General features: G+C 37.5%; 2 protein-coding genes across 5 annotated transcripts; both read left to right on the top strand.

Moving 5' to 3' along the window:
- Positions 1-8387: 8387 nt before the first annotated feature.
- On the top strand, positions 8388-201918 carry LYST (lysosomal trafficking regulator). Of its 4 annotated transcripts, none has more exons than XM_046651871.1 (54): positions 8388-8914; positions 46102-46192; positions 50169-50367; positions 62913-63003; positions 64747-66829; positions 68346-69375; positions 71110-71271; positions 72703-72859; positions 74704-74930; positions 75425-75491; positions 78065-78174; positions 79824-80250; positions 83667-83811; positions 84806-84979; positions 88024-88184; positions 89103-89293; positions 92669-92914; positions 94948-95121; positions 96061-96210; positions 99823-99960; positions 103946-104144; positions 106277-106408; positions 109043-109658; positions 110394-110571; positions 112357-112526; positions 113932-114162; positions 115751-115917; positions 116567-116719; positions 121398-121556; positions 122491-122682; positions 130593-130771; positions 132703-132909; positions 145490-145666; positions 146217-146293; positions 146434-146622; positions 148542-148687; positions 148776-148872; positions 149842-149903; positions 151341-151396; positions 154438-154590; positions 157346-157590; positions 161453-161519; positions 162899-163055; positions 166386-166526; positions 169440-169657; positions 178862-179092; positions 180897-181086; positions 184235-184371; positions 188019-188117; positions 194863-195002; positions 195271-195368; positions 199947-200103; positions 200504-200575; positions 201278-201918. In XM_046651871.1, exons 3-54 carry the CDS (start codon positions 50176-50178, stop codon positions 201414-201416), a joined length of 11556 nt encoding a protein of 3851 aa, XP_046507827.1. In that variant the 5' UTR covers positions 8388-8914; positions 46102-46192; positions 50169-50175; the 3' UTR covers positions 201417-201918. The 4 variants fall into 4 exon arrangements, with proteins under 4 accessions (XP_046507827.1, XP_046507832.1, XP_046507821.1 ...); XM_046651876.1 differs by lacking the exon at positions 8388-8914 and adding an exon at positions 22435-22523 and having other exon boundaries at positions 99823-99951; XM_046651865.1 differs by lacking the exon at positions 8388-8914 and adding an exon at positions 22435-22523.
- Positions 201919-207318: 5400 nt separating this feature from the next.
- Positions 207319-207846, top strand: LOC124236305 (ferritin light chain-like). Its single transcript, XM_046655184.1, has one exon. The coding sequence runs from the start codon at positions 207319-207321 to the stop codon at positions 207844-207846; it is 528 nt and encodes a 175-aa protein (XP_046511140.1).
- Positions 207847-216010: the final 8164 nt, after the last annotated feature.

Raw genomic sequence — 216010 nt, 5'->3', positions numbered from 1 at the left:
ACGGCATTGAACCAAAAAGGCCTTGTCTCTATTCTCATTGAGCTTACCGGGTGTTGGGGAGACAGAAAGTACCAAAAGTAAGCAAAGAAATATATAATTACACACAGTAATAAGAACTGTGAAGGGACTAAACAGGATGCTGTGAGAAAAAATAGCAGATGGGGTGGGGAAGGTCTCTTTAAGGATGTGGTTTTTCAGCTGAAGTAGGCAAGGGCAGGAAGGAGCAGGAGGAGTCCAGGAAACAGGCCTGGGGGACTGGCTGTGGGAGGAACTAAAAGAGGCCAGCACAGCCTTGAAAACGTGGGCAAGGGAGATGGAGGCCTGACAATATCTGCATTTTTTCATCCATTGCAGATGGGAATGTAAACTGCTACAGTCTTTCTAGGAGAAAACCCAGTGCCTTAAAGATATGTGCCCTCCTGGAGTCCCCAATTCCAGTTTTAGGAATCCTAAAAAAAAAAAACCCAATTACCAATTAAACTAATCTGATCACAGCTGTCTGAACAAGTCTTATTTATCAACATTTGTAATAGCAAAATAGGGCATTGATAAAATAGACTCCAGCACTACGCAGTAAATAACCGATAGTTTATTGGCATGGAAAGACGCTACAAAATTGCTCAGTGAGAAAACTGGATTACCAAAACGTATAGAGTATGATCCTGTTTTGTAAAATATGTGTGTATATAGAGAAGAAATTCGGGAAAGAGCTATTAAGATTGGCTTAAGAGTGGCTATCTCCAGAAAATGGGAAATCTGGAGATTTTTGTTGTTGTCGATACTGTTTTTTATCCATGGTGTCTAATTTTTCTAAATCAAAAATTTTAACTTTTTATTGAAGTGTAGCATACACACAGAAAAGGGCATCCATTCTATGCTCGCAACTTGATGAGTGATCACAAACTGAACCACCCATGTAAACAACACACAGATCTAGAAACAGAAAACTCCCAGCCTCCTAGAAGCCTCCTGTGTAGAATCCTATAGAACCCACTGTATTGTTTCTGGCTTCTTTCCCTCAACATCATGTTTTATGCGATTCTTCCATGTGGTTGCATTGAATTGTGGTAAATTAATTAATTATTTAAAATCTTACGATGTTAATACCTTGTCTTTTATAAATATGACACCTTAGAATTTAGGATAATCATCAGCATTTTTGTCACCTTATAAAGTACTTTTCATGGATATCGGCTGTAAGCATTATTATCCTCACTTAGACAAAGGGATAATTTACCCTGCTCAAGTTCACACAAAGCTGGTAGGCGGCAAAGCCAGGACAGGTTCATATCTAAATCCATGCCCTTTTTGCCCCACCTCATGGGATTAAGAGCAAAGGTAGCAGAGGATTAAGTGAAAGGAATAATTCGCTCACTTTTAGGCTCTTTAGACATTGAGACAATTATCTGGGACACTCGTTTAAACTTCTTTTCTGAAAACCATCCAGAATAGAATATATAGACCCTTTTAATTCAAAATGTGAATGTCCCATAGTCAACCAATTTCAATATTAATCATCTCTGGAGAGAATTTTTTTGCTAAAAATCTGTGATAACAACATTTCCCATTTAACCCTATTAATCATAGTGCCGTCATTATTATGTTGTATATGTCATATGTGTACATGTATACTTGTCATGTGGATTTTATGTTTGCACATGTCCACTTTCCTCTCCAGCTTTATAATAATATCAATTATAGCCCTCGTAGTGAACATGGACAGGAGATTCACTTCTCACTCACAGATAGGCAAATTGGGGCACACTGTCAAATACCCGGTTACTGCAGGGCTTGGGGAGAACCCCGGTCCTCTGGCTTTCAGTCCACAGTGATTTGGACCACACATCACTGCAGCATAAAGTGAGAAACTTTTTTCTACTTGGAAACTTAAACATGGTCCTGATCGTTAACAAAACTGTGACAGTGTTGTTGGTGTTTTTCAAGAAAGTAGCTTTATGTATCATAAAATCCTATTTCACTCTAAGACCCATGATGATCGTTCTTTAAAACATTCTAGGTGTTTGTATTATGAAACAAATTTCTCAATCCAGTACTCTTCGTAGAAATTTCAAAAGAAATTAGGTGAATTAGTAGAGAAAACAGGAACATATCAGCTCAAATATTTGCTTAAGCAGGAACACAAGTATCCTTGTCCAGTAGGTTAGAGGTGTCAGCCGTTTAAAGCTGCAGCGAGGTAACAGAGGGGCTTAGTCTGAACTCTCCCTCTCCTTCCCCATTTCGACGTCCCCTCGTGTGGATATTCTCTTTTTTTGCGTTAATTTTAGGGGAAAAAACCCCACAAACAAGCAATTCACATCTGCAGTCCTTCTATCTCTGAACCTAGCATTGGCCGCACTGTACGGGGGAGAATTTAGGAGCTGGATTCCCCCGGAAGTGGGCTCTGCATCCCCTTTCAGGAATCCAAAAACTGGAGGGTCTGTTTTTTCTGACAAAAGAGTAGTCATTGCAGGTCAAAGGACAATTGATAAGCCCTTCCCCCTTCTTAACTTTTCCTGGTCAGCAGCCTTGACCAGGCCCCAGGCCTTCTGTTCTGCCCTCCCTGTTGGGCTTTCTCCTCTTTGAGAGCCTCTGTGAATCTCTATCTTCACAGTTACCTTTTTATAAATAGACATGGGGGAGGGGGGAATCTTTAAACAGATGAATGAGGTCTCTGAGCTGTCGCCCTTCTAATGACATTTAGACATAAGGGAAATGCCTGCCGCAGCCTCCGGAGCAATGAAAGGAGCCCTCAGAGCTCCGGACCTTCCCTTTTATCATGCAGGGTCCCCTAGGGTGGGGTGCTGGTCTAGGTGCACAGCTTGAGTGCTGAGTGAATGGAGAGCCTTCTGGCTTTCAGTGGGAACGCTACACTTAGAACATGCCCCATGGCGTAAATACTGACTCGCCTACAGAAAATGACTGAGCCTCAAGACTCTTGTCTGCTGACCTAGGCTATAACAGAGACTGGCAACTCTCAGAGGTCTTCTTTTGCCTTCAAGCTCGGAGAAATTTTCCCGCACAGTGTCAGGGAAAGGTTGAGTGAAAGGGGCTGCAGGGAGGAAGTAGCAATGGCCTACAGGTGGCATCTTTGAGGAGGTGTAGCGGGACCAAGCCTGTGGCCTGGGTGGCTGGTCAGGGTGAAAGCAGGTTGATCAAGGAAGGGGCTCTATGTGGAGGAGGGGCAGGGTCTCTAGGAAGAACCTCACTCTCGACCTCTCACTGAAGTTCAAAGGCCTTAAGAAATCCTCTTTTTAACAAGGTGTTGCTCTTGGCTTACACAACTAATAGTTGTGCTAGGCTCTTTGAATGATAAGCACCACATTCTGGATAATGATTACCTCTGAGGAGGGGCCACAGGAGAAACGTATCAATGAGATTTCATATCCATAACAATTGTTGTTTTTAATAAACGTTTTATTTTGGAATAATTTTGGATTTATAGAAAATTTGCAAAGATAATACAGAGAGTTCCCATATACCCTTCACCGAGTTTCCCCTAATGTTGACATCTTATGTAACCATGGTACATTTATCAAAACTAAGAAATTAACATTAGTACAACTAAAAATTAGACTTTATTTGGATTTTGTCAGTTTTTCCACTAATGTCCTTTTTCTGTCCCAGGATCCAATCCAGGATACCACATTGCATTTAGCATGGCCATACGGTTTTGCATCTTTAAAAAGTCTGAAGAAATTATGGCAAATATTAAGATTTGATTAAACTTTCTTGATATGTAAACTTTCTTGTATGATTTTCTTGCAGCTGTAAAAAGAACAGAAGGTCATTATATTGCTTTCTGGCTAATATAGGAGAGAAGATATTATGTAGCGATTATGTGGGAGACTCTGGAAATAGACTGCCCAGTTCAAATTCTGGCCCCAGCACTCTCCAGCTGTGTTACCAGGTGGTTACTTAACCTCCCTGCCTAAATTTCCTATCTCAGAAAGAGCGATAATCACCATACCTCCTTTTTGGGATTACTCTGAGGCTTAAGTGTATTGGTTCATGTAAAGCGACTGGAATAGTGCTCAATAAATGTTAGCTATTATTATTAATTACATACATAATATTTCACAATAAATTTTTTTTAAATAGCTCCATTGAGCTTCTCTAGGTCCCACTTTGACAGGACATCACAATCTTCTTTGTACATTCATTACCCGTGTCGTAAAACATACCACACCGTATTGTGATTATTTGTTTCTGTTGTGTCCTCAACAATGGACTCCACCTAGCACATCTCGGCAGAGACAGGATTAAAGTGTTCCCGGTCTGAAGGAAAGAAGAAATAAAGGGGGCAGGAAGGCAAGCTGAGCAGCTAGGCAGCTGTCCCAGCAGCCTTAACTGGGGGCCAGTGGGAGCACACCTTGTGTTGGGATTGAGGGAGCTGCGCTTTTCAGCAAGGATTTAGCAGTGATAAGAAGATAGAGTAACAGCACAGAGTGCTCCCAGCACGGGGCAGAGGGGCGTGGATGCATGGGTCAAGATGCAAAGAAAGAGCTCTCTGTACAGTTCTTTTCCAGAGTATGTGCAGTGTAGGGCCTGGGAAGAACTTTTCATCCCCAGGGCTGAACTGAAAATTCCAGTGTGCTTACCAACTGGAGCACAACTGGGACAACGTCTGCAGTTAGCTTTCATCCTTGGACACTGGGTAACACGTCCCCCACCCCCACCTTCTTAAATTTAATCAGTTCAGTGACATTAAGTACACTCACAATGTTGTGCAACCATTACCACCATCCATCTCCAGAAGTTTTTCATCTTCCCAAACTGAAACTCTGTTCCCATTAAGCAATAACTTCCGATTCCCCCCATCCTCCCAGCCTCTAGAAAGCACAATTCTACTTTCTATTGCTATGAATTTGCCTATTCTAGTGCCTCATATGAGTGGAATCATACAGTATTTGTCCCTTTGTGTCTGGCTTATTTCACTCAGCTTAATGTCTCCAAGAATTTCCTTATTTTTAAGGCTGAACAATATTCCATTGTATATATTACCACATTTTGTTTATCCATTCGTCCACTGATGGACACTCAGGTTGCTTCCACCTTTTGCCTATTGTGAAAATAAGGCTGCTATGAACATAAGTGTATGAACATCCTGCTTTCAATTCTTTGGGCAATATACCCAGAAGTAGAATTGCTGGATCATATGGTAATCCTATGTTTAACTTTTTGAGGAGGTGCCCCTTTTTACATATCAAGAAAGTATGCCAGGGGGTGGGAAGGTGGGGAGGAAGGATAGTAGTTCCAAGAATCAAGAGACAGGAGTCCTTAGAAAAGAGGTTAATTGAGTTTTTCCGTCCTCTTTGCAAAGTAGTGTACTATATGCCAACCCAGCAGGGTGGCAAAGCATTTATTTTTCCCATCCAACTCATCTCTCACAGCTTCCAAACAGCAAGACATGTATCGAAGGCCTGGGAATAATAAAGACTTGAAGTTTTATCTATACTCCACCCCTCCCAGTAACTTCTGACATATTTTTAGCGTGCCATTCTCTCATTTCTAATAAGAATAGTAGACAACCTATAAATGGGGTAAATATTTAATGAGTTTTATGTCTTCCCATTGATATTTTTAAAAGAGTCCAATAACTTTTTAGGGGATAAATGGTTTATTCCTCCTTGAATTTAATGCCAATTAATTTGTCATCGATCTTTATCAGATAAAAGATAAAACATTCTTTTTTTTTTTTTTTGGTCTGACCTATAGTTTCCATCCTTTTTTCCTTTTTGCATTGGTAACCAGGAATCTAGGCAAAATTCAGAGCCCAGCTACAGTAATCAGCTCATCGCAGGTGCCTAGTTATATTCAGCCAATTTGTTGTTATTAGTTCCCTCAAGTAGATTCCAATTCCTAGGACCCTGTGTACAGCAGAGAGGAACCCAGCCCTGTCTTTTTGCACCATCCTCTCACCTGGTGCTATATCAGACAATTCTCCACTGTTATTCATAGAGTTTTTATGGCCAATATTTTTTTTGTTTGGAAGTGGGTGGCCAGGTCCTTCTTCCTAGTCTGTCTTAGTCTGGAAGCTCCACTTGAACCTGTCCACCATGGGTGACCCTGCAGGTATTTGAAATACCAGTGGCATAGCTTTCAGAATCACAGCAATACATAGCCACCACAGTATGACAACCAGTAGATGGGTGGGGTGGTTCTCTGACTACTAGACCAGTTGGGTTGGCTTCACCCCATTTACAGAGTCTCTACTATATTTTCTGTCTTAAATTACCCTATTTTTTTTAATAATGTCTAAGTTTGAGAACTATCTTGTGCCCTTTTAGAACTAGGCAGGATATAAATTCTAAATAAGGGAAAGTAATACTATACCTTTAGGAAACTAACTCTTTCATACCACCTGAGTCCCACTTAGTGCATTATAGCAATAGAATAATAGATATGCCCAGATTTTCGAGTTGGAAGTATCTTAGAGAAAAGCTACACTACTGTTTGTGTTGCCCTAACTGACCTGTTTATCTGGCAAAATCAGGACCTCCAAGGCCTCTAAGAGAGAGTCACTGCTACTGAGGATGTAAATCAGGCATTTTGGAATTTGCGTCAACTTTTTCAAGCCACTTGATATATCTCTGAGCATCAGAAGAATGTTTAACTAAATGGTAGCAACCCCTCAAAGGTGCTCTGTCTTCCAAATGAATCATTTGAATCCTACTCATTAACAAGGGTCTTCAAGTTCATAATAGGGCCAAGACATTTTCCTCCAGAAAGCTTTCAGGAGGAAAACATTAATTCAGTACACCAAGTTTTGATAGGTGACCAGACAGTGGTGGAATTCAATGAGTCAAGGAAGTATCATGATAAATGCAAGTAACACTTAAGTAGGTCTTCACAGGTTTTCAAAATACTTCAGGGCTTTTTTTGTGTGTGACAAAGAAAAACAGAGCTAACAAACTTTTCAAAGTAAAGAGGGATTTTTTTCCCCTAGAGGTATACATTGATGGTGACTTTATCATCTGTAGCACTCAGACAGTTTCCATGCAGGAAAGATAAAGAACTTTCTCTCAGTCCCTTTGACCTACATCTCTGTTGGCTGTGTGCCACTGAGTTAAACTGGAGCTGATATGAGATGGTAAATACGGTCAAACCTACATTGTTTCACTGAGGGTAGCTGAGGGGTGGGGGGGGGGGGGGGCGGTGAGGCTCACAGACGTGGCCCAAATAGTGATAGACATTATAGGCAGAGATTGCAATCACTATTCATTGGAAAGCTATGTACTGAGGGACAAACACATACATGGCACATAATATATTAAAATACATTTAAAACTATTTGTTTCAGAACTAATTATAAAGACTATGTCACGCGCTTTAGGGTTCAGCCAGGCGTGGAAATTGAGAACCAGAAGTAATGTGGTAATATCTATTATAAGCATCCACTTTAATAGCCGTTGTTCTAGCTCCACCATGATATTATAATATGAGTTTTTTTAGCTATAATTCTGCATCCAGAATATAACATGATTAGCATCAATTTCTAGCTACAGTAATAACCCTGAAAGTTCTGAGCAAATACATACAACACATAGTAGTCATTCAACAAATTCACAGCATCTACTCTGTAGTGTATATACACATGTATGCATTGCACACACACACACAAACAGAAGTCTAGTTAGCAGTTAAGAGGATGGAATTGGAAGTTAAATAGGCCTGGATTCACATGTTGGTGCCACCATTTAAAAGCAGTGTGATACTGAGCAACTGTCAGATTCCTTATCCATAAAATGGGAATAAAAATACCTACCTGGCAGAATTGTTGTGAGGATTAAATCCAATAAAGTTTGTAAAGTGCTAGCCCAGAACCTAGCTTAAATCCTCAATAAAAGGTAGCAATTTATTGTTTTTATACACACATGTACATATACTAATAAACTTGCTAATAAAAATACTAACTCAGAAGTCCATAATCGGCCTGGGATTAAAAAGATAATGGTAGTTTTTAATCAATATTTTAAAAAAGAAATAATAGCAGGAAAAAAAGGAGAGAGAGAGATGCCAGCACAAGGAAGGGCAAAAAAACTACATTCTGAGTTTGGTGAAAGTTTGCAACCAGATGGTTCGTGGCAGTGTCTAGGCTCAGGACTGACATTCTGGTGTATAGTTCAGTTCTATGTCCTCCAAGGGCAGCAGAATTCTCAAATCAAGAGTAATGATGAGCCTCTCGGGGACAGACTTAGGCCCGCCCCCTCTGCAGGAGAATCGGGGTGCTATGACTCATAGGAGCCACCATGAGATCACTAACTGGAAATCCTTGCTGCAGCTACACTGCAAAGGAACCAGGCTTGATTTGCCAAACACCCCATGTGATCCAGGCATGGCCACCTGCCAAAGAGCCAGAGGGAGAGCAGGCCACTCGCCTTCCTGGCAACACAGAGATTTCCTAGCCCTATCACCGAACGAAAAAGCTGCATAGGGCTGACAAGAAGCCATTTCCAATGAAGATTTGGCTTTGGATAAGAGTAGCTGTAGTGCCAGAATGTTTGGTGCATTGCCTCTTTCGGCAGCTTCTTTATCCTTCCATGGGGAAGTTGTGTTCTGAGGTTCTTGCCCAGGAAGCTATTACCTTCACCATCTGCTCCTGCATCTTCCTCCGGTGACATCAGAGTGCAGCAGGATTTGCCTTTGCCATCTAATGGGGTTTCAGGCTGTTTGACTCAACTGTGCATGTTCATGTAATGCCAGGAGAATGAGACTACTCTAAGTCAGCTGAACAGAAGCCAGAAGTTAACTGCAAACAAGCGAGACCCAGCTTGTTTAACAGCGTAGAGGAGACCAGTTTCACTGCAGCTAACAGAGTAGATGGTTGCTAACTAGCCCGCAGTGAAGATGCCTACAGAGTGACTACCAAAGAGAAGAGTTCCTTGCTCACCTGAAGAAGGTAATCACTGTGCAGGTAGGTTAAAGTGTTTCTGAGACTTCCCAGTGCCGGCCAAGAGTGTGGGCAGCTTTGGTGGGCAGGCTGGGTACAGGCTGAGAGCTTTAGAACCACTGAGAAAGGGGATTAGCAAATGGATTCCTGGCAGCCCTGGTGGTATCAGGAGCTGGTTCCTACATACTGCTTGCTCAGAGTGGCCAAAGACTGTGCAGAAAGGAAAGAAAATGAAGACATTTCTCTGGAATGGGGTGAGCCAAGACCCTCGTTGGAAAGAGTCCAGCTCTGATTCTTGGTTGCCGGTAAACTGAGATTGTTTGTCTGGGGTGTGGCGTAGTTACAAGGACTCGTCAATAAATGGGTGCAGATGGGCTCATGAGGAATGCTATTAGCCAAGGGGCACCAAACCCAGCATATCCAAAATGCATTCATTCTTTCTCTCTCTCTCTCATCCCTCACTGCTAGCCCTCTCTAACCCTTCAGCCTCTATTATATTCCCTATGTATGCTAAGGATACCTTAAGTTCCTCCTATCTTAGAGACTAGAGACTGGTCGAGGAGGAAGAGGGAGGCAGCCCATAACTAAGGATTGGCATGGGGAATTTTGAAGAGATACATAAGAAATTCCTTGGCTAGAGTTGGAGGGGAAGGGAAAGACTGTGGATGAACTGTGAAGGACAGCTAGGAGGAACAAGAATGCCTGCCAAATTGAGAGGGGGCTAAGAATAGTAGGGACGTCAGGAACTTAGAGATTGAGAGGTAAGAAGAAGCCCAAGAAGAGTCAAGGTTGAGAGAGGTCTTGAGCAATTGTTCTGTGAGCCGGGAGACCTAGTCAGCATGTGGGTGGATGAACCTGTCTGGTGGGGGGTGATCAGAAGTGGATGAAAAGACAACTCTGTCCACTCAAATGCCAAGCAAGTAGCCTGGGAGCTGTCCTCCACTCCACAAGCCTTCTCACTCCCCACCTCTCCTTGGTTCCCACATCCTCCCAAACAGCCCTCTCCCTTCCCACATCCTCTCAGCTTGGGCCCTCATAATGTCTCTCTTGGGCTTTTGCGAGAGTCTCCCTACAGTGTCCCTACCTCTAGTCTCTTTCCCCTCCAATCCATTCCTCACACAACAGCCAACATTATCTTTCTAAAGTGCAAGCTTGAACATGTCCCCAAGCTTAAAGAGCTCCAGTGGCTTCCCATTGCCTACAGAATAAAGCCCAAACTTCTTTCACGGCACGCAGGAGCCTTCAAGATCTGGCCCCCCTGTCACTGCAGCTTCAACTGCTATAACTTACCTGCAAGTATCCAGTCACCTAGATTATTTGCTGTTCCTTCAATATGACCTTGTAATTGCCTTCTTACTTCCTGATGTTATTCTCTCAGTACAGAATACCTTTTCTTCTGTCCTGCCTACCAAACCTCTCTTCATCTTTCAAGACAAAGCTACCCCCTGTGAAGCCTTCCAACCCCCCTCCCTTCAGATCAGGGCTAATTGTTTTATCTCCTATTCTTTGTGTGTGTGATAAAATGTATATAACATGAAATTTACCACTTTAACCATTTTAAGTGTATAGTTCTGTGGCATTAGTACATTCATATTGTTGTACAACCATCATCACTACCCATCTCCAGAAATTTTTCATCATCACCAACTAAAACTCTGTCCTCATTAAACACTAACTCCCCATTATTCCCTCCCCCGGTCCCTAGCAACCATCATTCTACTTTCCGTCTCTGTGAATTTCACTCTTCTAGGTGACTCATACAAGCGGAATCATACAATATATTTCCCTTTGTGACTAGCTTGTTTCACTCAGCATCAGGTTCTCAAGTTCATGCATGTTGTAGATTTCCTTTTTAAGACTGAATATTATTCTATTGTATGGATATACCACATTTTGTTTATCTATCCATTTGTCTATGGATACTTGTGTTGCTTCCACCTTTTGGTTATTGTGAATAATGCTGCCAGGAACATCAGTGGTATAACTATCTGTTTGAGTGCCTGCTTTCAGTTCTTGGGGTATACACCTAGAAGTGGAATTGCTGGGTCATATGGTAATTCTAACTCCTAGCCTTTGTCCTCAAAGGTAATCATGCATGGTAAGTGTACATCTTCAATATGGTAATGTAGCCAAATATAAATTCCCTTGGAGCAACGTTAGATAATTAAAGCACAGCAAAGACCTGCAAAGAATATTTGTCTCTTGCCTGCAGTAAAAGTATGTTTTCCACATGGAGAAGCTGCAAACCAGTTGAAACACGAGAGTGCTAATAACGCGTGAACTCTCAAATAAGACTCTGGCAAAAGACTTCTAAGAAAATCCTTTCAAGAAACCCAGTTAGTACGTTTTGTCGTTATTACTTTCTTATGATCTGCTTGGGAATTTGGAGTCAAGAAACCCAAGTTCCAGCCCTGCCCTGCTCCTTACTAACAGTAAGTTACTCATTCTCTCGGCTCTAATTTTCTGATTTTACTGTCAGTAAAATAACAAATGTCCCTGTATGTTCACAGGAAATGAGCAAGCCAAATGAAAACATTCTGGTAACCTAAAAAAAAAAAAAAGGATCATCTGAATTGTCATAATGATTGGCATGCCATGCAACACTGGGGCACTTAGCAGACTTGCGTGGTAGTAAATTGGACTCCTGGTCCTCTGTCAAAAGAAGCTAACTGGAATTCTTTAAAGGATGGAGTGCAGCAATGCTTGATCATTCCCATCTGGATAAGAAAAATCTTTGAGTAAGAAGTGGAATTCCAGGGACATTTAATGAGTGATAGGAAAGCTGCCAGTGGGATTTTAAAATGTGGCAGTTGAGGAGACAGTTTTCCATAAATAAAGAATAGGCACAGAGAAAGAAAGCCTTGAGCCAAGATTATAAAAAACACTCTTGGTAAAAATAGATGGTAAGTCCTATACGATATGTATGCATTCCATCCAGGCAGTATCAATGTGATGTTTTTTTGTTTTGTTTTGTTTTGTTTTGTTGTTGTTTTTTCTCCCCCAGTCCCCCCAGTACATAGTTGTATATTTTAGTTCTGGGTCCTTCTAGTTGTGGCATGTGGGACGCCACCTCAGTGTGGCCCAATGAGTGGTGCCATGTCCGTGCCCAGGATCCAAACCGGTGAAACCCTGGGCCACCTTAGCAGAGCGCACGAACTTAACCACTCGGCCATGGGGCCGGCCCCCAATGTGAGTTTTTATGAAAACCTGAAGGTAGAATAAATACTCTAACCTACTTCACCTGGTTATTTCTGGCCTTTAGTACATATTAGGTGTGGCAAAAATGTGTTTACTATAGTCACTGTTAAGGTGTTGGTGCCAAATTATGACACTTTTACTGCGTAATAAATCAACACAGCTTCCTTGCCTTAGAAGAACTGACCAATAAACTTACGTTTAGATCTTAGAACCTCCATTCTTCTCTCTCGTTTTTCAGAATGTCTGTGCTATTGATTGTCCAGAAGGGAAAGCAGTATAAGGCAAGACTACTGATTTTTTTCACATAGACTGATAAATTAATATTGAATGGGATATATTTTTGCTCCTTCATTCCTTCCTCTCTACTCCCTGAAATTGAAGAAGTGGCCAGTCAAAAGAACACATGTTTGGAACAATTACAGAATTCAGGTGATATAATCAATTACTTATATATACAAGATAGAAGGCACTAGGCTATCCAGGTATAGCAGTTAAATCAAAGAAAAACTGAGACAGCAGTTCTTCTGAAAATTAAGATCCATTTTCAGAGCTGTCAGTTTATGTATATTTCTCTATTCTCGAGAATTCAGAAATAATGTGAAGAAAAGAAAGGTATTTAGTATGTGATAAAGGTGGCATTTCTTTTTTTTCTTTTTTAAAGATTGGCACCTGAGCTAACAACTGTTGCCAATCTCCTTCTTTTTTTTTTTTTGGTTTTTCTCCCCAAATCCTCCCAGTACAGAGTTGTATATTTTAGTTGTGGGTCCTTCTAGTTATGGCATATGGGATGACGCCACAACATGGCCTGATGAGCAGTGCCACGTCCGTGCCCAGGATCCAAACCGGCGAAACCCTGGACCGCTGAAGCAGAGCGCATGAACTTAACCACTCGGCCATGGGGCCGGCCCCAAAGGTGGCATTTCTAATTAGAAGGGAAAGATGAGTATCATGCATGGCGCTAAAACAAGAGACTATCCATTTGGAGGAAAACGTTTTTTCCCTGTTCTCTTTCCCTTTAAATGGTGTCTTTCACACTTATTCTCAGGCATCTGGTTAGGGTGCCAGTAAACAGAGGTGACAGTTGAGGTGAATGTTGTCGGCACTCAACCATTTCCCACGGTCTGTTCCTCCTTGGCTAATCCAGTCCCCAGTGGCCAACGATTTATCTTATTTTCAAAGATATCTACTATGTGTCTGACTTGAATTTATCAGACTTCAGGAAACTCGCACATCCCTGCTGCATGTGTCCCAGTGATGAACGTTCTAATACCATTCCTCTTTGGTAAGAATCAGCCATGGTGGGTAGGATGTTCACCTGATAGCTGCCTTCAACATGGGAAGAACTCAGTTCGCCTGATGCCTGAGTTGGGTGTGGTGGATAGCAAGCACAGGGTTAAAAGCCAGGTTTCCAACAATTAGCAGAGGCACAGCTGCCAGTAAATGCGGTGTTGTCTGCATCCCATCACAAAACCCTTGCTCTCTATTAGGCCTAATTATCAGTCAGCAGCTGAGTTCCAGAAATGGCGCTATAGGTTGGGCAGGAAACAAGTCAAGAGAGGTTATCCTGAGGGGTGAGTGGCCCTGTGATGGTGCTTTACAGTACATTTCCTGGTCATCTATTACTTTGATTTGGTGACTCAAATTCTGGGCTGATGCTTTTAATGTCTGGAAAAGAAACTTGTACAGTATGAGCAGCAAGAGCAGAAGCAGGGCTGTAATCATTATTTTTACTTTAGGATTCTGGTATCTGATTCTTAGGGAGAGTGTCTGACGATGGGGGCAGGGAGAGTGGGATGGAAGGGGGAGTATCTTCCAGAAATCACATAGAATCAAGAGTAGCTGAGCCAAGTGGCAACTTGCACATTGGCCACGAAGTCCCCCCATAGGGACGGAGTCACTTGCCACAAAGCCACTTCCCCCTTGCCCAGGGAAGCAATAGGTTTTGGTGAGACTGTCTCCTGGCCAGGAGTCCTCATCCAGTGAAGGCTGAGCTCACCTGCTCCTGGGATGTCGCCTTGGGGCTTTGCTGATTAAGCAACTCTACCACGCTGACCTATGTGAAGTGACATGATTTTTTTTAAATATGGATAAAAATCCAGAAGACTACATTATTAAATAGGTCCAAATATTTTTCAATATCTTGCTTATTTAAGGACCTTTACAGTTCACAAAGGTGCTTCAATATGTCTTATCTGATAAACTGTTTTCCTCAGATATCTAGAATCTAGAACCACCCTGTCTTCTCTATTTTATATTTCAGTGGTTGGTTTTCCAACATAATGTCTGCATTTTTTCCAACATGACTGTGTGTTTCGGACCTCTTTTCCGTGTTGGATACTGTTATACTCCCAAACAGATTACACATTTTATTTTCAATAAGATGGCACACCTGGGCTGCACCTATACTCCTAAGTGATACCGCTGTCTCAGAACTTTACTCACGGAATAGCTGCATTAAAAAGACACAAGTTGGCAGTAAGTCAACTGTTTACAAAATGAGTTCTATGCTCCCATGGAGTCCTGTGTTTCCTGCATTGCTCCAGTGTCAGCACAAGCTGGGCAGGGCGAAGCGTTTACGCTTCAGTTCAAGGCTCCAGGCGTACATCCGATGAAGGGAGTGACCTCCCTCCGCCATGGCTGGTGTGCCGCAGTCCTCTTCACATGGCAGAGTGGGGCCACTCGCTTTTCTCTGATGTGACTACTTGGTTGCATGGATACGAAGGAAATGCTGCCTGGGACCAGTGATTCTACAGATACTTTAGTGAAAACAGGCCTTCCAGTTTTTAATCTCCGATGCCTTTAAAACATCTTTGAAATTTCAGGATTTAGAAATATTTAGGATGCTGGTGGGGAGCAAATTTGGATACCAGACACTATGTCATACATACAATCACTCCTTCCCTTCTGCAACCCAAGTTTTATTATTAGATGAGCTGTGTACCAGAGAAACTTAGAAGGAGAGCTTCCCCAGAATACTCTTCACTCACTCATATGAACGATTCCTGGAGAGCCCCACCAGGACCCCTACAACTCCCACCATCTGAATTCCAGAGGTAAACATAGTTTAGGCTTAAGGTGGGACCACACTACATTAACATTCAGTTTTGACTCCAAATATATGGCAGTTCTATGCCTCTCAAATTAGTTTACATAGGGAACTGGGGAAGCGATTATGTAATTTTTACAAGTTTGATTTCTCTTTACAGCACTTTACTAACAAACAGGGTGCCACATCACAACGCACGCAGATATATAACGCATCATAACACAGATATATAAATATTCTGATATTCCAGGCACAAAAATAAAGATGTAAATAAAATTTTCCAAAGTGTAAGGAGACACACAGCCTCTAATAACTGTTGACCATGAGACAATGGGTAATAGAGAATTCTTCCAGCTGCTTGTATTCTTCAGTACTATCATCTTCTTCATTTATTCAAAAAATTCACAAAAAGCTGAAATACAATCCCCACAACTTAACAAATTCAAAGTGTATTTGAGAAGACAAACGAATAAAAATAATAACAGTTATTGGGAGGTAGGGGAGGTTGGGAAGACTATACTAGATTGTGTTCTGGCTTCTCTGTCAGACTTAGCTGGGATATTCTTTACCTTTTAGCAGACAAAAGAATAAAATACATACTTTAATTTAAATCCTAAATTATAAATACCAAAAGGGCAGGACAATGCCTTTGTACATTCAGTGCAGTCGTATGCCAGCACAGGATAAAAATTAATTGAGACATCAAAACAGTTGGGTGGGACAGGGCATCTTTCATCTGTGTGATGGAGTAGCATGCTGGCTTAGGATAAAGCTTTATTCTTTGGTATCTGGTCCTAATTAAAACAGATTCTCAGGGCAGCCTCATGGCCTAGAGGTTAAGTTCAGTACATTCTGCTTCAGTGGCCCGGGTTTGGCTTCCAGGCACACGGACATACACCACTTGTCAGCAGCCATTCTGTGGCAGCGACCCACATGCAAAATAGAGGAAGATTAGCACAGATGTTAGCTTGGGGCAAATCTTCCTCACCAAAAAAAAACCAGATTCTCCACCAGCCACTCTGGAGAGTCAGCACACCCTGTTATTACAGTTGTGATATGCATTATCAGCATCCCACTAATTGCTACAAAATGGGCCAAAGATAAGACATTTATTTACCCAAGAAGAGTTTAACCTGTGTTTTGAGGTTCTTCAACAAGTGATTGAACATTTTAAGCAATATGGAACCTGACTTAGTTAAAAATGACCAGGATGAAATATGGAGCAATTATCTATCTGGCTACAGTTGAAGCAAAAGGAAAATATTAATCATCTTCATCCACCTCCTGCCTGCCTTCTCAGCATCTCTTACCCTCCCTGAAATGTGGCTTTTACTCTTTCTACTTTGGAAAGGACCTTCAAGCCACTATGATCTCTCTCCCCAGTTTTTACACATATTGTTCCCTCTCCAGAATAGTGCTTCTTAAACTTTAATGTGCATTTTAATCACCTGAGGATCTTGTTGAAATGCTAAGTAAGACTCAATACTAAGTATGAAATGATAAGTAAGTATGGAGCATGTCCTGAGATTCTAGATTTCTCACAAGTTCCCAGGTGATGCTGGTCCAAGTAGGAGCACGGGCCTAGAACACCCTGCCTGGCCCATCTTGGCCTAGCTGCACACATAGATTCTATAGATTGCTACAAAAAAATAAAAATGACAACCTCATCAACTACAAGAACAAAACAACAAACCCTTTCAGAGACCAATCAGCTTGCCAATGCTTTATTGCCAATTAATTGGTCAAGAAAGGGCATTAAACATGTGCATGACTATTATTGCCATATCATAAAGGAATGTTATTTAAACTCCAAAAAAGTAGGAAGGGCATAGTTTCAGAATAGAGGACAGCCTTTTGAATTGAACAAACTTAACTTTGTGAAAAATTCACTACATTGATCTCATTTTTAAAATTTTGTCCTAGACTGCGGACACTAAAAGCATTTAGGAAAAACTGACCTGCCTGAAGCCTGCTGAGCCTTTAAGTCTCAAGTCTAGAGTCAGCTTTTCTGAGAAGCCTTTTCTGATCCTGGATGTGGGGTTGGGTGTCCCTCTGCAGTACCCCAGAGATCCCTGTGTGTGACGCTGTCATCACCCTCATCACTATAATTGCTTGTTTACCTGTCTGGAGTCCCCAACAGTCCTAGAATATCTTTCGTCTACCTTTGTATCCCAAAGCCTTGAACACAGAAAATTCCTAGTAATTGAGTGAAGGCCTGAAATAATGGATCAATCTAACAATCTTCCTAGTGGATTCCGTGCGTGGTATGAGGTCAAGTTAGAGACATTTTTTGAAGTGGTCCAAAATTGTGATGTGAATGAAATTATAGAGAAAGTGTACAAATGAAGAATCCTTTTATGTAGCACAGTTTTTTTTGAGAAGGCAGTTAAACGCATATATATCTTTTCCTGTTCCTTACCTTGAACCTGACTGGCCCTTTTCAACTCTTGCCTTGAACTGATCAAGTGACACTCTTTTCTGTGAACCTGCTGATAACATGAATTATCTCTTTGTTTTTCTGGTCTTCTGAATGAGGTATCATGAGCTTTAAAGGGTCCTTGTGATTTTTTAATCTGTTCCAATCCACTGGGCTCTTAGCTTTGTCAACACAAATGGATAGCAAATAAGCATTTCTTATGATAACTTTTCATTATTTCCTTCCACTTCTTAGCCACTTCTTAGTCTGTTGTGTAGGATAGACTTAGTTTGTTCTCCCAAAATAAACAGCTCATGCAAGTTAACAGGTTAAAGTTAATCATAAATTTGTTGACCAAAGGAATATATTGTGAATCAAGACAGACAAATATCAAGTATTAAAATGAGAAACGGCAAGTAAATCACTTGGCTAAGAATTATGTTCAACAATGGACTCAAAACCCTCTTTGTTCAATTATGATGATGGTAATAATAACAACTTAGTGTGTGCATATTATATATATATATAAAATAAGTAACTAACACACCTGTAGGCATGCACATCAGTTCATCAGTTACTAGAAATTATTTCTGGGATGATATCACAGAAGACCTTTATTTTCTATATTATATATTTGTCTTAACATTTGTATTTATTACTATAGCATATATTTTCTGTTCTAAGCAGAAAAACAATTCAGAATTTAAAAAGAAAAAAAAAACTTTTACGAGAACTAACAACACTGTTGCCCACAAGTACAGTTTTTCCCTTCGCATGAAGTTTCCACAGCAAAGACGGCAAGTTTGTGTTGTTTTAACACTTTTAGCTGGTTGAAAAGATCACATCATAAATTTTTTTTTATATTTACAAATACTTTAATGCAATTACATAAGAGTTTTTAAAGTAAAGTATACATACTTTTGGGGATTTAAAATGCTATCAGTGATTTAGAAGAGAAAATTACCTAAAAGATTCTTAAGGAAACCTAATCTAGTAAATTTTGCAAAAAGGAGTAGATGTTGCTAACCAACTTAATGGAGACACTAATTATGAATTGACCTCTTCAATAAAGTTTCAAGGTACCTATTAAAAAAGCACATCTTTTAAAGATTCAATTCATCCTAATAAAGTAAAGCACTACAAAACTAAATTTATACATCTATAATTTTTTAATGTAGCAATTCCGTGGTCTGTAGTCAGCTGTGGACCATCTGTACAATTTTGACCATGTTACTATTACTGAAACGACAGCCCTGCTTCCCCTCTACTGCATCTTCACAAATCCATTTCTGCTCCAGCGCAATGTGGTGGGCATTAAAGTTGTCGAATTTCATCTAAAATTATAAGTAACTTACCATTTGGATATTTATTTGAATTTAAACAAAATTTTCTTTTCTTTCTTTCTTTTTTTTTTTTTTGCTGGGAAAGATTCATCCTGAGCTAACATCTATTGTCAATCTTCCTCTCGTCCTCCTCTCCCTCACCTCACCCAGCCAAAGCCCCAGTACATAGTTCTATATTCTAGTTGTAGGTCCTTCTAGTTCTTCTATGTGATGAGGGGTGTGGTTCCATACCCGCAAAGTGAACCCAGGCCACCAAAGTGGGGCACGCCGAACTTTAATCACTAAGCCATCAGGGCTGGCTCTAAACAAAATGTTCTTAATTAAACCATTCATTCAATTTACTGAGTGCTTACTATGGGCCAGGTACTGTTCTGGCACTGTGATACATCACAAAGAGAACAAAGGTTCTTAGCTGCCTTAGAGAAGCTTATAGTCTAAATGGGAGAGACAATAAAAATAAACATGGTAAGTGGGTAAATTATGCAGCATGTAGAAGCTGATAGGTACAACAAAAGAGATGACATTTAGGATCACACCATGCCAACTCTCAGCACCAGATCTCAGTGACAGAGAACCTATGTGTTCTTTAATAAAATGAGTTTTAGCGGTGTATTAGTCTGCTAGGGTTAATAATAAAATAATAAAATACTACAGACTGGTGGCTTAAATAGCAGAAGTTTATTTTCTCAAGGTTCTGGAGGCTAGAAGTCCAAGATCAAGGTGCTGGCAGGGCTTGTTCCTGGTGAGAGCTCTCTTCTTGGCTTGTAGACAGCTGCCATCTCGCTGTGTCTTCACATGGCCTTTCCTCTGTGCACGTGTGGAGAGCTCTGGTGTCTCTTCTGCTTCTATATGGACCCCAGTCCTACGGATGTAGGCCCCATCCTTATGATCTCATTTAACCTTAATTACCTCCTTAAAGGTTCTATCTCCAAATATGGTCACATTGTAGGTTAGGGCTTCAACATACGACTTTGGGGGAGTGGGGAGGGGCAGACAATTCCATCCATAACAGATGGCATTTGTGATATGAGGGACACTCAAGTGTGGGGCCCAGGGCAGAGTTCCCTCTTGCCTAGGTTTAATGGCAGTGTTGAGGTAGACTTCATTGAGAAGGTGAAATCTGAGCAAAGACATGAAGGAAGTAAGGGAGTTATGTGGCTAGCTGGAGAAATAGTATTTCAGGCAGAGGGAATAGCCAGTGCAAAGGCCTTAAGGCAGGAATGTGCCTGGAATGTTGGGTAAACAGTAAAGAGGCCAGTACGTCTGGAGAGATGGGAAAGTAGGAAGAGATAAGGTTATGGGGAACCAGAGGGTATAGAGCTCTGTAGGCCGTTGTACGGACTTTGGTTTGTACCTGAGTGAAATGGGGAGCCAAGGCAGGTTTTTGAGCAGAGGTGTTCCATGGTCTGATTTACATGTCCATGTAGGCATGAAATTATTATTTGAAGGTATTTTGGGGTATAATTAATGTGAAATTATGCAAAATACATTAACTGCATCTTTTAAAATCTTGAACTTATAATCTCATTTTAGAATCTAATTTTAGAGTCAAATTATCTGGAGAATTTCCCACTTACAAAGTTTGCCAGTGTGTGATGTATACATAGGTAGGTCTTCCTCCTTGGTATCTATTACTTTTTCTCTATTCTTTCTTCTATTGTGTATACTTGATTACAGATTTTTTTTGTGTTCATTTGAAATCTTTTAAACTAAGTTTATCTAATATGTATACTTAATATGGATGTCCTAAGATACTCTCCAACCAAGTCAAAACTGCAGCAGCTTGGTTAAAATACTTTATGACTCAGATATACAGACAAAAAAGTAGTCACAAATAACATCACTTTGTGCCTTTTAGAAATAAATAATACTTTGAGGGTGAATTGTGTACCATTGTCACATAAAGTCTGTTTCATTCTCTTTGGGTTGAATGAAATCATGATTATCTGTTCTCTTCCATTCAAGAGAAAACAGAAATTGACGTGTTAGCTAACAATTCTGTGACTTCTGTTGTCCATTAAAAAAAAAAGAGGTCTATTTGAGATTTGTGGGTGACAGTTGATATGTAAATAAGAGTAGGTTAGTTCTAGGTAAAACTGTGAAATAGGCCAGGTTTGGCTTCCTCTTCTTCTGAGTTCAGGAAAATTCACACGAATATCTCCAATATCCAGGACAGTACCTAGACACCGTAGGCGCTCATTATCTGTTAAATGACGATTTCCCTGGGACATTTCTTTCACTAACTTGTTAGGAACTTCGTGCGCGGCCCATCCCTGGAGTATTTGCATTTTAAAAGATTTCCAGAGGAAGTGGGCAACCTCTGCCTAAAGCTATTAACTGCTAAAGGTTGAACTTCAGACGTCAGTGGAGAGATATTTTCAAGAGCGGAATTTTCCCCCGGAGAGCCCCTTCAAACCACATCACTGGGCAACTATTTACTTTGCCTGTCATTGGGTCAGATGGGAGTTTGAGGTATTAAAAGTTGCATCTGGTATACGGCCTTAGGATATAATATCCTGAACTATTCTATTTCTTGATACCTGTGCAAAAATTACTGGAATTGTTGATTCTAAAGCAATTCGAGTCAATTTGTAGACCATTAGCTTACAGTTTGTATTGCTAGGTAGGACTTGAACCCTGGACCCTCAGACCCCAAAGTTCAGCCTTCTTCCCAATACTTTTGACATTCCGCCAGAAGGCCTGTCACAGTGACTGGGTGGTAAGGAGGCTTGTCTTCTAAAATGACAAAGTGCCAGCAGCGGCAGCAATCCGTCAGCTGTATGCTGGGCCCGGCAGTCAGTGATGCAGCCAAAACATCCTTGTATTTAACCTACGGCTCCCACCCTCTAGAGGCACCGCTATTTTAGGGCATAAAACGCTGACAGCGCACGCTGTACATGAAATGTTCGAAGAGGGCTAAGTTGAAAATTACACATTTGCGTTAAATTAATTCTACGGTGCCTTCGTAAACCTCTTTACGTTGCTTGAAAGAAGCCTACAGTAACCCTTGCAAAATGACTTTTTCCGGGTCCCAGAAGAAGGCTGGCGTTCCTCGTGGGTACGCTTCCTCCCTCCCTCTCCTGGTCCCTTCGCATATTTCTTCTACCCCTATCCTCTGAACCTACACAAGAGGGACACGAGGACAGTCTGTGTTGAATGGAGGAAGCGGACGCTGCACATGCGCCCGACGCGTTTCAAACGGCGCTCGCTCTCCCCCGGGCCTGACGCAGCCCGCCTCTCGGGGCACCGGGATCGTGAGGATGCGGGCCAGGCCTCCCCCGCGCGCGGAGGAACCCCACAGCCCCCAACCCCGCGGCTCAGCCCGCCCTCCTCCCTCCCCCATTGGCTCAGCGGCGCCTCGCGTCACGCCTGCGACGGCGGTGCTGCCCGACCAGCAAAGGGCGGGGCTCGGGACTCGCGAGGCGGGGCCCGCGCGCACGCGCAGGCGAGCGGGTCTGGGTCCAGACGGGGGGAGGGAGGGGGTGGTGTTCCCGGTTTCCCCGGTTACCTGAGGGGGCGGGGGTGGGGAGTTCGGTGGCGGCGGCGGCGGCGGTGGCAGCGGCAGCGACGACGACTCCGGATTCTCCTGGTGAGGGGGAGCGCGCGGCGCTGGCGGCGGCAACAGAGCAGGTAAAGGCGGCCGCCGGGTGCCGACGGTGACAGCAGAGTGCTTGGGATACCGGCCCCTCTCGGTGGCCTGGAGGAAAGGCGGCTTGCGGGTGTTGGCAGGCTGCCCGGGCTGGGGGTCGCGGCCGCCTGGCTGAGGGCGCGGGGCCCCCTGCCCGATGCCCGGCCCGAGCTGCTTCTCCGCCTCCGGGGCTCCGGGACGTCTCCCCGCGGCGCGGGCCGCCTTTGACAGCAGCCGAACGGCGGGCGGAGTTCCGTCCGGCCCCTCCGGACCTTTGCGGGGGCTGCGCGGCCATCCGCCACTAACTTTATTTCCCCGCGCGCGAGGGTCGGAGGTCGCGCAGGCTGGCGGCGATTTGCTGCTGTCTTCAGTTTGTTTGTTATCCTGTGCCGGGGCACCCCCTCCTCCCCGACCGGGCCCAGCCTAGCGGGTGGACGACTAGAGTTGACGGTGTGCCGCGCCACCACCCTTGCGGTTCCTTGCGCTCTTGTCCCGAGGTGCTCGCCCACCTGTCATCTCCCCCATGTGCCTTGGTCCGCTGCTTTTCTGCTGCCTGTGACACCCTTTGCCCGGGCGAGAGACTCTGCGGAGGTTTCCTCTTGAGACATCTGCCCTCTGTCCTGGACATCATTGGAGCCTGGGCTGAGATGCCCCTTCGCCTCTGGCGGGATTACACTGTATGGGAAATAACCCAGGAAGACCCCGGCGCCACAGTGTGGAGGCCAACGGGTTGTTTGGTGGTGGCGGGGATAAGCTCAGAGGATTTAAGAAACGCTTCCTCGCCCTGATTATTATCCGGTTAAACAAAACAAAACATTCCCTATATGCTCTGCAGACCATACACACCCAGGGACAGGACTTGGGAGTTGGTGAGGTTTGTTTTAAGCAGATAGAAAATTTTAAGGGAGTTGAATCTTGTGTTGAATTCGGACCAATGTTTTCTTGAGTAATGAATTTCGCTCGCATTTTCCCTAGGGTTTCTTTAATAGGTTGATAGGACAAACTGAACTGGGCTTTTCTTCCTGATGGTTCTTGGCTTCCACACCCAGAAACCTTATGCTAATAAAGATGTTGACTCTGAGCTTTCATTTTATAGATGTAGATAATTAATATGGGTATCTGTTTTAAAGAGCTTTGCAAGTAGCCAGCAACTTTTTTCTGATGGGCTCTTTGCTATCATCCATACTGTTACTGCAAAGGTTGGAGAATTTGCAGAAGAGAGGGCATAAGAAGAAAATGAGTTACTATATAATTTACATAAAAACAATTTGTAAACTATAAAGTCATATATAAATTTAGTAAATGCTTACATTCTAGTGGGAGGCCTCAGATAATGAACACATACAGTATGTGCTATGTCAGATGGTGTTAAGAACGATAGAGAAAAAGCAGGGAGGAGGGAGGATAGGGAATGGAGAGAGGGGTGCAGTTTTAGCTACAGATAGCCAGAGAAGACTGCCTGGAAAGATGACATTTGAGCCCAAGACCAGAAGGAAGTGAGAAGGTAATCCATGCACCTCTCTAGGGAAGAGTGTTCAAGCAGAGGGAAAGGCATTTGCAAAAGCTTCGAAGCACAAGTGTACTGGGCATGTTTGAGGATAGCAGAGAAGCTGATTTGTCTGTGGTGGAGTGTGCAAGGTAAGATGAGTAGAAATGAAGTCCGAGGTAAGAGGGAATAGGGAATCAGGTTGGTTGAGGCCTTGTACACCTTTGTAAGGACTTGGGCTTCCACTCTGAGTGAAAAGGGGACTCATCTCTTTGAATCGAGGAGGGATACCATCAGACTTGCCTTTTAAAAGGGTCACTCTGGTGGCTAGATGGACAGTAGACTTTGTTTGGGGCCAGGCGGGGAGGGGTTGGGCAGGAGCAGAAGCAGGGATATCAGTTCGTGGACTCTTGCCGTAATCCAGGCCAGAGATGATGTAGCTTGGACCACAGTAGAATTGGTGGAGTGGTTGATTTGTGGGAAAGATGAGGGTGGAGTCAACAGGAGATTTAAAAGACACCAAAATTTTGTCCTGAGCAAGTAGAAAGATGGGATAGACGTGTACTGAGGTGAAGTTCATGAGAAGAGCAGTTTGGTGAGGAAGAGGTTTAAGAGTTGATTAGAAACAATAAAATTAGACATCTAAGTGGAGATTAGTACTAGTAAACCCTAGTGACTTTGTATTGAGGACACTTTTTATATCATCTTGACTATAACAGGGACTTAATATTTTCACCCATAAACTGCCAACCTTTTTCCTGCTCATTTTCTTTTTAGTTCTTTCGACTAGCCTAGTCATTCTTTTCAGCGAATCTAGTTTTGTTTTTATTTGCTTGCTCAGAGCATCTGTTTGTTAGTGTCAGTTGTAGAGAAAGCCATATAATCTAGAATTTCAGAGTACCTTTTTAGTTTGTTGCTGTATTTAACTTGAACGCCTTCATCTGATTAATCTTTTTCTGAATTATGTTTAGATGCCTGGCTTAAGTTCACGAACTTTTTTTTTTAAGCCTCAGTAATCTTGTTATCAAATGTGGTTTCACTTCACTTGGCCATTTGTGAAATTAAAATGGAAATGACCTATATTTTTAATACTTTACTAATAGGTCAGTAATATACAGGGATCATCCCAATTCTTCTGTTTCATTAAAGTTGGCTGTTTCATTAAAGAGGGCCATTGCATGTTAAATGGAGATCTTTTTCATAAAGTAATGCAGTGTTTGGAGCAATAGAATTTGACCTGTAAAACTTGTATCAAAAATATATCAAGCTCAGGGCCAGCCCAGTGGCACAGCGGTTAAGTTTGCACGTTCCGCTTCAGTGGCCCAGGGTTCACCAGTTTGGATCCCAGGTGCTATACACCCCTTGTCAAGCCATGCTGTGGCAGGCGTCCCACATATAAAATGAAGGAAGATGGACACTGATGTTAGCTTAGGGCCAGTCTTCCTCAGCAAAAAGAGGAGGATTGGTGGCAGATGTTAGCTCAGGGCTAATCGTCCTCAAAAAAAAAATAATAAATAATTATATATATATAAAATCAGGCTCGGGGCTGGCCCCAAGGCTGAGTGGTTAAGTTTGCACACTCTCCTTCGGCTCCCCAGGGTTTCGCCGGTTCGGATCCTGGGCACCAATGTAGCACTTTTCCTCGGGCCGTACTGAGACGGCATCCCACAAAGCACAACTAGAAGGATCTACAACTAGAATATACAACTATGTACTTGGGGGCTTTAGGGAGAAAGAAAAAAAAAAAAGATGGGCAGCAGATGTTAGCTCAGGTGCCAATCTTTAAAAAATATATATACATATATCAGGCTCCTAGAATTTAAGGTCTGCCCCTTCCATTAAGAACAGAGGTAATGAGCTAATATTTTTAAATGGATTTACAACCTAAATATATCCTGAAAGTATATAAAAATCTTTCAAATTAATAACTAATTATAAACTGATCTTGAAGTTGATGGAGACACTATATTCTATTTGATACTACTATCATTTGCTATTGCTTCTCACCAGTATTTGTCCTTGTACCTCTTAATCCTTCTGGGCTTGTTTTATGGTAATTGAGAGAGTTACATTTGGAAATTTTGAATGCTTTCCAGGTCTAACTGCTGGGAAGAAAGAAAAAAGAAAAATTTTATCTAATAATATGAAAGAGTAATGCTTAAAGTGTGATCATCTTAATTAATCAAGAAAGGAATCAAACAGTTTTCCAAAAGGCTAGTCATTATTGCAGTCAAATGTGATTCTTTGAAATTGAAACTCAAAAAGGATGAGGAAATAGCAGAGCTTCTAGCTACTGTAAATGAGGGGAAGAAATAGATGAATGATAAGATAGAGTACTACACATATTTTATACAGCTGCTGCCACTTGTTTTTAAAAAGTAAAGAGAATAGAAGATTTTTGCCAGAAACATGAAGAATTGCATATTTTAAATTTAAAAATGGAGTGGGGGGAGGTGAAGCCAAGAAACTATACATTGAACATCTTGAAACTGATTCTTAGAAAAATTATAGACCAGATTGCTGAACAGATGCTTCATGATTTGTGATTAGAAAAGAAAGCCCTCATTGCTAAGACCCAGAATTGGTTTTTTAAGAACAAGTCATATTAACCGCATGCTCACTTTGCCAAAGATATAATAATATTAAATAATCTTTGTAAGCACCTCACATCTTAGAGTTCATTCCCATTTATTATTTCATTTAACCCTTACAACCTCCCTGTGAAGTGGTGTCAGATGAGGAGGGCCCCAGTAGTGGGAGCCCTTGCAAGACACAAAGAGGACAGATGTGGGAGATTTTAGAAAGGACTTGCTTAGATATGGGGTAAAGATGAGGGAGGGATAAAAGTGGGCTTTAAGGATTCTACATTATCTGGGTGAATGGTGATGCTGGTAATTGGTCTTAATTTTAAAAATACAGTTGGAGAAGTAGATTTGGAGACATGAAATTCATCAGTTCACACCACTTTGGTGGAAATAGTTGTTATATTTTCTTTGTTGGAACTGAGTCAGACATAATTAAATTTTTAAAAATATATAGGTCTGGAACTTGGGAGAGAAGTCTGGAACAAATTTTAAAAATCTTCATTCATTTAGTAAATATATTCTTTCAAATACTTTTGGTAAGGAAAGGAGGACAGTGGGTGGAAGCTTGAGTGGGGAGATGTGATCAGGGAAGGTTTCTTTTTCTTTAAAGATGGTAGACTCAGGGACACTTAAGTGGACTGAGGGAAAGGGGCCATTGAAGAGGAAAGAAAATTGAAGCCACAAGTGAAAGGAGATAATCAGACATAATCTCTGAGGAAATAGAAAGGTTGGGAACAAGAGCATAGGTGAAAGGGTTACCTTGAAGAAGAGCGGTGATGCATCTTCCTATTTAAAAAAGAAAAGGAAATAGGGAATAGGTACACTATAAATAAGTATCCAGGATGGCATCTCTTGTCTCCATGAAGCAAGGTTATCTGCTGAGATTGAGAAGGAAGAGCATGGGTTGAGGTGTGTTTGAGGGGAAAAGAAAAGTTACTATTGTGATTGGAAAAGGGACTTGACCAGGGACAATGACCTAATTGCTGAATAGTGATAAACACCCTTGAAGTCACAAATGTAGAAAGAGGCCAATCAGAATAGTTAAGCAGCTTTCTCCAGCAGCTCTTTATAACAGTACAGAAAGCAAATAGGCTGAACCTGGGTAGGGATTGGAAGGGAAGGTAGGATGGAGAACTTGGGTAGGGTGGTGGTATGAATCAAGAAATTGAAAGGCTGAACCATAGTATCCTGCTTGATTAAGGAAGAAAGCCAAGCCAAGATGGGGCTGATAAATGTGGAGAAGGAAGAATGTGAAGAATCTCAGTGAGTAAGCCGAGTAAAGGAAGTAAAAGAGTACTAGAGATGGGAAAATAGGCACATGTGATGTGAGAGTCGTAAATTTAAGACTGTGGAGTTGGAAAAATTGCAGGTGATGATAAAGGCCAGGATATGACCAATGATGGTGGGTAGCCAAGATTAATGGTATTAATTACAATAGTAATATTAGTAAAAGCTACTATTCTTTGAGTACTTTACTAGTCACTATATTAAATGCTTTTCATAGATTATCGTACTTATTTTTCACAATTATTCTCTAAGGCACATATTAGCTTCTCCATTTTACAAATGAGAAAACTGGGGCTCAGTGAGGTTAAGTAACTTTCCCCAAGGCACACAGCTGGGAAGTACTTGAGTCTTTCTAGCCCCAAAGCCCTTATGCCCTACTACTAAACCAAGCTAGCCTTCTGCCAAGTAGGGGTCACTGAAGAAGATGAAGTCAAAGAGCTCTAAATCCTAGTATGCTGAGATTAATTGTTATTACAGATAGTAAAGCCCCCAGAACAATAGATCTTGTGTGGAGAGGAAGACAGAGTTGTATGACAAAAAGTTCTCAGTAAATGGAGATGAATGACTCCAAGGTCAATAGGTGACAACTATAAATATATAGTATAGCCTTAGAAGTGGATAAAACGGGGGGCCAGCCCGGTGGTGCAGCGGTTAAGTGCGCACGTTCTGCTTTGGCAGCGCAGGGTTCGCCGGTTCGGATCCTGGGTGCGGACTTGGCACAGCTTGGCACCCATGCTGTGGTAGGCGTCCCACATATAAGAAAAGTAGAGGAAGATGGACAGGGATGTTAGCTCAGGGCCAGTTTTCCTCAACAAATGAGGAGGATCGGCAGCAGTTAGCTCCAGGCTAATCTTCCTCAAAAAAAAAAAAAGTGGATAAAATGGGATAATAATGATGCCCAAGTCACCTTTGGAAACCTGAATAACACTGACTTGTCTTCCTGGCCTGGGATCTGGGTGTATATAGTGATTTTTTAAGAGGAGGAGATGAAGTGATCCCTCTGTGTGAATGTAGAGGATATGGGAAAGTTTCCTAGTAACAGAACTAGGGTTTCTAAAAGTAGGGAGTAAAGAATCCAGGGAGGGAGAAGGATGGGTGGGCAGGTAGGGTGATCATATAGTTTATTGACCAAACAGGTGTTATTTTGAAAATGAAACTATTAATTTCAGTAATAGTTACTCTGGGAAAACGGGCATAAACCAGGACTGTCCCAGGCAAGTGGAGATGGTTAGTCATATTAGTGATAGGTAACCAGAGGAGCTGTCACTTCAGAAAGAGGTTGTGGAGGCTGAGAAGGAATGAACTGAACCCTAAATTAGAGGGACGTAAATGGAGCTTATTAGCCTAAGATTATTCCCTCTAGCCCCGTGGTACTGCCCTGAAATGTTCTGGGTATGTCTCGTTTTATAAGGGTCTGGAGATTTGAAGGAAGTTCTGGATGCCTCTTTAGATGAAGATTTGAAAGCCGTTAACATATAGATGATACTTGAAACCTTACAAGTGGATGAGATCATCAAAGAAGAACATGAAGAAAGGGAAGTGAGGAGGGGGAGAGAATCCAGATGCTCACCAACATGAAGGAGCTGGCAAAGAAGAATCCAGCCAAGGAGACTGAGAAGGAGTGGTCAGAGGAGTAGGAGGAAAACCAAGAGATTTGGCATCTCACAAGTCAAGAGAGAAGAGAGAGTTAAGAAATGAATGATTAATAGCCTCATTTGCTTCGTGTTCCTCAGAGAGGTCAAATAAGATAAGGACTGGAACGTGTCCATTAGATTGGATTTGGCGCTTAGAAGGTTATTGTTGGTAGTGGCCTGAGTAGTTTCGGTAGAGTAGTATGGGCAGAAGGCAGACTGCAGTGCACAGAGAGGGGAGCGGAGGCGGGAAGACCGCTTCTGGTATAGACTCCCCTGGTAATCTTGAAAGAGGAGGGTGGCAACAGGATTTTTTTTTCTTTTTAAATGTAGGCAGTGAAGAAGCCATTGGAGATGAGGGGTTAAAAACTAAGAGAGAGCTGTAAGTCCAACCACTGCCTCCTGGTAATGTCTAGTCAGTAATTTTGTTGTCATTGAAAGACTGAAAGTAAGAGGAACTTCATAATAACTACAATTTGTCGGAAGCTGGAATGGGTGGGAAGAGTTGATTGAAAAGAGAGAATTCCTAATTTGGGTGAAATATTGGAAAGTGACATCTAGATTGTGGACTAACCCTAGGATTCTATTTTTTCCTCTACTTTTAAACTTTTTTGGGGGAATGGTTTAACCATGTTCCACACCCACAATTGTTATTGGGATGGTTTACTACTTTCTAGGGATTTCTTATACTTTTTTTTTTTAAGTTACCTGTGTCTTTGTACATTGGAAATATTTTCTGGTTAAGTATATTTAAATTTTCTGTTGTAGTAGTGTTTGATTCTTGGCTGAATTTACTGTTTTTAGTAATTTCTATTTATTTAGCATAAGTGAAATCAAATCTGTCTGCTTGTTTTAGTATTATGAACTTTTAAAGACCAGTGATAGTATATTAATTTTTTTCCTTTCTTTTTCCTCTTTAAGATTGCTCTGATTGTAATTTGCTACAATGGAATTTTTGTTAGTTCTTGTTCACTTGTTTGAGTTGCTTAGATGGAAGAATAGTCATAATTGCATACATATTATTTCAACAACATAATTATTATACTTAGTTTAGATGAGTACAAAATTAAAACAATGGTAAGAATGATTTCCTCTTTTATTATAGTAATGTGGCTTATTTGAAAGGGCAACAAAACTTATTTATCAGTTCATAAAATGCATTCATTGTTATTGCTTGTGGGCATTCATTCATTGAAGTGCAGAATTCAGTGTATCCTGACCAATGGTAAAAGGAGATTTTACTAGTGTAACTGTAGGACAGCTGCTTATATCCATCAGCTTGCTCTTATACTACTCTTTAATATTTACTTGTCTAGATTTTGTTGAACCTTTAATGCATTATGATTTAGAGTTTATTAAAAATTAAAATCCTTTGTCATTTTCTGGATTTCCTCTTAAAGATGCTTCTAAAGACAGTAGTGCTGACAACTATTCTTGAAGTTTTTTCTCTGTTAGCCTTGTTTAAATATTTTGGAGACTATTTCTAAGTCATACGTTCCACACTACTGAAATATCTTTATTTTCTCTTCAGCTTATTTTTAAAAAACAGAATTTCGGTAAGGTAGTTTTGACAAAACCTGATTATGCAAAATTTAAGGAAACATTTAGAATGTGTAATTTTAATCTTAATCTTGATGCTTAGTATTACTATATTACTGTTTTCTGAATGTTGTACTGTCATAAAGTTCACAGCCTAAAAGACATTTAGAGATGCTCTAGTTTTGTTTTTGTTTTTGTTTTTGTTTTTGTTTTGATATGTGTAAGAAGAATGGGGATCAGAAAGATTAAGCACTTTGCCTGAGATCCTAAAGAGAGTTTGAGGCAAAACAGAAAACTGAGTTTCTTGACTTTTAGTCTAGTATTCTTTCTACTATACCACCAACCTCTGGACATTTTAATGCATTTTAAGAAAGTAATCTCATAGCCGAGAGATACCGTACACATACATAGAAATGATAGTGTTTGTTTCTAGTTGGTAATTCATTTTCAACTGTAACCGTTTTTCTTCACACGTGTCTGCATTTAGACCGCAGTGATAGGAACTAAATTGTGATGCTCCCCATTGTGGTAGAAAAAATATTAAGTATATGTTGAATTTGAAATGCATTTTCTCAGAAAGGTTTAATATATTTTCCTTTTTTACTTCTGTTCTCTATCACTCCAAGTCCCTATGACCTTCTCTCCTACTATCCATCTTCATGGATGGTTAGGGAGCAATAGGTTAAGCAACCGGATCTCAGCTTGATCTCACTGTTATCTTTCTGATGTGAAATGTTTTGCAACAGTAAACACATTTGTCTGTAATTGACTGCCTCAACTAAATTGTTTTCTTTGAAAGAGAAGCTAGTTTTCATTGTGTCTATAAGAATTACGAAGGAATAAGAGGAAACTAGCACTGTCTATACTTGCAAGGTGTCTTTAAAGCTTGTAAATATGTGTGTTTAGGGGCCGGCCCAGTGGCGCAGCGGTTAAACTTGCACGTTCCATTTCTGTGGCCCGGGGTTCGCCAGTTCGGATCCCGGGTGCAGGCATGGCACTGCTTGGCAAGCCATGCTGTGGTAGGTGTCCCATGTATAAAGTTGAGGAAGATGGGCATGGATGTGAGTTCAGGGCCAGTCTTCGTCAGCAAAAAGAGGAGGATTGGCAGCAGATGTTAGCTCAGGGTGAATCTTCCTCAAAAAAAAAAAGATTAAAAAAAAGATTAAAAAATCTGTGTTTAGTATTTCTGAAACTTACTTTGCAGAATCTTTTACCTTATACAAAATATATATTAAAAAATATTGATCATTATGGTGTTGCCATATAAATTATTTTTATTATTTTCATTTCACATTCAGGATAAGGCTCCAAGCTGTGTTTTTAGTGTTCCTTTAGGAGGTATGGAAAACCATCATGTCTACAATTGATTTTAAAGAACTTTTAAACTGTATATTCTAAATTATAATATTTAACATAGGAAGAATAAACATCCAAGATTTTATTGCTGAAGTTGTTTGTTTTTAATCTAAAAAAATTTTGGTAAGGCTTTTAGGTGTTTCTGTAGTATTTTCCTTAGTACCTTAAATGCTTACTGTGGAATGGAGAGAGGCTTTTGTAAATGTGCCTATTTATTTCTCAGAGTTTTAGTCGTGGGGAGATTTCCTAAAGGAATTTGAATGTTAAATATTTTCAAAGTTAGTATTAAGTGAATTGGTGTTTATTTATTGAGCTTTTGCCGTTTGTGGCACAGTGTTAGGCACAAATAATTTTTTTTTTTTTTTAACAACTAAGGCCTAATTTCCCTTCTTGAGGAAAGTATAGTCTAGCTTGGAAAGAAATAATACAATACTGTAATAACAATGTAGTGAGTCCTAAGGTAGAGACATGTAGAAAAGTAATTGATTGGGGGTTAATGGGAATTTCTGTGGCAGCAGCACATGATTAAAAAAAAATTAGTGAAATCATGTTGAAAAAGTGTGTACCTTAAGGAGGAATTATGGGGTAGTACAGTGTGATATGAGATGTGTTGAGAGATTAGAAAGGTTAGATGGTGGAGGGAATTGCATAGCACCATAATAAGGAGTTGGGATTTTATTCCCTAGGAATTGGAGTGTCATTTATGATTTTAAGGAATGTGAGTGACATTTTTAGCAGTAGTAGAATTTAGATTGCATGGAAAATAGACCAGGCAGACTGACCCATTAAGAGGTTGTTGGCATTGTAAGTGAGAGGAAATGGGCCTGAGCGTGCTTAGGCATAAGGTTAGAGGGGAAGGACCAAATTCAAGGTGATGATCATAATAGCTAATAATTCTTGATCTTCCTACAATCTGCCGTGCACTATGCTATGCATCTCATTTAATTTTAGTCTTCACAATAAAGTTAGTTCTCTTAGGAACTCGGTTTTATAGGTAACTAAGGCTTACGGAGAGGAGGTCAGGTACCCAAGGTCGTAGACTTGGCGAGTAGCAAGGCTATGCAGGGATGAACCAGCAAGCTGCCAAAGGAAGAATTGACTAGGTCCCAGATGAAGTTCTATTCTGGTTTCTCTCCTGAATGACTGGATAGAGGCCATTAACTGAAACAGGAATGAGGAAGGAAGAATTGGTTTGTTGGAGGGAGGACTCAATGTTTGCTTTCAAGAATAGAAATTTATGTACAGAGTACAGTGAGATTACCTGGGTCTGATTCCTGCCTCTGACACTTAGTAGCTCTGTGACTTTGAGCAATTGCCTAACCTCAGTATGCTTCAGATCCAAACATGTGACAAATAGGGATGTAATTGTACTTATGAGATTGTTATGAGGATTAAACCGACTGCTATAGTAGAGCGTTTACTCTAGTGCCTGATGTGTCATAATCAGTCATCATAGGTGTTAGCTCTTATCATCATCATTATTATCATTATTCTATAAAAATCCAGAGATCTGTTTTGAATATGGATAAGCCATTCAGTATAAAACTTATAGCACATTCCTTCTGGCAGGGATATAAAGCCAGGGGAGATGATTTACCTGGATGGGCCTTCATAGTTTCCTTTGGTGCAGCCTCGCTGTAAGCACAACGTCTCAGAATTTTCATTTTTTTATGGTGCTTATGACCAAACATAGGTTCTTCTCAGATATCTGCTTGCCCAATTTGTTTGTTTTAGGGAAAATGAACTGCTTGTTGAAGGGCTTAAGTTTGATACATTTTGGTGTGACTTCCTTTGAGTTTCCTTTACAATTCTACCTTGCTACACTGTGCCTGGGTTTCCTTTATTTCCTCGTCAGCTTTGTCATACGAGGAGCCAGGATGACCTCTCCCCTCTGGGCCAGTCACAGGTTTCAAGGCAACTATAATGGAGAATGTTAACCAAGTCTTCATGGGCTTGAGGAGGGGGAAGGAAGCAGGTGGTGGTGTTTGTCAACTCCCTGAAATATGAAAAAAATAGTATGTACACTTTTCTGGGGCCATTGCTTTCTTAGATCTCCCCTCTCCCCCCGCAAAACCATTGCCCTTTTTTCATTTTATTGTTTCTTTATTTGAACAGCCCATACAGTTCTACATAAATTGAAAATATTTCATTCAACATATTTCTGTATTTTGTTTAGCCTAAATGCATAATATGGAATGAAAGTAGAAAGAGTACAACTGTTTTTTCCCCACATTTACTGGCTAAGGATTATTATAGTCCTACATTTTTAATATGGGACATCTAGGTCAGAGTCAACTTTTACTCCTTTTGTGTTGCAATTCCAGTTAGAGCTGAAAGTGTTACTTCTTGTTAAAATGTAAGCACTTCTTTCTACGAGGAGCAGAATCTTTTTTTTCCAATTCATTTACTTCTTGATGTAAACGAGAAATGTGAAAACATACAGGAAAATATAATGTGAAGCAGTGGAACACCTTGAGAAGTTTGGGGTGGCAGGCTGTATCGCCTGGAGGGGTGTAACAGTGTGGGACAGAGAGGCGGGATCACTGCCTGCTTACCATTACGTCAGTCCCAGACCTCACCACTAAACTGCTCTGACACATAGCTTTCGGAAAGTAGTTTAGCTGTGAGAAGGCTCTCAAAAACTTCATGCAGTACTAAGAAGAATATTGGGTAGGAATCTGAGGACCTAGCTATGAAGTCCTATGACTTTTGGGAAATCTCTTGACCTCCATTTGCCTTAAAGTTTTTTTTTTTTTTTAAAGATTGACACCTGAGCTAGCAACTGTTGGCAATCTTTTTTTTCCTTCTTCTTGTTCTCCCCAAAACCCCCCAGTACATAGTTGTATATTCTAGTTGTGAGGGCCTCTGGTTGTGCTATGTGGGACGCCACTTCAGCATGGCTTGCCAAGAGGTGTCATGTCCATGTCCAGGATCCGAATCAGCGAAACCCTGGGCCGCTGCAGTGGAGCTCTAGAACTTAACTACTTGGCCACGAGTAAGCTTCTTATCTGTAAAATTTTTTTTCTTTTTAAAGATTTTATTTTTTTCCTTTTTCTTCCCAAAGCCCCCCAGTACACAGTTGTATATTCTTCGTTGTGGGTCCTTCTAGTTGTGGCATGTGGGATGCTGCCTCAGCGTGGTTCGATGAGCAGTGCCATGTCCACGCCCAGGATTTGAACCAACGAAACACTGGGCCGCCTGCAGCAGAGCACGCGAACTTAACCACTCTGCCACGGGGCCAGCCCCTCTTATCTGTAAAATTTTGAGGGAGGTACTAAGGTCATTTAACTTTGTGAGTGTTGATTCCAGAATAGATTCTCATTATCAAATCATTCATAAAATGCAAACTCCCCTGCTGTTTTTCTTTACTGGCAGTGAACTTGTTACTTACTTCAATGGTAATTGAAAAAACTTCGTTTTGAGTATGGCAGCTACTTCGTATAAATGGTTGTCTTCTGAAGGTTCATTTCTAAGGTGGTTGTTTAGAACGTAAATGATTTGCCCTTACAGACAATGTTATATGAAGTGTTTTTATCCATAGGGCTCTTCTTCTCCAGGCTGTTTTAAGTTACACTATACCTGAATGTGGCCTTGTGAGAGAACCCTGGGAAGAAGGTCTGGGGAAGTGCAGATTGCCTCATGAAGCTTAACTGGCTTACTCTTTGCCTCACATGCTGCTGCCCTACTTTTGGAGCCCTTGCCCAGATCATCGTGGCCACCGCAAATGGCTTGGAGGCGTGGGAATCCCCTCTCCCCTTGCCTGATAGGCAGGGTGCTGGGGGAGGGTGGGGTAGAAATGTGTTGCTAGTAATCGAAGGTGGAACTCTGAATTCATTTTCCCATGGGGGCATGTATTACTCAGACTCCATGGGCTCTGGAGTTCAAAGCCTTAACGACATTTCCTTCGTGATGCCACATTAGTGCCCAAGGAACTGGAGACCACAATGCAAACTTCATAAGGATGTGTGACATCCTGACTTCCATTCGGAAGTTCTTTAGTGCAGAATTCAGAAAATCAAGTTCAGTGTTTGTCAAGAAGGGCCTGAGCTCTAAACAACTGCTGTCATCTAAACGACTGTTGTGATTTCTTTTGAAGTTAATTGGTTCAATGAAAGTTGAACATCCCTCCAAGTATGGTGAATTATCAGTAATTAGGGGGTTGTGATTTGTCTTGTGGAAGTTTTTAATTTGTGAAACCATTTGTCTTATTGCTAAAGTGGTTTTTATGGATTCTCTCATTCAATTATTTAATTTAGAACTTTGTTAAGGTGTCATATCCTTCCCTAATCCGCATTTTAAAGTCCAAAATTTTGTTAAAACACCCATTAAAATATATTTTAATTTTTCATTTTCAATGACTATCAAATTTTACTTCAGTTTTCTCAAGAGAATATTTCTTATCCACTATAGCATAGGTTGTAAACATCCTTATGTTAATAAAAAAATGTGGTATGCAAATAATATCCTAGTGAACTTTCTGTTTTAAATGTGTAGTTGGGGAATTATTCTAGTGGTTATTGTTTAACACATCTAGTATGACCAAAAATTTACAAGGTAAAGCTCAGATTAACAGATATTTGCTTGCTTAAATATTGTATAATTTAATTCAGCTCATGTGCCTTAACTAGCTTATTCCTTAGAATTCTGTTAGTCTGAACAAGGTCAGGTCATAGTCTCTTCTCTCCTCCCCCACCCAAGTTTCCTGCATTTCAAACATACAGCTCTGTGTATATAGTTATAGTTACAAAAGTTTGTAGAGAGAGAGATTTTTCTTTTCTTTTCTTTCCTTTTTTTTTGTGAGGAAGATTCACCCTGAGCTAACATCTGTTTCCAATCCTCCTCTTTTTGTGCTTGAGGAAGATTAGCACTGAGCTAGCATCTGTGCCAGTCATCCTCTACTTTGTATGTGGGACGCCTCCATGCATGGCTGATGAGTGGAGTAGGTCCACACCTGGGATCCGAACCCAAAAACTCTGGGCTGCCAAAGCAGAGTGTACAGAACTTTAACCACTCGGCCACCGGGCTGGCCCCTAGAGAGAGATTTTTAAATCTTGTTTCCAAGTGTACAGATTGCAGGTGAACTTGAGTAAAGGTTCTGGATGACATTTAGAGATGGTATTTAATGTTAAGGAAACTTCCTTGCCTGTTGTCTAATTTTTAATTGACCTAATAGAAAGGCTGTCTCTTCTAAACTTGGTTATTTTAGTTCTAACTAATTAGCTCCAAAAACATATAACTCCAAGACAACTGTCATGGGACCTAACCATGGGACTTTGGACCTATGGGCTTCAGTTTTTGTCACGTGTAGAATGTAGGATTGGAGAATATGATGTCTAAAGTTTCTGCCATTGTGAAAATGTGTGATCCTAACTTGTTTGTGTTCATTCCTTTATTCATGTCCTTTATGAAGTGATATAAATAGTGTGATTTTTTTCTCCTAAGGTTTTTTGATTTTTACTGATGTGTTGCAAAGAATATATGAAATCATTGGGAAAGTCACTAATCAGTCTATAATCAATATGTATTGAACTCTGGAGAGATGAGATTTAGCATAGTTAAGAGTCCATATCAATCAAGCCTATTTTCAGGAATTCTGCTTCAAATTGTGGCAGATTCTGATTCAACAGAATTTATTAAGTACTTATTACTCTGTACATTATTTTGTTTAGTTCTCAAAATAGTCCTCTGATTTATAGCAGTCTCCTCCTTTTTGGCACATAATATATTTTTGAAAAATATTGTTTCCAGTGGTAATTTCTCTAATATTGTTGTAATTTAGAAATTTAGGCAAGTATATCATAGTACTTTGAGTTGGAGTCTACCAGGATTTTTGGCGTTTGGTGAGAGATTGGGAATTGAGTCCCTCAGGTGTTACTGTTTGATGAGGAAAAAAGTATGCCTTCTAATCAGGCTATAAGAATAAAGTTCATTATTATAACATTTTTTCTTGTCGTTTTCCCTTTATTGCTTCTTTTCTGGAGAAGTCACAAGGCAGGGAAAAGGCAAAATATACAGTTGCTCCCTGCTTTTATTTTGAGCAGCTCTTTGGAAACTACATCGTCATAAAGCAGAACATCAACACCTCCCCGCAAACTGTTCTGTGAGGAGAGGCTGCAGTGGTCTCTTTCTTCCTCCAGATGGCACTCTCCGTTGTAATGTGTTCAGCTGGTGCTGAGCATTTTAAAGAGAACTGTGACATTTACCGAGAATGTTTATATGTTGTTAGAGAATCTCTGAAGATCCACATATCGACTCGGTGGGATAGACATTGTATAGAAAAGACAGCCAGACTTCACACAGCTCTATGTGACTGGCTAGTAATTGCTAGATTCCCAATCTGCCCCCTTTGTTTTCACCAGTGTCACAATGATGACTATTTGACTATTCAGAACCGATTCAGAAACTAGCGAAAATAGAATGAGTAAGCAGATTAATAAATATTTATTGAATAAATAATAAATATTAGTTGAATGAATGAATGAATGACTGAAAAAGGGAACTGTAGCACAATGGATTCTTCCTTTCTTATCACCATGGCCACTGGCTGTTTGACAGTTCTTGAGGAAGAAACATGGTGATCTAGGGAGCACTTCTTGCCCTATTGTTGAGCTTGAGATTTTATTTTCAATGGTAGATGTCATGTCAATGGTAGCACTGACTAAAACACAGAAGTGACAAGGTATTAAAAAATGTCTAAAAGTGAAGAATATCGATAGTAATGACTTGGTGTAGGGGGCAGGTGTAGTAGTTCTGCATGTCAAGAAGATAAATGTGTGAAGATCCACAAGACTAAGGGTGGTGGCTTAATTCTGTGATCTTTTGGGTAATAGGTTGTGGAAATTAATCACAGAACCAGAACAGAGCTAAGATATCAAAGTCAGTTGTCCACATGTCTGTGGGAAGTCTCACTCAATCAAAGCAGAGCCACTGTTGACTTATTTTATTGACCATTTCATTTCCAGAAGGTAAGGGAAATAATCAAGGGAGCTGATACTCTGAGCCTGATTTTGACACATTGTGAGGGCTGAATTAGACAAGTGAACATAATGGGAATCCTGAGAGAAAGGCCATGTCATTCATTCAACAAATTCAACAAATGACCGAATGCCTTCTATGAGCCATGTACTGTTCTAGATGCTACAGATTTAGCAGTAAATGCAACAGACAAAATCTCTGTCATCAAGGAGCTTTCATTTTAAGTGCTTACAATGATCTGTTGTCTGAAAAACTAGCCTCATGGTTACTTAACTGCAGTGACCTTAACTTTCACTTCACTTCAGACACTTACCTGCAGGGTCACACTCTGGGTGTTGTCATCATCTGGAACTGCTTGTTCCTGAAATCTAAAAATTCCAAGATCCTTCTTTCCCACATTTTCTGTTCTTCAGTCTCCTAGGGATTGATTACCTGTATTTCTCCTGTGTATCAACATTTGCCTGGCCTCCTTCTCTTTCCTGTCCAGCCTGTATCCCATTTTGACCACATGGATTGTTTTCTCACCTGTACCCTTGCTTGTGTTCCACTTGTGCTTCTGCTGCCTCCACCCACCAAAACTCCCATTTCTAGATCAGTGATACAATCTGCATTCCCTACTATTAGATCAAAGTAGCTGAATCCTGCTGGAGAATCTCAAATATCAGGAAAATTGATACTACCAGAAATTGATGGTTTTCAGCCTCTACTGAGCTCTCAGCCCACTGGGAAATCATTTTATTTATCCTTGGCCACTACTCTTTCCATTCTTGTTTTCCTGCTTCTCATTTTTCATTTTGACACCAAATTTACTGTAATTCTCTCAGAAATTTGACTTGAGCTGCTCTTTCTGTCTGTAATGACTTTCTTCCCTCTTTTTCTTCCTTTACCTGTTCAACTTTTCTCAAAGATTGCCTCCTTCATGAAGCTTCCCTGACCACTGAAATTGGGTTCAGTGCCCCTTATCAGTACACAATTCCCTGTGTATTGTTTGCCTTTGCCATCATAATGTGATCTTCTTGGGGGCAGAAACTGAGATTACTTCCACATTTTGTATTCTTAGTGTCTGGCACAAAGTGCCAAATGATAGCCAAATGAATAAATAATAACAGGAAGAAGAGAATGAAGCAAAACTGGAATATAGAGAATTGGGAATAAAGAGTTCCTAAATTTCAAAGAAAAGATAGGTGAGATGCCACAAAAGGGAAAGTGGTTCTAAGGTGGCCATAGACAGAGTCTTTAACGAACAATTGGAAATCGTATGTGAAAAAAAGGGGGAGGTAAAGTGGCCAAGTGAACTCAAATTTAAAAATAACATGTGCGGAAGAAGGAAAGAGGGATATGAAACAAACAAAAAAGGATATAGATATAGCTCTCTCATAGAAAAGAGGAACACAACCCTATGAGAATAATGAGCTCAGGTTTTGAAAAAGGTTAAGGCTGACCTTTTGCATTTTATATGCAGAAAATGAAAACAACAAAGAATACATTCATTTAAACAAACTGTCCTTATAATTGGATACAGAGAGTAAATGAAACTTCTCAGCTTCTGTTTTCTTTCTGTCTTGTCTGACATGAAGAATGATCTACACACCAACTAATAAGGATGTAAGTAAGAATATTAAGAGGAGAAAATTTAAGCCCAAGATTGGGGAGGAGTTTGTACCAGAACCTCTGGCTGCTCTAAATGAGTTCACATCTCAGGTTCAGGTTCTGAGAAAATTTGTTAATGTTACTGATGAACTAGTAATCTTTGAGCAATTGTGGTGAATTTGAAAACTTTTAGAAGACCGTGGGGGAATAAACTTCCAAAATTATAAAAAAGAATGTAGATTCCATAGATCTTAGTGAGCTTGATGTTACTTCCACAAAAGATTCGAGAGATCATTTTTAAATATATGCAAATATTTACATAAGGAAAAGATGAGCAGTCATGTTATGGGGTTTTCTAAGAATAATTCATTCCAGATAACCCAGTTTTCACTTTAGGCAAGCATGCTACATGTACCGATTAGGTGAATGCTGCAGCTGTAATATTTCTAGATTCCCATAATGTATTTGACATCATCTATTCTGTCATTCTACTCTTGGAGACATGATGGAGAATTGGACTATAGCATGGGTTCGTTATGGAACAACAGAATTCAATCTTAGTTACTTATTGTCAGCCTCTCGGAAGTCTCTTAGGGGCTGCTGGTTTTGACCTTGTTCCACTCGTCAGTTTAACACCTGCTTCCACTTCTCACTCTCAGCTGGTAACCTTGCAGTTTGTTTCGCTGAGAAAATAGAAGTATCCAAACCTTGATCCTTTCACTGCCAGATATACTCATCTTCCTGCATCTGTACTCATGTACTCTGTCATCCTTCGTATTCCTTTAGATGAACTGTCACTGTTCCTAGCTCTTATACATTGGATACTCTTTATTTTGCCTACCCTTTGTTCATGGAATTATCTCCTCTCATTCTAATTTTTCATCTATTTTTCCTTTCTCTGTTGGAGAAACATGCTATACAAACATGCTATAATCTCTCTCTCTTTTTAAACCTCCCGTATCCCAGTCTCCTTCAAGCTAACACCCATATTCTTGCTACCTTTCATGGCAGAACTTCTCAAAAGAGCTGTCTAAACTCCTTGCCTCCATTTCCTCACCACTCTCTGCTACTCCACTGAGACTACAAGTCTTGGACAGGTTTGTCAGTAACTTCGATGTTTCTAAATCCAGTGGCCAGTTCCCAGTCTTCGTCTTACTCAACCTCTCAGCAATATTTCCTGTTTCAAGCTTTCTTCACTTGGTTTCTGAGAGGCCCCACTCTCTTGATTTTTATTCTGCCTTACTTGTTCCTTCTCGGTCTTCTATGGTGGATTCTCCTCCTCTCCCTGACTTGATGACGCTAAGCCCAAGGCTCAGTCCTAGAATCTCTTCTCTGCTCCATTTATACTCATTCTCTATGTCCCCACTCTTCAGACTTTAGCCACTAGCCACAGTTCTATCATTGTGGAACATTCTATTGGACAGCACTGCTCAGGGTTATTTCATCCTTCTAGTCCCATTAAAATACATCTATATGCTGATAACTTCCAAATTGATTCACTAGTTCCAGCCTCCCCTGAACTCCAATTTGGTATATACAAATGCTTATTACTTGGTTTCCAGACACCTGTCAAAGTTAACATGGCTAAAACAGAACCTTATTTTCCCTCCCATCCTGCTCTTCTGTAAGTCTTACCTATAAGTGGATAGTGCTGTTCTTCACACAGCCTTTAAAAACCTTGTGGTCTTTTTTTTGGTTAGGGGAGGGAAGGGTGGGCAGGAAGGAGACTTCCTTTCTTAGGGAGAAACAGTTCCAGGGGAACACTTCTATTTCCTCTTTCCACACCTTACTTCAGTCACTGAGAAGTAGGAGTGAGTGCCTTTTCTCACTCTTTGTAGTAATTTTTAACTTCTCTTTTTCTCTTGCACTCAGTATCCAATGCGCCAAACATATGCTAATCTCAAAGCCCAGGAATACTCTTCTTGAATACCCACAAGGCCCATTTTCTTACTTCATTCAGATTTTTGCTCAGATATCACCTCTTCAGATATTTCTTGCCCACCCTATCTAAAATAGCACTCTGTCACTCTGTACCCTTTTTCTGTTCTCCTTTATTTTCATAACACTTACCACTGCCTGACATTACAATGTTTGTTTTTCATCTGTCTCTACCCCACTAGAAACCATGAGGGGTAGGGATTTTATTTTTTCTCTGTCCCCAGTGCAAAAAATAGTAGCTGGCATATACTAAATGTTCAGTAAACATTTGTTGAATTAAATGTCATATTGATGCAATTTCTGATGACATAAAACTAGGTGGTGTAGCTAATACATTGTCAGTTTTTTGCTTTTTGTTTTTGCCATTCATATTTTATCCTTTACCAGTCACCAGTATTAGAGAAAATGAAATCTATTTTTCTGAGAAGGTGGTTTATATCATGATAGGTATTTAGTTATTATGCTTTTCATATATGGTAAATTTTAAGAATACAAAAATTTGGGGGCACTGGGCTCATGGCATAGTGGTTGAGTTCAGTGCACTCTCCTTTGGTGGCTTGGGTTCGGATCCTGGCCATGGACCTGTACCACTTGTCAGCCATGCTGTGGCAGAAACCCACATATAAAGTGGAGGAAGATTGGAACGGATGTTAGCTCAGGGCTTATCTTCCTCAGCAAAAAAAAAAAAAGAAGAAGAAGAAGGGGCCGGCCCGGTGGCGCAGCGGTTAAGTTCGCACGTTCCGCTTCTCGGCGGCCCGGGGTTCGCTGGTTCGGATCCCGGGTGCGGACATGGCACTGCTTGGCAGCCATGCTGTGGTAGGCGTCCCACGTATAAACTAGAGGAAGATGGGCACGGATGTTAGCTCAGAGCCAGGCTTCCTCAGCAAAAAGAGGAGGACTGGCAGTAGTTAGCTGAGGGCTAATCTTCCTCCAAAAAAAAAAAAGAAGAAGAAGAAGAAGAAAAAGAAGAAAAAGTTTTGGTAATATTGTTGGAAGCAAGTTTTATTTGTTATGACATTATAACAATAGTTGTATTAGCAGTTGAAAATTATAGTAATAATAATGATTTTTAAATCTGGCATTGTAGCTATAAAATGCAAAAAGTAATAAGGCAGAGTCCCTGGCCTTAAGAAACTTGTGACCTAGCAGGTAATACAGTCATATAGATAAGTAACTACAGAGTGTCCCTGTGTTTTGGAAACAGAGGCGAATATATATAATGCCCTAAAGAATCTTCAATCTATTAAAAACTGTATTTCCAGATTTTATGGGCACTTGGTATAATATAGGGTGATAAAAATTAGAATACGGCTGTGTATAGAGAGTGATGGCAGAGTAAGGAGCGCTAAGCTGACTATCCTGGCAGATAGAACTGTGATCTTGGGTAGAGTGAAACTCCATGGATATCCAAGCTGGGCTTTGCAAAATACAGAGATAAAGAAGCCTTGCCAGTTTAAGAGCATTAGAGAAATCCCTCAGCTTGGCTTGCAAATGTCCCTCAATGAGAGAGAAAAACAGAAGGATCCAGTTGTCTGCAAGCTTTCAATTGTAATGGCTGCGCTGAGTTAGCTGGAATCATTGTAGCATCCCAAGATAGATGTCTCCAGCTGATAGTAGTCCAAGCTAGAGGGTGCTAGTAGTCAGAGCAATCAATATGATACCGTCTTTATGCTCATAATTTGATTGATAATTTCCCCTTCCATAATTTTAGAGGTAAAAATAGATGGATGATTTTGATTAGCTGAGGAGGCAGCAGGTGCCGGTGTAGAAGGTGTAATGAGACTCCATTCTAGGGATGTTCCATTTGGTTGAGCAGTTGATGCACTGGCCACTGGTGCTTGTCCAGCAGAGTGGCCTTGTGGGACTGAAATCGAGCCTGCGCTTTGATAGCTGTGTGCCTGATGTGGGGCTGCACCAGCCTGGGAAGAGGTGTTTTTTCCTAATTCACACAAAGCCTTGTGTGGTCTAATAGCAGCTGTGTCGGATTTCCTGCCTACTTTATCCTCAAGTGCCTAGAATAGTGTGATACAAGTACTGAAAGGAATTCAAGACAGTTCTCTGGATTTGAGCATTTTGAAGCAATTAAAGATCATTCTGATTAAAAAACTTGTGGTTCAAAGTAAACCTTCATGTTTGCCTTATAACTGTAATAAAATATTTTGCATGCCTCTGCCTGGTAAGAACTATAGAGAAGGGGGAAATAGCTAACTAAAGAGAAGCAACTTGTTGCTATCCCAGAAGTAGGAATTTATCCTTTACTTACTATTCTAGAAAATTGGTGGTCTAGTGGTTAAGATTCACAGCCCAGATTCGTTTCCCGGTCAAGGAACCACATCACTGTCTGTCTGTTATGACTCTGTGGCAGCTGCCTGTTGCTGTGATGCTGAAAGCTATGCCGCCAGTTATTCAAATACCAGCAGGGTCACCCATGGTGGACAGGTTTCCACAGAGCTTCCAGACTAAGACAAACTGGGAAGAAGGACCAAGCCACCCACTTACGAAAAAATTGGCCATGAAAACCCTGTGAATAGCATTAGGACATTGTCTGATATAGCGCCAGAAGGTGAGGCGACGGTGCAACAGACCAGGCAGGGTTCTGCTCTCCTGTACACAGGGATGCTAGGAGTCAGAATCAACTCTACTGGCACACATAACAGATTCTAGAAATAGCCTTCATTGTATTGTACACAAAAGATTAATTCATGTAAAAAATTCAACCAGGATATAAAATTTGGTGGTGGTTTGTTCATTGTTTGTTTAGTGTTTTCTGAGTTTGTGTGTATCTTCAAATATCTTTCACTCTTACAGGAGAGTAATAACTTCTCTGTCCCATGGTATGTAGAAGATATTCCACTGCCTGCCAGATTCCAGTGTTGAAAAGACTGATTTTCCTTCCTTTGTAGTTAACTGGTGATTTACCTCGAGGTTGTAAGTTAGGAGTTGGGAGAGGAGGGGTAGGGAGCTACAATCAAGTTGCCTTGTTGAGATAAATATGTTCCCAGACTCCTGCTCTCAAGATTCCATTCTTGAAGCTATAGGCATTTTTTAGTGTGCTCTTGAGATTCAAAAATTTTGTTGGCTGTTTCATACATCAAATAGACTGGCCACTGGTTTTTATGTCAGAACTTTATTTGTTAAAATTATTTGTGTTTTACTATTGCCATTAATATGTTTGTCTTTTTTTTTTTTGCAGTTGAAGCTTTATTCTAAGAATTATTTGTTTCATCTAGTTCAAGAGCTCAAATTATAAAGACTCTAAATGTTACAGAAGTGTTGAAAGATTGGTAAGTATTTAATGTAATAAATATTAGGAGTCAGAATACTTAGTTCAGTCTAAGGCTTTGAAATGACATAGTTATATGACATGAATTAAACCCCAAAGTAAAAACAACGAAACTTTCCATTAGTAGAGATGGATATATAAATTGTGGTTTATTCATATAATGGCGTATTGCACAATGGTTTAAAGGAATGAACTTAATGTTGAGAGGGAAAAGCAAAGTTATAAAAAGATACATATAGTATACTATTTATATAAATTTTAAAATAACTAAAGCCATACTGAATATTTTTATGGCTATGAACATATAAAAATTATAAAAATATGTATGGAAATGATAAACACCAAGTAGGGAGGGTGAAGAGGTGTGGGTGGGGTATGACTCTCCTGTACTGAAAGGTCTGATTTCTTTATAAACGCACACGCACACACTGACCTAAACATAGCATAATGCTAATACTTACTGGATCTGAGTATTGGCTATAACCTCATGTTATATGTTCTTTGTACTTTTCTGGGTATTTGAAATATTCAAATAAATCTTTTAAAAATACCATGCAATCATCTTTTCACTTGGCATCCAGAATGGCTGAAAGGCATTCAAATTCAGCATTCCTATTAGATGAGAAGGATGAAATGAGTATTTCTTAATGTGCAAAGCAAAAATGTGCCCCATCACCCCTACCAATGTTGTTCTAATGCAGTTAGACAGAAGAGTAGAAACTGTGTGAATATTGGATAGGAAAATTCAAAAGTTTTGTTATTTGTAGATGGTAGGGTTTTATATCTGGAAATTCCCAGAAAATCAAAAGAGTTCAGTAAGAAGTTTGGATATATGATTAAATTTGGAAATATCAAAATAAATCTACTTCCTTTATGCCTCCTATATACCAGTTTTCTATCCTAGTTAGAATATATAGTGGAAAACAAAATCCCATTCAGAATAATGGTGAAAACTATAAAATACCTTGGAATAAACCTAACAAGAAATATGTAAAACCTATTATATGAAGTAACAGCACTTTCTACTTCAAGGAAATAATAGGATAAATGTGCAAGTAGTATGAGGATGTCCATTACAGCTTTGTTTATAATAATAAAAAAATAGAAATAACCTAAATATTCAACAATGGGAGATTTGCTACATCTGTATAATGAAATATATGTAATATATACATGCAGTGGATGCCATGCAGCTGTTAAAAAGAGTAAGAGAGGGGCCAGCCCAGTGGCTCAGTGGTTAAGTGTGCATGTTCTGCTTCAGGCGGCCCTGGGTTCACCGGTTCGGATCCCAGGTGCAGACATGGCACTGCTTGGCAAGCCATGCTGTGATAGGCGTCCCACATATAAAGTAGAGAAAGAAGGGCACAGATGTTAGATCAAGGCCAATCTTCCTCAGCAAAAAGAGGAGGATTGGCAGCAGATGTTAGCTCAGGGTTGATTGTCCTCAAAAAAAAGAGTAAGAGAGAGCTCATGTGAATAGATTTCCAAAATATCTAATGAAACAAAGCACGCAGTAGATCATTTATATAAAATATTTATGTAACTGTGTATATATTTTATGAACGTTTTTAGATCAGGAAAAACATACATTTCTGCATATATTATGCTTTTTACTGACATGGCATCTTGTGATTTTAGAAAGTGGGGTTGAAATTATTTCCTCATTAATTGTCGTATTTAGAAATCTATGTTAATTTCCCTTATCTTAATTTCTAGAAGATAGGCCTTATTTATTTATTTATTTATTTTTGAGGAAGATTAGCCCTGAGCTAACATCCACTGCTAATTCTCCTCTTTTTGCTGAGGAAGATTGGCCTGAGCTAACATCTGTGCCTATCTTCCACTACTTTATATGTGGGACACCTGCCACAGCATGGCTTGATAAGCAGTGCGTAGATCTGCACCCAGGTTCCGAACTGGCGAACCGCCCCCAGGCTACCTAAGTGGAACACAGGAACTTAACTGCTACGCCACCCGGCCAGCCTGATGGGCTCTAATTATTACCATGGTTTTTTAGTTTTTCATGTTTTTAATATTTGTAAAGTTGCAGTGTGCCTTGCAATTGATGGTGTCTTATAAGCACCAGTGGACTGCACTTGTGAAGGAGTTGTTCTTGCCTGCTCATGAGTGAACTTGGTCATAGCTATTCACATTGTCAGTGCTTCATTTGAGTTAATGCATTGTCGGTACTATATCTGATGAGTTTTAAATGTTTCCTGGTTGTTCTCTGAAACTTTCTGCTGATTTCATCTGGTAAGATCAAGAAAGTACCAGCATCAAAACTTATAGAACAATGTCAGCATCTTTGGAAGAAAATCTCAGGAACAATAGTATAGCACTCTTAAAAAATGTTGCATAGTGGATGGTTTTCATGGGCCAGGTGATATTGTATGGAAAATTTTAAGTGATAAGAAAGCCTTGTGTTAGAGTTTAATTGGCAGTGTTTTTTCTTTTTTAGTGGTACACTAGATAATTATGTATCTTAAAATCAGTAAGAGATTAGGTGAAATAAATTAATAAAGTTGGATAAATATGGACTGAATACAAATTAAGTTATTTGATTTATGGAGCAATTTTACCCTATGAAAGCTTACAAAGAATCAATATTATATATAATAGAGATCACTGCTGCATTTTGGGATAATAAGTGATGTATGTGTAATTTTTTTAATACTTTTCTGTCTTTTGCCTCATGTCCAACAATATTTAAAATGATGATTTTATACTAAAGAGGGGATTGTTACTGTAATAATACCTAGAATTCTGATGGGAATCCAAGAATTAAACCATCAAGCCCTAGGATGAACAGTAACCAAAGTAGTATTAGGAATTTCTTTGGTCTCTCCCTTTCATCTTTATTTGCTTCTCTTTGTATCCTTTTGGTTCATTTTCACCCAGTTGGCTTCTTCTGAGCCTCAGCTACCTCAGAATGAGCACCGCAGGCCCATCTTTATGATACTTTTCTGCATAACTGTGCTCCTTAATTCAAATTCCTATGAGGAAGAAAGAAAACTTTATTGGCCCAGTGCCTCTTTGCAAGTTGTACCACACAAGTCATATCTTGCAGGCAGCATGTTTGCTGGCTTCTCCTGACTCAGGTTACGTCAGTTGATTAGGGCTCAGAACCTGGCTGTTATTGTCATATGATGATGAGAAGGGAGTGAAGGAAGACTCCACAACACACATTTAATTTAACCTCTCCAAGTTAAAAAATTTTTAAAGTTACTGGATGTCTCAAAATTACTTTTAGCCCTAAGATAAAACTATTTTGAAGTTCTTTGAGGATTTTATTGTTCTTGATTTTTCCTTTTCTGAAGATTTATACACTTTTTTTACTTTATGTTTGTGTTTTCTTCTCTCTTTTGTCTGCTTTACCTTACTATTTTCCTTAATCTGGTAATGTCATATTGCTCTTTGTTTGATTCGAATGTGAAGCAATAAGTGAAGTGGCATAACTTTAGCTGCTAGAATTCTTCAGTTTTTATTCACCTGGTGGTAAATCCCTTGTTCCCCCCATTAACTGAACTCCAGTGTGTGAGGAGGGTGGGTCAGTGATTGTGAGTTTTATCAAGTGAAAACAGTTTATATTTTTAAGAGATTCATTATCTTTTAAACCATGTAGAGCAAGAATATAAGTAATGGGTTCATTTTTATTCTATGGTGAGGCTATTTAAGGGAGAAAGTCTGGATCTGCCTTAACTGCCACCACTCACTAGTGTTTTCTGTCTGGGTGCTTCACTTACCCCTTCTTGGTTATGCTCTGGCATTTCACAGCCAGGACTAATTTCTGCCATATAGGATTATTTAAGGAGTACCTGACCAGGTCAGAACTATGTCCAAAAAGATTATAGAGTTAAGTACCGATGCCCAGTAATTCAAAGTCAGTCTTTAGTTAAAAACAAACAAACAACAAAAAGACATCGTTTTAAACATAAATTTTTGTTTTTCTAATCTTTTTTGTGATATTTATTTTATAGCTCGGTCATGAGCACCGACAGTAACTCATTGGCACGTGAATTTCTGACCGATGTCAACCGGCTTTGCAATGCAGTGGTCCAGAGGGTGGAGGCCAGGGAGGAAGAAGAGGAGGAGACGCACATGGCAACCCTTGGACAATACCTTGTCCATGGCCGAGGATTTCTGTTACTTACCAAGCTAAATTCTATCGTTGATCAGGTAACATTTTCATATCAAATAATTTTTTCATTAGTATATTATAATTAATTATAGGTGCATAATTTATGGGTTACATAGTTTCTAAGAGTCTCTTTGAGATCAAGTCCTATTTCTCACATCACTCCAATAAAGAAAAGTAGCACAATTTGTGAACATATTGTTTATTTGGATACTTTTCAAATTATCTGAAATATCTAGAATTACAAATGGCCTTTCTTCTAAAATGGCTTTATATATACTGTGGTTTTTATCCTAATATCAGTGTGAGATAACTACGATTATTGGTAGAGATATAAGATCATGATTGAAAAACATGATGAATTTGCACTTTCAATAAACACCATATATGTTTTTGAAAAGTTTAGCATAAATTATATTTAGGGAGCTTACTCATTCTGGAGTGAAAGTAGAGAATCCTTTGTGTAAACTAGTAATTACTGAGTCCCTTAGCTTGTATACATCTAGTTTTTTGCACACTATTGTGTTTGCTTAAAGTATTGTATGACCATATGGCATTTTGCTGTTTCCTTATTATGGAATTAACAGGATTTTAAAGTTAGTGGGGACTATAGAGATGTGTTCATCCAACCTCCTTTTGTAGATGAAAAACTGAGATGCAGAAATATTAAATAACCCAGACAAGGTTAACTTGAAGCCTAAATGTGACTTATACCTTTGTTTCATTTTAGTAGAAAACAAATAATTATTTTATGAAAGAAAAACTGTACCATCTGCTTTCAGGAGACTGATTAATGTAGTTAGATAATAATATTTCATTTAACTTGAGAAGATAATAAGGTCATGGTAGCATCAATATGACAGATATTTTTAAACACTTTAAATGTTACTTTAGATGTAAACTTAACCATTGTTAAAATTTTTTTGCTATGAAAGCATTTTGCTAATAAGTACATATATTTGGGTAACTATAGAGACTAAAATTACACAGTGCCTCTGTTTTCACTATAAACTGAGACACCTAACAAATATAATCAGGAAATATTTGTTCACTATGGTGTCTACCTGTAATGGAATTTTCCGGAATATTTGCAGGTTTATGTATTTTTATTATTTTTCATGAATGTGATTTATTAAATGTGACTAAATGTAACTTAATTTTTATATATTTGTATGACTTTTTTAATAAATTTAAAAATCAGAAAAAATTATTTGTTAGACCATGTGTAGTGTTTTTATTTCAAAATTTTGATGTTTTAATATGTATATTATGCTCTCTTGTCTTCTTACCCCACATTAGAACAATTCATTGCTTTCTCTTTTTTTTAAGATGCTATGCAAATAGCATCAGAAATATCAAGTACCCAGGAATAAATTTTAATAAAATACGTACAGACTTCTGTATAGAATTCTATAAAACATTGTGAAGAGGAATGAAAGGAGACCCAAATAAATGCAGAACTCATAATTTTCATGTATTGGAAAAATCAGTATTGCAAAGATGTCTGTTTTCTCCATATTGATCTATAGATTCCAATGCAATCTTAATCAAAATTTATGATTTTTTTGACAGCTGTATTGAGAGATAATTCACATATCATAGAATTCACCCATTTCATATGTACAATTTGATCGTTGTTAGTGTAGTCAAAGATAAGTGTAACTATCATCTCAGTCAATTTTAGCACATTTTCATCACATCAAATAGAAACCCCCTGCCTTTTTAGCTCTCGCTCCCCTTCCCCTTGCGATTCCCCTCAACCCTAAGCAAGCACTAATCTCCTTTCTGTCTGTAGATTTTATGCTTTCTAAGTCATGAAGTATCTTTTAATGCATTATGAAATGACTGAAATCATTGAAGTCATAGTTGCAACAATAGTTTTTCCTCTGGTAATATTTTTTAATCCCCTTTTCCCTCATCACTCACTTTTTGGAATGTCTGTAGGAATGATAACAGGAACAGTAGAAGAAGAGTGAAAATAAATAGCCATTTAAAAAATAGGGCTTATCAACATTTAATTGTTTATACCAGAAAATGGAGAATGATCATTTGGATCTTTAAGGGGCATTTAATTGCTCTGGTTTATTCATTTAAGGTAGAATCAAAACACTAGATTCAAAGGTGTACATTTCAGGAGGAACTTTAGCTTTTGTATCTGTGCTTCTCATGGATAGGAACACTTCGTGGGTACTCTGGAGAAGAGGCAGTTTAAGCCCTTGCCCTTCCACTGCAGTCCTTTTGTACAAGGACTTTATTAGTATATATTTATTAATAGATAGTTAATATCGAGTGTTAATCAGACTTTTTATTGGTATATAATTTACGTATAGTAAATGCACAAATGTTAAGTGTCCGGTTGGATGAGTTTTGACGAATATATATACATCTATGTCACCTCCATCTAGATCAATGTTTAGAACATTTCCACCTACCTAGAAGGTTTTGTCATGCCCCTTTTCAGTCAACCCCTCCCCTTTCCCCACTGGAAGATAACCACTGTTCTGATTTCTAACTTCTAAGTATAGTTTTGCTTGTTCTAGAACTTTACATAAATGGAATCACGCAGTATGTACTCTTGTGTCTCAGAGATTCATCCATGTTTTGTGAATCAGTAGTTCCCTACTTTTTGTTTCTGGTTAGTATTTTGTTGTATGGATATACTACAATTTATTTACCTGTTCACCTGTTTAATCGTTTGGGTTTGTTTCCATTTGGCTGATATTAATAAAGCTGCTGTGAACATTCTTATAAAAGTCTTTGTGTGAATATATTTTCATTTATGCTGGGTAAATATCTAGGCATACAATTGCTGGGTCAAAGAGCAGTTGTTTAACTTTAGAAGAAACTGCCAAACTGTTTTTCAAAGTAGTTGTACCACTTTTCATTCTCACCAGCAATCTATGAGAATTCCACTTGTTCTGCATCCTTTCTAATATTTGACATTGCCAGTCTTTTTAGTATTAGTCATTCTAAGTGAATATGAAGTAGTATCTCACTGTGGTTTTAATTTGCATTTCTCTGACAACTAAGGATGTTGAGCACTTTTTTGTGTGCTTAGTGGCCCCATTTATATATCTTCTTTTGTGAATGTCTGTTTAAGCCTTGTGCCCATTTTTAAAGTCCAGTTATTTATTATCCAGTTGTAGTTGTTCTTTATGTATTCTGGATAAAAGTCTTTGTTGGATTCCAAATATGTTCTTTGTGGCTTACCTTTTCATTTCTTAACAATGTCTTTAGAAGACATTTTTTCTTTTGTGATTAGTGCTTTTTGTATCCTGTCTAAGAAATCTCTATTTTGCAACCCCACAGTTACAAAGATATTCTCCTATTTTTTTTTCTAGGAGCTTTTTAGTTATTATTTTTACTTTTAAGTCTGTGATCCATTTTGAATTAATATTTGTGTATGGTGGGAGATAGGAGTTACGCTTCCTTTCGGCTCCTCCTGCCTGTGTAGATACCCAGTTGTTCCAGCAACATTTCTTCTTAAAAGTCTGCTCTTTCCCCCACTGAATAACCTTGACACCTTTGTTGAAAATCAATTGACCATACATTTAAATGTGGGTTTATTTCTAGACTCTATTCTGCTCCATTTGTCTGTCATCTCCTCTTTCACTAATACCATACTGTTTTGACTACTGTGGCTTTCATGGTAAGTCTAGAAATTAGGTGGTGTAAATTCTCCTATTTGTTCTTCATTTTTGAGAATGTTTGACTATTCTAGGTCTTTTGCATTTCTATATAAATTTTAGAATCAGCTTATTATTTCTACAAAAATGCCTGTTAGAATTTCAGTTGTGATGGCATTGAATTCAGAAATCAGTTTGGAGAGAATTGATGACAATGTTGAGTTTCTCAATCCATGCACATAATATAAATCTCTGTTTATTTGAGTCTTCTCTAATTTCTCTGCGATATTTTGTGATTTTCAGTGTAGAGGTCTTGCATATTTTTTGGTTAAATTTATTCTAAATATTTTATTTTTTGGTGCTATTGTAAATGGCGTTTACAATTTTTATTTTCTGTTGTTTGTTGCTCATAGACATAGTTAATTTTTGTATGCTGACCTTATGTCCTGTGCCTTTGCTAAATTAACTTATTTACATTTATTTTGAAAATTTTCTGTAGATTCCTTAAGATTTTCTATGTACATAATCATGTCATGTGTGAATATGATAATTTCACTTCTTTTCCAATTTTTATACCTCTTATTTCATATTCTTGCCTTTTGCACTGACTGTTAGTGCAAAGGTGGACGGACTGATGCGAGTGGACATCCTGCCTGTGTCTGACCTTAGAGGGAAAGTGTTCAGTATTTCACCATTAAATGTGACGTCAGCTCTAGGTGGTTCTCAGATGCCTTTTATCAGGATGAGGAAGTTCTCTTCTCTTCTCGACTTGTTGAGAGTTTTTAATCCTGAATGGATGTTGGATCTTGTCAGATGCCTTTTCTGAATCTATTAAGAGTATCATATTATTTTTCTTTTTTATTCTGTTAATGTTGGTTAATTACGTAAATGGTTCTAAATATTGAAGCAACTTTGCATTCCTGGGATAAACCCCATTTGGTCATGATTTATTATACAGAGACATGTTAATCTATTTATTCTAATGAAAAAAACAGTCCACATAAATAGCAAAAATGTATTCTTTTTAATGGTTATAGATGGCAGAGTTGAAGTTTATGGACAGACTCTTACAAGTTTTTTGAAAGAAACTTGACCCAGCCTAAAAAGTAACAATTATCTTTGATTTTGATCTTGGTACCAGTATCAACTACATGGGTAACTTTAGTGACTTAATTGCTCCATATCTCAGTATCCTTGTCAGTAACATAAATACGTCTAGTTGGGTGACTTAAAAGATCTCTTCCAACATAAAAAATTATTGTTTCTGTGTAATATTTGATAATAATGGTTTCTGATTTCTTCTATACCCTGAGTTTGAATGTGTATAGCTTACTTCTGATGTAATGAGTAGAAAATTAAAATGATTTATTACCAACACAATATACCAAAATTAAACTAGTATACACAATCATGCATTGTAAATACTACTTTTAAAATTTCAGTATGTATAATTTTCATTCCTGTTCACACTCTGTGAATGTTCTATAAAGTTGTTACTTATTTTGCTAGTAAAATATGAAGTTGTACTGAAGGAGGTTATACATTTATGAACAAAATATACTTTAAAAATTATAATAGTTTTCTTTAATCTTCAGCTATTTTCTTGTAAGAGACTACTTTATTCTTCCTACATTTTTGTAGTTTTATCACTTTAATATATAGTACTACATAAATGGCCTATCAGACTAATATATAAAATAAGTATAATAGAAAAATACTAGACCTTTAAAAGTGTGGCTACACAGTTCATTCACTGCTTTATTCAGGAGACCATTAAGCACTTACTGCGTGCCAGCATCTCTGCTAAATGCAGAGATAAAAGAACAGAGACTGCCTTTACCAGCAGCTCTTAGCTTTTGAAGAGATGGACAGATAAACAAAAAAGTGATGACAAAACAGTGTAAAAGTACAGGAAAGGGTGTACAGGAAAGGGTCATCAGGAAGTGATTCTTAGAGAATTGACATCTCTAAGTAGGGATTAGCAATGTAAAGAGGTAGGAAGCATTAGACCAAGGGAACTGCAAATGCAAGGATGCTAGAGAAAGAGAAAGAACAGCACATTCCATGAACTACAAGTAGTTGAGGGAAGTTAGAGCAAAGGCTGCATTTGGGGTTTGGCTAATGGGGAGACTGGAAGACAGAGGCCATGTGATGGCAAGCCTTGTGTACTGTATTGAGGAGTCTTAATGTTATTCTGAAAACATTGGGGAGGTTTTTAGGCAACAAAATAGGCAATGAAAATTATTCTTCAGATTTGACAAGTTAAGTCACTGGTAATATTATTAACGAGAATTGTTTTAGTAGGAGAGTAATGCAAACTTTTAAATACTGTAAAGGTATTAACAAGCGAACTTTTAGTATACTACATCTAGTTCTACAGATTCTGTTTATACACATGCCAAGGTTTATCTATGCATGATTAGTCTGGCAGGGATGAGGGAGTGTGGGGCATGCAGGCATTTCTACTTCTTGTAGTAGTGAGAATATGATTGCAGTGGAAATCTTAGCCACTAGACAATGGTGCTATCCACAGAGGGTAGATAATCCATTGAGTTATCTCCCTTTACACCCAGGGTAGTAAATAGGAGCAATGAGTCTGTCAGTTGATTGTGGTTTAACAAACCACATTTCAAAAACTTAATGGCACAAAATAACAGTGAATTGTTTGCTCATCATTCTGTAAGTTGGCAGTTCAGGTAGGCTCAGCTGGGATAGCTGCCTCTGCTCCTCGTGGTGTCAGCTGTGCTTACATCTGAATGTGCAGTCAGCTGGCGGAAGACTGAGGGCTGTTGGATGGGGCTGTTGGCCAGGCTGCCTCAGTTCTCATCCATGTGGCCTCTCATTTTTCAGTAGGCTACACTCAGCTTCTTTACATGGTGGAGGAAGCATTCCAAGAGGGTGAGGCTGCAAGAAGTCACATAACATCACTTCTGCTGCCTTCTATTGATCAAAGCAAGTCACAAGGCCAACACAGAATTAAGGGATGGGAACATAGACTCCATCACTTCATGAGAGGAAATAATTTATGACCATGTTTTATCTACTGTAGTCTTTTCTCTGGCCACAACTATTAGCATTCCTTCCACATTCTCTCCTTCCCAGGACTCTCAAAGTATCATCCCATCATGGCATCTGGCTCAAAGTCCATGATCTTGTCGTATACATCAGTTCTGGGTGTAGATGAGGCTTCCAGGTGCAGTACTTTTGTTGCAGCTCTTCTTCACTGAGAGACTTGTGAACTAAAAAGACAAGTTATCTGACACACACACCCTATGTACAATGATGAGATGGGGGCATGTTAACCACAATAGATACTTGTATTCAAGAAAGAAAGTGATGGGAGGCACATCACTGATCCGCTGAAATCCAGTCAAGCATGTGTTGTCACACCCCTATTCTAGGGGCGGGGAATATGTTTTTCTTCTGTGGGAGTAGTTCCCGAATCCATGGTTCTCCAAGACTCTTGGCTCCACCCTCTGAGGTGTCTTTTCTTTTCCATAATAGATGGCCCATAATTTGCAGCTTTTTCACTCTGCTTCCTGGGTCGCCAGTGGGGACCCAGAGGTCTTTTTTCATTGTGAACTATGTTTCTTTTTGTCCAAGCTGTTAATATTTTTTAATACTACAACTTTCTTTAAAAATATTGTGGGTTTCCTCTGAATCTTAATGGAGTTCACAGCATTCCCCAAAAGCCACATCTGTAATTGTTTTTGAGACAGACTTCTCTCTACTATGGGGTAAGGCTTGTGTGGAACAATCGTCAAGATTCCTAGTAGTACTTTTGTCTGACAGTGTTTACTAGGTACCACCTAAATTCTTTCTGAAATCTTAACAAAGAGTATTATAGCTATTTAATAACCATTCTTTGTTGGGAGGACAGGCAACAGGGGCCGTGAGCTGTGGCTTGCTGGCCAAATCCTGCTGCCAGTGACCTATTTTCGGACAACCCACAAGCTAAGAATAGTTTTTGCATTTTTAAAGGATTATTAAAACAAACAGAAGAATATGCAACAGAGTCCACATATGACTCACAAAGCCTAAAATGTTTACTACCTGGCCCTTTACAAAAAAAGTTTGCAACCCTGGTCTAATTCAAGAAAAACTATTAGCATAATGTTTGGCATCATGGGAAAAACAGTACTATACTGAAGATATCAAAAATGTTTGACAAAATTCATCTATTCTTGACAAAAGCTCTAAAAATAAGATTAGAGGGTTTCATATACAAAAAGTAGAAAAACCAATAGTATTTTTAATGTTTTACAATAGAATCAATATAAGAATAACCCTTTATTACTATTTCCATTTGATACCATGTTTTAAAAACATGCAATAGTAAAGTGGAAAATGAAAGTAATGACAGCTAAATATGAGAAAGATGGAGAAATAAAAATACCATTTTTAAAGTGATGTATAGAAAAATTCAAAAGCTCATCCAGATAATTGTTCAGCAAAGTTATAGAAGACAAACTTACATTGTTTACTTTAGGTATGGCTATACAGCTAGAAAATAAAAGAAAAAAGATTCTATTTACAGTACTAATGAAGAAATATTCATATCTGTGTGTATGGACACATATAATAGAAATAATAAAATTTTGATAGAAGAAATAAAGGACTTAACACATACACATGTATTTCTACTTATCTCTGGAAGATTAGACTTAATTAGCATGTCAAAATGCTGATTTAAAGTAATACCATTAATACCAGTTAAAATAACTTGAGTAGTCTTCTGTCGCATTTTGGATACAGTCCAAGTTCCTTAGCATGTCATCCTGAGGTCCTTGAACCCCACTGATCTGGTGCCCACCTGCTTTTGCAGCTTCCTAGGCATCCGTCTGGTTTGGAATCTCAGCCCTTCCCCCTGACTCACTTGCCCTTTCTCAACCATCCTGCCACCACTACTTCTGGATGACTAGGACAGGCAGTTAATGTAAAATCCAGTCTAAACAGAAGAGTACTGAAAGGGACAGTGCCTGGCACCTGGTAGGTACTTAAAATATGTTTCTTGAATTTACCTGGAAAATTACCACCTGAATGAGAGTAATTTTACTGTTTATTATTGCTATGGGGAATTTAAAAAGGCAATGACAGTCATTTTCCCTGCAGAAGGGAAACATAAAACTGTAAATATTAAATGAGAAGTAATGTGATTTCTGTAGATTGGACAGTGTAGGAATAGCCGGGGAATGGATCTGTTTATGACATACATTGCCTAATATGGCACATTGAGAACTTTCCACTTGGATGGCATGAGATAACACCTCTGGATACTCTGACTATTGTGTATACTTAGGACCTTGGGAGATAAAACTAAAGCTTAGTTTGAAACAGAAGGCTACAAGTTCTAGTTTGACAGGGTGCCCACAAATAAGAGAAAAGGATTTCATGACTTGCAAAAGGATAGAATTACTATGTGATTTCTTTGGGACTTGAAAGGATAGATGAATCTGGGAATATATGATACCTAAAAAAGTGATAGGTCCAGAGGATTAGAGAGAGCTGCCCCACTGTTGTACTGGGCAGCAGGGAGGTGAGGGGTGTCCTCCTCAGGACCGCACTTCCAGCAGAGGTGGCAAAAAACAAAAAAACCTGTGCTTGCTTCAATCTCATTCTTTTGAAAAACCCGTGGTTTCCAAGAATTAATCCACATGGATGAAACGGGGGAAAAAGGCATGAAGTCCTGAGCGGGAACGGTAACCTTGGGTTGGTGTGGGAGGAAAAGCTTCACAGAACAGGTATTGCTGGGGCTGGGCCTTTAAGGTAGTGAGGGATCCTTTAGCTAAGTGGGAAGGAGTGTGTCATACCAGGAGGCAGGAATGCTTGATGATGTGGCAACGATGATTTACCAGTGTCCTGTTGTGGAGCAAGGGCTAAATTAGAAGGACAGCATGTCTGTAGCCCTTCTTCACACACCTTTGAGGTTTCTGCAAGCTCCATTAGAATGTTGTTAGTTCATCTGCTGAACATAAAGAGTCAGATTAAGGAGGACTCTACAGGAGTAATGTGCTCAAAATTGGTCTACACTTTTTTAAAGACCATATACGTTTTGCTGGCATCTTAAAAAATGTTGAGGTACATACTGAGTATGAGCTGTACATGGAAATGTTATCTAGACGTCTTTAGTCTTGCTAATTTCGAAGTAACGCACATGAAAATGGGGCCTTGTGGCACAATTTTTACTTTGCATCCAGAGTTTAAAGTCATTTATGCAGATAATGTTTATTAACATTGAGCAGCAGAAAAGAAGGATGATTGCTAAGAACTAGGGCCCCAGCTTGGAGTCCATTCTCTGAGAGAGGACTGGGAAGTAGGTTTAGAAAAGTTTCCTATCATATTTAGTGATAAATCCAAACTCTTTCGCATGGCCCACAAGGCCACCTTAGATCTGGCACTGTCCACCTTGCTGACCTGTGCCTTCCAGCCTCATCTCCTAACACTCTCCCCCTTGCTATTCATGCTGGCCTGCTTGCTATTCTATGAAAAAGCCAAGCCCGTTTCCAACCTTTTATATACTTCCTAGAAGCCCTTTTCTCCAAATCTTTGCATGGATTCCATCTCATCAATTATCTGCTCAAGTGGCTCATCCTAAATAGCCTATCTAAATGTCTCCCTTTTCATCAATCTGTAATCCTTCCCCTGTTTAACTGTCTTCATAGCACGGCATTCTGTCTGAAAATTTCTCATTTGTTGTACCCATTATCTTCTGTCTCCCCTGCTAGAGTGTCAGCTTTGTGAAAATGTGAATATTGTCTTCCTTGTTCACCACTGCTTCCAAAGTGTTTGGCACAGAATAGGGGCTCAATAAGTATTTATTGAAGGAGTAAAAGAGGGAAATTGGCATTCAGACATTAACAGCCAGCAAGTTGATTGCTGTACTGGTAGTAAATCAGGAACGTGAAACCTAACTGTACCAAGCGGGTATTAGAGAAGTCTCCCCACAGAGGAGCTGAGACCTGAAGAATGAGTTGGCCTTTGGCAGATGGGAGGATGGTGACAGGAGGACTGTGAGAGCAGTGTCTGTGAGGAAGACGTATTAGGGAGTACAAAGACCAGTGGTGTTCAGGAAACCCTTAAGAGCTGGACATGTGAGGAGGGGTCAGGTGTGGTTGTGGGAGCTGAAACTGGACAAGTGAATAGGAATCATGTCATGAAAGGTCTATAAGCCTGAAGAGGAGCTTAGATTTTACTTTTGAAGAATTTTGAGCCTCTTCATAACCAGGATACTAGAAGGAATAGTCTGAATGGTATGTCTCTGCTTTCTCATTCCCTTCAACTCTTCAGCCTATTGTAATCTGACTTGTATCCTAATCACTCCATTAAAACTGTGTTTGTTAAGGTCATTAGTGACCCTCTTCTTGCTAAATGCTTTTCTGCCATCGTCTTACACAGCTAAAGAACAACTCCTGACCCAGTTAACACTTTTTTTCCCTAAACTATTCTCTTCCCTTGATTTCTCTGGTTCTGCTTCTCTTTTGGGAAGCTATTTCTCAGTTTCCTTTCAGGCGTCTCTTTAGCACTACCATCCTTAATTCCTTAAATGTTCTCTAAAGCTCCTTTCTCATCAGTCTTCTCTCATCATTCTGCATACTCTCCCTAGGAGGTCTCACATATGTCCGTGACTTCTGCCCCAAGGACTCCCAAGTCTTTTTGTTTACTTCACATCTCTTTCTTAAGCTCCAGATCTGTATATCCAACTGTTTACTAAAAGGCTCTCTCCATTTGGATATCCCACAGACATCTGAAACTTAATGTCTAAAAAGTGAATCCATCATCTTTAGCACTTCTACCTAATAGCACTCCTAAATTCCTGTCTGCGTAAATACATTGTCCGTCACCTAGTTACCTAAACCAGAAACCTTCGAGTTCTTTTACATCTTGCTTTTTCTCCCTTATACCCCATAGATAATCAACTGCAAGTCATTTCACTTCTCCTCTATAGTTTCTCAAATATATCTCCTCATTTTCAATTTTACTGTCAGAGCACTTGAAATCATCATTATCTCTCATCTGAATTATTGTTTCCCTGCCTCTAACACTGATCGATCCCTTCCCCTCTGCGCCCATTTCTGTCCTCTGTACAGAAGTGGCTAGAGTGCTCTTTCTAACAAGCAAGTCTGATTATATCACCCTGACTCCCTCCCTACGGATTGATGTGAAAAATTTAAAGTTGATTTGTCATTAATTCCTTGACCACCCATGTCCTAAGTGTTCCAAGTCTTGCTCTCTAGCTCCAGTCCCACTTCCACACTTCTAACTGATAACGATTGCTCCTTTTTCTGAACTCCTGTGCCACACGTGGGTACTTTCTCATCCTACATGCCTTCTATTGTTCTTTAACTGTTTGTGTGTAACGTATTTTATGGACCAAATGAGAGGACCTTCTCCAGGGTTTGGACCATATCTTCCAGAAAGGATAAGACAGTAAGTGCTGTGGATGTAGTGTGCAGTCAATAAATATTTATTGGATTACCTTGACTAATCAGTCTTTCTCTTTATATATTATTTATTAATAATGTCAATTTCTCTTTTTAAAATTGTGTCCCCTGACTTTGACATTTAACTGCATGAAGACTTGATGTTTTTCTAGTAACTTCATGTTATTAGTTTGCTAATTAATAGGGCTTAACTTTTCCTTTTCACCTAGCAAATTTGTTTTCTCATAGGTGAGGAATTCTTGCAATGTGCATGGTGGTAATAACAGCTCTTTTTGGAAAAATCAGCAAGAATGTGCTAAATACTGTCAAATACTCTTACATTCTTCTGTCACTGGAAAGGCTTATAAATTGAAAAGTATCACAGCTTTAATTGGATTTAAGATAGGTTAATTTGATTCTTAGCTTCTCAAATGCAACCTTTCAAGAAAAAGGATTTTTGGTCCAATTTAAGACAAGGTATTAGGAATTAATGTGTCTCAGGACCTCAGAACATAAAGGATTGTTTTGTTTCTAATACAGGCATTGACGTGTAGAGAAGAACTCCTTACTCTTCTTCTGTCACTCCTTCCACTGGTATGGAAGATACCTGTTCAAGAAGAAAAGGCCACAGGTATGTTTCTTTTCTTTATCGTATCACGTGTGTCATCAAAATTCCACTGGGCAAAAAAGTCCCTCGAAAAGTTACTTCTGCCTTAATGGTTGATACAGTTCAAATTCAGAACAATATATATTAGTATGATACTTAAAATGAAAAATTCTATGGGCAAACACATTTCTGTTTCTTTTAATAATACAAAAACCATGGTGCTTCTTAGGGGATTACTCAGTGTAATAATGATGAGAAAATATATGAAGAAGCAGAACACTTAACAAAAGGAGTAAATCTAGGTATGCAGCATAACATCTGAGAAATAGACAGTGCAAAGTTTGAAGAAAGACATGAAAGTTAATTTGCTTAAAGAGTGCTTTCTATTACCAGTACTCTATCAATGACTTTTGCAGTTTAGTTTTTATAATGTTGCTTTTAAAGGATAAATTTGAAGTAATATTTTGTTTCAAGGCTTGGTAGAATGATTCCACTTAAGGTCAATACATATTTTTAATTTCTCATTTTGAAAAAAACATATATATTGTATTAAGTGTATGAAATTTAGTTTAAATGTTTCAGTGGAGGGATTTACAGTTTTCCCCCTTGACCGTTTCTGGGATATGTGAATTGTGAGACGTTTAAGGATCTCTCAGGTTTAAAAAAAAAAAATCATTCTGTATTGTATTTTAATGCCATATGTGCATTTTTAATACATTTCTGGTACGGCGCTCTCTTTTTAGGGAGTTATCTAAAGTCTTATAGTCTTGTTTTCCTGCTTATTTGTCGGTTCACTAGCTCTCTGTTCTTATTTTCTTCTGAATGTGTAGAACTCACAAATTGTTAATCACTTAAGAAATCTGGTTACTGTTCTTTGGGGAAGTTGCCTTCATGACTTACATCTTTTGCATAGGTGGAGTTTGTCAGACTCCTTTTAATTTCCCCCTCCTTCTATTAATTAAAGCACATATCTTTTATTTGCAGATTTTTATTTATTCACTCTAAATTGCAACTATATTTTTCAAATAGGTCTTTTTACATATTATTGCAAAGGGAAATGCCAATTTCATTATGTTTTTAATTAGAAAGGAAGATTTATTCATTTCCCAAAGAAATAGGTATTGAGTTCTGACCGCATGTCGGGCCCTAGGTTCCAGGCACTGAGGATGACACAGTGATGCCTATACCTGTGCCTAGTTCAGTGCATGGCACACTCAGTAAATATTTTGAATGAAGAACTTTTTTAACCTCAGTCTTGGAGAACATTTGGTATCTACTGTAGATTTTGAAATAGTTTTGAAAAATTCTAAAGTTCTTAAGTTGTATGAGGACTATAAACTAAATACTATTTTTGAGTATCTAAAGTCTCCTCTATCTTAATTATGGCACTATTGGAGGAGATTTGTAAAATGGTATGAACAATAATGCTAAATACCAGATAATCTAAAGAGTCTCTTACGTTGATGATAGAATGCAATATATGGTTTTAAATCAGATTTACTTTCCTAATTCTATTCTCCTTAGTTGTTTTCAAAATCAGTTTGAATCCTTTGAACTAAAGCCACCTGGTACTTAGTGTGAGAAGGATAAATGTGGGGGGAAGTGACCCAGAGACATAACAAATAACTACAGGCAATCAGCCCCACAGTAAAAATATACTGAGGATAAACTCCTAAAGTGGATGATAAATAAGAGGGTAATCACCTATGTGAATTGAATTTAAAAATACTTCAACATATTCTAAACTTTCTTTCTTCATTTCATTAGATTTTCATCTACCATTCTCAGCTGATATAATCCTGACCAAAGAAAAGATCTCAAGTTCACAAAGATCTGCTCAGGAAAAATTATATTTAGAAGGAAGTGCCCCATCTGGTCAGGTTTCTGCAAAAGTAAACATTTTTCGAAAAAGCAGACGACAGCGGAAAATTACCCATCGCTATTCTATAAGAGATGCAAGAAAGACACAGCTCTCCACCTCAGATTCAGAAGCCAATTCAGATGACAAAGGTATAGCAGTGAATAAGCATAAAAGGTCCCATCTGCTGCAGCATTTTGTAACACACTCTCCTAAAGAAGACCACCTTACAGCTAAACTTGACCACTTATCAACCAAAGAAGAACACACTCCTCCTGATACCATGGCTTTGGGAAATTCCAGAGAGATTATTCCAAGAAAGGAATCAAACTCTGACACTTTAAGTGAGCCAGCTGCCTTGTCTATTATCAGTCACATGAACAATTCTCCATTTGACTTATGTCATGTTTTGTTATCTTTATTAGAGAAAGTTTGTAAGTTTGACATTACCTTGAATCGTAATTCTGCTCTGGCAGCCAGTGTAGTGCCCACACTGACCGAATTCCTAGCAGGCTTTGGGGACTGCTGTAATCTAAGCGACAATTTGGACAGTCGAATGGTTTCTACAGGTTGGACTGAAGAACCGGTAGCTTTGATTCAACGGATGCTTTTTCGAACAGTGTTGCATCTTATGTCAGTAGATATTAGTACTGCAGAGATGATGCCAGAAAGTCTTAGAAAAAATCTAACTGAATTGCTTAGAGCAGCTTTAAAAATTAGAACTTACCTAGAAAAGCAGCCTGACGCTTTTGCACCAAGACAAAAGAAAACACTACAGGAGGTTCAAGAAGGTTTTGTGTTTTCAAAGTATCGTCATCGAGCTCTTCTTTTACCTGAGCTTCTGAAAGGAGTTCTGCAGATCATGATCTGTTGTCTTCAAAGTGCGGCTTCAAATCCCTTCTTTTTCAGTCAAGCCATGGATTTGGTTCAGGAATTCATTCAGCATCATGGATTTAATTTATTTGAAACAACAGTGCTTCAAATGGAATGGCTGGTTTTAAGAGATGGAGTTCCTACTGAGGCCTCAGAACATTTGAAAGCCCTAATAAGTAGTGTGATAAAAATAATGAGCACTGTCAAAAAAGTGAAATCAGAGCAACTTCATCATTCAGTGTGTACAAGAAAAAGGCACAGACGGTGTGAATATTCTCACTTTATGCATCACCACAGAGATCTCTCGGGTCTTCCGGTTTCGACTTTTAAAAACCAGGTTTCTAAGAACCCATTTGAAGAGACTGCAGATGGAGATGTGTATTACCCTGAGCGGTGCTGTTGTATTGCAGTGTGTGCTCATCAGTGCTTACGCTTACTTCTGCAGGCTTCCTTGAAGGGCACTTGTGTCCAGATTCTATCAGGTGTTCATAACATCGGAATATGCTGTTGTATGGATCCCAAATCTGTAATCATTCCTTTGCTCCATGCTTTTAAATTGCCAGCACTGAAAAATTTTCAGCAGCATATATTGAATATTCTTAACAAACTTATTTTGGATCAGTTAGGAGGAGCTGAGATAACACAGAAAATTAAAAAAGCAGCTTGCAATATCTGTACCATTGACTCTGATCAACTAGCCAAATTGGAAGAGACCCTGCAGGGAAACTCATGGGATGCTGAACCTTCCTCCAGTTTATCAAGTCCTTCTTACAGGTTTCAAGGGATCCTGCCCAGCAGTGGATGTGAAGCCTTGTTGTGGAAGTGGGATGCCTTAGAGACTTATCAGAATTTTGTTTTTGAACAGGACATATTACATAGTCTACAGATTGCAAATCACATTTGCAGTTTAATCCAGAAAGGCAATGTGTTTGTTCAGTGGAAACTGTATAATTACGTATTTAATCCTGTGCTCCAAAGAGGAGTTGAGTTAGCACATCATTGTCAACACCTTAGCAATACTTCAGCACAAACTCATGTGTGTAGCCATCATAACCAGTGTTTGCCTCAGGAAGTGCTTCAGATTTATTTAAAAACTCTGCCTGCCCTGCTTAAATCAAGGTTTGTATGCATGCGTGTATATAGGTATTTTTTTCCCATTGTGTGCTTTTGACTGTGTGCTAAAGTGTATGCATTTGAACTTCTAACCCTGATAACTCCAGGGCCTTGTCAGTAGTGTAACTGTCTTTACATTTTATTCTTTCCTAGGATTTAATTTCAGTTTAACAACAAAAAGCGCTCCCATCTCAAGTCAGATTTTTTTTTACCATTTATTTTTATTAATTGTTTGTTTGTCTATTTTTACTGAAGTGGTTATAGAGGAGAGGGTAGAGCCATTGATTTTAATTTCTCAGTGGAAAAAAAGGTAAAGTTTTAAATTATTTCTGAGAAAAAATGGACATAGCAGATATCCAACAGCAGGGACATGGTTAAATTAATTATTTTATATTTGCTCAATGGAATATCATTGACCATTAAAAATAAGGTTTACAAAGATCATGTTGGAACATGAAAAAATGCTTATAATATTTTATGGATAAAATGCAAAATTTAAAATATTGTCCACTTATTTACAACTGTGTAAAATATGCACATATATAAAATGAGAAATTATTTATCAAGGCAGGGGAATTAAAGAGATTATTATTTTTTACATACCATATTTACGTTTATTACCTAAGCACTATATTTAGAAAAACTAGAAAATACAGAAAAGCAAAAAGAAGAAAATTAAAATTACTTAGAATTCTACCAGTGGATTTTCCAGATTTTGTGATCATCAAGTCTGGTACTAAAAAATAATTTTATAAATAAAGCTTGCTTTTGATTGGTAGTCTGGCCTTTCAAATTAATGTATATACACCATTTAAAAAAATATATAAAACCTATCATCATTATCTTTACAATCATTTTTCTTTTTAATTCCTGATATTGTGACATTGTTTAAAAGCAACTGACTTTGAATTGAAAGTTTTGTAATTCCTTGGCATATTTGTGGACAACCTGGATCTTTGCTGAGATGACTTATATTAAGGTTATTAGTAGCATTCCAGTGATCCACACCCATGGGTCTCACCTGAGACAGAACTGAAAATCTTCAGATTTGTAGTTTAGTCCTTTCCCTTTATGAGGTGCAGATTTAAAACAAAAAGTCATGAGGGAACCATCAGATAGACAAACAAATGGACACACAAATGCCTGCCTACTTTCAGAGTGTCCACGTAAAGTATGGCAGTGGTTGTGGCATTTAGAATTTATGTAGAATTTGCCATTTGGAGGAAAATATTCTTCCCTGAATTATTTCATTTAACTTGGGATGCATGTCATCCTTTCTTTTCAAATGCTGCCAGAGCCATACATGCAGTATTTGAAGAAGGATGTGAAAGGAATTAGGAAGTAACTTGACATCCTGCTTATATATAACTAAGAACTTCAGCCAGATAATTGATGAATTAAATTAGGTAGTGTTTAGTATATACCACATGCAGCAATGGCTTATTTAAATAGTATATGTACCTATTTATAAATGATGTTTCTATGTGTAAAATCTCTTGTATGTTTTTTTTTCCTCTCACAGGGTAATAAGAGATTTGTTTTTAAGTTGTAATGGAGTAAATCAAATAATTGAATTAAATTACTTAGATGATATTCGAAGTCATTCTCTAAAAGCATTTGAAACTCTGATAATCAGCCTAGGGGAACAACAGAAAGATTCTTCAATTCCAGGTATTGATGGGATAGACGTTGAACAGAAGGAGTTGTCATCTTTAAATGCAGGTACTTCTTTTCATAACCAGCAAGCTTATTCAGATTCTCCTCAGAGTCTTAGCAAATTTTATGCGGGCCTCAAAGAAACTTGTCCAAAGAAACAGAAGACGCTTAACCAGAATGTTCATATCAACATGATAAATCTATTCCTCTGTGTGGCATTCTTATGTGTAAGTAAAGAAGCAGAATCTGATAGAGAGTCAGCCAATGAATCAGAAGATACTTCTGGCTATGACAGTACAGCGAGTGAGCCTTTGCATCATATGCTGCCATCTTTATCTCCCGAGAGCCTTGTCTTACCTTCTCCCGAACAGATGCATCAAGCAGCAGATATTTGGTTAATGTGTCGTTGGATCTACATGTTAAGTCCAGTTTTCCAGAAACAGTTTTATAGGCTTGGTGGTTTCCAAGTGTGCCATAGATTAATATTTATGATCATACAGAAACTATTCAGAAGTCGTGAAGAGGAACAAGGGAAAAAGGAAGGAGATATAAACATAAATGAAATCCAAGATTTAAACAGAACTTCTGAATCCGAGGTCACTATGAAGGAAGATTTATTATCTTTGACTGTAAAGAGTGACCCTACACCATCAGAACAGGATAGTCTGAAAAAGAGTGCTGAGAGTTTACATAAATTAGAGTCACAGCATATTTCTTCCATGAATGTGGAACAAATTTCAACTACTAAAGCTGCTTCTGAGGAAGCGAAGATATTTACGAGTAAGGAAAGTGAGCCCTCACTTCAGAGCATACGACTTTTGGAAGCCCTTCTGGCCATTTGTCTTCATAGCACCAGAGCTAGTCAGCAAAAGATGGAATTGGAGTTACCTGATCAGGTAATAAGTTGTCCTTCATCCAGCTATTGTGTAATATATATGTTTTTAAATTTCTAACGTAATACTATTGTCGTTTTCTTGTTGCAAAGAGTCTAAGTTCTGAGAAGCTCCTGTATGCCTAGCACAGTAGCAGGTACTGTGGAAGACACAGAGGGATACATGACCCAGTTCTTGCCCTCAAGAAGCTTATAGTTTAGTTTGGACTGCAAAACCCACATGTGACAAAGTTACCAACCCTGAAAGGCATTAGATATGCATTAAATGTCAGACGAGTAATAAAGGATATTGTGTTTCAAAGTTCAAACTTCACAATCTTGATGTGGTGTGCTGTTTGGTGCCTTGCCCAGATCCCTGTTACCCATCTGATGTACCCATCTGCCATCTATTGCAGGTCTGCTAAGGACTCACACCTGCACCCGTCTCCCAAGGATTACCCTTTGCTGATGGGAGATGCCCCATCTAGAGATGCCTGGGAAGGGTGTTAATGGCCGCTGACTGATGGATATGGCTCCAGGGGGGTGGGGCAATCTCTGTGGTGCAGTTCAGACTCCAGAGCGTGCCATGGAATTAGGCTGGGGCTAGACATTTATTCTGAAACCACATCCTTGCCTGGATTCTCCTCCTGACATACTCGGCTTCCGTCATACCTTTACAAATTTCTTCTGAGAGCACTTCTCAACAAAAAAGGAATCCCTAGTTTCAGGCCTTGCTTCTAAGGAAAGTTTGAATTTGGCAGATCCCTTCTTTCCTTGCTAACTCACCCCTAACTGTTCTGTCAGCCACAGGCTCTCCTACTATAGCTCCAACCTCCATATTGCCTCTTGTCTAAAACATCTTGATGGTTCCACATTGCTCACAGTTAAACTCCACACTCCTTACGATAGCATACAAAGCCCTTCGCAGTCTTGCTTTCACTTCCTTGTTTAGCTTCATTTCCTCCCACCCTTCACGGTGCTGCAACCAGCTATACTGAGCTGACGGCTTCATCAAGATGCCGTTCTTTGCCATTACTTCTGTACTTTTGTACATGTTCTTCTGCCTGGCATATTCTCTCCCTCTGTTTCTATGCCTGCTGTCTCCTACTTGTTCTTCATTGTCCACTTCATACAACCCTTCCTCTGGGACACTTTTGACAGGTCTCTCAGGTACCTTCTCTCTTTTCTATTCTCAGAGTACTTTGTTCATAGCTCTAATATGGTCATCATCATATCTGGTCTGTGTGTATCTGTGTCTCATGTTGGTCTGAGAGAATTCTTTAAGGTAGAAGTCAGTTTCTTATCCATCTTTATGGCCTCATCACCTAATATAGGGACATAGGCAAGCAGCAAGAATTCCCTTCAAAGACAGAAGGGAAGGAGTCAAGAAGGGAGGGAGAGAAAAGGATTAGAATGTAAGTGCTTCTTAAGGTCTTAAGGAATCTCTAAGAATAAGGAATTTATAAAATCTAGAGATGGTTAATCAAAACTCTGAAGTTTCAGCTAATCATTTTTTTATGATACATTGAAATTCAAAACCAAATGAGTATAGCACTTGATAAATGAAAATGTTATTAATTGATTATAAAAATAGGATGTTTGTATAAGAGCTAGATATTTATAGTCATTTTACTTTCATATCAACTGCAAATAAATGGCTTTTACTTGTTAAGTAAATATTAATTTATCATTTATTTTGTCACTTTAATTTTCTTAAAACATGTTATTAATATTCTTAGTCTCTTTTATTTTACCTTAGAACTTGTCTGTGGAAAATATATTGTTTGAAATGAGGGACCATCTTTCCCAGTCAAAGGTGATTGAAACAGAATTAGCAAAGCCTTTATTTGATGCCCTGCTTCGAGTTGCACTGGGGAATCATTCAGCAGATTTTGAACATAATGATGCTATGACTGAGAAGGTATGAATCACATATGGTCGTGTCGTTTGGGTATGACTAGTAGAGGCAGAAGTGTGTGGGTTGGGACCAGGACACTAATGAATGTGGTTAGAACATGTGGCCAGGATTGGTCAGGTGACTTTGATGGGTCATATCTCCATCATCTGGGATGGATAATATTTACTCAGTGCCCTATCGTATAAAGAGCAGGAGAGCAATATGACATGCTTTTCTTCATCTAATCTGGAAATTTACTGAGAATTACTCCCAGTAAGATGGAAATGTGTTATTTGATAAGTATTACATATAACTGGTAGTTAATTAAATGATAATTCAGAGGTAGTGATGACTCAGCCATCTTTTCTGATCCTATATTAGTGCAGCTAATATTTCCAGAACTCTCTACTCACTTTAATTTTAAATCACTCAACATAGAAATGACTAGTACTTGCATAGAAAATAGCAAATCATAGTTTTTTAGTTGCTCAAGTTAACTTTTTTCTAAAAGAACAATTTTAATTTATTTCCTGAAACTTTGATGCATTTTTAGTTCATTTCCCTCTCCTTTCATGCTTTTTTAGCTTTAATTAATTGTCACTTGTCCTTTATTTTTATATAATTTCTCTTTTAATTCCTTGGTCTAGCCATATATATGACATTTTATAATCTTTTGCCATAATATTTTATGTTACTATTTGTCATAACTTAAAAACTTACTGAAATAGGCCTTCACCATATTACTGAGTCAATTGGTTAACCAGAAAATGTTCAAGTACCTACTTTATTCTACCTTTTATTAATGTTGCAATGATAAAGTACTCTGAGCTTCAAGTGAAAATGTTTTCTAAAGACGTTAGTAGCATTTTTATAAGAAAAGGAAATTTCATGCCACAAGATATCACACAGGAAGTTAATGCTGGAACTCTTGATTTCTGAGATGCTTTTATAGACAATTGCGTTCTGAAATCTTAAAATTAATCTCTTTGGAAAATTTTCATGTCTTCTCTGGTTATCTAATTTATGAAACATTTTATTTATAAAAATCCTATGAAAAAATCTTTTTTTATGAACTAATGAGTAAAACTAATTTATATTTACTACCATTAAGTTGCAAGAAGTATATTTCCACCTCATTGTGGTTTTTAGTCATTTCCTATTATATAACTAGAATGAAATTTCTTAGACTTATTTTTCAGTGAAACTGAAATGACCTGTAGCTTAATCTGTTAGAGACTCTCTTTTGTGAAGAATTAATAAAGTTATCTGAGAGATTCTGGAAAATTTTGCTGCATGAATTTCATAATTTATAATGGTTAATATTGATTCCTAAGATTTTTTTCTCAAAGAAAATACTGAAGCTGTCCTTAAAATGACTTTTGAGTAATAAATATTCTGTTACTAAAAATGAGCAAATGTTACAACTTTTGCCTTTTAATTACACTGATCTTATAGAGTCATCAATCGGAAGAAGAGTTATCATCCCAACCTGGTGATTTTTCAGAAGAAGCTGAGGATTCTCAGTGTTGTAGTTTTAAACTTTTGGTTGAAGAAGAAGGTTATGAAGCAGATAGTGAAAGCAATCCTGAGGATAGTGAAATCCGGGATGATGGTAAAATGTCACTGAAGTGATTGGATTTGCAAGTCAGGTTGTTAATTAGCAAAATGGTTCATAATAATACCAGTTTAGAATTTTTATTGCCTTACAATTTAAAAAGCACATTGCATCATCATTTTATTTGATCTTCACAACAAATTCTGGCATTTGTGTATTCAATTTAAAACAATGAGATATGTTTTGTTATCACAGACATTGACTGAGTGGCTTAGAATACAGGGTGGAGAAAGTCCCTGCTCTTATATATATTCTAGTAGAAAAGACAAACAAGGAGTATCAGAAATAAACAGTGTGAAGAAATAAAACAGGGTGATGTGATAGTGATTAGGTGGTCAGGGAAGGCCTCTCTGACAAGGTTACATTTACATTGAGGCCTAAATAAAAAAGATCTCTCCAGACAAACATTGACAGGAAGAGCTTTTCAGGCAGTTTATTTTAAAGATTAAATAATATAAGGAATGCAGACATCTTGCTGACATCCAAGGGTCCTGCAGCGTAGATTTCCTCTTAGTTCACCATGGCCCGACTTGTCCTCAGAATAGAGCTCCATCGCACATGATCCTTTGTCTCTGGGTTTAAAACTTATTTTCTCTTTCCCATCAAGTGAGTGGGAATAGTCACAGATGTTCTACTTAAAGGGCTTGATGGACTCATAGCAGGGTTTTTGTTTTAACTATGAAGAGAATGAAAAGAACAAAAGAACAGCCACAAATTGAAAGAATGTGTATGTATATGTATGCACACATATATACACACACGTATATATTCATATAGCTTATTTGGTTTATTAAACTTTTTGTTTGTTTCCAGTTTCATTGAGAAATAATTGACGTATGTCACTGTATAAGTTTAAGATGTACAGCATGACAGTCTAACTTACGTATATTGTGAAATGATCATCACAGTAGGTTTAGTTAACATTCATCATCTCATGTAGATAAAATAAAAAGAAAAAAATGTTTTCCTTGTGATGAGAACTCTTAGGATCTACTCTGTTAACAGCTCTCCTGTATATCATACAGCAGTGTTAGCTGTAGTCATCATGTTGTACACTACATCCCTAGTACTTATTTATCTCATAACTGGAAGTTCGTACCTTTTGACCGTCTTCCTCCAATTCCCCCTCCCCCTACCCTCTGAGCCAGTCCTTTTTGAAAAAATATTGGTTTAATGGTGTTTGTTTTATCATAGTACAGACATTTTATAATGACTGTTTTATTCCTTTTTTATAAGTTTGATAACTAGATCTTAATTTAAAGAATTCTGGTCTAGGTAGAAATTTATAATTTTCTTACTATCTGAACATTTTTTAAGAGCATAGCAATCTCTTTCAGGAGCATATCCATTAAATTTTCCAAAATGTAATATTCATTGAGACACTGTCATTTTCTCACTTATGAAGAAGACAAAGCAGAGAATTCATCCAAACAATAGCCAAGACTACCATTTTCACAGATTTATGGGCAGGCAAATGAACTAACCTGTGATTTTAGGTATTTTGGGGTTAGAAAGTTTGGGATAGTATTTTTTTTCCAGTTATGTCAGAGGAATATGTAATATCTGTATCACATGTCTATAAAAATTACTGTTGATAATATTTGTAGTTCCATTGAAGATCAAAATTACTTTTAAGGCTACTCATTTATCTTCAAAATATCCATATGACTTGATTATTCAGGATACACCTTGTAATCAAAAGTCATGTTGTAGGAAAAGGTTTTGTGGGCATCTTCGTATGAATACCACTTTTGCCACTAGATCTCCTAAGTGATAAATGAGATTTGAAATATTTATTAGTGTTGAGGGAATAAAAATAATCCTTTCTTTTCCCCTTTCAGAGGTAGACTTAAACCCTGAAGCAGAAGGTTTGAGTGCATCAAGCAGTCCAAATGACTTACTTGAAAATCCCTCTCAAGGGGAAATGATATATCCCGAGATTTGCATGCTGCAATTAAATTTGCTTTCTACTAGTAAAGCCAAACTTGATGTGCTTGCCCATGTATTTGAGAGTTTTTTGAAAATCATCAGGCAGAAAGAAAAGAATATTTTTCTACTTATGCAACAGGTAAAAGATGCATTTAGTTATATGTGATCAATATTTATCACACTCATGCCCCAATACTCGTCTCCTTATTTATAACCCAACTTATCTGAAAATTATTTGAGATGATTACTTATCTTTTATAATCCTTAGGTATGTTTTTACCTGTAAGTGGTATTCTAAAAATCTAATTCCATAGTTCTCTAAAGTAACATAAAAAATTAATGTTGTCATTGGTTAACTAATATGAATTAAGTATATTTCTGAGAATGGGTAATATTTTTTAAATTGCATTTAATTTTCGTATATCATCATTGTTTTGAAAAATCAGAAAATAAAAACTGTATGAAAAAGACAATGAAAATTATGTGTAATCCTTCACATAGCATTCTTTCCAGTTATTTTTAAATATATGTGTATATAAGTAGACTATCAAATAATTTATTATTTCGTTATAGTTACTTCATGCTTTCATGAAGTAAGATTTAATTTCCTGTGTTTTGCTTTTTAATCTTCAGGGAACTGTGAAAAATCTTTTAGGAGGGTTCTTGAGTATTTTAACACAGGCCGATTCCGATTTTCAAGGTGCGTTGAAACTTGGTTAGTTTTAAACAATAGCTTTGAAATTATTTTGTTGTTATGTGAAATGAAGAGTTGATAATGGCTTCCATTGGCATAGTACTCTGTGGTTTCAAAAGTAGCTTTATATGCATGATCTCTTTTGTTCCTCAGAACCACCCACTGCAATAGACATAGTATAAGTATCTTGATTTTATAGAGTCGAAACTCTAGTTTCTAAGGGATTGAGTGAGTTGTTCAGGGTCATATATGTAGAAGTGGCATTGCAAGGCCTGTAACCCAGTCCAAACACTTCACTGGTGCTTTATCAGATTTTGATTGAGGACCTACTCTCTACTCTGTACTTTCACAGACATTTGAGAAGTTCATAATGAATATGTAATATGATCATATTATATGTAATAGGTAGAAACCTAGAGTTTAGTTGGAGAAACTTAAATATTAGTTGGAGAATTAAGGCTAACATGCACAAAGCATTAATTTGGGTTTCTTGGATACTTCCTCATGATTAAATTCGAGTTATACATTTGGGGCAGGCATACCTCAGAAGTGATGTTGTGCCTTTCTCAGTGCATCATCTCTAGGGGTTCATGATATCTGTATCTTATTACTGGTGATGTTGACTTTGATCACTTGGTCAAGGTGGTGTCTTGCTAGGTTTCTCTATTGTAACATTACTATTTTCTCTTTATAATAAGTGTCTTGTGGGGAGATAACTTGAGGCTATGTAAATCTCTCTTTTCTCATCATACTTTAACCCACTAATTTTAGCATCCTTTTGTGATTTTTGACTGAAACAGTTAATAGTGTAGTGTTGCCAAATTGTGATTTTTCTGTTTCCATCTTTCCTTCTACATTTATTAATTGGGATTGTACTGTAAGAAAAAGCTTCCCCTTCTCCCCCATTTACTTATTTATTGCATGAGTATATTTTTATTTATTGTTCTAGACACTTAGTGGACCCTTTGGATCTGAGGACTTATTTTCAGCTTAGCTCTGAGAAATTCTATTCCATTATCCTTTTTTTTTTTAAAGATTTTATTTTTCCTTTTTCTCCCCAAAGCCCCCTGGTACATAGTTATGTATTTCTAGTTGTGGGTCCTTCTATTGTGGCATGTGGGATGCCGCCTCAGCATGGCTTGATGAGCGGTGTGATGTCCGCACCCAGGATCCGAACTGGTGAAACCCTGGGCCACCGAAGCAGAGCATGAGAACTTAACTACTCGGCCATGGGGCCGGACCTCCCCCCCCCCCTTTTTTTTTTGAGGAAGATTAGCCTTGAGCTAACATCTGCCACCAATCCTCCTCTTTTTGCTGAGGAAGGCTGGCCCTGAGCTAACATCCGTACCCATCTTCCTCTACTTCATATGTGGGATGCCTACCACAGCATGGCTTGACAAGCGGTGCATAGGTCCACCCCCGGGATCCAAACCAGTGAACCCCGGGCCGCCAAAGTGGAACGTGCAAACTTAACCCCTATGCCACTGGGCCGGCCCCTTCGAGAGATATTTTTAAATCTCTCACTTGATGTGCCCCCAATGCCCACTGCCTCCCCCACTTTTTTTGCTATGTGTTTCTGCCTTTTTGTAATTCTGTACTTTTAGTTCAGTGAGTTTTCATTAGTAGACAAAGGCAAATATATATACGTATATATGTCTCAATTCCCTCATTTTGAACTGGAACCTCTGAGTTTTGAACTGAAAAAAAAATCTAAGTACATACACTTTACTCTGATCATATTACCTTCTTACTCTAAAACCTTCAGTGGATTCATGTTATTTGCAGGATAAAGTTCATGCTATCTTCTAGTCTTGTTGCCAGTTTCTTTCCACATACACCTACTGTTACACTACTGCATCAGTTCACTGCTTCTACAAAATATGTTTCTTAAACATGGCTTCTGTTTTCGGGTTTCAAATCAGGGTGGTTTTTGTCATGTCTAAAATGGAGATAATATTTAATTTTAAGAGTTGTTTTTGTGAGGATCGACTGAGATAATGCATGTAAATATACTTTGAATACTGTAATGTGTGCTACAAATGTTAGTTATTATTTTACTCTAAAAAGTTCTCTGAATTGTGTACCACTGATTGTATTTTATGCTCACCCCCATGATGGAGTAAAGAAAATGTTCAACCTAATTCTTTGTGATATTTAAGTATTTTCCTAATTTTTAGTATTTCTACTTTTATTTACATCATCGAATTTTCTATATAGCAAGTGATAGTTGTATTTAGAAAGTGATAGTTCAAGATAAGAAGGTAGCAAACTATTTTATGGTACCTAACAGTGTCAACTTGTTTAATGTATGCTGTATAAATTTATGCTTCTTTTAATAGTACCTTTGTTTTACTTGGAGTTAACCAATCTTTAAGAAAAGTGTTTTTGTCAGTTGGTTGGTTGGTGTGCATTTAATTCTATTGCTATTTCTTGAGCAAATTTTTGGATTATTAGATTGTTTATAATCCATTTAAGATTGACAACAGTATTTGATCTTTTTCAGTGAAATTGCTTATTCAGTTCCTTTAATTAAGTGTGTGCTGGCTTTAATTTTCCCCCTCTATCTTTCTTTAATTTAGTATGCCAGAGAGTATTGGTGGATCTTTTGGTATCTCTGATGAGTTCAAGAACATGTTCAGAAGAGCTAACCCTTCTTTTGAGAATATTTCTGGAGAAATCTCCTTGTACAGTAAATATAATTTAACATTTTTTTCACTGATACCTAATAGAATTTTTTTTTAATTATTTGGAAAGCACTAAGATCTCTCTTTTCTTGTGGTAATTATACAGTCAGTTCCATGTAATGTCTGAATTTCTCTATTTTATTACTTGCATATATTTTAACCATTTCATTTCTATTTTGGCCAACCAGGTATATCACTGGGATCATAGTCCCTTACCCCATCCCAACCCCAGTCTTTGTGCTTAAGAAATGCTAAATAATTTTGATTACTAAAGAAAACTTAATTATGAGTAATGATAACCATTTTGAGGATTATCTTTTTTGGGGGAAAATTATTATCCACTCTTCAGTTATCTTCTATCACTTTTCCTTTCCACTGACGTAGCTTAACAGACTTGCAGACTGTTCTTTGCTGAAAAACCTATTTTTATAATGAAATATAGACGAGAAGCATAAGCAAATAAAACAAAACCTTGGAGGTACTTTTTTGAAGCAAGATTGGATGTTCCTAGCCCTACCCATTTCACCACCCACTCCAGGTGTGTGGACCCTGAGGGAGCTCTGAGGAACACAAGGTTAAAAACCACTTGTGTGGACAATTGAGAAATGACTGTATAATTATGGAATGGATTACTTCTTCTGGGTGTATTTCTCATTGTCATAGTGTTAGATGTTATTTTATGCATGAGTAGGGCATTGTACTAGGTTCATCTTTTCTATTTACTTGTCTTATCATTGCTTTTCCCTTTAATTAAATGCTTGTTTTCTCTCATCTTTTCTGTACATTGTGCATTTCAGTTTAACCAAAACCTTGTAATTATAAATAAAACCTAAAAACCTTATTTTAGTTTGCCAAACACGGATGAAAGAAAATTTATTTGATTAGAGAAAAGACGTAAAATAAGTTGGAAAGTAATTGAGCACTCAATTTTATCAAGCCAAACACGCTATAAATATCATTTAGAAATTTGGAGAATTTATAAAGTCTCTGGTTCTATCCTTCACTTAACAATAATTGAGGGGCTGGCCCGTGGCCGAGTGGTTAAGTTTGCACACTCCGCTTCAGCGGCCCAGGGTTTCCACTGGTTTGGATCCTGGGCGCGGACATTGCACCGCTCATCAGGCCATGCTGAGGTGGCATCCCACATGCCACAACTGGAAGGACCCACAACTAGAATATACAACTATGTACTGGGGGGATTTGGGGAGAAAAAGCAGGAAAAAAAAAGATTGGCAACAGTTGTTAGCTCAGGTGCCGATCTGAAAAAAAAAAAAAAGAGAGAAACAATTAGAGTCTACATGGAAATAAGCATCTTTCTTTGGTAGAAATTATTCCTGGTATAATTATTGTATTTAATTTCTAATGCTTAAAACCAACTCATAACTTTTAGGTTTATACCATAAAAGCATTTAAATCTAAAACAAATTAACCAGAAGGAATTACATATTTTAAGAATGAAATCTCTGTTTCATATTTTATCTTAACTACACAAAAAATGAGAATTTAATGATGTCATAGATAGGAAGGTATTTAAATGGGAATGCTAATAATGTATATGAGTATGTTTGTATTTTTATTTAATACCTGAATTTCAAGATTATTATGTGTCTTATAACATGATTGGAAAGTTTTATTTGTTTCTCTTTTTCTCTAGGAAATTCTTCTTCTGGGTCTTCTGAAAATTGTTGAAAGTGATATTACTATGAGCCCTTTGCAGTATCTAACCTTCCCTTTGCTGCATACTCCCAGTTTAAGCAATGGTGTTTCATCGCAGAAGTGTCCTAGAATTCTAAACAGTAAGGCCCTGGGCTTATTGAGAAGAGCACGAGTGTCACGGAGCAAGAAAGAGGCTGACAGCGAAGGTTTCCCCCAGCAGCTGCTTTCCTCCTGGCACATAGCTCCAGTCCACTTGCCGTTGCTGGGACAAAACTGCTGGCCACACCTGTCGGAAGGTTTCAGCGTCTCACTGTGGTTTAATGTGGAGTGTATCCATGAAGCAGAGGGTACCACAGAAAGGGGAAAGAAGATAAAGAAAAGAAACAAATCATTAATTTTACAAGATAGTAGTTTTGATGGAACAGGTATGATGACAGCGTTACCTGTTACACTAAGCTTTCTCACATGGCAATTTTGGTTGAGCAGTAACAATATAGCAATGTTCTAACTTACTCTTAACATGTTCTTCCACCTTAAATGCCTAGTAATGGCAGGTCCTGACTTACCAAAGGCTGAGTTGTGAGATAACCTTGCAAACTCCATTTTCTTCTGTACTTTTGCCTCATGTGTGTATGTATTGGTGGAGGACAGGGGGAACCACCATATATACAACTACTGTGAAGGTCACCAGTCCCATTTCTTGCTTCTTTCCTGGTCCAACTACTGGATTAGGGTGGCTCCTGATGTTAGGAAAGGAAAGGCTAAAACCCTATAACCACTTTCCATCCTTCTTCTACCTATTTCCCAGCCCCTATTAGTCAGTCCCCATTTCACCTCCTTTCTCTCTTTTAGTTCAAGCTCTCCTTCTCATGCTGTATCTCACCTCAGTGCCCCTCTCCTAGTCTCTGTCACAGAATGTTTAAATGCATCAGCCATTCTCCAAAGTTAGAATAAATTTCATTCCAGTCCTTTCTACAATGGATCGAATTGCTGTTATGCTGCAATGAACCTGCATCTTGTTCTCATGTGACTGAGGCAGAAGGAACCTGTTCCTTAAAAAGTGGTTTATGGTGGTGGGAAGTGAAGCAGGTAGGCTAATTCTCAGGGTCTGTGGGATGAATGAAATGACTAGACGAGACAGATGTGTAGGGATTTATGCTTATATGGACGTGCTGGCCTCAATAGTTCTTCATCCCACAAATCTTACCCACCCTGCAGGAGCCTCTGCTTTAGGACACTAGGCCTTTACTGGTTCTGATTTCTGAGGGAGGTCCTGTACCACTGACGTATAGATGGAAAGGAAAATCCTTAATGACACTGTCAAGACTGAAGGGTGGGAAATGTCACCAGATAGCCACAATTGTGGCTCTGAGGTCACTTTTCCATAGACACTTTTCCATGTTATTAGCATAGCATACTTATGTACTTTTATGGGTTAGTCTAGGAGGCCAACTTTTAAAAACTCTTAACAGATAATTTGTAATGTTTTAGGTAGTTATAGCATTTTCTTTTGTGAAGTAAATTTTGCCACCTAAGAATTGATAATTCTGAAACAATATACATGTGATATTATAGATGATGATGCTATCTAATGTACATTGAGTGCTTTCTATGTGTGCCTCACTTTGCTAAGCTCTTTCTATATACATTTTTAATCTTCACGACAATTCAGGAAGGGTAATTGTTTATACTGTTCATATTTGCAGATAAAGTTAAGCAGCATGACCAATTTGTATAGCTGATAAGTGATGGAAAGGGATTTCAACCCACCCATATTTAATTCCAGAGCTTAATTGTCACTACTACACTATAAACTGTGCAGATTCCCTTGTCATATTTTAAGTGGGGGCAATCCCAATGTAAATAATTTATTATAAAATGAATAAATATACACAATGACCTGAGAAAAGTAAGTATTGGGAAAAATTTATTTAAATTTTTATTGTAAAGATGTCTTAGAAAACATATTTTAGGGGCTGGCCCCATGACCGAGTGGTTAAGTTCATGCGCTCCACTTCAGCGGGCCAGGGTTTCGCTGATTTGGATCCTAGGTGCAGACATGGCACTGCTCATCAGGCCATGCTGAGGTGGCGTCCCACATGCCACAACTAGAAGGACCCACAACTAAAATATACAGCTATGTAGTGGGGGGATTTGGGAAGAAAAAAGCAGGGGGGTAAAAAAGATTGGCAACAGTTGTTAGCTCAGGTGCTAATCTTAAAAAAAAAAAAAGAAATTTTAGAAAGAGAATTTTGCATATTTTACATTTTAAAAGAACATTTAAAATAGTATACAGTAAGAAAATTTTGAAGCGCAATGAAGAAAATACTACAGTGATAACACATCCTTTGCTGCTGAACCGTGTGCCATTGAGCAAGTTATTTAACCTCTCAGCACTTCAATTCTGTCACCCTCAAAATGGGAATAATGTTTACCTCATAAGATTGTTGTGAGCATTGAATTACTTATAAATATTATTTTTAAATTATTGTAAATATATTTGTAATATATTTTCTCACTCTATCGTTCCTGGGTACACCCTGGTTTTTCTTCTAGTCTTTTATTTGTGCAAGTGCAGATTTGATACAGGAACATTTTTTAATATCACATCAGATATGAGTTCTCTATACATCTTATATCTTGGGCAATAGTCCTCAAAATAATCAATGAATTGGGGCCAGCCTGGTGGCACAGGATTAAGTTCGCACATTCTGCTTCGGCAGCCCAGGGTTGGCCGGTTTAGATCCAGGGTACAGACCTATGCACCACTTGTCAAGCCATGCTGTGGCAGGCATCCCATGTAGAGGAAGATGGGCACGGATGTTAGCTCAGGGCCAGTCTTCCTCAGCAAAAAAGAGGAGGATTGGAGGCAGATGTTAGCTCAGGGCTAATCTTCCTCAAAAAAAAATCAGTGAATTTAACTCTTTATTTTTAAGACTATTATCTTTGCTAGGGGGAGTATTCTTAAAAATTGGTAGTGATTATACCTATTGAAAAATGGCACCTAATATAAATGCAGTCTAATAATTGTTAGTGCTCATCTTCTGTAAAAGTTTGAGCCTTTGGACATGCATTTTATATTTTGGTACATTTAATTAACATAGCTTTACATAAAGTCATGCATTGTAGTAATAGGGAGCATAGATGGCTTGAGGATTCAGCTCTTCCTTACATTTATAGGTAGTGCTAGGTTTTAAGTGATGAGAAAGAAAAAGATGATCTATCAGGATGAATAACCAGATAGCCCAAAACATATAGCACTTACCTTAGCTTGCCTTAGGGAAACATTTTAGAGTTTCAGAATTACTTAACAATTACATTCAAAGATTACTAATCAGGGAGTCTAAAGGAATACAGTTTAGAAACACCACAGTTTTTCTAAAAGGAATTTTAATATGATAAGTTTTTTTAAAAAGATGCTATCGTAATAATTATAGGGTGACTTTTGGTAGTGTGAAGCATGTGACAATGGCATGTACTGCCTGGGCAGGGGTCCATGATGTCACAATGGCCCATCTAATTGATAAAAGAATCGTGGCACAGATTGTAACAGATCACCACAGTGACATCACAGCAGTTTGTTCATCCTGCAGTTAGCCCTCGGTTATCGTATATTTTGAAACATTTAATGACTTAAAGCACACAATAACTGTTTTCACTCTGTGCTTTTTTGGAGTTAACAAACTTTGGAAATACTGTTGTTTGAACAGGTCAGGTTTAGACATTCTGAGTAAATAATTTATTACAAATGAACAACCATGCTTTATATTCTTTTAAATTTACTTTTCCCACAATTTTTTTCAAATGTTTTACTGATCATTCTCACGTCTTTTTATCACAGAGAACAACAGACCGGAAGGTGCAGAACACATAAATCATGGTGAAAGACTCATAGAAGAAGGTTGTATTCATATGATTTCATTGGGATCCAAAGCATTGATGATCCAAGTGTGGGCTGATCCCCACAATGGCACTTTTATTTTTCGGTATTGATTATCTTTAACCCCCTACGAATAGCTCATGTATTTAAGTAATTTATGTAAGAGACATTAATGTGAAATCTGCTAATGAAGATAACTATAGCAAAACAGAAAAATTTTGTTAAAGAAGATACATTCTAACAGTTATTAATATCACCTTTGTAATAGTTTATTATTCTATCCAAAAGCTATAGTTAAACTCTAAAGTAGATTATGTTAATTCTCAATTAGATTTTAGACCAAATACTTTCTGAAGTCTTGTCTATGGAAGTATTCTATCATATTACAATGATCTTAAAATGTTATTATCAGACAGCTGTTTTCCATGCAGATTATATATTTAACAGCCGTTGTCTAAGAAGCTCAGATTCTCCTTGCCATCTTGTCCTTTTTTCCTATATCCCCTTTGTTAACTAGAATAGATACAAGTCTTTTATTTGTATTGAGTATGAATAGTATGATACTGTTTTTATAAAACTTAACACTAAGCAAACAATATGTTATTTAGGAATAAATGCTTTATAAATGTTATGAAGGTTGCTAAGTACTTTATATACATTATATCCTAATTCTCTCAGTAATTCCTCAAAGTGGGTTAGACCTCCAGTATATGCTGGCATTTAGACATTTAGGTACAGTGTGTATTAATTTTTGTATGAACCAAATATTACATTGTAATTTCTAAAAGGGCAATGACTATATAAATAGTAATAATAAAATATTTTTTGTAAATTGAATTCTGAAAATTATTGCCTAAATTATTAACAGCAGCAAATGAGCCAATCTATTTTAGTTCATGAATTGAGGTCGAAATAGAATAAAATAACTAAGCAGATTATGGTGTAAAACCTTTGTTTTACCTACTGACTCTTCAAGTTAGTTTAAAAATAGAACTGATTTTTAATCTCACTTAAATATTTAGAATTATAGTTATACATGTGTAAAAAACTGAGACCAGAAATTTATATTTTCAGCCTATGTCTTTTCTCTTTTTGTGTAGTGTGTGCATGGATTCCAACGATGATATGAAAGCTGTTTTACTAGCACAGGCGGAATCACAGAAGAATATTTTCCTCCCAAGCAAGTGGCAACATTTAGTGCTCACCTACTTAGAGCAGCCCCAAGGGAAAAAGAGTATCCATGGGAAAATCTCCATATGGGTCTCTGGACAGAGGTATGAAACATTTTTAATAAATACTTAGTAATCTCAGTTACAATTTTAAGTTTAATTAGTCTGTTATAGCTTCTGAAACTTATAGCTTACAGCAAACTATAGATAAAATTTACTATATAGTAATGAAGGAATCTGTGTCAGAGTTGGATATTTTCTCCTATTTATCACTTTCGTACAAAATGAATTTCCCATAGAAGTAATTGTTGAAAATTAACATTTGGGACTGGGGCGACATGCAGAAATTAGACGTTTATGTAGACTATGTATTAGATCAAGGAATATAACCTATAATTTGGTTCTTCAAGCCCATTTATTATAAAAATGAATCCACAAGGAATTATTTAAATTGTGTCTAATAACGCTAATACCTAAATTAAATCGGGGTTTCAAAAGAAATTAGAATGACTAGAGGAAAATATAAGCCAATGTATCAAGTGATAGGTTAAGATAGGGTCCTGGAAATATACCAGGTGATGGATTCAGGTATAGTACTATATGATTTTTACCAACCAGGAGAATTGTGGGTCAAGTTAATAAGAAACATTTTGTGGAATATCTTAATGTAAAATTTAACCCTACGAGAGCATAAGGTATCTTGGATTTCTAAGAGTTGGGAAGTATGTTATTGAATGAAAATAGCATGAAAGGGGATACAGAATTGGAAACTAGTATAGTATGGGAAAAGATCACACTGGCTGGAAGGAAGAGTCTAAGTTGAATAATGAGAAAGAAAAATGAATGGGCATGGTGAAGCTACCTGACAGGAGGCTTTGCATGCCAAGATCAGGAATCTAGGTATAGTCAAATGTGAAATATTGCATACCTATTCTGCTGCACACCTTTTGCTAGGTGTTTTATGTACATTATCTCCCAATTCTTTCAAAAATCCCTTGAAGCAGATTAAACCACAAAAATAACGTATACCCTTAGCACAAATTAACCTATTTCTTTCAGTTATTTGTTCATCCAAATATTTATTGAGGAGTTACTGTGTGCCAAGCACATGGTATATTAGGCCTGGGGGCAGTAGTAAACAAGACAGCCATGTGCCCTGCCTTCTTGGAACTCACAGTCTAAGGAGGAAGCAGACACCAGCAAACACAATTAAATGAATATATGCAAAGTATAACAAATACTGTGAAGGTAACATGTCCTGAGACAGAAAATATCAGATTTGCTGCTTAAGAGAGGTGGATCAGGGAAGGCCTGTGTAGGAACAGGTTATCCAGGCTGAGACCGAAGAAGGAGATGGAGCTTGCCGTGAACAGGAGGAAGGAGGAGTGATCCAAGCAGAGGAGAGGGCCTGTGGAAACTAAGGGAAGACTGTGCCGGGTCGTCGCAGCAAGGGAGGCTCCAGACCTTGATCACTAACAGCTGTCCTGCCTCAATGCTAGAGGAAGGCAGGGGAGAGGGGGCTTGTGAATGGCTTTAGGATAGCCAGTCCACCGTGTCTCCACAGGAAAGGACAAACTTTGGAAATAAAATCAAAAGTTCAGTTTTGGTTTCTTCATTTAAAAAATACATGAAAATACGTTGTTGAAGCTTAATTTCCATATTCCAAATAAAATATTTTCTGAGAAGTTCTGTCTTCACAGCTGCCCAAGCCTGAATGGCAGCTGTAGCCAATCAGTAAATTTTTTTTCTAGAACTTAGAGTTAGATCATCGGAGTCGAGGGTGGAGCTGTGAAGTAGAGAGCCTCTTTCTGCTGGAATCTCCGCCTCATTTCCTGAGCTCTCATCGTATGCTAGGCTCTGTGTTAAGCACTTTACACAGATTACCTCGTTTAGTCCTCCCAAAAGCACTATAGAGTAGGTATATTATCTCTATTTTATATTTCAAGAGGCCATTTTTAATAATACATAAAGACACTGAAAAACAACTTATTAATATTTTCTCTTTAATTTCTATTAAATTAATAGCACACAAATCTGGTGGGAATACATGGCACCTAGTAGACACTTAATATTTGTTGAATTCATCTTGCAATGCTGTCTTCACCCTTAAAAACTTTGTTAGGTCATATTGCCACTAGGTGGCAGTAGTGTTTCAGTCACAGCCATTTATTTGGTTCAAGAAAGAGCTGAGTTACCTCACTATAACGTTGTACGTCAAATATACCTCAAAAAAAGTTATCTCACATATTTCCTTTATTAAAAAATATTCCTATCAAAATAATTAAGTTTATGTGTTAAATATGAAACAGGAAGCCTTAGGGGAAAGTTTTTAAATAAATATATACTGAAATAGAATTTCTCATTAAGAACTAACCATGTTAGCTTATTCTAAGTCTTTATCTTATCCACAAACTTTGCCTTTACAAGTTACTTTCATTATCTTCATATGGAGCTTTAACATTCTTAAACCAGAGGTAGAGTTTGGCACTCTGCAGTTTCAACCAGGTGATGAAGTCCTCCCGTCATGTGTGTCTCTCCAGGAGAAACCGTCAGTTTACCTTTTCCTTCTCTGCCTTTTTTAAGGATTCCTGTAATCTTTGTCCATGAAGAGAAACAAGAGACTAATCAAAAGCTCTGTTATGACTTAGCATTGAAAAAACAGAAAATGCAGAAAAGCATAGGCATTTCAGTGGCTAGTCAGAACACAACCTGGAGAAGTGATATTCTTTCTCTGATTGGTCTTTGAAGGCCTCATGGAGGACATGAGATTTTAGGAATTGTTTACCAAAATGGGCGACTTCTTGGTAAAATTAGGGGGAGGTGTTTGGTTTGAATCTGTAAACCAGGAAGGCACATATGCAGAAGTCAAACGGGAAAGAAGACTTGCAGCAAAGTCTGGTCCTTTTCCCCTGGCCTGGTGTAGGGTCATCAGGCATCTCTGTTCTTCTCCCTCCTTCTAGGGTTTAGGGACCGCCAGCAACCTGGACCAAGAGACAACAGAATCAGTTCTCTTTCCCCCCCCACCGACTATCTGATACTGAACCAAGAAAATTGTTCAAGAATTTCCCATTGTTAAACATTAATACTTTTAAAATACTTACTACTCAGTCCTCACCGAAGTAATTGATTTAACTCTGTTTTTAATGTAGGAAACCTGATGTTACTTTGGATTTTATGCTTCCAAGAAAAACAAATTTGTCATCTGATAGCAATAAAACATTTTGCATGATTGGCCATTGTTTATCATCTCAAGAAGACATTTTACAATTGGCTGGAAAATGGGACCTAGGAAATTTACTCCTCTTCAATGGTATGTTTTTCACCTTCAAAGCATTTCCGAATTTTTCTTTCAGTTAACAAATATTCAGATAAATTAATTATCATGGATAAAATATTAATCCTTGTTTCTTCATTTGTACTTAATAAGTATGTATTTCCTAGATTCCAAGATGCACTTTTAAAATATTTTAACTTTTTCATAATCTAGATGTTTCTTATAATTTTATATATACATTTAATGGAGAGGTGTACATTGTACACCCATCTCCCCTGAAAAAGAGAAGCTTATATTAAATCAACTTTATTTTATAATCCTGAAAAATGTAGTATTATGATGGATGAACTTAGAATGGTTATTTTTTATTTATAATTTTAGTGTATTTGATAAAAATACCAAATTTTAGAGAAAAAAAATATGTGATTTAAAACATATATGTCACTAAACCTGGCACATAATGGCATTCAGACAGTGTTTATTGAATAGATAGATGGATGAATAGAAGGAATAAAGATATCAATTCATATTTCATTTTAAAAAGGAATTTACTGAGGTATAGTTTTCATTTATTAAAAGAAAACAAAAAAACCTGTTTTCTAGCTTAAGGAGCAAATAGAAATTCCATGATTTTTTTTTTTCTACCAAGAACTTCACAGTTAAGTTATATACATTAATTCATCTTCCATCTGTATTTGGCATAGGTTATTTGCTCAATATACCAATTGGGAAATTGAGGCTTTTTCAATTTTATAAGATATAGTGAACAACTGAAAGAATCTGGCAAAAAAGAATAGCTCTTGGTTTCTTGCTTTTTATGAAAAATTCTGGTTGGAGAGTTTATTTAACACATTTATTTAAATTAAATTTACTTTTACTTTAAAATAAAAATAAATTAAAGTAAAGTAAAGTAAAATTACTTGTTTAAAGTAACTTTATTTTTCTGCTATTCAGGAGCTAAGATTGGGTCACAAGAGGCCTTTTATCTATATGCTTGTGGACCCAACCATACATCTATAATGCCCTGTAAATATGGCAAGCCTGTGAATGACTACTCCAAATATATTAATAAAGAAATTTTGCAATGTGAACAAATCAGAGAACTTTTTATGACCAAGAAAGATGTGGACATTGGTCTCTTAATTGTAAGTTTTCATTTTATATGTTTTAACTTTATCGTAACTGTACATATGTATGTTTATTGACTGTGTAGTTAACTATGAATTAGATTCTAAAGTTTGTGTTTTTTTCCTCAACATTTTCTTTCCACAGAACATGATATTTTCTGAAAAAAAACTGAAATACTTTGACCTCCTCAGAATTTGTTTTCAGGTTTCAGATTTTCATCCAGTTTTCCTTGGAACTGTATTTATATACACATATCAGTTTAGTTTATGCCTATTAATAATTCAAGAAAAATGTTTATGATATAGTGAAAATATAACACGTGTTAGCCTAAAAAATATTGTGCATTACATTTCCTTTCCATACTTATAAATACTAATTTTTATTTGTAATAATAGTTTTAATTACATATATTCAGATTTTAGAATATTCTTTAATATCAGTAATAACTAGGAATTTTGCTTTCAAGATATTGCTAACTCTGCTTACATGAGACTCTCAGATTGCTTTTTATACCCTATTCTAATATTTTGTTCTAGTACGCAGTTTAGGAGCTTGTGGTGGATATTTTTCATTACAGCAGCTAGAAAACTGAGCCTTCATAGTCTTAGAAGATCTGCTAAAAACTGGTAGATCTGACTGTGAAGCTGTGTTCCTCCTTATCTTGCATCTTTGGAGAGGTACAATTATAGGTCAGAGGTATTTCTTACTTGAAAGAGACTACTATTTTGGAATGTATTTTGTTGTTGTTAACGAGGTGTATCTTTCATAATCAAAATAAATTTGTAAGAATAAATTAAACACAGCCAGCCCTGATGGTCTAGTGGTTAATATTTGGCGTTCTCACCTCCGCAGCCTGGGTTTGTTTCCAGGTCAGGGAACTGCACCACCTGTCTGTCGGATGTCACACTGTGGCAACTGCATGTTGCTGTGATGCTGAAAGATATGCCACTGGTTATTTCAAATACCAGCAGGGTCACCCGTGGTGGATAGGTTTCAGTGGAGCTCCCAGACTAAGACAGATTAGGAAAAAGGACCTGACTACCCACTTGCAAAAAAATTGGCCATGACAGAGCCAGCCCCGGTGGCTTAGTGGTTAAGTTTGGTGCACTTCACTTTGGCAGCCTGGGTTCAGTTCCTGGGTGCATTCCTACACCACTTGTCTGTCAGTGGCCATGCTGTGGTGGCAGCTCACATAGAAAAAAAAAAAGGAAGATCGGCAACAGATGTTAGCTTGGGGCAAATCTTCCTCAGGAAAAAAAAAAAGACCATGAAAACCCAATGAATAGCAGTGGAGCACTGTCTGATATAGCACCAGAAGGTGAGAAGATGGTGCAAAAAGACCAGGCAGGGTTCCGCTCTGCTGTACACAGGGGCACTAGGAGTTGGAATTGACTTGATTGCACTAACAATAACATTTGACTAAAGTAAAGGAGAAATTCTAGTACATATATTTTGTAAAATATAACTCTTAAGTTGTGTTAAATATATATCTATGGTAAAATAGATATAGAGTAGATACCTATGCAATTTAACCGAAGAACTGATATTGGCCTACAATCTTTCTCTCCCTCAGGAGTATTGAAAAATGAGGGTTGGGGACATTTTGACTGTCCACTATTATAGAGCAGGGGTCTAGGGATGCTAAATGTTCTTACAGTGCATGGGCAATGTTATACGACAAAGAACTATCCCACCCCAAATGTCCCACCATTGAGAAAACATGCTTTAGGAAATGGTTCTCAAACCTGAGTGCATTGACTCACTCAGATGACTTGTTAAAACATAGACTGCTGGGCCAGAGTTTTGGATTCAGTAGATCTGAAGTGTGGCCCAAGAACCTGCATTTTCAACAAATTCCCAGACAATGCTGATGCTGCTGGTTGGGGACCACACGTTTGAGAATCTCTGCTTTAGAGAGACCAATGAGCTCAAAACAACAAGTGTTTGTTCAAATAATTTAGCTCTGTAGTTTTTGGTTAATCCATTTGTTTTCACACCCACACAAAAATATTTCATTAATCCTTTTATTTTGCCTGAAAAGAATATAGGATATGTAAGTCATAAAATTCAACAGAAATGATCATAAATGAAAATTCTATGACTTTTATGTGAAAACTATTTTTAGAAAGCAGATTTCTTAAGCCTGATTTAGTAATTTTGGGCTTATGAGGTATGAGTGGGCAGTCAGGCAGAGATGGTGCCCTTCTGGCAAGGCGTTGGTGTCAGGTGGGACTTGTTTCAGGTAGACAGGCATTTTATCAGCTTTCTGATGAAAAATACTGAAGGTTTAAAATTTTGTTTAGGCAGCATAATCTTGTATGATAGACTGAGGAGTCAGTTTAGTTGGTGTGCAGAAATGCTAGATGGTGCCTGGTGAAAGTGTACTTGAATAGTCATGGGTTGACAATGATCAAACCCAAGGCCCCCACTGGCTTCTGTGAGAAGACCCTGTACTATAGTACATTGTTTCCCCGAGCCTGAGCTCCTGCAAGCTGTTGCCACTGAGAGCATCTCAAAGTACATTCTGCATTTAAAAGTTGCCATAATTTTTAAAGTGATAAATAGAAGCTTGACAGGGAGCCAGAAGCTGATCGAAACTACCCTCTGCATGGGACAAATATTGAAAGTTCTATTCAATTTTCGTTGGGTGCACTGATAGCCTGGAATTTTATTCTAATAGGAAGAAAGATGATCTAGAGTCACGTTTAAATGAGTAGCCAGCCCATGAGCAAATACAAAGCAAGAATTTTGAGTACATTGACCCAGAGTTCCTATCCCATAGGGTTGTAAACACTGGTTAATATTTATAAGTGCATAAAACAGTGCCTGGTGTGTAATGAGTGTGGTATAACAGTTGGCTGTTGTTAGTAGTAATAGTAAATATAATTTAATGTTTATTCTAAAATGATCGAAGCTGGATCTTTCTCAACCTTGATGGGGTTTATACCATTGATCACTTCTAAATGAAACTGATCTTTTCCATTCTGGGGAGCCGCCTTGCCTCTCATGTTCATCTTTGTCTAATGTAGTGTCTGTTTTTTTTTTTTAAAGATTTTATTTTTTCCTTTTTCTCCCCAAAGCCCCCCCGGTACATAGTTGTGTATTCTTCGTTGTGGGTTCTTCTAGTTGTGGCATGTGGGACGCTGCCTCAGCGTGGTCTGATGAGCAGTGCCATGTCCGCGCCCAGGATTCGAACTAACGAAGCACTGGGCCGCCTGCAGCGGAGCGCGCGAACTTAACCACTCGGCCACGGGGCCAGCCCATAGTAGTGTCTGTTTTTTTTACAACAAAAAAAAATATTTGTTGGGTGTCTTTTTTCACTTTGAAATATTTGCTGGTTGATAACTTACTTTTTAAACTTGGCTTACTGAAGGAAAATATTTGTGTTTCAGGAAAGTCTTTCAGTTGTTTATACAACTTACTGTCCTGCTCAGTATACCATCTATGAGCCAGTTATTAGACTTAAAGGTCAAATGAAAACCCAGCTTTCTCAAAGACCCTTCAGCTCAAAAGAAGTTCAAAGCATCTTATTAGAACCTCATCACATAAAGAGTCTCCGGCCCACTGAACGTAAAACTATTCAAAGCATTCTGCACGAGATTGGTGGAACTGGTGTTTTTGTTTTCCTCTTCGCTAGGGTAAGAATCACTGATTATAGTTTTATTTAAAGAGAAACTACTTCTTTATTATTGATAAATTTCAGGCTTTCTTTTTCATTATAAATAAAGCTATACATCAATTGTATTAAAGTTTTAAGATTGAAAAGTCATATATTATTTAGGATGTCATTAAGCTTTCTGCCACAGATGGTTAAAATTTCTTTTAATTTATCAAAATTTTAGAAGTTTTCTGTTATCCAGAAATTAATTAGAACAATTAAATGTTAAATGTCAAGATTTAAAATTGCCAAGGAGAAAAAAATGCATGCTGTAGTAACGATATAGAAGAAATGTATTCTAAAACTAATATTTGTAACACTCATTTTTCCCTTGAAGCTTCCAGATGCATGGAAAAAAACAAGGGTCAGAAAATAAGTACAAAAAATAATTTATTTAGCTTTGAAGTTTTTTTAAAGAGAAGGAGAAATATAAAAATTTTGACACATACCATGAGTACTATATTAGAATAAATTGTTTCCTTATCTTTTCTGTTTAGTCATCCAAGGGCAGGGACAATATCTTTCCTGACGTAGAGTAGGCAGACAATAAATATGTACTGCCTGTTTCAGGGATTGCTGAAATCCAAAATGAGATAGGAATGGTCTCACTTCGGTGCAAATCATCTCCACTTCCTCAGGGTCCAGGTCCCTGTTTAATTAAAGCAGCCTGATCTTCTTTCATCCTCACAATTTTATCCCTAAGTATAACTTATGCAACATTATCAGATTTTCACATTGTCTCCCTAACTAGCTTGCTTTCTTTAGTGGGACCACATTTGGTTCATTTTGCAATAAGGGGCATATCAGTGTTATTATTACTGTTCTAAACATTTTGTTAGCATTTGACCTACCATACTCTAAACTGTCTTTTCTTTTCCTCCTCTTTCTTTTTCAAACTTTTTTTTTGCACTTAGTATCTAGTTGAATAGATTTTCCCCTAATGTTTTAAAATTTAAAGCTTTTCATTTAACTCCTTATCAATGTTTTGTGATCTCCTTTTATAATTTTGTGTAATTTCAAAATATATATCCTTCGTTTTTCCTCTTTCCTCAAGTTACTGAATATAAGTTTGTTATGAATACTGTTACATGGAGACTAGATCCTAGAGAAAATAGTTAATTTTTTATCTGACGTACATTTAGGGTCTTGCCAATAAGACTTTTAAAGTATGTTTTTACATTTAAAACTTGGAGACTTTATTCAGCGTCCTTCCTCCTCCCCTACAAACATAAAATCCAGTCTCCTTAAAATCCTTGCCTGCATAGCCTACCCTCTAAACCTCTCCACCATTTAGCCACATAGAAAACCTGCAGCCTCCTAGATGTGCCATGAACTTCCAGTTTTAGACCTTTACGCGTCTCCTGTCTGTCTCCCACCCCCGCCAGCTGTTATCCCTACTTCCTAGGATTATGCTCTCTTTCCAGGCCATCTTCTCTCCGTGTAGGCTTCCCTAACCCAAGCACAGTGGAGTCAGAAGTAGTTTCGGTGCTTTTGTGGCATTCATATTGTCTCACTCTTTTTTGCCTTTTATCATGATGATAAGGTGTATGTTTCGTATATATAGTATTTGTTCACAAAGCATTGTTTGAAGTACAAGGCGCAATCTATGGTTTTTAGACATGCATCTTGTCTTTTGACTAGACAGTAGGCCCCTTTGGGGGTGGCTGTCATGCCTTTTACTTCATCTCCTGCGGCATATAACACAGAGCCTGTTTGTTGATTAATTATCAAAACTTTGAGGCATTTTGCTGACATTTCAGATAGCTAATAAGATGCTACTGACTTCTAAGGTGTTAATGTTATTTTAATTCATTTAAAGTATATTTAAGAGACTAAAAAACATGAAATTTGTGTCTGTCAGTTTTGTTTATAATTCATGAATAATTATGAAGTTTGAGCAATAAAAAATAAGGTTTCAAATGAAACTGATGGACTGATATAACGAAATGGTAGATAATCACACGTTAAATTTTTGCTCTCAACAAATTAGAAAAAAAATCCACTTTTTTTTAGGTTGTGGAACTCAGTAGCTGTGAAGAAACTCAAGCATTAGCACTGAGAGTTATACTCTCATTAATTAAATACAACCAACAGAGAATGTGTGAATTAGAAAATTGTAATGGGCTTTCCGTGATTCATCAGGTTTTGATCAAACAAAAATGCATTGTTGGCTTTCACATTTTGAAGGTATGTCCTCATACAATTTGTTCTTGTAGTTTGCTACGCAGCGATACTTCTCTCTTCATTAAAGTCTCCCAGTAATAGAGTTTTGTGTCTCATTTATTCCTGAAGAAAATGAAGGGAACTCAATAGTGTACCTTTAATCAAACTGAGGTACTCTTCTGGTTTTTTTCATCATTTAAGTAATTACATTTTTGTTTTCTGTAAAGCATCTTAGAAGAGTAACAGAAAAAGTAAACTTGTAGAATTTTAAATCTGGATGAGCCAGAGATGTCTCCTAGGCTGGCCCCTCTTTCTGTAGACTGATAAAATTGAGACTCACAGACACTGTTTTTTGCTTCAGCTCCTGCATTTATGGAAGAGGGCCCAGTTCTCCAGACGCCCGATGCTATGCCATTTCCATTAGGCAGTGCTGCTGTAGAGTTTGTTTTTTAAAGCCATATTAAGTTTTTATTATGATCTAGCTGTCATCATAAATAAATACTTTTCTAACTAAAAGCATTTGATAACAATTGTGTAAGTATTTCTCTCTGAGGATACTAGTACTAAGGTAAAAGACTGTGCTTCCACCCATGCCCCCACCCTCCAACTCTGTAAACTCTCATGACCCATACATTTGTGTCATGAATCCTTACTACTTTTTGGAAAAGATTTTAAAGCCTAACAGATTCATTAAATTTAAAAATTAAAAATAGAATGTGGTTTATTTTACCCCATGTTTGAAACTGAATAATCATTTACAACTATTTAAAAGTTTGTATTTTTCTAATTATTTGAATTGTTTTGCAAAACAAATTAAAGGTACTTTGTGAAATGTTGAATTATTCACTGGTTTTCCTTTGAATTTAATGTTATGACTGCTAAGATTGAAAGCTTAATGTTTCTGTTGAATTTTTGGATTAATCAATTATTGATGCATCTTGTGTTAATGCTGATTTTCTATAGATCCTTCTTGAAGGTTGCTGTGGTGAAGATATTATTCATATCAATGAGAATGGAGAGTTTACACTGGATGTAGAGTCTAATGCTATAATCCAAGATGTTCAACTGCTAGAGGAGCTATTGCTCGACTGGAAGATATGGAATAAAGCAGAGGCATGTACTTTTTTTTTTAATGGTAAAAAACGCATGATATAAATTTACCCTCTTGACAATTTTTGAGTGTACAGTAGAGTATTAACTACATATACTTTGTTGTATAACAGATCTCTAGAACTTTTTCATCTTGCTTGAGTGAAACTATACCCATTAAACAACAGCAACTCATTTCCCTGACCCCCCAATCCGTGGCAACTGCTGTTCTACTTTCTGTTTCTATGAGTTTGATTACTTTAGATACGTCATATAAGTGGAATCATTCAATATTTTTCTTTTTATGATTGGCTTATTTCACTTAGCATTATGTCCTTAATGTTCATCTATGTTGTAGCATATGACAAGATTTCTTTCTTTTGTAAGACTGAATAATATCTCATTGTATGTATAGACCACATTTTCTTTATCCATTCATCTGTCGATGGACGTTTAGTTTGCTTCCACATCTTGGCTACAATGATGCACTATGCAGTGATGCAATAATTCACATTATTGTGAATAATGCTGCAGTGAACATGGGTGTGCAAATGTCTCTTTGAAATCCTGCTTTCAGTTCTTTTGGATATAGATCCAGAAGTGGGATTGCTGAATCGTATAGTAGTTCTATTTTTAATTTTTTGAGGAACCTCCATACTATTTCCATAAGACCTGCACCATTTTACAATCCCACCAACAATGTGCAAGAGTTCCAGTTTCTCTACATCCTTGCCAACAATTATTGTTTTCTAGTTTTTTGATAGTGCCGTCCCATGAGATTGGAGGTGATATCTCACTGTGGTTTTGATTTGCATTTCCCCTGATGGTTAGTGACAATGAGGGTCTTTTCATGTACTTGTTGGCATTTGTATGTCTCCTTTGGAGAGATGTCCATTCAGATCCTTTGCCCATTTGTTACTTGGATTATTTGATTTTTTTATTGAGTTGTAGGCACTCTTTGTATATTTGGATATTAATCCCTTATCTGATATATAGTTTGCAAATATTCTCTCCCATTCCATAGGTTGCCTTTTCACTCTGTTGATTGTTTGCTGCACAGAGAGGCATGTACTTTTCACTATTCATCTAATCTTTCTTCTGGAGAACAGAACAAATTTACTACTTCAATGTAATGTTAATTGTAAATGGAAGTGTGGAGATTATTTTGTGTGCAAGATTTTGAGCAGCCATGGGTAATACTAAGCTAGAAGATCAGGATCAAAATTTGGGCTGACTCGGAATAGCTATAGTAGTACTCAGGCTGGAGAACCTCATTTGAATCAATTGAGGTCTTGCATTTACCATAAATTCTGAAAGGGGATCTTGCTAAGAGTTTGAGTGGTCAGGTCAAGGAAAGGGAAATGGACACACTTCTGAGTAGAGGAGCCAAATTGCCCAGGAGTCATAGAGCTGAATCAGGGAATGTAGGGCAAGGCTATGAAGTCTTGGCTTCATCATAGGCATAAGGTAAGGAACATGGTTTGTTCTTAGGTCTAGACAAAGCATCTCAACAACTGGATGGATGGGCTGGTCTTCACAATGACCCAGCAAGGGAATGAATATAGGACTGTTTCCTTTCTGCCCTGGTTTTAAACAATCTTCATGTTATAGGCTCTACAAGCTCCTCAGTTCTAGTGCAGACTGTGATTGCCTAAAGTTGTTTAGAGTGTAACAACATTATCATCAAATATAGTTAATTAAAGACCAATTCAAAGTGTATACCTTTCAAATTTTTTAAAAATTGATTATTCCCAAATTTGGCAACAGTCCCCCAAAATTTACTCATTATCAATAATGAGTTGTGAAGGTGAAAGAAACTTTTCTAATATATCATTAATAAAAATAAATTTTGACCAAACATGCTAGAGGAAAGACAGAATTATTTTTCCATTTTTCCTATAGAAAATTATATTACAAAATTATTGTTATATGAAGAGGCAATCAAAGAATATGCAGCCACAAAATATAGGGGGAAGTATTATAGAGTTGTGTCAAGCAGCTAACTAAACTGTTGCTTTTTCTGGATTTTATGGTATTTATCAGTTTTTAACTATAATTTTAACTGTAATTTGTTGTGATTTCTTTTCCTATTCTGAATAAATACTCACTTTCTGAATTAAAAAATGCCATATACAGGTGTGTATAAAAATATATGTAATGTTGCAGGGAGAAAGCAAGTGAACATAGTGATAGCCTATGTAGACAAAGTAGAGCCAAAGCAGTATAAATATAAACATATAATAATCAACTCAATTGTAGGTTGGAAGAGCAAACCTAACTAAATGGTGAGCGATTGTTTTAGTTACTATTTCACAAGAGGATGCTAATTTGGGGTTGTTTGATTAAAAAACAAAACCTATTTTATTTAATTAATAAGTGATAGACACAAATACTTCTATGGAAATAAAGTTTTCTCTCCTAATTAATAATTTTTTAACTGAGTTTGTTTTTGGCTTTTGGTTGGTTGTTTACTTTGGCACTATTCTGTTTTGGTTATATCTTACAGGCCTGAATCAAGTTTTCATACTTGAGCTGCCTTGCTTTCTGGTTTTCATATGCCTCTTTCTTTGAGGGCATCTTGGCCCTGTCTTATGAAGAGAGAGGCCTTGGTTAGAATAGTATGATTAAGTCTGTCAGTTCCTCGGCCTTTTCATTGTTCATTACCATCACATAATGGCAGGAGAATGGCAAGACCTGCAACCTGGCCAGTTAATTTTGCTTTTTGTTGAGGCCAGCCCCGTGGCTGAGTGGTTAAGTTCGCATGCTCTGCTTCAGTGGCCCAGGTTTTCGCCGGTTCAGATCCTGGGTGTGGACCATGGCACCACTCATTAAGCCATGCTGAGGCGGCATCCCACATGCCACAGGTAGAAGGACCCACAACTAGAATATACAACTATGTACTGGGGGGATTTGGGGAGGAAAAAAATCAGAAAAAAAAAATTTTGCTTTTTGTTGACAGCTTTGTTAAAAGATCATTCTGGGTAATAAAATGAGATGAAGATTATCTTTTAATGTTCGTTATCTATCTAAGGTTCCTCATTCTCTATTATTGTGGATAATTTAAGATTCAACGTGAGAGAAGTATTTTTAAACCAGCTTAAAAGGATGCTAACTACTGTTTGAAGATACACAGTAATTGTGCAGAGTATTCAATTATTTGGACTTAAAAGTAAATTAATCCAAAAATGCAGAATTTTTACATTGTCAATGACTTTTTTCAATTTAGTACAGTTTGTTCTAAAATTATTTGATTAAATGCTGTATACACAAATTAGCATTGAATTTTATACATTTTTAATAGTACTCTTTGAAAATAAATTAGTTGGAAACAATTATATTGATAATTTGTGTTTCTCTATATTGAATAAATCCCTTAAGATAAGTCACCTTTCAAAAATACTATGTCATTTAATGCCACAGAAAGGTTAATGTAGTAAGACACCTAACACAATATTGCATGCAACGTAAGTATTTAGAAAAGGCCTGTTGACAAAAAAAATAATAATAGTCTTGAAATAATTTTAACATTTGCTTTAATATATACACAATATTAAACTGATATGTTGCATGTCTTCTAAAAAGCACACAGCCTGTATTTCAACTGTTGTGCTAATTGGTGTGTGTTTATTTTCTCAGCAAGGTGTTTGGGAAACTCTGCTAGCAGCTCTAGAAGTCCTCATCAGAGCAGATCACCACCAGCAGATGTTTAATATTAAGCAGTTATTGAAAGCTCAAGTGGTTCATCACTTTCTGCTGACTTGTCAGGTTGTGCAGGTACTTTTCATGTAGCTTTACTTTTGGAGATATTTTCTGTAGTGGTGTTTCTGTTTAATAACTCAATACTATGGGACTCAAATTTTTGTGGAACTTTCAATGGAATTTTTTCTCTTTTCCATCTTCCCTGCTCTCCCAGATGTCTTCTTTCAAGAAGTAGTATAGGAGTTTTTCAATCCCTGCCTCTTATAGCTTGATTTTCATAGTCATCACTCCTAAGTCAATTACAAAAGAACTACTACTAAATTTCTGACATATTTCTTTATGTTGGGTTATAATAATAATTTTGTAGTCTCTTGAACATCAACAATAGTGAAATTTTAACTTGTTCTAAGCTTTGCACAGTGGCAGGTTCATAGCCAATGAGGTTTATCCAAGGTGGAACTTGTTCCACATTCCTTAAATAACAAATACAAGTATGTATTGTTTTAATAAGTATGTGTTTCTTGCAGATCTATTATATGTACTAGAATTAGCATATTGAAAATATATCTAAAATATTATATTAAAAAGTGGCACTAACTTCACCAGTTGCATTGTAGTGTCTGTGCTGTGGCCTGGCTTCTAGTTAAATTTATTTCTCTGATTCACAGACGTCGTTTTTTCAGCTTGGTTGGTGTATTGGACTACTTTTCAAGTTTGTTTTTTCAATGTCTGAGTCATCTGTTAGAACTTTATCAGGTCAGATAAGTATAGACATTCCATGGGATTAGTAGTATTTTCTTTATGTTTTTGATGCCTTTGTTTCAATGACGCTAGTGGCTTCTCATTGTACTTGGGATAGAATCCAAAATCTGTGACCGTATCTATAAGAAGGCTTGTATGATCTGGCTACCACTCCAGGCTCATCTTTTGCCACTGCAGCCCCTAGCTTTCTTTCTCTTCCTTAAACAAGTGAGGCTTTTTCCCACCTCAGGGCTCATGATATTCTTTCTGACTGAAAAGTTACTGATTCCATTCTTTTCACCTGGCCAACTCCCGCTTATCCTTCATGCCTCAACTTTAAATTGACTTCCTGAGAGAAGCCTTCCCCGCCCTTTCCATCTAAGTTAGCCCTCTCCCCTTTCTACGCTTACTCTCACTCTGCACATAGACAATTTGTCAGTTTTATGTTGTTTATGAGAATTTGGTTTATTCCCCTCTGTAAACCTCCAGAGGGCAGGCATAAGGTTTTTTGTTGATCACACTGTAACCCTAGTACCTAGCACATATAGGCACCCGCTAAGTATTTGTTGAATGGATGAATTCTGAAAAAACAAAATCAAAAACATTTTATTGCCTTTCTTGGCTCCTGTGGTAAATTCGACTATTGACTTCAGGAATACAATACAATGGTCTCTCAGGCCCCTTGCTTACTGAATATTTTATGTATCATTTAGGCATCAGTTTTTCTCTAAATCAGTTTTTTGTATATTTATTTTAAACATTCTTGGCCAATTTTCAGTGAGCTCATATGACAGTGTGAAGTTTTTATTCAGTCTTTGCATGTCGTAAAAGTAACACATAAACTTAGAGATTTCAATATATATTCTCACTTCCATCTTATTTATAGAAATGTTAGAAAAATCCAGGTACTAATTCCGTTTCCTGAGAAGTATATTTCTTCACCCATCTTTATTCAAAGAGCCCATTTATCAAATTAATAGTATTTATTAAGAATAGCTTTATGTTAGGTATCATGGGAAGTATATAAAGAAATGAACTTTGTTACCTTTAAGATATCTCACACTGTTTAAGAAAGATTAATAAATTGGTAGTATATTGGATGTGAGGCAGTTTCATTAGTTCATGAGTACAGTGTAAAGAACCTGAACTTTGGTGATGAAAATGGGTGGGTAAAAGTAGGGAGCAAATATGAAGGAGATTGTAAAGACAGAATTAATTGGACTTGATTCCACCTAAATAAGAGCTGCAGGAGAAGTCAAATATATAATATGAAATTTTAAGCTGGGAGATTCGAAGAATGATAGCATCATAAAAGAAAGAAAAATTGAACATGCAAGGTCTGTGGTTTATACATTCTGCATTTGAGATTACAGTGGGATGTTTGGTGACAGTGACCACTAGGCACTTAGATGTGCAAGACTGGAACTGGCAAGAGGGATTAGAGAGCAAGATTGGGAATTGTCTGCATTGATGTTATAGTGAAGCCGTGGGCATAGATAAGCACTACAAGATAAAGAAATGTAGTGAAAGGTCGTAGAGAGCTGAGGCTTGCAACTCAGGAAATACCATTTTCAGGTATAAAATAGGAAAAAGGGGCTATTGAAAGAGATGTAGAAAGAGTAGTGAAAGAGGTAAGAGAAGAACCAGGAAACTCAGTAAAGTGAAAGCCAAGGCTGGGCAGAGAAGGAAGGAACCTGTCCAGAAAGAGGTAGTCTCTAGAGCCAAATAATGTAGAAAGTTCAAAGAAAATGTAGGCAGATAAAGGGCTTGGAAATCAGCTTGGAAATTCTTAATGGCTTGCAAGATTTCAGTGGAATAAAAAAGGCAAGAATCAGATTTCAGGGACTTGAGGCAGCATGTATGGTGGAATCATTAGAGGCAGTGAGAATAAATGATGTTTAAACAGTCCAGCAGCAAAAGAAAAGAGACACAGAATGTTAGCAAAAGGTTCTCTAGAGGTCAAGTTAAGGGATTATTTTTTTAATGAAATAGAGTAACAGCGACTATTTGTAAGGAGTCAGTGGAGAGGGCAAGATTGAAAAAACATGGGCTGAGATAGACTTAGGAATGAATAATTGAGGTGACAACCAGGAGAGCTGGGAAGGTATAAGGGCTATGATTTAGAAAACAAGACAGATGGTTGTAGCAAAAATAACAGAGAATTGGAAGTCAGGAGATCTATGTGCTCTTGGCAGGGCCGCTTGACAGTTGTGAGATCTTGGCAAAGGGGTTTTGTGCTTTCTTCTATAGACGGTGTTCTCTTCTTAAATCAGAGGTAGTCAGACTAAACTGTTTCAGAGTTAACATCTAGATTTTAAGTTTTCTGATTCAGCAATACACAAGAGTAAATGAAGAAGAGTGGATGTAGAGATATATCGTATATTTGGACACAGGGAGAGGGAAGCTCAGGAAGTTTACCTCCCATAGCCTTGATCTAGAGGCCAGCTGCTACCCACTGGGGAGGTAGAATTGAAGAATATAAATAATTTACTTTATATCTGTTTTTATTTTTAGTAATTGCTTAGCATTGTACCAGGTCTCATTATTCCAGGCAGTAGATGATGCAGTAGAAAGAGTTCAGAGGTCTGAGTTTGAGTTATAACTGCATTACTTATATGGTTTTTTGCCTGGTTTAAGTTAGTCATATAACTACTTTGAGCCTTCATATTCTATGAATGAAGGATGAAACCTCTCAGAGCTGTTGTGTGAAAGAGCTTTGTTAACTGGAGCATACTGTATTAATGTAAGCAGCTTTTTCTGTCAGAAATTTTCCCTTCTGATCCCGTAGTAGCAGAAGTACTAGTAGTAGCAGTAGTGATAATAGTACTAACACTAGCTGACATCTCTGTAGGGCTTCCTATAGGTGAGGCATTATTCTAAGAGTTTGTTGATTTAATCCTTAGAACAACCCTATGAAGTAGCACTAGTATTATTCCTATGTTGTAGATAAAGAAACTGAGGCATGGAGATGTTAAATAACATGCCCCAGATCACACAGCTAGTGAGCAGAGGAACCAGGGTGCCAACCTAGGCAGTTTGGCTTCTGAGTCCATGCTCAGGAGTGCTATAATACGGCTTTGCCTTTGTTAATTAAGATAAAAGGGGTAGAATTAAATTGCCATGGGTTTCAGTGAATTTTTAATAGCAGAATTGCTTGATTTGACAAATACTAACTCAATTTAGTGGTAAATATGGTCAGACTAGAGCACTAAACCAACACAATCCTATCTTAAAAAGAATATCCTGTTTAAATGAAAAATCTTAGTTAAGTTGACAGTTCTATTTAAATCTAAAGAGAGTTTGATTTTTATTTTTTCAGGAACACAAAGAGGGGCAGCTTACATCCTTGCCCCGAGAGGTTTGTAAATCATTTGTGAAAATTATAGCAGAAGTCCTTGGATCTCCTCCAGATTTGGAATTATTGACAATTATCTTCAATTTCCTTTTAGCAGTTCACCCTCCTACTAATACTTACGTTTGTCACAACCCCACAAACTTCTACTTTTCTTTGCACATAGGTAGGTAATAATCGTTTTTGTTAGATCTTGGCTATCTCCATTTCCGTTTTTTTTCTTCCCAGTTGATCCACATTTGTTTGATATTCATTGAATGAGCTCTATGTGCTAGAAACTGCCCTACTTACACACTGGGAGTGGGACAGGGAAGAGGGCTATAAAATGAACCAGACATGGTCTCTGCCTTCAGAGAGCTTAAATGTCAAGAGAAGAGAGGAGACATACTCAAATAACTATAGTAAGAAACAGTATTTGGTAAGTACCTAATAGATACAAAAGAAGAACTAATTAGATTTCAGAGAAGTGTGGGTTTCATCAGAGAGCTGTGGAGAGAGAAGATTTAATAGATTATGGGATATCTGACATGAGCATTGAAGAATTTAGGTAGAATTTGATACGTAGATTGGAGAATTAGCATGCCATTAATTCTCTAAGTTGTGTTTATTTGTTTTAAGCAAAGGGATATGATCTAAGTGAATTATTGCTGTAGAATTCAGGAAAGAGAAACTACCCACATAGAAGTGAGTTGAAACTCTGAGAGTAGATGAGACCACTGAAGAAGAGTATAGAGAGAAGGAAAAAGGAAGCTAAGGGTAAAACTAGTGGTAGTAATACTAGTTAAGAGAGTAAAACCAGAAGGAGTAATCATTATTAAGAGAAAGATGAAATAATCAGAGTTTTAAAAGAGCAAGGAAAATATAATGTGGTAAGAAAGCAAGCAAGGGTGTATCTATGAGAAAGCTAGACAGTAAATTTAGAAAGGAAAACTGATTGTAAAACAGCCATTTTAAGGAATGTAATAAGTGAATAAAATTATTCTGAATCAGTGAAAATCCGAAGGAAATTGGATTTCATTTGGACAGCATGACTTTGTGTTAGGTTCAGCACACATTTACTGAATAAAAGACTGTCAAGATTCTGGGAGCAAGGTAGCAAAGATCAGTAAAATATGGTCCCCTCCCTTAAGGAGCTTACAGCGTCGTCGAGGGGAGGGAGATATAAACAGATAGTTACACTGTGTGGAAAGCACAGTGATATAGAAGTAAATATTTTGTTTTCTGGTAGCATGGTGAGGGACTGTTTCCTGGAGGAGGTGATGCCTGCTCTGAGTCTTAAAATTTGAGTAGGATTTGAAAGGACAGGGCTTCCAAGCAAAGCAAACAACTTGATAGGGAGCTATGAGAAATAGGTGTTGCGAAGTGTAATGTAACAAACAAGGCTGGAAAGAGTTCTGGGGACAGATCTTGGAGATTCTTGTAGACAAGAAGCTTAAGGTTTATTTAGAGTGGTAAAGAGGCAACAGAGAGCCATGGAAGGTTTTAAGCAGAGATTGACATTTGATAGAATTCTGGTAGCTGTGAGGATTTGAGGGTGACCAGATGTCCATCACAGATAGCATTTAGAAGTCTGACAATAATCCAGGTGTGAGAGGTGATAAGAGCCTGCATTATAGCACTGTACTGGGGATGAGAAGAGTTCAAGAAACAGGAAATAGTCAGTAGAACCTGGAGACTGACTCGATGTGGATAAAGGAAAGGTAGTGGTCAAGGGTGGCTCCAGGTTTCTACATGGGAAATGGGTATGTTTTCCAAACAAACCAGAGAACCAAACAGGAAAAGTGAATGTAGGGCAGAAACGTGATGCAGATTTAGATTTGTTGCATCTGTGGTGCGTTTAAGAAATGCAGTTGAATTTACAGAATGAAGCTCAGAAAGAAGGACTAAGCTGAAGGTATCAATTTTAGAGTCATATTAAACAATGAAGGGAATATATGAGACTATGACACAGTCCTTTCCTCAAGGAATGAACAGATGAACAGTCTCCTTGGAAAGATCATATAACATATAAAAAGTGAACAGTTAATGTTAAACTGTAGAAATAACTAAGTACAGTTGGAATTCAAAGAAAATATAGGTTAATGTGGCTAGGAATACTCAACAAAAAAATCTCTAGTAGGAAATTCTAGAGTCCAAGGTACTCACATATCAAGTGTGCGTTAGTATAAAGTATGCCATATGTTTTCACATTGAACATCTTTTTGTAAAAATTTGTATTTGTTGATTTGCTTTTAAAGTTATATTTTTGTCTTATTATTTTTTTAAATTTTACTATCTCAAAAAATTTTTTGATTCTAGATGGCAAGATCTTTCAGGAGAAAGTACAGTCAATCATGTACCTGAGGCATTCCAGCAGTGGAGGCAAGTCTGTTACTAGCCCTGGATTTATGGTAATTAGCCCGTCTGGTTTTACCGCTTCACCACCTGAAGGTAAAAATAACAATAATGAAATTATAACCCTTTCTGATTTAGTTCTGAATGTTAATAGATAAATAAATTATGCATATTTTAGCAGTATAGTATAACCTGATATTTAGACTAAATAAACGGAAGGTTAAACTTAAAAATTATAGAATATATTTAAGAAATCCATTTCACTATTCTCTGGTATCAGTAACTCATAGTCAATATAACAAGAGAGACTCAGGAGAACTTAGGAAATGGATGAGGCTCATGTTATCTTGCTCTAATTCTCTCTCCCCTCTTATCATCATCGTTTGTTTTTTGTTAAGCTTCTGATTTATTTTCCCATTTTCTTCCAAAGTTTTGTTTGGCTTACTCTCTCCTTTCTACCTAAGGAGAATGGACATCCAATACTCCAGCCTTCACAGTCCTTGACTCTGGAGACCTTTCCCTCTCCTTTGTCTACCAATATGTGTGCATCTATATTGGACTTTATCATTATCAAGAAGGCTTCCTGCCTGTGAAACTCAGTATCCCACTCTCTAGTAACAACCTACTCTCTTTCTGGTTTCTTCATCACCATCTCAGGTACCCTCTGCTAGTTTTCCCGACCAAGCCTAGATCCTATTAGCCAGTAATTTTCTTAACACTATCTTCAGTTTCCTTGTCCTCTTGGCCTTTTGGCATTCTTGACCTGAAAAACCATAATCTTGCCTCAGTCTAGCCATCCTCACACTGCTGAAAGCTGCTAGGGAAAGTCATCACTGAGAATTCCTCCCATTACAAGGGTCTCCAGCTGTAGCTGGCCTTTTAATGCTGCCCTATAATTTTTCTGTGTGTTCAGAATCAATCCCCTCTTCTATTTTCATAGCAACTATATTCAAGTCTTTAAGCTTACAGTACTTTTCTACCTTCCTAATTTACTCTTTATGAAATGTCTCGTGTCTACTTTCATAGAGAAAAAAATAGGTACATGTCTCCTAGTTGTGAACTGGCCATACGTCTTTTCCTTTCCTGACTGCCATCCTCTTCCATACAGAGATATTGCTTTTATTGTCAGTCCAACCTAGTCTTGTCTCTAGCTGTAATCCATACTATTAAATTGTGCAGGTAAAATAGAGATATCAATAGATAGGATGATATATATGGGTATTAATCTTCAGTTTTGTTTCTCTCTCAAAGTGTTTCAGTTATTCTCTAGCACATTTTATGGCCTTTTATTATAATATTTTAAGACAGTGTTTTAATTAGTTTTATTTGGATTTTTATAGGAAATGGCTATTTGTGTGTATGTGTTAGGAAGATTGGCCCTGAGCTAACATCTGTGTGAGTCTTCCTCTATTTTATGTGGGATGCCACCACAGCATGGCTTGATGAGCAGTGCTAGGTCTGCATTCAGGATCCAAACCTGTGAACCTTGGGCTGCCGAAGCAGAGCACACGAACTCAACCACTACGCCACCAGGCGGGTCCTGGAAATGGCTATTTTTATGAATCATTATGCATCACTCTGAAACATTTTCAAATACAATCACACCCCCATTTTCCCCAGGTCTTTTGAACGGAATCTTTTGGCAGCCTTACCCCTCCAGCCAAAATCTAGAAATAACTAGGAAAAAAAATTACCGCAAAACCTATGCTCTAAAGCAGTTCATTCAGTGCCTATCAGTGCTTCTCAAGTTTTAGCACACAAAAAAATCACCTGGAGAGCTTGTTAAGACAGAGATCCCTGGTTCCGCCCTCATATGCTCTAATTCAGTAGATCCAGGGTAGAGCCTGAGAATGTGCATTTCGCAAAATCACACAGGTGGTGCTGATGTCCATGCTGCTCGTCCACAGACCACCCCTTCAGTAGCATTCTCTTATACCCCTGCACCTTCAGTGAGAGTGATTTTTCTGATCTCCTCCTACACAGAATATTAAAAGCTGCAAAATGGAGAACTAGAGCAAGAAGAGAAAAAACTATTTCTTCTCACTAATACAGCAGGAAGCAACTACAGAAATGGAGGGGAGAAAGAACGATCTAAGGCCATTTAGTCTAGTAATAATAACAACAAATACAACTGTTACCACCATTCATTGAGCACTTCTTATAGGCCAGGCACTATGCTAGGTATGTCACAAATATGATCTCACTTAAGCCTTAAAGCAACCTTGCAAAGTAGATATTCTGAAACCTTATTTTACATTTGCAGAAACACACTCATATAATTAAATGATTTACAGAAGGCCACCTAACTAACAGAACTATCACTTGAATCCAATTATAGCTAGTTGCAAAGCCCACACTCTTTCCACTATATCAAACTGCATCCTAGTGACTTCTAGCCTGAGGGAAATTCTTTCACTTAATTCTGTTAATTTCACTGCAGTAGAAGCGTTAATCCTAATGACTTTGAATTGTTCAGCCAACATTATATTTTGTTAAGGAGGCAGGAAAAGATACACATTTTTAGAAGATTTTAATAAATAGTGATAAAAAGAATAATAGTTTTGGCACTTAAGAATTTGAAGCATTAGTTGCTAGGAACATTAACCTATATGGATTCTTTAACATTGCAAGATAAATGGACTATTGCTATACTTGTGACTGATAGTGGAGAAAATAAGTCATTCCACTTAATAGATTTTTAAGTGGCATTTTTCTGTCTATTCTTACCAGGAAACAATTCCTCCAATATTATTCCACGAAGGATGGCTGTCAACATGCTGCGTTCTAGAAGCCTGCCAGCATTTCCTACTTCTTCACCTCTAATGCAACCACGGAAACTGACCGGAAGTTTGGGTTGTAGTATTGACAAGTTACAAAATATTGCAGATAATTATGTTACTTCTCGCCCAGAGAAATGGAATCCTCTGGGGAGTTCCGAGACACTGAAAACAGGCAAAGAAGATGCATTTCTCAGTAGCTGTGAGTCTGCAAGAACTGTTTGTGAAATGGAAGCTGTCCTTCCAGCCCAAGCCTCTGTCAATGGTGTCCCAAAAGGATCATTGGGATTTCCAGTGGTCAAAGAGTTGGGAGCAGAACCCAGATCAGACGATGACAGTCCTGGGGATGAGTCCTGCCCACGCCGACCTGATTATCTCAAGGGACTGGCCTCGTTCCAGGGAAGCCACAGCACTATTGCAAGCCTAGGGCTAGCTTTTCCTTCACAGAATGGAGCTGCAGCCGTTGGCCGTTGGCCAAGTCTTGTGGATAGGAACACCGATGATTGGGAAAACTTGGCCTTTTCTCTCCGTTATGAACCAAACTACAACAGAACTACAAATGCTCACAGGTACTCACATGTTTTTGCACACTGCCCCCCACCCTTTTTTTAAACTATTCATAGAAGATTCTCTACACTTCTAGAAGTACTTTCATTATGTTGCTTCTTATAATATAACATATATATTAATAACAAACAGAAAGATACCTTTCTCTTTGTTTTAATACTAGATAATATTGAATTCTGTACTTAACCAAAAGCTAAACCATAAGTAGCTCTCAAAGAAAAAAATATCTTATAGTTTATTTAATTCCTTATTGCTATTGGATAAAAACTTTTCAGTTCAGGGAAATTATAAGGTTTATTAGTTTCCAAAAGCACTCAAGTAGCACTGTCCAATGAATCTTTCTGTGATGGTGGAATTTGGATCTGTGCTGTCCAATATAGTAGACACTAGCCACATATGCCTATTGAGCACTTGAAATGTGGCTTGTGCAACTGAGGAACTGAATTTTTTATTTAATTTTAAATAGGTTAAATAACACAAGTGTCTAGTGACTACTGTGTTGGACATCATAGATATAGAATAGAATAGTGCTTAGTAGACTAATGCCTAAAATATCGGTGATAAACACTGATGGCAAATTTATTAATCACAGTTAAATTAGGAAATGTTCTTTAAACCTTATGAACTTTTGTTTCACATGTTAAAATTATTACTGTTCATCACAGTTCTTAAGGTAATCATCATGTACATTTCTCCCTGTTGTTGTCTTAGTAAGACTTTTTGGGTCTCTGTTTTAGTGTAACTGAAGACTGTTTGGTACCCATATGCTGTGGATTATATGAACTCTTAAGTGGAGTTCTTCTCATCTTGCCTGATATTATGCTTGAAGATGTGATGGACAAGCTTATTCAAGCAGATACGCTTTTAGTTCTTGTTAACCACCCGTCACCTGCTATACAACAAGGAGTTATTAAAGTAAGGGCGAAAATTAGATGTGTTGTTTTAATTCAGAAAAATAAGTATATGTGTAATTTAAAATTTGAATACGTATGTTAAAGTAGACCTAAAGCTTTAGTTTATACTTAGGAAGCAATAAACTGATATTGTTTGTTACTTCTTACTCATGTTTTTATATGTTTTATCATCCAATTTTAAGTCTTTCTCCATATATTGATTCATATCAATATGTTTTTTTAAAAGTCTACCAATTACTAGGAACGTGTAGTTCATTGGAAATCTCTCCTGCAGTGTAGTATCGAATCTTAGACATTTGCTTCAGGTTTCAGCTCAGATGTCACCTTTTCAGAGGGGCCTTCCCTGATCACCTTTCAAAATAGCCTCCTCCTATCTCTACTTCTCATTTACTCCATCATAGCATCCTAGTTATGTTTTTTAATTATCTTTTTAATTTATTTCTGTACTTGTTTTTTTAATTTCTCACACTGAAATATAAGCTCTATGAAGGTAGGCATCTTGTGTCTAGTATATAATAGGTACTAAGTATATTATTGAATGAATGAATGCTTGATATAAATAGAAAACAACCCGATAGTGAAATGATCTTTTAAAGATTCTTGTTTTCTTTAGTCTGACTTGACATGGGATATTGTTTAATCACTTGCAGTTCAACCCACTATTTTTTGAATATCCATTCCTTGTACAAAACACTGGGCTAGTTGCTATATAGGGCATAAAGGGGAATAATAAGCCCATACATTCAAGAAGTTTATAGTCTAGTTGGGGAGAGAAACATATAGCCAACTAAGTAAAATGTAACGAATTCTGTGATGACTGCTTCCATGGCAGTATTAATAAAGAAGAGTGGGAGCATAGGAAGAGCAGTTAATCCTGATGTGGGTACCAAGGAGGGATTCATGCAAAAGGTGTATTCTGTATTATGCTGGAAACTTAGAAAGCTTTTTAAGTAAGGCAGTAAATAGATGTGTGTTTTGGGAAGAATAGTCAATCACCACTGTGAGGGAGTGATTGCAGGGGAGAGAAAGGTGGAAATATTCTTAGTAGGCTATCACAGTAGTCCAGGGGACAAATGATGAGTTCCTATTCTAGGCAAGTGGGAAGTCCTATTCTGGAGTTCCTATTCTGGGGAAGTAGAAAGTCAAAGGACAGAGATTTGAGAAACATTCACTGGAATAGAAGAGAGGTACAAATTACACAGGGGGAATCAAAACAAGAAAAGCAAAAGTGAGGTTAGCCTTGAAATCTAGGAGGATGGTGCCACTGTGCTCTAAGGTCAGAACCACAGAAGAAGCAAGTTTGGAAGGAAAAGTAATTAATTTGGTTTTACATATGTTGCATTTAAGCTGCTAGGGAAGGGCGAAAATTTAGGCCTGTGCTTAGGATAAATAAGCTGTCAAGAAGTCTAGAAATAGAGGTCTAGGCTATGTATATGTGCATTTGCAGAGAGAGCATAGTACAGTGTTGACTGATTTTTTTTCCTTCATTCGGCTCAAATATTCTACTTAAAACTCGACGAAGGCTGCCAGACTACTAGGTGTCCATGCTCAGCTAAAAAGCCAGCTTTCCCATTACAAAAGTATTAAGATCTCCGAGGTAGAGTCATCATTAGCATTCCATAGTAGTCAGAGACAAAGTTCATTTCTGTTTTGCTATGGAGGTGGCATATATTTTTTTGAGCTTTCTGTGTTCATAACTTACAAATACAAATATAATACACTGATTTATATACATTATATAAAATTTTTAATACATTATCTAAACTGTCTTAAATTTTTTCCTTAGCTATTAGATGCATATTTTACTAGAGCATCTAAAGAACAAAAAGATAAATTTCTGAAGAATCGTGGCTTTTCCTTGCTAGCCAACCAGTTGTATCTTCATCGGGGAACTCAGGAATTGTTAGAATGCTTCATTGAAATGTTTTTTGGTCGACGTATAGGCCTTGATGAAGAGTAAGTGGGTTCTTCCCTCCACTGTAATTGGAGATCTTTTCTCCTAAACATAAAATTTATTAAACTCACTCTTAAAACTATTTTGTCACTTTTAGAAAAAATCTGCTAAAAGTAATTTTCCAGGTGAATCAATTTATTATTTTCCATATGATTTCTTTCTAGTATAACTTATTGCTTTGTATTGCATTCACTAGCTAGAAACTAGAAACAAATAAAAATGCTGCATCAAATGAAAGAAAGTGATAGTTAAGATTTGGCATAGGTATTAACATAAGAAGAAAGAAGAAAAAATTGGCCATGAAAACCCTATGAATAACAGCAGAGCATTGTCTGATGTAGTGCTGGAAGGTGAGAGGATGGCACAAAAAGACCAGAGTTCCGCTTTGCTGTACACAGGGTCGCTAGGAGTCAGAATCGACTCCACAATACTAACAACAAAAATTAACATAAGAAGATTAACTGAAAAGAAAGGTGGCTCATGTACTCTCAGCCACAGATTACACGAATGACCCTTAGAGAAGCCAGTCAGTCCCCTCAGATCCTTCAGCTTATCTGGGAGAAGAGTAAATCCCTCACCTGGAATTCCTGGAATACTGATTGCTGAGATTTGACCCTGGTGTAATGCTGAAGGATTAGCAAATAAGTACAAAAATAAAAGGATATTTTCTCCCAAACCAAAAGTTTGGCAGAAAAATTGAACTGTTATTTCTGACTATGGTAGAGTACGAAAAAATGTGTCTCTGTCTTAAGTGTCATCCTACTTATTAAGTCAACCAGTTCAGACCTTGAGGAATTTACTTATGACTTGTGGTAATGACAATAGTATTTTTCATTTGCATACAGCTTTTGGCTCTTTCACAGCAATTCTGCATTATCTCATTTGATTCTCACAACAGTCTTGAGTAGAAAGAGGGCAGATATCACCACATGTGTTTGATAGATAAGGAAAATGAGGTACAAAATACTTAAATAATTTCCCTCTATTACAGAGGCAATAGTATTGCGACACGGATTCAGTATTCATTCCCTTTGCTAGACCTCTTTTTACTAGCTCACTGTCTCTCAAATACTATGCTATTAGTATTTTCCTGTGTACTTGTTACATAGCCCCTAAAGCAAGGGTTCTTTGAACCCCTAAGGGCAAATCAGTCAGTTAAAACCATGAAATTGTATACATGTTTCATTTGAATGTTTGTGTATTTACTTGGGGATAGACTTCTAGCAACACCTTTTATCTTATTATTGGAGAAATCTATGATCTAAAAAAGATTAAGAATCCTTACTCCCCAAATTTGTTTTTTATAGTCTTAAAATCAGGTTAACAAAACAGCTCATATTGCAATCATTTTTTTCTTATGTAGTGGTTAATTGCTTCTAACATGCTCCTGTGTATTATTTATTATAGATTTGATCTGGAAGATGTGAAAAACTTGGGACTTTTTCAGAAGTGGTCTGTCATTCCTATTCTGGGACTAATAGAGACCTCTCTGTGTGACAACGTGCTCTTACATAGTGCTCTTTTACTTCTTCTCCAAATATTAAACTCTTGTTCTAAGGTAGCAGATATGTTGTTGGATAATGGTCTGCTCTACGTGTTATGTAATACAGTAGCAGCCCTGAATGGATTAGAAAAGAAGTAAGTTTTAAATCATTATTTAAAACTACATCTGGTAATACTTCGGAAAGGGAAAACGTTGATGATAGGTTACGTTTTTCATAATCCTTTCAAAGAACATTTTTCCTACAAAACTGATTAGTATATGGCAGAGAACTTGAGACTGAATGTCTCACTTCAAAAGCCTCTGTTTTGAGCTTGCCATGCCAGCCTACTTTTAGCATACTGTATCACTGTCTACTACCATAAATTAATTTCTCATAGCCAAAAGTACATTGGCAGCGCTAAAAAATTTGTTAGGAGATTATATTTTTATTTGGATTTTGTACCTTTGGCATCTGCAGTTATGGTGTACAGTATAATATTGTTATTAGCATAATGTTAAAATCTAAATCTCCAGAAGCATCATCTTATTGCACATTAAACCGTTAAATATTGTGTATATTTTTGCAGAGAAAACAGAGCATATCCTTGGTGATTTGCTAGGCCAAGGAGGCTATCTGAGTACAAGAGAGACTTTTTGTACTCAACTCAGTTCAGTCTTTATTGGGCATCTATTATATTTAGGATCTGTGTGTCTGAGGCATATAGGAAATACAAAGTATTATATTTCCTCAAAACGCTTAGTCTTGATTATAATACAATGCATGAAATTGGTGAAACTTGAGAAGGTGATGGCAGGCTTCTTCTAAAAGTAGTTTGTTGTTTTTTTAAAAAAATAAATTGTGCTTACTGAATGTCCCTATATGCTACTCTATTAATTGCCGAAGACAGCTACCATTGCTAACTCTTGCTTGATTTTGAAAAAGTACATGGAGAGAAGTATTTAGGCTTAATATCACACACTGAGGTGGATTATCAAGGTTAAAAATTGAGGGACAGGGACCGGCCCAGTGGTCAGCAGTTAAGTTCGCACGTTCTGCTTCTCTGCAGCCCGGGCTTCAGCAGTTCCGATCCCAGGTGAGGACATGGCACCGCTTGGCAAAGAGCCATGCTGTGATAGGCATCCCACGTATAAAGGAGAGGAAGATGGGTATCGATGTTAGCTCAGGGCCAGTCTTCCTCAGCAAAAAGGAGGTTTGGCAGTAGTTAGCTCAGCGCTAATCTTCCTCAAAAAAAAAAAAAGATTGAGGGACGGAAGTAGCTAATTCATATTTGTTGGGTATTTATAAGTGATTAATATGTGTTCAAATCTACTATCTCTCTTAATCCTTAAAATAACTATAACTTATATAAGTGAGATTCAGAGAGGTTAATTAATATATTCAAATTCACATGCTCTGAGAAGCCTTCTTTGAATGTTCTTATACAAACCCACAAAATCTTCATCTTTAGTATGGAAGAAACCTACCTGTGTGTTATCTTGTGTTAATCTCTGTTGTTGCACTTACTACCATTTACTGTTTATAGTTATCTCTTGTTGGTCCTCTGCAAGACCAAACTTCTTGACAAAAGCCACAACGTATCTTATTTCTATACCTAGCATCCAATTGATATTACCTGCTGTAAATAAGCATGAATAAATATTGACTGTATGTGAATGCATGAATGCTGGTAGAATGAGAAGTTAAACCAGTTTTCTTTGTCTTAAATTATTCTTTTTCTTTAGTGTTCCTTTGAATGAATACAGATTGCTTGCGTGTGATATACAGCGACTTTTCATAGCAGTTACAATTCATGCCTGCAGCTCCTCGGGCTCACAATATTTTAGAGTTATTGAAGACCTCATTGTACTGCTTGGATATCTTCAAAATAGCAAAAACAAGAGGACACAAAGTAAGGCTTAATTTTTGTGGATTTCTGGAGGAGTTGTATAGTAGCCAAAAATGTTATTTGAACCTAATCTCTTTCTTCTTAGAAACTGTTTTACTGAAGATTTATACTTACTTTTGTGATGATATCTATCAGCTTTAAAAAGAAGGTTTTTTAAGTGGCAAAAATGTTTAAAAAGTGATGGCCTCGATGTAGTTAATAGCTGGCAGCATGTCCTTAAAAGAAGTTGATGATTTTTCTTACCAAGTAGAATTTCAAGGCTTATGTTGAATAAGAATGTCTTTTAGTTTCTTTAATGGCAGATATTAAAGTGAATATGAAAAAGAAAAATGTGAGAATTTCTGGTTAAGCTTTTGCCTTGTATATTAAAGAGCCTATTCTTTAAAACAATTACATAGAATAAAATAAATTTGTGTGCTAATATTTTTCCATTGAATTTTTTATAGTGACCATTTGGAAATTCACTTTAAAATTGCTTTTAAAAACAGTTGAAAAATGTTTACTACCATCAAGAACCCATGTTGATCAAAATTTTTAAATTCATGTCTAATAAAATATTATTGGCAGTTTAGATATTGCATGATATTAAAATCAGTTCAATAAAATTAACAACCACATAGCTTGAAAATATTCTAGTATCTTCTGTTTTTAGATATGGCTGTTGCACTACAGTTTAGAGTTCTCCAGACTGCTATGGAGTTTATAAGGACCACTGCAAATCATGACTCTGAAAACCTTACAAATTCATTCCCGTTACCTTCTGCTCCCCATCATGCAATATTTCAAAAGCGGAAGAGCATTGCTGGTGAGTATTGAAATAATTTGTGTGTGTGTGTGTGTGTGTGTGTATGTGTGAGGAAGATTAGCCTTGAGCTAACATCTGTTGCCAGCCTTCCTCTATTTTTTGTATGTGGGATGCTACCACAGCATGGCTTAATGACTGCTGCATAGGTCCAAGCCTGGGATCTGAACCTGTGAACTCTGTACCGCCAAAGCACAGCATGTGAACTTAACCACTATGCCACCAAGCCAGCCTCATGAAATAATATTTTAATAATTATAAATTGAAGATAGCTTGACTCTCCTATATTCTGATGCCATTCACATTTTAAGAGTATTTCTTAGTTTAAAAAGTCAAACTAGGGCTGGCCCTTTGGCCTAGTGGTTAAGTTCAGTGGTCTCTGCTTCAGAGGCCCAGCTTTGGTTCTCGGGCACGCACCTGCACCACTCATCAGTGGCCATGCTGTGGTGGCATCCCATATACAAAATAGGGGAAGATTGCACGATGTTAGCTCGGGGCCAATCTTCCTCTCACACACACAAAAAAAGTTAAACTATAAAATTTGAAAAAGTTTTTCTCCTAGAGGAAACTGTTCTACTGCTTTCTTTTCAGTGCTTTTCTTATTTAATTATCTCTTGAGCACCTACCATATGCTAAGCACCGTGTTAAATGTTGATGATACAATGATCAAAAAAGCAGACACAGATTCTGCCCTTGCTGAGATTATAAAATTGTAAAGAAATATAGAACATAGGAATAGAGACAACAACAGGGCAACCTGATTTGCATCAGGAGTTAGAGAAGTCTCTGAGGAGGTGAGGTTTCAGTATAGACATAAAAGGGTAAGAAAGGAGTTAGCAAGGCAGGGAGTCAGAGGAAGAGTGTTACAGACAGAATGAGTGGCTTATGTGACAGTTCCAAGGCAGAAAAAGCTAAGCTTGTTCAGAGAGCTGAAAGAAAGCAATTTAGCCAGAGTGTAGTACTTGATGAGGAAGTGATATCAGATGAGAATATATGGGATGGCATGGGCCAGTTCACCTATAATCATATAGGCTGTGTTAAGAAGTTTAGATTTCATCCTAATGGGAAATTATCAAAGGTGTTTAAGTAAGAGGCGTGACATAATCAGAGTTTTATTTTATAAAGACTGCTCTGGCTTCTGTGTAGGGAGTGGATTAAAAGAGAGCAAGAGAGGTGGTGGGAGTCCAGGTGGGAGGCTATTGCAATGGTCAAGGCAGGAGATGCTGGTGGCTTGGACATGGTTAGTATGCATGTGACTTAAGGGCTTGCTGTAAATTAGTACATATCATTAAATAATAGGTATTAATATTGTTAGTCTTCCTTATTTTTTCCACAGAATCCATTATGATCTTTATATATATAATCCAGAAAGATAGCATAAACACCTGCCCACATAGACATTAGATCTATATACACACATATACATGTACATGTATGTATGATAGTCGATATTTATGTACACACACACACACACACACCTATCTCCAAACAGAGTACTTGGGAAATTGTTTAAAGTTTAATCACTTTTTCAGTCTTAAGACCTTTTAAATTCAAGTTTTTCTTCTACCTATGTTAAGGTACTTCATTGTGTTCAGTGCTATGCCAAATTTTAAAACCATGTGAAAAACTCATCTATAGAGGAAAGCCTCTATATACCTTGGAAAGCAAATATACGTTGTTTTGCAGTAGTATGTTTAGATTAGGCTAAATAAAGCCTTCTGTAAATAGAAGTTCTAAAACATCTGCATAGCTAAACTTAGTGCCCCATACATCCTTCCTTCATTTAATATCTGAACACAATCTCTCCTCTTGAGCTGCCTTCCCAGTTGTATCTCTTTTGTCCCAGGTAGAATTCCATCTCACCAAATTTGGCAGTGATACTCAGCTTCCTACATGCCAAAAGACGACTTTGGGACCAGCTTTCCTTTTCAGGATTCCTTATGTAGTCAGTGACTCCTTAGTTAGAATTTACCCTTTGTGGATATAGGAAAGTGTACCTTTACTACTTTCACAAATTCCTGCTGTTTCTTCCTGGTTGGTATTTCTCATTCTCATATCCGTTTCTTCTCTGCTTTTATACCTAGGTCCCTGGTGTAGTTTATGATCAATTTGTGCCCAGGCTAACGCAAATAGCGCTCTTGCTATTTTTTGTTTGGTCTGTGATTTCTCTAACAATCTGTCATCTCTCTCTTTAAATACTAGCATTTTTATCACCTTGAGCCTCAGAGCCCTGCATAGCTCCAAGTTTGTTATTGTTTATTTTTGGTTTGAGTCGTTGTAAAGTGGATAATGGACTTTTTAATCCTTTTTCTAAATTATTCTCCTTTTTTTTCTGATTCCTCTAGCCTCTTAGACCGGGCTTATATTTTTCACTCTCTCTAAGTAAATGCAATTGCTGTAAGCCACATGAGGCTTATAGAATCCTACAAATTTCGACTTTGATAAAAGACCCTCAAAGTCATCTAGTCCAGCTTCCTCATTTCACAGATCCCCTGAGGCGTAGAATTAGAGACTGCTAGAACAAGAATACCTACACTCTTCCCTTTGTATCCTATACCACATCTACTCATTCCAGGTCTGTCATATCTTTAGGACTCATCTCTCAGGTCTCTCCCAAGAATTCTTCCTGTTTTAAATGCTACCTTATTTGAATTCTGTATTTGCGAACCCAGTTTACAAAATACCACTTTATGTGTGTTAAGTTGCTGCTTTGCAGTTCCTTCCATGTTGTTTTACACACATATTTGGGAAAGACTGTGTTTTATTTCTTCACTATTAGTCAAAAGTTATTGTTGAAAGTGTATTGGCTTTGTACACTATAGGTACAAAAGATACAAAATACCAAAGCTCCTCTGTTTCTGAGCAGTATCATTATAAAACCCATTTAAGTCCGTTTGTTCATGGTACTAAAGTGACTGAGAGGGATTTGTTTTCCATCATTTAGATAATGAACTGTTCCTTCAAAGATTTAAAACAAGCTGTTCTCATTAGTGACAAATGTTTTAGGGGAATGGTTTTTCCTAAATAGACTCATTTGGCATTTATTGAAAACTGCTGAGACAAGTGACACCTCCAACCCCACTGTCACCCCCTGTACCTCCAGCAGGAATTCATGGGGACAGCTGGCAGCTGCAGCTTCTATTATGGCCACACACTACATTTTTTGAAAATAGACAGATTGACTCAGACTGTGAACCCCAAGATATCCCTGGCTTAGGACCAAAGTTTCTTCAGCAGCACTTTCATACATCTAGATTTTAACTTCTCCCTCTTAGAGGAGTCGGGTAGTGTTTTACTGCGGGTTAGTCATCTTACAGCCTAACTCATGTGTACCATTCTTCTGCTCTACAGCCCGTGGTTCCCTACTGCCCAGCAAACAAAGCACTGACTCCTTAGCTCGGTGTCTTTTTGTAGTATAGAGATATGTGAGAGAGAGAGATGTGATTTTGCCTAAATGATGTCATATTCTACCTACTGTTTATAAACTGATTTCTATTTCTAATCAATACATTGTAGACATCTTTCCATATAATATAAATGTTCTTTATGTTTAATGAATGCATAATGATCTATTATATTGATTTGCCATGATCTTCTTCCCTAATGTTTATCATGAACAATGTTTTTTTACTTGTTTGTTTTTGCTATTATAAACAAGGTAGCAGTGTACATTCTTTTAAATGTATTTTTTTCACTTTGCTTATCAATTTGAAAAACATAACCTTAATGCACGAAGGTAGACATAAGCATTAGGGTATTATTTAAAGTGCTACACATATATTTAAAATGTCGTAAATAAATATAGATGGACATATAAATGTTGTATTAATATAATTCTCACACTGATGAACTTCCTTTATATTTCAACCATTAATAACAATACCAACTATTAACAACTTTTGATTCTTTGGATGAACATTCATTGTGTTTTATGTCCATTTTATTTAATCTGCAAAACAACCCTCTTTATCCATTCATTTAACTATCAAATATTTATTGAACATCAACCATGAACCAGTTATTATTTTATCTGCCCTCATGGAACTTGTATTTTACTGGAGAAAATGGTCAATAAGCATGTAAACAAATACATTTAGTATACTGTCAGATAGTGGCAAAACTCTACTTGTGAGGTAGGCTCTATTTTACTTTCTAATCCACATCTTATGTGTGAGGAAAGCGAGGCTTAGAAAGAAGTATACTTAAGGCCACACCAGCTCGGTGTAGCTTCACAGCATGAGTGCTGAAATACCCTCCCACTTTTTTAAGTACATAGTACCGAAGACTTAACATTTCCTTATTCAGTATATTGCTGTGCCTCGGAATTATGATTATCAGCTGCTTATACAGCATGACAGTTGTCAGAGATGTAGACAGTAGGAAGAATCTGCTTAAACTAAGGACATAATCTGACAATATTACCTTGAGCATATCTCAGATATGACTTTTTTCCTTTTTATTTGCTTAATTTTTGTCTCAAAATGACTCTACCCACCAAAATGTGTTAACTGATCAAAAATACTGATTACATACAAAACTGGACAATCTAAAATGCTATTAAAATATTTAAATATCTTGCAGGATGAGTCGTTAAAACCTATCATAATTTAGTCATATGTGAGTAATGTTTACAGAGGCTACTTATGGAAATTGATATATGTTTTCATAATTTAAAACAAAGGTTCAATTCCAATGAAGGGTTCCATTATTCCTCATCTACCAAGACGTCATTTTGGTTCCTATGGTCAACTTCCAATGCCCTTCTCCTTCAGTCCATTAAATCGAGACTCATCCCCGTTTTCTCCTGGATCCACTACCTGTGTGGTACCTCTCGAAGCAGGTGCGGTAATGGTGCAGGAACGCCACTCCAACCTGTTCAATCTGAGGAAACATTTCTCAGGAAATGCTTTTGTAGGATTGAATCCCAAGTGATGCATATGCACCAAATCACTTTAATAGCAAATCACTGGAATTATATTCACCTTTCTGATCTCTTCATTTTCATTTGACTGATTTCTACTCTGTCGCTATATATACTTTTCAAAACTACTTTATAAAATTGAACGATGGCAATTATCCAGAAAGAGTAATATTCTTACTAAAACGTGATGTGCTTTAAAAATCTGTTGGTTATTTTGGAATACTAGGAAGTGAAACAGTATTTGAAAATATTTTGTCAAAACATTCTGAACTCCTTAGGGCCGGCCCCATGGCTGAGTGGTTAAGTTCACGTGCTCCACTTCAGTGGCCCAGGGTTTCTCTGGTTCGGATCCTGGGTGCGGACATCACACCACTCATCAGGCCACGCTGAGGCAGCGTCCCACATCCCACAACTAGAAGGACCCACAACTAAAATATACAACTATGTATTGGGGGGATTTGGAGAGAAAAAGGGAAAAAAAAAAAGAAGAAGATTGGCAATAGTTGTTAGCTCAGGTGCCAATCTTAAAAAAAAAAAAATTCTGAACTTCTTAAACCCTTTTAATTCTTTGAGTTTTTCAGAAGACTCAAATTTTGCCAAATGGTATCCATCCCATTAAGCTACAGTACTAGCTTCAACATTCTTATTTAGGATTTTGAAATCAGAAGTACTGTTGCACTTCTTCAAAGGAGAAACATCACTTTCTCTTAATCACTCTCTTTCTTTTGTACAAATTAACTTTGAATTAAATAAGATTCTTTTCATAGTCTGATAATCAAAATGTTGCAGCAAAAATAGTTTCCTTGAGCCTTGTTAATGCTAGCATTTGACATTTTAATTTATATACTTGAAGGTCCTCGAAAATTTCCCCTTGCTCAAACTGACTCTCTTCTGATGAAAATGCGTTCAGTGGCAAGTGACGAACTTAATATGATGATGCAACGGAGAATGAGCCAGGAGAACCCTGTCCAGGCAACCGAGACAGAGCTTGCACAGAGACTGCAGAGGCTCACCATTTTAGCAGTTAACAGGATTATTTATCAAGGTAGGACTAGACAATAAATATGTTCTTGCTCAGATATTAAATTAGTAGGAAAATATTTAAGAGGGAACTGATAAGTATTCAAATTTTTAAACAGCATTATTTTTTCATTCTTAACATCCACACTATTAAAACAACTTCTTATTTGGAACTAATTGGAGGTCTACTTTTGTTTTTAATTGAGTTCATAATAGTTTACATCAATGTGAGATTTCAGTTGTACATTATATCTTGACTGTCACCACATAAGTGCTCCCCTTCACCCCCTGTGCCCACCCCTGTCTCCTCTTCCCCTGGTAACCACTGAACTGTTTTCTTTGTCCGTGTGTTTGTTTATATTCCACATATGAGTGAAATCCTCTGGTGTTTGTCTTTCTCACTCTGGCTTATTTTGCTAAGCATAATTCCCTCTAGGTCCTTCCATGTTGTTGCAAATGGGATGAATTTGTCTTTTTCTGTGACTGAGTAGTATTCCTTTGTATATATACACCACATCTTCTTTATCCAGTCATCAGTCGATGGGCACTTGGGTTGCTTCCATGTCTTGGCTATTGTGAATAGTGCTGCAACAAACATAGGGGTGCATATGTTTCTTTGGACTGTTCATTTCAAATTGTTTGGGTAGATACCCAGTAGTGGGATAGCTGGGTTGTATGGTAGTTCTATTTTTAGTTTTTTGAGGAATCTCCATACTGTTTTCCATAGGGCTGCACCAGTTTGCATTCCCACCAGCAGTATATGAGGGTTCCTTTTTCTCCACACCCTCTCCAACATTTGTTATTTTTAGTCTTAGTGATTATAGCCATTTTAACAGGCGTAAGCTATCTTAATGTAGTTTTGGTTTGCATTTCCCTGATGATTAGTGATGTTGAACATCTTTTCATGTGTTTATTGGCTATCTGTATATCTTTGGAAAAATGTCTGTTCATATCCTCTGCCTTTTTTTGATTGGGTTGTTTGTTTTTTTGTTCAGTTGTGTGAGTTCCTTGTGTATTATGGAGATTAACCCCTTGTCAGATATATTATTTGCAAATATTTTCTCCCAATTGGTGGGTTATCACTTTGTTTTGATTCTAGTTTCTTTGGCCTTGCAGAAGCTCATTAGTTTGATGAACTCCCACTTGTTTATTTTTTCTTTTGTTTCCCTTGTCTGAGAATACATGGTATTCGAAAAGATCCTTTTTAGTTTGATGTCAAAGAGTGTACTACCAATATTATCTTCCAGGAGTTTTATAGTTTCAGGACTTATCTTCAAGTCTTTGATCCATTTTGGGTTTATTTTTGTGTATGGTGTGAAATAATGGTCTACCTTCATTCTTTTGCATGTGGCTATCCAGTTTTCCCAACACCATTTATTGAAGAGACTGTCTTTTCTCCATTGTATGTATTTGGCACCTTTGTCAAAGATTAGCTGTCTGTAGATGTGTGGTTTTATTTCTGGGCTTTCAGTTCTGTTCTATTAATCTGTGTGCCTGTTTTTATACCATTACCATGCTGGTTTGATCACTATGGCTTTGTAGTACAGTTTGAAGTCAGGGATTGTGATACCTCCAGCTTTGTTCTTTTTTTCTCAGGATTGCCTTAGCAATTCAGGGTCTTTTGTTGCCCCAAATGAATGTTAGGATTCTTTGTTCTGTTTCCCTGAAGAATGTCATTGGGATTCTGATTGGGATTGCACTGAATCTGTAGATTGCTTTGGATAGTATGGACATTTTAACTATGTTTATTCTTCCAATCCATGTGCATGGAATCTCTTTCCATCTCTTTATGTCATTATCAATTTCTTTCAGTAATGTCTTATAGTTTCCTTTGTATAAGTCCTTCACCTCCTTGGTTAAATTTATTCCCAGGTACTTTATTCTTTTAGTTGTGATTGCAAATGGAATTGTATTCTTGAGTTCTCTTTCTGTAAGTTTGTTATTGGAGTATAGAAAAGCAACTGATTTTTGTAAGTTGATTCTGTACCCTGCAACTTTACTGTAGTTGTTAGTTATTTCTATTAGATTTCCAATGGATTCTTTGGGGTTTTCTGTATATAAGATCATGTCATCTGCAAACAGCAAGAGTTTCAGTTCTTCACTCCCTATTTGGATTCCTTTTATTCCTTTCTCTCGTCTAATTGCTCTGGCCAGGACCTCCAGTACTATGTTGAATTAGAATGGTGATAGTGGGCATCCTTGTCTCGTTCCTGTTCTCAGGAGGATGGCGTTCAGTTTTTGCCCATTCAGTATGATGTTGGCTGAGGGTTTGTTATATATGGCCTTTATTATGTTGAGGTAATTTCCTTCTATCCCCATTTTATTAAGAGTTTTTATCATAAATGGCTGTTGGATCTTGTCAAATGCTTTCTCTGCATCTATTGAGATGATCATGTGGTTTTTATTCCTCAGTGTGTTGATGTGGTGTATCATGTTGATTGATTTGCAGATGTTGAACCATCCCTGTGTCCCTGGTTTAAATCCCACTTGATCATGATGTATGATCCTTTTGATGTATTGCTGAATTCAGGTTGCCAAAATTTCATGAGGATTTTTGCAGCTATGTTCATCAGCCTCATTGACCTGTAGTTCTCCTTTGTGTTGTCCTTGTCAGGCATTGCTATCAGTGTGATGTTGGCCTCATAGAATGTGTTAGGAAGTGTTCCATCTTCCCTAATTTTTTGAAATAGCTTAATAAAGATAGGTATTAAATCCTCTCTGAAAGTTTGGTAGAATTCCCCAGGGAAGCCATCTGATCCTGAGGGTTTATGCTTTGGGATGCTTTTGATTACTGTATCAATCTCTTTCCTTGTGATTGGTCTATTCAGATTGTCTGTTTCTTCTTGATTCAGCTTTGGAAGGTTGCAAGTGTCTAAGAATTTATCAGTTTCCTCTAGATTTTCCATTTTGTTGACATATAGTTTTTTGTAGTATTCTCTTATAATCCGTTGTATTTCTGTAGAGTCTGTTGTTATTTCTCCTCTTTCATTTCTGATTTTGTTTATTTGAGCTTTCTCTCTTTTTTTCTTTGTAAGTCTGGCTAAGGGTTTGTCAATTTTATTTATCTTCTCAAAGAACCAGCTCTTTGTTTCACCAATCCTTTCTATTGCCTTTTTTGTTTCAATAGCATTTATTTCTGCTCTGATTTTTATTTCTCTCCTTCTGCTGACTTTGGGCTTTGTTTGTTCTTCTTTTTCCAATTCAGTTAGGTGTAATTTGAGATTGCTTATTTGGGATTTTTCTTGTTTGTTAAGATGTGCCTGTATTGCATTGAATTTCCCTCTTAATATGGCTTTTGCTGCATCCCCTATGAGTTGGTATGGTATGTTATCATTTTCATTAGTTTCCAGATATTTTTTGATTTCTCCTTTAATTTCTTCAATGATCCATTGCCTGTTCAATAGCATGTTGTTTAGTCCCCACATCTTTGTCCCTTTCTCAGCTTTTTTTCTTGTAATTAGTTTCTAGCTTTATAGCATTATGATCGGAAAAGATACTTATTTCAACTTTCTTAAATTTATTGAGGCCTGCCTTGTTTCCCAGCATATGGTCTGTCCTTGAGAATGTTCTGTGCGCACTTGAGAAGAATGTGTGTTCTGCTGTGTTTGGATGGAGTGTTCTATATATGTCTATTAACTGGTTTAACTTTTCATTTAATTCCACTGTTTCCTTGTGGTTTTCTGTCTGGGTGATCTATCCATTGATGTGTGTGGAGCATTGAGGTCCCCTACTGTTATTGTGTTGTTGTTAATATCTTCTTTTAGGTTTGTTAATAGTTTCTTTATGAACTTTGGTGCTCCTGTGTTGGGTGCATAGATATTTATAAGTGTTATTTCTTCTTGATGGAGTGTCCCTTTGATCATTGTATACTGCCCCTCTTTGTCTCTCTTTACCTGTCTTATCTTGAAGTCTACTTTGTCGAAGTATTGCAACACCTGTTTTCTTTTGTTTGCCAATTAGCTTGGAGTATTGTCATCCACCCCTTCACTCTGAGCCTGTGTTTGTCACCGGAGCTGAGATGTGTTTCCTGGAGGCAGCATATTGTTGGGTCTTGTTCTTTAATCCATCTCGCCATTCTGTGTCTTTTTATTAGAGAATTCAATCCATTTACATTTATTGTGATAATTGATGTATGAGGGCTTAATGCTGTCATTTTATCACTCATTTTCTGGTTTTCCTGCATTTTATTTGCTTCTCATCCTGTGTGTTTTGGTCTACCCATTGAATTATGTAGTTTTTTATGATGTGTTTCTTTGTTTTCTCCTTATTTATTCTTTGTATCTCTGTTCTGCTTTTTTGTTTAGTGGTTACCCTGAGGTTTGTATTCAGAATCTCGTGTATAAGATAGTCCATTTTCTGATGACCTCTTATTTCCTTAGTCTAAACCGATTCAGTCCCTTTCCTCCTCCCCTCCTAAGTTGTTTTTCTCATATCTTATTCCATCTTGTGTTTTGAATTTGTGGTTAAAATGAGAGGATTATCTTTGTTTTTTGGTGTTTTCATTCCCTTTAGCTTAATGCTATACTTGAGTATTTGCTATCCTATTCTGATTCTGTCTACCTGTTTATCTCCTTACTCTGTGTTTTGTGACCCCTTTCTCTGCCTCCCTTTTTTTTTTCAGGTATGAGGGCCTTCTTGACGATTTCTTGTAGGGGGAATCTTGTGGCTACAAATCCCTTAGCTTTTTGGGGGGAATGTTATTTCTCCCTCATATCTGAAGGATATTTTTGCTGGATAGAGTATTCTTGGCTGAAGATTTTTGTCTTTTAAACATTTGAATATGTCGTTCCATTCTCTCCTCGCTTGTAAGGTTTCTGCAGAGAAATCTGCTGAAAGCCTTTGTAGGTTATTTTCTTCTGCCTTGCTGCCCTTAGTATTCTTTCTTTGTCACTCATTTTTTCCAGTTTTACTACTATATGCCTTCCTGTAGGTCTTTTTACATTGACAACTCTAGGAGCTCTGGAAGCCTGTTCCACACAGATGTCCCTCTCTTTCCCTAGGTTTGGGAAGTTCTCTGCTATTATTTCTTTGAACATGCTTTCTGCTCCTTTCTCCTTCTCTTCTCCTTCTGGAATACCTGTAATTCTTGTGTTGCATTTCCTTGAGTTGGATATTTCTCGGAGACTTTCTTCATTTCTTTTTAGTCTTAGTTCTCTCTCCTCCTCTGTCTGGTGCATTTCAACCTGTCTATCTTGGATTATGCTGATGCACTCCTCTATGATGTCCACCCAAGCATTTGGGGAATCCATACTTTGTTTTATCTCTTCCATGTGTCTTTCATCTCTAATGTTTCTGATTGATTCTTCTTTATAGTTTCAATCTGTTTTGTGAAGTAGCTCCTGAACTTGTTGAATTGTTTCTCTTCATTTTCTTTTACCTCGTTGAGTTTTTTGGTGATAGCTATTTTGAATTCACTGTCATTTAGATGACATATTTCTGTGTCCTCAGGACTGAATTCTGGGTACTTGTCATTTTCTCTCTGGTCTGGAGATTTGAGGTAACTTCTGATGTTGTTAGAGGAAGTGGGTCGGGTCTTTTGCATTCTGGTATTATTTGGTTGCAGTTACCACCTGTCACCACTGGGTGGGGGTCGAGAGCCGTGTATTCTGAGCCCTACGCCTTCTGTCAAGATCCCAGGCAGTGGAGCTGCACTGGGTGGGTGGAGGGAGGGGCAGTTCCTCCTGCATGCTCTCCAGGCATTCTCACTCTCGCTATCTGGTCTCCTGGGATGTTGGCTTGATGAGGTCACGCCCTGTGAAAGCTTTCGCCCCATTAGAGGGCTTCCCTCTAGGCTGCAAGGGCCCAAGGGCTTTGTTGGTGTTCCCGTGAATGAGCATCCTCTCCCCTGCTCCTTCCCTCACGGATCTTCCCGTGGTTGCAGATTACAGACTTTAGCCGAGGGAGCAAAGTTCTCTCTTACCCTGTTCCAGTTCCTCCGAGGGAGACTCCAGCCTCTCTGCCCTTCGTCATGTGGCTTCCTGTCTCTCCAGTGTTTTTGTGTTGTGTTAGGATGTCCTCTGTTGGAGTATGGATGCTCCTTTTCATTGTATATTGGAGGGGAGAAAGTCCCAGGCAAGTTCACTCTTCCATGATGCTGAAATCACTCCTCTGAAGTCCACTTTTTAACGTGTTAAATGCAGGCCTAGATTGACCATTGAGTTTTAAACAGTACAGCACCTCCAATATATTTTTTTAACTTTCCTGTGAGGTAATCATAGAGTCACATGCAGTTGTTAAGAAGTATTACAGAGATCCCATGTACCCTTTACCCAGTTTCCCCCAGTGGATCATGCAAAACTATAGTCCAATATCACTCCCAGGATATTGACATTAATACAGTCAAGAAATATCATTTCCATCACCACAAGGATCCCGTATGTAGACTTTCATAGCCACACCCACTTTCCTCCCATTACCACCCCCTCTTTAGTCCCTGGCAACCTCTAATCTGCTCTCCAATTCCATTTTTCATCATTTCAACAATATCATTTAGGGGCTGGCCCTGTGGCTGAGTGGTTAAGTTCATGCGCTCCTCTTTGGCGGCCCAGAGTTTTGCCGGTTCAGATCCTGGGCGTGGACATGGCACTGCTCGTTAGGCCACATGGAGGTGACGTCCCATATGCCACAACTAGAAGGACCTACAACTAAGATATACAACTATGATGGAGGGTGGGTGGTTTGGGGAGATAAAGCAAGAAAAACAAAAAGAAGATTGGCAACAGTTGTTAGCTCAGGTGCCAATCTTTAAAAAAAAAGAATATCATATAAATGGACTCATACAGTATGTAGCCTTTTAAGATTGGCTTTTTTCACTCAGCATAATTCTCTGGAGAGTCATCCTGGTTGTTGCATGTATCAATAGTTTGTTCTTTTTTTTGTTTTTGCTGAGTAGTATTCCATAGTATGGATACACCACAGTTTGTTTAACCATTCACCTGAAAGAACATCTGTGTTGTTTCTACTTTTTGGCTATTGCAAATAAAGCTGACTGCTATAAACTTTTATGTGCAGGTTTTTGTGTGAACATATGTCTTCATTTTTCTGAGATAAATGCCAGAAGTGCAGTTGCTGGGTTGTATGGTAGTTGTGTGTTTTGTTTTTGTAGAGAAACTGCCAAGCTTTTCCTGAGTGGCTGTATAATTTTGCATTCCCACCAGCAATGTATGAGTGATGTAGTTTTCTTCATATCCTTACTAGTATTTGAAGTTGTCACTATTTTTAATTTTAGCCATTCTGTAGTGATATCACATTGTGCTTTCAATTTTCATATCTGTAATGGCTAATTATTTATATATTTATATATATAAGTTGTAATACCTAGAGCATCACTAAAAAGCTATGTGAAGAAATACACTCAAATGCACTATAGATAAGTCAATGGAATTCTAAAAAATGTTCTAATAACCTCAAGAAGACAGGAAAAAGAAAACAATAATTGTTTATCACTGGAAAAACATAATGCACTGGAGGGTTTTTTTTTTTAACTTTTCTAATTTATATTTGGGGCAACCAGTTCCCAGGCTAAACTCTGAAATGGAACCATTGTTATCATATGCACAGCATTTAATGGGATAGCACAAGCAGTGAAACAGCTTTGCACATCCATCTAATATAAATATCATGTGGTCTTTTATGTTTGATTTGTACAAGAACCTCATGGCTTTAATAATTTCACAGTTTAATTCATCTTCATTAGTAAAATAAATCTTTAATGTACAATTGCATGACTTATGTACGTTTAAATGTCTACACTGTTTTGGGTGAATTCACTTTTTTTAGTATATTGTGTCTTCTGCATTTAATATATCTACCACATATTTATCTTGTGTTAACTGAATTACTAATTATGTAGAATATTTTTATCAACATCATTACCATTTGTAATATCTAGGTATTAGTGATTTGACTAATTTTTATTCTTTTTTTATTTCAAAGAGTTTAATCCAGACATTATTGACATTTTGAGTACTCCGGAAAGTGCAAGTCAAAGCAAGAACTCAGTTTCCCAAACTGAAATTTCTGAAGAAAATATTTATCATGACCAGCCTTCAGTTTTCAATCCATTTCAGAAAGAAATATTCACGTATCTGGTAGAAGGATTCAAAGTATCTGTTGTAAGTAAATTAATTACTTGGGAAATGTTTATTCACACAAAAAGCTAGAGGTCTTGTGTATCTGTATTATATGTTTTCAAAATCATATTTGTATTCTTTCACAGTTTTCTGAAACTCAGACAACCTGAAATTTGAATAATGGGGTAATATATACAGCTAATTTACCTTTTCAAAAGGACTCACTTCATGCAGCATTGGTTGTTTTTTTTTTTTTTTTAAAGATTTTATTTCTTCCTTTTTCTCCCCAAAGCCCCCCCGGTACATAGTTGTGTATTCTTCGTTGTGGGTTCTTCTAGCTGTGGCATGTGGGACGCCGCCTCAGCGCGGTCCGATGAGCAGTGCCATGTCCGCGCCCAGGATTTGAACCAACGAAACACTGGGCCGCCTGCAGCGGAGCGCTCGAACTTAACCACTCGGCCATGGGGCCAGCCCCCCATGCAGCATTGGTTTTTAAGTCTGTAACCTGAAGGCCATTTTCTATTATTACAGTTTAGTAAGATCCACATCAGAAAAGAATAGGGCTTTCATGATTACTTTGAGAGTTTAAATTAATAACCTGTTTTTAAAGGACATTATTTATAGCTAGTTACTCCTGAATTATTATTATGAATTATTATGAAGTTTAGGTCTTGGCTTAAACATATTGAGTACCTTCAAAATTACATAGAGAATACTGATAAGTGTCAGGCTACATTTGTCATTGACTTACTTGGGTTTCTCTAGGTCACTTACAGTTGATCATAGGGAACAAATCAGTCAGTTCACTCCATAGATACCGGAGGCTGATCTATTTCTAGCAGAACTCATAAATCCTGACTCTGCCAATGTCTAAATCTAAGCTAGGTTTTGATGTCTGCAGATTCCACTTAGGACTGAATCATTTATACAGGGCCCTTAGGACTAGGAATGTTTGGAAAGCCATTTCCAAAACTCCAAATAAACCCTAAAATGTACTGATTCTAGTTTTCAACCAGATACAGGAGATTTGATCAGAATTGGCCCAGCCTTACTGGGACCACAGTTGAAACAGCTTATTTGGTTATTTGTTAGGGAATACTGATGGTCAATTTATATGCAATTTTTGATTTGTGACTTTTAAACTCAATATTTTTAGTACTAATTCAAGTCTTTATTATGAATCCTTTGTCTTTTATTTTGCAAAATCAATGCAGATTTAGCTACCATTGTTCTTTGATGGTTCTTTTTTTGTTTGTTTTAAATTTCCAACCCCTAGGTAATTTTTTAAGTGCTTAGGACAGTAGCTTCTTCATCCATCTCTCTTTCTTTAATTGTGTCAAATATACATAACATAAAATTTATTATAGTAACCTCTTTCTAAGAGTACAAGTCAGTGGTACTAAGTACCTTCATATTATTACACAACCGTTACCACTGTTCATCTCCAGAACTTTCTCCTTATCCCAAACTGAAGCTCTCTGCCCATTAAATAATAACTCCTTATTACCCCTTCCTCCAGCCCCTGATAACCACTATTCTACCTTCTGTCTCTATGAATTTGACTTTCTAGATACCTCGTATAAGTTAATCATACAATATTTGTCCTTTTGTGTGTGTGGCTTATTTCATTTAGCATAATGTTTTCAAAGTTCATTGTGTTGAATTAAGTATCAGAACTTCATTCCTTTTTAAGGCTGAATAACATTCCATTCTATGTATATACCACATTTTGTTTATCCCTTCGTCCATTTATGGACATTTAGATTGTTTCCACCTTTTGGCTATTTTGAATAATGCTACTATAAAGCATTGGTGCATGTCCGTCTCTTTTAAACACTCATTTGAATGAATGTGTATGTCTTTTAATTTTGACTATTAAAAATATCTAGAATTAAAATCTTTAGGGCTGTGTTGATGTTAGTATATTTTTGGTTAAGAAGTCTGATCCTAATTCATTCCTGTTTTGATTTAAGGGTTCAAGTAAAACCAGTGGTTCCAAGCAGCAGTGGACTAAAATCTTATGGTCTTGTAAGGAAACCTTCCGAATGCAGCTTGGGCGACTACTAGTGCATATTTTGTCACCAGCTCACCCTTCACAAGAGAGAAAGCAAATTTTTGAAATAGTTCGTGAACCGAATCATCAGGAAATACTACGAGATTGTCTTAGTTCATCCCTGCAAGTAAGTATCTCAGCATTTCGTAAGATACGTGAAAACTACTGGTGAAATATAAAATTGCACAAAACAAGAACTGAAATGAAACTGTTTCTTCATGCCTAACATTATGAATATAGTTTTCTTACCAGGCAAACATCACCTGAGGTCTTTCTTCAGATGCTCTATGCCAGACTCAATTTGATCTCTATGTTTATTTCCCATTCCTTTTGATGGTGCTTAAATTAAGTAGTAGTATATCTGAGTTCTTGTAAGATCTTTTGTAGTTTGTTACTAAATCTCAAAGTGTTTTCTTTAAGAACTGTTTGGAGCCTTTTGTAAAAGCATTATATTGTACATAAACCATCTATACTGAATAGCTCCACCAACAGTACATATAACATATTTCAAAAAATATGTACAGTAAGTTAAAGTGGAAAAAAACTTGATCATTTGGAATGATCAAAATCAAAATATTTAAAAGAATTTCAGAGTCTGTAAGTTTTGTCACATACAGAGTGATAGATGGAGAATTAAATGGTATAACCATTTTAGACAGCTGTTTAGCAGTTTCTTATAAAATTAAACATACACTTAACCTGTGCCCCTAAAATTCCATTTTTAAGTAGTTACCCAAGAGAAATTAAAACGTATGTCCATAAAAAGACTTGTACAAAAATATCGGAAGGAGTAGGAGCAAAATGGCGGGGTGAGCTGACCCGGGACTCTCTCCCCTCCAAAGTGCAACAAAGGACTGAGAAAAAAAACCTGAATTTCAGCTAATGAACCTAATGCCAGGACTCAAAGACCTACAGTATCAAAAGACAGAGGACGGAACCCCTACTGCCTGCCTCGGAGGAGCTGGAATGGGGTAGGAGAGAACATCGCTTCATCCCGTAGAAACCGGGATTGCCGCGCAGGACCAGGAAGGAGCGGGGGAGGGGCCGTGTGACCAGGGGATCGTCTAGGACTCCCGCCGCTGGTACAGTGGAAACCCGCTGATGGGGGAAAGCTTCCATGCACGGGGACCCCATAAACACAGGGCCCCGGGAGACCAGAGAACAGAACTGATCGAATCCAGATCGGTGCGCAAGAGAAACCACCGCTGCCCCTGCCCCAGCAAAGCGCACTGGGCGCCGCCACCTTGCCCGAAGGCGGAGAGTTCAGAACGCGCAGCACTCTGCCCCCATCTAGTGGCGACAGGCTGTAACTGCAACCAAATTCTACCACCATGAGAAAAAACCGCTTCTCTACCATCCAGCAATTTATAAAAGCCCCAGACCAGAAGGAAAACAACAAAAACATAGAATTAAGTCCTGAGGACTTGGAATTAGGTAAACTAAATGAAAATGAGTTCAGAGCAGCTATAATCAAAAAACTCAATGAGGTAGAGAGAAAGATAGAGAAACAAGCCGAGTTCTGGAGTTACTTCACAAAAGAGATTGAAATTATAAAGAAGAGTCAAAGAGAATTACTGGAGATGAAAAACACAATGGACCAGATAAAACAGAATACGGATTCCCTGAATGCCCAGGTAGACTCCATAAAAGAGCAAATTAGCATAATCGAAGATAGACAGGCTGAATGGCTCCAGACAGAGGAAGAAAGAGAACCAAGGATTAAAAGGAATGAGGAAAGTATTAGAGAGCAGATTCAATGAGGAGAAAGAATTTAAGGATCATAGGAATTCCCAAGAACGTGGAAAAGGAAAATGGAGCAGAAAGTGTGCTTAATGAAATTATAGAAGAGAACTTCCCAAATCTAGGGATTGAGAGAGAAATGTGTGTAGAGGAAGCTTTCAGATCTCCTAGATTTGTCAATGTAAAAAGACCTACTGCAAGGCATATGGTAGTACAAATGGCAAAAATGAATGACAAGGAAAGAATACTCAGGGCTGCAAGACAAAAGAGAATTACCTACAAAGGAGCTCCTGTCAGACTTTCAGCAGATTTCTCTGCAGAAACCTTACAAGCTAGGAGAGAATGGAGTGACATATTCAAAGCTTTAAAAGATAAAAATCTTCAGCCAAGAATACTCTATCTAGCAAGAATATCCTTCAGATATGAGGGAGAAATTAAATCTTTTCCAGACAAACAAAAGTTAAGGGAATTTGTAACTAAAAGTCCTCCACTACAAGAAATCCTCAAGAAGGCTCTCATATCTGAAAAAAGAAAAAAAGGAGAAAAGGGTCACAAACCACAGAGTAGGGAGACAGATAAATAGAGCCAGAGTAGGATAGCAAATATTCAACCATAGCATTAGGATAAAGGTAAGGAAACTACCAAAGCCAAGACGATCTTATCACTCTTAACTACAAACTCATATCACAAGTTGGAACAAGAAGTGAAAATAATAATTTAGGAGGGGAAGAGCAAAGGGACTAAATTAGTCTAGGCCAAGCAAGTAAGAGACCACCTGAGAATAGACTATATTATACACAAGATTCTAAATACAAACTTCAGGGTAGCCACTAAACTAAATAACAGAACAGAGACACAAATCATAAATAAGCAAAAATCTAAGAAACCCAGCATAAGAAATTGCAGTATCAAATGGGTAGGATAAAGCACACTGGAAGAGAAAAGCAGGAAAGGCAGATAATGAGCAACAGATTGACAGCTTTAAGTCCACATGCATCAATAATCACTCTTAATGTAAACAGATTGAACTCTCCAATAAAAAGACACAGAGTGGCAAAATGGATTAAAGAACAAGATTCAACAATTTGTTGCTTCCAGGAAACGCACCTCAGCCCCAAGGACAAACACAGTCTCAGAGTGAAGGGGTGGAGGACAATACTTCAAGCCAATAGCAAGGAAAAAAAAGCAGGTGTTGCAATTCTTATAGCAGACAAAGTGGATTTCAAAATAAGACAGGTAAAGAAAGACACACAGGGACAATATATAATGATCAAAGGGACACTTCATCAAAGAAATAATGCTTATAAATATCTATGCACCCAACACAGGAGCACCAAGGTTCATAAAGCAACTATTAACAGACCTAAAGGAAGATGTTAAAAACAACACAATAATAGTAGGGGACGTCAACACCCCACTCACATCAATGGACAGATCATCCAGACAGAAAATCAACAAAGAAATAGTGGAGCTAAACGAAAAACTAAAACAATTGGAGTTAATAAACGTATATAGATCACTTCACCCTAAAAAAGCAGAATACACATTCTTCTCAAGTGCACATGGAACATTCTCAAGGATAGACCGTATGTTGGGAAACAAGGCAAGCCTGTACAAATTTTAAAAAATTGAAATAATAACAAGCATCTTCTCTGATCATAATGCTATAAGGCTAGAAATTAATTACAAGAAAAAAGCTGAGAAAGGCACAAAGATGTGGAGACTAAACAATACACTACTGAACAACCAATGGATCATTGAAGAAATTAAAGAAGAAATCAAAAAATACCTGGAAACTAATGAAAATGATAACATACCATACCAACTCATATGGGATACAGCAAAAGCTGTATTTAGAGGAGAATTCATTGCAATACAGGCACATCTTAACAAACAAGAAAAATCCCAAATAAGCAATCTTAAACTACACCTAACTGAACTAGAGAAAGAAGAACAAATAAAGCCCAAAGTCAGCAGAAGGAGAGAAATAATAAAAATCAGAGCAGAAATAAATACTATTGAAACGAAAAAGGCAGTAGAAAGAATCAATGAAACAAAGAGCTGGTTCTTTGAGAAGATAAATAAAATTGACAAACCCCTAGCCAGACTTACAAAGAAAAGAAGAGAGAGCTCAAATAAACAAAATCAGAAATGAAAGAGGAGAAATATCAACAGACTCTACAGAAATACAACGGATTATAAGAGAATACTACGAAAAACTCTATGCTAATAGAATGGATAACCTAGAGGAAATGGATAAATTCTTGGACTCCTACAATCTCCCAAAGATCACTCAAGAAGAAGCAGACAATTTGAACAGACCAATCACAAGGAGAGAGATTGAAACAGCAATCAAAAACATCCCTAAGAATAAAACCCCAGGACCAGATGGCTTCCCTGGGGAATTCTACCAAACTTTCAGAGAGGATTTAATACCTATCCTTTTCAAACTATTCCAAAAAATTAGGGAGGATGGAACACTTCCTAACACATTCTATGAGGCCAACATCACGCTGATACCAAAACCTGACAAGGACACCACGAAAAAAGAGAACTACAGGCCAATATCACTGATGAACATAGATGCAAAAATTCTAAACAGAATTTTGGCCACCAGAACTCAGCAATTCATCAAAAGGATCATACATCATGATCAGTTGGGATTCATACCAGGGACACAGGGATGGTTCAACATCCGCAAATCAATCAACATGATACACCACATCAACAAACTGAGGAATAAAAACCACATGATCATCTCAATATATGCAGAGAGAGCATTTGACAAGATCCAACAGCCATTTATGATAAAAACTCTGAACAAAATGGGCATAGAAGGGAACTACCTTAACATAATAAAGGCCATATATGACAAACCCACAGCCAACATCATACTCAATGGGCAAAAACTGAGTGCCATCCCCCTGAAAACAGGAACGAGACAAGGATGCCCTCTATCACCACTCTTATTTAACGTAGTACTGGAGGTCCTGGCCAGAGCAATCAGGCAAGAAAAAGGAATAAAAGGAATCCAAATAGGGAGGGAAGAAGTGAAACTCTCACTGTTTGCAGATGACATGATCTTATATATAGAAAACCCCAAAGAATCCATTGGAAAACTCTTAGAAGTAATCAACAACTACAGCAAAGTTTCAGGGTATAAAATCAATTTGCATAAATCAGTAGCATTTCTATATTCTAATAACGAACTAACACAAAATAACTCAAGAACACAATACCCTTCACAATGGCAACAAAAAGAATAAAATACCTTGGGGTAAATTTAACTAAGGAAGTGAAGGACCTATATAATGAAAATTACAAGGCCTTTCTGAGAGAATTGGATGACGACATAAGGAGATGGAAAGACATTCCATGTACATGGATTGGAAGAATAAACATAGTTAAAACGTCCGTTCTACCTAAAGCAATCTACAGATTCACTGCTATCCCAATCAGAATCCCAGTGACATTCTTTACAGAATTAGAACAAAGAACCCAAAAATTTATATGGGACAACAAAAGACCCTGAATTGCTAAAGCAATCCTGAGAAAAAAGAACAAAACGGGAGGCATCACAATCCCTGACTTCAAAACTTACTACAAAGCTACAGTAATCAAAACAGCATGGTACTGGTACAAAAACAGGTGCACAGATCAATGGAACAGAATTGAAAGCCCAGAAATGAAACCACACATCTATGGACAGCTTATCTTCGACAAAGGAGCTGAGTGCATACAATGGAGAAAAGAAAGTCTTTTCAACAAATGGTGCTGGGAAAACTGGAAAGCCATATGTAAATGAATGAAAATTGACCATTCTTTTTCACCATTCGCCAAAATAAACTCAAAATGGATCAATGACCTAAAGGTGAGACCTGAAACCATAAGGCTTCTGGAAGAAAACGTAGGCAGTACACTCTTTGACATCAGTATTAAAAGGACCTTTTCGGATGCCATGTCTTCTCAGAGAAGGGAAACAATAGAAAGAATAAACAAATGGCACTTCATCAGACTAAAGAGCTTCTTCAAGACAAATGAAAACAGGATTAAAACAAAAAAACAACCCACTAACTGGGAAAAAATATTTGCAAGTCATATATCTGACAAAGGCTTAATATCCATAATATATAAGGAACTCTCACAACTCAACAACAAAAAATCAAACAACCAAATCAAAAAATGAGCTGGAGACATCAACAGACATTTCTCCAAAGAAGATATACGGATGGCTAATAGGCACATGAAAAGATGCTCATCATCGCTGATCATCAGGGAAATGCAAATCAAAACTACACTGAGATATCACCTTAGACCCATTAGAAGGACAAAAATATCTAAATCTAATAGTAACAAATGTTGGAAAGGCTGTGGAGAGAATGGAACCCTCATACACTGCCGGTGGGAATGCAAACTGGTGCAGCCACTATGGAAAACAGTATGGAGATTCCTCAAAAAATTAAAAGTAGAACTACCATATGATCCAGCCATTCCACTACTGGCTATCTGTCCAAAGAGCTTGAAGTCAGCAATTCCAAAAGTCCTATGCACCCCAATGTTCATTGCAGCATTATTTACAATAGCCAAGACATGGAAGCAGCCTAAGTGCCCATCAACAGACGAATGGATAAAGAAGATGTGGTACATGTATACAATGGAATACTACTCAGCTGCAAAACAGAACAAAATCATCCCATTTGCAACAACATGGATGGACCTTGAGGGAATTATGTTAAGTGAAATAAGCCAGTTAGAGAAGGATAATCTCTGTATGACTCCACTCATATGAGGAATTTAAAAATGTGGGCAAAGAAAACAGATTAGTGGCTACCAGGGGAAAGGTGGGGTGGGGGGTGGGCACAAAGTGTGAAATGGTGCACCTACAACACGAATGACAAACATTAATGTACAACTGAAATCACACAAGATTGTAACCTATCATTAACTCAATAAAAAAAAAAAAAGACTTGTACAAAAACATCCGTGACAGAGCCAGCCTGGTGGCACAGCACTTGAGTTCACATGCTCCGCTTTGATGGCCTGGGGTTCGCCAGTTCAGATCCCAGGTGCGGACCCATGCACCACTTATCAAGCCATGCTGTGGCAGGCGTCCCACATATAGAGGAAGATGGGCATAGATGTTAGCTCAGAGCCAGTCTTCCTAAAAAAAAAATCCTTTTTCATAATAGCCAAAAGTTGGAAATAACCCAAATGTCTATCAACAGGAGAATATATAAACAAATTGTGATATATTTATACAATAGACTATTATACAGCAATAAAAAGGAAAGACTGCTGATACACCTACCATTATGAATGAAGCTCAAAAACATTGTGTTGGTGAAAGGAACAGCCAAACACAAAAGAGTACACATTCTGTAATTCCATTTTATATGAAGTCCATGAACAGGCAAAATTAAGATATGATAGAATTCAAGACAGTAGTTGTCTCTGTGAGGAGCGGGGCAGTGAGAAGGGTAATTGACTGGAAAGGGGCATCAGGAAACTTTCTGGGATGATAAAAATGTACTATATCTTATTTTAGGTAGTGGTATACATGGTATGCATACTTATTGCATACATGGGTGTATGCAATTGTCAAAAATCATAGAAATGAACACTTAACACCTGTATGCTTTATTATATGTAAATTATACCCTTACAAGTAAAGTAATAGCTGATATATAAGAAAGAACAGGTATACCTTTAATACCTGGGAAACTCAGACATATGATATTAGGATCCAAAAGGTTATAGTGTTGAAGTGATATTTTTAGATGCTCTTTCCAATATTAAGGCTCTCCCAAGTGCACTAAGGGCATTGTCTTCCCTTCCCAAGGCACAAGTATATCCAGCCCCAATGTCTCCTCTGTGGAGAATTTGAAGTGGTGTTCTTTGGTTTCTTTGTACTCAGCAAAGTTGCCATCCATCAAAATCCAAGCCTGGTGTTCGTATTCCTCTTTTTTGCATACCAGCTTCCCTTCTACACTACTCTGTTTTGGTCAGTGGTATCTTTATTGATTTTAGCTTGAAACATTGGAACTATGGTTGACTTTTTCTTCTTTCTTGAAATAAGAGAGGCCAAGGCTAGTCGTTTATTTAGCTGTGTCTTTCTCAGTAGTCTGCTGGCCCCATCCTAGTTCACGCTTTCACCTCTTATGCTCAGATCACTGCCATAACCTCCTCTCCACCTCAAGACCAAATTACTGTACCTGATTTTTTTTAAAGATTATTAAGGAAACTTTCAAACATACCTAAAAGGAGAAATCAAGAAAGAATTCCACGACTATTATCCAACTTTAATTTTTCCTTGTAGTATTTTGAAACAAATATCAGGTATCAAATTATTTTACCTGCAAATACTTCAATATGTATCTCTGACCAATAAGGACCTTTTTAAACTTATTACACAATAATATTAACAATAGTTCATTATCACCTAATACCCAGTCAGTGTTTAAATTTTCCCAATTTTCTTATAATTTTTTTAATAGTTTGCTTGATTCTGGATCCAGACAGTGCCCACACATTGCATTTGTTTGATGTTTACTAAATCTTTTTAATCCGTGGCAATTACCCTCCCCAACCATTTTTTAAAATGTCATTTATTTGTTGATGAAACTGGGTCATATGTTGTAGAGTTTCCCACGTTCTGAATGTGGTTGATTGTGTCCTTGTGGCTCTAGATCTAGAGACTTTATTAAATTGTAGTTCTTCATTTCATATTTGTTTTTGTGTGTGTTTGTTTAAAAGAATACTTTATTAGGAGTGCTTTGCATTTTCTATGATATCATAGCAGGAGGCACAGAATGTCTAGTTGCCCTGCTTTTAAATAGATGGTATCAGCCTGATCCATCCAGTATAAACTTCGCCCTCAGTCTTTAACTTAGTTAAAGTAACTAAGCTAGAACTTAGTTCTAGCAGCCCTTGATGATAGTTGCCAAGAGCCACTTTTTCATTAGCAGTTGCAGAATAGGGATCTCCAGCCTCTGTTAGCTCTGATTCTTCTATAAGGAAGAACATTCCCTTGTCAACAACTTGGCTACCCTAAAATACAGTCTGTGTAGAAAAGGCAAGATAAATGGTTCTTTCTTTCCCCTATTTATTAATTTTTAGAATAATGAGTTGGTGTCCTAACAACCTCCAATTTTTGTATTTGTTTTTATTTTTGAAGTGTCATTATAGACTCAGGTATTTTTAATAAATGTTTTTATTTCATAAATTTTTATAAAGTTTACAAATTTTTAATAAAGTTTATAAATTTTCAAACTATTGCAGTTATAATTCTGTTTGATATTCAAATTAACACCCCTGTAGATTCAAGTTGTTGTGTTCTTTTAGCATGGCCTTTTTAATTTTTAACAAGTTGGTATGATTTAACTTCCTTGCTTTCTGGAACAGAAGAATGTCCCAGGCTCATCTTGTACATTTCCTTCCTCAGACCTGGAACCAAACTTTTCCCCCAAAGAAGCCTGTATTTGACTTTAATGAGATAATAGTATTTAGAGACTACAAATGTAGGACTACGTACATTCATTTCTGTTGGGTTGTCATTTCTTCTCAGCCTTTTTAATGGACAAAGCTAGGAAATTTGTATTTTTTAGGAAGAAAAGTAAATCATGAGTTCGTACTGACACTTTTACTTTTTCTTGGATTTTATATTTTTATTTTTGTAATTAATGTTGATAACTTTGGTTCCTGATGATACTAACATAATTACTTATTTGCTTTATCTTTCCATGTATATATAACATCTTCAAAATAAGGTAACCAACATTACACTGAAAAACAAGCCTGCTAAATGCAGTTTAAGATTTCCTTGTGGTTCTTCTTGTTCTTAGGATACTATTATGGGTGTACAGTGAAAATACTGTATTCTAAAAGCTTTAAATAAGTTTCTTTATTTGGTTATGCCACTAGCTTCAACTAAGTAGGGGGTTTTTTTCTTCTTTTTTTTTTCTATTTTTAGGGATTCCATTGTGTTTTTATTTGTTTAATTTTGTTTTTAATTATGTAAAATGTCTACATGCTTCAAAATCAAAATTGTGAAACAGCACATTCAGAGAGGTTCTAGCTTTTATCCCTATACCCTCCCCGCATTCTTTCCCTTTCCCTGTAGGTAACCATCTTTGTTTTTTATTTCTTTTGAAGATATAAGCAAATCTGTGTACACACATGTAAGTATATATATCTCCCCCACTTGTCAACACAAAGAAAGATAGTAAACTATGCACACCTTAATCTGCTTTCTTTAGCTAACAGTTTATCCTAGAGATCATTCCATAGCAGTATACAGGGATCTTCTCCTGCCTTTTTTGCAGCTGCCTACAAGCTGTATTTTGTTTGTACTTTGCCTGATTTTTAAAGCTCCAGGCTTCTTTTCTACTGTTACAACTCAAGTCTGATTAATTCTCCAGTCTGTAGCCCCTCCTCCTTTCAAGATAGTCTCATCCTTGTCTCTTGCAGCATCTTCACGTTTTGTGTATTCCTACTGCCATGCTGCTTTATTCATGTTGTCCCCCCAGCATGAAACGCTTTATTTCCTCTCCTTTGTCTGTCTGTATACCCATTCTGTTCATTTATCCATATACCCAGCTCACACTATACCACCTTCAAAACCTTCCTCCTATTCTTGAATCCACTTGAACCCTTCCTTCTTGGAAGCTTCATTGAAAATTTTATTTTTACATGTTTTAGCATTTTATGATTTTCTAAGGCTTTGTGTTTAATAGATTAAACTCCTTTTGAGGACTGAAAACAAGACTTTTTTTTTTTTGCGTCTAACTCCAGTAACACCTTTTCTAGTTCCAAGAACTATAATCAATAAATGAGTGATCAGAGGATGTTAAAATGAGATATTAGAAACAACTTTGGTGTTTAAAAAAATCATGTGTTTCTTTGAATATTCAGAATGAATAAAAACGTTTCTGATAGTTTTTCAGGATGATTTTAGAATGTCACTGAATACTAAACTGAAGTATTTTTAGAGTTATATCAGGGACATTACTTTTAAGACACACATGTGAAAATATTCTAGTCATCTACCATTTCTCCTTATTTACCAACTCTTCAGGTCTTTTACTCATGAGCATCTGTTCATTTTTCTCTTTTGGTCAAGTAGCAGCTGTCTCCTGACTAATTTAAAATGTTGCATTAAAATGCGCTTTTCTATTTCCATCATTGCATATGTTCATCTTATGCTTTTGGGAAATAACATACTGTGATTCAGCATGTTAATTTAAATATCACCCAAAACGTAATAGTTTCCAAATCCATTTGTTGACATTTAATACTCTTCACAGTTTAAAATGTCATAAAGCCAAATGCAGTAGTATTTATATCGGTGCAAATTTTTTAAAGTAAAATTATGCATGTTTAACTTGTTGCCAAAATTAATGTCTACTTAATACATAGTGTACATATAACGATCAGGTGTAATGTCTATAGCATGGAAGGGCCACTTAAAAAATTATTAATCAAACTTCAATTTAGGTTTACTCTGTGAAGAACAATTGTTGTTACCCTGAGTAACACTCTAATTTTGGTTATAGAGTCTGTTCGTAAAAGCTTGGCCTAAACCAACTCTTCTCTGTACGTACACATAGAACTGAGTGCTGGTTTTGTAGTTGTTCACCTTTTGTTCTCCCTAGGGACTAGTCAATGCTTACAAGCGAATGCAAAGATAGGCTTTTGTTTTGGAATGTTCACCAACATCTACTATACTAAGCTGAAATCAAAGGAGTAAGAATAAATAAGCATAATTCTATTACCTTGAAGTTTAAAGGAAAGTTTCCCTTCCAGTTCAGTTTTTCTGTGAAAAGAACTAAGAATTATTTCCTTTATCCCAAGCTTATTTCCTGTGACAAATAGAAATGGCAAGCAATAGGATATATTGGAGTATATGAGGAAGCCATTTAGGGTAAACCTAATTCGGCCTGCCTGTTTTTCCAAAAGGGCCTGACATGGCCACTGAGCATACATTGTATATCCACTTTAAGCATTTCCTATGGCAAGAACAAATACCCTTAAGATAAAGATGCAACTTCCCCCCACATTAGCATTTCCTTAAGGATAAGCATTTCTCCCTAGACTAGGACATGATCGCTGTGATCACTTGTGACTGCCCAGCTCACCTGTGACCACCCAGCTCACCTGTGACCACCCAGCTCAAGACCACAGACCTACCACCCTGCTGTGTCCACTGAGACAGCAGACCTGCTACCTGCGGTGTCCATCAATCGCTGTGCCAACAGAGCAATCTCGTGACTATTGTAAAAGGGACATTTCAATCATATGTGAAACATCCTCTTTGAGGGTATATAACCACTCTGTACACCCCACTTCTTTGGTGCCCTTCCTTCCTTGGGAAAGGAAGGCCCGGGCTATCGTCCTCACATTTTGGCTCAGAATAAACTCACCCAGATTTTCATTTATAGATGGGTTATGGATTATTTGCATCAACACCTATATTCGTTCAGCAAATCCTTTCCCAATTCTTTCCTTAAAAGCTTGGTTTCTTTCTTTTCTTTTCCTTCTTTCCTTCCTTTTGACCTTTTACAATGAAAATTTTCAAACATACTAAGAAAAGTAGAGGGAATAGTATAATGAATAGCATATAACCATCACCTAGATTTAACAGTTGTTAATATTTTTATTATATTGGTATCATTCCTTCTTTTCCTGAAGTATTTTAAAGTAAATTATAGAAATCACAACATTTTTCAAAAGACGTTTTCCTATGTAACTATAACAACCTAACAAAATTAGCATATACCCTAATATCATCAAATATCCAATGCATAATCACATTTCAATTGTCCCAAAATGTCTGTTTTAACTGATTTGTTCAAACCAGATCCAACCAAATAAATCTAGCAATATAATTTAAATTAATTACTGTTAAAAAATTTAAGTGTAAAAAACAAAAGTTCTTTATTACTAAAAAAATTATTACTTTTTTTTTAAAGCATGGACCCAAGTTAGTTTTGTATTTGTCAGAGTTGATACACAACCACCACGATGAACTGACTGAAGAAGAACTGGACGCAGCAGAACTGCTTATGAATGCTTTAAAATCATGTGGTCATAAGTGCAGCCCTCCTAGTGCGTCAGCAAAATCAGACCTTGTTAAAATGATCAAGGAGGTGAGTCAGTGACGCCGTAACTGTTTCTTAGAAGATTCTGTCGAATATAATTAAAGAATGATTGAAAGAATTTTTTATCATGGAGTATCACTGATAATGAATTTGAAATAATTTTTTACTTTATATTGCTTTTTTACTATAAGAGAAAATATAGGCTTATTTTAAGGAGTGTTTTATTTTTTCTCTATTCATTCTTGTCTGTTATCAGTAGCTTTCAGCAAAGGAAAGATTTTTATAGTCGCAAGCAAGTTGAAGCATAAACCTTGAGTTATGGGTTCGTTAATGAAAAAGCAAAATAGGAAAGCAAGCAACTATGCAAACCTATCAGGTGTGGCCACCCTGGTTAACTACTGTAACCTAATTTCTTTGACCTAGACTGTATGGAAACAAAGGGGAAATACAACATTATTTAAGTGGTTAATATAGTTTAATATTCTGGTCTCCTGGGGAATATTTTTTCTTTGTTAACTTGGTTTTAAAATTAGTTTGTTGGGCTCTGTGCCACCATTAAATGATAAGTTTTATATGGTATATTGTCCAAATCTTTTAGGAACAAAAGAAATATGAAACTGAAGAAGGTGTGAATAAAACCACCTGGCAGAAAAGAGTTAATCATAATCAACAAAGGTAGGATTTTATGTGTTCTAAAAGTTATGTCTTTTAGGAATGCATTAGATTTCACATATACTTTTAGTGTTAAAGTGCCATATTTTGATATACATTAATGTTCTACATATGCTTACTTATGGGCAATCTTGTTTGTTTAGTCTCTTTCAGCGTCTTGATTCAAAATCAAAGGATATATCCAAAATTGCTGCAGATATCACCCAGGCAGTGTCTCTGTCCCAAGGAATTGAGAGAAAAAAGGTGATCCAGCATATCAGAGGAATGTATAAAGTAGATCTCAGTGCTAGCAGACATTGGCAGGAACTTATCCAACAACTGACGCATGATCGGTAAGCGAAGTGGGACATTTTCAGGTTGTCTTCATGAATATTTTATCTATTGATGTTAAAAATCATATGTAATTCTTCCAGAATAACGATTCATAACATTATTTCATTAGTTTAAATGTTCTTTGTTTAATCACTTATGATTTCATCTTGAACGATAATCCTATGAGAATATTTTTTAAAAATTGTTGGGGGTGGGGAAGATAATGAGAGAGAGAGGCATTAGCTCTTCTGGATAGTAAAATCTGTATATTGGCTTTAATTTTTAATTCTGATCTTTGTAAAAGACTAGAAAAATCACTGAAAGAGGGTAGTTGGGAAATAGATCTTTTTCTAGCTAAGACTTTAATAATATAATTTAAAAATACAAATAACGAAAAGAGGGAAACTAAAGTATTATTCTCTGAATTTGGTTAAGATAACTGGTTAGTATGACTTTGAGGTGCTCAAAAAACTAAACATTATACACTAAGGCAAATTCCAGGTAAACAAAAGAATTAAAATCAAAAAATTTATAAAGTAGAAGAAAATAGAGTGTTTATCAACTCTCTGATGGATGGATCACTTTCTAAACTCAAACACAATAGAAGAAGCTACAAAGAAGAAATGAATGGATTTGAACTTTAATTTTTTCCGATCTATTTAACAACCATAGCAACAATAAAACATGAAAATTTATTTTCAGCAAATATGTCAGTTAATATTTTTATTATTTAGAAAATTCATGTAGATTTAAAAGTAAAGTATCAAGATCCCAGAAGTTTGAATGAGCAAAAGACGTGAATACACTCTTTACATAAGACAAATACAATTAATAAACAGATGGGAAAATATCCAATATGGCTAGAGGCTAATTTGGTTTTTTGAAACCTTTAGATACCATATTTAACTTTTATGTTACAAAATTTTTTTAGGTGCTATTATCCACAGCAGGAAGAAATGTGTCCTCATCTCTGGTCAGAGATTTCGTGGCATTGTATGCTTTGATAATATATGTCAGAAACCGTACAAAGATTTTATTTCAAGCTCCAGTTATCCTATTTTAGTCATTCTATCCTAAGGAAAATACTCAAAATATGGAAAGGCAATAAACATAAAGGTTTCATCTCTGCATTGTTTATGCTAGTGAATAATTGGAAACAACTTAAGTATATAATAATAGTAACAGGATTGAATACATTATGATTTATCCACTTAATGCAATATTAGCCGCTTTAAATGATGACGATAAAGATTATAATGTATTTAGTGAAAGAAGGCAGGATATAGAAATGTATATTCATAATAATTATAACTGCAATTTTTAAAATGAAGAAAATAACCACTACCAGTATTTTGGTATGCTTAGGGTAGTAGAATTAAGGGTGATGTTTTTCCTCTTATCTATTTCTAAAAATATATTTAATAGGATTAAACTATTCTCTTTCATTTAAAATATTTCTTTGTATTTAAGCATTTTAAGAAATGTGATTTAAACTATAGAAATGAACGAATTTTATTTGTTATATTAGTAGGCAAAATGGGAAATGTAAAAACTTAATTTGGAAAATGGATTTTTCTTTTAGCTAGCCATATTAAGTCCAATGTATCACTAAAGCATACATGTTGCTAAAGCATTCATAGTAGGCATGAATATATCTTTTTAAAAATTTAATAGATAGAAAAACCTGGTAGCAGAGCATGCCTCCAGGTGGGGAACTGGGAGACTAGGATTCAGGAGCAAAAGGGCACTTATTTTTTTTATGTCGTTCTTTTAGAAACTATGTGTATGCATTCCCTAATCTAATATATAAACAGCTGGGTTTTTTAATTGAATAGATCCATTTTGATTTATTTATTCAGTTTTTATAACAATTTTTTTTAAAAGCTATAAGTACTTCTTCAGATTGCCACTTAAAACGTTCTTTTATTTTCACTTGCAGAGCAGTCTGGTATGATCCCACCTACTATCCAACTTCGTGGCAGTTGGATCCAACAGAGGGGCCAAATCGAGAGAGGAGGCGTCTACAGAGATGTTACTTAACTATTCCAAATAAGTATCTCCTTAGGGATAGACAAAAATCAGGAGGTAATAGTGGCTTCTTGACTCAACGTATAAATATAGCAGATAACTATGGTCATTAGATAAAGATAATATGTACTTTTTCCCTCAACAGATGTGGTCAAGCCACCACTCTCTTACTTATTTGAAGACAAAACTCATTCTTCCTTCTCTTCTACTGTAAAAGACAAAGCTGCAAGTGAATCTATAAGGTAAATTTGAATCATAAGGTGTTCTCTCTTTTGTTGAAGGAGTTAAAGATTTTAAGTTTACTGTAGTGTTTATGTAATATTTATTTTAGATAATGCTGTGGTTTAGGAAAGGTCCTAAACATGGCTCAAGAGAGGACAAGGTTGAATGGCCAAAATCCAAAAGGAGTAGACATTTTTGATGGCAAGGACTCATTGGACTTCAGTCGTCGTGCTCTGGCCCTTGTTTGCATATATATATTTTCATAGTTGACTTTTCTAATGACTTTGTGAAGTATACGGTGCTGCTGGTGGCATCATCAAGAGGCAATCTAGTATAGTCATTAAAGGTTCCAATTCTCCTTCCTTCTCTTACAAGCTGTCTGATCTTGGGCAAGTCTTAGCCTCTCTGTCTCAGTTTCCTTATCTGTTACATGAGTAAGATAATCACACCCGAAGTATCATAGTATTGTTAAGTATTAAGTGGGTCAGTGTATGTTAACTATGGATAGTATTGTCACTATTTTTGTGGTGGTAGTTATTACATGCCCATTTTACAGATGAAAAACTGAGACCCAAAGAAGATAAGTGACTTGACTAAAGAGTAGAGGAACTTTTCCAATTCTAAATCTGTGTTTTTCCTAGAATAGTAGGCTTCTTTTATGTGTTTGAAATATCAGAGACATGACCCAATGTTTGCTTATTTACTAGAAAATAGAAAATACTGAAATCTCCTTTAAATAATTGAATGCCTATATCCTGCATACAGAGTATAGGGATTATTAGTCGTCTTTTTAAAGTTTCAGTCATTTTCTCCTCTACTATAGAATGTTAAAAAATGAGATAATATTTTCCTGTGGGTTTGGACAAGACATCTCATGCTTTTAAAACTTGTCTGCTTTTCTGAAGTCTTTTACTAGATAAAATAAAACTTACACTCTGTAAAATTGATCAAAACATTTAATCATAGTCATTTTAAATATGTTTTCACAGAGTGAATCGAAGATGCATCAGTGTTGCACCATCTAGAGAGACAGCTGGTGAATTGTTATTAGGTAAGTCACATTTTGAAGAGTTTTACACATATTCACCCTGCTGTATTTTATTCTTAGATAATTTGAAGCATTATTTGACACACAGCCATTCAATCAAATAAGTTTTCTCTAATATCACATAGGTTATTTTGCTGTGACATTATGTAGAATGCATGTGATTCATGAATGTAAAGAAATGACAGTCATTTTCTGAAAGGCACATGAATAGCATTTTAATTTTTATAAAATTGGCTTTCTTCATGAGTATACATTTTTATATTTAGCCATCGCTTTTATTATATATCAATTTTGATTTTTAAAGTGAAGAACTATTGGTATACTTATATGCCTACTGTTTTAACAGATATACCTATGCATAAGAAATATATCCACCTTGAGATTGTTCATAATTTACATTTTCTATTGTGCTTCTGAGAGAAAGGCCCAATTTTCGATCCATGGATACCTATATAGTTACATTTGGTGAGAAATTTTTTCCTCAAAATATGAAGGAATAAAGTTATACCCCTTGGTGTCTGTTTCCTTGAAGAACCAATTTGTATGCTGTAGGCCAGTTGTTCTCAAAACGTGGTCCCCAAATCAGGAGCATCAGCATCACATGGGAACTTCTTAGAAATGCAGCTCTCAGGCCCCAGCCCAGACCTGCTGAGCCTGAAACTCTGTGTATGGGGCCCAGCAATCTGCATTTTGATGAGCCTTCCAGCAATTCTGTTTCACCCTCAAATTTGAGAGTTCCTGCTGTAGGCTAAAGCTCCAGCCTCCAAAGCCCAAGATGCGGAGCTTCAAGCTTGCCGTGACTGAACCCCAGGGTCACAAGGATGGAGCTGGTACCCTTCTCTGAGCCAGCCATACCAGTGCTCAGTGGGGACCAGCACGCAATGCAGAGCTCCAAGGAGTTCCTACCATTTGGATACGTGACATACGGACATGTGTTAACAACAGCCTATGAAGCAGGAAAAATTGGGGGGCTATCTTTTAAGGCCTATTCGACCTATTGAGTGTTTAAGTCAGCAAAATAATTAAGGATTACTCTTGCTAGAAAATTTGATTTACAACTTGACTCCAGTTAATGTGTGACAAAATAAAGCAAATGAATATGCTAGTCACATAAGAAGAATACTGGTAATAATAAATAGCCTACATTTTTTAAAAAATGAGTGCCAGGCACTGTTAATAAGCATTTTACATATATTCTAATTTAATTCCCACAGTAACCTTCCCTCTCATTTTTTTAATAAGGAAACTAAGGCACAAAGAGGTTAAGCAACTTTCCCAAGAGCTCATGGATGCCTTCAAAAATATTTATTGAGTGTCAGGAACTGTTTCTGGGTGCTGAGATTCAAATTCAGGCCAACTGATTCCAGAGGTCATGCTTTCAACCGTATAGGGTAATAGTGCACATACATTTTAAAACTCATATCCAGTTATTTTCTGCAGGTAAATGTGGAATGTATTTTGTAGAAGATAATGCTTCTGATACACTCGAGAGTTCGGTGAGTAGAGGCTTAAGTTTGCACTTACATAAATCTAGACGAATTCCAAAAAAATGTATAAATTCAGTGTAACCAGAGAGCAGGTAGAACTATTAGAGTACATTTATTGTCCCTCTATGTGTAGACTGGTCTGAATTCCAAACATTTTTTTAAAGCTAATTTTAGAAAGAAGACCATGCCATCTCCTCTGGCTTATGGTCTGAGTCTCATAGCAGTTAGTATTATGAGTCAAATTCTGAAGTGCTCCTCTTATTTCGATTTATGTCCATTCTTTCCCACACTGTCCTCTGTAGTGACAAATAACTGCCCCCCTGACACTCCCAGTCTACTATCAAGTACATAGCTTAAGTATTCTTGATACTCATTTAGCTTAGTAATCATAATTTTTATTCTTCTGGAAATGCTGATATTAATCAGAAAATAACAAAAAAGACTCTTAATTCACATTTTTTGTATAGTAAATCTTTTTATCCGTTTCATTTGGCTCGTATTCCATTAAAATATTGTTTGGAGATCTGTGTAATAGGAGAAATAAGGCTTTTTGTTTCAAAAAGTTCTAAAGCCAGGAATTCCTAAGGATACACTAAACAAGATTATATGTGATTTAACAGTGAATACATATTTGATTTCAAAGAAATTAAGTGAAAACAGAATTTGGTTATAAAACAAATACTGTGGAAAAAAATCATGAAAATATTTAATATAGCCAAAAATTAAGTAGGCATTCTTTCATGATTTCTATAGCTATTACCACAGAATTATCCCAGCTAGTAAAAGTATAGTTATGTTATCTTTCAAGATGTATCTTTTTAGTAATGAAGGAATTTAATAGTTGATATATAAGCCGACATTTTTCTGGGTCCAAAAAGTGACATTTTCCACATTTAAAACTCTCCTAAAAATACCCTTGCTTTTTAGTAGATTGAAGGAGCCTTCCTTCCTCTGTACTTTTGTAGCATTTGTTCTTACTTCTTATATGACATTTACTACTTTGCATTTTAAATATGTGTACAAAAATCCCATGCCCCCTTTTGTCCTATACAGATGTATTTTATGTAGAGCACTTAGTGGAGCACTTTGCCCATAGCGCTCAGTTAATGTGTGTGGAGTGAATGAATGAACGAATGAATGAATGAATGTTGAAGCTAAACAAGGAGCAATTTGGTTTTAAGTATGATAGTATTACATTTTCATTAAAACATTTTATTTGTAATATACTTCTTGCTTCTACTTCTAAAAGTTAGTTGGGACTCAGTACAGTAGTAAAGCAAACACAAAGCAGGGCAATTCACATTTTCAGATTTTTAAATAAGGCTTTGGAAAGATGTAGAGCCTGGGATCAGGTAGCTACTGCAAGTGAGTTCTAAATTTTGCTCTGAGCTTCCTGTTAGCCAACACAAAAGCATAAGTACATGCAGTTTTCCAAAAGGGAAAGCTGATGGAAAAAAACAAGCTAGGATACAGCTTTATTTGATCAGATAAATTCTAACTAGTTTTAAACTTTGGTAGAAGCTTTTTTCATGAATTTTCTATTAAAAGCATCAAGTGACATCATTCATGTATTCAACTGCAATTTACAAAAGATTTAGATGTGTTCTTTTAAGTTTTTCTTGATTTTGTACTTTGGGAAGAGCCCAGTGACGGTAGGAGGTGTAGGACCTATGCCCCTAACTCTTCATTCTAGAATATGGGGCTAAGATTAATGCTCTGCAGGAGATCCAGCTTTCCCGTACACACTTATCATCTACTTCCTCTGCTAACCACATAGAAAGGGAATGTAGCTACTTGCTACACACTGGTTTGTGAGCTTGCATTCAGTGGGGCTGTATTTGCAGGAATGCGGTGTTAGTTACAGGAGACTGCTTTGCCTTTGCTGGATGATTCAGGGGCATGGGAACTGTTTCATAGCTTGGGAATTCCCAGGCCATGCAGATAGGTTGATTTTAACTGAGAGCAGAGCCATAGTTATGAATTCTCAGGCAGAGGCTTTTTTTCTATTCTCCAACCAGACCCCAGGCCAAAAGAGACAGGCTTCCTGGTTATTCCTCTTTATTGATGGGCACATTTGTTTGTCTGCTCTTTCACTGGGAACATATCCCTTCATGAGTTTTAGCTTTCTGAAGGAATTTCAGTGCCACACTGTGATCCAGAGAACCCAAGGCCTCATCTTTTGTCCTCAAGTGGATGTTAACCTAAGTCACTTAGTTTCTGAAACTGGAGTGTGTGCGTAGGTGTATGGGCATGTGAACACATACACAACTGGTTGGCCAAAGTGTCACTTCCTCCTTATAGCTGTTTTTCAAATTTCTCTTTATTTTTGACTCCTGGGGGTTTCATTTCCTTTACTTTCTTGCAAGCTCAGCTCTATATTTAACAGAATATTTGCTTAGTAAAATAAGTCAGTCTAAAAAGGCTACATACTGTGTGATTCCAACTACATGACATTCAGGAAAAGGGAACACTATAGAGACAGTAAAGAGATCAGTGGTTGCCAGGATAGGGAAAGGAGGAAAGGAGGAGGGAGCACAAGAGAATTTTAGGACAGTGAAACTATTCTGTATGATACATTTCATTAAACATTTGTCAAAACCCATAGAACTATACAGCATCAAGAGTGAACCCTAATGTAACCTACAGACTTTAGTTAAGAATAGTATATCCAGTATTGGCTCATCAATTGTAACAGATGCACCACACTAATGTAAGACAGTAATAGGGAAACTGAGTGTGGAAAGGGGATACATGAGAACTCTCTGTATTATCTATTTAATTTTCTGTAAACCTAAAACTGCTCTAAACAAAGTAAAGTCTATTAAAAAAATAATACAAATAAAGTCTATTAATTTTTTTAAGTTTCTTAAATTTTACCCAGAATTTTGAAATGTTTAGTAGTGGGAAGATTTTCAGTGATTCTTATCTGCCATTTTGCCACAAAAGAAAGACTTTGCATTTCATTTTGAGAATTTTTAAAAATCTAAAATTAAAATGATTATTTATATTTCATGTGATGCAAATAATTTCATCTTTTTCTTTTGTCTTAGAACCTTCAGGGAGAATTGGAGCCAGCATCATTTTCCTGGACATATGAAGAAATTAAAGAAGTTCACAAGCGTTGGTGGCAATTGAGAGATAATGCTGTAGAAATCTTTTTAACAAATGGTAGAACACTCCTATTAGCATTTGATAACACCAAGGTAAATTCAGCTTTCTAATAGATATCTATTTTTGAAGTGATCATGGAACCAGTGTAACTTTACTCATACTGATTATATGAAGGGTTAACTTACTTAAACTTTAATTCACAGTTTCTGAAATCAAATAAAAATTGCCTTATGTCTTAGTCCTAATTAAAGTAAATGCTTGGTTATATTAGTATTATTTTTGTCCTCCTAAACTGTATTAAATTCTTATTCCCCAAAGAGACTGTATCTGTAAAAAGTAAATGAATGAACACATAACCAACTTGAAGGGGGTGGTTCAAACTTGATGGTAGATTCCATTTCTGACAAGCCCTTTCTTGACCCCCACATCTCTTCAGCTGCTATTTGTCTGCTCTCTTTTATAGACAACCTCTTAGAAAAAGTTGTATATGCTTGCTGCCTCCCATTCCTCCCCTCCAATTCTCTTTTGAAATGCTCCAGTCATATTTTTTTCTCACCATTCCACCTATAATTTCTCTGGCCTGGGTCACAGTGACCTCCATGTTGCTAAATGCTACGGTCACATTTCTTAGTCCCCATCTTACTTGACCTATCAGCAGCATTTGACACAGCTGATTATTCTCTTTCTTAAAAGAAAAAAAAAGCCTTCCTCACTGGACTTCTGGCTTATCACCTCCTCTTAGTTCTCCTTTGACCTCACCAGCCATTCCTTCTCAGTCCTGTTCACGGATGCTTCCTCGGAGTGTCTCAGGGCTCATATTCAGACCTCTTCTCTTCTCATCCAGTCCTGTGATTTTGAATACTATCTGTGTTCCAACAGCTTACAAATTCATATCACTACCCAAACCTCTCCCCTAAATGTCGCACTCAAATGTTTAACTCCCTACTTGCATCTTCACTTGCAAGTCTAATTGGCATCTCACATTTAATGTGTACAAAGCTGAATTTCTAATCTTTCCCCCAAAATCTCTTTATAATTTCCCCATCTGAGTAAATGGCAACTCTAATCTTTCTGAATCCCAAAGCTTTGGGATTATCCTAGACTCCTCTTATTCTCCTATCTCCCACACTTACTCTGTCAATAAGTCCTGTTGGCTCTCCCCTCAAAATACATCTAGAATCTGGTAACTTCCATTGCTACCATCCTGCTCTCAGTCGCCAGCATCTCCTGCTGAAATCATTACAACACCCTCCTAACTGGCCCCCCTGCTTCCATACTCCCCCGTCTTTCAGACTGTTCTCAACGCAGCAGCTGACGTACGTATGTGGGATCATGGCATTCCTCTGCTCAGAACCCTCCAGTCACTTCCTGTGTCACTCCATTAAAGCCAAAGTCCTTACAATAGCCTAATAAAAGCACTCAAGAATCTGGCATCTTGTTAACTCTCTGAGCTTGTCTTCTACCATTCTATCCCTCAATCTCTCTACTCTAACCATGGTGACTTTCTTTTCCTTGAATATAGCAGACACACTGATGCCTCAGGGCCTTTGTGCTTACTCCTGCCAGGAATGCTGCCTAGAATGCTTTCTTCTTAGAAATCCATATGACTCACTCTCACTTTTTTCAGGTTCCATGATCAAATGTCTCCTTATCAGAGAGACTTTTCCTGACTAAATAAAATAGCAGCCTCTCTCTCACTCCTACCCCCAGCATCCCTTATCTCCTTTACCTTACTCTATTTTTCTCTGTAGGACTTAATAGCATCCAACATTGCCTCCCCAATAATAACGTAAGGACTTTGTTTTGTTAAGTGCTATGTCTTCAGCACCTTGAACATACTAGTATGTAGGTGCTTAATGAGTATCTGTTGAATGAATGAATGCTTCCTTTTTCTTGCAGAGTTCAGTATGCAGACTGTCATAAATTCCCTTCCATCAACCTTAGCTTCAGCAGTTGACAACCTTCAGATTTAGACTACAGGTTTAGGTTTTTGCTTTTTGTCTTGAACCTATTCTTCTTTTTTCAATTGTGGTTAAAAATACATAACATAAAATTTACCATCTTGACCATTTTTAAGTGTACAGTTCAGTAGTGTTGACTATATTCATATTGTTGTGAAACAGATCTCCAGGTTTAGGTTCTTAAACACTCTGTGATCTTGCCTTTTCCATAACTGTAGCCACATTTTCTCGTTCTTCTCATTGACTTTTAGTCCCATCTCTGATTATCTGCATCTGTGGCCCCCCTTCCTAGCCTGAAGCATATACACATTTAAGATGAGTATTTCAAATTTGCTTTTAGCAAAGGCCGGGCTCGTCTGTTTTTTTCCATTCATTACCAATTGTCATTTAATTGCTTCGGAAGAAATCAGCATACCCTTTTCCTGTGACAGAACTTTTGTGAATCTCTAAGAAAATCCATGTATTAGTTTTCAATCAGTAATGAAAATCAAATATCCTCTCTTACATAGGATATTTTATTTCATTCTCATGAAATAAATATCATTTCCACCCCCCACCATGTTACACGTGTCATGACTGCAGCACAAAGGGTTTAAGCAGGAACACAGACTGGGTCTTTCTGATTCAGAAAACCGTGCTCTTTCTACTCATTCATGTTGCATTTATTTAGATGAAATTTCTTCTTTTTCCTTTATTGTTTTTTTTAAAGATCTGTAATAAGTAACTTTTATATGTAAATTTTTTCTTAGTTTCTTATTAACAGATTTCTCAAAAAATTTTCTTGGGGGACTTGAGATTATAAACATGCCTATAATATCATGAATTCTTTGGAGAAAAGTTTCAGTAAGCCTAAAAATAAAATGTTTTTTTTCTCCTTCCCTTGTAGGTTCGCGATGATGTGTACCACAGTATACTAACAAATAACCTCCCTAATCTTCTGGAATATGGCAACATCACTGCTCTAACAAACTTATGGTATACTGGACAAATTACAAATTTTGAGTATTTGACTCACTTAAACAAACATGCTGGCCGATCCTTCAATGATCTTATGCAGTATCCAGTGTTCCCGTTTATACTTGCTGACTATGTTAGTGAGACCCTTGACCTCAGCGATCCATCAGTCTACAGGTAACTAAAAACATCATCTCCTTTTGGCTTCATCCATGTGCGTCATTTATTTCATTAATGTTCTTAATCATATATAGAGTGAATATATAGTGAACCCCCATATGTCCATCACCCCAACAATTATGAAGATTTTTGCCAAACTTGCGTCAATCTTTTTTCCTTTTTAATTTAAGACGAATCACAGACATCTATGTCAATCCTATGTTCTTCAGTAAACATCTCTTGAGGAAAAAAATAGAACATTTTCCTACATAACCACAGTGCCATTATCACATCTAAGAAAAGCAACAGTGATTTTATGCTATTATCTAATATCCAGTTCATGTTAAAATGTCCCTTGATTTATCAAAGACGTCTTTTTATAGTTGATTTGCTTAAATCAGGCCCAATGTCACCTTTGGCTGCTGTGTCTCTCAAAACATATATCTAGAACAGCCTTCACATTTTTGTCTTTTTCTCTTTCTTTCTTCCTGACATGGCTTGTTGAAAAAAAACAGATCATTTATCTTGTAGGATGTCCCCCATTTTCATGTTACTATTTAGCTTTTTCCTCTAGCTTCTGTATTTACGAGAGACTGGAAATTAGTTCTAAAGTAAAGGCTTGATTAGATTCAGGTTCAACTTTTTTTGGCAAGAATCCTTTTTAGGTGCTGGTGTAAACTTTATATTGCCCCATATCAGGAGGCAGATGATATCCCACTCTAATGATGCTTAGATTGATCCATGGGTCCAGGCTCTCACTGAACTTGTTTCTTTCATTGATGATTATTGCTTGTGTCAGTTATTTCACTAGAGGTTACAAAATGGTGATTTCCTATTCTCTCATTTTTCTCTACGTTTATTAGAAGAAAACATACGAGATGAGCCTGGGATATTTTATTGTATCAGAGAGCAAGGAAACTAATATAGTCTTGTATAAAGGACTTGAAAAGAAAATTTTCACACTCATATTCATTGAAACATTATTCATAATACCAAGATGTGGAGGTAGCCCAGCTGTCTGTCTGTGGATGAATGGATGGCGGAAATGTGGTATATACATACAATGGAGTATTATTTAACCTTAAGAAGGAGGGAAGTCCTATCACATTCTACAACGTGGATGAACCTTGGCGACATTGTGCTAAATGGATTAAGCCAGTTGCAAAAAGACAGATACTGTGTGATTCTGCTTGTGTGAGTTGTCTGGGGTAGTCAAACTCAGAGGCAGAGAGTGGAATGGTGGTTGCTGGGGAACAGGGTGGTGGGAGGGGAGAGATGGGATGTTGTTGTTCAGTGGGTGTGGAGTTTCAGTTTTGCACACTGGAAAAGTTCTAGAGAGCTATTGCACAACAGTGTGAATATGGTTAACACTACTGAACTGTGTACTTGAGAATGGTTTAGGATGGTAAATTTTGTGTTGTCTTTTTTACCACAATTTAAGAAAATAAAGCACTCAGAGATCAACTTGAAGTGGCTGTCACTGCCAAAGATAGGAAAATCTGAGCACCAAAAAGAATAAAGACTATAATTGATTGAAACATATTTAAATAAAAAAATACTTGTTAATGATACTTTTTTAAATGTCCAAAAAACAAAGCAAAACTAAATTCTTTGGTCACCATTGATATAACTAGACACAAATTCCTTGCTTTTGAATTGTGGCAATTAAAAGCAAAGAATTTAGCATTTATCCTGCCTTTCCTGAATGAATTGCATTTAGAGACTAAATAGCCCTGGTTGATGAGAGTATATTCTGCTTATTTAGTTTGAAAAATATACTCTTTTATTTAGTTTAAAGAAAAATTGACTTCAAATATTCTATTGGTATAGTAGAGTATTTTAATTATAACTGCTAAATAATCAGGCCTAGTTAAGACAGTTTTTAGGAAATCAGATTCAGTTTAATGTTTTTGTCAATTTAAAAAAGAGCAAATGGCACATTATTTATTTTTAGACATTTTTATACAGTGCTGATGGACATTTAAATTTATATACTACTGGTATAAATAGATAAAATCTTTTTGAAAGGCAATTTAACAATATATAACCAAAGAACTCTTCAAATGTGCATACTCTGTTTTAACAATATAACTTCTAGGACCTTTTCCTTAGGAAATACTTAGGATGTGTGCTCTATCAGAAAGGTTCCCAGCAGTAGTAGGTGTCATGAGGGCAAGAACTCTGTCTGGTACATTGCTGATAACGGTGCCTGGCACTGCAAGCAAAAATTTAGCCATAAAGATAGTCCTCATATCAATTTTTTAAGTAGCTAAAATTTAGAAACAACCTAAATGCCCAACACTAGGTTTGAATAAATTGTTATATGTTGCAGCTAGTAAAAGTGGTATTGTAGAAATATGTATTATACATGGAGGGGGATGTTCTTTTTTTTTTTTTTCTGAGTAAGATTAGCCCTGGGCTAACATCTGTGCCAGTCTTCCTCTACTTCATATGTGGGATGCCGCCACAGCATGGCTTGACAAGTTGTGTAGGTCCACGCCTGGGATCTGAACTCGCAAACCCAGGCTACCAAAGTAGAGCACGCAGAACTTTAACCACTCGTCCATGGGGTCAGCCCCAAGATGTTCTTTTTATTTAAAAAGTGAATATACATACACAGATAAGCAGAAAGACATCTGGAAAGATATATACCAAAATGTTTTACCTGTGGGTAATAGTATGTGCCTGATTTTTGGTTTATTTTATTTGCTCATCAGGAATTTCTGATTTTTCAACCACAGCAATAGGTATTACTTGTGTTTAAAAAATAAAAAAACTGTTCACGCTACTTAGAAAAAAATTGCCTGCCAGTATGTCAAACATGATTTCTCTTCTTTTGAGAAATGAATTTGTGTCTATTCTATAAAACTATTTTTACTTTTTAACAAAGTTTTTAGGGTTAAAAAGACCTCAGAAATAAAATGTGTTTACTATTACTAATTTCGATATCCCTATCAAATAATTCTCCAAAAAAATAGATATATGAACATCTGGCTAAGCAGACCTGGTTTGACTTACTGAAATTTGGGGAAATCTGAAGTTGATCTAGTTACGGTGCCAGATGTTCAAACTCCAGTTGCCTCCATCCCAGTGCCGGACCAGATGGCTCCTCAGCCAGGGAAACCTGTCCTTCCTCATTGGACCTTTTTCTCTTGCTCTTTTAAGTACCGCACAGGAAAGCTGCTTGACTCTGTAGCTTGTAAAAGTGAGGATTCATCCTTAGGTTCTCTTGCCTCCCTGATACAGTGCAAACACCAGCACAGACACATCCAAACACATGCACTCATTCTCTGCACTGTGCACAATGGTGTCACTCACCATCTATGAATTAGATAACAAAATATTTATTTCAATACTCAGACTCCACATCTCAACTTGGTCACTGTAAGCATGTGTTGTTTCTTGAGTTTTCACTAACTAGCCTAATAATTACATGGCATCTTCTCATGATCCTATTTCCTGTCCAAACTGCCCTTTACTCTTCACTGCCTAACTGGTGTACAGTCTGGAAAATCAGGATAGGAGTTTCTAGGGCTTGGTAGGAGTCAGCTGCCATGAACAGCGTCAGTTATGATTCTGGAGGAAGTAGAGGAAGCAGGGAGGCAAGGGGTAGCAGCAGCTCTTCTTGTATAGGTTACTCATCAGTCAGGAATTCCTAATACTGGTATGGATGTGTTTTTAAAAATTCTACCTTAATAGTTTATGAAATAATAATTTTGGATGATGAGTGTTAGTTGTAAAGCAACATGTGTAAGCACTAAACTAAGGGCCGAGTATTTTGTTGATCACTTATTTACTTACAGGATGCAGACATCTAGACAGCTTAATGCTGACAGTATCAAAACACTCCATATTTTTTCCATCATCTCTTCCTTTACAGAAATCTCTCTAAGCCTATAGCTGTGCAGTATAAAGAAAAAGAAGATCGTTACGTGGACACATACAAGGTAGGTTTAGCTTTTACTCATATTTTGATAAGTGAAAACTGGGATTTTGTTTTATAAACTTGTGTTTTACCTAATTTTAAATTTATAGTATTGATCTTCTGTTTTTCACTTCCTTGTGCTTTGATTGACAAACAACTGGAAATCATTATATGATTTTAAATTTTATTCTGTGTCTCAATTCTCTGCAAATACTTTGCCCAGAAAAAGAAATACATTTATTGTGGCATAAATTGGAAGCTAATAAAAATCATTGTTATATTCAAATATGTAGATAATTTTATTCCTTATAAAAGTCACAAAGATTTCCAGGGACCTGCTATTTGTGTCCCCTAGTATTATTTATATAACAGTATCAGCATATTCATAATGTACCATAATCCCTTATTATTCATATTCAGCATATTATGCATTAGTTTATTAACGGAAATTTACCATATTTTAAAGTTTTAAAATAGAAATTAATTACCTATTTCTGTAAAATTAATATTAATGGAATTCTGTTGGCAATTAAGAAAACTCATTAGCCACATGTTGCATTCTTTACAAGAGTATAAAGTTAGGAGCAGCTGAAGCAGTTTTCTCAGATTCATCACAATGTTTTCTGTCATAGTTCCAGAAGGATACCTCCAAGCATCTCACAGCTGTCACTGCTTGATTCTTCTGCAGTTAAAAATGGGGCAGTGCTATGGGAATCAAGGAGAAGTGACTCCAGAAAATTCACTGTCACCTGACTTTCTTATCAGAGCCAGACAGAAGCCATGAGAGATGAGAATAGTGACAGATATCAAATATTTGGTTGAGCTTCCTACTTTATGATGGGAAGATGAGTAGTGAAAAATCACCGTATTCTTTATCTCTGTGTAACCACACTGCAAAACAGCCGTAAGATGTTCTCTTAATACCTAAGAATTCCAATAATGTGGTACAGTTTTTACATTTCTATTGCATTACCACCACTAGAGAAGCATTTCTCTGAAGAACATGGCATTACATCTTGAAACCCTCTTTTAAAATCCAGTCTCCAGGGATAGTAGTGGCTCTCATTTGAGCACTTGACCAACTTAGACATCATGAGCCGTTAGTTGGGAGCCAGAACGCTGGGAGGTAGGGTGCAGAACAGGTGGGTTTTCTATGAGGGAATGAGAGTAAAGGTGCAGACTGTGAGATGCTTCTCGAGTCTTCACGCCTCAGCAGGGCACCAAGGAGGAGACTCTCAGATACTCAAGGTGGCTGAGGTCCAAACACGAGTAGAAGGGCAAGCCATGAGAATGGCATCAAAGCGGTAGCAGGGAAGGTTGGAAAAGACAACGAGCTAGGCTTCTCCAGCTTTCCCTGGAGCTCACTATCATGAATTCTCTCTGATTCCCTGTTTCCTTCAGTACTTGGAGGAAGAGTACCGCAAAGGAGCTAGGGAAGATGACCCCATGCCTCCGGTGCAGCCCTACCACTACGGCTCCCACTATTCTAACAGCGGCACTGTGCTTCACTTCCTGGTCAGGATGCCTCCTTTCACGAAAATGTTTTTAGCCTATCAAGGTAAGGATGGTTTTATAACTATCTAAAAAGTCTTTCTGGGTCATTAGAAAAAAGTCTTGACTGACTTGATTGACACTAATCAAACCACAGGAGAAAGAATTCTATTTATTCCTTTGACAAAATTTTCTTCAAAAGACCTGCAGTAAGCCAAATCATCTTGCTAAGGTTTCAAATTTGGCTTCAAATTAAATGTATCTAAGTTTATAAAAATGCAATTCACCTTTTAAAAATTAAGATGTAATTCACGCACTGTAAAATTTACCCTTTTAAAGCATATGCATTTCATTTTTTAAAGGTGTTCAACTTAATAATTATTTCAGATCACGTAAGTTATCTTTGAACCCAAAAGGGAGGGAATATATTATTCTAATTTATTATAAATAACTAGTTAACAGGAAAACCACACTGCCACCTTCACCATAGTAACTTTCTAGTTAATAATCTACCTCAGTGTTTTCAGTGACAGCCTGCAGGCCTGCAGATGACTTAGACAGAGGTGAATTTTCTAATTTGTGTGCAAATGGGGACACACTCACCCATCAGTTTCTAATGAGAACCGTGGTATTAGTTCTGTAGTTGTTCCTCATGGCACCCAGAATCCTTTATAGAATCATTATCCATTCATTTACTCAACACATCTTGAACTTCTTTATATATTTTTACTCATATGCAACCTCTTGGAGGAGTGAATTTTGTATTCTCTCTACTTGGTCTATAAAAAGGTGCTTTCTTAAGCTGCCACACGTGGCTTAACGATGGGGATGTGTTCTGAGAAGTGTGTTGTTAGGCAATTTCATTGTTGTGCAAACATCACAAAGTATACTTACACAAACCTAGATGGTATAGCCCCCTACACACCTAGGCTCTATGGTGCTAATCTTAGGGCACCACCATCATATGTGCAGTTCGTTGTTGACTGAAACGTCGTTATATGGTACATGACTGTATTTGTCCCTCTGTAAGTACACAGATGTTCCACGTGACAGCTGTTCAAATATTTGAAGATTTTTTCCCTGTTGCCTTTCTCTGTCTCCGTCTTGTTTATCCCCAGGCTAATTATCCTTAGTTAATTTGACGTCAGATTGAAAGCCTCCTGTATGCAAGGTCTTATCCCACCTACTGCAAGGAATACAAAAAAGAAATAAGACAGTTCTGTACTTAGTAGAGTTTTAAGAACTAATGTTTAAGCCATCCTTGTTTACTCTGGTTTCCAAACCTGTCACTCTTCTGATCATCTTTCTGGATGTGTTCTGATTTGTGAATGCCCTTATTAAAAAGTGGCAGTCCCAAAATGAAAAAGAATATTTCAGATGTGGTTTGGGAACACTGCAGTGTATAACAGAACTGTTACTTCCCTCTATTTCTTTTAACATAGCCCAAGAATCTATTAATATAAAACTCTCAATCAACTAAAATTTCTTACCTATTTTTACATATTGCTATTATGCTAGGTTTTCTTCATTGTGTATTTAAGAATTTTTTCTTTTAGAAAAAGACTAACTCAGTCCCCATTCAGTTTCATCTGATTAGTTTAAAAAGATTTATGTTGGCTTTTGAATTTATTTCTAGACTTCTGGTTTAGTCCAGGGTTTCTCACCTTGGCACTGTAGTCATTTCGAGCTACATAATTCTTTTTTGTGGGGACTGTTCTGTGCATTGTAGGGCATTTAACAGCATCCCTGGCGCCTGCCCACTGGATGCCAGTGGCATCCCCCCAACCAGCTGTGAGAACCAAAAATGTCTCCAGACATTGCCAAATGCCCCCAGGGGCAAAAGTGCTAGGTTTTGAACCATTAGTTAGTACATGCATGTTCTAGATTATGGGAGTTTATAGTATCACTTTTTTAAAAAATTAATAAACTACAGAGAAAGCATGAACAGAACCCTCAATGTGCTGCTCTTGTTCCACAATTCCGTAGTCTCTACTCTAGTTACTATGACTCCACCATAGCCTTACAGAATTGCCTTTAGTTCTTCTGGATTCCATTTAGATTGATAACTTTTTCTCCTGAATGAGCTAGTGAGTTAAATATTTCTTTAAGTGGCCTTCTGTACTTTCTGAGAAAATAGAACTATTTATAAACCTCATTTCTTCCTAGATTTTATTTAGTGGCCAGCCAATGCTAACTGATTTGACAGAATAGATGAGAAAGCAATAAAAGCAGTGGAAAATGTTGCCCCACAGATCAGCTCAGGCTTCAGGGAGAAATTTAGCATGTCTCTTTAAAATTGTACCTTGCCTGATGCTGAGATCTGTCTGTGACAGATTGTTCAAACTTCAGCAAGTTCAGAGGAGTTGCAGATGGTACAGCCTAGTTCCTAAGAAGCATCTGCACTGTTTTCAGGGGCTGGCCTTTGGATATCATTTAATATTCTAGGCCTGCCCTAAGGCTGAAAAGTCTAGTAACTGTTGACAGAGAAGAGACAGGGTCAAAATTCAATTCTATGGTATTAATAGTCTACACCAGGAAAACTTAAAGGAGTGCCTATGCTTAGCTTTATTTTCATTCATAGGAAATCTTACTTAATTCTTTAGCTTATGACATCTAAAAAGCAATACCCTCATGCCCAAAAGAGAAAAGAAAGAAGAAAAAGTGGTCTTAACAGGGGCCACTCCAGTGGCATAGTGGTTCAGTTCTCACACTCCACTTGGTGGCACAGGGTTCACTGGTTTGGATCCCCGGCACGGACCTACGCACTGCTTGTCAAGCCATGCTGTGGCAGGCGTAGAGGGAAAAAAGTAAAGTAGAGGAAGATAAGCACGGATGTTAGCTCAGGGCCAGTCTTCTGCAGCAAAAAGAGGAGGATTGGTGGATTGGCAGCAGATGTTAATTCAGAGCTAATCTTCCTCAGGGGAAAAAAAATAGTTTTAACAGTTAGAGGTGAAGGAATAATTTTGCTTCTTTGTGAGGAAAAAACTATTTTACCTACTTGAGCTTTAATTTTCCTCCTTTCATTCGTTCAATAAATAAATCATTATTGAGTACCTAGCATGTGCTAGCTTTGGGTAATACACCACATCCTTGCTTTTATGGAACTTTGATTCTACTTGAGTAGACAGATAATAATCAATTAAATAAATAAATGGTATAAATTTATTTAGTTATATGTATTATGAAACATAATACAGATTAAATAAAATAGTGTGGTCTCAAATTATATATAGAAATATTTATTTTCAAGAACATGAATAACCTCTCTTAAACTAGGGACAAATAAGATGAACATCATTTCAGTCTTTTTGAAGTAGCGGAAGTAAGTTGATTATAAGAGGCTCCAGATGGAATCAGGTCTTTGTGTCTTAATTGTATTACTTGTATTTTTTTCTAGATCAAAGTTTTGACATTCCAGACAGAACTTTTCATTCTACAAATACGACTTGGCGCCTCTCATCTTTTGAATCCATGACTGATGTGAAAGAACTTATCCCGGAGTTTTTCTACCTTCCAGAGTTTTTAGTTAACCGTGAAGGTATGGCAGTAAATCATCTCTTATTTATATTTCTGAGGGTTTGTAGTTATTTTATAATTTTCCAAAAAGAAAAATAGCTTTTGTAAGTCCTAAAATTTGAGTCCCCAAATAAGAGAAATACCTTTATTTATTAAGTATATAATTTTATTTCCGAGTGAGCTTGAGGATTTTAAGTATTTCATAGGATGAAATATATTTGGAAAACTGTAACTTTTAACTATCAAAAGTATTTGTAAATATGTATTTTAATTTTGTTACAGAAATTGCTTTATTTTTTTTCTGATTACAAAAGTTATGTGCTCATTTAAAAAAAAGAGTCATGAATTTATTGCAAGTACAATGTAAATTAAGCAAAATCTCAATGATTTTATAAGGAATGACCAAGTTGGAAATAAAGCAATCTAACCAGAATTATCTAATAAAGGAATTCTAGAGGATAAAAGCAAATTTTCTGTGATGCTAGCGACCAAGAATTTTGGCCAGTCTTACCTGTTCTTTAATAGAAGATCAGTTAACCCTTTAAGACGTATCTTTGTGTCATTTTCCTACATTACTTAATTTTATGTTTTTATGTGACCTGTAGGAATACGTGAAATTGAGAATTATATCTTTAGACAAGATAGTATTGGGCAAATTACTTTAGAATTTTATTGTGTACTAACTGGCCTCTATGGGTTTCTTTGGAGAATGATTAATAAGTCCATGCTGCTGGTTACCTGGATCATGTTTCATAGGGTTGCCCAAGTGAGAAACACCTCAGTGAAATATCAGCACCTGCAGTTTGGGGTACCTGCCTTCTGGCTTTCAATTGGGGACTCAGGTTTAAATCTACGGCTTGTTTTCTCTATCCATGGTTTCTTATTCGTATCTTCCAGTCATCTGTGGCTGCATAACAACCCCAACACTTAGTGGCTCAAAACAACAACAAAATTATTATCTATCACAGTTTTCGTAGGTCAGAAATTCAGGAACAGTTCAGCCAGGTGGTTTTTGTGGTTTTGTTCAGGGCCTCTCATGCAGTTACATTCAGTTTGGCTGGAGCTGGAACAGCCAAGGGAACAGAGCAGCTGGGGGCTGGCAGGCCTTGCTCTCTTCCATATACTTTTCCATATGGTCTCTCCACATGGAATAGTTTGGGCTTCCTCACAGCATGGTGGCCTTGGACATCCCACTTAGCAGCTCAGGGTTCCAGAGTCAAGCGTCCTAAGAGAAAGATGAACAGAAGCTGTAGGCCTTTTCCAACCTAGCCTTGGAGGTCACACAGCAACACTGCCACTGTGTTCTGTTTGTGAGGCCGTCATAAGTGCCTGCCCACATTCAAAAGGAAGGAGCATAGACTTTGCCACTTGATGGAGGAATAGCAAGATTCTAGAAAAGCATGCAAGACAGCAAGTGTTGTTATAGCCATTCTTGGAAAATATGATTTGCTATAATGTATATCATGTCATTCCCTGTCAACATTCCTGTGGACCTGTGATTATACCTCCAGTCATCTGCTCTGGTCTACCTCTGTCATGTGTCCCCAGAGCACCTGAAAGTTGGGACTGATTTGAGTTTATAGAGACCCCCTGCCGCTCAGCCCCTCCCCAACTCAGTCCTTAGATACCTCATTCACTATTGTTCAATCGGTGAATTCCTGCTGTTTCTCCCGAAGCTGCCCACACAGAGTTCTGTGGGTGCTCAGCCAGTTCGTCTTACATCACCTGCAGCTGTCTGTGGGATGACTGCTGAGCTTTTTGAGATGACCCCTAGCCCCTCTCCACATTAATTTTATATGAGCCCTTGGTTTATATTTCACATCGCATCATTTCAGAATACTTCCAAAATTAGTAAAGATCCTTCTAACTTTTCACAAGATCAAGAAGTAGGCAGAGAGCAACTTAATTTTATGTGGAGCATAATCAGCTTTTAAGAGGTCCTTTTTAATTTTTATTCTGTTATGGTGTTCAGATTTTCTATCCAAAAAGGTATCGCAAAAAATCATTTCTGTTCAAAGTTAACATTTCTTTTAGGACAATTTTGTGTGTGTGTGTGAGGAAGATTGGCCCTGAGGTAACATCTGTGCCAATCTTCCTTTATTTTGTATGTGGGATGCTGCCACAGCATAGCTTGATGAGCGGTGTGTAGGTCTGCGCCTAGGATCCAAACCCATGAGCCCCGGACCGCCAAAGCAGAGTGTGCGAACTTAACCACCCTGTCACTGGGCTGGCCCCACTTTTAGGACAATTTTTTTAAATAAACACTTCTGATATTTTTGTGTATACTAGCAGACTAATGAGACAATTAGATTACAGTTCATTTATGTCACTGAAGAATCCTCTTATTCAATGTGTTGGGATAATTTTGTTATCCACAGGGAAGCTTAGTAGAAATGAAGTCAGGACAGACCTGCAGACTTACCATAAAATTAATAGATGAAGAACCTTCATTCTAGGAATGTGTATACTTTGTATTAGTTGGGTTTTTTAAACTATAGAATGCTAATATTTACTAAATATAGTCTTAAATTTATTATATTGTTAACACCAATAATTCAGAAATGCTTTTACAAAGTTTCAGTTTGATTTTAATCAAGTTTGCAATTGGATACTTAAGCACTTATTGCATTTGAAGATTTGATAAGTAGAATATTGGCATTAGCAGGCAATGATTTTCTGGGGTTTTTTTCAGTCAGATATAAAGTGGTAGAAGGATAAAGTTGAGAGATCTTAAACTTAATTGGAATAGCATTAATCCATGTAGCTCTGTTAGTAGGTAAGTAAGTAGATGAGCAATAGTGTTTCTATCCTGTTTGCTCCTTTTCCTGGTTACAGCACACAATGACTGTTTCTGTAAACTCTTAAGACCTGCTCAGTGGGCCAAATGAAGCATGCTTTGGGGGAGATAAATATTAATGCTAATCTTCTCTTTTAGGTTTTGATTTTGGTGTGCGTCAGAATGGTGAACGGGTTAATCACGTCAACCTCCCGCCTTGGGCACGTAACGATCCTCGACTTTTTATCCTCATCCATCGGCAGGCTCTAGAGTCTGATTACGTGTCCCAGAACATCTGTCAATGGATTGATTTGGTATTCGGGTATAAGCAAAAAGGGAAGGCTTCCGTTCAAGCCATCAATGTTTTTCATCCTGCTGTAAGTGATTCTTTTATAAATCTGCATTTATATAAGGTAGAACCTGAATATTTAAAGGTTAGCTGTTAGGCTATTTCTTTAAAATACCGAAGTTATCAAAGAGAATTGGCAATGACACTAAACTGTTACCCAGGATTTTTCAGGTTTTATATTTCACCTCTTTAAAAACAACTAAGATACTATATGTTGAGGGTTCCCCAAGACTACTGCCAGGTTGTATGAGAACTTAAAGACTCAGCATGTAGTCGTACTTACAGCTAAGGTTTATTACAGTGAAGGATACAAAGCAAAATCAGCAAAAGGAACAGATGCATGGGGCAAAGCTGAAGGAAACCAAGCACAAGAGACTTCTCCTAGTGAATCAGAAAGAACATACGTCCTCCAGCAACAAATTGTGATGACACATGTGATGTTGTCTACCAGGGAAGGTCATTAGAGACTCAACACCCAGGGTTTTTATTGGGAGATAATCATGTAGGCAACCTGTCTCTCACATGTGCTGAACTTCCAGACTCCCAGAAGGTGAGCAGGTGTTCAGTATAAATCACATTGTTTGTACAGTGTAGGTGCAGTGAGCTACTCTTATCAATTCTGGAATGGTGGGAACTCTTCTGAAATCCGTATTCCCAGATACCAGCCCGGGGCAACCTTGCAAGCAAGCATTTCCAAGGAGAGTAGTTCAGGGCTGCCATGTTAACACTTTTCTACACACTATCCTGTATACATATTCTGTTTTAAAATGACATCATTTTTCCTTATTGCGTAAACAGTATTTGTGCCTAGTTAGAAAAATGTATAAGATACAGACATGAAAGAAATTTAAAAATCAACTTTGATATCACCATCCAGAGATAAATATCAAAACCACCTTCTAGACTTTTTTCTATACGTATGTATCATTCCATTTACGTAATAATAATAATACTTATTCCAAAATATGGCTATATGATAATTAACCAGTCTGCTATTGTTGGATATTCAGTTAGTATTCGTTTGCTATTAAAATTAATATTCCTGAGGTCATTTCCTTATACCAATACTTACTTCCTTAAGATAAATTCCTAGAAACAGAATTGTTATATTTTCACATATACTTTTTAATGTTGTTACATAGGCTACCTTTTTTTAAAAAAATCTTGTCTATTCAAGAAACATTTATTTTGCTAGACTCTGGGAATTTGAAGGTGAATAAGATTCCAATAGGGAGAGTAGGGCTAGAAGGAAAGTTGGGGTAATTGGGCCTGCCTGGATGTGGTAGTAGCGTCCAAATGAGGCCTCTGGAAGGACATTCCGCAAGGACTGAGATGTAAAAAGGCAAATTATCAGGAGAAAGCTATTTCCTGGTCTTGCCTTGTGGCTACTTAAAGACAACAAGTACAACAGATTACCCATTAATCCACTGCCTAAGACATTTAGCCTTTGTTTTCCTAACTTTAAAATTAGGAGGTGGAGCTGAAAAAAACAGTAGAAAAGATCAATGAAACTAAGAGCTGGTTCTTTGAAAAAATAAATAAAATTGACAAACTTAGTTAGATTCACCAAGAAAAAAAGATAGCTTGAAGTTAGATGGTGGAATTAGATTAATCTTGGACTTCCCCTCCAACTGTAATTTTCTCTGTAGATTTATCAAGTGGTTGTAACAAATACAGCTAAAATACACACATTGAACCTACAGTAACACATTCTATATCTGGGCTTATTTATGCCAGAGATCTGTTCCTGAATAGTAGTTTTAAAATAAAAATCTCTCTAATGCAGTTTTCTCAGTGATTATTTTGAATACCTCTAGGGTAATAGAAAATTAAATTTCTTTTTTTCTTTTTTTTTTTTTCTTTTGCTGAGGACCCTTGGCCTTGAGCTATCATTTGTTGCCAATCTCCTCTATTTTGTGAGTTGCTGCCACACCCTGGCCACTGATAGATGAGAGGTACACCTGGGAACCAAACCCGGGCTGCCAAAGCAGAGCACACCAAACTTAATCACTAGGCCACCAGGGCTGGCCAAGAAAGTTAAGTTTCTTAAGAAACTTAAGGTGCAGAAGAGAGAATAGACAGATTTACTGATTACACCAATAGAAGATAAATGCTATGGCAAAATATTCTGAAAAAGGAGAATAATACAATTTGACTGGTAAATAGTAGTTTTATACATAAGAGTAGCATAAAATAAAGGCATGGCTTCAGGTATAATTGTTGAACCTCATATTTGATCTAAAATGTAATTTTAAAAATCACTTAGGAATTTTGATATTAACCTCAATACACTCTTGTGCCTATAATCCTGGCACATGTTTCAATTATTCTTACGTAAAATTCACATTAAAGGTAACTCATTTTACACAGCCGACATTACCCTGATACCAAAACCAGACAAGGACAACACAAAAAAGGAAAATTACAGGCCAGGATCGGTGATGAACATAGACGCAAAAGCCCTCAACGAATTAAGCAAATTAAATACAACAATATATTAAAAGGATCTTACACCACGATCAAGTGGGATTTATTCCAGGGATGCAGGGATGGTTCAACATTTGCACATCAATCACTGTGATACACCACATTAACAAAATGAAGAATAAAAATCACATGATCATCTCAATAGATGCAGAAGAAAGCATTTGACAAGAGCCAACTTCCATTTATGATAAAAACTCTAAATAAAATGGGTATAGAAGGAAAGTACCTCAATATAATAAAGGTCATTTATGACAAACCCACAGCCAGCATCATACTCAATGGTGAAAAACTGAAAGCTATTCCTCCAAGAATAAGAACAAGACAAGGATACCCACTCTGTCCACTCTTATTCAACATGGTACTGGAATTTTTAGCCAGAGCAGTTAGGCAAGAAAAAGAAACCAAAGGGATCCAAATTGGAAAAGAAGTAAAACTGTCACTATTTGTGGATGACATAATTCTATATATAGAAAACCCTAAAGAATCCACACAAAAAAACTATTAGAAATAATCAATGAAAACAGTAAAGTTGCAAGGTACAAAATCAACATACAAAAATTAGTTGCAGGGGACTGGCCCCGTGGCCGAGTGGTTAAGTTCACGTGCTCTGGCTTCGGCAGCCCAGGGTTTTCCCCGGTTCGAATCCTGAGCGCGGACATGGTACTATGCTGAGATGGCAGCCCGCATGCCACAACTAGAAGAGCCCACAACTAAAAATATGCAACTATGTACCGGGGGGCTTTGGGGAGAAAAAGGAAAATAAAATCTTTAAGAAAAAAAATCAGTTGCATTTCTATACTCTAATAATGAACTAACAGAAAGAGAAATCAAGACTACAATCCCATTTGCAATCACAATAAAAAGAGTAAAATGCCTAGGAATAAATTTAACCAAGGAGGTGAAAGACTTATATACTGAAAACTGTAAGACATTATTGAAAGAAATCAAAGAAGACATAAAGAAAGGGAGGAATGGAAAGATATTTCATGCTCATGGATTGGAAGAATAAACATAATTAAAATGTCCATATCTAAAGCAGTCTACAGATTCAATGCAATCCCACTCAGAATCCCAATGATGTTCTTCACAGAAATAGAACAAAGAATCCTAAAATCTATATGGAGCAACAAAAGACCCCAAATAGCCAAAGTGATCCTGAGAAAAAAGAACAAAGTTGGAGGTATCACACTCCATGAATTCAAAATACACTACAAAGTTGTGGTAATCAGCATGGTACTGGCAGATAACCAGACACACAGATCAATGGGACAGAATTGAGAACCCAGAAATAAAACTACACATCTGTGGACAGCTAAACTTCAACAAAGGAGCCAGGAACATACAATGGAGAAAGGAAAATCTCTTCAATAAATAGTGTTGGGAAAACTGGACAGCCACATGCAAAATAATGAAAGACCATTATCTTACAACCATATACAAAAATTAACTCAAAATGGATTAAAGAATTGAATGTAAGACCTGAAACCATAAAACTCCTAGAAGAAAACACGCAGTACACTGCTTGACATCGGTCTTAGCAGTATCTTTTCAAATACCACGTCTACTCAGGCAAGAGAAAAAAGAATAAATAAACAAATGGGACTACATCAGATTAGAAGGCTTCTTCATGGTAAAGGAAATCGTCAACAAAATGAGAAGACAACCCACCAACTGATAGAAAATATTTGCAAATCGTATATCTGACAAGGGGTTAATTTCCAAAATATATAAAGGACACACAACTCAGCACCAAAAAAATGAACACTCAATCAAAACATGGGCAGAGGATATGAACAGACATTTTTCCAAAGAAGATATACAGATGGCCAACAGCCACATGAAAAGATGTTCAACATCACTAATTATTAGGGAAATGAAAATCAAAACTATGAGATGATACTTCATACCTGTCATAATGACTATAATTAACAAGATAAGAAATAACAAGTGTTGGAGAGAATGTGGAGAAAAGGGAACCCTTGTACACTGCTGGCAGGAATGCAAACTGGTGCAGCCACTATGGGAAACAGTATGGAGATTTCTCAAAAATTTAAAAATAGGAATACCACATGATACAGCTATTCCACTGCTGAGTATTTATCAAAAGAACATGAAATCAATAATTCAAAAAGGTATATGCTTCATTGCAGCATTATTCACAATAGCCAAGGTGTGGAAGCAACCCAAGCGCCCATCAATGGATGAATGGCTAAAGAAGTGGTGTATATATATATACAATGGAATACTACACAGCCATAAAAAAGACAAAATCGTGCCATTTGTGACAACATGGATGGACCTTGAGGGTATTGTGCTAAGCGAAATAAGTCAGGCAGAGAAAGACAAATACCATATGATTTCACTCATATGTGGAACATAAACAAACACATAGATAAGGAGAACAGATTGTTGGTTACCAGAGGGGAAAGGGGTGGGGGAGGGGGAAGGCAAAAGGGGTAAAGGGGCATGTATGTATGGTGACAGATAAAAACTGGACTATTGGTGATGAACATGATGCAATCTATACAGAAACTGAAATATAATAATGTACACCTGAAATTTACACAACGTTATAAGTAAATATGACCTCAATAAAATAATTTTTTAAAGTATCTGCATGCTGAAATATACCACATAATTCTCATCTCACTGGAATTTTTTTCACTGAATCTTTTGGACTCTAGAACTTTAGAAAGGATAGAGTTTATGCCATTGTTGTAGGAATTTAATGAAATTCAATTCATGGGGCAAAACAAAGTATAGTGACTAAGGACACTGCCTCTGAATTTAGAATTGAGTTCACATCCTCACTGTGAGTCTGCCACTTGCTATGCGACCTTGGGCAGATAGCTTAACCTCTCTATACCTGAATGTAAAAATTTGTTAAATGTGAACAATTATACCAACCTTATAAATAAGGAAATTCATATAGGATAATGTCTGCCATACAATTAAGTACAAATCAGTGTTAACTTTTTAAAAAGGAATGTAGAAATGCCTTTTGATCTTAATTCATCATTCGCTAATATGAAGTTTACTTAGAAACTGATGGCACAGATTGTGAAGGACTATTTTCAAATAAATAAAAAAGAGTCCTAGCTAGAGGATTATTCCATCTTCGCTGGAATTCTTGAGTATATTAAGTCAATTGGCCATTAAGAATGACCGTGCTTAGATAAGTATTTATAACAAGTATTAGACCCCTTGTAGTGGTGGTGGTGGTGGTGAGGGGAGTAGTGTTGAAGATTATTTAACTTCTGAAGAATCTTTGAAATTTCATTTTAGAATTTATAGAAATGTTATAACTAGATATGTAAATGAAATTTACTCTGATTAAATTCTAAAAGCTAAATTGTACAGGCGGGTATACACAAAACATGACAGATCTGTACCCAGCTACTGACAGCTAGCTTTAGAAATAAAAGAGTAAATAAATGCACATCGCTCTCCATCTGACTCTAAGGGATGACAACACTAAGAAGAAAAGTATAATAACACCCTTTACATTAAAGAACTTGGAATTTTCACTGCTTCTCCTTCAGATTCACTTAAGGTTTTCATTAGAGCCTAAATAATACTCTCTTGAACTACCTACCAGCATTGTATTTTAACTTTATCTTTGCCTTTTCCTATATATCACTTTGGACAAATGACTTTTTCAATAATTTAGTATTACACATGAAGTCTTTTTTTTTTTTTTAATACCAATACTAGCAGGGGAAGAAAAGGACAGTAACAAATCCTGAATTTTTATTCCTCTTCCAGTCTGATTATTGCCATAACTCCCTTTTCTCTTTAGTTTCATGTCCTAAGAAAGGTGATAGTGTGAAGGACACCATTCACCTGGAACATTAAGTGTACAAACCTGTCTGCAAGGTTTTGGTCAAAAATGGTGTACCTTGACTTTGTTTCTCATCCAGTCTTCTGCCTCCTGCGTGGGAGATGAAGCTGTCCTGCCTCCATCGACAGCCTTGCCAAGTTGACCAAAGGAGGCTGAAGGGATACATTTCACATTACAGCCACGTTCTCACGGCCAAGTTCTAGTCAGTTTCAGCAATATATGTAAAAACCTCCAAAGCAAACACAAAGAGAGGAAATCAAAATTAAATTAATTCTCTGCAAGGATAGATAAAGCAAGGATTTGTTGCTCTTGAGCTTACAAGATGGAAATCAGACCTTTGCTTGGGTTTCAATGATACTGGTATTCAGATTCCCAATTCTTCAGTGCAGAAAAGAGGAAAGATACAGACCTACAAAAATCTAGGTTCCTTACAACGTCAAGATATGTAAGCAAATAGTCTCAATAGTACTTCAAGATGGTGTATGTGAGTTAGCGACAGAAAGTCATCCTGAGAAACCAGCCATTGTGTCTTTAGAAGAGAGGAATCAGACTGTCTTTGAGTATATTAACGTCAAAGAACAAAAGGGTATTTAGTTATCACATAAAATCAGGCAGATACAAATGGCTTTGAACTTCTAGTCCTCATTTTTATGAATTGAGAAAATTGGGCTGGGACAGGGTCCTCTGCTTTTCTTCAGACTCTGTGTTGCCATACAGCTGAAAAGTCTATTGTCTCCTTCAATTTTGTTGACTAGTTGAAATGATTTTGACTAACTCCTTGACTTTAGTTTTCTGACCAATATCTGACAGGCAGCTGCAGAAAAAATCCAGCCACCTACTAATCTGCTTGCAGAAGCTGACTTATTTTGATCAACATAATTGAAAATCTTGTTATTTTTTCATCAATCCTCACTGAAAGACAAGACCAAAGAAAAATCTCATTTGCTTTTTTTGAGATATAGTCAACATATAACAATTATATTAGTTTTCAGCATACATGATTCAATATTTATACATATTGCAAAATGATCACCACAATAAGTCTATTTAATATCCATCCCCATACATTGTTATAAAATTTGTTTTCTTGTGATGAGGACTTTTAAAATTTCCTCTCTTAGCAACTTTCAAATATGCAATACAGTATTATTAGCTCTGAGAGTACCATGCTGTACATTACATCCCCATGACTTATTTATTTTATAACTGAAGTTTGCTCCTTTTGATCCTGTTAACCCATTCCACCAACTCTCCTCCCCCTGCCTCTGGCAACCACCAATCTGTTCTCTGTATCTGTGAGCTTCTTTTTGTTTGTTTGTTTTTTTAGATTCCACATGTAAGTGAAATCATACAGTACTTGTCTTTCTCTGTCTGACTTATTTCACTTAGCATAATGCCTTCAAGATCTATCCGTGTCACAAGATTTCATTCTTTTTTATGGTTGAATAGTATCCCATTGAATACATGTACATCACATTTTCTTTATCCATTCATCCATCAATGGACACTTAGGTTGTTTCATATCTTGGCTATTGTAAATAATGCTGCGATGAACATGAGCATACAGATGTCTTTTCAAGTGAGTATTTTTGTTTTCTTCAGATAAATACCCAGAAATAGGAGTGCTGGATTATATGGTAGTTCTAGTTATAACTTTTTTTTTTTTTGGAGGAAGATTAGCCCTGAGCTAACATCTGCCAATTGTCCTCTTTTTGCTGAGGAAGACTGGCCCTGAGCTAACATCTGTGCCCATCTTCCTCTACTTTATATGTGGGATGCCTGCCACAGCATGGCTTGCCAAGTGGTGCCATGTCCACACCCGGGATCTGAACCGGCAAACCCCGGGCCACTGAAGCAGAACATGTGAACGTAACTGCTCTGCCACCTGGCCAGCCCCTCGTTATAACTTTTTAAGGAAGCTCCATACTGTTTTCCATAGTGGCTGCACCAATTTACATTCCCACCAACAGTGCACGAGGGTTCCCTTTTCTCCAAATCCTTGCTAACACTTATATTTTCTTGTCTTTTTGATAAAGCCATTTTAACAGGTGTGAGGTGATATCTCATTGTAGTTTCAATTTGCGTTTCCCTGATGATGAGTGATGTTGAGCATCTTTTCATGTACCAGTTGACCATCTGTATGTCTTCTTTGGAAAAATGTCTGTTCATATGCTCTGCCCAATTTTTTGGTGAGGGAGATTGGCCCTGAGCTAACATCTATTGCCAGTCTTCCTCTTTTTCCTTGAGGAAGATTGTTGCTCAGCTAACATCTGCACCAGTCCTCCTCTATCTTGTATATGGGATGCTGCCACAGCATGGCTTGATGAACGATGTGTAGGTCCGTGTCTGGGATCCAAACCTGCGAACTCCGGCCTGCCAAAGTGGAGTGCGTGAACTTAACCACTACACCACCAGGCCGGCACCTCCTCTGTCCCTTTTGTGACTGGGTGTTCATTTCTTTGGTTATTGAGGTGTATGAGTTCTTTGTATATTTTGGATATTAACCCCTTATCAGATACATGATTTTCAAATATTTTCTCCCATTCAATTGCTTGCCTCTTCATTTTGTTGATGATTTCCTTTGCTGTGCAGATACATGAAGTCTTGTATGATATTCTCTGGTCTTAAATTAAAAATCAATTTCAGAACATACCTAATTAGCACCAATCAGTCAAGATACATTATTTTCATTCACCCGTTCAGAAACATTGATTATTCCTATTCTGATCTCAATGAGACCATTAATGACTACTAACTTGATCAAAAACATTTTAAAATCATTTTCATTTGAAATGGAGAAGAGTAAACCATTGTGTAGAGAATAAAACAAGTTGTTATTTTTCCCTTTAGTGTTATTGCCAAGTTTTGCTTTTTATATACCTGTTGTTCTCTTTTACTCTTCAGACATATTTTGGAATGGATGTCTCTGCAGTTGAAGATCCAGTTCAGAGACGAGCGCTAGAAACCATGATAAAAACCTATGGCCAGACTCCGCGCCAGTTGTTCCAGTCAGCCCATGCAAGCAGACCTGGATCCAAGCTCAACATTGAAGGAGAACTTCCTGCTGCCGTGGGGTTGCTAGTGCAGTTTGCTTTCAGGGAAACCCGAGAACAGGTCAAAGAAGTTACCTATCCGGTATGTCATTTAGATTCAATAGAATTCAGGAAAAACTGATTCAGCTTCTGAGATGTCAGGCCCTCTCCTAGGCTCTAGGGACAGTGAAATGAATAGCGTGGTTCCAGCCTGAAGTCGTGTGCCAACCAGTGAACACGGATGCATGCAGTTAACAGCAATATTCTCTGTGTGATAAATGCCATGTTAGTGATATGAAGAAATTGCTTTGGGGAGCTCAGGTCAGATTTTAACCTCCCTGAGGATTATTACCAGGGAAAGCCTCAAGGCAGTAACATGACAGGAGTTTTCAAAGGAGAGGAGAGGAGCCATCAGGACTAGAGAACAGTTTGAGCGTGGGTATCCAGTGCGAACATGCATAGCATGCTCTTGGTTATCATCTTCCAGCAAAAGTACTGACCAGGAGTGTGAATGTTTTGGTTTACAATTAAGGGAAAACCTTACATGTTTCTTTGTCTTTCCCAGATTATAATGATAAAAAGTATTGCTTCTTAAAATAGGAAGTAAGTATAATTTTTACTTTGAAATAGAAAAATAAAGCAAGCAAACTTTAAGAGTGAAATGGGTTCTAATCCTCAACTGAATTCTTCATTATAATGGCAGCATAAGATAGGAGAACATGAATTGTAAAGTGGTACAAAGGCTTATAGGAGGGAGTCGTGGAATAAAGATTTGCAGAAGTGAATCACAGAAAATGAAAGGGCAAGGGAAGGAGGTTGTGAGGGACCTTAGAGATGAAATAAAGCAGCGTATCGCAAACTGCAGTAATCTGTGATTGATTTTAAGAGACAACAGTTTTCACAGACCTTGCCCTGGCAATCATTTTTTATAATAATGTTACTTAAATACACTAAATGTAGAACACTAAATGTAAATTCTTTATGCTCCTAGCTTACATATATCAAATTTGGATGTTAAATACAAACAAAATTTATACAACCAGTAAAATTCAAATTTAAAACATCAATATGATAGTCAATGTTGTTTTGCTGAAACCAGATCACCAATGTTGTGTTTCATAGTTGAAAGCTATATTTTTTGTTCTGTGTTTACTTGTGAGTTTTGCTCTTAAGATTTTGAAGCCTCACAAATCATGTTAGTCATTATCATTACCAGGGTCATTATTTTTAATTAAATCTATTATTTTAACATGTCAAAATAATTTAATAGTACATCCCTGAAACATTATATATGCCATTTAATTTACTGCCATACTTATTGCTAATTAACTGCTTTAAGTCAATCTGTATAAAGGATCTGAGCGGTCTGTCTGCTTGCAGTGGGAATGTGGTACCGTCCTCATTCCCACCTCAGGATCTCTGCAATGACTGTTCCCTTCACCTGGAGTGACCTGTCCCCAGATAGAGCACCAGTTTGCTCTCTCATTTCACTCAGGTCTCTGGTCAGATGTCACCTCCTCAGAATCTTCCCTGACCCCCCATATCTAAGATAGCAGCTCCATCATTCTCAGTCCTCTTCCCCGTCTTTGTTTTTCTTCATAGCACTCTCCCCACCTGACATATGTGTATTTGTTCATTATTTGTCCGCTCCCTTATCCCAGCTAGAATGCAGCTCCACGGGGACTGGGACTTTACCTGTCTTCTCCATCACTGTGTCCTGCAATGAGGAACACATGTTTCTATATGCAAAGCATGGGGGAAGTAAAAAAGTATAAAATAATTCTTTCCCACAAAGGGCTTATAATCAGATTGCTTTCTCTTACTTTGTTTAGAATTTAAATTAGAAGTAATTCTATATTTACTACCTTTTTAAATAAAATCATACTTTTTACTTTCCTCGATTTTAGAGTCCTTTGTCGTGGATAAAAGGCTTGAAGTGGGGGGAGTATGTAGGTTCCCCAAGTGCTCCAGTACCTGTGGTCTGCTTCAGCCAACCCCACGGGGAAAGATTTGGTTCTCTTCAGGCTCTGCCCACCAGAGCAATCTGTGGTTTGTCCCGAAATTTCTGTCTTCTGATGACATACAGCAAAGAACAAGGTAAAATAAAACCTAATGAAAATCATTCTAGGTGTATCTTTTATGCGATTTGAATGTTTCCAGCTCATCTGTGCTGCTATTTTGTTTTATTTCTAAGTTTTCTGAGTGCTTGTTGAAAAACTCTGCTCAAATTTGTGGTTATTTAATGCAAAGTAGGAATTAAAACATGCTACATAAAAAAAATGGGAGTTAAATGCCATGCCATTTGAAATGAGAGGAGGAGTTTGAAGGAGACAAGAATAAATTGTTATGCTCACAAGATGAAAATATTATCAATTTTATAGAAATGTGCACTTTGAGGCTCTTGAATCCAGAATAGACAGACATTTAACCAGCAAATCTAGTACCTCAGAAGATATAGTCATGAGATTAAAACAAACAAAACAAAACAAGGAAGTTATGACAGCCTTGAAAATAGGTTTTAAAATACATGTGCCTGGGAAGCAATCCTTGTCTCACGCTCCGTGCACTAACTCGCTAAAAGCAACACATGGAAAAGTGCTGTACAGTAGAGGCCCTCTTCATATTTCTAAATGTCACCTAGACCCTGGAAAACTAGGGACGATTTCCACTCGAGTCACCTCTCAGCCCTTCCAAATTGACATTTCACTAAATGCGGAAGCACTCTCCCCACTTATTAGGCATGGGCTTTGGGCGCTAAAATGAATGACTGAGGGCACTCATCTGTTCATATCAGGCGTGTGCAGAGTTGCCTGAAAGCCAGCGTGGGGACCAGACCCCTCTTAGTAGTCTGCACTGTTAGCATTTAAACTTACTTTCTCTGCCCTGTGCTCCTCGGGGTCCATAATGCCTTCCACCACATAGAGCACCACAATACGAGGATGCCAGTACCTGTGCCAAACATCAGTCACGTACAGAAATTGTGTGCTGGCTGGACTGCAGTGCTTTTAGACTCACTCTTAATTCTATCATGAAATGAATGATTGCCTTTATAGTTGTTAGGAATAAGAGAGGCTGCACACCATTTTATCAAAGTTTAGTGAATTAGTTGGGCAAGGTGCTTCTGTTTAATCATAATTATTGTGATATCAGTGGTTTTTTCTTACTAGCATGTTGCAATTAGATGTGAGATGTGTCACAGTAATTTACCTACTAATAAGACTTAAGGTGCCAAAATTTGTGAATAATTTACCTTTAAAAAGATTAGAGTGGATTGAAGTTTCTCTCTATTCAGCAGAAGAGAAGGGGCTAGTATTATCACTTAGCATGATGAGACTTAAATATGTCAAATATAATTGTCAGCCTATCTTATTTGTGCCACTACAGTCACAAGCCTTTAATAGCTGTGTTCGTTCAAACTGCACTTTATTTCCTTGAGGAGTGTGCATGAAATTTGTCAGAATCTAGGTGTGTCCAGGGAAGTGGTGTACTAATACAACGGTTATGGCCCTCGCCTCAGGAGGCACAGTGTCTGAGCTCGCATCCCAGCTCTGCTACTTCATAGCTGTGTGACCTCGAGAAAATGACTTATGCCTTCTGAATCCTGGCTTTTGATCTATAAAATGGGAATAACAAAAGGATTTACCTCACAGGGTAATTTACTATAAGGATTAAATGAAATAATGTAAGGAATGCTTAGCAAAGTGCCTATTCATTCTGAGAGCTTAATAAATTTCCATCGGACTGTCAGCATCCTGGGGCCAGGGACTATGTGAGCATTCACTGCTGTCCCCGGCATATAGCAGTCCACATGGGCATTCCATCGAGGCACTGAATGGATGAGAGGATGGCTTACAGATGGAAGTTAGGTTATGTGTTAACAGCTGCAAAGTGTTGAGCGCTGTTATATCAAATAAGAGTGTAGTTTTGCTTAGTTAGACATGCATAATAAATGTAAGTAGAGATCATTTTAGTGATCTTAAGCCCAGTATGGGCCAATTACTTGAGAATTGACTGTGCCTCAGAATTGCCTGAGATGCTTTTTTCCAAAATATACTTGCTTGGATCCCATTTGAGAGACTGCATCAGAATCTCTGGGGCTTGAGTCCAAGCCTACACATGCTGAAAACACAATTTTCTTGCAAACTCCTGTTTAAGGTCCACTGTTCTAATAGGTAAAGGAGAAGTTGATTTTTCTTTTTTTAAAAAAAAAAAAGGTGGTACATCTTGTATTGCTGAAATGAGAAACTGGGAACAGTTGTTAAATATACTTGGTTCAGTGAGCACTTGGTTTCTTGAGCATCTACCACATGCCAGGCATTATGGTAGAATTTGAGAGGTCCTGAGACTCCGTGAAACGTGGTTCCTTTCCTAGCAGCTTGTATTCAGAGGAGCTTATGTTTAGTGAGTATATATCCAAGTTCCTTTAGTGCAACACTGATGTCCACATTTGGTATTATACTCAACGAAACAAAAAGAAACCTGTGAATTACATTGTCAATGTGCTTTTGAGCCATTCAACAAATACATTGTTTTATTCCTCTATATGGTGGGCATTATGCTAGGTACTGCAATAACTAAAGCACAGTCTCTCTCCTTAAGGGACTTAAAGCATTCCAAGTTTCAAGAGCAGTACCAGTTATAGCATTTCTGCTGCATTAGCTATATTCAGTATACCAACAAGGCATAGGTTATGAATAGTACTGAAAAGGGATGTCAAAATGTCCAAATCTGTATCCCAAAAGGATATAATACTGTGTTGTGAGGAAGAGAAAAGAGAACCTTGTTAAATGAAGCTCTGCTTCTACTCTAGCAGTGTTCTCTTTCTCATGTTAATAGTTGTCCATACCAGTCTTTCAGCAGGAGTAGCTAGATAGTTATTTAAACAGTATCTAGTTCATATTTATTTTTAAAAGTAAAGCTATTGCAGAACGTGAATAGAGTAAGCTTGACTATCATTGTCTTTCATAAAAATTTCTTAATAGAAATATTAGTTCTAAGTCAAATAAATCCCAATCAAAACACCACAAGTGAAAAAGAATACAGTTCCACCATTAGAATCCCATTAGCGTTAAAGGAATAAAACTAACATAAATTGGCCCGTCTTATGGATATAGAGACGCTTTTGCACTGGAATGATACTGTGTTCTGCTATGTAAATTCAGCCTTTAACCTGCCATTTAGGGAGGCTGTCAAATAACAGTTGAGCAGTGGCAATCTGATACTTTTATTTCTCTTTCTTCCTGAGGTGTGAGAAGCATGAACAGTACTGACATTCAGTGGTCAGCCATCCTGAGCTGGGGTTATGCTGATAACGTTTTAAGGTTGAAGAGTAAACAAAGCGAGCCTCCAGTAAACTTTATACAAAGTTCACCACAGTATCAGGTAAACTTTTTATGAAGTACTTCATAATAATAATTAAATATAATGCTTTCAAAGGAGTCAGACTGATAGCAGCTAGTCTTTAGTCTCCTGCAGTTAGTCCAGTCAAGAAGCTGATGCTGCTGGACGTCTGCCTTGTTTATTGTACTTACAGACTTCCTAACTGCCGCTATTCTGACTTTGCCCCCAGAATTTGTCTTCTGCCCAGTATCTGTCTCGTGGAGACAGTATTGTAGCCTGCTCCTCAGCATGAGCTAATGGCACAGCGTTTCAACAGAATCAGCAGTGCTTTCTTCTCAATGTTCACTTGCCTTTTGTCACGATGTCATTTTCTATAACCAGAGTGCCATCTTCTATAACTGCTTTTTCCTAAATGGACTGGGTGATTGGGCGTCATGATGTGGTAGAAGGAGCATCGGGCCTAACTGAAGTGCTGTGGTCTGTGTTAGTGTCCTGGCTTTGTTATTTACTAGGCAGCCTCTGACAAATAACTTTTCCAAACGAGTTTCTTTCCTCCTCTTTAAAACTGGGGTAATAGCACTCCCACTGCTTTCTCCTAGAGCTGTTGTAAAAATGTTTCCAATGTTTGTGAAAGTACTTTGTAAACTATAAAACACCATATATTTAGACAATACTGCCACAACTTTTTCCAGCACTGATTGTGTGTTAAACTTTATTTCTTTCACTTTCTTTCCATGGGAAGTTCTTTTACCATTTTCTGACTTCCACCAGCTATATGACACCTGCTGCCTATTGATGTGGTCACGTGCCCTAACATTTATTCCCATTCCCTGAGCACTTTAGAAAGGGAGTAAGCTACTTTTTGGGAATTTTTGTCAGTGAAAGAATGGACAGCAATAACTTGTTTGCTTAACCCTGTATACCTGAGAAAAGGGTCATCGCCTTTTGTTAACCTGCTTACCAGTAAACTAACAAAAGGAAGAATAAGAAACAGTGGAAAACAACCTTATTAGAAATTTTAACAAGAACTTAAGCATTGCAAAATGATTCCTATCATGTAAGTTTGGCACACAAACATCATTAAAGATGAAATAATACTCTCATAAGCCCTTTTAGCAAAACACTATGGTTCAGATGCTTTTAGCAAAATACTAATGCTAAAAGAATGTAATAATGTACCTCTAGTCAAATGACTGACTGGATGAAAATACCGTATTTCATTTTCATCCTTAGAAATATGTTGTTCACTCAGTACTTTAGTTTGAAGAAATTCGTCTAGGATATTATCATATGAAGACTCACACTCTGAGATTTCACATATATGATCAATTTCATCATCATTAGAGATTAGAGTCCTGCTGTCTCTTTGTCTTCATCCTCTGATTGATCTCATAATTGTGAAACATACTCCTCTGTCAATTTTCTTCTATTTTCTATTATCAGTAGAAGATGAAAAATTCTGAATTCCCAACTGTGTTCAATGAAAGCTAAAAGCAGGGTACAGAAATGGTGTCTCTAGTCTTCTTTTATACTTTCTTGAAAGATGACAGTATTCTCTGGACAACACAATAAAAAAAACAAAAGAAAATTTATTTCAGATATTACATTATCCTTCCAGGAGATCCATCATTCTTCTTGTTTCATCATCATTCTTTCTTATTTTGTTTGTTTTATTTTAGCATAGTTGGGAATAATTAATGAGTAGTGATAAAATAATTCCTAGAATGATGAAATAGCAAAGTGTTTCAAGATAGAGGAAAAATGAGATTATTAATATCCTGTAATGTAACTTAGGTTTATAAAATAGTTCAGTAGACCCATATGGCAATTGCAAGACAGAATGAGCTTTATTCTATGTATAAAAAATAAGTACATTTTTGCCTTGTTCTTTGGAAGACCTCTATGAAAAATAAAAGTCATGAAATATCAGTCCTTAAAAATAGTTAGAACTCGGGCTGGCCCCATGGCATAGTGGTTAAGTTCTCATACTCCACTTCAGCGACCCACGGTTCATCAGTTCAGATCCTGGCTGCAGACCTATGCACCACTCATCAAGCCATGCTGTGACAGGCATCCCACATGTGAAGTAGAGGAAGATGGGCATGGATGTTAGCTCAGGGCCAGTCTTCTGCAGCAAAAAGAGGAGGATTGGCAGTGGATGTTAGCTCAGGGCTAATCTTCCTGGAAAGAAAAATAGAACTATTCAAGAAAGAAACTCAAAAAATAAAATTGGAGGGGCCAGCCCCACAGCCTAATGATTAAGTTTGACATGCTCCACTTTGGCAGCCTGGGTTCGGCTCCCAGGCGTGGATCTATACTATTTGGCAGCCATGCTGTGGTCGCAACCCAAATACAAAATAGAGGAAGATTGGCACAGGTGTTAGTTCACAGTGAATCTTCCTCTAGGGAAAAGAGAGGAAGATTGGCAACAGATGTTAGCTCGGGGCAAATCTTCCTCAACAACAACAACTAAAATTAAATTAAATTAAATTAAAATAAAATAAAATAAAATAATCCATTGGACTCTGATGATATATTGAGAGTTAAGAGCCAGATCATAGAAAGTCTTTTTTTTTTTTCGCTTGAAGAAGATTAGCCCTGAGCTAACATCTATGCCAGTCTTCCTCTGTTTTACGTGTTGCCACCACAGCATGACTGATGAATGGTGTAGGTCTGTGCCCAGGATCTGAACCTGCGAACCTGGGCTGCCAAAGCAGAATGTGCTAAACTTAACCACTAGGCCATGGGGCCGGCCCCAAAGGTCATTTTTTAAGGTAGCAGATACTTGAACACATTTGTAGGTCCAGGAGAAGAAGCTAGCAAAAGACACTCTGAAATTCTAAGAGAGAGAGGACAAAGATTCTGAGGAAAATTGCAGGCGGAGTGGGGCTGGCCTTAAAAACAGAGAGCCTTCCTCCTCTAAATGAGAAGACACTGAGACAGTTTGAGGCACAAAGGAGGGAAAAGGATGAGGTCTGTGGCTGATGACCTCCATCCTCTTTGTGAAGTGTGAGGGTTTTACTGACTGTGGGAGAGGTGGGACTGAAGAAGGGGTGCAAGGGAGCAGAGCAGTTGGGGACAGCTGCTGTGGACATAGCCCTGGGGTCAGCTAGTGCCCAGAGGAAGACTTGTCAGGCCGAGCAGAGTTGAGCTGACCTTCAGTAGTGCCTCCATGTTTAGAACTGAAGAGTTTATAATCCCAAAGGAATAATCCCAGATTTTTTTCTCCTCATTTATCTTTCCTCCTCCTCCTATTTAACAATCTCTAGAACTGTTAGAAGCAGTACCTCTATTTGTATGTATCCTGTTTCCCCACAAAAGACAGAAAAAGAAATAAAAGTAAAAATCAGGTAAATGTGTGAAACACACACAGACTCCACCTTGGATCTACTCAATCATGGATCATTTTGTTTAAATTTCTGAGAAACCAATGGCCACATGTGTGTATATATCTACAGAAAAATGTAAAATCAGAGACAATGCATTGTAATACATTTTAACTTGGAAACAGCTTTTAGACATCTGGCTTAAAGTTACAGAATACCCTATTATTACATCTTACACCATTCTAATCGTGTCAAATGTTTACCTCAAATTTTGTGATATGTTTTTTAAATAGTTGTCAGAAAAGTAGAAGCATTTCTCATGCTTTTTAAACATAATAACCTTTGATTTGTCCTTTCTCAAAGGTGACTAGTTGTGCGTGGGTACCTGACAGTTGCCAGCTGTTTACCGGGAGCAAGTGCGGTGTCATCACAGCCTACGCAAACAGACTCACGAGCAGCACGGTAGGTCCCGCTCGTTCTGTGGTTGTTTGGGATTTTCATGTCAGTGAGGCCAATATAAGCTTGATGAAGTATAATTCACTTTGTATAAGATTAACTTAAAATTTTTGTACTTTAATCTTTTCTTCACATAAGCTCTTAAAATGTGAAAGGTCACATATCTAACTCTTTAGTTTTAGGTTTATTAGAATCACAAAAAATTCTGAAAATAATTGTGAAGGTCTTATTTTTTGGTGTCAGAGACAGATAGTATTTTGAGTTATCATCTGTTTTGTATTTATGCTTTGTCATAACATTTTGATGTTTGCTTGCTGTATTCTCAGTGTCAGCTTAAGAGTATACCACAAGATTCTATAAAATTTGGAAGCTTAGAACCCCTCATGTCCAACATTCCTGTATTCTCTGGGTAAATTAAATGATAGCAAAATCCAAGTAGCCTGTCGATTTCTACCACTTACTGGAAGAAATTTTTTTTTAGCCACTTACTGAATCTCTAGAATTTGAGAATTAAATTATAAAACAGTCTAGTGAAGAAAAGAAGAACCTTGTGCAATACTTCTTTTAATTCACTGTTGCTCCCTTCTTGAATCAACTGTCTGTGGTGCCATTAAGGATAAGTGGCAAGTTTAGGGTGATAACTCAGTAATTATCATTCTAATCTAGAACTTTCTCTGTATTCTTTTTTTCTATCACAGTTTTCACCATTATATTGTTAAATACGTTTTACTGGGTAAAACCCGTATTCTTAGTATAGAATGATGCTAGGTTCCTCTTACTTTTCTGTCCAAGTTTATTCCAGTTTAAGCCCTTGTTAAGGTTCTTTGCCATGATCCTCAAGGTAGAAATGTGACCATAATATTGTTTCTATCTCTTAGCCTATGGAGCCATTAAAATGTTTTAAGCAGAGTAATATGATCCAGAATATGATTCAGTCAGCATTTTGAGACAACCGCTGTAGAGCCTGCCAGGAGAAACACTTAGAAGGGAATGAGACTGGTGGCGGGATACCAGTTAGAAGGCCGCTGCAGGCAGGCAGGCTGTGGTGGAGGGCTCCTTAGCAGGAGACAGGCACATCCCGGTTGTTGCAGGACACTGAGGTGTGCACTCTAAGACAGACGGACACACGGGTTAGAAGAGCACAGAAGAGGAACCAACCGGATGTCAGAGAGCCTGGAAAGTTACACGTGAGCTGGATCTTAAAGGATCATTTGAGCTAAGTGGAGAAAAGAGGAAAGAGTATTTCAGGAAAGGAAACTAACAGTATGGGATAAAAGGCTTGGTAATTTGGGGCATGGTGAATACTTTTGTGTGTAGTTTAGAGTGTAGCCTGCTGGGGAGGAGTGGGGAGAACAGGCCAGGAAGAGCGGATTGAGGTGAGCTTCTCATATGCCGTTGTAGAAAGAGGGCTAAAGAGTCTGAGCAGAGGAGAGTCCTAACTTTTGGAATGTCTCATTTTTACCCCCAAAGACCTAAAATGGATGTTAATTTTATAACATCTCTAATATTTATTGCTACTATCGCCTTTCATCTTCTGAGCTCACCCTTTTGTTTCCTTTTTCCTACAAATATATTCTAGTCACTGCTGCTAGAGCAGTTGTCTGCTCGTGTACTCAGGGAATTTTGCACCATACCATAGACACTTATTTAAAAACTACCTTCATCTTTTGTTTTTTATTTCCTCTTGCTTTTCCCAACATTTTGAACAGCCTTGTTCTTAGTTTTCCTTACTTCCATTCTCCGTATAATTTTAATTTTTAATCCTACACTAACACAATGTGTAGTATAGGTTAAAAAAAAATAAGTTGTTAGTAATTGTGCACAGCATAGCTTTGAATATAGCAGATAAAAAGTATAGCTATTATAATTTGAATATAGCAAGACATGCTTTTTAGTTTTGAGTTATTGTAGGCTTGTGAAGTCTTATTTTTCTTACTTTCCCTCTGTTATGTATTTGCCTGAAAGTAGATTTTTCAGCTTATTTATAAAGGTTTTCGTTTTCTCCTAAGTATTAATAGTATTAGGTAATCAGGTCTTGAGATTAACAGTTACTATTTAAACCATGTCCAGAAATGCATCGTAGCCGTGTGGTTTTATCATTGTTTTATTTGAGGAGAGGTTACTTGGGTTTTTGTAGATGTTGCTGTGGTTGCCTTCTCTCAGGGACTGTCTCACCATTTTGGCGTCACTAGAGCTGCAGCTGTGACCCTGTGCCTGAGGTTAGCAGGAGGCACCTGATATTCACTAGTTTTTGTTCTCCCAACTCACTAAAGGCCAGGGTTCTACAAATATTTATGTTCTCATTTATGTTGGCTTTAACACAGACGAAAAACAGGCTCCCCAGGTGCCGGATAGAATACGACCAAAATAATTGTTGGAAAATATTTTCAAGGGGTCTTATGAAATACCTTCCATAAGTCACTTATATATTAGAGAAGAATATATATCTTTTATATATTTTATCTTTTATCTTATAAAAGTGTTAGGTGATTTTAAAATAGTTGCTCGAGTTATTTTTTTCACTAATTAAATAGTGTGGCCACATCATCTTCATTTACGTAAACAGCTGTATTTCTCTTCTCTAAATTGTAGTGGTAGGAGATTATATATGCAGTTTATCCAAGGTAATATTATGTCATTCAAGAGCAATTTTTAAAAGAAGTAGGCCAGCACAAGATTCCTGCTCTACCCATGCAAATTACTTTCTGATCCATCAGGGAATCACTAGTAACGCTCACTCTTGTAGTCGTTAAAGTGCAAAGTCTATCCAGTTATCAGCAGCTCCTGTAGGGGCCCTGTATTGTGTTTACCCCATAAATATTATTCATGGTCGTGGAGAAAAAAAATACACACACACACACATATGTGCATATACATATGTATGTGTATAAACATATATAAATATACATGTGTGAACTCCCGAGCCAGAGAGGTGAATAAGCAGGAAAGGGGCTTTAGCCTGGAGAGCATTTGTCAATCCTGGACTATTGACCCTGTCCTTGGACAGCCTCTTGTGAGAGGAATGGAAAACAGTGCCCAAGGACAGAACAAGCTGGGGAGTCCCAAGGAAGCCCTTCTCCAAAATGCTGGTCCCTAAAGGGCTATATCCTAGGAGTGAGGATGAGGCTGATGGGACCAACTCTTGCATAGAATTATGGCTTGGGCTGGAATTCCCTGATTAGTCCAGGATCCTCAAGACTTGACTTTGGGTAAGGTGTCCCTAGACTGTTATGGTGGTCCAGGTCATACTTGCATTCTATTCCACAAATAGAGGAATTTCTACAAATAACTTTTTAATGTAATGACAAGTATACAAAACCAGGCACACAAATTTGCAGATAGAAAATGAATATGTGAAAAAGCTAAAGTTGGTTATAATAAGAGAAATGCAATTTAAAGCAACCTTGATTGCCATTTAAAACCTGGGAAATGTTCATAGATTTAGAATGAAAAGTGAGTCACAAACTAAAATGCTGCAGAGCTCAAGCAGAGAATGAAGGGGCTGGGCCTTTTAGGGCAGGGAATTCCTCTGTCCTAGGGACCTGAAGCATGCTCTGAAAGAGTTCTGGGCACATCTCCTTGGCCCTGCAGACTCCTGGCCCTGTGCGGAGGGTCACAGTCAGGAGAGCCAGAAGAGGCCCAGACCCAGGACTCTTGCCCTTGCTAAAAGCCCATCTGGTTGCTGTGATTGTGTTCACTTGAAGGTCACGTGCCCTAGCTAAACAGAAGCAACTGCTACACAGCTCAAGCCACTTGTGCCAAGGAAGAATGTGAGCCTGGTGTTGCCTAGTTGTTTGATTCTTTAAATGTAAAATATGTATTTATATGTAGGCGAAACACTAAACTACATAGCACTTAAAGCAGATGACGTGCAGCTAGGATATCAACACAGATCTGTTGAAATCAAAAGATCAATATTGTTTCAAAACAATGGAGAGCAAAAAGGCAAGATGCAGAAGATACCTAAAGAATAACACCACATACATAAAGTTTATCAACATGAGAAACAATACAGTATGTCGTTCACGGTTATAGTAACATATAGTAGAATATATGTTCCACATGCATGGGAAACATAAATACAATTGAGGACAGTAGTAACTTCTGACAAGGGAGAGGAAATAGGAGGTAGAACAACACACAAACTATGTAATGTTTAATGGTATCTTTATTTAAAAAATAAACTGATCATATAAAATGTTAAGATTAGTTTGAGTGGTCACTATACAGCTTTTTATTACGCTTATTCTTTCTACTTTTCTATATTCTTTGAAGTGCAAGTATTGAAATACTTTATGACAATAAACAGCTAGCCTAATGATAACAAGAGTCAAACCCCGTGTGGACATCTGGCATCTGTGAGTCAATGTGGACCTTGGAACATCAGTTTGCAACCTGTGATTTAGAAAATCAATCCATAACTATTGACAAGGAATGGTGGTATTAGTATTCATCACCATTGGTGGCATCATGAATTGATGCAAAGCCTTTGAAAAGTACACTGTCAAGAACTATAAAATTAGTAATATTTATAACCAACTAGTAAGATTTCTGGAAATGTATTCTAAAGAAATATTCAGAGGAGGAGCAAAACTTTTATCCATGAAACATTTAATTATGGCATCTATAATTTTGAAAAATTCAGCAACAATTTTAAATTTTATCAATAAAGCATACTCAAGTATATTATGGTATATTAACTATATAGAATATTATAACACCATTAAAAATAATTTTGAAGACAAAGTAAAAAATGGAAAATGCTTATGCAAGAATGTATAAAATAAATAGAAAATAATTTGTATGGCAATAATCAAAATTATAAAAATACATGTATATTCGGACAAAGACTGGAAAAGAATAGACAAAAATGGAAAGCATATTAGCCGGTGAAATTATGGGCAATTAAAAAAATTTTTAAGGTTTATTAGTTTTACTCTAGAAAAAATTGAACTGAATTGGATTGAAAAATGATATGTTTGAGAAGAATGTTTGAGTCACTTCAGTTTTTCTTTTTGAGATACAGTACTAGGATACCATTTGTACTAGGATACCATCTGTCCTCAATTGTATTTATGTTTCCCATGCATGTGGAACATATATTCTGTTTGTTTTTTTTTTTTTTATTAATGTTATGATAGATTACAACCTTGTGAGATTTCAGTTGTACATTTTTGTTAGTCATGTTGTGAGTACACCACTTCCCCCTCCGTACCCTCCCCCCACCCCCCCTTTTCCCTGGTAACCACCGATCAGATCTCCTTCTCAATATACTAATTTCCACCTATGAGTGGAGTCATATAGAGTTCGTCTTTCTCTGACTGACTTATTTCGCTTAACATAATGCCCTCGAGGTCCATCCACGTTGTTGTGAATGGGCCAATTTCGTCTTTTTTTATGGCTGAGTAGTATTCCATTGTGTATATATACCACATCTTCTTTATCCAATCATCAGTTTCTGGGCATGTAGGCTGGTTCCACGTCTTGGCTATTGTAAATAATGCTGCGATGAACATAGGGGTGCAACGGACTCTTGAGATATCTGATATCAGGTTCTTAGGATAGATACCCAGTAATGGGATGGCTGGGTCATAGGGTATTTCTATTTTTAACTTTTTGAGAAATCTCCATACTGTTTTCCATAGTGGCTGTACCAGTTTGCATTCCCACCAACAGTGTATGAGGGTTCCTCTTTCTCCACAACCTCTCCAACATTTGTCGTTGTTGGTTTTGGATGTTTTTGCCAATCTAACGGGGGTAAGGTGATATCTTAGTGTAGTTTTGATTTGCATTTCCCTGATGATTAGCGATGATGAACATCTTTTCATGTGTCTATTGGCCATATTCATATCTTCTTTTGAGAAATGTCTGTTCATGTCCTCTGCCCATTTTTTGATCGGGTTGTTTGTTTTTTTGTTGTTAAGCAGTGTGAGTTCTTTGTATATTATGGAGATTAACCCTTTGTCGGATAAGTGGCTTGTAAATATTTTTTCCCAATTAGTGAGCTGTTTTTTTGTTTCAATCCTGTTTTCCCTTGCCTTGAAGAAGCTCTTTAGTCTGATGAAGTCCCATTTGTTTATTCTTTCTATTGTTTCCCTCAACTGAGGAGTTACAGTGTCCGAAAAGATTCTTTTGAAACTGATGTCAAAGAGTGTACTGCCTATATTCTCTTCCAAAAGACTTATTGTCTCAGGCCTAATCTTTAGGTCTTTGATCCATTTTGAGTTTATTTTGGTGTGTGGTGAAAAAGAATGGTCAATTTTCAATCTTTTGCATGTGGCTGTCCAGTTTTCCCAGCACCATTTGTTGAAGAGACTTTCTTTTCTCCATTGTAGGCCCTCTGCTCCTTTGTCGAAGATTAGCTGTCCATAGATGTGTGGTTTTATCTCTGGGCTTTCAATTCTGTTCCATTGATCTGTGGACCTGTTTTTGTACCAGTACCATGCTGTTTTGATCACTGTAGCTTTGTAGTATGTTTTGAAATCGGGGATTGTGATTCCGCCGGCTTTGTTTTTCTTGCTCAGGATTGCTTTAGCAATTCGCGGTCTTTTGTTCCCCCATATGAATTTTAGGATTGTTTGTTCAATTTCTGTGAAGAATGTTCTTGGGACTCTGATTGGGATAGCATTGAATCTGTATATTGCTTTAGGTAGTATGGACATTTTAACTATGTTTATTCTTCCAATCCATGTGCAAGGAATGTTTTTCCATTTGTCATGGTTTTTATCTTATACTTTACTTTTAATTTCAGCCTTCAGAGATAGAAATGGAGTCTCAGATACATCTCTACGGGCACACAGAAGAGATAACCAGCTTATTTGTTTGCAAACCATACAGTATAATGATAAGTGTGAGCAGAGATGGAACTTGCATCATATGGGATCTAAACAGGTACAGAAGAAGATCTCCAACTCAAACGTAGCTCTCTTTAATGTTTCAGTTCTTACTGTATGAAATAGATGCACTAAAATAATATCCTTACCTTAGAATAATTTTAAACATGAAATACGAACTTTACCTTTGTAATCTTAGTGAAATCCAAAGATCAGTTAGGAATGCCTTATGGATAAGAAGTACATGTACTAAGGAAAAGAATTATACAAATAAAAGAATATAATTATATTTAATATGATATGAAAATTCATGTCTTTGGTTTCAGGTTGTGCTATGTACAAAGTCTGGCCGGACACAAAAGCCCTGTCACGGCTGTCTCTGCCAGTGAAACTACAGGTGACATTGCCACTGTGTGTGATTCAGGTGAGCTAGCCCCAAAACCACAGCACAGGGTGGAGGCGCTAAGAGTGCATCGGCCAGCTGGTTACATCATAGGTTAAACTGTTAGGTTACAGCTCTCAGGTCCCTGCCAGGCTAAAGAACTCTGGTAATGGCACGTATGCATATTGAAATACAGTAAGGTCCAAGATTGAATTCATCAATTTAGGCATCAATTTATGCAAAAGTTCGTTGTCATAATTTAACTTTTTTCTGATATATGTAATATTGCATTTGAACACATGTAAGTTAAGCAAATTATTGTTACATAATTTTCTGACTTTTCTTGGTTTTTGTTCTTCTGTCCTTTTTTGGTGTTGCTTTTTAACTACTAACTTTGCTACCTTCCTCCTGACTAAATGAAAAACATCAGCAGGTGATCAACTTTGAATATATGTCTTCTAGTTCCTGAGAGACAACAATAGTATAGTTAAGAAATAGAGGTATAATTTGCCTTAAAATTTACATGACAAAGATATATCTCCTAATTAAAGGTCTTGTTTTTGGTTTTTATTTTTTCATGTATACATATATAAAAACTTGATGCATCAAGCAGGAAAAAACAGATGAAAAGTTCATGAATTTTCTGTCTGCATTTCTATTCTTAAGGATCTTAAAATTGAAAGGATCCTTTGAAGACTGTTTCTTTCTGTCCACTCAGTATAAAATATCTTCAACACATGTACAGTGGGTGCTCCTCTATCCTTGGCTTGCATTTCTGATATTGTTCGTTTTTTTCTGACACCAAATATGTGGTATCTTTCCAAATACCAGACAGTTCTCCAATTCTCTAACACCAATGGGCGTCCAACAATGCAATTCGATCCTGACGCTAACGACTTGAAATTAGCAAGTTTGGGAATTCCCAACACTCCCCACCAGGTTCAGTAATCCTCTAGAATGACTCACAGAACTTAGTAAAACACTATACTTATTACTGTAGTTTATTATAAACAATAGAAATGAGCAGCCAGGTGAAGAGGGACCTCTGGTGAGATTGGGGGTCTTTCCCTGTGGAGTGAGAGTGCACCACCCTCCTGGCTCGTGACTGTGTTCACCAACTCGGAAACTCTCCTAACCCTGTTGTCTAGGGGTTTCTCTGAGGTTTTGCTCTGTAGGCGTGGTTGATTAAATCATTGGCCGGGGGTAACTGAGCTCCATCTCCAGCTCCTCCCAGGAGGTGGGAAGATGTTCTAAGTTCTAACCCTCTGATCACATGGTTGGTTTTTCTGGTGACTGTTTCCCATCCGGAAGCTGTCTAGGGCCTCCCCCAGCGGGAGTCATCTCATTAGTATCCTAAGGCAGTAAAATTACAAGAGTTTTAGTAGCTTTATGCCAGGAACCTGGAAGAAAGACCAAATATTTATTTTGTTATATCACAGATATCTCTTGGAGTTTTATTGTTGTTTTTACAAAACATGCATTCAATCTTTTATTCACGAAAAGTAATGTCTTCAGTCATGCTTAAATATTTCAGAGGTGAAATGTTTGCCAATCTTAGCCCCCAGTCATAAAGTAACGTCATGAAAACATTTTATTTCCTAATCATCATAACTAAGGGGATCTCAAACGGTTGACTTTGGTAATCTGTACAATTGTGGGCAAATGATTGATGACTTTGCTGATTATTCTTCCTTAATGTGTACATTAGCAGCTTTTAGTGTGTCATATCAAGAGGGATCTAGGGGAATAACAGAATGGTTATTTATAGAGAATTCTCTACTTTCTTGTTTTGGCAACATTTGAAGTTAGGACTGATGCTGAGGGAGCTGAATTTTGTAAAGTTAATTACTTTCCTCCTGCCAGTGGTGATTTATATCTGTGATATTATATTAGCTAGTCACATGGGAACAAGAAACAAAATTACTTTTGCTGCAATTACCAACTTACTAGTAGGGTATTCAGGTGTCTCTAGGCAGCACACAATGCAATAGAGTGATGGCCAGAACTTTTATTTCCAATTTGAACAAAAAGTTCTCAACTTTTTTAAGGCCTCTTGATACACGTATAAGGGAAGTCATAAAGAGCATTTAGTATATAGACAACATAATAAAAATAATGATTTTTTAAAAGAGAGGCCAAATTTATGTTCTATGACTCAGACTAGAGTTCATCCTCCTATTTTTATAGTCCAAGAAGGGAAGAAAGGTATCAAATTTATCCTACCCACAGTCTTGACCCTTTAGTGAGTACTGTCCAAGTAACTTTGAAATCAAAATTAAAAATAAAAAAAATAAATGTGTATATATGTTATATGTGTGTGTGTGTGTATTTAGGTAATCTCAGAAATTTATGCATTGGGACTGAAGTTACACTGGCAAGCTCATTCCTCCTGATCCTAATTCCTAGCATTTATTATGGAATGTGGTTTTTATAGTGATAAGATGTGAAGTTTATTAAACTATATAAATATTATAATTGATGATTTCTTTATTTTTTTAAATCATTCTGCCACTGGATCAAAATGTATGCCTTTTAACTAGGGTTCATAACCTGGTCATGTGTTGCCTGTGGCATTATAAAATTAATATAATATTCTAAGATTCAAGAGAGGGGGTGGTCCTCCAATTTATTTTAATTTTGGTGAAGATGTATGGGAAGAATAGAGTTTTTTTCAGGAATGCGTAGCTTTCTGACTTTTAGTTGATGTGCTAAATTATACATGATATCAGTTTAGTAACTTGATATTGGGTAAGGGCCTTGATTTTTTTTTTTTTTTTTTTGATATTTACAATCTCAGGCAGATGAGTAGTTACTTGGTTTTGCGGTAGCCCAAGTTGCCAGGTGATCTGCTAGGGTAATTTTTTGCCTATTAAGTTCCATACCATACTTCAGAGAGTCCAGGACCACATTTAGATTTTTTGCTTTGAAGGACTAAGCCATGCAGTAGCTATGGATTACAATGACCAACCCCTACATCAATATCTTTTATGGATATCTATCCAATGACTTTACTAAGCCTTCTAACTTTACTGGTACACATCTGGTTAGTTTATATATTTTTTAAATCTTATCAGATAGTAAATTCAAGAGTGAAATGTAGACTACTCATGGAAAAGATGTTTATCTTCTACAATTACATTTCTTTAGCATATTGAGTCCTCTACATCTTGATGCTTTATTTAGATTGTCTCTCCTAATCAATGTTCTGCAATGGGAAGTCTTAGTAGAACACTGAGCATTTTTTAATCTGTGTGTGTGAGTTAAAATATATTTAACATAAAAGTTGCCATTTAAACCATTTTAAAGTATACAATTCAGTGGCATTATTACATTCACAGTGTTGTGCAACCATCACCACCATCTATTTCAAAAACTTTTTCCTCACTCCAAACAAAAACTCTGTAACCGTAACTCCCCATTCTTCCCTCCCCCACAACTCCTGGTAACCTCTGTTCTACTTTCTGTCTCTATGAATTTGCCTATTCTAGGTACCTCCTATAAGTGAAATCATACAATATTTGTCCTTTTGTGTCTGGCTTATTTCACTTAGCATAATTTTCAAGGTTCATCCATGTTGTAGCATATGTCAGAACTTTATTACTTTTGATGGCTGAATAATATTCCATTGTATAGACATACTACATTTTGTTTATCCATTCATCTGTTGATGGATATTTGGATTGTTTCCACCTTTTGGCTATTGTAAATAATGCTGCAACACACTGGGCACTTTGGTTTGTGATATTTGAAGGTCTTTAGCCTATCTTTAAATAAAGAAGCATTTCCAATATTTGTTTCTTTGCTATAAAATATGAAATATTTTCATTGCCTTAATAAAGGAGGGAAATTTTCTACTTTTACGTTAGTCCTAATGGTGAGATAAAATTAAGTTAGTAACACTATGCCATCAAAATTTAATCATGCCTCTACACCTCTCTCTTTATCAGCATGAGAATATTTCTCCAAAGAAGGCTGGACGCATCATCCTGAGGCCCCAAATCAGCAGCCCCATTTTATAGAGGATGGCAAGCACTTATTGCCTCCTCTACTCCCTGGAAAGCTAGAAGCAGTTTGGTTACTCATGGTCTTTGGAAAGAAAAAATTAGTTTAATAAGACAATGACTGTCTAAGATTCAATCTTAGACAGTCTGAAGAATTTGATTTTTTTTTAAGGATTAGTTTTTATCTCAGTTAACTTTTACAGTAACTTTTTTTTTCTTCAGAAGTCACATAAGTCACTTCTTATAGTTGGTTTCACAGAATATTTTCTTCTCTTTTTGGAGATTGTTTAGATTTCTAGGTACTTTCAAATTCAGATTTGGTAGTTCATATGCTGAAATATTATGATTAACACAACAATTTGTGATTGATTTACCTTGTTGCTCTACAGTATAGTTTTTCCCCCCACTGGTCACTGTCTCTAGATAAATATGCAAAGCTCTGTATGACTTATAATGTAGTAATTCCAATGAGACAGCCTTCAGTCATGAGTTGCACATTATCCTCATCACTAAAACGGATGAGTTTGGCCCTAGCGATACCCTCTGGGGCCCACTGGCGGGGGGGGTGCTCTGAGACTCCCACTCTCTGCTGACCTGCGGGGTGATTTTGGTGTTTTAGCTGGTGGAGGCAGTGACCTCAGACTCTGGACAGTGAACGGGGACCTCGTGGGACACGTCCACTGCAGAGAGATCATTTGTTCTGTCGCTTTCTCTAACCAGCCCGAGGGCGTATCTATCAACGTGATTGCTGGGGGATTAGAGAATGGAGTTGTAAGGTAAGAGGAGTTTAGATTCTCATTGTCTGCTTTGTTCAGGAAGACCAGTAGTTTCAAAAATTAATTTTTAATATCTAGGTATGTTAATATTTAAGAGATTTAAAATCACCTTCAGGTATATGTTCTTCACTTATTCCGGTTTTATTTCTAAATAATGAAGATAGCTTTAGTGCAGCTTTGAAATTTTATGTTGTTTGTTAACTATAAAAGATTAACAATATGAAAATATACAGAATTAAGTTTTCTTGTCCCCACACCCACCCCCTGCAAACTTTCCAGAAGTAACTACTGTTGATCGTTTATTGTGTTTCCTTCCAGATGATTCATAACAAATATGTAGGCTTTTTAGTGAAGGAAATTTTAGTTTGCGTAATTAGATGATGTCTTTTTCCCCCTCTAGGCTATGGAGTACGTGGGACCTAAAGCCTGTGCGGGAAATTACATTTCCTAAATCAAATAAGCCTATTGTAAGGTAAACTCCCTCCCCCCACATTTTTCATACTAGACTTTGTGGCTGTATTTTTGTTAGAGATATTAAAGCACACAGACCTAAAGAAATATGTGATGAGAGTCACTATAAACAGCCGATGAACAGTTGTAATCAAACACCAGGCTGTCCTGGACCCAGTGGAAGAGGAGGCACAGTCCTTATCTTTATGGAGCTTAAAATTTGAGTCAGGAGCTCAGGGTCAACAGAAGGGAGGCTGGGACAGTGCCCAGGGAGGGCCTCTTGAATTATAGAAGCTGTGTTTTTTTCCTTCCTTATGGAAAATAGCATAATGGTGATTGATAGCTCTAGTAGTGTGCTTTGCTCTGTTAACAAATCCGAGGTTAAAAACTCAATTGGAAGTAAGTGATTTAAATTTTACTTTTCTAAAATAAATTTATATTCAATATACTAACTTTAAAGTTTAATGAAGCTAAGTTAATTATTTATTAATGTTACATTTTTACCCTTTCCTCTTTCAGGGAAATGAAATATCTCAAACTTGTCAGCAGGGCAGTTAAACTATATTAAAATTACAGTTGCAACCAGTGAGTTGTAGGCAGTCATTTCGTTCGTCTCTCTGCTCCAGTAAAGACGTCTTAACTTCTTTACTGTAATTTCTATATGATCACCAATATGCTAATACAACTTTAAGAGATAATATACAAATGGGATTTTTTTTTGCAGCCTTACATTTTCCTGTGATGGCCACCATTTGTACACAGCAAACAGTGATGGGACCGTCATTGCCTGGTGTCGAAAGGACCAGCAGCGCTTGAAACAGCCAATGTTCTACTCCTTCCTTAGCAGCTATGCAGCTGGATGAACGAGAAAGAAGTTCGCTTTCTCCAAAGCACTTTAACTCCACGCTAGATTGTTTGACTTCACAAGATTTAGGAGGTTAAACCTGAAAAAATGGATGGCCAAACAAACCATCCAAATAATGCTAGAATCTATTCCTCTGCACAAAATGCTGCAGGCTCACAAGGTCCTGGAGGAAAGTTTTGTTCTAATTTAGTGATAATCTGGAGGGCCCTGCCAGTGTGCACTAACCAACAAGACTTAAGTCTTGCATGGTAAATTAAAATCGTATTCTTAAAGGTTTTTCCACAAGGGTGTTCTAAAGAAAAGATTAGGGTCTCTCCTTTTTCCTTTCTCTCTTATTTCAAAAGAGCCAGTAGAATTGGCTTAAACTGGTCAGCTAATTGTTTATATAAAATACTCTGAAGAATTATATTTAAAAAGTTTTGGGGCCGGCCCCATGGCCAAGCGGTTAACTTCTTGCGCTCCGCTGCGGCGGCCCAGGGTTTCACTGGTTCGGATCCTGGGCGCGGACATGGCACCCCTCATCAGGCCATGCTAAGGTGGCATCCCACATGCTACAACTAGAAGGACCCAGAACTAAAATATACAACTATGTACTGGAGGGCTTTGGGGAGAAAAAGCAGAAAAAAAAAAAGATTGGCAACAGTTGTTAGCTCAGGTGCCAATTATTTAAAAAAAAAAAAAAGGTTTTATGCTGAGATAACCGCCCCCTGCCCCGAAAAAAGGAAAGAAAAGGATAAAGAATTCAGTACCTGACAGTTGCTTTCTTTGAGAAGTGAAGTGAATTATTCGGTCGGTGCCTCTGCAGCAGACATTTCACGGAGAATATGAGTATTAAAACTAAAGAATCTCAATGTTAGGCAGTTTTTGCCAGTTGCCTTCTTAGCTCAGAGTAGAACCAGAACTTTTTGAGAGCCACAACAACACAGGTATCTTTGATTTCAGACACATTCTGTTTCTTCATCAAAATTCCACTTAAAATCCATAACACTAGATAATGAATAGCTTAGTTGAGTCACTAAGATTTAAACACAATGATAATTCTTTCAATATCTGCCATTTACAGAGCATTGAATACTTAACTGTTTGCAATAGAAATCCTCCATTATGCAGAAAGTTTGCACAGATATTAATAATACAGTCTAGATGAGGCACTGTGTCTAATGTTGAAGACGAGTTTTCTTCCCCAACACAGAGTTACAAAGAAGAGGAGACAGCTTACTTTGTTTTAAACAAGAGGCAGAATAATTCTTTCAGGAAACAGTTTCCACTGTTTCTGCTCACTTATACTACCTGAGAATTCTAGGAACAACATAAAAATCTAAATGTATGCCACAGCAAACTTACACGCCATAAAAACAGAGTTCCTAACAGTCTTGGAATGGTCTATCTCTACCGTGATAGTGTGGCTACATTTGTCCTTGGGGTGCTGCTTTATTGGCTTTGAAGACACTGTAAAATAAGCTTAGTAATATGTTACTGTGGGGTGAAAATATGTGTTCCTGCCTAAGAATAATTCGTGTGTTTGTTATGGAAATTTAATTCATATGGTGTTTACAGAACTACTTTTGTAACTTCCAGACTTTCTAAACCATTCTGCTTAAAAACTGTATAAAATGCAATTCTGAAGTCTCTGCTGTCAGGATAAGTGCAAGAGGAAGCAGTGGCCACGTCTGCTTGCAACTGTAAACCACTTCCGTAGCAACCGTAGAACACGTCACAGGCTGCACTTTGATCCTGGTCTACACAGACCAGGTATTAACTCTGAAGTCCAGATAGGTGCAGAGGTAAGATGATTCCTATTCACGTTGAAGTGATTTGCTTTGTTTAAAAAAAAATGCAGCTATTGTCTAGCTTTCATTTTTCTACTGAGGACTTTCAATTAATCCCCTATTAAAATAGGGTTGCTACTCAGTCCTTTTTTTTTTTAAGGCTGAATTTCATCATTTATCTAAGGAGAAAATATGCAAAATAACTGGTCTTGTTAAGAGTGCAATATTATATTTTTATGTAAAAATAAAAATTAATTTGGAGGGATTATTTATTGAGCATGAAACATAATATGTATATGTTTGAAACACTTCATAATGTGCATGTTGTAGCAAACATTTCTGTAAATTATCACAAGCTCTCTTATCTTTGTATACACTGCCACTTCAAACTGGGAATAAATTTCATAAAAACAGATTTAAAGGCTGTTCTTTATACAATTTAAATATTATGACCAGACCTCAGATTGGTGGCTTCCTTTTTTGTAACCCACATAGGTTCTCTCTGTAGCTCCCCTATAAATTTATATCCCTAGAAAAGGATACCTTTCATTGCTTAATTGTGGTCTTTGTGAGAAACTTACCACCCTTACGTGGAGTTTAGACAGCAGTCCTAGTTGGGAGCAAACCACTCATTTTAAAGAAAAGACCATCTGCCCCTCCCCCAAGAGCAGATCTATATTGAGCCCCTGCTGTGCACCCGGCGCTCCATTAAGTGCTGAGGACACGTTGTTCCCTGCGCTCCTGGAGGTTGCAGGCTGGTGGAGAAACATGCTATCAGGAACAGGCAATGTGGGCAGTTAGAAAATGTGGCGAGTGCTGTGAAGGTAGAGTACAGGGTCCTCTGAGAATATAACAGGAAGAATTCGATTTAGATCAAGGAGTGTAGGAAAGCCTCTTGAGAAAGTGAAATCTTTGTTGAAACCTAGTGGATGAATAGAAATTTGACAGGTGAAGATGGGAGCAGATGTGTTCCAGACAATACATTCACAAAGGCCTGAGGCAGGAACGTCAATGAACAAAGGCCCAGGGAAGGAAAGAGCCTCCTGTATACACCTCGGCTTCTCTGGTGGCTGTTGCAAAATGGTGGGTGAATTCAACAAACAGCAGTCCAAGAACCCAGAAATATTCCTTTTTTTCTGCTTTATATCTGTGATATTTTAAGGGTTCTCAAGACTAGAGCATACCTGTTCCTAGGTGTCTGTCCCCAAAAGAACTCAGGAGCAGCCTCTGTTAGTGTAAGCCTGCCAAACTAAATGTCCCCTGCAAATCTCAGATTGACTCTTCCTTTCAACAGCGTTCATTGAATGCCGATTCTGGGCAAGCCCAGTGCTAGGTGACGGGGGAGGGGAGGGGAGAGGAGGGAAAACTTTCCAGCTCTGCAGAGCTCACACCTGGTGATCTGTGTCTTGCTATTTTGGATGGCTTGTTAAAGTTTTGAATCAAAGGAGAGCTGCAAGTTGTTCCATTCTGGTGCAAGATGGCGACATAGGAAGATCCTGAGCTCACCTCCTCCCATGGACACACTGAAGAAATCCAAAATCTAGCTGAGTGACTCCTACAGCTCAGGTGAATGAAAAAAACCCACATCGAAATGGGTAGGAGAGACTGAGATAATCTCGCCATAGACCCCACCCCTGGCTGGCAACCCACAATCAGGAGGGAACTCACAACTCCAGCTTCTTGCTGAGGCTTGAACCCCACATCTGGCACCCCAACTTTTACAACCTGCACCCAATCTAGCCAGTGGGGCTTGCATCCCCCAGACCCATAAGGCTTAGTGAACTGAGAAAATTCTTAAAGGGCTCTCGTGGACCATGACTAACCCTGGCTACCCACAAGGGCACAGTGCAGAGGCAGGCCAGACTTTCTGTAGGAGAGACCTCTTGCTTATCTTAAAAGCTTCAACCTGAGGGGCAGGCATTTAACTTAACACACATCTAGAGGCCACTGAATTACTCTCCAAAGACTGTAGAGGCCAGCAGCTGCCACCTTTGCACTCTCCTTCTGCCTTGCTCCAGGTTGCTAGTATCTCCCAGAAAGGAGCCTGTGCACATGTCTGGGGCCCCAGCTTTTGCAGCTGCCACCCAGGAGATGCTCCCTGATCACCTGGCTCTGGGGGCCAGTGGGACTTAATATTCACAGGTCCCACAGGACTGTAATAAACAGAAACAGTTCTTAACCAGCTGCCCTTCCAGGGCATAGCACAGAGGCAGCAGACAGAAACTCCCAGTCTTTCCATGAAAGAGGCCTATTGGGTTATCTTCATAGCCACAGCCTGAGGGGCAGGCTTCTAATTAAACACACATCTAGGGGCTGACTGCAATCCTCTCCAGAGACCAGGGAGGCCAGTGGGTGCCATCTTTGTGCCCTCCCTCTACCCTGCCCCAGGTCACCAGTGCCTCCAAGAAAGGAGCTTGTGCACATGTCTGGCATCCTGGCTTTGTGCCTGCCAACCAGAGGACACGGCCCTTGGTAACCTGGCTCTGGTAGCCAGTAGGGCTTGTGTTCATGAGATCAAAGGGATGGTAGCAAACAAAGAAACAGTTCTTAACTGGCTATAACCCCAGGACTCAGTGCAGAGGGTGCAGACAGAAATACCCATCTCCCAGTCCTCCCCTGAAAGAAGTATATTTGCATTAAAAGCTGCTGCCTGAGGGTCTAGCTACCAATCAACCTGAATCTGGATGCTGACTGAGATCCTCCTCTTTGGAACACTGATAGGTCTTGGCACACCCTCAGCTACTGAGAGCCACTAAGAACAAAGCCGGCTGCTTGGACAGTCACAAAGACTTGAGAGACAATCGGAAACTAGGGCAGGGTTGAACAGTAAGTTTCATCTCCTGCACAAGACCGCTCCCTCAAGACTGGGAGAGGTGGCTGCTTTATCTAATGCATAGAAACCAACACTAGGAGTCAAGGAAAATGAATAAACAAAGGAATATGTTCCCAATGAAAGAACGATAAAATTTCAGAAAAATACCTTAATGAAACAGAGATAAGTGATTTACCTGATATAGGGTTCAAAATAGCAGTCATAAAGATGCTCACTGAGGTCAGGAGAACAATTCATGAACAAAGTGAGAATTTCAACAAAGAGAAAGAAAATATAAGAAAGTACCAAACAAATCATACAGCTGAAGAACACAATAACTGCACTGAAAAATACAGTAAAGAGTTTCAACGGCAGACTAGATGACGCGCAAGAAAGGGTCAGTGAACTCAAAGACAAAGCAGTGGAACTCATCCAATCAGAGCAGCAAAAAGAGAAAAGAATGAAAAAGAGTGAAGCTAGCTTAAGGGACTTATGGTACAACATCTAGTGGACCAATATTTGCATTATATGGATCCCAGAAGGAGAAAAGAGACAGAAAGGGGCAGAAGACTTATTTGAAGAAATAATGGCTGAAAACTTCCCTAACCTTGGGAAGGAAACAGACATCTAGATCCAGAAATCCCAGTGAGTTCCAAATAAGATGAACCTAAAGAGACCCACACCAAGACGCTTAAAGTGTCAAAAGTTAAAGAGCTACAAGGTCAATATTTACGAAGGTGATTAGGGAGGAAAGAAATTCAATAGTTTAACTTATGGAGGTTGAAACTATTGGCGTTCTTGGATTATCCACATTACCCTTATTTTGCTGATTACCCTTCAACTATTCCCAGTTTGTTCCAAATTGTGGGCAAAATGTCCCCATTTGTTCCCAGTCTGTCCCAGTTCTTGGACAGCTGTATTATTTTTCAGTATACTCCTCAGGATAACACCGAATATGCTATGAAGCCAAAGCACTTCAAAATTTAACTGGCTTAAATCCTTTCACCAGGAAGACCAACTGAAAAGCCTTAGCTGTTGGGGTGGGTAGAGTAGAGGGAGGATGAAACAAAGATTTGCCATATGAAATAACAATTCAAGATTGAGGTCTGCAGTGTGCTCGGTGTCCCGCGGATCTGTCTCTTGCTTCAACAGCGTTTGGATGGAACAGACCCCTGTGGCTCCCCTTCTTCCAGCCTCCGACTACCCTCCAGCCTCTTTTCCAGTCGCAGCCTTCGGACCAACTTCTCAACCATCCTCTACCTCCGGTGGGACCCACCAATACCGTTTTTTTGAGCTCAGCTCCTTATTGCCGATGAAGCATGAGCTCCCACATTCGTCAGAATTATTCTACCGAAGTGGAGGCTGCCGTCAACCGCCTGGTCAACTTGTACCTACGGGCCTCTTACACCTACCTCTCTCTGGGCTTCTATTTCAACCGCGATGATGTGGCTCTGGAGGGCGTATGCCACTTCTTCTGCGAGTTGGCGGAGGAGAAGGGCGAATGTGCCAAGTGTCTCTTGAAGATGCAAAACCAGCATGGTGACCACGCCCTCTTCCAGGACTTGCAGAAGCCGTCCCAAGATGAGTGGGGTACAACCCTGGATGCCATGAAAGCCGCCATTGTCCTGGAGAAGAGCCTGAACCAGGCCCTTTTGGATCTGCATGCCCTGGGTTCTGCCCACGCAGACCCCCATCTCTGTGACTTCTTGGAGAGCCACTTCCTAGACGAGGAGGTGAAACTCATCAAGAAGATGGGCGACAATCTCACCAACATCCAGAGGCTCGTTGGCCCCCAAGCTGGGCTGGGCAAGTGTCTCTTTGAAAGGCTCACCCTCAAGCATGACTAGGAGCCTCCAGAGTCCAGTGGCCTTTGAGGGGGCCCCTCTGGCATCCCCCTGGTGTCGGAGTTTCTGCCTGAGCCCATCTCCCTGCAGCCACGAGAGAGAGCTTTTTAACTACCCTGGAGCCCTCTGCCCACGCCGTGGACCAAATGGAAACAATAAAGCTTTTTGCAAAAAAAAAAAAAAAAAAAAAAGATTGAGGTCAAAGGGAAGCAAAAGAGTTTTAGGTTCAGCACAAACTGGTATTTTGGAGTATCGTACAAAGAATGTCACATTACATACAATATTTATCAGATATTTTCCCCAGGTTATGTCCAATTTTAAACTCCACAATTAAAGAAGCAGCTACATTTGCCAATACAACATATATGCACTTGGGAAGGAAGTGCCACTAATTTTATTGTGTGCTCTATGACCCGAACGGAAAAATATGTCCTACCATTTTGGAAACACTGGATCGCAACTCAGCTATTTGAGAGAAATTAAATAATACAATGTGTCCTCTGAGGCCAAAATGGTTAGAAAATCATTTGAGACTGGGCTACCATATTCTTGCTCAAGTGCTGAGCTCGTTCTTTCATGAACAAAGTTAAAGAAAGATGAGTTTAGAAAAGATTATTTGTGGCAAAGTTTGGTTCATTTCAAAGCGAATTAAACTGGTCTTACCCAAACTTCTGAAGGCTGATAACAATAATTTCATTCTCAGATTTTAATTTTGTTAAAAGAGCTTTAAAAATCCTGGGAATCCAGTTTTAAGCATTTAGAAAAAAGACTATGTTTTCTGACCTTTTAGGAAAAATTAAGCTATAATTTTCATACTTGTTGATATGACCTAAAAACAAATGGTTAATTAGTTAATTTCCTTATGTACTTTCTATAGATAATATTCTACATACAGTCATGAACTGCATAACAACATTTGAGTCAACAATGGACTGAATGTATGATGGTGGTCCCATAAAATTAGTACCATATGGCCTTAGGTGTGTAGTAGGCTATACCATCTAGGTTTGTCTAAGTACTGTAGGAGAGGAAGACATTTCCCTCCATGCTTCTAGGTTCTTCTGAGTGGTCTAAGAATTAAATTGATATCAGACAGATTAACAGCAGAAAAACAAACAGAAGTTTAATAAGATGTATACATGGGCGAAACCCAAGAAAACTGAGTAATTCAGTTTGGCTGAAGCTCTCACCTTAAATGCCATCCTCAGCTAAAGACAGAAGATGTTGGGAGTGGGGAGAGTCAGGCTTCAAAGAGAAGGACAGCAATTCACAGGCAGGTGGAAAGGAGCAAATGTTTGGGAAACAAGTGTTTGGCAGCACAGAAACAGAAGAGCAGGGGAGGACAACAAACAGGCTTCTCCAGGTTCCTCCCTGTCTATCACCTGGTTCATATTACGCTAAGGTGAGAGCTCACTTCCTGAGACAGGTTTTTTAATCTGAATTCTTTTAGGCATTAACGGTGAAAGTAACAAGAAGAACCTTCTGAGTCTTTTGCTTCTTAAAAATAATCAGTCTAAAATAATCCTCATGTTAAAGAGAGACATTTTGGGGTGGCAAATCTTATTCCTCTTCAGTACATTCTATGATGTTCACACAACGATGAAACCACCTAATGACAAATTTCTCAGAACGTATACCTGTTGTTAAGTGATGCTTGATTGTAGTAGTGTTTTATTACAACCAAGTGAAATCTACTCATGTGTGCTCCTAGTTACATAAGATTAGACATCTATTTTATTTTCTAGGAAGGTCTGGAGAACACAGTTGTGAGGTCTCATGCGTATTCCACAGTCCTTTCTACCAGGTGCATATTTATGTCCAAACACTGTTTTTCGGTCCTCAGTGCAGGCACCATTTGCAGAGCCAGTTTAGTTCTGCATCATAGATACATGTGCCTGATGCTGGTGCTCACTTAGGGAGCCATCCTCTTCCCCATCATTCTATGTTAAATTAGTCATCTCTTTCCTACTGTGTTTTCCTGCATTTTAAATTTCTTTCAGTTATTACAATTTATTATTTTGAATATACTTAATGTTGGGAAATCTTTCTCCTATGAACATATAAGTGTTTTGAAAACAACCAAAAGTCAATCAGAGCTGAATCTGATAAAATATTTGGTAACTGTTTTAGTCAAAAACAAAGTATATTACAAGGTAGTAAAAAAAATTGTGTGATTCTGCGGTAATTCCAAAAGAGGAATTTTTTAATATTTTGAGCAACTTACAGCATCATTGGAATAGGGTAGATTAGGTGTGCATACTGGGAAAGATGAATGAGAGGATATGGGGTGGATGGGTGGATGGATGGATGGATGAGTGGGTGAGTGAGTGGATGGATGGATGGATGGATGGATGGATAGGGGATTGGGTGGATGGCTAAGTGGATGCGTGTGTGGACAGATGGACAGACAGACTGTATGTCTCATTTGTTTGTTTCTTTGCTTGTTTTTAAGAAAACTTCCCAACTCAGAATGAACTATCAAGTCCTGGGTTGCCTTTCCTTATCTTTGGATAATGTCTTTCACAGATTATGAAGCCCACACTTGGGTTATATTCACTTACACACTTGCCTCAAGTTTCTTCTTTGCTAAGAAACTTCCTACCTTGGAGTGAACTTATTTGACTTTCCCCAAAGAGTGCCCTATCTCTTTTCTTGTCCTCTGTTTTAGTAGATCACAATTCTTCCATGTTTATCTCAGAATAATTCTTATACAAATATTAAAATAGGATAAGAATGACAGAATTGTGTATCCATGTCCATTCAGGGATTACAATAGCTCATTATAGAGCCACCAAAAAAGGTTCATTTACACCCCTCTTTAAGACCAAAAATTCATTTATCACTCAGGGATGAATTGTGCCAGAAGCAATGAGTTTCTCTTTCAATCTGTTAATCCTTATATTTTTCTCTCTGCAATAAATCACTCCATATCAGACGATATTTTGCGGTTTTTAATTATCATTCTATCAATTGATCCGTGAAAACTTTTATTGAGGAATAATGTTCAAAAGGTAAAGCTTTTTTAAATTTTCCTTCTAAGTGGGGCAGGTCATCACCAAACTGCCTTTGCCAGATGCTTAAGAATATTTAAAATTAAGCAAATTAATAAGCACATGGGTTTTCTTGATGTCCCATTAAACACAGAGTCCTATTTAACATTTTTTGAGCCTCTATAACTTACCAGACTCAAAGATTTATAAGATCTGCTCTCAAAAAACTATAAAATGGTGGCCAGCCCTATGGCCGAGTGATTAAGTTCGTGCACTGTGCCTCAGCGGCCCAGGGGGTCACTGGTTGTGATCCTGGGCACAGACATGGCACCGCTCATCAGGCCATGCTGAGGCGGCATCCAATATGCCACAACTAGAAGGATCCACAACTGAAATACACAACTAAGTACTGGGGAGCTTTGGGGAGAAGAAGGAAAAATAAGAATAAATTTTAAAAAGACTTAAAAAAACCCTCATAAAATGATAGAGGGAGACATGTTTAAAAAAAAAAGAATTGTGATACAATGAAGTAAATTTTGTAATAGAAACTTTTACATATAGAAGTGACTAGAATGGAAAGTGGGAGAGCAGTCAGTTCCCAAAGGTATTAATGATTTAGCCAAATCTTGAAGAAAACAGAAATCTACTAGATTTGGGCCAAGATAGAAGGAAACCAATGGTGTCAAGACTCAAAGGTGTAAGAAAGCAGGATGTGGAAGCAGTGAGTGTCTCAGGGAGGTAAGGTGAAGGGAGGGGATGGGGAAATGAACTTCTGCGTCTGTCCACTGTGGGAAAACTGGGATCAGACTCACCCTGCAAACATACACAACTGGAAACTGGAGATAATATATGAAACAATGACTTTCAACAAGTGGAAAACAAGCAGCACAGGGCTGCGATCCCTCAGAAAGAGGCTGCAAACTAAGTGAACACTGTCATTGCCCCAGCTTTCTGCCTGGGGACACTTCCCAGCTACAGTGCTGAAGGGGATCCTAAGAAGAGGAGAGAAGTCTTGCTGAGATGAGGAGACAGAGAGTGGAGTCTGGGCAGGCTGAGAAACTGGAACTCATGGCACAGAGTACCATCAGAAGGTTGCTATGCACACACAGTAAACCAGATTCCTATGTGTGGAGCCCCTGGAGGCTCTGGCTGAGTACTAAATCATATGTGCAGAAGATCTGACTCCACAGGTCTGAGCAAAGACTGTCCAGGGATCTGAAAGCCAAACAATTCCTAGAACTCACAGGGGGTTGGGATACATTTGAGTTCCAATGAATCAGAGAGAAAGAGTTCATGGAACATCTAGGCATTCAACTGAGACCTCAGAAGAGTCGCACCAGGGAAGGAAGGCTGACCCAGTCCCAGAAGAAAGGCTAAAAGCTTTTAAAATAGAGATCAAAAGGGTCAAACTGATCCACAAGTAACTCAACTGCCTGCCAGCACAAAGGCCCCACTCTTTAAGACAACAAAATCTAGGCACACACAGCATACATTCACAATGTCTAGCATCCAATTTAAAAATTACTAGAAACTACTAAAACACCAAGAAAAAAAACTAACAAAATGGCAATAAATACATATTTATCAATAGCTACTTTAAACGTCAATGGACTAAATGCTCCAATAAAATGCCATGGGGTGGCCAATTGGATAAAAAACAAGACCCATGTATATGCTGCATACAAGAGACACACTTCAGACCTAAAGACACTCACAAACTGAAAGTGAAAGGATGGAAAAAGATATTCCATGCAAATGGTAAAGAAAAGAAAGCGGGGGTAGCAATACCCATATCTGACAAAATAGACTTTAAAACAAAAACTGTAACAAGAGACAAAGACAGGCACTACATAATGATAAAGGGAACAATCCAACAAGAAAACATAACACTTGTAAATATCTATGCACCCAACATAGGAGCACCTAAATATATAAAGCAATTATTAACAGACATGAAAGGAGAAATAGACAGTAACACAATAATGGTAGGGGACTTTAACACTCCACTTACACCAATGGATAGACCATCCAAACAGAAGATCAATACGGAAACATTGGCCTTAAAGGACACATTAGACCAGATGGACTTAGTGGGTATATATAGAACATTCCTTCCAAAAACCACAGAATACACATTCTTTTCAAACGCACATGGAACATTCTCCAGGATTGATCATACATTAGGACACATAACAAGTTTCAATAAATTTAAGAAGATGGAAATAATACCATGCATCTTTTCTGACCACAAAGGTACGAAACTAGAAATCAACTACAGGAAGAAAACCAGAAAAGCCACAAAAATGTGGAGGTTAAACAAAATGCTACTGAACAATGATTGGGTCAATGAAGAAATCAAAGGAGAAATCAAAAAGTCCTGGAGACAAATGAAAATGAAAATATAACATGCCAAAATGTATGGGATACAGCAAAAGTGGTTCTAAGAGGGAAGTTAATAGCAATTCAGGCCTACCTCAACAAAGAAGGAAAATCCCAAATAGACAATCTAAAAGCACATCTAAAGCTACTGGAAAAAGAACAACAAACAAAGCCCAAAATCAGCAGAAGGAAATAATAAAAATCAGAGCAGAAATAAATGAAATAGAGACTTAAAAAACAATAGAAAAAATTAATGAAACAAAGAGCTGGTTCTTTGAAAAGATAAACAAAATTGACAAACCCTTAGCTAGACTCACCAAGAAAAAAAGAGAGAAGGCTCAAATAAATAAAGTCAGAAATGAAAGAGGAGAGATTACAATGGACACCTCAGAAATACAAAAGATAATAAGAGAATACTATGAAAAGCTATACGCCAACAAATTGGATAATCTAGAAGAAATTGATAAATTCTTAGAAACATACAAGCTTCCAAATCTGACCAAAAAGAAGTAGAAAATTTGAATAGACTGATCACCAGTATACTAGGACATCAAAACAGCAATCAAAAATCTCCCAAAAAATAAAAGTTCAGGACCAGATGGATTCCCTGGTGAATTCTACCAAACATTCAAAGAAGACTTAATGCGTTTCCTTTTCAAACTCTTCCAAAAAATTGAAGAGGAGGGGAGACTTCCTAACTCATTCTACAAAGCCAACATTATCCTGATACTGAAACCAGACAAAGACAACACAAAAAAATAAAATTACAGACCAATATCACTGATGAACATCGATGCGAAAATCTTCAACAAAATACTAGCAAATCAAATACAACAATACATTAAAAAGATCACACATCATGATCAAGCAGATTTCATTCCAGGGATGTAGGGATGGTTCAACATCCGCAAATCTATCAAAGTGATACACCACATTAACAAAATGAAGAATAAAAATCACGTGATCATCTCAATAGATGCAGAGAAAGCATTTGACAAGATACAGCATCCATTTATGATAAAAACTCTAAATTAAATGGGTACAGAAGGAAAGTACCTCAACATAAATGAAGGTCATATCTGACAAACCCACAGCTAATATCATACTCAATGGAGAAAAACTGAAAGCTATCCCTCTAAGAACAGGAACCAGACAAGGATGCCCACTGTCACCACTCTTATTTAACATAGCATTGGAAGTCCTAGCCAGAGCAATCAGGCAAGAAAAAGAAATAAAAGGGATCCACATTGGAAAAGATGAAGTGAAACTGTCACTCTTTGCAGATGACATGATTTTATATCTAGAAAACTCTAAAGTATCCACTACAAAACTTTCAGAAACAATAAAGGAATACAGTCAAGTCGCAGGATACAAAATCAAGGTACAAAAATCGGTTGCATTTCTATACACTAACAACGAAGTAGCAGAAAGAGAAATTAAGAATACAATCCCAGTTACAATTGCAACAGAAAGAATAAAATGCCTAGGAATAAACTTAACCAAAGAGGTGAAAGATCTGCACACCAAAAACTATAAAACATTGTTGAAAGAAATTGAAGACACAAAGAAATGGAAAGATATTCCATGCTCTTGGATTGGAAGAATTAACATCGTTAAAATGTCCATACTTCCTAAAGCAATCTATAGATTCAACGCGATCCCTATCAAGGTTCCAACAACATTTTTCACAGAAATAGAACAAAGAATCCTAAAATTTATATGGAACAACAAAAGACCCTGAATAACCAAAGGATTCCTGAGAAAAAAGAACAAAGCTGGAGGTATCACACTCCCTGATTTCAAAATATACTACAAAGCCATAGTAACCAAAACAGCATGGTACTTGCACAAAAATAGACACACAGATCAATGGAACAGAATCGAGAGCCCAGAAATAAACCCACACATTTATGGACAACTAATATTCAACAAGGGAGCCAAGAGCATATGATGGAGAAAGGAAAGTCTCTTCAATAAATGGTGTTGGGAAAACTGGACAGCCACATGCAAAAGAATGAAAGTAGACCATTCCCTTACACCATGCACAAAAATCAACTGAAAGTGGATTAAAGACTTGGATGTAAGACCCGAAACCATGAAACTTCTAGAAGAAAACATAGGCAGTATGCTCTTTGACATCCGTCTTAGCAGCATATTTTCAAGTCCCATGTCTGACTGGGCAAGGGAAACAAAAGAAAAAATGAACAAATGGGACTACATCAAACTAAAAAGCTTCTGCACAGCAAAGGAAACCATCAACAAAAAGAAAAGACAACCTAACAATTGGGAGAAGATATTTGCAAACCTTATATCAGATAAGGGGTTAATATCCAAAATATACAAAGAACTCGTACAGCTCAACAACAAAAAAACCAACAACGCAATTAAAAAATGGGCAAAAGATCTGAACAGAGATTTCTTCAAAGAAGATATACGGTACGGATGGCCAACAGGCATATGAAAAGATGCTCAACATCATTAGCTATCAGGGAAATATCAGGAAATTTGCATTTCAAATCAAAACTACAATGAGGTATCACCTCACTCTGGTCAGAATGGCTATAATTAACAAGACAGGAAACAACAAATGTTGGCAAGGATGTGGAGAGATGGGAACCCTTGTACACTGCTGGTGGGAGTGCAAACTGGTGCAGCAACTATGGAAAGCAGTATGGAGTATCCTCAGAAAATTAAGGATAGATCTACCATATGATCCAGCTATTCCACTGCTGGGTATTTATCCTAAGAACTTGATAACGCAAAGGCATAAAGATACCTGCACCCCTATGTTCATTGCA

Source organism: Equus quagga, chromosome 2, assembly GCF_021613505.1.
Source record: "Equus quagga isolate Etosha38 chromosome 2, UCLA_HA_Equagga_1.0, whole genome shotgun sequence".
Lineage (NCBI taxonomy): Eukaryota > Metazoa > Chordata > Mammalia > Perissodactyla > Equidae > Equus > Equus quagga.
Note: the sequence above shows the minus strand (reverse complement) of the source record. Positions and strands in the feature narration are given on the sequence as shown.

What these genes read in the sequence shown, in the direction of transcription:
- LYST (XM_046651871.1), top strand. Translation starts at nt 50,176, where the DNA reads ATGAGCACCGACAGTAACTCATTGGCACGTGAATTTCTGACCGATGTC. An exon ending in CTACTTTTCTTTGCACATAG is followed by an intron (nt 104,145 to 106,276) that starts GTAGGTAATAAT and finishes TTTTGATTCTAG; the next exon opens with ATGGCAAGATCTTTCAGGAG. An exon ending in AGCTGGTGAATTGTTATTAG is followed by an intron (nt 149,904 to 151,340) that starts GTAAGTCACATT and finishes TATTTTCTGCAG; the next exon opens with GTAAATGTGGAATGTATTTT.
- LOC124236305 (XM_046655184.1), top strand. Translation starts at nt 207,319, where the DNA reads ATGAGCTCCCACATTCGTCAGAATTATTCTACCGAAGTGGAGGCTGCC.